The sequence below is a fragment of the Lepidochelys olivacea genome, assembly GCF_965140295.1.
Source record: "Lepidochelys olivacea isolate rLepOli2 genome assembly, chromosome: 1".
In the NCBI taxonomy this organism is placed as follows: domain Eukaryota; kingdom Metazoa; phylum Chordata; order Testudines; family Cheloniidae; genus Lepidochelys; species Lepidochelys olivacea.
Window position 1 is genome coordinate 177,923,879 of NC_140411.1, and position 288,358 is coordinate 178,212,236.

The window sequence follows — 288,358 nt, forward strand, 5'->3', positions numbered from 1 at the left end:
CCCGTTCTCCAGCAACCCACCTCGCGCCGGTGACCCGTCAGCTGGACGATGTTTTAAATGTAACGAGCTGGGGTATGTAAAGGCCAACTGCCCCAAGAACCCCAACAGATTACAGTTCATTGCACCGGAATCACACCAGAGGTCCACAGGCCCAGATACCTCCCAGATACCCTTGGAGCGGAGGGAAACTGTGAGTGTGGGTGGGAAGAAGGTCACCGCGTGGAGGGACACCGGAGCACAAGTGTCAGCTATCCATGCTTCCTTAGTGGACCCCAATTTAATCAACCCAGAGATCCAAGTGACGATTCAACCCTTCAAGTCCAACTCTTTCAATTTGCCTACAGCCAAGTTGCCTGTCCAGTACAAGGGCTGGTCAGGAATGTGGACTTTTGCAATCTATGATGATTATCCCATCCCCATGCTGTTGGGGGAAGACTTGGCCAATCACGTGAAGCAGGCCAAGAGGGTGGGAACGGTCACCCGCAGCCAGGCTAAACAAGCCGTGGGGCCTAGCTCTGTTCCGGAAACTTCTATCAGGGCCCGGTCAGAGGTGATGGACCCGGACCCCAGGCCAATGTCTGCAACAGCAGTAGTGGATCCAGTCCCAGAGACCCAGACGGAACCAGTCCCAGAACCGGAACCAGCCAAACAACCAACACCAGACCCCGTGCCAGCACTGAATCCAGTACTTGCAACCTCAACACCAGAGGGCCCCACCGAACCTGAACTGGCAGCAGCCGATAACCCTACACAAGAGACTCAGCCGGAGCCTGAATCCCAACATAGTGCACCAGCGGAGAGCGGTTCACAGTCAACAGAAACAGCTCCATCCCCTATATCGCTTCCAGAGGGACCAAGCCTATGTCCCCAATCCAATGAGGAACTGATGTCTCCAGCATCAAGGGAACAGTTCCAGACCGAACAGGAAGCAGATGAAAGCCTCCAGAGAGCGTGGACGGTGGCACGGAGCAACCCACCGCCTCTCAGCTCTTCTAATCGATCCAGGTTTGTTGTAGAAAGAGGACTTTTATACAAGGAAACTCTTTCTGGGGGACACCAGGAAGACTGGCATCCTCAGAGACAGTTGGTAGTTCCAACTAAATACCGGGCCAAGCTCTTGAGCTTAGCCCACGATCACCCTAGTGGCCATGCTGGGGTGAACAGGACCAAAGACCGTTTGGGGGGGTCATTCCACTGGGAGGGAATGGGCAAGGATGTTTCTACCTATGTCCAGTCTTGTGAGGTGTGCCAAAGAGTGGGAAAACCCCAAGACCATGTCAAAGCTCCTCTCCAGCCACTCCCCATCATTGAAGTTCCATTTCAGCGAGTAGCTGTGGATATTCTGGGTCCTTTTCCGAAAGAGACACCCAGAGGAAAGCAGTACATACTGACTTTCATGGATTTTGCCACCCGATGGCCGGAAGCAGTAGCTCTAAGCAACACCAGGGCTAAAAGTGTGTGCCAGGCACTAGCAGACATTTTTGCCAGGGTAGGTTGGCCCTCCGACATCCTCACAGATGCAGGGACTAATTTCCTGGCAGGAACTATGAAAAACCTTTGGGAAGCTCATGGGGTAAATCACTTGGTTGCCACTCCTTACCATCATCAAACAAATGGCATGGTGGAGAAGTTTAATGGAACTTTGGGGGCCATGATACATAAATTCGTAAATGAGCACTCCAATGATTGGGACCTAGTATTGCAGCAGTTGCTCTTTGCCTACAGAGCTGTACCACATCCCAGTTTAGGGTTTTCCCCATTTGAACTTGTATATGGCCGTGAGGTTAAGGGGCCATTGCAGTTGGTGAAGCAGCAATGGGAGGGATTTACACCTTCTCCAGGAACTAACATTCTGGACTTTGTAACCAACCTACAAAACACCCTCCGAACCTCTTTAGCCCTTGCTAGAGAAAACTTACAGGATGCTCAAAAAGAGCAAAAAGCCTGGTATGATAAACATGCCAGAGAGCGTTCCTTCAAAGTAGGAGACCAGGTCATGGTCTTAAAGGTGCTCCAGGCCCATAAAATGGAAGCATCGTGGGAAGGGCCATTCGTGGTCCAGGAGCGCCTGGGAGCTGTTAATTATCTCATAGCATTCCCCACCTCCAACCGAAAGCCTAAGGTGTATCATATTAATTCTCTAAAGCCCTTTTATTCCAGAGAATTAAAGGTTTGTCAGTTTACAGCCCAGGGAGGAGACGACGCTGAGTGGCCTGAAGGTGTCTATTACGAAGGGAAATGTGCTGGTGGTGTGGAAGAGGTGAACCTCTCCATGACCCTTGGGCGTATGCAGCGACAGCAGATCCAGGAGCTGTGCACTAGCTACGCGCCAACGTTCTCAGCCACCCCAGGACTGACTGAACGGGCATACCACTCCATTGACACAGGTAATGCTCACCCAATTAGGGTCCACCCTTACCGGGTGTCTCCTCAAGCTAAAACTGCTATAGAACGGGAGATCCAGGATATGTTACAGATGGGTGTAATCCGCCCCTCTGAAAGTGCATGGGCATCTCCAGTGGTTCTAGTTCCCAAACCAGATGGGGAAATACGTTTTTGCGTGGACTACCGTAAGCTAAATGCTGTAACTCGCCCAGACAACTATCCAATGCCACGCACAGATGAACTATTAGAGAAACTGGGACGGGCCCAGTTCATCTCTACCTTGGACTTAACCAAGGGGTACTGGCAGGTACCGCTAGATGAATCTGCCAAGGAAAGGTCAGCCTTCATCACACATCTCGGGCTGTATGAATTTAATGTACTCCCTTTCGGGCTGCGAAATGCACCCGCCACTTTCCAAAGACTTGTAGATGGTCTCCTAGCGGGATTAGGAGAATATGCAGTCGCCTACCTTGACGATGTGGCCATATTTTCGGATTCCTGGGCAGACCACCTGGAACATCTACAAAAAGTCCTTGAGCGCATAAGGGAGGCAGGACTAACTGTTAAGGCTAAGAAGTGTCAAATAGGCCTAAACAGAGTGACTTACCTTGGACACCAGGTGGGTCAAGGAACTATCAGCCCCCTACAGGCCAAAGTGGATGCTATCCAAAAGTGGCCTGTCCCAAAGTCAAAGAAACAGGTTCAATCCTTCTTAGGCTTGGCCGGTTATTACAGACGATTTGTACCGCACTACAGCCAAATCGCTGCCCCACTGACAGACCTAACCAAAAAGAAACAGCCAAATGCTGTTCAGTGGACCGGAAAGTGTCAGAAGGCCTTTAACAAGCTTAAAGCGACACTCATGTCTGACCCTGTACTAAGGGCCCCAGACTTTGACAAACCGTTCCTAGTAACCACAGATGCATCCGAGCGTGGTGTGGGAGCAGTTTTAATGCAGAAAGGACCTGATCAAGAATTCCACCCTGTAGTGTTTCTCAGCAAAAAACTGTCTGAGAGGGAAAGCAACTGGTCAGTCACTGAAAAAGAATGTTATGCCATTGTCTACGCTCTGAAAAAGCTACGCCCATATGTTTGGGGACGGCGTTTCCACCTGCAACCCGACCATGCTGCACTAAAGTGGCTTCACACCGTCAAAGAAACTAACAAAAAACTTCTTCGGTGGAGTTTAGCTCTCCAAGATTTTGATTTCGACATCCAACACATCTCAGGAGCTTCTAACAAAGTGGCTGATGCACTCTCCCGTGAAAGTTTCCCAGAATCAACTGGTTAAAATCGTCCTTGAGATGTGGAAAATATTGTTAGTCTTTATGTACTTGGTAGTATATTTAGAGATGCATGTGTCTTATTAACTCTGTTTTCCTAGAGCTCCAGGAAGAAATCCCAGCCAGTGTTTCACCCTAGCTGAGATTTGGGGGGCGTGTCATAAATATAAAGGGAAGGGTAAACCCCTTTGAAATCCCTTCTGGCCAGGGGAAAGCTTCTCTCACCTGTAAAGGGTTAAGAAGCTAAAGGTAACCTCGCTGGCACCTGACCAAAATGACCAATGAGGAGACAAGATACTTTCAAAAGCTGGGAGGAGGGAGAGAAACAAAGGGTCTGTGTCTGTCTGTAGTCGTCTTGGCCAGGGACAGAACAGGAATGGAGTCTTAGAACTTTTAGTAAGTAATCTAGCTAGGTATGCATTAGATTATGATTTCTTTAAATGGCTGAGAAAAGAATTGTGCTGAATAGAATAACTTTCTGTCTGTGTATCTTTTTTGTAACTTAAGGTTTTGCCTAGAGGGGTTCTCTATGTTTTTGAATCTAATTACCCTGTAAGGTATCTACCATCCTGATTTTACAGGGGGGATTTCTTTATTTCTATTTACTTCTATTTTTTATTAAAAGTCTTCTTGTAAAACACTGAATGCTTTTTCATTGTTCTCAGATCCAAGGGTTTGGGTCTGTGGTCACCTATGCAAATTGGTGAGGCTTTTTATCCAACATTTCCCAGGAAAGGGGGGGTGCAAGTGTTGGGAGGATTGTTCATTGTTCTTAAGATCCAAGGGTCTGGGTCTGTAGTCACCTAGGCAAATTGGTGAGGCTTTTTACCAAACCTTGTCCAGGAAGTGGGGTGCAAGGTTTTGGGAAGTATTTTGGGGGGAAGGACGCGTCCAAACAGCTCTTCCCCAGTAACCAGTATTAGTTTGGTGGTGGTAGCGGCCAGTCCAAGGATAACAGATGTAATATTTTGTACCTTGGGGAAGTTTTGACCTAAGCTGGTAAAGATAAGCTTAGGAGGTTTTTCATGCAGGTCCCCACATCTGTACCCTAGAGTTCAGAGTGGGGGAGGAACCGTGACACACACCCACATCTGACCACCAATGGGCTGTATCTTCCTCAGCCCCCAGAGTCACCTGAAAGAGAAGATGAGCTTTGAAGCTTGACCAAACAAATCTGGGCTCTGGCAGACGAAAAGGGGTGTGTGTGCGGCGGGGACTAGGAGGAGATAGAGATTGGCAATGAGAAAGATTTTCAACTGTTTCACCACTCCAGCTCCAAATACAACCCAGGTTGCTAACTGCAAGCCTTTACTTAACTGTATGGTGGCTTACATAGGAGGTCTTGCTTTTAGTGGAAATGGGGTTCCACACCGTAAAGATCACCATCGCAGTTGGCACTGATGGACAGTCCTGTTGGTAGTCTCAGTGGAGGCACCAAGGAGTGAATAAGTCTGTTAGCCCTGGAGGAGCCTTTCCAAAGAAAGGTTTCAGAGTAGCAGTTGTGTTAGTCTGTATTCGCAAAAAGAAAAGGAGTACTTGGGGCACCTTAGAGACTAACAAATTTATTTGAGCATAAGCTTTCGTGAGCTACAGCTCACTTCATCGGATGCACACTGAATGCAGCCGATGAAGCGAGCTGTAGCTCATGAAAGCTTATGCTCAAATAAATGTTAGTCTCTAAGGTGCCACAAGTACTCCTTTTCTTTTTCCAAAGAAAGGTGTTGCACATTGGCTGGGCACAGAGTGGTAGCTTACACTGCCTTTGTCCATGCTGTACACATCCTCTGAAATAAAACCAGGACATCAGTCTACAGTGCTCTCACTTAAAACAAGAGTTCTTTTTACATTTATTGTGTCTGTTAGAAATGCTTGGAGTGCAGAGGCTGCAAAAGACATTTTATTGCTTAAAATGTTTATGCATTATGATCCCAATCCTGCAACTGACACAGCCAGGGAGGCGTCTTGCACCAAAATGAAACCCCATTTATTTTATTTCAATGGGGTTGCATGCAGGCATAGGGATTCACCCATGCATAACTGGTTAAAGGACCTGGGCCTTTCTTTATCAGTGCGTTAGCACAGAGGCATAGAAGCTGGTATTAACATAATAGTTCATGACAACTCCTTTGAAGACACAAAACTAAGTCAAAAATCCAATTTAAAAACAAAACAGATCATCCAGATTTAGAGGACAGATAATTAAATTGATCCCGCTCTCAGACAAAGGGAGCTTCATTATTGCCCTTGATGGGATCAAGTCAATGTATTTCAGCCTGGCTCTGCAAACCATTTCACAAATAAGGAATCCAAATATGGATCTGCCGCAATACATTATGTATGTTTCATAGTAGGCACAACAATTTAAGAAAGATGTGGAGAAACTGGAGAGAGTCCAGAGGAGAGCAACAAAAATGATGAAAGGTTTAGAAATAAACTTGGCAAGTTTAGTTTTGAGGGGAAAAAAAAGACAGTTTGTTTACCCAGGATGGGGTGGGTCTCAGAGCCCAGGCTCCAGCCCCAGCCCAAACATCTACACTGCTTTTTTCAGTCCTGCAGCCTCAGCCACGTGACCCTGAGTCAGCCAACCCCAGGTTCTGAGACTTGGTGCTGTGGGTTTTTTATTGCAGTGCAGACATACCCTGAGGGAGGACATGATAGTGTCCTAAGGGCTGTTATAAAGAGATCAGTGATCAATTGTTCTCGTCTTACGTTAAGTGGACATGGAGTAACGGGCTTAATCTGCAGCAAGGGAAATTTAGGTTTGATATCAGGGAAACTTTCTAACTATAAGGATAGTTAACTACTGGAATAGGTTACCAAGGGAAGTCATATATTTCTCATCAGAGATTTTAAAGAATAAGGTTAGACAAACATTTGTCAGCGATGGTCTAGGTTTATGTGGTCCTGCCTCAGTGCGGGTGGGTGAGAAGTGGGAGAGAAAGTGTGGTCCCCTCCAGTTCTACATTTCTGTGACTATGAATTCTAGAAGACCTATTATTGTCTGTTGGGTAAATAAGTAGTCGTTTTCAAACGACAGACAAGCTCCTCAACTGATGTAAGCTGGGGTCGTGCCAATGAATACAACAGAATTATGACTGTTTACACCAGTTGAGAATCTGTTCCCAATATATTCAAATGAACATTTAATGTATAATTAAAAATGCTCTGGGTTTCTGCACAGAGGGGTCTATTTTCCCACAGAAACATGCAAATAAAAGCTCTGAACTTAACAGAGTTACTCTGTATGTGCACTCCTTGGGTTTGATTTAACCCTGGCACATTATTGCTTACTACAGCTAAAAGGCCAACTGGACTGTGGGGGGGGGGGTAGTGCAGACTGCTTGCAATTTACAAATTACATGGGTGTGAGCTGTAAGTAGCCAGTGGGGATCCAGAAATCAGCAGTTTGGCTAAAGACACTGGGGAAGTTGCAGATTCAGCAAAAGCAACAGTGTTTAGAATCCCTTAGGTTATTAGTTGTCAGCATATGCTGTCTCATCTCCAGTGAACTATGAGGAGAAGTTGGAAGAATATGGTAAGCTTCCGTAACACGGATCTGGGGAATGAAACCCCCCATCTAAATCCTACCTGCTAGAAAGAATTGTGTGAAAATCTCAGCTTTCATTTTAAAAAAAGTTTCTAGGCTTCCTGGTTGCTGAGAAATCCTGGAAAATATGAAGCAAGTGTATCAAAAAGGCTTAGAAACCAGAAGGCAAAGAATTCAACTTACATTCACAAAAATAAAATAACCCTGAAGATACTGGATGTTTGGGGATGGCAATGTTGTCATGAAATGTTTCATGCTCAAAACCGTCTGTCAAAGTACCTCTTGTGCCCAAATCCCTCATTTGTGTTAACTCTTGGGATTCAAACATTGGGTGTAATTCTAGCATGAAGCGACATACCGGCGCTAGCTCTGATCAAGCTAGCAAACTGAAAATCGGTGCATCACTATGGCAGTAGGCATGGCAGGAGGGGCTGGCTGCCTGAGATCACAGGTACATACACCAGGAGGCTAGTCCCTCCTGCCACCACAGCTACTAGATTCCTACAAATAGTTCAATGAGAGCTACCACAGGGGTCTCTCCTTGAGCTGAAATTTACCCCTTCCAGCTCTAGGATAGACAGACCCATTGTGTCACCTCAGGGCCTCTGCTGGAGCTTCTCTGGCATAGTAAATCCCATGCCTGAAAAACTGGGTTGAGTTAAAGTCTCCTCTTTATTAGTTCTTTTTCTCTTTTTAAATTTTTATTAAAACCCCCCCCGATCACCTAATTGTTATGGTAGGAAGCGGCACATCTAGGAGTACATTAAAATGTGAAGCACAAACCAGACCCCAGAAGGCTATAAACTGGGTTGCAAATTGTTCCAATCAAAGGGGAGATATCCCCTTCAAAATTTTAAAAAATAAGGGTAACTTGAGGCATTATATGAACCTAATCACCATTAAACCAAAGAAAAATTCAAACGTCATCTTTTAAAATGTCTTCGCTTAGTTTATTGCCCCTTTTAAAGCATTTCTGAAAAATAAGGTTTAATCACTTCTGTAGAAAAGAAAACTCAGATTCTATTGCTGTGGCACACTTACTGCTTAGAACTCAGGGTTAGGAGAGTCAGTATTAACCTTGAAATCCTGGGATTTTGTCAATATCTTTCACAAAGGTTATATACATCACAGGGGTTTTACACCCACTCTATTTCCTATGGCAACACTTTTGGGCTGGCTATTTATTTGTACATTTAGAACAACTTGTGCCATCGTTGGGGAAACACAATTACTGCACCCCCACTGCATGCTGTTCTTGAATCTAAGGCTCCCCTACAAAGCCTGATTGAATGAAGCTATGTGCAGGGCATCTCTGTCGTTACTTGAGGAGAGAGGCTGTAGAGCACCAGAGGAGCTGCCCCACTCCAGCAGCCTCTCCTCACTATTCCAGGAGATGTGAATGGTGGATGAGCAGACCCTCAGGGAGCTCTTCTTGGCCTTTTGCTATTCAATATCTATCAACGAGCTGGAAGAAAATAGAATATCATTGCTGATAAAGTTTACAGATGACAGAAGAATGGTAAATAGCAAGGACAGTTCTTCTGTACTGAGCAATCTAGATGGCTTGGTAAACTGGACTCATTTGAACAACATGCATTTTAAAACAGCCAAGCAGAAGGTCAATAAAGAAAAGTGCAAGTAGGTGACATTTACAAGATGGCATCTAGCCTGTTATTTTTAAAGATGATGGTGAATAACCAAACTAAATATGAGCTTCCAGTGTGATGCCATGGATAAGAGGGACAATGTGATCCTTCCATGTATAAGCAAGAGAAACTCAAGTAGGAAGGAGGAAGAGATATTGCATATGTGTACAGCACTAGTGAGACTATTACCAAAACACTGTGTCCAATTCTGGTGTCCACACTTCAAAAAGAATGGTGGAAATGCTGAAAGGGTTCAGAAAAGAGCCACAAGAATGATTTAAAGTCTGGAAAACCTCTACAGTATAAGAAACTTATGCTAAAAAGACTGAGCTTCTGGTGAAAGAAAAGATTAGAAAGTGACTTGATCACAGTCTACACCTGCACGGGGAGAAATTTTCTGATATCTGTGTTAGTTTGTTTCAATCTGGCAAAGCCTTAACAAGATCCTATGGTTCAAGACTGAAACCAGACAAATTGTGACTGGAAATAAGGCACAATTTTTTTAAGTGATGGTAATTGCACATTGGAACAACTTACTTAGGGATTATCCATCTCTTAAAGTCTTTAAACCAAGATGGGATGTCTTTCTCAAATATATTCTGTAACCCAACCTGAAATTATGAGCCTGATACAGAAATTACTGGGTGAAATTCTATGGCCTGTGTTTTGCATAAAATCAGATTAGATGGTCATAAAGGTCCTTTCAGCCTTAAGACCTTCTAATTATTTGCAAAGTAAAACTACACCCGCTCTATTACTCTTGAGACTTAAAACCTCATGGAAATGGAGCAGAATCTGGGCCTCACTGCTGCTACATTTTAAAATAATTCAATTGATTAAACATATACTAAAGTTGGTCACACTCCAAACCAGTCAGTCTCTGTGCAAAAGAATAAATGGACACAACTCAGATATCAAGAATTGTAACATTCAAAAACCAGTCGGAGAACACTTCAATCTCCCTGGACAATCAACAACAGACTTAAAAGTGGCAATTCTTCAACAAAAAAACCTTCAAAAATAGACTCCAACGAGAAACTGCAGAACTGGAATTAATTTGCAAAGTGGACACCATCAAATTAGGCCTGAATAAAGACTGGGAGTGGATGGGTCAATACAAAAGGTAATTTCCCCTCTACTAATACTCACTCTTTCTTATCAACTGTTGGAAATGGGCCACCTTGATTGCATTGGCCTCATTAGCACTACAAAAGTAATTTTCCCTCCCTTGGTATTCACCCCTTCTTGTCAACTGTTGAGAATAGGCCACTTCTACCTTAATTGAATTGACTCATTAGCACTGACCCCCCCCCCCCCACTTGGTAAGACAACTCCCATCTTTTCATTTGCTATAATATATATTCTGCTTACTGTATTTTTCACTCCATGTATCTGATGAAGTGGGTTCTAGCCCACAAAAGCTTATGCCCAAATCAATTTGTTAGTCTCTAAGGTGCCACAAGGACTCCTCGTTTTTTTTTAAAAATGATTTAAAGACATTCTTGTTGGTCTTGCATCTGGCCACTGGTGTCCTGCTAAATTACTTTACTTCTGAATGTTTGCCTAAGTAGGATGTAACCATTTTAAAGCTTGTTAAGCACGGATTAATTCGGATATGTAGTTATTTTTTTCACCCACCAAATCTGACATGGGAGTCTTTATATGTAATTATAGTGACACAGTTGACAGTGTAGCATACAAACAATTTCTTTTTAATCTCCCTGACAATGATCCTAAAGTTTTGCCTATTTAAACAGCATTTTGTTTTGTGCTAGCCTCATTTATCATAGAATCACAGAATATCAGGGTTGGAAGGGACCTCAGGAGGTCATCTAGTCCAACCCCCTGCTCAAAGCAGGACCAATCCCCAACTAAATCATCCCAGCGAGGGCTTTGTCAAGCCTGACTTTAAAAACCTAAAAGGAAGGAGACTCCACCACCTCCCTAGGCAACGCATTCCAGTGCTTCACCACCCTCCTAGTGAACAAGTTTGTCCCAACATCCAACCTAAACCTTCCCCACTGCAACTTGAGACCATTACTCCTTGTTCTGTCATCTGCTACCACTGAACAGCCTGGATCCATCCTCTTTGGAACCCCCTTTCCGGTAGTTGAAAGCAGCTATCAAATCTCCCCTCATTCTTCTCTTCTGCAGACTAAACAATCCCAGTTCCCTCAGCCTCACCTCATGTGTCATGTGCTCCAGCCCCCTAATAATTTTTGTTGCCCTCCGCTGGACTCTTTCCAATTTTTCCACATCCTTCTTGTAGTGTGGGGCCCAAAACTGGACACAGTACTCCAGATGAGGCCTCACCAATGTCGAATAGAGGGGAACGATCATGTCCCTCGATCTGCTGATATGCCTCTACTTATACATCCCAAAATGCCGTTAGGCTTCTTGGCAACACGGGCACACTGTTGACTCATATCCAGCTTCTCGTCCACTATAACCCCAAGGTCCTTTTCTGCAGAACTTCTGCCTAGCCATTTGGTCCCAAGTCTGTAGCAGTGCATGACATTCTTCTGTCCTAAGTGCAGGACTCTGCACTTGTCCTTGTTGAACCTCAGATTTCTTTTGGCTAAATTCTCGAATTTGTCTAGGTCCCTCTGTAGCCTATACCTACCCTCCAGCATATCTACCACTCCTCCCAGTTCAGAGTCATCTGCAAACTTGCTGAGGATGCAGTCCACACCATCCTCCAGATCATTAATGAAGATATTGATCAAAACCAGCCCCAGGACCGACCCTTGGGGCACTCCGCTCGATACTGGCTGCCAACTAGACATGGAGCCATTGATCACTACCCATTGAGCCTGACAATCTAGCCAGCTTTCTATCCACCTTATAGTCAATTCATCCAGCCCATACTTCTTTAACTTGCTTGCAAGAATACTGTGGGAGACCATATCAAAAGCTTTGCTAAAGTCAAGGAATAAGAACACATCCGCTGCTTTCCCCTCATCTACAGAGCCAGTTATCTCATCATAGAAGGCAATTAGGTTAGTCAGGCATGACTTGCCCATGATGAATCCATGCTGACTGTTCCTGATCACTTTCCTCTCCTCTAAGTGCTTCAGAATTGATTCCTTGAGGACCTACTCCATGATTTTTCCAGGGACTGAGGTAAGGCTGACTGGCTTGTAGTTCCCCGGATCCTCCTCCTTCCATCTGGTTGATTTCTAATGCATAAGAATTACAACGTTCAGGTCAAAGCATACCCTGTCCTTGGTCTTCCTGTTGCTTCTAATGTATTTGCAGAATGTTTTCTTGTTACCCTTTATGTTTTTAGCTAGTTTAATATTGTTTTGTGCCTTGGCCTTTTAAAATTTTGTCCCTACATACTTGTGTTATTTGTTTATATTCATCCTTTGTAATTTGACCTAAATCCATTTTTGGTAGGACTCTTTCTTGACTTTCATATAATTGAAGATCTCCTACTTAAGCCAGGGATGATCTCTTGCCATACTTCATATCTTTTCTACACAGTGGATAGTTTGCTCATGCCCTTAAAAGTGTCTCTCTGAAAAACTGTCAACTCTCTTGAACGGTTTTTCCCCTTAGACTTGCTTCCCATGGGATTTTACCTACCAACTCCCTGAGTTTGCTAACATCTACCTTCTTGAAATCCATTATCTTTATTGTGCTGTTTTCCCTCTAACCTTTCCATAGAATCATGAATTCTATCATGGCTTGATCACTTTCACCCAAGCTACCTTCTGTTTTCAAATAGCTTCATTTTACTGGTGAATGAAGTAATTCAATGTATGCTGCGATTCAGCAAGGTGTTTACCTTGAGTAGTGACACTGAAGCCAAAGGGACTACTCACATGCTTGACATTAGGCTTGGCTTTTAAGTACATTATTGAATCAGAGCCATAGCTCAAAGGCAGTGTTTCCCAAATTAAGCGGTGCAAAGGGCTCATACACACTTCTCAATTGTTCTCCAGGATCTCAGCTTTCTTTCTTCAGTGTTTTTTTAAATCTGTAGTTCTTATGACACTGAAGAATCATTCAGATCATGCTGTTGAGGTTAACTGATGCAGCATCATCTGTCAGACTGCAGCGAGTGAGAACTGCCCCATTCATCCCAGTGTCCCATTGAACCGCCCCATTCATCCCAGTGGGTTCTAACTCAGATGTCAACAATGACATGGTCCTCAAAGGAAACTTGCACACCACCTTCAAAAGGTGAGCCTGGGAAATTAAATTCACAACTCTGCTGAAACTAAAATCCATGGACTCAGACACAGGTTTTATGGCTCCTTACAACAATTTGCAAACACGACTCATGACATACTAACCCTTAATTACCCACTTCCTTTTAAGTGGTCTCCTATAACATGTGTGAACCCTTTATGCTTAAAAATCTGTCTCAACTTACATTTAGCTTAAACACTATCCTCCCCAGACCTGAAGAGCTCCAACATGCTCAAAAGCATGTACCTTTGACCAACAAAAGTTGGTCAAATAAAAGAGATTACTTCACCTACCTTGCCTCTCCCAGTGATGATACTACCACCGTTTCAGGGCTAGCCATACCCCTGAGCCCTCTGCAGTATTGAGCCTTGTGCCTTCACCTCTCCTGAGGTGGAATCCCACAATTCTTCCACTCTGGTAGCCCTGGGCCTGGACTACAGCAACCTGTGATCAACCGTGCTTACCTCAGCAGACCTGACTGGGTTCAGCACCTACAGTTGCTCCCTTTGGGATCTTCAGAGCAGTGGTCAATACAGTGACCAGCCAGCCTTCTTAAACCAAAGATTTATGTAATCTGAAACAGTGGGAACAAAGCATGGTATACGAGAAAAACGCTTTTCAAAACACTGTACACAGATCCATCTCACCTAGAGGCTTGGCATACCTTGGCAGCGACCTTCGAAAGGATTCCCTTTATCCTCTTCCCTAAACTGCTTCCTCCCCAGAAAGTGTCATTTATATCCAGCCAGGAGTCCTTTGTATCAGGACTCGTCTACACTTAGGCCTGGTCTAAACTCAGGGGGCGATAGATCTAAGTTACGTAACTTCAGCTAGGCGAATAGCGTAGCTGAAGTTGATGTACTCAGATCTACTTACTGCAGTGTGTTCACTGCGGTAAGTCGACTGCTGATGCTCCCCCATCGACTCCACCTGCGCCTCTCACTCTGGTGGAGTACCGAGTCGACGGGAGAGTGCTTGGCGGTCAATTTATCACATCTTCACTAGATGTGATAAAGTGACCCCTGCTGGATTGACTGCTCCGGAGGCAAGTGTAGACATGCCCGTAAAATGCTGCAGCTGCATTGCTGTAGGATTTCAGGGAGATACTACTTACGCGAACAGGGCTTCTCCCACTGGGGTCAGTACTCCACCTCCCCGAGAGGCCGTAGCTAGTGCTCTCTATACCGACGGTTAGACTGATTTAACTGCATCACTCAGGGTGTGGATTTTTCACACCCCTGAGCAGTGTAGTTATACCAACCTAATTTCCTGGTGACCAGGGCTCAGTTTCCCAGTCCTTTTGGCCTTGCCACTGAAAACCAGTCCAGTGAGTTCAGCAAGGTATTGGAGAAATAACTTCAAAGTGAATGGCTCTTGCATTGTCCCTTAGTACAATGTTGGTAGATGGATGACCATTTGAAACCACAGTATTCTTTCCTGCTTAAGTGCAATCAATCTCTTCCTTAACCTTAAGTATCCACACAGTCACACCCCTTACAAAATGAAACTTCGGGGAAACAATGCTGTAAGTGAGAAATTACTCACTGTTAATTCTGTTTGGTCAGTACTGATAAACTTAATTGCTCCCCTCCACCACCTCCCGTCAGTCAGTCAAAGCTAGTATATATTAAAGGCTAGCAAGCCATCCCTTTCCTTTCCAGATTAACTATTACTTGGCTGTGGAAGTCTATCAAATCAGAGAGAAAAAACAAACAAGTGACCGTTCCTAAGGGGAAGTGGGAAGGATGAAAGATAAGAGAACTCCAACAAACAGAATCAAGTTGTTGTGGTTGAAGAACAGGACTGGACTGTTGATAAGCATTCTGGATCATTTAAAGACAAAAGCACATAGATAAATTTATATTTAAATTATGTTGGGGAGAGAGAACCATGGGATGATTAGACTTTTTTAATGCTATATAGGGAAATCATGTATCTGATCAAACCCACAGTACTAGGAAACGGTGACTAGTTGAGTCCCCAAACCCCAGCTCTTGAAAACACTGTGTTACTTACTATTTAGGACACTATACATACATGCTTAAGTTTCTGCCATTTCATACCACCTCTGAATTTGGTCCACATGGCTGAAGGTAGTCTATGCTGATGCAACACATATACTAAAGAGCCAAAAGAGAAGAGAGCAGCAAGTAACACAATGATATAAGCGGGTGTAATTTACACCTTCCTCTGCATCCCAATGTGCATATTAAACCAACTTACACAGAGTTACTGATACATTAGGGAGTCTAACCTTTATGTCCCTTCTGAATTTGAACCAAAGGGGAGTTTTTTCTGCACAAGAAATAAAAGAACCATGCTCTTAGTTGGAACTGGAAGATAATATTTATGGTAATGTTTTATTTTACATAGAAAATTTTAAATCTTCTGGTGGATAAGGAAATCTGAGGTATTTCTTGCTCGGCTCCTCAAATTCCTTTGAGGAGCCAAGTGATTAAAAAAGGATAGCCTTAGAGTTTGATCATTTTGTATGGTGATCATAATTAGATTTTATAGTTAGATTAATTATATTTTTAGGAAGCCCCATATCTGACTTTAAGATACAGGTCTTGAATTCAACGAGCTTCCCTCCCAAAAGTTTAAGGTAGATTTTGCACAAAGTAGAACATATTCATTAAATTCATCCAGCAAAACCACAAAAATAAACTTTGAAAAAAGTGTTGTAACAGTTGAATTTCAAACTACACTAGGACTTTTTAAAAAAGTAGCATTTTTATGTGCATATTCTCATACTACGCTACAAACAAATGGAGAGAGTAAGACTATTTAGGCATAATACAAGCATCAGCAATTTTTTCATTTTCACAAGTAGCAGAACTGAAGAAGGAGATGACAGGTGATGTGCCCTAGAACAAAGCTGTTTACATTGTCAATGAAGCACTGCACTTAAAAAAGTGCATGAATACAAAGGTGATACAGTAGTGAGGTTTTGTATCTTCCTTACTGACATCTGATATGATTTCAAGATGAACATTTCTGCCAGGGGCATGGATTCATTCCAGATCCAACTTTTCCACTTCTTCAGATTCATTTTCTTCTTCTTCCAAGGCACTGGTACTAGCAGTGATACTGGCTGGTCCTGTGGCAACAGCATTGACTAATGATAGACAATGGCATTTTGCCGTTGATTTTAACGTAATGGTGGCAACATGATGGCTTAGACAGACAAAGATCAGTACCAGGAACAGTAAATTGACAAGCACTTCCTTTACTCAGATTTGGATAAAATCTACCGAGGCCTTAGTTTTATATGACAGCAAAAAATGGCTTGTATTTAATTATATCTACAGGTACTCTGGTAAAGAGCTTGGGTTCACTTCCTTTACCCTGTTCTATGCATGTGTAGTTATGAATTGAGAAGATTTGGTCACAGTCCAATGATTAATGTGGTGCAGTGAGAATGTCCCACTATTTCTATATGTATCATTCATGAAACTAGTATTACCCTGCAGAATGTTTTTACATATTTTAGGGTTCACCAAAAAAGTTTGTCTAAGTTCTATGCAGCCAAAGAACATGCAACTCCCCTCAGGTTTCTGCACTGTATGACTTTCGCAGTGCAGAAGTTCCATATTTTCCACACAATACCTATAATTGCTACAGTTTTAAATTCACATAAGGTATGAGAAAATGCTTTTGACTCTATGGATCTTCTGGATCAAGATTCCAAAATGCTTTATTAACAAGTATCCAAAACAGGATTTTTCTTCAACAACATAAACGAATTGTATTTCAAAACTTTTCCTAGTGAAATTGAAACACAGTTTTAGAGTAGCAGCCATGTTAGTCTGTATCCGCAAAAAGAAAAGGAGTACCTGTGGCACCTTAGAGACTAACAAATATATCTGGGCATAAGCTTTCGTGAGCTACAGCTCACTTCATCAGATGCACACATCCGATGAAGTGAGCTGTAGCTCACGAAAGCTCATGCTCAAATAAATTGGTTAGTCTCTAACGTGCCACAAGTACTCCTTTTCTTTCAGTATGGACTATGCTACACCCAAAGGCATAAGATATTTCAGTGAAGAGCTGAAAAACTGAGTTGGGAAACATTGTAGATAACTCACCAAAGAAAAGACACTTAGGTTTTACCTTTGCTTCTTTCTTATGTATAAAAGGATTTTGAAAGTCTCCTTTTCTCCCAAATACAGGGATTCCCCCTGCTTTTCATTTTTAAAAGATGGACTGTCTTGTCTTCTCTATTTTTGATGGAGGACTGGATAGGGAGATTCCTCAGCCCTCCACTGAAGCTGTGGATATTTGAAGATTTAGCAAAAAGAGCTTTTCTCCCATGTGGAGGAAAATGGGGAGAAAATTAGAACAGTTTGAATCTCATTCAGGCCTTGTTTATATATTATAAAGGAAGCTCAACATCTTGATAATGGATTATATTGTTAAATATAATCCCTGGTTCCCTTTTATCTATGTCACTCAAGATGTAAGTTTACCAGCTTTGCTTAAATCTGTCAAAAGCTCTAGGTTTAAACATAGTTACTGTAAGTAAGTAAATAAATATACAATTGAGTCACACCTTCAGATGGAACGTGCTATACAGATAGAGAACCATCATCCCACCCTTTGAAATCATATTTTCACCTGCTAAGTGCACATGCCTGTAGCTCTTCAACACTGTCCTTAATTGCTGTGTGAGACCATATGCAGCGTTTCAGACTTTTATATTTGTCCTTTCCTGGAACAAGAATTACTACTTGGCTTCCGGGCACTATTGTAGTGTTACTATTTTGCATATTTTTGAAAATAGTTAATATTATTTTTGATATATTTTTGAAGACCGCAGAGAAAAATCCTTTAACAGATTTTGAACCAATGTGCCAACATTTCACATACTTCAGTCTAATACAAAATAACAGGGCCATCCCAAAAAAGTAATAAATAAGTAGTCTGCAGGCTGTTGATGAGATTTAAGGATAGACTAAACCACTTATTTTTGTGAGGTCCAAAGTGAGACCCGTTATACTGCCAGATTGGCAATTTTTGAGCTTTATCCACTCTTCCCTCCCCTTTTCACTATTTTATTAGTCATAAAAGAAAAAGACAACATAGAACCAACAACAGTACTATTGGGTGTCGCTCCAATAAACACATACACACAAATATTTACATCTTTTACTGTTCTAGCACAAAATGTTCTCTATAAAGATGAGGAATCAAAATATTTTCAGGTAACAGGATTACCTAAGGATGCATTAACTCCTTTTCACAAAATAAATCGAGTTTCTTCATTAAAATCAGACAGTATTTCAGTTCTACAAAACAAACTCTACAAAGTTCTTCATTTACTTCTGAGAGAAAGTAAATTAGCGCAGATATAGTATTTCTGAAATCCTTTACTATAACAGTATGAGCAACCAACTTCACAGCAAGAGTTAGTGGAAAGTTACATTTCTGAGCTAGAGTAGTGTGCAGTTTACATAATTAAAACACAAACCTTATAAAACAAAAAATATGAGTATCTGTGATGGATTCTAGAGTCATACATATTTCACAATTACAAATCCTCCATTTAATTTACTCTACTCAATCAAGTCTTTCAAAAGAAATCTGAGCGCCTGCTGTATCTAATATAGCTTCTAGTCCTATGGAAAATAGTTTTTGTTTTTTTAAAAAAGGGTCTCCTATGAATAGAAGAAAGGTGCAATTAATTTTTGTTTCAGAAGCAAGCATCTAACTTCACTTTAAACCCAATGCGGCTTCAAAATAAATGTGTTCAGATGCAGTATTATACAGATCAGTAAGGAATATACAAAAAGTAAGGTGTGTAATAATACTGTGACAGATTTCCAATGTGCTGATATACAGTAATCAGTGACCATCTCTAAAGAAATTGGCTGTAAATCCTGAAGAACCATGCCTATGAACTTAATGACCCATCAACATATTGCATCCGTTTCTGGTCTAAAAAAATAGCTATATAATACACTAATATACAATGTATCTGCTTGCAAACACAGGAGTAGCCATAAATAAAACTTTATTCTTCCATTTCATTTACAAGCTATCAAGTACCATGTATTTACACAGCACTGGACAGTTAAAAGAGTTGCAGTCACAGAATGATCCAGACTGAATAGAAAGCCGTTGATAAAGTAAAGGATATTAAGATAAAAGCAAAGTAATACTGTAACAGACAGGTGGCAAACAAGCAGTTTTGTAATGTTGCATCAATTCTGGTTGAAACAAAAACCGAGCCCCATGCGATTCTCAGCTTTAACTGTTTGTAGTCTGGCTAATGTCTGTACAGCCATTTTGTCTTTTGCAATTATTAAAATAAAAAAAGTTAAAAACTATAGCAGCAACAAGCAAACCCTGTGACAGGTAGGCAAGGGTTAAGAACTAAAAAAGTTTATATAATGTGCTTATGAAGGTTTGCAGAGTTTATCTTCCATCGGCTGGAGTTCGACTGAGTGACAACATGATTCGGGCATATCGCTCACACAGTTCGTGTGTGGAGTAGGAAGGTAACTTTGGTGGATCATTGAAACCTTTAATCTCCGTAGAGCAATCTAGAAGTTTTGGCAGGAAGTCTGTCAGCTTTTCTTGCAAATTAGCTGCAAATATATATATATATGAAAAAAGTCAATATAAGAACTTACTGGCCATAGGAGCAATAAAGTGAAAAATTGCTCCATAGCACCAACTTCCTCTTTTAGTTAGTTTCACTTTGTTACAAACACCTTTCCTTAGTACTCTAGGCTTCAACTAGGAATAAGTAAATGAGTCATTCAGTATGACCGTGCTGAACACTAGACTAAAATATTCTCAAGATCATCAGGAATACACTGAAACAAAAAATAAATATGCAATGGTATGAATGTGAAACCTTTTCCACCTCTAAACAAACGTCATACAATACTTAGCTCTTTTAGGGCCCAACACAATAACACTTGTCACCTGTGGATTTCAAAGCATATTTCAAAGGAACAAAAGATTTTGATAAGATAAGACAGAACTTGAAGATAGACATAAGCTATATCTGACTTCAAGATCAGAGTCATTTTGTCGACAGCACTGTGTGTGTGGAGGAGCCTTTGAAGTTAAGAAATACATATAGGGTGACTAGATAGCAAGTGTGAAAAATGGGGACCGGGAGTGGGGGGTAATAGGTGCCTATATTAGACAAAGCTGCAAATATTGGGACTGTCACTATAAAAATCAGAACCTCTGGTCACCTTAAATACATACGACTTACGTTCCATTTCTTGTCCAAGATACGAACACCAGCGGTTTCTCATATCTTCCACAGCAGCAATATCCTTTTCTTCCGTTTCATCCACCAGCAGTAATGGCAAGCATGGGACAATGAGCTCATTCATAATGATCAGCCCATTATTTACTTCCTGATCATCTCCAGACTCAAAGAGTGCTGCAGCATGTTCATTTAGTTTCTTCATGCAACATCATAAAAAAGGAAAACTTGTAAGTACTTAGCATTTCATGTTTCACGAAGTATCAGCTTTTTAAAAAAAGATTTATTCCTCACACAAAAAAAAAACAATTTGAAAAGCAGCAGTGACCATATCACAAGTTTTAAGTCAGGGCAATCTTGCAAATTCTTCACTAAACAGGTCAGGTCTTAGGCTATTCTTCCCTCTAACAGACCCATGAACGGGGGCCTGATTACTCGTAATTGTTTTAGCCATCCCTGCCGAAGGCTAGATGCCCACTCCCTCTGTTGCTACTTCTTCCTGTGGCTGATTAAAATCAAGTTGGGGGCGGGGGCTGGAAGAGAGAGAAAAATCTATTTCTACTGCTGCCTTTTCTAGCATTAGTCTCCTGTCAACTTGTCGCACTGTGGCAATGTGGCCGTTTGCTGTCCAAAACTAGGGTGTACCACTATTCTTTGCCACACTATGTGTAGCAGTGGACAGGTTCATCATAATGCCCCATCAAAACAGGCAGCTACATACTCTGTAGGAACAACAGAAATTATAAGTTTTCCTTTTAATCCTCATATTCTACATTGCTTCCTTCTCCATTGTCGGCCCTGTTCTCACAAGGGGAGGGATGCCCTTAACTGGTTACATTAATATACAAAGGGTTTTTTAATTGCAACTTTGCATAACAATTACCTGAGGTTGTCTACTATTTCACACGTGCAACAACTACAAAATTAGGGTCATATTCCACTTACTAGCAAACATTCTCTTCTGTAATGGGATATCAGCTCTTCATCATGCCCTCTATACAGGCCTTTGGACAAGAGTTCTTTGTTATTCTGGTAAGCATAGATAAGGTAAAGCAAGGCTTCCATATAACTAAAACACACACAAAAAATATATATACACACATCAGATTTATAATGCCCTTGTACAGGTAGGTATCATTTGTTTCTGTATCTTTTCAAAGGACAATACAATAAAAAAAGCATTCAAACACTCACACTTGATATGGTTTCCCTTGGTATTGATTAGGACATTTTCTCCTCAATGCACATCAGTACAACTTTCTGTTGCAACCATAAGATGGATCCAAAGCTGAAATCAATGGGAGGTTTTCCATTGACTTCAGATGGCTATGAATTAGGCCTTATATACACAGGAAAACAGTTTTCTTCTACACATTCGTGACACATTTGGTCTGATTCTTCACTATCCTGCAATTTGTGTAGCCATTTAAACCTTTGCAAATTGGGTGTGGAATAGTGTGATTTCATTTTTCAAGTATGACCTTCTAAGAGAAAACTTATTTTCAGGTACATTAATTATAATGTCCCCAAATTACCACTTGTATTTAGACTGATGGAAATGTTCACAGATGTGTGACTGGCATGGTCTCCCCAAAAGCAAATATTTGTATCAGTAGTCTACTGGCAATTTTCACCTTAATCTAAAATAATGACAGAGATATGTACATTACTGTCAGGGGGATGAATACTAAAGAACCCGACAACAAAATTTGATGATAGACAAAACAGACCTCACTTCTTTGACACTGGTTGTCAAAAAGGATTAGCGAGTGTTTCATCTTTCACTTCTAGTGAATACATTAGGAAACTTTGGCATAGTCTGAGTTAGAGAAACAGAAAGAGAAAATGAAGGCATGTACCCTCTAAAGATGCCTCGAAATGAGTACTCATGTAAAGAAAAAAATAATTTTTGTACAAGTGAACAGCTTAAGGTGAAAGCCTCAATAAAAAAAGTTTCAGCGAAACAGAGCACCGAGGTGTATTTGCTGCAGCTATACTAGTGAGCATAGGAGGCTAGCTCTTCTTTGGACATTTTCTGTACTTTTAACATTACATACACATGAAAATCATACAGAACACATGCAAGGATATACCAGGGCCTTCACAGTGGAGCAACTTACAAATTTGGATGTTATAGCAAAAATTCTTGCTGTTAATCCCTAAATGCATGACCTTGCACTATTACATTCCATCCCATTTCTATTACTTCAGGTTACAAGGTCATCCAGACTTCCTTGTATGATAGTCCGGTCCTCCTCTGTATCAGCAATACCTCCAAGCTTTGTGTCATCTGCGAAGATAGTGGAGTTCCTCAGGGACTGGTCTTGGGACCAATCTTATTTAACATTTTTACTACTGACCTTGGCACAAAAAGTGGGAATGTGCTATTAAAACCTGTGGATATCGCAAAGTTGGGAAGTATTACCAATACAGAGGAGGACTGGAATATGATACAAGAATATCTGGATGACCTTGTAAACTGGAATAATAGAAATGGGATGACATTTAATAGTGCAAAGTGCAAGATCATGAATTTAGGAACCAACTACAAGACTTTTTGCTATAACTGGGGACTTATCAGTTGGAAGTGACAAAGGAGAAAGAGCTAGATATATTGGTTGATCACAGGATGACTAAACCACCAAGGTGATGCGGCCATGAAAGAGGTTAATGTAGTCCTAGGATGCATCAGGCGAGGTATTTCCAGTAGAGGCAGGGAAGTGCTAGTACTATTATACAAGGCACTGGTGAGAACTCATCCGAAATACTGTGTGCCGTTCTGGTCTCCCAAGTTTAAGAAGGATGAATTCAAACTGGAACAGGTGCAGAGAAGGGCTAGGAGGATGATCAGAGGAATGGAAAACCTACTTTATGAGAGAAGACACAAGGAGCTTAGCTTGTTTAGCCTAACCAAAAGAAGGCTGAGGGGAGATAGAACTGCTCTCTATAAACACATCAGAGGGATAAATACCAGGGAGGGAGGGGAGCTATTTAAGCTAAGTACCAATGTGGACACAAAAACAAATGGATATAAACTGGCTATCAATAAGTTTAGGATTGAAATTAGACAAAGACTTCTAACTATCAGAGAAGTGAAGTTCTGGAACAGCCTTCCAAGGGGAGCAGTGGGGGCAAAAAACCTAACTGGCTTTAAGACTGAGCTTGATAAGTTTACAAAGGGGATAGTATAATGAGATGGCCTATGACAGCATGAGGCCCATTGCTGACTGCCAGCTTCAAAAATCCGCAACATCTGGAGACAGGGCACTAGATGGGGAGGGTTCTGAGTTATTACAGAGAATTCTTCCCCAGGTATCTTCCTGGTGGGTCTTGCCCACATGCTCAGGGTCTAACTGATCACCATATTTGGGGTTAGGAATGAATTTTCCCCCAGGTCAGATTGGCAGAGACCTCGGGGGATTTTCTTCTTCCTCTGCTACATGAGACATAGACCACTTGCAGGTTTAAACTAGGTAAATGGTGGATTCTCTAGAACTTGAAGTCTTTAAATCATGATTTGAGGATTTCAGTAATTCAGCCAGAGGTTAGGGGTCGACTACAGAAGTGGGTGGGTGAGGTTCTGTGGCCTGCCATGTGCAGGAGGTGAGACTAGATGATCACGATGGTCCCCTCTGACTGTACAGTCTATTTGGAATGGCAGTTTATGGAATGGAAAATAAACTGAAAGAGAAAGATTATTTGCAATAAAAAGGAGTTGGCTGAGGGGGTTGTGTTTTTCACATTCACAAGAATGAGATGTGTCCCAGTACTGCAGTTTCAGAACATTAAGGAAAGCCATGGTGATTGTGGATGGCATCAATGCCCTCTTACAGCACTAAACACTGTGCCTGAAATTATATAGTGGTGGTACAGGCACTGTCCCCATCCATTCTCTCTCAAACTTCAGAGTTCAAGGACATATCCATGAAATTCAGAGGAGAAAGAGAGGCAAACAGAGAGCATACATACACAGAAGCAAGTGCTTCAAGGAATGACAATTCCTAGTTAGTATTCACTCCTCCTTTGGGATAGCCACAGGTGATCAACCAAGCAATACAAGCCGTATCAATCAATCAAGCCCAGGTGGAAGGAGGGCAGAGAAGTTCTTTATGAAGTGACTTATGTTACTCTTCCAAGCTAGACATCCATCTAAGACCATGGTATCCAGATAGTAATGCAAAATAAAAGTATTGAGAGAACACCATGCAACAGCTCAATGGATCTCAATGATGGGAACATTGTACAGGCAAGACATTTGCTGTGTTAGTCCTACCGAAACATGCTTTAAGATTCTCAGGGAGTGGGACTCTGGCTAAGACATAAAATGTCTCAACACACAGTTTTAATCCTGGCTCAACCAAGTTAAGCATGGATGGCTCTGTGGCCACCACCAGTCCATGCCTGGGCAATGTCCCCTCCTGACCTCAAGTCTGATCTTCAGGGCTCCATGTGCTGGGACTTTATCTCCAGGATGGGGTATCTGACCAAAAAGTTCTTGTGGTAGTAATCGCTGATGACTTCAAACCTCTCAAGGCCAGTTCTCAATAATACGTCCATGTTACTGATAAAAATCAAACTATCTTATGGCCAGTAGTTGCCACTAACACACATATGAAATGCCTGCTGCTGTCTTGTTTAAGCACCACCCATGTTTCAGATCCGTAAGAGGATCGGCAGTACAAAGGTCTGATAAATCTGTACTTTTGTATATACTTTCACCTTCTTTTGTCTCCAAACCCTACAGAGCTCTTTCATGGCTGAGGCTGCTAAACGGTCTATCCTGAGGATGTCTGGTTGGCTGCGCCCATCTGACGACAAATTATTGTCTAGAGAGCTGAAATCATCCACTACTTCCGGCAGCACAGATGTCTTGAATCACGACTTTTGCCCTGACACTGGATTTTTGATTTTGCCCAAGGGCAGCTGCCCTTTAGCAGAAGCAATCCTGTCTTTCACGTCATATGCAAGCTGTCTGAAGAGGATATCATCTGCATAATCCAGGTTGGTAAAAGAAGTTAAACTGACAATTATACTGTTATTTGTGGAGACTTGCTCAAAGAGCCAATCTATTGTCTGGCAGAATGGCGCTGGGGCCAAGACACATCCCTGCTTCACCTGGGATCTACTGTAAACTCTGTTAGACCTTGGGGTCCTCCATTGCACCTGTGTCCCTGAGTTATTACGTAGATCTTTAATTCACCTCAGGATGATATTGGGAACATCAGTGCCTTGTGGGCCTTCCGGAGGGCAACTCAATTAACAGAATTGAAGGCTGACTAAGTCTCCATATGCTGCTGTCAAAGGACGACTGAATTCTTGATGGATCTCAGATAAAAATGAAGAGCAAGTACAACGTCCATTGTAGATCATCCAGCAGTGATACCTGACTGCCCTGGGTGATGGCGTTTCACAACGTTAGCCTGGAGCTGGGTGAGTAGGACATGTATAAAAACTTTTCCGGTAACAGAAAGCAAGGTTATGGGCCTGTGTCTCCTAACTCACCACATAGGCATTACCCCTTACAAAGTGGGATGATGATCCCTTCCTTCTACTCTGCTGGTACCTTCCCTGTACAAATCTGGGGGGAAAAAAGTTGGTGTAATGCTACACTTATGGGCTGAATGGAGCAACTGAGAAGTTCGGGGTTATGACATCAGATCCAGCATCATGCCTGCTTTGCAATTTCTTTATGGCAGAGCAGACCTCATCCAAAGTAGGTACTCTACACAGATTTTGGGTTCAGTGACTGCATCTACTAGTACTGTGACCAGATCTGAGCTTTGAGTCACTTCAGGATGGTTAAGTGCATACTCAATATTCTTTTCATCTTTGCAGGACTTTCTTTGGGTTGAGCATGTTTTACCATCATCCTTATTTATCCACATAAACCCTGTGCAAAGTCCAGTTTTGGATCAATGTGATAGAATAACTCTGAATGCAGGTTGTAATTTGTTAGGCCTTATTCCCTCTTTCACTAAGTTCTCAAAATAAGCTTAAATGCTCAAGCCCCCTCTGTATAATAAAAGGGCGATGCCGGCAGGTGATTCTTAGTAAGAGATCCTTGACTTTGGAAATTGCTCTCCACTTTGGTCTTCAGAGGTTACATTTACTAACCTACCGGGCATTTTGGAAAGCCAGTTGCCCCTCACTTCCCCCCCCAAATTATTGAGGATAGTGGAGATGATTATATTTATGGGTGGTTCTTCTGTATTGTGTCATTTTAATTTATGCAACAAATTGTCAAATATATACAGCTGCCCATTCTAATATACTCAAAGCAATATTGGTCTTTTCTGAAAAAGAATGGTGTATTTGCAATACACTTACAAATTATATTTCTTTTACATTTATTATTTTTCCATACATTTGGTTTATCGTTTACATTGCTTTCCCCCCCTCAGAAACTGAGTATTTAATGTAACCAATTTAAAGTAACCCCGCAGTCTGAATTCTATAATGTCTCTTCTTACCTCTTTTTTTGAAAAAGTTCCAATCCTACCATGAGATACATGGTTGTTTCTCTGTAATTTCTATATTCTTGATGCCATCTCTGCACATAAGAAAGTGTATTAAGAATGTTCATTCATACAAAGGAGAGATACATTTTGCCCTCTTCACACAGCATTGCATACATATAATAAGGACTCATGAATGGTATGAGGGATAAATCAAAGAATTTGGAAAATATTTTTCACATAAAAAGAAAAAACATCTAACTGTTTAAATATTTGTCACACAAAGGGAAAAAGAAAATTTTAAAAGTTGGTAAAGTGACAAAACAAAAATTCCATAGGATTATGTTTATAGAATTCATTGCCATTTGAAAGGAACAAATACAGCAGTCTAAGGGAAATTCCTGGCAGCATTGTAAAATGTCCTTTTCATCTCCTGGGAGTAGGAAGGAGAGCGACCAAAATAGGATTATCTATGTTTTGGATTTCTGTCATGCTGAAGTATTTACATGAACATATATATATGGTCTGTATGGAGTATGCTGAAGTATTTACATGACCATATGACCAAGTATTTACATGACCATATATATATGGGCTGTATGGAGTATGCTGAAGTATTTACATGACCATATGACCAAGTATTTACATGACCATATATATATGGGCTGTATGGAGCAACTGAGACGTTTGGGATTATGTCATCAGATCCGTGTGTGTGTGCGCACGTGCGTGTAAGTAAAAATCAGGCTCTAATTTTAATCTATAAACAGGGGAAGCAAAACGTTACAATACTGCAAGCCAAAAGCAATGTGGTTTGTACTGGAGTTACTTTTCCAATATTCTATAGGCAAATGAATGTTTTACTTCAAATTTGAAGCATGTTTCTATTCCAGTCGGTTAGAATGGCAGCTCTTAATTGGCTGCAAGGGACAGAACTCCAACCCCAGCATGGCTCGCCAGATATCCATTTATGGTAAAATTCCCCCCAACACGAAGAGCCTGCATGAGGTTCCATGAAACATTTACTGTCTATATATGATAAATCCTAATTTGACCTTTGCAGATATAGATATCTCTCCTGCCCCAATTTAGCAGAAAAAGGTGTTTAACACATGTGAAAGGGGGAGAGGTGGCACCCAGGTGTGACACAGCCAAGATCTGTAGTGTACATCTATGTGAAGTTATGCAGGAGTGGGAAGGAACTTGAACCCAGAACAGAAAAAGAAGTGTGGCAAAGAACCTGCCACGCTGTGAATCCTCCAATCCTTCCCCTACTCTGGGGAGGGAAAGCACACAGAAAGGCCACCTAGCCTATTTCAGGCCTTTAGGCTGGTGAAGGGGCGCAGAGCATCTCTGTCTTCCATTGGTTAGGTGAGGGGGGAAAATTGCCTTCTGTTTGGCTCTATTGGCAAAAAGATGAGGTTTAAGTGAGGCATGGGGACCTGTGTGTGAAAAGAAGTGCATCTGAAGGATTTAGGCCCCAATTCATTTAAAGCACATGTATAACTTCAAACGTGATTAAATGCTTTGCTAAACAGACATCACTTGATATTTAGCTGGAATGTGACTAATTTCTCAGAAATGACTTGTAAAAGTTTCATTCTTGAGTAGTATTTGTCAGCATTTTAAAGTCAGAATGTATTGATCAAGTACTTCAAAATTCAAGGGTTTTGGGGGAGGAGGATGGCAAGAGATTAATCTGCAAGTAGTCTCGGTGTGAGACAGGATGTACATGAATCTGATTCTCGCCAATACATTGGGAATGACGGCATACCAGCTGGAGATAAACAGTAGCCAGGTCCTACTGACCTGATACCACCCATGCTATTTTACTAGATGCCGACTTCTTGTCGGAAAAGCCAATTAATTCACACTGAAACCACGGGGTGCTGTTAATGATATCAAGTCATTAGGGAGTTGGCCAAGACCAATAAACTGTCTTTTAATTATGGTCCTAGTCAAATTTGTCCTCCCCAAAAATAAAGGGTCTTTCAGCAGCTGATCTATACATCTTATGGCATGAACTTGGGAAATTTGGTTAACAAGATAAACTGTGCACTGTAAATAAACAAAAGATCTTTTCTGAATTTTAGTAGATAATTATTCTCTGTTACAATTTATTAGGAAAGAAAAAATACTGGCCTCATACTCCTCCATGTTTACTTCATCAGGCTTTATCATTTCAAGTTTGGCTTGAGCCACTTTCATTATGTTGCGGCACCTTAAAAACAAAGAAAGAAGAGTTGCAAAAAAATTAATTGGTGGTAACTGAAAACTCACAGACACATGCTAACACTGCAGAGTTATTAGCCTAAAATACTGCAAGTAAACATTATTAGAGCACTACAACTTTGACAAAAGTACAGACAGGAAGTGTGATTTCCTGTATACTTCTTGAGTTCCTTGCCATGTATTCACAGGCAGAGGGTACAGGACTTTCTCATAATTACTTTACAAATATGTAAATCAATCACTATATTTTAACTTTCTTCCTCTACCAAAATGCCCTATCAGTTTTTTAAAAAAGTTAAAAATCAGGTGACTTAAACCTCCCTGAACTTGTAACTATTTTTTTAAAACAATCTTAGAGCATTAGGATCTGAAGCTTCAAGTGCTGGTACTGTGAAGGATTCAGAGTGCAGTACTATATTCTTTCAGTTTGTGTTTTTAAATAGGTGAACAGTTGGTAATAGTTAGGGTGGAGCACAGAAAATTGCCACAGTGAATTAGACAAGCTGTCCATCTAGCCTGGTGTGCTGTTTTTTTGTTTTTACCGTGACCAGTACAAGTTGTTTCAGAGAAAGGAACAAGAATATGTAATGGTAAACTATGGAATATTACACCCATAGTGAACATCTCTTCCTAATCATCGATTGATTTATGCCATCAAACATAAGGATTTCTCTTTAATGTTACTCTATCTAATTTAACCGTGGATGTTCCCATTATCCACATAAATATTTAATTCTATCCTGAATGCTACTAAGTTCTTGGCTGCACTGATATATTGCAGCAAGTAGTTTCACAATTTAATTATGTATTTCTTAAAAGTAATATTTCATGTTGAAAATTGCAACATTGTGTAAAGGAAAACCATTCTGAAGTGGTGGCTAGGCAAATATATTGTTCATGATGGATACTTAATACCCATGTTATACATACAATACATAAAGCAGAGTTAAATATTGTATCCTCTGAATAAAAAATGTAATAGTATAAGATTAGCACATCTCATTTTCCCATTACCTTTCATCAAAGCTCAGATTGTGATCTCCAAACTGTTCCAGTAATGTTCTCTCAATTATTTTCTTTGGTGCCTCGTTTTGCATGAAATAGACAACTGCATGATGCAAACGGTAATCACATTCAGGTGGTGGATCATCCTGAGCCAATTTTAGTAGCCGTGCATACTCCAATTTAATTGCCTACATAATTTAACCAAAAATATCAGTTTTTTTTCTAGTTAGCCCTTGACAAGTGAATTATTTTTATTTCTGTGAAGTTAACATCCTCATATTGCTGGCCATGCTACAAGATGCTTAGTAATCCCCCAGCCCTGTCCTACTTAAACATATTCCCAAAGTACCCTTGTAATGGGAGTCATTTAACATTTAAAAACAAAACCGAGGTTGTTCCTCTCTCTCTGATCAGCTATCACTGGCATATGGGCAGAACTTCAACATCATTTTCTCACCTCCTCAGGGAAGATTTAGCTTTTTACTATCCAACCACTTCTCCCACCGTCCCATCTTTTTACCCAAGGTAAAGATACCTACTATATGTATCTACAGCCAGAAGCTGTACAGGACAATTGCAGCCATTTTAGCCCGTGAATTATTCTGAAAGCTTTTATGTTGAAAAATAGTTTTTGCCCACGGTTAAAATGCAAAATTTATTTTCAGAGAATGTTTAATGAACGTGTAAAGCTTTTTAAAAATATATTTAAGCGTGATGGAAATGGTTTACACTAAGAACCTAACTATCTGATTTCTACTGAAAACAAATACTTAAAACAAGTTTCTATCCTGCCTTATAAGGCCTTAACAGTATAAACATTTAGTATTTTACACTGTTTTTCCATTACGCTAGTGTCACAAGAAATACTTTTCCATCTTTGCAGGCACTATTTTTTTTTAACACAGAAATTCTAGTTTTCCTGAAAACTTCAATTGTGCTCATTAACTACTTAATTATGGACTCTGACCACTGTGTAGAACAAAAGACAAATCGCTGAGAGAAATGGTGACGGATCTTACTGTATTTCAAGATTTTTTTTCTAAAGGTACAAAAATGGTCAAGCACTATGGTAAACAAATGTCAACCTGAACTAGAGTGAATGTATACAATGCCTCTATGTAAGATAATGTATATTAACACTGTAACAAATCTGGAACACAACAGAAAAACAACAGGCAGTTTCAAAGCACTCAGTAATAAACATCCAGTTTCATACTCCAAATTCCTTTCTTCCCAGACTCTTGGCAAGGCTACTCATCTCTGCAAGACTTATCACCATTTCTTTCACATAATTAAAATCTCTTCTTCTATACAGGTTTCTACCAGTTTCCAAAACTTTAACTAACATTTAACAAACATAACAGTCTTTTTTCACAGAATAAACTGGATATTGCAGGTAGTTCCTCCTTCTACTTAGGAATTCAAGGGTTTCCTTCTTGTTCCTTCCAAGACACTCAATGTATAGGTGAAATGCTATACATTTAGAGGCATGTGAAGACCGGAGAAAGCCCTCATCTCGTTTTCAAGGGTGGGATTTTAACTAGCCTAGTGGAATGCAGAGGTGTATGTCTGTGTGTGTGTCTATGCGTTCAATTTTATTCTTTTCCTTGGACATACCAAAATACTATTGACAAGCTTTGCATGATCTGAACTGAAAGGATCGATTATCAGGTCTAATTAAGTCAAGGTAACTATACCAGCCAAAAAGCATCTCCAATAGGACTGTTTGCTGGTACAGTTATAGCGGAATAGTTACACCAGCCAACCCTTTCTAGCATGGACAAGGCCTGAGACAAAAGCACTTGATATATACCACTTTACAGACAGTCTACCAACAGAAGAAAAGAACTGTTTCCATATACATTTTTGACTTGACCTAGGACAGTAACAGGCATCTTATCTGAGTTCTAAGATTCTTATATGCTGAGGAAAATAATAGTTTTTTCTTTATACAATATACAGAAAACGGGATTACGGTACAACTAATATATCAGAGAAAGATTCTTTCAATTTCTCAAAGCAAGCTATATACAAAAATCCTGAAGAATATGATTTGCTAGATTCTGAAAACTAAGACAACTACCCTATAAAGACTTCAGGTTTCAGTTTAGAAAGAGTGACTCATTTCAAATATGTTTCAACAAGAATAGTAAAGCAAACATATCCGAAAGCAAACTAAAGAAAAAACAGAAAATTATCTTTGTAAGCACTATTATACGTAAAATACCATGCAAAACATAAAATGGCATATAATTTTATTAAGCACAGAGCAGCTAAGAGACTATGGAAAACCACGCTGAAGTAACGTGAAGTTGCACTTAATATTCTTCAAGTTAGGAAACTGAGTAAGCCACTTCACTATCAAATTGCGCATTTAAGCCAAAGTATTAACTGAAAATATCGTACGTATGGTTTTTATATACAAGTACACCATCGCCAACCCCAGAAAGGTAAGCAGAATAGAGCTGAGTGTGAAATGGTTCTCTCATCCCATGGGAATTTTTGAGATTTAAAATATTTTCCCCATATCAAATCAGGACAAAAAATAGTAATCTCTGAAGTTTGTGTGAACTGAACAAAATTTCAAATCAGATCAAACAAAATATTTTGTTTCCATTATGACCTTTTCCCATATATATTTCTTACTATGCATTAAATAGAACTTCAAAACTAAAAGTCATTTCAAACCAAAAAGTGGCACTTTTCATTTGAATTTTTCAAAAAACAGGAAATGCATTGCAATGACCTTTTCCCATAAAAAAGTTGTTTTGATGAATCCGCATTTTCCAATGAAAAATGTTTAATTGAAAAATTCCTGGCCAGCTCTATCAGGTAGGAAAAAGTAAACTCCCACCACACTTTCTAACCAAACTAACTCACTATATATGGTAAGAGTATAGAAGGCTGTATCTGTCTCACCAGAAATTATGCATATTTAAAACAAATGTTAACACACACACACTCCCCAAGGTAAAAAAACATTTCAAGTTCCATTTTTTTCCTTTTAAGGTACCATAAACACACATTCTCACTTGGGGGGGAAAAAAAAAGATTCTGCACTATTTCCTGGTGGCTCTTCCACTGGCACACTGATGATTCAAAATCTTATGCATTAGCAATTCAGAAAATTTACATATTAAGGAAAACTAACAACATCTGGGTATGGTTTTCTAAATGTAATGTTACTTTAGAAAGTTAAAGAATGGGCACCCCAAACAATATCTCCCCATAATAAATTACACTATACAAAAGGGATAATACTGACACTAACAAATAAACCAAACCAAACAATTCAGCTTGTTATTTTATGGAGGACAAGAGTCAGAATAACATTTCTCTGAAAAGCTTTGGTGAACACAGAGATGTTCCTGTGTGAAAATGCTGGAGTTCTCAGAGACATGCTAGTGGAAGTTTGCATTTAGGCTTGGTCTACACAAGGAATTTATGTCGGTATAACTATGTTGCTAAGGGGTGTGGATTATTCACCCCCCTAAGTGATGTAGTTCTAATGACCCAACCCCCAGTGTAGACAGTGCTATGTTGACAGGAAGGCTTTTCCCATCGACATAGGTAATGCCTATTGGGGAGGTGGAGTACCTATGCCAAGAGGAGAAGGTCTCCCATCGGTGTAGGTAATGTCTCCACTGAAACACTAGTGGCGCTGCTGCAGTGTTGTAAATGTAGACAAATGCCATCATTGTTCAAGTTCACACAACTAGCCTTAATATTATCTTTCTTAGAAAATGTCAGAAGCTGTGACTAGTGGTATCAGAAGGCTTTATTGTTAACACACACCCCAGTAAGATTTCTATATGCTTCTGTCAGGACAAAAAGTATTACTAACTGTGGACTGAAGGTAAGAAAAAGAAAACAGACAAATGCCAGAACAATCATAATATGCATTAATAGGAAAAAGTATTACAAAAATTAAAAAATAATCAGAGGAAAAGTAAAGATTGAAACATTAGTTGTACCTTAAAGAACCCTGCTTCTGGCCCACACCTGTCATAAACATTCCTGGCTTTACCTATAGCCATGATAATACCTTGCATGTTCGGGGTCAGCATGACCTGCCACAGGGGATTTAAGGTAAAAGTTTTGAATGATTAATATTTTAATGATTTAAGTCAATATACCTTTAGACTCATGCAACAAAGAACAACCTACTGCATGCATACAATGGAATGGCAAATGCTTCAGTGTTAGCGTTTACGTTCTGCAAAAGAATACCATTTTTCTTTACTTCTACCAAAGCAACAGCCATATATGATCTAACAGATGTTTACATTAGAATAAAGTAAGTACTAATAATTATTCCCAATGCACTGAAAGCAATTTAAGAATTACATGAGCAAAATGTCCAAGGAAAGAAGAGACTGTTCAACACTGTTATTCCACAAATACTGCAAAATGAATTAGTACTAACCTAAGAGAGCCTGTCTTACTAGCAAGTTTCTATTATTTCAAATAAAAAAATCCATTCACAATGTTTATGATGCTCAATACTACAAATTTTTATTTTTATCATTTTGCCTTTTTTCCAGATACTTCATAATTAAATAACTGCATTACTACATAAATTATATCTTAAAAATCAGGATCCCATTGTGCTAGGTGCTGTACAAACACACAAGATGACATGGTCCCTACCCTGAAGGGTTTACGATAATCTGAATTAAGAAGCAACAAATTTAAACCAACAGGAGGGAAGTGGGAAGGGAAGACAAAGGTAAAACCAGTAAGATTATGCAGTTACACAAGTTATTTATATACTCCGATTGACACTTTCAAGTTACTTGAAAGGTCTTTTTCCTGCTTATATACAAACAAATGAACAGCTCTGTTTCCAAATACCCCTCAGTCTAGGCATCATTGGCTGGCTAATTTCTGGCAGGCATCACAACAAAAGTGAGTCTTTATGGAGAGAGGGCAGAGAGCTTTGGGAATAGTTCAGGGAGGACATCCCATATGTAAGGACAGCATGTAAAAAAGCACAACTACATTTACGGAAGCAGCAAACAAATGGACACAAGATCAGCACCACTGAAAAGAAGGGGATGTGGGATGGCAGTGCTGTAAGACAAAGGCAGATAAGTAGGGAGGGGCCAAGTTGTGAATGTCTTTAAAGGTGAACATTAACAACAATTCCCTTGGAGCTAGTCAGGGTATCATAAGAACTTTCTTTAGAGCTGCATCATGTAGGACATAAGGTCACAGATATATAACTGCTGCATTCAGATCACAGTGGGTCTGACATCTCACAAATACAACAGTACCAATTTAAGTTTTGTTCTCCACCCCATTCTGCCAATTAAAGTTTCTCACAATTGAGGAGTAGAATATGACTTGACCTACTCACTGCTGCACAGAGAAGTAACCCACCAATACATGGCTCCATGAGTTACTCAGAACATAGGCCCAGGTGCCTTGAGTAAGCAGGCACCGTGCACCAGCTATGTCCCCTCTCTGAGCAAACAGACAGGAAGTAGTGGGGTATGGGGTGGACCCCTGGCTCTGCATTCCCACACATCTAGGCCAGCAAAAAACTACTATCCTTCTGGAGCAAAGGGAAAAGCAGGAAGGAAATGGTTTTGCAGAGGGGTAGCTCTGAGGTTCTATGCCTTTCTGGTCTACTCCTCCAGAGCTGAAGTTTAAGTTGCACCACAAGGAACAACTTAACCCTTAATTTGCTTTTCCATTAGTCATGTCATAGGAATGCAATTGTGAAATAAATGAGAATTTTTAAACATTTCTAATATTTCCCTTTTTCATTAAGCTTTTCTTCTTTAACCGTTACCATTGTAAGTTGGAGCCCTAGCATAAAAGGAAATACAATTGAAAAGTCAAGAGCCAGGAAACACAGTTGGCTGCTAATCTGTCCTTAACTCATGCCTCTGTGTCTAAATATTTCAGCTTGTATCTGTAGGACAATTTGCTCCTCTGAATCTAAAATGTCTAAGCTTGGCAGATAAGAGATGTAGTTTGAACCTTAACTTTATTCAAAAACAAGGAAATTCAGAATGCCATTTGTTATTACAATTTTTTTTAAAAACTGTAAGATAGTCGTTCATAAATATATTTCATAGACTACACTTAGCCTAAGATAATACTAAACTTCCAATAGCTCAAAGGTACAAATATATGTGCCTTCCTATAATCATTTCATACCACATAAAAAATGTGCCCAATTAGGGTAACTGCTGCTCTTTTCTGTAAATTTTTGTTGTGAATTTCAAGAGATCATTAACACAAATTGCTAAGCTTTCAGTTATGCAGATATCTGTTAAGCGCCACAATGTGCAAACATGCCAAAAAATTCTCACACCAGGCAGCAAAAGAAAATACTAGTGTAGCAACTGTGCACAAGACTGCAATCAAAGGTACCTCATCGTCATAACCCCCCTCCTCTGACTCAATCACAAAAGTCCCTACATCAGGAATCGCCACCTCTACAACACGCTGGTTAGGAGCTGGTTGAGCTGGGGTGTTATCAGAGCTCTGCAGGAGAAAATCATCATCAGTATGAAAAAGTCAGAAAAAAGAAGAGAAAAGAAAAAACAAAATGATAGACTGATAAGTAAAACAATCTGTGTTGCTGGGATTTGCTAGACTTTATGGTACTAGACCACCTGCATTCTCTCCCACTATTTGGATTTTTGAAAGAAATTCAAAGGTATGAAAAATCTTAAGTAGTGAATTTTACACTCAATGTTTCCACAAGTCTTGGCCTTCAATTTGTCTTAACACCTTTTTAGAAAAGTGATTTTTCTTTTTGCTGTAAAATTATGTGTCATTCTAATGCTTATACCTTCTCTGTTACTGTAGCACTAAAGTGATCTAATGTGTTCTTGTGACAAATTTTTTGAAACTAAGGGGCAGATCCTCAGCTGGTATAAACTGTCCTAGCACCACTGAAATCAAACTGTCATGGTTGGCTGCACTGACTTCAACAGAGCTATCACAGTTTATGCCATCTGACAATTTGCTTGGATTAGAGTCACGTGGAAATCATGTGCCACAGAAACAAAATCCTCTAACATCTATATTCTGCTGTAAGAACTAGAATAATAATAATTTATATTCTATTAGCACCCAGAAGTCCCAATAAGGAACAGGCCCCATTGTCCCAGACAGACACTGTATAAACACACAAGACGATGGAGTTCTGGTCCTGAAGAGCTTACCACTGGAAACTCAGGAACAGAAAAAAGGGCAGGGGACATAAGTAGAACAAGTAAATGATTGTGGTGGTGACTGGCACATGGCTTGTCACAAGTTTTGCTGGGTTTGGGTTTTCTTTTTTTAAGCTGGGGGAAGAGCTTGGGTGAGAAGGTTAATATGAGAAAGGGAGCAAAATAAAGGAATGGGAAGATGGCTGTGAAGAGAAGGGAAAATGAAGAAAGGAAAAGACGACAGTATGGGTCTGTCTGAACTGTACATGCTTATGTAACAGAAGATTACTGAAACCAGCTAATAAAAGTATGTTTGCACCAATTAAAACCTGTTTTTAGGACCTAGTTGTTTAGAAGACAGTGCACAGTGTTACTAAACAAGGTATTTATACTGAAAAGTTGCTTAATTTGTGGCAGAAAATTTCAGCTTGTGCAGTAACCGGAGTTCTTAGCGATGTGTGTCCCTACATGTGCGCCATTTCAGAGGCATGTGTATCCCTGCACCTTTAATCTGAGACTTTTGGTAGCAGGTCTTGTTTGGCTCATGCATGTACCCTATACATCCTTGTGCCCCACACTGAGGATATTCAGAGCTGAACAGACAAATCATCCTCAGTTTCTTTTCTGCTGCAAAGTCCTGCAGAAAAAAAACTCAGAAGGAGAAGAGGAGGGCAGGTAGTGGAGTACCCATAGGGGGACACATCTTGAAGAAGTTCAGTTACTGTACAAGGTGAGTAACCTCTCTCCCTTCGTAGTGTCCCTATGGGTGCTCCACTTCAGGTGACTCCCAAGCAGTATTCTGACAAGGAGGAGGGAGCTTTGTAACATAGTCTAATACTGAAGACAAAACTGCATTGACAACTATGCTATCTGATCTAGAGACATGAACCAAAGCACAGTGGTTGGAGAAAGTATGTACTGAAGTCCAGGTTGCAGCTCTGCACACTTCAGCAACTGGAACATTCTTCAGTAATGCCATGAAAGTAGGTTATAACCTTGTAGAATGAGCTAATGCTCTAGAATAAGGTTGATGTTGGCAAAGTCATAACATAAGATGACACACCCAGATCTTCATCTTGAAAATTTCTGGATAGAGATTGGTTTCAGAGTAGCAGCCGTGTTAGTCTGTATCCGATGAAGTGAGCTGTAGCTCACGAAAGCTTATGCTCAAATAAATTTGTTAGTCTCCAAGGTGCCACAAGTACTCCTTTTCTTTTTGCGAATAGAGATTGCAGATCTTTTGATTGGTCTGTAATTGAAACAAGCAGTCTGGGAGATGAATGGTCTGGTTAATAAGAACATTGGAAGATACCTTAGAGGAATATTTTGGATGTGGTCGGAACAAGACCTTTTCCTTGAAGAACACAGGAAATGGAGGAGGGTCTGTCATTAAAACCTCCAGTTCTCTGACCCTCCAGGCAGAAGTGAAGGCCATCAGAAAAAACAAAAACAAAAACAAAAAAAACTGTTTTCAGCTATAGGTGAAGCAATGAACACATGGCTAATGGCTCACAAGGGTAATTCATAAGGTAACTGTCAGTCAGGTTTAAGTCCCATACTGGAGTAAGTTCTCTAATTTGAGGGAAAAGATTAACCACATCTCTGAGAAATCTTGATATCGTGGGGTGAGCAAACACCGAAAAACCTTTGATGAGGGAACAAAAGGCTGTTACAGCTACTCAGTGAACCTTGATGAAGCTCATAGGAAGACCTGATCTTTTTAATTCCAAAAAGGTAGTCCAGGACAACGAAGCAAGAGAGCGGGCAGGAGAAATTGGTCAATGGGTCTGCCAGAGGTAGTATCTCCTTCATTTTTGAAGTTAAGCATGTCACATGGATTCCTTTCTACTGTTTAATAACACCTGTTGCACTTCTGTTGAACGGGTAGTCTTTAATCCAGAGAACCATTGAGGAGTCATGCCCGGAGCCAGAGAAATTCCAGACTGGGATGAAGTGTCTGACCAGTGCCCTGAGACAACAAACAAGAACTGATCAGAAGTCGCAGTGGTGGACGAGAAGCAAGTCTAATGACATAAGGACATCAAACTTTTCATGGTCAAGTCAGCACAAACGTGACAACTTTGTCTTGTTTGACTTTGAATTTTCAAGAGCAACGGTATTAGCCAATATGCATAAAAAGGAAGCCCTTCATCCATGAGATGAGGAAGGAATCTCCTAGTGATTGGGTTCAGGTCCCCCTTTTCAAACAAAACTTACTGCCCTTTGCATTGGCTGCAGTGCAATAAAGTCCACTTCTTGAAACCCCTATGTTAAATATATCTTGCTGAGGACTCCTGAATCCAACTCCCACTTGTAACTCTGAGAGAAGCATCTGCTGAGGTAGTCAGCCATGGTGTTCTTAATACCTGGAAGGGAAGATGATGAGATGACTATCTGGTTAACTATGCACCAATTCCAGAGTTTTATCACTTCAGCACGGAGTGAAGGGGAACATGTCCCGCCCTGACAACTGATGTAGAACATGCAGGTCGCATTGTACATTATGATCGTGACGGATCTGGCTCTGATCAGTGGAAGGAAGAGGGAGCATACCCTCCTGCCTGGTCTCAGTTCCAGAATGTTGATGTGCAGAAAACCCACTTGGGGAGACCACTTGCCCTGGATGATGTGTGATTTGAGATCAGCTCCCTATCCCTAGAGAGATGCATCTGAAGTGATAATGGTCAGAGGAGCTTGAAAAAAAGGAACTGCCATACAGATCTTGGAAAGATTCTTCCACATATTGAGCGAGTCTGGAACGCAATGAGAACAGAGACCTGTTTATCTAGACTGTGCTCGTTTGGTGTGTCAGTGGTCCTCAACCATCCCTGTAAACACTGGAGATGTCATCTGGCATGTTGGATTAATGAAGACACAAGCTGCCATATGACCCTACAGCTGAAGACAATTTCTTGTCAAGGTTGAGGACTTAGAGTCCTTCAGACAAGATTTTCAGGTTTGTGAACATGTTCATAGGTAAGTAAGCCTTGGCTATCGTGGCATCTAGAGAAAGTCCTATAAAATCTATCCCATTGAACTGTCAGCTAGGGATAATCTGTTTGACGCTGCTGTTTAGAAGTCTGAGATCTGTTATTGGTCTCCATCCTCTGTTCTTTTTGGGGACCCCTTCTCCCCTATGCTGGACTGGACCTCAGTCTATGACCCCTAAGCATAGAAGGGAGATGACATCCGCTCTCAGCAACTGATTGTGCGTTGGGTCCCTGAACAGAGAAGGGGAAGTGGGTGGGAGGGAGGTGTGGAGGTAAAATGGATGGAATAACTACCTGTTATGACTTCCAAAACCCATTTATCAGATGTTACTGTTGCCCATGCAGGATGGAATTGGGAAAGGCAGTATCCGAGTCAGGGGAGGACAGGACAGGACAGTGCAACAGCAAGTCTCTGTGGAGGGGGTGGTTCAGACTCCTGACCAAGCCATCAAAACTGGAGCTTAGCCACCGCAGATGGCTGGGATGAAGTAGCTCTGTCAGTAGTAGTTTTCTTTTTGGAATATCTTGGTCTCTTGGCCCAAGGTTAAGGTCGTCTACAGAAAGTAGAAAAGTAAACTCTGCAAGATCTTTGGGCCATCTAACACCTGCTAAATTTCCTTTCATTTATAGGTGTATAGATCCCAAGGGATCTAAGGACATGTCTACGCATGTAGTGAAGACATGATAAATCGACCTCAAGTGCTCTCCCGTCAACTCTGGTACTCCACCGGAGCGAGGAGCGTAGGCGGAGTTGACAGGGGAGCGTCAGCAGTCAAAGATGAAGACACTGAGATAAGTAGCTCTAAGTACGTCGACTTCAGCTACGCTATTTTCGTAGCTGAAGTTGAGTAACTTAGACTGACTTAGCTCGCCCCCCCAGTGTAGACCAGGCCTAAGAGTGGCCCTCGAATCCTTCAAAGTGTGAAGAGGCTGTCTGTAAAGCCTGAAAATAACTTATGACCCTCTACAGTAGGCTGTACCTCCCTGTGGAAGCTGCACAGCTGGAGCCCTGGTGCTTGTTGCATCACGGTGGAGATGGAACAGACTACACTATCGGCTGTATCCAAGGAAGTCTGTAAAGACTACTTTGCCAGATCTTAATTTACGATGGTCTTAAATTGTTCACTGTGGTCCTGTGGAAAATATTTAATAAAGATACTAAATTTGCTGTAATTCAGATAGTGATATTTTGACATGAATGCCTGATGATTTACTATCCTGAACTGTAGTGTTGCAAAGGAGTAGTTTTTGCGACTAAAAAGATCAAGATGCTTTTGGTCCTTGTTAAATGGGATAGCATTGGTTTTGTATTGCCTCCCACCCTCTAACTACATCCACAACCAAGAAATTTCGTGTCACATGTGAAAATAAAAATTCTGAATCCATGACCAGAACATATGGTATTTTTTGCTAGTATGTTTGCATGCAGGGGGTGCTGTGGCAGGAGTTTGCCGGACAGTCTTGGCTGGCTCTAGAAGAGCCTCATTAATTGGAAGTGCCACACATGTTGAAGTTGAGGAATGTAAAATATCCAGGGGTTTATAGTGGGAGTCCAAATCCCTTGTGAGGAAGTGCAGAAGAGCAGTTTGTTTCATCAGCTCCTAGAACTCTGGAAAGTCATCTGCCATGGAAAGTGTTGGAGGAATTATAGCCTCATCAAGAAATATTTGTGCAAGATGCTACATCCTTGTCAGCCCTTGCCTCCTGCCCCTCCAGCTGTAGGAAGGTGGGGATCATCTATCTTCCCTTCTCTCCAAGTGCGGAGGAGAGCAAACTCTCCTTGAATAAACGTGAAACACTTAAACAGAAAGCTGTGAATCAAATCAGATTCCTCTTCCACACATTCTAATGGAGATGATAATTGTTCTCCTTGGATAGTGTAAGTCAGAGAAGTAGAGTGTCACAATGAGAAATGACTAGAGAGTGACCCAGAAGACCTCAGTAATGAGAGATGCGTGGTACCAGTAAGCATTGGAGACTCTGGTTCATTGGAGATGAAGAGGTCTCGTGAGTATCTGAACTCCTCTGGTAATGGAGGAACTCTGGAGGTTGATATCAGCACCGAGGTAGATACCTGACTCGTCTGCATTGAGGAACGAGCACATCCAAGCATAGACTCAGATATAACAGTCCGGAGCACCGAATTAAATACTGAGGATACCAAAGAATCTGATGGCACTTGTCTGCTTGCATGGACATGACCACCAGAAACAGAGGTGGTCTTCAGTATTGAGTCCTTCTTGGCAGAGGGATGACTTTTAGAAGCAGTCTTAGACATCTTCATGATACCAGAAGCACTTGGAGCCTCAACAGCACTCTTCTTGGTGCCTGAGGTATCTGGTTACTGAGACATCTTTGAGAAAGATTTAATACGCCTGCTCCTTGTCAATACCATCAACTTAGATTGCAAAGCTTTCAGTCCTGCAGACATGGAGGCAGGTGCCTCAGCCCTGGATGCTTTCGGTAACTGGGACCTCAAGGTGGCCAAGGTAGCATAAGTCTTCTCCCTTGCCTGGTGATCCCGGCATACCTCAGAAAATACAAGTCCGAAATGACCCTGCAAGTTGGGAAAACACGAGCAAAAGGGAAAGACAGAAGCCCTAAAACAAACAGTGTACAACTATATACAACTATGACGTATATAACACTAAGGCAGGTAGTAGAAGCAGGCATGTGCAGCACTCCATCTTAGACTAAAGGTGGTCAAGTAGGAACTGAGGGCAGTTCTTCTGTGCAGCCCTATATAACTTTGGTACGGGACACGAGTATGTATAGAGAGCATAAAGGCCGAATGGGCACTGGAACCAAAAACCTCTGATCAATGGTGCAGGAGTGCCTGAAATGGAGCAGCTACAGAGACACTACTTGAAGAAAAACTTTCTGTTACCGACTTAACATGGAGACATCTAGGTTTCTCAAACATACAATAAAATTTCTGCCTCTCCTACAGTTAATTCCTCCCCTCAACCACAATCTTGTAACTCACTGGGACTGTTTATTCCATGTGACAGGCCTAAACTGATGTATTTTGTTCCCTGCAACCAAGCTAGTATGCATCTATCCTGGCGTACCTGGAGGGAAGCCAGCAGACCCCAAGGTAGAAGACAAGGGTAGGGAGGATATCGTTGAGGACTTTCACATCCTCATTTTGGGGTAACACAAATAGGTACAAGGCACAACATATAATTTTCCCAGTCTGTTTTGCTATGTTGGCATTGATTTTTCTGATTTAGGCTCTGTTAATCATGACAGATTATTTTCTCTGAGAACACAGGCGGCCAGTTAAACATTAAACTAGAAATACTGGTGACAGTATGTCTTGGTGTCAAGAGTTAGATTAGTTTCCCATTGATTTTAACCACAACTCAGCAGTGTCTCTGCTCTCTTGACATCACAATGGTTGAGAGACAGGAGAAACACACTTCTGCTTTGATTAAGCACCAATCCAGGATTCCATTTCCAAGTGTACTCGATCCACAGAAGTATCCTAATTCTTGATGTGAAATATGAGCATTTACTGGTATATATGCTTGCCTGTTAGTTCCTGGGACTAGGTGGGCTTGTTTAGCTCTGGACAATTAGGACTCAGGCCACAGTTTTGTTTTATTTATTTTTGTTGTTCATACACTGCTCCACGATGACTTAGCAAGCCAAACTGGGGAAATAAATAATAAACTGACACGTTACATTATTTTGATTTAAAAAAATAATTATTCTAATAAAGTTGCTTGTGCTTTCAAAATGTATTTCTATTTATGCAAACATATTTGATCAAATACTTATACCTACAGTTGGTCAAAGAATATTTGCTGAACGTACAATTCATTGAATTTTAGCTTCATAATTCGTGAAGCAGCCTTACTATTTGCACTTCTATTCAGTACTCAAAATTACTTGAAGACTATCTGAAGTGAAGTACTGGAAGTCTTTGGAGGATTCACATAAAAAGTAATTACCCAATATTCTGGCTGGCGTAACATGTGTATTCTAAGTTAAATATATACATGTGATGAATCATGAAGACCTGTTTCGAAGACATGTGAATTCAAATACTAACTCCTAGAATAGGATCCTAGCTCAAACAGAATTGAAGCAGGATATTCATGCCTCCCCTCAAGTATTCAACTACCTTTACATATATCCTCCATAAATACAATGCTTAACCTTAAAAGCTACATCAACTGATGAAACCTTTCAGGGATACTGACGACTCAAATTTTAAAAAAACCCTTAATATCTTTTAGTGTTCTGGGAGGAATACTACTTAATATACTCCCATAACAAGAAAATTATTAATTGTAGGTGGACACAGACGCGTGACCATTATTTAAGAAACAACATACTGTACTCCATAAAGAAGTATGATAACTACATACAATGTATGTATGTCACTAGTTTTACCCTATCATCAGCCTTAAGGTATACTCCATTTCTTCTGAATAGCGTATAAAGGTTAAGAAAAGGTTAATGCTCTCTTCGAGGGAATAATTTTCTCTTTTATCAGATATTATAATACCTGCCACTTGCAAGATAACAAAAGAAGGGGTATTAAAATCTTGAAAATATCCTCACCGTTTGCATGACAGTTTCAGGACTTCCATCTTCCTGTTCAGCTAATGCTTTAGTGATTGCTCGTACAGAATCTTCTTTCAAATGCTTTGAGAGATCAGTTCTTGATGGCTGCTCTAAATATTCTGGTTCTCCTGCTTGAACTTAGTGACAAAAAATGTAAGATAAGCAATTCCATTTCTTAACATAGCTAAGTCTATCCATATTATTTGGATTAACAAGTAAGTGCTAAAGAAATTTGCACAAAAATGCAAGTTATGACAAATAATTCACACAAATCTGCTTTAGATCCATGTTCAAAATTAGTCCCATCTTTTCTAGTTTAAGAAAACACTGGAAGAGCTTAGTGAACTGTTTTAGGATTAAAAAAAGTTTAAAATCATATTTAACATATTTGAATTGCCTGTAAGCCCTGCTCAAGCAGAACACAGTACCCATGTTGAGCCTCGGGCTGTGCATGAGTGTAAGGTTCTTCCTGAATCTCCTTGTGGGACTGTGGCCTAAAATAGCTAACAGTTTAAATCTAAAAGGTTTACATTGCAAAATAAACATACATTACAATCAATACATTTTACTTTTCAAACAACTAAGACAAAGCAAATTCCTTTCCATTTAAACATAGAATCTTCACTAAGGAAAATGAAACAGACTTGCTTATTGCTTTCAGTTAGTAAAACAAAAACAGGATAAACACCTGCTCGTAAATTTCAAGAGAAATTCATTAAATGTTTTGTATCACTAATACAGAGAACAAAAACTAGGTTGTTCCAAGTAACTGAAAAACAAGACATTTAGAAGATGAAATCACTCTTTGGAATAAAAAAAATGCAGTTTAACATTATCAGTACACCAATTTTCTGGATCCATTTGGCCAAACTATGATGTGTGTGTGTCTGTCACTACTAAATGAGCATACCATCTTTAATGATCCAAGAGTGACAAGAATGTATGAATGACAGTCTCCCGCTATCCAACCGCATCTAGTCATCTTAAGTATTACACTGTAGAACCATCAAAGCTAGAAATGGACATAGCCTATTAACCTTACCTAGTCTCTTTCTCTATGTCAGTGGGGGACCGTCTGAAAAAGTAGTTCACCAATTGTCTGTTCAGGTCAGGTAAGTCCCAAGCAGTGGAGTTTCCACCACTATTCTTTGGAGTCCACCACACCATCCCTAACATTCTCAGTATTTTCCTGGTAATCAGCCTAAGGTTTCCTATTTCTTAATTTAATTCCATTACTACAATAAATATCCCATATACCACACAATTGCTCCCTCTCCTTACGGATAACTTCTGCTCTTGCATTACTGTAAATCTAGAGTATCTGAGTACCAGGAAAATTTAGAGAAAGGAGCAAGGGAAACTACTCTGGAAATACCAATTTCTTAAAATAAAAGGCCAACAGAAGCAGCTAACTACTCCGCCCTTTTGAAAAATCAGGGCACATTTTCAATTTTGAAGAATGCCTTCAGCTGAGGTGGTACTGGAACTTCACAAGGGCAGAAAGTACTCAACATTGGTAAGACCATCCAGGAGGCTTTTTTTTTAAATATATATTTTTTTTATTTTAATGAGAAAAGAAAACCCCCAACAGAAACCAATGCCCATTTAAAAACCAAACAAACTTCAGATGTGGTTACTTTATAGAACTTCTGCTGAAAACAATTCAGATGTGAAGAAAAACAGTTCAGTATCTTCAAAGATAAGACAGTTTACAGCTGGCACTAGTGCATGCAAAGCTTTATTTTTGTGTCACCCCCCCCCGCAACATAAAAAATGTATGCAGACCAACCTGGAGCAGAGGAGGGTGCTGGCATCCTGGGTGTCTGAGATGCTAACAACTTTTCCTGTTGTACTTTCTGAGAAAGTTCTGCATCCCATTCTTCTAGTTCCTTTTCAAACCGCTTATTGTCTTCCTTGACATAGTCCTTTAAATCAGGAGGCAACGTATCCATTCCAAGCAGCATCTGACCCGTTTCCTTATTAAATTCTTCTGTAAAACCACATAGTTTATATGTTTCACAGAATAATGAAAGGCGACAGGGATACACGTGGATGAAAGGCATTCAGAATGAGCATTCTTGAAAGCACACAATATACCAGCGAAATTAGACAAGTTGTCCCACATTTATGCATGCTTCTCAGTTTATCATTTGTCATATGCAGGAAGCTTACTCACCTGGAGGTGGAGTTCATGAAGCATATTGCTTCTGCAATTTAAGTCTTGCACTTAGGCACCATAAGCTCATTACCACCTAGAAAGCCAAACCTCTGGGGCTGTGTGCAGCCTATGAATCAAAACGTTCACAGCAAAATTACGTAAGGGACCAATTGCTTTCCATTCCACTTGGTCTTAGTTAGACTTAGAACTTTTAGACTGGCAGAGCCACAAGTTGGGGCCAATGAAGACTGTGGCGAGAGGCCCCTTATGAATCTGGGGATCTAGAAATGTTGAGGCTAATCTTAGTTCTCATTTAAAAATAAGTGAAATTTCTAACTTTTTACCTTATGAAGATAGATTTATATTGCTTTACATTTTTAAGGCTTAGAAACTTGTCACTAAGTTGTAACCAAAAATCCAAGTTCTTCATGGTATTCTCATTCTACACAGTGAGGTTTTGAAGATCCATGTAACCTGTAACAAGTAGTCCTTTGATTTCTGGGACCAATTCGCTCATGTCTGGGTGTGGAGAGAACAGTGAAGGCCCCAAGTGCCATAGCACTATAGGCATAAGAAACTCTCCTGTCTGTCCTGTCAGATGAACAGCCAATCTCCACTGAACAGTCAGTCTACACCATCTGTGGCCACAAGAGGGGACAGCGGAGGAGAATATATATTTTCTTCTAAAACATTTTTGAACTACGATTTAAACTACAAACTAGTTATAAAAAATAGGATTGAGGAACACATGGTCCATCACCACAATGTATTCATAATATATACTTGTCTATCATGACCAGACAAGAACGGCGAGCAGTGGGACTGCTTTCTGTCATGTACCTTTGCAGTGAACATTTGTATTCCTGTGGAAGTATATGCATATACTCCCTAGTCATTGCTTTCTGGTTGGACATGATTTAATGCAACAAGGGATGTGTTCCCAAGAAGTGTTATCTGAAGAGAGAAATTTCAAACTACATAAGTTTTAGCCGGTCTAATTGGGACTGGCCAACTGGGGCCAGAAGAGATAATCAAAACTACAGATTAACTGGAAAATGCAATGCTGCAGTGCCATCTAACGGTTGTTTCTGGCCCTGGAGTCTTGGTTGTTCAGTAAATGCAGAGAGCCGGTTAAGGCAGGGTCAAATAAACAGGTTCCTGCTGTGTTCCTTTGTTTTGATTTTCACAAGGAAGAACTCAAAATGTAAGTTAGCTATGAAGTGCTCATTTTGATAATTTGCTACAAGTCTCAGGTTTTTTTTGTTTTTGTTTTTACACTCCATAAAAAAGTATATTAAGTGGCTGAAGGCAAGAAAAATATTCCTGAGAACATGTAAAAGTGACCTATTCTACAGCTTTTAACGTTTAACTTTTTTGGTTTTACTCTCTGGTGTTGTGATAAAGTATGCCCTTACCATGAGGTCTTCATTTGGTAAACATTTTATTTTGCTATTTTAATAATGTGGAAGCACTTCGTACTGTGACCTTATGATACTTACTACTCAAAAGATGGGCAGTATTTTTTGCCCTCTAGAAAACTATAAACATTGATACCTATGAGCAGAATTAAACATTTCACTTTCTACTCATTTCTTTAAACACTAAAGATTCCGACATCACTCCACATAGCAACCCCATCTTTAGGGCTATAACTTGGACAGCGCTTTATCTAAACACCTACAATATTCTTTAGCTGATCTACAATTAAGCAATGTTCACTTGTAAAATCGTATAAAAGCAGGATATCATTGTTGCATTTGTGCTGAACTCCACAGGAACATGGGGATTTTTGGGGGGGAGGTTGCTTAGTTTTCTTTGTATTCAACAAAAATGCATATGTAACATTTTAGTCAACAATAGGAATTAAAATAATCATATGACTATTACTTCACATGTAAATAAAGTATTATATACAAGTTATAATTATAGCAGAATTTAAAAGCTTGAAATTTAATTAGCCATAGTTCAGATATTCAATAAAGCAACAGAATCACTCAGGAAGTCAACACCTTGAGCACAACTTCCACATACTGTATTTCATGCTGAAAATATGCCCCAGACATTACCTTGTATCAAGAATTGTTCCTTATCATTGATATACATTAAACAGTATGCACTGGCATTCCTGTAACCACCAAAAGAGTCACGTTCCAACTCCTCCCAAGTTGACTTTGTCACAGAAATGTCATTATATTTCATCCATCTCCTCTGGTGGTGGTCATAAATGTATGCCCAGTAGTGTCCTGCGTTAGCTTGGCCTTCGTGAACGAGTACAGCATGTAACCGATAAGGAACCTAACAGAAAGAAAGCATAATTTAAATGTTGTTGCCATTACAGTAGGAGGAGGTTACTTACTATAACTGGAGATTCTTCAAGATGTGGGATCCCTATTTGGATTCCAGATGTGCGTGTGCATGCGTGCCAAGCACTGGTGCCAGAACTGTTCATAGTAGCGTCGGTTGTACATCACGCGTTGGCTGTGTGGTGCATCCAAGTCTTGTGTATTAATGCCAGTCCCACTTACCAGTAAGGGGATGGAGGGCAGGTACTGGAATCTAAATAGGGACCACACATCTAGAAGAACCTCCAGTTACAGTAAGTAACCACCTCCTCTGCAAGTGATGGCCTCTATATGGATTCCAGATGTGGGAGAGTAGCGAGCTGTGCTCGGAATACTGATCTGGACACTTGAAAAATCAGACAAAGTAACATGGGTTACAAGGAGACTACAGCTTTATTTTCCTAACTGACAATTTACCTGGGTCAAGCACCACTCAGATCGTCACTACAAACTTTTCAAAAGCAATCGACTAAAGACAATAGATGTCTTCCTCAGAGCATGTTCTTTTTCATTCTCCAGTGTACAGTACAGACACACAGACCGTTTAGATCAGCTCCATCCCAGAGTGACTACAACTCATCATGCAAACATCACGATTCTTCTACCACTGCCAAGTTCAAGTACCATGTCTGGAACTTCAAGCAATCAGCCACAAACTATGAATTCAACCTTCCTTTTCTCAAATCTGAAAGTAGCAAACTTCAAACTCTAGATTACATATTGTTAAAAAGCTTAACGGTAAAAAAAAACCCATCTAGCAGCTGAGTCACATGTTCCCCGGTTTAACCAAGTCTTTCCAAAGCATAAATACAAGCGTGCTGCAGCAGAGACAAATAATAAGTCAAACAATATACTGAGTTTAGGTTCTAATTGTCTGATCATGTTGACTGCATCACTAACAAACTACATAAATGAATGGTTTCCTCATATAATAACTGGTGCACTCAATGCACCAGTTATTGTCATCTGAGTAAATAATTAAGAGAACAGAGGTCATCTGCCCGTCAAAGATGGCCAATTTTAGTACTCAAATGGTTGACACAGAGAAGATACCCTATTTAATACATTAATAAGCCATTTGTTGATAGGCATCTAAGCGTCTTATAACAGAACAAAACAATAAAATTAGAAGAAAAAACAGCCAGGTAAAATATACAGTCAACCTATACTAAAACATCTGGCAAAATACATAAAATCACTTAAAGTTTTCACTGGATTCTACCATCTCCCAATTAACACAAAACAGTAAAGAAAAGAAAAAAGGAAAGTCATCATCTTGGCAGTCTGCACATCTGTTTTTATTTTCCCACCCCACCCTCCACATGCTTTCGCTTCCTGGATTCATCCCAACCCTGTGATCTTACTCTTCTGCTCCAGCCTTCGATGCACAGAACTGACTTCCTGTTATTGTATGCCAGGTGCTCACCCTCTCCCCCCTCATTTAGCGTCCAACTCTTCAAGCAATCCCTCCTCCCTTCTTATCATTCCTACATTCTGCATATCATTAACTATTATCTCATGTCTTTCCCTCCAGTGTGTCTGTCTTGCTTTACTTGGACTTGTTAACTCTTTGGGACAAGGAATGCATTATACCTAAGTTTGCAAAGGCCCATGTAAATTAACAGTAATATATTGGTGGTTTAATAAAATCAGTGATAATTCAGTCACTTCATTTCCATGTACATCATAAAGTTGAACACTTACATTTTAAAAGAGTACATCTTGAGAGTACCAAGAGACCTATAATAATTAGAAGCATACAAGAAAACAGCTGCATTCTTATTATGTTCAGTCAGTGAAGAAACTGCTAGATAGAGAGAAGCATGGCCAGGTGGAGGGTCCTCCCCTCATTTTGAGATAACAGAAGAGGGACTTCATATCTATGTCTAGGCCAGACCATGCCAACAAGTATACGTCCTTGCACTTTCCTCAGTGTCTAAGAGCATGAACTTTAGCTCCTAATCAATGAAAATATTGATACAAAGATTTGCTGCAGATGTGGAGACAAGTCTAAGTTTTTACCAGTCATCAACACACATTAACCTCTGTTCACAGTGATGCCTTATTGGACTACACAGTCTACCTTGCCTACAGTGGCTGTAAATAACCAAAAAACCTGTGAGTAAGGCCAAGAGGGGTTCTCCAAGAAATCTGCCTTGGTTTTCTAGATCAGTAGAATACAAGGATCAAATAAGTTAGCAATAAGACTCTAAACACATTAGGGACATAGGATGCTAGCTAGTGACCATCTTCTGGCAACACCTATGACAGAATTTGAAGACTTTTTGCAGTAGAGATGAGAAGTGTTACAAACTATAAGAGTAGAGAAGGAAGAATGATCCACTCTACCTTAAAAGACCTTTAAAAATGGTAAAGGTGTTTTTCTTTAAAAAAGTTCAAGGGAAAAAATATCAATTCCATAAAAATAGCATTAAATATTACTATTATCCTTAATACAAAAGAGATTTTTAGAAGGACTGAAGATGTTAATGAGTGGCTTTTTAATCTAAGGCAAGCAATATAAGAAAAACAAAATGAAGAGGAAGAGATCCCAATGCTATTCATACAGCAATCTTGAGTGCTAATAAGCCAGTCTGATATTAAAAATTTAAGCTATCTTTCAGGTTTATTACTATAAAGAACTAAAGCCTAGAGTGAAGATCTGTGTAGGAGAATGTCTGCTGGATTCTTGTTGCACACATCTTGAAAGCTATACTATTGCAGCAGTAGACTTCAAGTTTAATATTTGTGTTATCGTCATGATAAAAAAATAAGATCACTTATGACAATGATTAGGGATATTGGAATGTTCCCTGAAGTAATTACAGGGTTTTTACTTGCCCCTAATATTCCAGCCTACCATTCTCAAAACAGTAGACCTCAGAGTTATGAACAGCAGAGTTACGAACTGACCAGTCAACCACGCACCTCATTTGGAACTGGAAGTACACAGACAGCAGAAGAGACGAAAAAAACAAAAACAAAACAACCCCAACACAAATACAGTACACTACTGTGTTAAATGTAAACTACTAAAAAAAAATAAAGGGAAAGATTTGACAAGATTAAAAGAAGATTTGAGAAGGTAAGGAAACTTTCTGTGCTTGTTTCATTTAAATTAAGATGGTTAAAAGTAGCATTTTTCTTCTTCAGAGTAAAGTTTCAAAGCTGTATTAAATCATCGTTCAGTTGTAAACTTTTGAAAAAACAACCGTAATGTTTCTGTTCAGTTATGAACATTTCAGAGTTACAAATAACCTCCATTCCCAAAGTTCTACTGTATATCAGTTTCTTTGAGCTACGAGGCTATGCAAACTCCCTGAAACTGTAAGGCTGCTTCACAACTAGCCAGCAGGAAAAGTGGAAGAGGAGCAAAGGTTGCATCTGTCCCTGAGACAGGAACATTGCCCTCTGTAAAGCTCCTTAGTGCTGGCAACCCCAGCTGAAAGAATCTTGGCAGTCCTGTGAAATGAGTGTCCTGGGTGGGTAACATTGTTCAAATACAGCTGAGTTACCAAACTGGTTTGGTAGCATTTTTTAAAAGGAATATGGGTATGCAGATTAATTAGAAAGACTAATGGGGCTGGGGGGGGGGAGCCTCTGTACGCCTTTCTGATGACATTCCCCACCACAAGCATAGCACAGTACAACCCATTGGGACTGAGGTTTTAATTGAGTTTTAAATAAAATTGTGCTAATTGGGTTAACTTCAATCCCTCTTTATTGCTGCCAAACTAGCTGCCAGAACTGTTTAGTCTGATCAAGGAATGTTAATTGCAGCCTTCCATGAAGAGAGAGATGTATAGTGCTAACAACTGAATTCTGTACCAGTAGCTGTATCTCACAATAAACCATTATATCAAGAAGCGATTAATGGTACACAGCAACACACAAAGTATGTAATTAGCATTAAACTTTCATGTGGTAACTACCAATGTGTGTAACAAGAGAGGCATCCCCAGGAAGGGAAACTTTCAAAATTGTGTACCCACCCGCCTATCACCCTCTTGTTTCCTTCCTGCATCAAACTGAGCTAACAAAGCAGCATAAAAACACTGACGTAGTGGAAGAAATAATGAAGGAGAATGGAATGGAGTAATCCTGATAATTGAAAAAGCATGAATGACCGAGATTTTCAGATATGACTAGAGATTTTGGGTGCCCAATTGGAGAAATCTTCTCTCTACTATCCCATTCAACATATATATGTAGCCATTAAGTGAACTGGTAAGACGACAGACTCAAGTACCAGAAAATTCAGATACACAGCTCTACCTTTCCTGAATCCCACATTACCACACTATTAGCACCACAATAGTCCAGGCCTTGGACAAGATCAGCTAATGGGTGAACAACAGACAATTGAGGTCGAACCCAAGCAAGACAGAGATTATGGTGGTGGAAAGAGGAAAGCATTTTGAAGTTTGCATCCATGTTGCAGTCTCCTGTGGTTGAAGATGCGTACGCACATGCACACACGGTCAATTCAATTCAGATTCTAGTTTAAGAGATCCAGGAGCACTCTCACTGACAGTAAACTCTCATGTAGCAGTGTCTACAAGTAATGCTTTCTACTATCTCTGCCTGTCTAGAAAACTTAATCCCAATCTGGCGCCCAATGACCTGGCCTCAGTTATGCATCTCCTATCTGGACTACAGCAACGTAACCCATCTGAGCAATGAAGACATCACCCTTTACGAAACTGTCAAGCACAGAATATTGCAATATGTCTGCTCGGCAACATGACTACCATGAGCCCATGAAACCTCTCTTCCACTCTCTACACGGCCATCCCATAAAGAATATTATGCCAAAAGTCCAAGGTCTTAGTCCCTACCTTCAAGACACTCAATGGCCTGGGACAACGATATCTAAAAGATCACCTAAAGCGCCAGGATGAAGAGCATGACTGACAACTCCACTTAGACAAGGCAGCTTTCTACAGTAAAGATAAAGTTCACCTGTGCAGCAACTTTCTCAGGGGACAGTCCAACACTGAGGAATGAACTCCCATAGGAATAAAGGACCATTACAAACTTAGATTTCTAGTTTCACAAGGCATGTATTCATATAGTTTGAAGAAATGTCAATTAACTTTTGATAAATCCATTTATTTGGCTTTCCTGGTCAAGGTGGTAAGGCAAGAAAGGAATTTAAGCTATAAATGTCACAAGATCATTTTGCTAGGGCTTTATAGACCACTGCAGTTTCCCCATACGATTTTTAGCTTTAATGTAATGTTTCAGAAGTCTTGTTTTTTATATAGTCAGAGTATATATTACAACCTTCACTGGTTATCAAAACAGAAAACAAATACCACAGTTCCATCCTTCCAAGGAAATTGGTTTTATGGAATCCAGAAATCTCTCAAACCTCGAACTATAACCTAAAAAGGAATGATTGTAGCAACTGGAAACTCACTATTAATAATAAAAGATTATTATAAAAGTACCCTCACATAAGCAGTCTACAAAAGAAAAACAAAATGCCTTTATACTCCCATAGCCCAGACTCAAAAGTTGACAGCTGAATCAACTATAAAGATCAGCCTCCTCCTCACTGTGTCAGGACAGCTCCGAAGAACAGCAGTGTTGTGGGGCAACCCCTACTCCCAGAATATGATACTAAGCTGGTTGGGTATCTATCTGTGCAGCCTCCAGAACCTCAAGTTATCATTTTAAACCTTTGATGCACACACCGCTGCTTTAGATTAAGCAATGGGTATAGTGGCACATCAGGTACCAACAAATCAATGTGGCATCTTCATCTTCCTTGGATATGGAATTACATATTTTCAAGGAAATAAAATGACACCTGAGCCCCAATATATTGGCTGGGTCTTGACTATAAGAACCTTTTTACTCTTTTTCACCAAATTATCCTCCTTGCTCCAATGTAATGCTTGTTGGCTAATAAATTGTAGCCATCTAGAAGTGAATGACCAGGTAGGTGTTTCTTCATGTCACACAGAAGTCAACAAACCACAGTTTATTTGGAATTGCGTTTGGACATCTGAAGACCTTCTTAGAGAGCTTAGGTGCCTTTACTGCTAACTAACTTACAGTCCCAAAAAATTAATAGTTGCACTTAGCAGTGAGCCTTCAAATTACCAAATGTTACTGCTAGATGACCTGCAGCATGTATCCTCTTTGTTATATCGTAGACCTTAACAAATCCTGCCTGTGAGGAGGAACTTTAAGGGACACTATCTAGGTAGGTCTGCTGGAAAGTCTGAATATCAGCACTGAGCTGCCAATATTTATTACAAACACTGTACTAAAGCTTTAATGTACCTCTAGGAAAAATGTAAGTTGATTGAATAGCTCTTATTGGAAGGAACACAGTTGATTTGCTATGTTTTTCTAAAGTAAACAAACAGGGAAGACATCAATCAGCAATTCCACAAGTACCAGTGTGGAGGAGAAAGCAAAAATTACTTAAGTAGTACAGAGTAAGTGGTGTGTCCGTTCTAGGGTACCCTCTCAAAACTATACGGTATATTAGGAAAACTCACTTGAGGAACACATTTTTTAAATGTGTCTATCTCAGATACACATCCTTGAATTTCCCTAGGCTCTGTTAAGTTATTTATCTAGCACTTCCCTAACTCTAATTAGCTATTAGCTAATACCTAAGAAGATATTAAATTAATGATACATTCAGTATAATGCACTATAAGGAACTGGTTTTCTTCCCATGTCACATTCCACATACGGGCTGACTCACATTTTATGTCTATGATGGTTTGCTTTCTCCTATCAATAGGGCATCTTGCTAATATGAATGCCACTCCATATTTTTTAAAATTAGAAGAATGCTTAAATTAGGCCCCCCTGTTAATAGGGGGCCTTTTATTTTTTTCCTCCTCATATTTTTAGAAGCATTATACCAGCAAGCTGCCTCTGTCAAGCAGGTATTCTTCTACTCACCGCGGCTTCTTGAAAACAGAAGCTCTTGCACTATTGCCCTGCCCAAGCTCTCTTACGTGACTCCCTTTATACATAACAATGTTGTGACCGGAGGCCCAGAGGTCACTCAGTTAGGGTGAACTGCAAAGAATGGGGCAATCCCCAAAGCTGGTGGATATTCCAATATTTAGATTTACCAAGCCAGCCCAAATTAACTTCTATTATACCTCACTGGTTACTCAATAACACAGTTCCCTTAAAGCAGGGGTCGGCAACCTATGGCACGCATGCCAAAGACTGCACACAAACCGATTTTTAATGGCATGCTGCTGCCTGCCGGGTCCCAGCTGCGGGCCCCCGCTCAGCCCACTGCTGAACCCAGGCCGGGACCCTGGCAGGCAGCAGCATGCCATTAAAAATCCTGCCAGCCCCGGCCCGCTCTTCTCCGCCCCCCACCCCACCGCACATGTAGGGTGAAGAAGCTTGGTCCTGCTGGCTGCTGCAGGGCAGGCAAGGTCCCCCCTTTCCCCACCATGCTGGGTGCCTGCCCCTCCTCCTCTCTCCCCCTGCCGCTGATCAGCTGATGGCCCTTGCAAGGGAGGGGGAGAAGCGGAGCTGCAGCGCACTCGCTGCCCCGGGGAGGAGGCGGAGTCGGGGCCTTGGGGACGGGGTGGAATCAGGGCATATCCCCTCCAACCCCCTGCCATAAGCTGCTCTGGGCAGGGGGCTGGGAGCACCCCCACAACTCTAGCCCACACTCACACCCCCAGCCCTCTGCCCTGACCCCCTCCCAGCCCTCTGCCCTGACTCCTGCACCCCCTCACACACTCCCAGCCCTCTGCCCTGACCCCCTCCCAGCCCTCTGCCCTGACTCCTGCACCCCCTCACACACACCCAGCCCCCCATGCTGACTCCTGCACTCCCTCACACACACCCAGCCCCCCATGCCGACTCCTGCACTCCCTCACACACACCCAGCCCTCTACCTTGACTCCTGCACCCCCTCACACACACCCTCTGCCCTGACCCCTGTACCCCCCATACAGCCCCAACCCTCTGCCCTGATCCCTGCACCCCCCCCAACCCCAGCCTTGACTTCAGCACCCCCCATACCCAGACTCCAGCACCCCCCCTTCACATGCCCCCAGCGCTCTGCCCTGACTCCTGCACCGTCCTCACATACACACTCCCCCCCAGCCCTCTGCCCTGATCCCGGCACCCCTCACCCCCCCAGTCTCCTGCCCTGCTCCCTGAACCCCCCACAACCCCAGCCTTTACTCAAGCACCCCCCCACACCCCATTCCCTGACTCCTGCACCCCCCACACATACCCAGCCTCCCGCACCCCCCACATTCTCACCCCCACCCTGAGCACCAAACAGGAGCTCCTGCACCCCTCACACCAAATGGGAGCTGCCCAGGTAAGCACTCCACACCCAAACCTCCTGCCCCAACCCTGAGCCCCCTCCTTCATTCTAGCTCCTGGCCAGACCCTAAACCCCAACCCCAGCCTGCTCCTTCACCCCCAGCCCTGTGCTCAGCGCACTCCCACCCACAGCTCAGTGCAGAGAGAGAGAGAGGAAGAGAATGGGCTAGAACCAGGGAGAAGGTAGGTACCCACTCTACGTGGGTAGGGCCGGGATCCCAGACCAGCAGTGGGGTGAGCGGGGCTGGCAGCCGGGACCCTGGCTGGCAGGAGCCGGCGGACGGAACCCCAGACCGGCAGCAAGCTGAGTGGCAGCAGGCTGACATCAGGATGGGATTCGGGCTCCTATAGCTGCACTAGGGGATGGGGGGCTATAATAGCACTGGGAGGAGTGCAGTGAGACAGGGGTTCAAACTGAAACAAGGGAGGGGCACAAGCGCACGGGAGGGGGCATGGGTGCACAGAGCAAAGGGCCAGTCAGGGCAGAGGAACCACGGTGCAGGGCAGGGAGCAACCAGGCTGGGGGTAGGACAGGGAAACTAAGGGGCTAGCTTTAGCGGCTGGGGCGGGGCAAACAAACAAGCAAAACTGCAGAGGGAAAAGGCAAACAAACAAGCTGAGGGGCTGGGGCAAAGGGCTGTGAGGTGAGAGGGGGAGACAGCTGCGGGGGTGGGTAGGATGTCAGTCCAGGGTGGTGGGGTGGGGGGAGAGGCGGAGGCATGTGCGCCCACTTGTGCTTGCAAAAGAAAGTCTGTTTATGCTGGCTGCTGCTTCAGGCCCAAATGGTGGCAAAAGGGCACAGCAAGCCAGGTAAGCAGCTGAGTCCTAGAGGCAGGAGCTGAGGCAGATGGTAAGCGGCCAGTGGGGGTGGTGGAGGGGACAGCGATGGTGGTGAGGGCGGGGGGGAGACATAGATGGACAAGGGGGCAGGCTCCACGCCACACCCCCGCGTGATCCCACAAACACAGTCAAGACCCCCACCACAAGAGCAGAGTTTGAAAATTACTCAGTCCTTGAAGGCCCCCTCCACAGTGGTCTGCAGAGTCTCTGCGCACTCCCCCAGCAGCAGATGGTCCTCTTCTTCCTCCTCAAGGCTCCAGCAGTGAGTCTGGTGGCCAGGCAGGAAGGACCCCTCGCAGGTGGTGGTGGTGTCCACAGCAGCAGTAGCAACAGCTGGGGCCCCTCACTCCCCTCCTCTGGGGAGCGGGCCAGCAGGCCCCTCGCAAGGGCTGCAGCAGGAGCAGCAACAACTGGGAGCGGGGTGTGTGTGCGCGCGGTTCAGCAGCCTGGCAGCAGAGAAGTGGAGGGTTGTCTGGCCAGCTAGGGGAGTAGCTGGAGCAGCAGCAGTGAGAGCCCAAGGCCTAGCAGCAGCTGAAGAAGCAGCCTCCTGCCTCCCTCCAGGCCAGAGGGCTATAGGAGAGGAGTCAAGGGCCAATCTACTGGCCACTGGAGAAGCAGGTTGCTGTTCCCTGACTGACCAGAGCAGGGGCTGCATTAGAGCAATCAGGAACCTGCTAGAACCAATTAAGGCAAGCTACTTAAGACATTTGGAGCCAATTAAGAACATCCTAGAATGCATTATAGCAAGCAGACTAATCAGGACTGGTTTAAAAGGGACCTCCCATCAGTTAGTGGAGGGCATGCAAGGGGCAGGGACTGAGGAGGCATGCTGCTGGAGGACTGAGGAGTACAAACGTGATCAGGCTTCACGAGGAAGATCCTGTGGTGAGGATAAAGACGGTGCTAGGGAGAAGCCATGGGGAAATAGCCGAGGGAGTTGTAGCTGTCATGCAGCTGATACAGGAGACATTGTAGACAGCTGCTATCCACAGGGCCCTGGGCTGGAACCCGGTGCAGAGGGCAGGCCCGGCTTCCCCCCATCCTCCCAACTCCTGATTGGACACAGGAGGAGTTGACCTCATCTGTGAGCAACACCAGAAGGGAAGGTCTAATCTGGATCCGGACTGTCCCTGACCCACTAGGTGGGACAACAGAGACTGAGGAGATTGTTCTCCGTTTCCCCCATGCTGGCCAGGGATGAGGTTAGCTTAATGAACAGCAGGTTTGAGCCTCTAGCAGAGCAGCCAAACTGAGAGCTGCTGTGAACCTCTGAGGTGAGCAAATCTGCCAAAAAGCGCAGGACCCACCAAGGCAGAGGAGGAACTTTGTCACAATCCCTTCTGCACCTTGGTGGCTGCCCTCCACCAAACACCACAAGAGGGCTTCCATAAGACTAGCAGAAGGATGCTCATGAAGCACTCCCACATCACCTATAGGCCCTTCTCGTAAACTGGATCAAATAAATTTTCATCTCTTCCTTGTTGCGACAAAAGAAATGATGGACAGATAATTCTTCAGTTGTAGACCTCATCCCTCCTTTTCCTTTCCTAACTTTGGTACATTTACCTTGAATTTTGCCTGTAAGCTCTTTGGAACCTGGAAGCATCGTCTTATGTCTGTAATTTGCCATACCAACAAATAGGTACCAATGTTAATAGTTAAAAACCACACATAAAAAACCCAAAAAACACACACATGGAAAGAGGATTAATTGGATACAAGACTACTGAAGGAGCCACTACTATATATTATGATGACTTAATATTGCTGATCACAGTACAAAATATATCACTTAACAAGCTTTGTCCCCCAAGAAAATGGTTTAGCATGATAGTAAAAAGACTGACTGATGCTTAATCAGGATAGAATTAAAATAACTCTTGCTTAATATGGATTTATATAGGTAGTTCCAAATACCTGTAGTTAAGGGGTGTTTAATCAAGTGTTAAATAGAGGTGAAATTCTGAGTCATATTGTAGAACTTTCAAAGTAAAATGAATAAGAAATGAAGATGAAATATAAACATATAGGAAATAGGTTTCCTGTATTTTTATTCAAATATTTTTTCCTCTTTTTAAAATGGTCTCTTATCTTAATTGGAAGTACCTCACTCAACAGCCTAAATAGCTTCTATTATGCAATGCTAAAATTACAGTCAACACAGCTGCATAGAATCAGGTATTCTGGGTTTTGCCACACATTTGTATCACAACATTGGTTAAGTCACTTCATTTCTAACACCTGACTTCTCTGTAAAATAGGTATTACAGAATTATTCTTTGACTTAGTGGTGTGTATTTAGGGTCTACAAAACTCTCTGATCTTCTGATTAAGGACCTCAACACATTATACACTGCTTTTTTTTTTTTTAAAAAAAACTGACTTAAAGAAACATCTTTCATTAAAAAGATTAAAATGATCTATTTTTTCTTATGATCTCATGTGGACATTTTACTGACCTGGACCATTGATTTGTCAGAGTACATCAATTCAATTGTCCGATGTATTCTAGATATGCTTTCCTGCAAGTCTAAGGGAATAAGAAAAAAGTCAGATCCTTCTATGCCACCACTATGAGTTATCTATATGCTTCTACAATATGCTACATCTTCACTTTTTCCAAGGCTCAAATAAGGATAAATAGTTCTAATCTTATTTAAAAATTAATGTTAACCACTCACATGCCAGACACTGGTTTCTCAGAACTGAATACAAATGCCACAATCCCAGGGACAATGCAGCCTGCTCCTCATAAGATACCAGGTGCTCTCTATGGGCAAGAAAGTGGCTTTACTTTGTTCCTGCCCTTGTTTGAACAGTTAGTGCCCTTCCTTGTGCCCCACACCAAGGGAGCAATCCATGCACTCTCCCAAACAAAGGCCCTGCAACTGTAAGTAGCTTTTGCAAAGAAGCTCACTGCGCTCTCCCAAAAGAGTCCCAAGAGATGTCCCAGGTTGTGCACCCACAAAAGGCCCAGTCACAAGCTGGCATAACTCTTTAAACTGCCTGTCACACTGACAGCTACAGGACAATGATGGAAAAATCTACCAGTGCAAGTACCACTTCTCTTCCCCTCCCACCCCTCCATATCACACAGCACAGCAAAGCCTGCATAGGGTACAAGCCCAATTCCAATGTGAAAAGGCAAGGTTTGGGGCTAGACGTCAATGTTTTACCATCTGAGACAGACTGATATTTTTGTTAATAATAGATGTTTTTCCTTCATCTGTCTGTTGAAGACAAATGTAAATTCAGTAAGAATTAGGAAAAATGATTTAAGTCAAAACACACTTATTTTCTTCCTCCAGAAGCAAAACATTTTCAGTAACCCTTTTCAAAAGCAACTGTAGTCTCTACTTTCTCAGAGTACCTCTAGTGTCATTTTCTACTTCAGTCCTCCAACGATGTAAACAGCCCTCTAACACTGAAAGCTCTTCTTCCGTTATGTGTCTTGGTGCTGGATGCATTGGCAGGTCTGGAGGAATTCGGGACTGTGTGAATGGTTTGTGTATTACTGATCTTTGGACAGGTGATGTGCTTGGTATCTCTGAAGATGAAGGCCCCTGTTGTTCTGTTGTGCTGTATTTATTTAAAATATGAAACAAGAGACTTCAAACTTCCTATACACAAGCTATACAGAAATTGACTTCACAGACACTTGTAGCTGAAATATAAACCAACCAATCCCTAATCATTTTTGGTTTTTAATCTGAGCAATTTTAAACACTTTAAAGCTAACAGTTATCAAGTTAAAGCAATACAGTCCACAAATTAAGTACTGGTTTCCTTACACCTTGTCCACAGTAGACTTTTTCTTCGGATTTCCACCATTGCTAAACTGGTATTAATCCAACAGTGCGAGCAACAATGGGAGCTCTAGTGAGCACAAGCTCCTGTGACAAGGGTAAACATCTGCGTTAACACTGCTGCTATTTACTCCTAGGGGAATTCTGCACCACTGCGCACATGAAGAATCTATGTTCCCTGCAGATTCCTCCCCGCAAAGAATAATACATTCTGCTGGGGAGACGCTGCAATTACACCTTTCTCCCAGCAAGGGCTGCTGTGGTACCAGAAGAGAGGTCAGCCAGCTCAGGGCCTGAGCAGGCAGCTGCAGAGAGGGAGGGGGCAGAGGCTACTTTCCTCACAGCACCATGCCCATGGGGCCAGGCGAGGAGGCATAAGATATGGGAGGACGGAGAGAACAGGGCACACAGGGTTGCTGGGAGGTCACATAGACTGGGGACCAGAAGGGCTAGTGGTGGTGGGGGGGGGGAACGACACGGGACGACAGACTGGGGAAGGGGCACACGAGCTAGTGGGGTGATAGCATTGAGGCAGGGGCTGAATGGCAGTGGGGGGTGAGGGCCACATAGGTATAGGATGAGAGAGGGTGGCTGAATGGGACTGAAGGGACACATGGGGATGAGGTGTGGGGACGGGGCAGATGTGCCTGACTGAATGGGAGAAGCTAGGGGTCAGCCAGTGTCTGCCTGGGGGAAGCTCCCCTACTCCCAAACAATCCCTCCCATGCAAAAAACCCCCAAACTGTTCCATACTTCTCCCACCCATATCCAATAACCCTCCAAGCTCCTGCCCAGCCATTACTTCCCTCTCCCTCAGCTCCTCTGTTACCCCTGACTTCCCCAAGGCTTTGCATTGCTTTTGAGAGGGGTGGGAAATACGGTTCAGTATTGTAGTTTAAATGAATTATTACTCAGTTTTGGATTAATAAGCCTAGTAAGGAATCCATTTGTCAAAAAACATTTCCTGAATCTTTTTTGTTGTGTGTATTGTTACAGATATATGTGCTGACGGGTACTTTGAAATAAATTACCAAAATAATTGAAACTGGTGTGATTATATTGTGTTATTTTGAAAAGTAAGAGATGCAAAATAATGTAGAATTTTAAAATGTTGTGAACAGAATTTTGAATTTTTTGGCACAGAATTACACCAGGAGTAACTACTACTATGTCCTTTGGTAGCAATGGTGGGAAATTAAAAAACAACCAAGTTTATACACAGCCCCATAGACCACTTTTGCCCTTATGCCTCCCCATTTCGGCGTCGGCTAAAAAAATTTGTGCTTAGTTTCCAGATTTGTACATATGACAGAGCCCAAATTAGTTAACCTTCATAGCAAAACAGATCTATTTACTTGGGATAATGCCTCATGAGGTTATTTGAGATTGACTGGAGTATATTGTGATTTGGAGAACTCAGGGAATGCTTATAGTTGAAGGTATGCTAATCTGATTTGTGTTTTTAATGTTTCTAACATATGGGCCTAAAAGTCACAATACTCTCTTCTCACAAAATGATCTCAGTACACAGCACATTTTAAACAGCAAAGCACTTTCTGTAGTGTAATTCAGGCAAACAGTGTTCCCTTGCTGGAGTCTGTCACCTATTTTATTAATAGGAAGTTTCTATATTCATGATGATCAGAGCAGTACCAGCAAAGCACTTCAGCACTTTTTAAAAGAAAACTTTTGATCCATTTACTTCAGCAGGGATACTCGCAAGTTACGCAAGTCTTTAGTTGCTTTGCTGGATTGGGACCTACTATCCCAATGAATCGGTTAGTATGAAAGCACTGATTCATTGTCACAGTGCCATGTTCGATTCTCATCTGCAAATCTCTCAAATCTATTTACTTCAATGGGGTGGAAATAAGGGCAGAATTTGACCTCTGTCAGCATGGTATTCCGACACTTACCTAAACCAACATGATCAAACAGCAATTTTAAGTAATGAAGCATAAGAAGAGCAAATAGCATATGACTGAAATTTAGAAATGCAGATCATTGCTGGATTAAAGCAACACTTGGAGTCATTCAACACACGCATATGGATTCTGATAATATATTTTTCCAGTGATGTATAATTTATACACCTATAAAATCTTGTATTCATTTTAGAATTGCAACTGTCACTCAAACTATAATAATTCAGTTTTTAGGAAAGTTTAAGTTTTATAACTAGAATCAGACATTAACAGAACAGATGAGCTCATAGGGTCACATAATTCTATCACTAAGATAAATTTTTCTTAGAGATAATTCACAATACACAGCAATATGGCTTCTGGTTTTAGTTTAAAATTGACAAATCTTCACCAAAACAAAATTTGAGAATAGGTTTTTATAAATACATTACAAAAATACTATATATTGAGTATTTTTGTTATTACTGAAAAATATTCATGAGGAGGAGGAGCAAATCCTAGAACTTCCCATATTAGTTAGGAGCTCTGGCTTTTAAGAGGGCTCATTTTTACTATTATTGGACAAAAATATTAAAAAAAACAACTCCTCTCCCTCCTCCTAGTCATTCCTCATACTGGAGGCAAACTTCATTCCTTAAAAGTGATCCATAATTTGCCTAAAAAAAAAAACACCTAAAACCAGAAACGCTAAACAAAGAACACACACAAATGAGATCTCATTTTTACCTTGGTATCGTCTGTGTTGTTACAGTACCACTAGGGGGAGCACTAGCATCAATATCATCAATTGGAGAAGTGCAGACAGGTTTACTTGATGCAAACTCCAATGCATATTGTAGGACATCTACCAGGGGGAATCGTTTAGGACCAGAACCATAGCTTAAATATCTGTTAACCATAGAAATGTATAAATATCATGGCACTCATACAAAATGGAATTTTTGGCAGACTACAATTAAGTAAAATAAACCTGCCATAATAAATTCCATGCATTTAATTATTTTGCTTAAATAAACATTCCACAGAAGTTGCAAGTGGAATGGAACAAAGGTCTAAGAGGAACTTCGGAACACTTAATTATATATAAAAGACCATGAATTATTCTGATCTGTACAGCCTACAATTCAATGTCACTTGCACTTATGTTTGGAAAAATCATCTGTAGTACCGTTCTAATCTCTGCTGTAACACTGTGAGATACTCTTTAAGTCTCTTGATCTCATCCCGTTTAATTCTTGTAATTTCTCTGTTTTTGTGCATGTATCTGTGAAAACAAAATGGTAGACAAGGAATCACCCTTCTGCATTTCAGTAGTGACACTGAACTCTATTAACTGTCATGCACATTCACTAACAACTGAGTTTGATTCACTAAAATCATTTTTTGTCCACTTACGATGCATTAAAACACACATGTAAAAGAAGAGACTAATGATAAGGCCATGTCTACACCATAGGCCCTACAACAGCGTAGCTTCAGCATTGCAGCTACACTACTGCAGCACCGTAGCATAGGCACTTCCTACATCATCAGAAGGGTTTTTTTCCGTCAATGTAGTTAATTTACCTCTTTGAGCAAAGGTAGCTAGGTCAACAGAACAATTCTTCCATCAACCTACCCATGTGCTCACCGGAGGTCTAGTTGGATTAACCATAGCATTCAGGAGTATGTATTTTTCACAGCCTTCAGAACCTATATCCACCTAAATTAAACGTGGAACAGGCTTAAGACATTTACATTTGTTTGTCCACTATTAATCAGAAGAATATTTTTAATTAATTTCATTCTGACTTGAATTACTTATACAAAATACAAGCTTATGCTAATCTTTGGCATCATATTTGGCATTATAAAACTTTCAGAAAAGTCTGATTCCCAAGCTCTAAAATTCTGTCCACACAACAAATACAAATATATCGTAACTACTTCTCAACATGCTTTTTGATAGTTACTCATAGTGACTCATGAAAATGGTCTGTCCTCACAAACATGGTTGGTTTATACCACATCCTCATCAGCTAACAGTATTTCACCCTGCACTCTGTAAACTAGTACAGCACCCTTTTTTCGGCAGTGTGGACATAACCCTCAAGTGCTCCTAACTGGCTTAACAGTCTGTGCAGTAACGTATTCCATGTGCACATCTTAAACATTGGGGAAATAGTATTTGAAACACTATGGAATAACACTGTTCAGACTAATCATTTAAGTAACTAGTTATAAGCTGGGTCAAAAGCTGTAGCATGGAGTGTGTTTCAGTAATATAAATAGCAACATACCTACAATTTTTGTCAGTTGCATGAACCTACTAAAATGATTATTACAAACCATTAACAATTAAGCAATGCTCTTTACAATGTAACATTACAATGGAGTTAAATTGCAGCAAGGGAGGTTTAGGTTGGACATTAGGAAAAACTCCCTGTCAGGGTGGTTAAGCACTGGAATAAATTGCCTAGGGAGACTGTGGAATCTCCATCATTGGAGATTTTTAAGAGCAGGTTAGACAAACACCTGTCAGGAATGGTCTAGATCAGTGGTGGGCATCACGGTAATCCGCTGGCAGGCTGTGAGACAGTGTTTACATTGACTGTCCGCAGGCACGGCCGCCCGCAGCTCCCAGTGACCATGCTTCGCCATTCCCGGCCAATGGGAGCTGCGGGAAGTGGCGGCCAGCGGATCGTCAACACAGACTGCCTCGCGGCCCGCCAGCGCATTACCCTGACGGGCGGCAGGTTGCCCACTACTGGTCTAGATAATTAGTCCTGCACAAGTGCAGGGGACTGGACTAGATGACCTCTTGAGGTCCCTTCCAGTTCTATGATTACTATGACTTAACCCAGTGTAAGAAAAACTGGCAGTTTAACCAATTCTGTGTGATTTAATCTGTAAACACACTTTAAGATACTGATGACTACATTATACCGTACCTGTCCAGATATAAAATTGGAGGAAATTCTAATTTGTTGTGGATCTTCTCTGGCCTTCCCAAAGCCTGATTAAACTCAAATCTTGAGAGCTCAAAAGTTAAGACAGGAGGAAGTTCAGTGAACCAGTGCTGAAAAAACAAACAAAAGAAGCACACAGTAAATTCTTTTCAACCATACTGCAATTGTTTGGTCATACAGTTACAATAATGATTCCAACCCCGTGGGTAAAAAAAAAAAAAAAAAGATTTCGACAATGGATCAGTGTCAACTTTGTATGGTTCCCCCACCTTTCATCTTTAGTTTAAGTAAGACTGACTGTTTCTATTCAAACTTGAGATCATTAGAGCCCAATTGTTACCAACAGGATTACCTGGGTGGAACACACAAGGTAAACCAGAGTTCTCAGTATCTTTCACATCCCATCAGTTTAGTACAGAATTAAAACCTGCCATCACTTTGAGAGTAGATATGAATTGCCAGTGTTTGTAACCATATAAGTTTAGTGACCTTCCAGGCTCTTATGGCAGCCAAGTTTTGTTTCCTTACATCACCAATGGCAAATGGCAACCTGAGGTTTTTTTCTGAAGTGCTATGTCCTTTGTTAAAGCTATGACAAATTCAGCCGTCTGCAATATTTCCAACACCTTAAAGATTTGTTGGCTATTTTTAATATTTAATACCCTCCATGGGAACTAGGACTAATTTACTGTACATCTGCTGTCATCTTGGATTGGTAATTGTGCAGCAATATTCTTCTTTGCTGAGACTTGGATATTGTCTTTCTGGTTTTACCACTGTCAACAATTCTTTAGAATATGCTACATGGCTGTTTTTGCTTCTGCCTTCAGGTAGAAATTAAAATCCAATGTCTTAACTTTACAAGATGCAAAGACGGACAATCGAGAACATTCTTCTCTGTTTTCTACAATTTGTCAACATTCATATAGTCGGTTTCAAAAACCACTGAACCGTGGAATTTGTAACTAACAGATTATAATTAAACTGCTCCATTTCAACTGTGTGAGCATACCCGTGTGCACGTATACACAATCTTAAAGGTGTGGTGTCCGCTGTGTTCACCACACACAAAAAGCAGACTGACTTTCATAAAAAAATTGTGCTTCATATTGCACCGAGATACTTTAGCGATGTCTTTGTTTGTATGTTTGTCTGCTTCAGGAAAGGTGTTACCCTACAGCCTTATCATAAAAATGTTGAATTTATGCTGAAGTTGTATTTGTTTTATTTTTTTATTCTGGTCACCTGCACAAACAGAAAATGTCATCCGAAAAGAAAACAGCACGAATGTGGGATCTGTAGGCAAAGGTGAAACAAACAGCAGCTGATAGTAAAAGGAATAAGTGCAGAAGAGAAATTTTAAAACTTTTGACAGTATTAGCCAATTGGAAATTGTGACGGAGCAGGGAGTGTGGCGGATTGACCTGGGAATGTCGCAGGGGAGTTTTACTGGGACTGTCTGCATTGGGGATGGGATAGCAGGGGATGGCTTCATTGGAGGGACGATACCTGAGCATGTAACCTGAGCCAGGAGGGGGGTTTGGGTGAGGCAACACCTTTTGCTGGGAAGCTGGACAAAGGCTGAAGGAGGAGCCGGGGGAGGCTGGGTGAGACAGCTGGAGGGGGTTTTGAGTTGGGAGAGGACTGGGGAAATGGAGGGAACCCCAAGGCTGGGGTCTAAGCTCCCTGCCCCGCATAAGGACCTGAATGCGGGGTCCTGGTTGTACCAACAAGCTCTGTTTGGGACTGTGTTCCTATCATACATTAAACTTTCCGTTTTACTGGCTGGCTGAGAGTCATGGTGAATCGCAGGAAGAGTGGGGTGCAGGGCCCTGACTCCCCCACACTCTGACAGAAATGACAGCTACAAATTGGAGAATGCTTTTATTATGCTGTTATGCTTTGTAATTAAAAGCTAATGTATATTTTGACACCACTTTAAAGGAAATAATGTTTTGTTATTGTAACATATTTACACGAAAGGAAAGACTACATCTGAACTGAGGAGACAACACAATCCTTTTAGGAAGGATTTCACATTCTTGAGATAGGTGTGACATGATAGTGAAAATACATAAACTGAGAGAATGTGGCTTAACCATTATGGGGGATGCAAAAAAAGAATCATCTCATCCCCTTCTACTTTTGCCTGCATATTGAAAACATTTACATCCTAATTTATTCAAATAAAAAATAAATTTCTAAATAATCCAGCCCACCCCAAATAATGGAGTGTTGACTTGTCTTTTTTTTTTTTTTTTTTTTTTAAATCTTAGGTCAGAGTTAAGTTCTACTAACATATTGCAAACAGGCTAGTCCCAGACTAGATAGATATGCAGTCATTATGTAGTGTGTTAGACTCTTCTGAAGATGATAAATTGTCAGAAGAAAGAAAAAAATGTCAATACCTGGCAAAAACCACATTTTTATAATTGTACTACGAACAACATTGTACACGTGTGTCATCTGTACACTAAATTCAGACCAAAATTGTTACCTGAAAAATGTCAGCTCATTAGGTCATGCAGGAGCTTAAAATCTGCAGGAGCAAATAGCAAGGCACCCAAATCCATTGCCTAAATAGTCAAAAGGAACCCAGCACAGCTTAGCCTGTGCATGTTCTCTATGATACAGTGATTCAGTATGCAAATGAGGATTGAGTCAACTATGACAGGGAGGGGTTATGCAAATGAGCATTGTTACAGCCTGTGCTACTTCACCACTATAATTGTCTACTCTGGCAACTGTGTTCTAGCAAAAGCAGGGTAGCCCATGCGAAAAATGATGGTCATGTGACCCTCAATGCCATCTCAGAAAGATGAAGGTGGACCCATAAGTCTGCAGAGGGACATCTCCAGCCACACTGGAGACATGGTGTTCACTCAGGACTGCACGACATAGCAGATGCAGCAATTTTTTGCATCACCATATGCTTCTCCAGGGCCCGATGCTGAACTGACTCCTTCTATTTGATCTGTCGGGTGAGCAGTAGCCATTTGCACTCCTTACAAACACAGTGCATACCACGCAGGCTTGATTTAGGCTTGGCTTACACCACTACAGCAGCAGCCTGCGTGATCACCAGCACAGTGCTCTCTGGGGATCTGCACTCTTGGTTAATAATCTTGCCCTGGATTTACATCACCATAAAGAGGCACTATTAGCCCCTACAGGAACCAAACATTTAACTCACCTCCTGGCCAGACTTTCCAGAATTTTCTGAATGTAAAGATTCAATCTCCCCTTCAATCATGGCAGCTTCTAGGCACTCATGCAGATCTTTAAAGCCATTAACCTGGAGTGGGTACTGGCCAAACATTTCTGTGTTTTCAAATTTCTTACCTTGGCAGGAGAGAGGTATTAACAATGAAGGTTTTATGCATAAACATTTGTCATTTAAGCGTCTAGTCAGTCATGTGTTAGGATCAGAGAATCAAAAATGCAGAGCTGGAAGGGACCTTGAGAGGTCATTAAGTCCAGCCTCCTGTGCTGAGGAAGGACCAAGTAAACCTAGACCCTCCCTGACAGGTGTTTGCCTAACTTGTTAAAAACCTCCTATGATGAGGAGTCCACAACCTCCCTTGAAGGACTATAACAGAGCTTAACCAACCACCCTTACAGTTAGAAAATTTTTCCTAATACCTCACCTAAATCTCCCTTGCTGCAGGGTAAGCCCATTACTTTTTTTGTCTTACCCTTTAGTAAACATGGAGAACAACTGATCACAGACCTCTTTATTGCATCCTTTAACATATTTGAAAAATGGTATCAGGTGTTCCCTCAGTTCACTTTTCACAAGACTAAACAAGCCCAGCTTTTTAAATCTTTCCGCATAGGTCACATTTTCTAAACCTTTTATTATTTTTGTTGCTCCCCTCTGGACTCTCTCCAATTTGTCCACATTGTTCCTAAAGTGTGGCACCCAGAACCAGAGACTGCTGAGACCTTGCCAGCACTGAGAAGAGCAGCACAATTACCTCCTGCATCTTATATATGCTATTCCTATTAATATACCCGGAATGATATTAGTCTTTTCTACAGCTGCACCACATTGTTGACTCATATTCAATTTGTGATCTGCTATAACCCCCAGATACTTTTCAGCAGCACAAATGCCTAGTTATTCCCCAATTTGCAGCTGTGCATTTGATTTTTCTTTCCTAAGAGAAGTACTTTGCACTTGTCTTTATTGAATTTCATCTTGCTGACTGCAGACCAACTGTCTAATTTTTCAAGGTCATTTTGAATTCTACTCCTGCCCTCCAAAGTGTCTACAACCCCTCCCAGCTTGGTGTCATTTGCAAATAATGCATCCCTGTAGTCACACTGTACACACCATTGTGATAGTCTTTGTACAAAATATGCCTTGTAAAACATCATTTGAAAACTAATAGCTTAGCTTGCTGGTCAATAATATCGTGCTGAAACATGTGTAGCAACATTATATGTACAGTTATGAACATAAGCTGAAGTTATGACTGAAATGTGTTTACCAGACATTTCTGTGGACTGGATAAACCAGTTTCTTGAAGACAAAAGACATGCTGACACATCTAGCCAAGGGTCATCAAAGTTGATTGATAATAACTGGTCAAGTGGCAATTCTTTGGCAGCGAAGGGGGGCAGAAACAGATTGATTTTCATTTTAGCGAACACCATAGAACCTCCTTCACCATGAGACCCCAAGTCTCCATCCCCATAGCCTGAAGGAACTTTATCTAGAGGTAACCCTCATGAAAACGCATTTCAAAGGGTGACGGGACTATAAAAGTGAGAGGCAAAAATACCCTAAGTATTCTCTCTCTCTATCTCACTATTTCACATGAGAAGACAGAAAAAAACAGCCTTTGGATTTTGGGAGGAGTTCCAGCCTGTTGCTGGAAACATTTGGTCAGAATGTCACCTTGAACACTCTAGTTTGTTAAATTTGAGTTACTATAAAGTGTTTTATCTTTATTTCTCTTGTAACCATTTCTGACTTTAATGCCTTATACTTGTACCCACTTAAAATCTCTCTTTGTAGTTAAATAAACTTGTTTTATTCTTTAAAATCAAAGCTAATCCAGTTTTGTGTTTAAACTGAATTGTCTCCAACCAAAGTAGTAAACTGTTGTACAATGACCTCTTATAGGGGCAATGGACCTCTAATAACTGGAGACGGCTGGATAGCGGAGAACACATTTGGTAGGGGTAGGGGGGAGAGGTATCTGGAATTGGGAGTGTGTGGGGGGGGTCACCATGCAAATGGTAACCAAGGCTGGTGGAAGACAGTGTGTGACAAAAGTCACTGGCAGGCTGCAGCTATACACATTCTCAGAGTGTGACCTGCATGCTCTTTGGCTGTTTGTAAGGAGCCCAAGTTTGGGAGTAATAGCAGCAAAGCACTATGAGGCACCCAAGGTTGTAGGGCAGGTGGTGATAACCCCTCACTGTCTGTATTGCATCCTAGAATGTGATAGTGCAAATTTTATAAGCACTCTCCCCGCTCTATTACCTAAGTCATAAATGAAAATGCTGAACAGTATCAGACCCAGGACTGACCCCCTGCGGCACTCCACTAGATACAACCTCTCTGTTTGACAGCAAGCCATTGATAACTACTCTTTGAATATGGCCTTTCAACCAGTTGTGCACCCAACTTGTGTAATTTCATCTAAAACACGTTTCCCTAGTTTGCTTACGAGAATGTCATGCGAGACTGGGTCAAAAGCCTTACTAAAAATCAAGGTATCACATCTACTGCTTTCCTCCTATCCACTAGAGGCCAGTAACCCTGTCAGAGAAAGAAATTAGGTTGGTTTGGCATGATTTGCTCTTGACAAATACACGCTGGCTATTCCTTATAACCCTCTTATTCTCTTCGTGCTTAGAAATGGATTGTTTAATAATTTGTTCCAGTATCTTTCCAGGTATCGAAGTTGGGCTGACTGGTGCATAATTCATCAAGTCTTCTTTAAAAAGGGGAACAAAGATAGGTACTACATTTGCAAGTTCCAGATTATATACTGGTATTGAACAAATCAATCGGATGCATGAAAATAAGTTACTTTGGAGGAAAAATGATCTGGACAGAATATTAAAGTGAAAGACTATTTTGCTCCTCAACCACTAAAATCTACTACATATTTTAGTTCCTACATGTATGTTACTTTAACAACTAGTTTTACTTATTATTGATGTAGCACTCCCGATGTGCATAGCATTTACAGGTGAAATGTCAGAGCCCGAACCAGGAAACTAATTCAATAGTTCTTACTTACCTGTATAGTCCCAGAGCCAATGGGACTACTAATGGGATGAAGAACTATTGGTATAAATGTTCTGTAGAATTAGGCAATAAGAAGAGGACAAGCTAAGACTTCTGCCCTGAGAATGCTACAGCAATTTATACAAATCTGTAAAGACATCTTGCTATGGAGACAGGGAGAGTAATAATGGGTAACACCAAAAAGAAAGAAAAGAATTTTATTTTACATGTATTTATTTAGGCATACTTTATGTCAGTCATTACAAGAGTCATGATTTATGACCCATTGCTTTACTTTTGCTCCTTTGGTTTTGTAACCTTGCCATGTTCCGATGTAGAAAACATGAATGAGAGTGCGTGAGTGCAGATATGAGTTGGAATGTTAGCTCAAAGTAATGAGTTTGTAAGATAGATTTGAAAAAAGAATGAAGCAGGAGGGAGGATGTTCCAGGTAGACACACAACCGGGAAGTCTCTTTAAATTTGGTTGAAATGTTTTTCAGAGTGACTTCTGTAAAAGTGGAACATCATAATCTTCAAAGTATTAGAAATTTTAAACTGCTACATGTTCCATTGAGAGAACAGCTCACTTGCAAACACATGCAGGAACAGGATTTTCTGTAGCCTAGTAGGAAGTATTTGCCAGTTCTCAGGAGCGTTTACACTCAACTCTACCTAAATTGTGCTGCACCTGAACACACACACCCCCACACACCTTGACTGGAAATTATCTGAAGTCTTCCTAATATTAGTTTTAAAAAAACCCAAAACCAAAACCAAAACAAAAAACCCCACTATCCATGTCCTTGCTTTTTCTATGAAAAAACTGGTCACAGTTGTGGTCAAATTTTTCCCATGCATGTGCAGAACAAATTTTGTTATGTGCACCAATATGGAGGTGATGTGTGGTGGGGGTGGGGCCGAGGGGTTCGGAGTGTGGGAGGTAGCTTAGGGCTGGGGCAGAGGGTTGGGCTGTGGGCTCAGGGGTGGGATGTGGGGTTCATGGTGCAGGAGGGGGCTCAGGGCTGGAGCAGAGGGTTGGGATGCAGGGGGGTGAGGGCTCCAGCTGAAGATGTGGGCTCTGGGGTGGGAACAGGTATGAGGGGTTTGGAGTGCAGGCTGCCCTGAGGCCGAAGCAGGGAGAGAGGACTTCCCTCAGCCCTCTCTCCCCGCAGCAGCCTGGGGAGAGATGCCGCTCCCCGGCAGCTCCAAGGCTGGGGCAGAGGTGCCTCTCTCTGGCCGCAGCAGCTCCGGGGCCAGGGAAGAGAGTGTCTCTCCCCACCTCTGCCTGGTTGCGGCAGCTCCAGGGCTGAGGTGGAGGAGAGGCGCCTCCCCCCGCCACGGCAGATCTGGGCCTGGGGGAAAGGCGCCTCTCCCCACCACAGCTCTGAGTGCTTGCACAGCCCTTGATAGGCTGTTGCGGGGCCATGCAGCTGCGCGGCTTAAAGGGAACTTATGCTATGGTACATATTTTAAAGATGTATTCTGTGGAGTAAGGCATCATTTAGAAATTGCGTGCAATTATACAGTTCATTTGTTTAACTAGATGTATATTTAAAAAATTTTAACTGACATCTTTTCTAGTTCAACTACAATAAAATGCATACCTTCAAGCACACCCACTGCTAGAAATCGTCCATAAAACAACTCTACCATTGGGTTCTTTGGCTTCTCTCCATCCCTAAAAAAATGAAATATGCAACTGTAAGACCAAAACCAACAAAGCCACATAAACCAACAGTTACAAAATGTAAGAAGCATTTGCATTTATTATGTAAATCTATATAGTGGCATAATTCATTCTTAATTATTGTAAATGTCAAGTCTTGTACTTTCATCTGCTCATGGTAATCTAAGGATTTATATATTCACAATGGTGAAGTGTATTCACAAACTAAGTATATTTTATTCTGGGAAGTTCCATGCATATCCAAACTCAGAATTGAAGTCATTGTAAACTTGTAAACATACATAACCATGTACGAGTGAGTTCCCTCCACCCTCCTAAAAATTTAATTGTTCAAAAGAAAAAGAATGTACAGTGACACAGTGAATAGTTAGCTTTTGTGAGAAGAAATCGGAAGAAGTTTTGAAAGTATTTAAACTACTGTATTTAAAAACAAATTTTCTTTGAAGACAAAACCCAATTGATTGGCCATGATGCATTTTAGTTCCTTAATATTTTTCTATTTTCATACCAAGTTCCCTACGTTTCCTAAGATGAAAAAGATAAGATAGCAAAATAAATAAAACTTACTGAGAGTACCTAGAAAGAAACATATCTGCATTTAGAAAAATCAGCTTTTAACTGAAGTACAGTAAGATGTTATCTGTCCCAGCAACAAAATGAATATGTTTTCAGGAAGGGGGAAGGGATTAATACTAACCAGAAAACAAATATACCCTAAAGTTAAGGTCAGATCCAGCTGTCATTGAGTTCAACGGAAGTCTTACAATCAGGAATTGGACTGGGCCATTACAGTAGTTAAAACAAGAAAATTCTCATCGACATTCAGTGTCCACTAATTCTTTTTATCAGTCCTAAAAATTTACAATCAACAAAATAGCCAATTTGCATCTATGCCTGAAAGATAAAAAATGTCCAGTGCAAAAATGAACAATGCCTTTGAACATGATTAGATAAAAAGTGATAAAAATTCCTGAGCCATAACCACCTTACAACTTACACCACTGCTACCACTAGTAGAGCTGGACTACTTATATATTATAAGCCCTATTTCTTCCAGTGTAGACAGGACTCAAGTTATCTCCTTTTTTAAAATTTCATTTCCATAATATGGGTCATTGGTTGATGGAAAGGACAGAGGAGTCAGTTGTCTTTTAAAAAACAGCTTAAATGTTCTTTAGGATAGGAAATTAGATGAAGATTTATATGAATATACATTTTTGCATATCAAAAACCCCTTACCTCTCCTCTTCAGCTTTAATTTGGAAGGCATCTTCTAACCAATCTAATAGTTTATGCGTGAATTCACTCACATCTTGCTGTTAAGAAAATAAACAATGATTAATACATATTTATGTGTATTCTTTAACACTATTGAGTGCAGCACAGTGGCTTCCACACCGACAAGAACTCCAAAATCCAAGTGTTTCAAGGCCATGCTACAATGGTTTTCCAATCTTGGCTCTCAGAATGTGTTCCTCAACAGTCAGTACTATCCAGACATCCCTAATACTTAGGCAGATCTCAGAGATCTCATGCACCCCCCGTGCTCCAATACATCTCTAAGTCCTTTGGTATGTGACATGTGGCGATTGATGCTACCCACGTGGAACGCTGAACTCAGTGTACCGTAAGCAAATGATTTAGCCACCAAGTCCGTGTGGATAAAATGACAGATTTAAGTAGAAACAAACTACCTGGAAACAGTAAAATGTAATAGCTATGATTTAGAACAAAATGAAGTACCAAAACTCTCCAAATGAATCAATATCTAGCCCATTCCTCCCATCTGGGGATCCAAGATTAATAATTGAGATATGCTGTAGAGCCCTGCAGCGGGACCAGGATCCTACAGGTCCCGCAGGACCCACTGCCATAATAGCGGAAGCGGGTATTGTGGAATGGGACGGAAGTGGGATTAAAAATAGTCCAGTTCAGGGCTCTAATGCGCTCCCCATGAGTAAGGCTCTGCCAAAGACTACTAACTCCATTTAACTTCTGGATCTTACACATGAGGCTGGAACTCAAGAGCATGGTTCTGGTAAAAATCTTTGTAAAGTAATATATATCACTGCTTTGAAGTTGTTTTTTTTGTTTGAGTGTGGCAGGGGAGGGTTAATTTAAAAGCATGGATTATGTCAGGCACACTCTGCCACAAACTTCCTTCCATTTGGAAAATGGATTTAGACCTTGTGTCTGAAAGCAGCACTCCAATGAGATCATAGAACATTGCACGTGGACAACAATTAAGTGAATAAAGGAGAATTAGAAATCTTATGGTCACCAACTATGAACATAGTATATTTTGCTTTTTATTTAGGTTAAATATTTACTACTGTTCAGAGATCATAGGGAGATCCAATTTTAAATACAATTATAATAAATATTACCTGCTGAGAATCATTTGATTTGAATGCATCTTTAAGAATTTCAACTGCTCTAGATGGATCAACATATTTTCTCTTTGAACCAACGAGAAGTGCAAAGAGATACCTCAATTCACGCATGAAAGGCAAATTCCTATGTTCCTGTATTTAAAAAAGAATAAAAACAAACATTCAACAATTTTCCATGAAGTACTTTATCAATCTTGTAACTATAAAGATAGTGTGTAAACTGGGAGCATATTACACACGTACTAATATTCAGTCTGCTGCCATATTGGATGCAAACTTACTCATGCATTGCTCATGCTGTGCCACATGGCTTTTGTTTGACTCGTGCTGTTACGTGGAATGTGGATTCCCCCTCCACCCAAAAAAAGCACTCCAGCAAAAAATGCAGTCAAACTTGAGTAGTGAAATTTAGCTTCTAAGCCCTGGTCTACACTATGAATTTATGTCGGTAAGACTATGTCACTAGAGGTGCGGAAAATTCATACCCCTGAGTGACGCAGTTACGCTGACCAAACTCCTGGTATACACAGTGCTATTTCAACAGGAGGGCTACTCTTATGGACATAGCTACGGCCTCTCAAAGTTGGCGAAGCTCTCACATCAGCCTAGGTAGCGTCTTCACTAAGCGCTACAATGGTGCAGCTGTGCCACTGCAACACCATAGGTGTAGACAAGCCCTTAGAAACTAGACTTTAATGGCTATTTAGCCTTCAGACATCAGGCATAGCTGAACAGCGTAAGTGGTGGAAGCGTGGGGTTGTGTTTAATACTATAAATAGGCTTACAGAATTTGATTTTGATTTTTTTTTGTAACTGACAGATATCAATTTTATGTTGACGAATTTTTTTAACCAATTTACATTTTTTAACAGTTGCAGGAAATTATAGTATCATTATACAATTATTTAATGACAGTAGATGTTCAGATTTAATTGTTAAACCTTTATACACTTAAAACACAAACTGTCAACACTGTGTCAAAATATAGAAAATAAATATCCTTAAATCAACAAAGCATACCTATTTTTGCTATTCATTCGCTAGTCCATTTGTAACAAGCCTAATTCAAAAGTCTAACTTGCTGGATTTTTATTCTAATTAAAGTTTTCAAGCAGCATTTTTCTTGTTTTGCCCATCTGTAAATTTCTGTTATCACGGATGAAAATTTTTTTCATCAGTTTGTGTGTGTATGATAAAATCAATGTTTACTGACAATTACCAATAAAAATGTAATCCTTCCATGACTAACTATAAGGTTCAAGATGATATTCTCAATTTACAGTTAACACCAGGGAAAAAATTATACTATCTAATGATCTTTCAGCTCAATAGCATTTCATTTTATAAAGTGAACTTCTACATGAGATCAACTGTAATCCATGTTTGCTTGAATATTAACTATTCCTGTACTAACTACCATTTGCTAACTATACCATTTACTTTACACTGTGATTAAAAAGTATGTTGGCTAACTGAGGATGGGGTGTGATGATAATATAATTGCCTAGAAATATTTAGTGTGTAGGCACACTAAGGAGGGGGAGGAAGAGTGGGTCCAAGAAGAGACTAACAAGAGTAATGAGATTAAATCTAAGAAAAAGAACTTAAAATCTTCCAGCAGTGAGATTTATCAGTTTAAATGATCAGTCTGTAAAAGCCTCCCAAAGAAAGTAGCAGAAACCCCATCACTAGACATATTTAGAACTAAACTACAAAAACCCTAGGAAACAAAGCTGGAACAATCTTATATCAGTTCTACTCAGATTTTTTGTCCATCTGCTTCTGATGAACTCACTGTTTCAGCAAACTCCCTGGAATACGTGTGCTTTAGGTGGGCCATAAATTTGCAAAGATAGTGTGCATTATTACTGCTTCCCTTGATGGAATTAGGTGCAAGATCCCCTACATAATGACCTGCTCTATCTCCTCCAATCCTATTAAAAATACCTGTATGGTAATATGTAGTTCTCTTTCTAATTTCAGGAGAGAAACAAAAATAATAAGGGGAGCCTAGAAATATTTCTAGCCTGCAAAATCAAAATCTAGTGAATTGAAATGTAAAGGTTTAATTTAAGCCAGGTTACAGGTACTACTGTACAACACTAGCCACACCTCTCTGGCTTCTGAAAGGGTAGAAGATACTGCTCATGAATGATGCTCGTTAATTAGGAAGGACAAAGACTACTTATTCCAAATATAAATTAAATGTACCAACACCCTAACATGGTATAGATGTCAAGCCTGCTTGTCAAACTGGTATTGATCGCTCTGTAACAAACAACTGCAGTCTAAACAAACAAAGAACGGACTTGTTTAGGCAGTTCTGTGGAATGCTACCTGGTATGTTTAAGAGCAATGTGTATAAAAATTGTGTCTCACAAATTTTAAAGTAGGAATAATGATTATGAATATATTCTGCATGCATGTTAAATACCTTTCATATTCATATAGGCCTCCAAGTAGATTTACCTGCTCTTCCAACCTACTTCACAGAAAGTCAAAAAGAGCAATATTCATAGAACCTTCATTTAATTTAATACACACTTCTTTCCAATGTTAATAAAAATAATGTTTTTTAAACTTTTAAAACTGGCTTTTTAAATTTAAATCAGATTTTTATTTAGGTGTTCCTAGCAATTTAGTTTTCTTCCATTTTAGAGTCTTAAATTGTTCAGGTGGACAGAATTTCACACAGTGGTATTCTTCTACCAGGAAGTTTCAATTTTAATGTTCATCTTTTCATAGTTTGTATTTTAGACTAGACTGCATGTAGTATCTTCCAGGAAAGCATTGGGTAGGAGGAAGGTGGCGCGGTTTTAAAATTCTGACAACATTCTGAAGAGTTTTAGGCCTAACTGAAATGCTCATCTCATTCCTACTTCTGACTTGTTAGGGGTACTCATGCAGACAGCAGTCCTTTGTCATACAATCACAGAGACTCCAACTCTGCAGAGACTTAGACACATGTTTAACTTTAGCCAAAGGGAATAGCCCCACTGGCTTTAAGAGGAACTCTCAGTGTATAAGCCTGTGCAGAATGGGGGACAAACTGTAAACTCTGAGACAGAAACAATCTTTTCATAATGTTTATGAACACAGTGACCAGAATTTCTAGGCACTACCATGACACCAAAAATTAGCAATACCTGACCAATCACAGTCTAGAATCTTCTAGCAAATACTGTACAGTTCCTAACACTATAAATACAGGTCCACAACAAATTTTTGCATTATAACAAGGGAGAACAGTGAATGTCTATAAGACAACGCTCATTTAGCACAGTGTAAACTAAATTTTGAAGAGTTTGTGTCTACAACTGAAACAGAATTGTGTTTAGCAGAAAAACTATTCAGAAAGAATTTATAGAAAAATAATTTATACAGTTTTCTTTGTCTATAGCAATTTGTAAAATTCAAATACACCTCTACCCCAATATAACGCTGTTCTCAGGAGCCAAAAAATCTTACCGTGTTATAGATGAAACCGCGTTATATCGAATTTGCTTTGATCCACCAGAGCGCGCAGCCCCGCCCCCCCCCGGAGCGCTGCTTTACAGCGTTATATCCAAATTTGTGTTGTATCAAGTCGCGTTATATTGGGGTAGAGGTGTAATTTAACCTGCCAGTAGTTATGCTGAAATAAATTAGTTTTAAAAAAACAACTGTATTTATAATGTAGTGCATTATAAATTTGATTAAAATTGAACTACCACAAATTTTCAAGTTATGCTAAAGCTTTTACTATTTAAATTATTCCAGTATGCTTCTATCGATGTGCACTTGAAAATGACTATTTTATGTAAATGTGACCATCAATACCACTACCTTCTTTGTTTTAGTTTCAAATTCAAATATGTGGTCACAAAAATATGGATTTAACATTACTATGTCGTCTCCCTCATAATCCGTAATACTATGCCCTACTCTACAGGCCAAAATATGGTACCATGTGGTTACAGTAGCTTATGTTGTCTCCCAAAGTTACACCAGCAGCGAAAAGCTATAATGCATATCTCCTTGACTATGAGCAAGTGGCCTGGAGCCAACCCACTTAGTGTGGTTCTATCAGATTTGTTTGCTGAACTGAGTGATATCAGTTAAATACCGGGATGGGAACAGTGTTGAAGAAATAGTTCGTGGCTGCAGGAAATGGTACTGCCTATGGTGCAAAAAACTTTCCTTTATATAGTACAGCTCTTTCACCAGTGAGAAAAGTTGAAAACAAAGTTTAAGTAACTTATCCAAGCACACCCACCCACAGAGAAGTCAAAAGCAAAGCCAAAATTAAACTGAGGAGTTCCTGGCATCCAACCCCACTCTCAGTTCATCAGAGCATGAAGAGACATAAAACAAAGATTTTGAAACTTTGTAGTCAATAAGGCCTTGTCTGCACTAGGGGAAAAAATGGTGCATTCTTAACTCGTGCTAGCTAACACATGGTAGCTAACACAAGATACAATCCTAACGAAGATAAACAGTTCACCTCAATTGCTAGCCAATGTTAAACTATACCGTGCCTCATTTCACTAAGATTTTCTCTTGTCTCAGGCCATGTGTACTTACTAGCTTAGACTGGCACAGCTGTTCCGATACAGCTGTGCTGCTGTAAAAGTGCTCATGTAGCTGCGTTATGCTGATGGGAGAGAGCTCTCCCGTCGACATAATAAAACCAACTCAACGATCAGCGGAAGCTACGTCGACAGGAGAGTGTCTCCTGCTGACATAGCACTGTACACACAAGTGCTTATGCAGACAAAACTTATGTCACTCAGGAGTGTATTTTTTCACACCCTTGAATGACAAAAAGTTTGCTGACGTAAGTGCTAGTGTAGACATAGCTTAGGTTACCAGGTTAGCTAACATGACTTAAGAAAACACCTTTTTCCTAGTGAAGATGCATCCTAAAAGCAAGGGTCTTTGCTCTGATATCTGTCCAAGTGTTAACCAGTAATTTTCTTGAATTCTCCCTGCAGTTTCAATTGGATATGATCCCTTCGCATCAAATAATTGCATTGCTATGAGAACAAAAAGCATTTCAGCACAGAGGTGGCCACTTTCCAGTGGTAGATAAAGAGATGCATGTACATCAATTTACTTTATTCATTCCCCTCAGGGTGGAAGGTGGTCTATAAAACATAAGTTACCATTAAACATAGAAGGGCAATATAGACCCTTACCAAGGATTCTTGCTCTCACCAACCCAATCTGAATCTCCAGTATACCAGCTGCCAAGATGCCTACACTCAAGCCCATACGTTTGGCTGACATTGTGCTATTCCATGCATCATTAGTCTGACAAAGTCTGACATGGTCAGAGTGTCTACAAGATAGTATGTTTGGAAATGGAATCTGTATAATACTGCAAGTGCTAACCGCTGTGTAGGAGATTCTTCTCCAATTGCAACAATTGAAGCTCATTTACTTGATGCCACCTAATATATTTTAAGTGCTAGAAAAGCAAGACAAGGAACTCAAGAGTATGTGTAGTTGCCAGTAAGACAGGTAATGTAACTGATGTCGAGATGCTAGACAGAGATCAGTGGATAAATGTGCAAAGAAAAATATTTTAGGACAGTTATTTGGCTGTGGAAAGCTATGTTGCGATCAGACCTCTTTCAATTAATGGAATACATTGTCCCTTTACCCCACCTTAATAAGTTCCTACTACAGCCTACATGGTACCAGTTGCGCACCGTCTTGTGGTCTTACTCAAATGACTCAGAGATGCCGTGACTTACAGTTGACCAACCTCTGAAAATCAGGCCATGAACATCTCCAGGCTTTCCTTGCTCCTGTCTCACATCGCTGTAGAATCTGAGCATCCCAAGTACCTATGAATTTATGCTCTCAAACACACCCAGGAGCAAGGAAGTTATTATCCCTATTTTGTCACACTGTGGACTGAGTCACAGAAGATTAAGTAATTCACTCAAGGTCACACAGGAAGTCTGAGGCAAAGCTAGGAATTCAATCCTAAGTCCCATTCTAGAGCCACAGGCACAAAACCAGCCTGCCTCCCAAGTCTGTTGAGAGAGGATGAATCACTAAATAGTACAGTACTTAATTTCAAAAGGAGGATCTGTGGATAATTAAGATCTGTGAAAATCAGGCCCAATATTAAACAGTGAGTGTAGCCAGGTCTAGGCTACAAACTGTTGCTGGCATAGCCATATTAGTTAAGGGGTGTGATGAGACGCGATCTGTGATCTACACAGTTGTGTTGGCAAAAGCCCCTCGTGTAGATGCAGTTATACAGGCAAAACTGTGCTTTGGCCAGTCTAGCTTATTTTGCACGGGGTGGTAGAATTAACTTGCAACAACAAAAGTGAAATTTTGCTGCTATCAGCTGCATCCATACTGGAAATGTTTTGCTAGTATAGTATGCCTGTATAACTATGCTATTGAAGCCTTCCAAGCGTAGTAAATCCAGATCTCCTAACTCCCAGCCCTACATTCTACCATGAATTTACAATGCCTCCAATCTCCCCTTCCTACAAAAAGCACAAAGTAAATATATTTAGTGCCTTTGAAATTACTAACAACTAGCAGTCACACACAGTATGAAACTGAAATTACTACAGAAATGCCATGTTAGTCACTGGAAATATAGGTTTCTAATTTTACCTTTTGGTTTCGGGGCAAATCTTGAGCGCTTGCAGGTGGACTGTAGTTCAAAACTAGTCTTCGAAACTCCAGCAGGTTAAATAATGACTGAAATATTAAAAAAGAAATATTCAAATGCTTTTGCAGGGGAAAACAAAATCTTTCAAATGTGCCTTAGCAAAATAAATTCATTGTTAGATACATGCCATTCTGAAGTTCTTCTTACACACGTTATTTAGATTGAAAACTTCGCTTGCCATATTTACAGTAGAGAGAAAAATGTGTATTGACAAATGGCATAGTGTAAAAAAAGGTCATTTGTATATGATTTCTTTTATATATATTCTGGAGTCTTTAAAAATAAGAGTCATTTGTATGTGATTTCTAAGATTTATATAAATCTTAGAAATCACATACAAATGATTTATTTATATATATAAATTTTTTATTTTATTTATATAAAATATAATGAAAACTTAAGATGGCAGTAAAATAAAATTTCCTTTTTATAATTCATATTTAAGATGGCATTATTTTCAAAACAAGAAATGGAAAACTGAATTTCTAAAGAAACTCCTACTTTCTTTACCAAAGACACTACGCTTACAAACTAACAGAAATTATTCCATGAAGATAGGGGTTCAGTTCTTACAATATTTAACATAAATGTAAGATATTCATATGTCCCCCATCACCACAGTACCTGTACACCTCAATCTTTCATGTACGTATCCACACAACGCCCCTGTGAGGTAGGAAAGTATTAGTATCCACAATTTACAAATGGGGATTTCAGGCACAGAGTGACGGAAGATATGTCTACCTGCGAGGGTTGGAGGGGGGAGGAGGGGAAGAGACTGGCAGCACGTTTCAGAGTGGAAACATCTACACTGCTATTTTTAACCGCCCAGCATGAGCCCTACAAGCCCGAATCAGTTGACCCAAGCGCTAAGACTTTTTTCCCCCCTTCAGTGTACACATACTCTCAGTGGCTTGTCCAACATCACACACAAAAAAGTCTGTGGTGGAGCTGGGAATTTAATTGAGGTCTCCCAAATCCAGTGAGCTGCTATAACAGAGCTGAAGAGCTACAGCTCCCTACAGACCACCTAGGGCAAGATTCTGCTACTCTAACTCACAGTCCTATTCATTTCAATAGGACTGCTTGTGGAATAAGGTACTACTAACTGTAAGTACGAGTAGCAGAATCTGGACCCTGGTAAGTTAAAGTTGATCTGCAAGAAGGGGGCAATGGTGGGGAGTTCTTGTGCCCTTTGTTTCTTCATGATCTACAAAGAATCCCCTAAATGTTGGATTTTTCTGCTGGTGTTTTACTGAATTACTTTAGAAAGTCATATTGTCTACCCAACAAGCATCTGAGATCTTGCAACTGGTTCTACATGGCGTAGGCAACCTAAAACTGTATGGACCACTGAGAATTAGCAGGATTATATTACATCACAGAGCAAGGAAGTGAAACCTGATTGTGATGGCACTTTATTCTTATTCGGATAATTTAAAACTGAGGGGTATTTTTACCTTAAACAGTTGGGAGAAAAGATCATTTTGGTCAAGTTCCAACATCCTCTCTTCAATAAAGGGTTAAAAGAGCTATTTCTAAGATTAAAATCCTTTTTACACCCTTAAATCCTCCAACAGAGGACATTCCTAGCATTTCTAAGGTTAACAAACAATAAAAAGCTGTTCAGAATCTCTTTATACAAGAGCCAAAAAAGCAACCCATTTTTTCCCTGGCAGTCACCTTTAAGTATCTCCTTTTCTTCCCACTCAAACAAGGATGATTAAATCCATCAGGTATATTGTCTATACCCTTCAAAGCTAGGAAGTTGAAATATTAATTTATTCTTCTTTCTAGCAACTCAAGAGGAATGATGCAAAGCTACATTTCAGATGATGTAATCCATTTTGTTGATGGGCTTTTCATCAAATAAGTTACAACACTATTATATGTACAAAATAAATCAGTTGACAGATAACATTCAAAGACTGGCCTTTTCCCATGACTAATTCAAGTGCTATCATGCAGCCAAGCAGCTGAGCTGGCCAAATTCAAGTACGTAAGTACACTTCCTCCCCTCCCACCCCCCCCAGAGAAAGTTATACACAAGCAGATGTTTTGACATAAAACTGAACCCACCACTTCGCTGGGATTAACAAGCTTCTGGTAAACTAGTGGTTTTGAAGTATCAACTGAGTATTTGACACTTTACTAAGCTAAGCTTCTACTTCTACTCCTAGACGAATATAGAAACATCTGTGTAACAACTTATTTTATGCACTTTGTCCACTATGTTTTTTAGAACAGATTTATTCAGGGTTGTCAGAAATTTTTCATACGAAGTATTTAGGTATCCAAGTCCAAAACATGTTCACAGCTTATTTAACTGCAGCCCATACGTACTCAGGAAGAGTCATTTACTCACCTAGAGCAGTATTTTACTACTTGAATAGTCCTATGACAACCTGTTCAGAGTAAAATATTAATGCCATGTGAGGAAGGATGGTAGAAACTAGGCCTAAAAGCATTACGTACCAAAAGGCAAGTAACGGAGCTCCAAATGTTATGCCATATTGACTGTTGCCTTGAAAATTAGAACTAGTAAGGTAAGGAACATCTGTACTGCAGTTACTGAGCCAAATTCTCTGCTGGTGTAAACTGACTTGTACCAATTTATAGGAGTAAAGAATTTGGCCAAGTCTGCATGCAACTGTCCAGGAGAGTACTTCTGAGCCCAACCATTTTTCTCCAAAAGAAAAAAATACAAGTTTCCCATAAATCTAAATTTCCTCACAAATCTAAATATCAAGCCACCAAAACCCGGTAATTGAACATACCTATACCATTCAGTCTTACTTATATCCAAGACCATCAGCAACACACACTGCAAATTCTTATCTGTTTCGCATAAGCAATAAATATCCATATGAGATGAGATCATGCAATCAGGCCATAATAAAACATGGTTCGCTACAAGCTACAAATTGTAAGATATAATAAATATGGTCCTTTTAAAAAACAAACAAAACAAAAACAAACAACCCACAACTACATGAGCTCAAGTTGAACAACTGATCTCCTAAAATAGAGCAGAGAATCAATCAGCATCCAAATCTTACTATTAATGGAGGGTTTTCATTGATATCCCCAAAAAAAGAACAATCACTCAAGTTTGATTTGTACCATCCTGTTATGCTTTTGATTACATTTCTCATCTCTCTCGTGGGTCCTGACCACAAAGCAGGAAGGCGCTATTCCTCTTCCATAGGATCAGAGTTATTTAGTGAATATTTCTATTAGTGACAAGCCAAAATCATCCAAATATCCAATCAGAATATTCCCAAACTACTGAGATGTTGGGATTCAGACATGAAATTTGAGGACTTGTCTAAATCCCCAATTTCCCCCCTGGCTTCTTGAATCACGAGATTCCCTTGTGTTCTTCTTTTCGTGTATTTTCTTTGCACTATATTCATTTCAATATGGCATTCAGTACAGTGTGAAGAAAAACAACGACAATACAATTTCCTGGCAACCTGAAAATGCACAGGACGCAGAATGGGCAACCTCAGAATGGAAATGACTGCAGACAAAAGTCTTGCATTAGGCCAAGACGACATTTAGAAAAAAAAAATCACTAAAATTACCTCAGTTCTCTTTTCTGGAATGTCAAATCATTAAAAACAAAAACAAACAAAAATCACTTTTTTGTCCCTCATCCAACCAGACAGACAGCGTTTATAATCTTTAAAGTGTGACGTAAAAAGCAAGGTTTTATCATCCCCCCTCCCATTCATATGACAGATGTGTGAATTTCCCTTATAGGCCGGTTGCACATTCCCTAGCTGGTACAAACAGAGAGACCGTCCTGGAGACAAAACATAGCTGAGCTCTGGATTCTAGGGTGCACTTTCATGCTTTTCTGATCAGGAGCAACCTGTGCACCACCATCTCTTGCCAAGTGCTTAATGATGGCAGCATGAACACTAGCTAGCTCACACCACGGCCTCCTGGTGATGTGACGCAGCACAAACATGTCAGCTTGGTCACCCCCTAGGACACACCTATACTTATGCACTATTGTTTTCATGAAGGAAGGATGTCAAGAAGAGAGGTTCCAAAGGTCCTCTCCCACACCACTGGACACCAGCATAGGATACGATTCAGTTTTCTCCTGTGAAGTTACATTCTTATTTTATGACATGACAAGCAGGAACCAAGACGACTACTGTGAGGCCATAAATATAAATTACAACATTATGATTTCATTGTCCAGGTAGAACAAGTAGCATATATTTTCTATGCAGCAGAAAATCCCGGTTGGTTTAAGCAACCATTTTATTTCTTAAAGTTAGCAACAATGGAATTGGAAGTTATTTAATAAAGTAAAAAAAAACTATTGATATTTTAGTATACATTTCACCACCACTATCAAGCGCTTATGTAAAAAAAGTTACTATGAAGATGATTCACATAATTTATTGTAATAATTTTTCTTTTCCTATAATAGCTAATGATCCTCACACTAAACCCAGACAGTGCACAAGTGGAGTGCTTACTTAAACCTTTTCTTCTCTGCCACACATTTTTAATCACATAAATTAGGGTAGAGCCTTCTTTGTCACCATAAGTTTTGCATTCAAGTACTTGTCATGCAAACAACATGGAGAGAATTAACTGCGAAGTGTAGAACGGGGGAGGAATAACTCCCAAAAAGCTATTCAAGTGATTAAGAATGATGAAAAGGAATCTTTAAAATAAATTGACTCACTTCACCATGAATGATTTTTAAGAATATTTCAATAGAAGGCAGCTACATTCATTTCTAAATATAGCCCTAAACCCATAACAATGAAGTATTTGCTCTAAAAAGCTGAATCCTTGATGAGAAGGCATTAGTCCAGGGGGTGATATTTCACGTCTTATGAGTTTAATTTTTAGTGGGTAACTAAAAATAATCCTCCTTTTTTGGGAATTTAAATCAAACTAAATCAAATATTCTTACTATAGAGTTTGTGTTCTTTGCAAAGTATTGCAAAAAGTTTCTCAGTATACAGTAATGCTTAGCACAAAAACATTACAATGAATATTGAAAATCCCATTCATTCCAAAAGGACTTAACACTATTACATTTTTTAATATATTTGTGTATTTTATTTTCTGCAGTAAAATACAAAGTGCAGTATTCGAACTCGTTGGAAATTAGCAGATTTCCTATCACCTGAGAAATTACAGCAGAGCCACCAGAGAGCAATAAGCCTGCCAGAAAGGGTTTCTAGCTACTGGGAAAATAGGGCAGGACTTCTGGGTGGGTCAAGTGCTGACCTGTCCTGCCACAGGCACATCTCATCCCTGTTGCCTGCCAATATAGTCTCCCTCTACTCCTAGGAACCAGCAAGAAACAACAGAAAGCAACCAGTATTAGCAGTTACAGAGATGGGACTATTAGAATTCTAAAGAAGGGCAGGTAATCTAAGGCTCCCAGCTGATGGAAAATGGGAAGAAACGGAGAGGCATCATCCAGAACGTCACAAGGGAGCAAGATGAAACTTGCTTCAGTGATTCAAGAGAAATAGAAAAATCCTAAAAAAAACTTATTGTAAGACCCTATTTTGGATATGGACCACCTTTTTGTTGTATTTTTCTAGAGCAGGCAATATAATGGTGTCAAGGTTCCTCCCCCACTCTGAACTCTAGGGTACAGATGTGGGGACCTGCATGAAAAACCTCCTAAGCTTATCTTTACCAGCTTAGGTCAAAACTTCCCCCCAAGGTACAAAATATTACACCCGTTATCCTTGGACTGGCCGCTACCACCACCAAACTAATACTGGTTACTGGGGAAGAGCTGTTTGGACGCATCCTTCCCCCCAAAATACTTCCCAAAACCTTGCACCCCACTTCCTGGACAAGGTTTGGTAAAAAGCCTCACCAATTTGCCTAGGTGACTACAGACCCAGACCCTTGGATCTTAAGAACAATCCTCCCAACACTTGCACCCCCCCTTTCCTGGGAAATATTGGATAAAAAGCCTCACCAATTTGCATAGGTGACCACAGACCCAAACCCTTGGATCTGAGAACAATGAAAAAGCATTCAGTGTTTTACAAGAAGACTTTTAATAAAAAATAGAAGTAAATAGAAATAAAGAAATCCCCCCTGTAAAATCAGGATGGTAGATATCTTACAGGGTAATTAGATTCAAAAACATAGAGAACCCCTCTAGGCAAAACCTTAAGTTACAAAAAAGATACACAGACAGAAATAGTTATTCTATTCAGCACAATCCTTTTCTCAGCCATTTAAAGAAATCATAATCTAACACATACCTAGCTAGATTACTTACTAAAAGTTCTAAGACTCCATTCCTGTTCTGTCCCTGGCCAAGAAGACTACAGACAGACCCAGACCCTTTGTTTCTCTCCCTCCTCCCAGCTTTTGAAAGTATCTTGTCTCCTCATTGGTCATTTTGGTCAGGTGCCAGCAAGGTTACTTTTAGCTTCTTAACCCTTTACAGGTGAGAGGAGCTTTCCCCTGGCCAGGAGGGATTTCAAAGGGATTTACCCTTCCCTTTATATTTATGACAAATGGGGATTCTGATTTTATGAATGGTCTCTAGGTGTTAAAGGAATACACATAATGCCAACTGTACACAACACAGCCTTCAGTGTGTAACACTGAACATCTATATCCTCCATACTCTAAGGATTAATAAGTATCTACCTCAATATTGCATTAAATTATTGATGTGTAGAGACGAGTGAACACATTAAAGCAGCAAACAAGTATATAACTGAACCATGAACAGATTCTTCACTATTGTTTAGGTACCAGTTGCCATTATACGAGTAAACAACAAAAACCGAATAATTCTTTCTGGGTACGAGCAGAAAGATGCCTCTAGATGCAGGTTCATCAACAGGCTGTTTTATGCAATTTCAGACAGACGCTTTCTGAAAGGAACCTTTCAAATTCTGTCTGCAGATTGCCAGCAAGTTGCTTCAATGCCAAATGTATGACTACTATTTGAAAATATTTGTCTACCAACTCTTTTAGTTTCTTTCTTTAGGGGAAAAAAGAGAGAGATAAATCTAAGAAAAGACTGGTAAAATTTTATTTAACTTTCATTTCCCACATTGCAAGTTACATATAACTTAATAATTTATGTATTTTTAAAACTCAGTTAGGAAAGGGTAACTTAAGTGTCAAAGGAATCTCTCATACAGGTCATTTTCTCTCAAATTCAGAGGTTGAAGCGATTTTGAATACTGGTGCTTGACCAATCAGTGAGATGCTACAAAATAATAGCATAATTTGGTGAGAGGTTCTCTGTGTAGCACAAGTGCAAATATACCACCTATAAAACAATGGATACTGGCAACATTATAATGGTTACAGAAAACCAAACTGCTTACTAAAGTGATGAAAACAGAAAATAAATGAGACATCCATTGTTTCAATGATAAAGTCTAAGCAATTAAAATAGCCCTGGCAGATATGTGGAATGAAACTGTCAGCATTTCACAATATGCCCATTTCATTGCTGGAATCATTTAGAGAGAGAAAAAATACAAAATTAATTCAGATGTAGGCTGGGGGAAAATGTAGAAGAGTTTAACTTAGCTGAAACCCAAAATCACGGACGTTTTTCAAGTTGGGTTAATAAGACACCTTCACAAAGAGAGAGAGATACACCCATCGCGGATTTCTGCAAAGTTCTTCACTTAGATTACAGTACTTATTATACATTAACTAATATGCAATATATTCTACATATAGAAAGTGCTTTTACATATTTAATAAAAGTATTTCATCACTGTAACAGGCTTCCTCAGCTCATCCAGGGTACTTAATGTCTGTGTAGTTTTTACTGTTTAGATTTTAGTACCATAGAGCAGAGATCGTGTCAGAGATTGTGTTTTGTGCAGTATCAAATACACTCTTGAGTAGCATGCCTGATGACATCTTTAAAAATCAGATATTATTTCTACTCTAAGAGAATAAATTATTACAACTTGGTTAGAGCTTGATCGATGCTGGTTATTAATGAAGGTATTTTGCTTGAGACAACTTGGTACTGCTAATACTCCAGTAGATTAGTTTTGCCCCCTTTTAACTTTAATTCAATTTACCCAAATTTTTGACATCTTGAAAAAAATTTCAGCAAGCTTGGTTATACTTGAGTAAAAGATGCACACCATTAGGGTTAATATTATCATTACAAAAGAAGCTATTCTAATAGCAAGAAATAATATTGTACAGAAACCCTGTCCATAATGGAGTACACTCCTCCCAACAACTAAGGCAAAGAATTGTGTGTTTTTGTTCTGTGTTTTTAAACTATTTATCCACTTTAAACCTGACCCAAACCCACTGAAGTTAACGGAACAATTCCCGTGGACATCAATGGGGTTTGGATTAAGCTCTTTACTTGGCAAAATAAGGGTGAGAAAAGATTTCAACAAGAGGGCTTGAAAAGCATGCTATTTAAGAGTAGACAGAGCAACAGGAAGTTACTCTTGGCCTTGGTAAACTTGAATAGCTAAAGTAAGGGTTAACTAAGTTGCAGTAAAACAAATTAATTTACTAAACCCTCTGTTAAAAAGGTTTGTCAAACTGCCATGAGGTTGATTAGTCCAGGATTAGACATACCTTACAAGAAGCATCAAAGGAACAGATCATAAACAGTACTGAGATGCTATAAATTTCCTACTAAAAAAACTAGGTTAAAATTAAAATTTGGTTGCACAGTCCAACAGTTAAAGTTCAGAAATGCCAGATTTATGATCGTCTGGGCAATCATAATTCTGCCCCCTTGCACATCAATCCTGTGCATTGAATGAGGCAGAGGCCCTGAGGGAAAAAATGGTATAACTACATCATAATGCATATAGACATGGGGGACGAATTAAGGTTGCATAGACCAGTGCTTCTCAAGCTATCTGATGTGGGGGGACCGGCAATTTTTTTTTTCCAATGTGCACACAGACCGGCAGCTGATGGCTAGCAGACCGGCACCGGTCCGCGGACCACCACTTTCAGTAGCACTGGCATAGACAACAATATCTTAATTTTTGAGTGTTTGGCTTAGCGCAGTGTGAACATATTTTGATATTGCTATTTTTTAAAAATAATAATTTCTTAGGGTTCTTTCAAAGGAAAAAAGGTAAAAACAAATTCTAATATGTACTACTGTACTAACTACACAATCATGCATCATCAGGGATTGAATCCTGAAGTTCAGCAAGTAACACTTCTGCTGCTTGAAATATGCCAATGACAATAGCAGAAGGCTGTGCTACTGACACAACATGCTGGGGCATGGGGAAAAGCAGTGGCCCTCTCTCCCCAGACACTGGGAGAGCTCCTGAGCCAGGCACCATGTTGTTTTTCTATTGCCGGGGCGGGGGGGGAGGGGATGCTAAGGCCAACTGTCAGGTTTAGCTTCCCACTACAGCTCCTCTGGCAGCTCTCAAGTATTACCAGTGCAGTGCCTTCTACTGCTACTTTTTGAAGTGGCCCAGCTCTTTGGAATATTCATGTTCATAGATTTTGGCATGCAGCAGAAGTTCTCATGAGCCATGCAAACAAAAGGCAGCAAACAGTGATTTTTACTAACTTACTTCTCAGCTAAAACTGAACTGAATTTCAGGGGATCAGGAAAAGACACTTCCCTAGCCAGAGTTCTCCAGCAGAAATTTCAAAGATGAGTTGGAAATAATGGAGGTGTTAGAGCTTCTAAAAAAATAAATCACCAAAAGAATCTTTCACAGTGATAAGTGTTAGATGATCTAAATATACATGTTGCTAACTAGGTTTCTCTCTATTTGTCAATCAAGATAAAACCTGATTCTCTGAGTTCTCTATCATGTTGAGCCTAAATAGAGTCCATTCTTCGGTAACACCCTTTGATGCTAGAGCAGCAAAGCACTGTGAGGAACTCAGGGTTGCAGGGCAAATGTTGAGACACACCCTTACTGGTCTGGGTTGTACCCCAAACATCATGACAAACATGTTAGGTCTTCAAACTACCTGCTGTATAAAGTTCTAATTAATCTGAAAATATGTATTACGTATATGAGCTGGGAATGGTGGCTCTCTGCCAGATATGCCTACACTGACAGGGAGCACCATGGCAACAAGTTGCATAGGAAACCTGAGGAAGAGTGAACATGCTGCCTAGCAATTGGTAGCTTCTAGCAGCAAAGTTAAAGCACGGAGAATTGGATCAGGGCAGTTGGATTGTTTGATAGAAAAAAGAAAAATTAAAGCAGAAGGGAAATATGGTGAAATCCCAGGTCAGGGCAACTTCGCCTGCATTTCCCTTTAGTGGTTCAGCAAGGGTAACCACTCCAGGCTTCACGCTCTTCAGTAGTCACCTCTCTTGGGTGGAGTCATGAGTCTCTTGTCCCTCCTGACATGGGTATTTCCCCTGATTATATTGTGATAACCCCCCAGGAAGGACTGCCTAAACTGCACTTTGTTTTCTCTTCAGAGACTAACAACAATGTGATTGCCACAGTCATAAGTTACCAAACAGCTCCTTCTAAGCAAGCGCTTTTATTCTCAAGATAAAAGCATTACAGAGAAAACATTAAAAACAATAAAAGGACCTACACGCACCCTGACAGGCTTACCAGAGATCATCCCCAAACTTCAGCAATGGTTCTGGTTAATGATTGGTCCTTCAAACCCACACAGAGTTTTTAATTGTGGTCACCAGTTCATAACCACTTTTTCTCAGAACTAGCTCCTCCACAAGTTAGAGAGTCCCTCGTTTATCTAGTTTTGGCCTTTGAAGAGACCTTTAATAGGTAATCAGCCAGACAATGGTTTGTCTTGTAGCTTCAAAAGGATGACTCCAGAAATGAGTAACTTGCATTCCCCTCTTCCCAAATATTTCCTATTAAAACCACTCCACAAAAAATTACATCTTGTTTGGTTCAGTGTTTCAAAACAGGAGTCCTTTGAAGCACATAAAACTTCCCAGTGTTTACATGAGTGCTGTCTCCCCCATATAAGAAGTCACATACCATCCCATTATAATACATGAACCCATTCACATTCTTAATACAATGACCTCCTTAGATATTTTAACGTAGTTCAATACGATTTGTCCAGAAAATTGCAGGATATTGTCAGACCTATCACAGTGAAAAATACACAAACACCAATAAGTCTCTGAGCAATAAAGAAGCTACTGAGCATTCAAAGCATGAAAGATATAGGGGACACATGGAAAGTAGCTGAAAAGAAGCAAACAGAATTGGCAACAAAGTTTGAATCTTTTCTGCTTCTTTTGGAGGACACATTAAATAAGTACATGACAAACTGAACTAGAGAAAGAAAACAAAACCTAGCACAAAGAAGGGTCAAGAGTACCCATACCAAGGGAAAGGACAACTTAACAGAAAACCAGAGAGCACTGTTACAAGTGAGCATGATGAGCAAACAGGATTGTTGGCAAGAACTACTAACAGGACACTCCACGCTGACATATAATTAAAAGGCAGCAGCACCCTGACATCACTCACACATGTTCCAATATGGACACACAATTGTGCTATTAGACAAATGGTAGCACAGGCAGAATTAATGATTGTTTATGAGAAGAGTAAGGCTGGGTTAGTGGGATATCCCTCTCACATGATAAATCATAGAATATCAGGGTTGGAAGGGACCTCAGGAGGTCATCTAGTCCAACCCCTTGCTCAAAGCTGGACCAATCCCCAATTTTTGCCCCAGATCCCTAAATGGCCCCCTCAAGGATTGAACTCACAACCCTGGGTTGAGCAGGCCAATGCTCAAACCACTAAGCTATCCCTCCCCCCAAATAATGACTCAGATGACCAAAAATCTTTAGCATTGTAATTAAAAAAAAAAAAAAAAGTCTAGAGCATGTGACAAGACAGAGAAAAAAGCTAGGCAATATCTCCTGCTAAAGATGAAACAGTCACCTTAGGCATAAAGGAAGGAATAGCCCCCTCAAAAGAACACTATCACAGTGGAATGCTAGAAACTAGAAAGAGGTAAGAATAGTCAAAAACAAAGAATCTGCAAGTTAATAAGTCTTACGGCTACTATTTCATTTAAAAATAGTATTTTAAGGTCTGACTCCACAGGGACAAAGTTTAGGCAGTTAAAGTAGAATCTGGCTGAGAAACAAAACAGACAAGCTCCAAATGGAAATAATGGGTTTAACCAAGTGTCTGGTGATGTACGTTGTTGAAAGCATGGACAGCTTTGCTCAGAGACCATGCTAACTGACAGTTTTTTTCCAAACTTCTCCCTCACAGTCGTTACCTCAGCGTCACTGCACAACTACCCTTCTTCCCCTCTCTTCCCCTGTCGTGTCACCCTCTCCCCTCCTCTTCAAGTCCCCTCTCCCTTCCCTTTTCTTTCCATTTAGCTTTTCCCCATCTAATTAAACCCACCCCAAAACAAGAACATTGATGTAATTCAAAGAGGAGTGAGAAATATAATTTGAAACTGTCTCAGAATTTATTGTAAACCATAGTTTTGGCAAACCATGAAAACGGACTAAATTCCAACGCCCATATCCCAATATTCTCAAAGCTAGGGAAATGCCACAGAACTAAGTGTAAAAGAAATACACATTGTCTAATGTGCAGCTCATGTGGCACATGTGACATATGTGCATATACTATTTGTTGTGTAGGACCCTCTCTGATTCACTACAGAGACTGGATGGTGCTCACTGAGTGAGCAGCTGTTGAGTATGTTGTTTTGTGAACACTGAACAAGGTGCAGCCGTAGGCCTTATTTACTACACATTAGTCAACTGCTGCTCTGACACAATGATTAATGTAGGATTGTGTCTGTGTAATATTATGTAAATTAAATGCCTTAGAATCAACACATTGCACACACAGCAAGCTTATGGACCCGACAGTAGCAACCACTGATACTCTGTATCATTGTACCCTTAACCTCTCCATTGCCCCACTTTCCTTCTTAGTATTTATTAGGATCACTCTTTCTTAAAATTATGCCCTAATTCTGCAAACTATTAGGCACATGCTCTACTTAACATAGACGAATGACCCACTGAGCTCAGTGGGGCTACTCATGCGTAAGTGTTTGCAAGATCAGGGCTGTAGGTTGTAGACTGGGCCAGGGACCCAGTTTTTCTATATGTTTGTATAGCATCTAGGATAATGGGGCCCCAATCCTGACTGGCACCCCTCGGTTCTACCAGAATACAAATTTGATGGTTCAGTCACAGGGTTCCCCCTGGGACTGTCACCTGATGTGCTGAGATTACCTCTGAGCCCATTTTCTCTGCCAGCCTGGGACTTCAGAACCCTGCCTTGGTGAGCCAGACACACAGGCCTGCTGCAACACGGACCCAGACTCTGGACCCAAAAGCTGCAGGCTTTAAGTGAAAACAGCTCAGCAGGTTACTTGCCTTCAGCACCCAGATATCCAGCTCCCAATGAGATCCAAACCCCAAATAAATCTGTTTTACTCTGTATGAAGCTTATGCAGGGTAAAGTCATAAATTGTCCGCCCTCTATAACACTGATATAGAGATATGAACACACCCACAGGTATTAATCACTTACTCTGGGTTCATTAATAAATAAAAGGATTTTATTAAGTATAAAGTAGGATTTAAATGGTTTCAAGTAATAACAGACAGAACAAAGTCACCAAGCAAAATAAAGCAAAAACACCCAAGTCTAAGCCTAATACATTAAGAAACTGACTACAGGTAATATCTCACCCTCATATGTTCCATTAAGCTTCTTTCACAGACTAGACTTATTCCTAGTCTGGGCCCAATCCTTTCCCCAGTCCTTGTTAGTTCCAGCACAAATCTTAGGTGTTAACTAGGGGTTTTCTCATGACTGGCCTCCCTCTCTGTCCTGCTCCACCCCCTTTTATAGCTTTGACACAAGGCGGGAATCTTGTCTCTGGGTCCTCACCCCGCCTTCTAAATGGAAAAGTACTAGATTTAAGATGGATTTCATTATCAGGTGACATGGTCACATGTTCCTGAAAGACCTCATTCTTCATTAACCATCGGCTGGCCCACAGGTACACAGGAAGGCTTGCAGGTAAATAAACCATTTACAACCAATTGTCCTAGTCAATGGGAACCATCTAGATTATAAACCACCATTAATGGCCCACACTTTGCATAATTACAAAAGGAACTGTGACAGGGCAAGGCCATATGGCTATAGAAAAGTAGTGGGAGATAGATATATTAGCTCCAGGCGAAACAAATCCCTGGTACCAGGACAAGTTAAATGGCAGCTACTCCAGGTCAATTAAGACACCTGGGGCCAATTAAGAACTTTCAAGAAGGCAGGGAGAATGCTAGGTTGATTGGGACACCTGAAGCTAATCTGGCTGAAATTAGTTAAAAGCTTCCCAGTTGGTCAGGTGGGTGCTGACATCAGGAGTTGTGGGAGGAAGCTGTGCTGTTGGAGAGGCTGAGTAGTACACCCCATATCAGGCACAAGGAAGGAGACCCTGAGGTAAGGGTGAAGTGGAGCCTGAGGAAGTGGGGGCTGCTGTGGGGAAGTAGCCCAGGGAATTGTATGTGTCCTGTTTCTAAAAGGTCAGCTACCATAGCTGATACTATCAGGGTCCCTGGGCTGGAGCCCAGAGTAGAGGTTGGGCAGGCCCGGGCTCCCGCCTTTGCCCACTCCCTGATTAATCACTGAGACTGGGAGACAACAGAAACTGTGCAAGGGAGAAGAGCTTCTCCTTACCTCCCTTCCTGGCTTATGATGAAAATGGCTCAGTACACTGTGACCCTTGTCTCTAGAGAGAGAAGGGTTACATAGAGGGTCAGTGAGCCTCTGAGGCTATTGAAATCTGCCAAGAAACGTGGAACGCACGGAGACAAGGACAGAGCTTTGTCACAGAACTCAGACTTGTTCTTCATATTCTTCAGGTACAAGAATAATACATGCATACAAATAAGGTGAACACACTCAGTAGATTATAAGAAACAGTTTGCATAAAGCATATTTCAGTTACATCATTCACTTTCATAAAGCATATGGAGTGCAACATCACAACAAATAGCAGCCACCACCAAGTTATTATTTAGCATTTATATGATTAGCTTAGGATATTATCTCATTAACAGAATAAATCCGTACACTTACAATTATGAATGTTTTAAAAACATATTCTAAGCTCTCAAATTTCTGCACTTTTCCTACCAAGTTAATATTTCTAAACTTGTACAAAAGAATCCACATACATTTCTTAATACTTCTCATGTTAGTGATTCTCAAGTGTACTTGAGGAGGAAGAATTCCTGAGGGCTTGAACTATGTCTTGGCAAGTAAGTGAAGGGAAAACTCATTTTACAACCACTTTGTTTTAATATGGATTCATTGGTAGTCTTTAGAGATCTAAACATGTATTCTATTTTGATATGGGATCCTTAAATAGCTTTCTGAATGTATTTTAAAGCTATAGTACATTATTAAAAATTACTTAATTTGATTTTGTTTACAGAACTTTATTTAACTGAAGTTTGGTCTTTAAATAAAAATTGAGAAAACTCCACTTCCTTACTCACAGTTAAAAAATAAAAAAAAAGACATGCTTCAACACAATACATAATAAATGCCATTTCTAGAAATGTTTGCTTCTTGTAAAAAGGTTTTTTGCTGCCACTCTATAAATGGCTGCTCTAAGTAACTTCACTCCTCAAATGAAACTGGAACTAGTCAATCATATGTTCAAATCAAAATTGGCTGAGAAATTGACAAATAGAAGCCAAGCAATATTGCATAAGAGACTGTACATTGAAATGTTAAATGTATTTTTATAAGCTTCGCTATAGTGCGGAACAGAACAGAAAAATGCACCACTGGTTTTTGCATTTATTTTCAGTTTGTTTTGGACTATGTTGCATAGTATATTATTGTGACTCACGTAGGCAACACTAGATATTGCTGACCTCTAATCAAATGTATCAGGTTTCAAAATGATCCTAAAAAAAGGCCTGAAATATTTTTATAGTTGATGCAACCCAAGGAGTCTGTCTATCCTGTGGTTAAATAAATACCGAATTAGATAATGTCCAAAATTAACCTACACGTAGTATACTAGTATGGTTGTCTGAAACATAATTCTCTCTCTAGTTGACAGGCAAAACATAACCTACTTTTTCAAATCAGAAAGATTATGAAAACATACACGAGGAGAATAATTTTATTTTGATTACTTTTTTTAATTATGAACAGTAAATATACAATTTATCAAGGTGTAACATTGTAATTTTGAATGCTATAGAATTTCACACAATACAAGTAGTGACCATAAAAAACTGGCCAGTCCTTTTATAATCCCGCTAAAAGGTATAAAATAACACACTGAGTGAAGCTAACATGAGATCATAGATCTAGCATAAACTTCTAAACTCTCTAGTCACAGTTCAGTGTTTCCATTGGCTGATGGACCAAAACCTAAACTATACATAAAGGTTTCTTACAAATGTTTGACTTTTTGTATCAAATTAGAAAAAAACATTTAAAGAATGCTAAAGTCAATCTTCTTGAAAATCTGACAGGAATCTGTGAATGAGAGAATGGCAAAGCAACAAATTAAAGAACTACCAAGTCAAGTTTCTTTCACAATTTGAGTTTTGGGTTAAAACAACATTGTGTCAAGATAAATGTTTCCAAGAGTGGTGGGCTTTTTTTTTTTTTAAACCTACAGTATTGCTGTGATGATTTGGGGATTTTTCTTGTACTATTTATGAATTCTGGGTGATATTATGAAGTTTTATAAAATTTTTGCTATGAAAATTGTGCTCGCTGAATGCCCCCATATAAAGGTGGATGCTGCTATTGCCAGACTGAAGACAATAGGGAGTATTTAACCTTAATGACTGTACTCTGACCACAATTAGTTCTGCTAAGGAGAGTGCTAACATGGAAAACGAGTTGGACCAAGCTGGTCTGCATGCGGCCTGGAGCAGTGGAAGCTTATCAAGCAAAACTAATAAACTGGTGACTAATCAGGAAGTTATAAAAGATCTTACAGGAAGTTTGGGCAAGAGAGGGGAAGGACTTTAACTGAGCAAGATAAGAAAAGCTGAGCTGAGGAAGAAAGAATATAAGAATGGCCATACTGGGTCAGACCAAAGGTATCATTTAGTCCAGTATCTTGTCTTCCGACAGTGGCTAATGCCAGATGCCACAGAGGGAATTAACAGACCAGGTAATCATCAAGTGATCCATCCCCCTGTTGCGCATTCCCAGCTTCTGGCAAACAGAGGCTAGGGACACCATTCCTGCCCATCCTGGCCAATAACCATTGATGGACCTATCCTCCCCCACCATGAATTTATCTAGTTCTTTTTCGTACCCTGTATAGTCTTGATGGTCACAGCCCCCCCGCAAGTAATACACTGCAACAGAAGGACACTGGACAGCCCCAGACAACCCTGACACCTGCCAAAAGAATGCCTTGGAGGGGTGAGGAAACTAAGGCAGGAACGTGTGTATGTTAATTTTTGTTAGGTCTGTGCATTTCTCATAGGATCAAGTAAAGAGCAATAACATTAAAATTCTGGGCAAAGTGTCTCTGTTATATGCTACCTCACCACGTGGACCCTTGAAGAAGGAAACCAGAAGGCTCATACTATCAGGAGTTCTGGGATGGACCAGAACTTAAGCAATACTGCTTAAGCAATATTGCTGGTCCCTCACACTCACCCTGATTCAAGGGGCAAGGTAATTTGATTGCAAAGACTGTAGGATAGGTTGCTAGACAGCAGGTCTGCATCCAAAGAATATGCTTAGGGACCCCAAGACTAGGGCAATGCCTGGACTCTGTTCAGAATCCAGAAGCTTTAAACCAGGGTGCATAAAAATCAATTAATAAATTTAAAATTGGATTTTTTGATAGTTTTTTTTCTTCCAAAAAGCATTTATCTAAAGATAGTTTTAATTAAGATACATTATAGCTCAAAGATATCTCATCATGGAATAGAGATTATAAATTATAATTCTATAGTATGAGACAATATATTCATGTAATGTTTAAGAAAAGTTTCGTAAATGAGTTCCAATAGTTCATGGATTAGGGACCCAATTTTATGGGATTCCAGGGGCTTCTGTATAGATTATTTAGGTTAATCTTTCTAGCTCCCAGTAGAACTCAGTACTCAGTCTAGAACAGGGATCTCAAACTTGAACCACCATGAGGGACACATCACTGACACCTTTCCATATAAAAAGGTACAAAAGGACCCTCTGCCCCCACCCGCACTCCACCCCTTCCATGAGGCCCTGACCATGCCTCTCCTCTTCCCATCCCTTCCCTGCCCCCATTCCAACCCCCTTCCCCAAAGCCCCCCCCAACTCCGCCCCCTCCCTGCCCCTATTCCAACCCCTTCCCCAAATCCCTGCCCCTGTCCCACCTCTTCCCCTGAGCTTGCAGCTCCTTGCTCCTCCCCCCCGGAAAGCAGCTGTTTGGCGACGGAAAGCGCATGGATATAGGCAGAGGAGCGGGGATGTGGCGCGCTGGGGGGAGGGAAGCGTGGGGAAGGCAACTTGGCAGCCCGCAGGAAATAACTCCGCGGAGAAGGGGGGGGGGGACGTAGAAAGCTTGGCAGGCTGCAGGACATAACCCTGCGGGCTGCATATTTAAGACCCCTGGTCTGGAAGATACCATCAGAGATGCTAAATTTTGCAGTTCTCAAAGTGTGGATTTGTGTCTCCAGATATAATATGCTTGTTAACAGCAAAAATATTGTAAAGTAAATAAATAAGAGGTGAGAAATAACAGACCTCAACCCTATTGTCCCTCTGAAAATCTGTGTACACAGAGTCCGTCCCTTATCTCTCGCTAAAAGTGCAAAGTTTCAAAAAATTCAATGAATAGAAGATCGTTGGGGGTGGAATAGATCTGGACAAGGAGAATTCTGGAGATAAATCTGAGAAAGGAGGGACAGGCAGCAGAAACAAAAGTGAAACTGGTTGAGCAGCATATTTCTGAAATCTTGAGGTCTTTCTGAGTATAGCCTTCATCGATTTAAGATTTACTATACCATTTGCTCCCTAGAAGAAAAAAATCTACAATGGCAGCAGGCTGTAAAAGAGACCCAGTTCGGGAATATTTAAATGAAGAAGTTCCTCTACCTGTGGGTAAGACAGGCATACGTGCAAAGTGCAAACAGTGCAACAAAGAAATGCATGGCCTGGTTGCCCTAATGAAACATCATCATGAGAAGTGTTCCTTCTCAGAAGGAAGCTGCGTTGAAGATGATGAAAGGAATATGTCTGAACATGCAGGATCTTCAGGTTGGTAAACTATTTTTTATTTCATACTTCTTTAAGGACTGCCTGTCTTCCTTCTGGACTATTCTTGAATTCTCACGTTTGAGCAAAAAGTACAGTTGTTACTCTATGGTATTATCATTTTAGATGCAGTTATGATAAAAAATAAATAGTTGAAATAGGCAGATCATCTTTTTACAATTTCACCTTTAATGTAGTACTGAGTGTCAGTGAATGCAATGAGTAATACTAAATGAGCAGTATGGTAATAATAATTAAATAGCTGCATTGACTTATTTTGTTTAGGAGAATCCATCCTCAACCTACAGGATTCTGAAGACTATCCACCTTCAAGATCACCATAATTTTCTATAGTTTCAGAGCTATCTGCCTATGATAGTGTTTCAGTCACATCATATATGTCACAGTCACAGTATATCACCTGTAACAAAAGAAAAATCTTCATCATCCAGAAAGAACCATAGATAAGTTTGTGATAAGAATCAGCAGATTACAAAAAAAGACTTAACTGATGAAAAAAAATTGCCCCGTTTGTTTATGCAACAAATTCTCCTTTCCGTACGATTGAAAACCCACACTTCATTACCGTGGTTCAGTCATTAAGACCATGATACAGTCCACCCAACAGAGCAGATGTTGCAGGCAAATCACTGGATAAAGTGTATGAAAGAAATTGATCAGAAGGTCTACAGGGTGAAATTGTTAACCTGAGTCTTGATGGGTGGAGCAATGTCCACAATGACCCTGTTGTATATGCTTGTCTGACAACAGAAGAAGGGAAGGCCTTCCTTACAGAAACAACTGATACATCAGGAAATGCACACACAACAGAATACTTACAAGAAGTAGCAGTAAAAGCTATAACTAACTGTGAAAAAAAATTCAAATGTCTAGTACGCAGCTTGGTCACACACTATGCTGCAAATGTATCCAAGATGGGAAGAAATTACTTAGAAGGGAGTCCCAAGCTAATAACATATGGCTGCAGTGCTCATTTGATGCACCTCCTAGCCAAAGACTTTAGCCTTTATTTCTGGCACACTGATGTTGAAATTGAAACATACTTCTGTAACAACCACTTAGTAGCAGCTGTTCTGAAAAAAGCGGGAGGAACCAAGCTAACGCTCCCACAAGACCTGCGATGGAAGTCAGGAGTGGACTGTGTTGAGCACTATATCAAGAACTGACCTAATCTGATGACACTTTGTGAACAAAATGGTGAAAAAATAGATGGCACTGTCACAGCCAAAGTTCTTAACATTGGGTTTAAGAGAAATGTTGAACACATGCTGAGTACCCTGAAGCTTATTTCTGTAGCCTAGAACAGAATGCAGGGAAATAGACGTTTTATTGCTGATGCTGTTGAAATTTGGAAGGAACTAAGTGAGATCTTAAAAAGAGAAATGTGCAATGACAGTTAAATTACAAGCATTAAAAAAAAAGAATCGGAGAAGCACTATCTGCAGCTCATTTTCTTGCAAATATTCTCAATACTCAGTACCAGGGTCAAATCTTAACTGCTGAAGAAGAGGAGTTGGCTATGACATCCAGCAATCATCCCTCCATAATGCCAACTATAATAAACTTCAGAGCAAAGGGTTAACTGTTCAAGAAATATATGTTCGCTGATGTTTTAAAGAAAGTCACACCAGCGAACTGGTGGAAGCACTTAAGCACTTGGATTCAAAGACTGCTGAAGTGATAATCTCACTTTTAAATAGCAGTAGCTTCTTCTGCCGGTGTAAAAAGAATATTTTCTTCCTTTGGACTAATTCATTCCAAATTGAGAAATCGTTTGGGACCTGAAAAAGCAGGAAAGCTTGTTTTTCTTTTCCAGATTATGAACAGGAAAATGAAGGTAAGGATGACCGACTTCGCTGCAGAAGCTAATATTTTAAGTTTATCACGTTGACCTGGCTGACATAGTCTATTTAATTTGTTTTTTAAAAAAATATTTAATTTAACTATTTTAGTTAAAGAATTTTAACAAAAACAAACCTGATTTTAAAAAACTTGAATATTTAACTAAACTAAAAAATTCATATGCTTGTTTTGTTAAAATATATGTTTGCTGTTGAAGAAAAAAATCCAGAATATACAACGTTGTTTTTGTTAAATAAAACAATTTCAGTGTCTGTCTGGTGATATTCTTCTCCTAATACAGCATGGCAAGAAAATCCTCCAAATATTAATGATTAACCTGTTGAATTGGGGATAGTTCACATCCCAATGACTTTATAAATATCTGCTTCAATTACCCTTGGTCAATGAAATAACCAAACAATCACTCATTTTCTGATATAGCTGTAAAACTAATCTGAAAAGTTTTCAAAATAAATCACTTAAAAAATGTATAGTGTGTACCTTCTAAAAATGAAAGCTACATCTAGCTGAGAGTGGTGAATATGTATTAAGGTTATAACAACCAACAGGAATGCACTTTAAGTAGAAATCCATGATTAAATTGAGTTTTCCTGACTTTTGATTTGAATCAATTTGATTTAAATCAAATCTACCCTGCTTTAAATACTCAGGGATCAGCAGCAGGATTCCTCCAAAAACAATCTGGTGCATGACCAAGAGGGGCCACTGGACTGTATCTGTGAAAATTGGGTGTTAATAAAAATTTAGCTAGATACATAAAACTCAGGCCTTTCAACATTTTGCTATGGCATGAGACCCCTGGGAAGAACATGACTATAAACAAATTTGAAACTAACTGGTCCATTTTCACTATTAAAACTGAGAGAAGAACACACAAAGAACAAAACAGACAGACAATGAATAATAGAATAGTTTGGCAGAATCTTTTTTAATTTTTTTAGTTTTACAGACTGAGGTACTATCTGCAGCTCTGCTAATTTAAGTAATTTATTTAAAACACAATACTTTTTAGCCTGACGGCATCCGTATAATAGAAATTCATCAAAAACGGAGATAAATTGGTTAGTCTCTAAGGTGCCCCAAGTCCTCCTTCTCTTTCATTGAGCATAAGTTTCGTGAGCTACAGCTCACTTCATCGGATGTGTTCAGTGGAAAATACAGTGGGGAGATTTATATACACAGAGAACATGAAACAATGGGTGTTACCATACGCACTGTAATGAGAATGATCAGGTAAGGTGAGCTATTACCAGCAGGAGAACAGGGGGAAAAAACCTTTCGTAGTGATAATCAAGGTGGGCCATTTCCAGCAGTTGACAAGAATGTCTGAGGAACATGCAGAAATAGTTTTACTTTGTGTAATGACCCATCCACTCCCAGTCTTTATTCAAGCCTAAGTTAATTTGTGTAGGTAGGTAGGCAGGCACAGCGGTCACCACCCTATACTGGAAACCTACTGACCACTATGCCTACCTACATGCCTCCATGTAGCTTTCATCCAGACCACACCACACGATCCATTATCTACAGCCAAGCTCTATGATACAACCGCATTTGCTCCAACCCCTCAGACAGAGACAAACACCTACAAGATCTCTATCAAGCATTCTTACAACTTCCTCACCCACCTGCTAAAGGGAAGAAACAGATTGACAGAGCCAGAAGAGTACCCAGAAGTCACCTGCTACAGGACAGGCCCAACAAAGAAAATAACAGAACACCACTAGCCATCACCTTCAGCCCCCAACTAAAATCTCTCCAACGCATCATTAAGGATCTATAACCTATCCTGAAGGACATCACTCTCACAGATCTTGGGAGACAGGCCAGTCCTTGCTTACAGACAGTCCCCCAACCTGAAGCAAATACTCAGCAGCAATCACACACCACACAACAGAACCACTAACCCAGGAACCTAGCCTTGCAACAAAGCCCGTTGCCAACTGTGTCCACATATCTATTCAGGAGACACCATCATAGGGCCTAACCACATCAGCCACAATATCAGAGGCTCATTCACCTGCACATCTACCAATGTGATATATGCCATCATGTGCCAGCAATGCCCCTCTGCCATGTACATTGGTCAAACTGGACAGTCTCTATGTAAAAGAATAAATGGACACAAATCAGACGTCAAGAATTATAACATTCAAAAACCAGTCGGAGAACACTTCAATCTCTTTGGTCACTCCATCACAGACCTAAGAGTAGTAATTCTTCAACCAAAAAACTTCAAAAACAGACTCCAAGGAGAGACTGCTGAATTGGAATTAATTTGCAACTGGATACAATTAACTTAGGCTTGAATAAAGACTGGGAGTGGATGAGTCATTACACAAAGTAAAACTATTTCCCCATGTTTATTCCCCCCACCCCTACTGTTCCTCAGACATTCTTGTCAACTGCTGGAAATGGCCCACCTTGGTTATCACTACGAAAGGTTTTTTCCCCCTGTTCTCCTGCTGGTAATAGCTCACCTTACCTGATCACTTTCGTTACAGTGTGTATGGTAACACCAATTCTTTCATGTTCTCTGTGTATACAAATCTCCCCACTATATTTTCCACTGAATGCATCCGATGAAGTGAGCTGTAGCTTACGAAAGCTTATGCTCAAATTAATTGGTTAGTCTCTAAGGTGCCACAAGTCCTGCTTTTCTTTTTGCGGATACAGACCAACACGGCTGCTACTCTGAAACCTGAGATAAAGAGGAATATCCAAGTTGCAGTGGGAGAGGTCTAAGTTGGATATTCGGAAAAACTATTTCATTAGGAGTGTGGTGAAGCATTGGAATGGGTTACCTAGTGAGGTGGTGGAATCTCCATCCTTATAGGTTTTTAAGGCCCGCTTGACAAAGCCCTCGCTGGGATGATTTAGTTGAGGTTGGTCCTGATTTGAGTAGGGGGTTGGACTAGACCTCCTGAGGTCTCTTCCAACCCTAATCTTCTATGATTCTATGATCTAGTTTAATGTCTTAAGATGCAGGAGTGGTCTTACAACTTAAACATACAGTATGCAAAGTATAATTAAGAAACTTCTCTCTCCCAATTAGATCTCAGTTATTTTCACAATATTCAACAGCTAATAGATACATATTTTCAAGATATCCACAATCGTTTAAAGATGGACTGATTTTCCCTTTAGCCATTTAGTTAAAAAATTTCGAAGTCTTCATAAGCATTATGCATAAAGAATATCTGATATGAGTCTAACAACATTTCATTAGTTCAGAGACATGCTGCGGTATACTTATTCACTTTGAGTAGTACTTTACTTCTCAAATAGTTCTGAACTGAGCAGGACTGCTCGAGGAGTAAGGTATTACAGTGAGTATGGATGGCAAAATTTGGCCCTTCCTGTATAGATTCAAGATTATTTAGACTAGCAAAAGGTCTTTTAGGTCATGTAGTCCATCCTCTTGAATCACCACAGGATAGAACTGACAGATTTCTACAGAAATACAATTCACTCCTATTCTAATCTTGCCTTGATCATTTTCAGTGATGAGATTTTACTTCCCTTGAGAAATTATCTACAGTCTAATTTACTTCATATATTTAACCGATTTCTTAATAGCTTATTCTAAATGATTCCACTCAAAATTTAAACCTGGTATACCAATTCTGGCTACTGCAAACTGCTTTTACTGCTTTTTGGAGATAAAACCAAATGAGCAAAAATCTCAATTCCTGATCAAGGCACTTGAATTCTTTTCACCTTGTTGCAAAGTGAAAAACATTTTATATACATAATTATGCCAAACGAATAATTAAGTCTTCATACCAGCTGTACAAACAAACAGTTTACCCAGTACCACAGTATATGTATATTAGCTGGGCTAGCCAGACTAATTTAAGACAGAATGACTATGGCTACACTGGCCTTTTTTCCTCTCTTCCAAAGATCTTATCTCTGCCTCTTACCCCAACTTTGTGGCTACCCTACAAACAGTCCATTGTTGGGTGGTGGGATTGCAACATCCTAAATCAGTAGAACTACGACAAAGGTTAGTCAGCCACTCTCCTCCTCCCACCTCTAAGTCATTTGCACATAAAATTTTATTTAAAATATTTATTCCTTGATTTTCAAATACTTTGAGCACCAGAAGCTGCCAAAATAGTAAGTGTGAGCTACAGGCCCTCATTACCTTTGAAAAAAATCACGCCCTTCATCATTAACAAGTTTTGTGACTTACTTTGACACCTCACGTATCCAAATCAGATCAGTAATTCACTATACATACCGCACTAAAGCCAGTATGAACATTTATAGGCTTATGGTAAACAGAGAATGCTTAACTATATCTCATTCCTTACCTTTAAGAATAGAGAGGGAAAGTAAGTTTAGATACTGTCCATCATCGCCAGTTAGTTTTATACAAATTATATTACAACAGAAAGTACAGCTAATCAGCAAACGCACTTACCTGAATAACAGCACTAAACCAGCATGTGTTGCCAACATTCTTTAATCCAACTGGACAACTGTCTTGCCTTTTTCGATCATAGGGGTTTGGAGAATCACTCCATACTTCTGGATGTGTCCTTTTCAAACTTGCTTTATTTTCTGCTATACTGGCTTCTAGAACTCTTAGAAAGCAGAAAGAGAAATGAAAAAATTAAAAGTAAAACAACAACAGTAAGATAACGGTATAATATGTAGTCACACCTTCAAATATCCATACAGAAATAATAACTAACCATTTGGTAACTTGTCAGATTTATTCTTGACTCAAACACTTTTTTTAAATGTGCCACAATGCACCTTGGAAAATAAGATGGTATTTTATTTGCAGATGCAGTATTGTAGCTGATTTTCCACTATAAATGGCATTACATAGTTATGCTTATGAATGGAGTAAGCTTTCATGACTTAATTCCACTAAATAAAGGAAATTAATTTTAAAAAGTCAAAGACCAATCTTAAAACTGGGTCCTAATTGTTTAGGTGGACAACAACAAAGTGGGAAACAGAAGTAGTTTGAGAATCTGCCAGTAGTCATTTTTCATCCATACTTATCACTGTGCTTTATAAAGAATATCACCACCATTTTACTGATGAGAAACTGTAATGAAGGAAATTTACCTAGCTCACTCAAGATCATGCAGCATACCAATGACAAGCAGATAATGGAATCCATGTTTCTGGATCCTCATTTCCGCATCCTGTCAGTGGATTCATTGCCTTATGTAGCTCAAGTGTACCTTGTAGATTAGGAAAAACCCACTCCTCTACCCAGAAAATCTTAAACTGCTCCCATACAGAGTAGTTGGCAGATTCAAGACTTTACTACATTCCTTGTAAGAAACGTATTGTTCAGATGCAAGGAATTCATCACATATACAGAAGCACAACAAAAGCTGGAGCAAAAGTTCACTGAGTTCAAATCACTGAGATCTTGCTATATAGGGCACCGTAGGGCAGGCATTTTACCTTTTAATTTGGCTATTAACTAAAACAAATTACTTCCCATATTAGCAAAAAATCAGTATTGCCTCTTGAGAAAACCTGAAAGATAAAGGAACAATTTTTTTTTAAAATTTGCTTCCCCCATCACTGGCATTTCTTTGATAGAGTTAGGAGACAGCTACACTTTGGGAGAAGATCAGCTATTTGATGGTGGCATTAAAGAGGACTTCAAAGCAACTATCACATCAGTTTAAAACAATTTATTGAACAGCAAGTACAACCTAAACTCTGGTTTACAACTGATTTTGGTCAACAATTGTCAGAATGTGTAATACAGTTTGAGAGAGATCTGCTCAGCCCAACCAAGAAAAGGGCAGAGTACCCTACTGTGCATTTCCTAAGCAGCCTTTGCACACAGGGTTCATATAGAGCTCCAGCTGGACTGTAAGACTGGTCTGCCCAGGCAGAAAAGTGGAATTCTGACACCTGCCCAACTACAGGGATCCATTCCCTGGCACAGGTGAGTGAAACTGGCATCCCCTGATCTTTTAACCTACTTACAATAGTTCTGATACCATAGATTTAGCCAAAGACCAGTACCATTTATGTATTCAGTTCATTTTTAATGATTTTTCTTTTTAGAATTCTCTCTTCCTTTAATAGTAGAGGGTTCATCAATCTGATCACGTATAGGTCTTTCTTAGCTCAGTTTAGATAAAGCTTTATTACTAAAGCTGACTTTCACCAGCCTTGTGGCAATTTTTCCTAGTTAGAAATGAATCATCTGCTGGGAGAGGATTAGGCCTAACACTATCTGCCCTCAGATTACAGTGCTTTTATAGTCAATAACCCGAGACTCAAACATCAGCCTCAACAAATTCATGTCACAGTATGAAAGTTAGCTTTCTAATTCCTTAATCGGTTTTTGACAAGAAAATAGTTCTCAACAACCTTAATCAGAGTGTGCAAGAACCAGTTATGGCTCAGTAAAACAGCTATTCAACATAAATTACTTGATGGGATATACTGGACCCTCTCAGCCTCCCAACTGTCATCTTGAAATTGCTGCCAAAGGTTAAGCAAAGGAAGCTTGATACGAGGCCATTCTCATATACGTAATATGCTGTGGGACTTACGAGAAAGAATCTCTCTCACACATTGTCTTTGACATGTGGAAGTGATCTGTCAAGATAATTGGGAGGAGGATGTCTTACTTTTGGCTCTGGGTATCATCAACCCTCTTCAAAAACACAGCATATGGAACTGAAAAGGGCTCCCAAGAATGGTGCCAACAACCAAAAAAGTTATTATTTAACTGGAAGAGCAAGACCAAGACATGCATCAATCTCTTGGTGCATTTTTAGACATGACTCACCGTGTAGGAAAAAGGACCTTCTTAGTTTTAACAAGTAAATTTGGGTATAATCTTGCACTCTTTAGCCAACCAGAAGTCCCACTATCGTCAGTGGACATTCTGTCTGGGAAAGGGCCAAAATATTGGACCCTATTTGGAAATACTTTCTAGAGTTAAAGAGCTTGATATCTAGAATGACCCTATCCCTTTCTACCATTGCCATTAAATATGGCAGTTATTTACTTGCTCATATTATTACAATCCTAATTATTTTACTCATATTTACACTTTGTTTGAAACCATCAAGTTTTAAACGATATAGCAGATGAGGAAGTAAGTTATAGAAATTCTAGTAAGAACAGCTGCCTGTTTGATAACAGAACACATTAGTGGGCTGAGAAATCTTAAGGTCATTAATATTCAAAGAGCAGTATATTTGGATCATTTTAGTATCGGGACAGGTGACTATGAGTTCTGGATACTCTAGGCTTGCTTCTTCCTTAGAGGCAGCTATGGCCAAACAATTTGTGGATCACAATGGAGTTGCTATCATATGTCCTATAAAATCAAAACCTATATTGCAGGAATGTTTGAGAGAAAACAACTGGGTGAGCTTTGTCATGTTAATGCACTGGACTTAAATGCTTTATGGAGAGATTCAGCCAGGAAGAAAAAGACATTTCTACTTTAAAATAACAGAATCAATATTCTTCAATGGTAACAGTTTGTGTGCACGCATGGCCATCTGGGTTGCACATCTCTCAATAACCTCGAACTGACCAGTCCTAAAAAATATCAATTTAATGCCAAAAAAAAAAAAAACCCAAACAAAACTACTGTAATGTTTCATGAATATAGTGATCACAGAAATCAATAAATCCATAATGTTCCCATAGAAACCTTAACTCCACCCCTAGCAAACTCATTTGACATCTGTCATTTGTGCCTTTGAAAATCTTCCCCATAGTGAGGATACCAAATTAAAAGATACATACATATATCCTTCAATTATTAAAACTGATTTTTTTCCAGTTTTCTTTCTTGCCACTCCAGTTTTTATTTGACTTTTGTCTTTCCCTTAGCCTAATAAACAAAGGCAGACTACTGCTTTTGACCTTGTTTCCATTTTTTTTTTTTAATCAGTTTCACTTTCTGGTTTTCAGAACAGAGCAAAGCTGCCAACAAACAGCAAAGGAATGAATGCTAGTATCCAAGGAGAAAATAAACCTATTTGTGTTAGGCTTTCTATACATACAAAAAACAAAACCTAAAATCCTGTCATAAATTGACCATACTATTTCTGAAAAACCTTAAGTGTCAAAATTTCTGTATTTGACTTGTGATTCAAATTTAATGTTACATGAATACACACATCTATAATTAAAAGATAAGCATGTTGATAGTATAAACAAACACTATTTATTTTATTTTGGTAAGGCTGTATATGACTGACCAGAGAGATCCTATATGCTTCTTGTATGTGTGATACAAATAAAATGGCATATTGGTTTGTTAGTTTCTGCCACCAGAGAAAAATACTAAAACATTTGCAGTATTTACTTATAGATCAGAAGATTAAAAAGGCCACTTTTGGCAATCTTTGTAGTGTGGAAAAGGGACTATGGGTAAAAAGAAAAAGGTCTAAATCTAGAAGACCCTTCAAAAGCAAAAGAAAAGGTCCTGAATAGAGGCCAAAGCAAAGAACAAAAAAAGGAAGTCGTCCTGCAAGATGCACCTAACCTTCAGACACAATTATGAAAACAGTCTAACTAAAAGTTCACAAGAGTGAACTTCTCATATGAAATTAGAGAAAAACAGCTTTAGCGGTCTTCTCATAAATTACTATTTTAGTACAAATTATGACAGAATATACATAAACTGAAACCTGAAGAACAATATCACCAGCCACATTAAGTAACTACCAGGTGCAAATCTCGCTCTTGTCTCAGCCCCTCCTGTCTTCCTAAGGAATGTAAGACATTTTATACTAGTCTAATAATGAGAGGACTAGTCACTAAATAGTTCTTCCCACACAGCTGGAAGGCTCTCTTTAATGGGCATGTTTACTTTTGCAATTAACACAGCTTCTATTTTTCAAAGAAAAATATTGTAGGGAAAGGTGGGAAATTACACTTCAGAGAGGGCCTTTTCATTATATCCCTGACTTTGCTAAACACAATGTGCTAAGCAGAACAGTTGTTGTGGTGGATCTCCAAGCTCCAACTCATCTCAGACTTAGGGTAAACGGCCATTTTGAAGAATAAAGCAACAGCTAGAGCAGCTTAACTTTCTGTGGGAACCACAGGAATGCACAGCACACCCCCAAGTTGGGTGCACACTTAACGAGATTACCAAATAACTATTGCAAGTGGGCAGTATCTCACTTTCAAACACTCATAACTTGGGTCAAATCAAAGCTACTTTCCTCCAAAGAAAAGCCATGCACAGCTTTCAGTGAGAACTATATCCACAGCTAATTGCAACTTTCAAGACTCTGTCATTTCAGCTCTACTGCTGTTCACAAAAGAGGTCACAATTTATGTTCCCATTTAAAAAAATTTTGCTAAAAAGTTAAACCAAAAAAACCACACCACCAAACCTTCTCCCACCCTTCCACCTTTGGCAAAACCAGGTCTAGAAAATTTCAGTCCAAAACGTGAATGTTTTTCAAAATTCTGACCCTCTAAAACAGAAACAAGTCTTGTAACAAAAAACATGTTGCCACCTGTAATGTGGTAGCTCTTGTTTCTGCTAAAATTTAAGAACACTAACAAAATTATGCTTTTCTGTCACAGAAGTGAGAAAGTGTTATTGTAATAATGAACATTGCAAGCATACGAAGTAGTGCTTAGCTTCTTAACCATATTTTGCTTTTCAACTCTTTCCCAAATACACCATAGAAATGTCTTTCAGTTTTAGGTTTGATTTGAGAAAAAATTGATCAAAGGTCTCTCCTTCCAAACTGGTCCTAGGTATTTAAGCAAATGTGCAGCCATGAAATATACTATTAATTTCTACCCTAAAAATAGAGGGCTGGTTTTTCAACAGAAAGCGTACAGTGCAGTAAACCAACACTCCTGAAGCCAGACGTATCAGCAGTACAACAGATGAAAATTAACAAGTTCTTCTTTATTAGATAGAAGGGGGAAGAAAAAAAAAAAAATCAACACAGGCCAATCTCTGATTATTTTAAAATTTTATTTCTGCTTTATGTAAGTTGTTTGTTTACCTGCTAATGGCTTGCTCCTCATCTGTTATTCCAGTCTCCCTGAATGCCCTGTTTGATTCCTCCAAACTCAAGGCAATTGCCCTCTGAAGATCATCTTTATCATCTCCAGTGAGATCAATCACATCTGAAAAGCAAAACTATCTTTCTCAAAATTAAAAGTGAAACAGAATGAAAAATAAATCTTACTGTAGAGGACATAAAACCAGTGTGGACTGCTAAACCACGTTCAAATTCCTCCTCAAAATTCACTTCTTTTGGCTTGCTTTCCACCACTACTCTTAACGTCTTCACTACCTACTCCCTCTCCTACTTGATCATTAAAAGAAGGAAGAAAAAGAAAAACACAACACTTGCTCCTTTGTAACTAATACTCTACAAAGAGCATTTTTCCTTTTTCCAAAGTCTTCCTGTTTCCCAAGTGGTCTCCATCAAATTACCCATCAATGTAGGACTGGTTCTGCAAACCTATAGCTTCCTGCAAAGTCCCTTCTCTACTACTGCTTTTAAGGTCAGTGTTGTAACTGTCTTTATCAAGGCCAAGATACTGCTTTTTCCAAATTACATTTGATGAAAATAGATTTTCCTTAAAGGCTATCTTCAAAGAGAACAGTCACTACTATCGCATATGGAGCAATGTGTGCTGAATGTCCCCAAAACAGACAAAAGCCCAGTCCTGCAAATGCTTGTGTGTATATTGTACACACACACACACACACACACAATTAGATTAGTGATGTAGGTAAGGTAATTACATACATAGGCATTTGCAGGATTAAGACCTAAGCGAGGAGTCAGCACATTATTAGGCTAAATCTTCCCTTCCCTCCCTTTTTCCTCCCATTCTCCCTCTCACACATTTTTAGTTTGAAACTAAACATGTTGAATTTCCTTCAGTCTGATTAGTAGAAGCATCCACCACAACATTCAATTTCCAAAAACAAAGAAAAACGATCAGATATTGAAATACAAAATAAGAGTCCCAATTTTGGCAATCCATCCAGCCTCTTTTCTTTTACCAAATGAATAAAAATGTTAGGGGCCTATTTCTTACTTTCCCTACAACCGCAGACCCCACCAAAAAAAAAAAAAAAGTTATCGGCTGCCAGCAAACATAACTTATGTAAGCTTCCCAACCTACTGTATGTAGCAGTAGAAACTCCTCTTTACTCAGAAGAGAAAGTATATTCTCTGTAGCAGCCCCCCACTGCTCAATTATGCATTCCAGTCAAGCAGAGAAACTCTTCCCAGAGCAGTCAGGCTAATGGGAATGACGGCCAGCTGTGCAAGACTGCTAGAAGGACAGAGGACTGAAGGTATCAGACTTTCCATGGCTGAAAATCCCACTCTGCAAGGCCGCAGGAGGGGGGGCACAGGAAAGAAGGAAGGAACACATTATATTGTACAAAGATGACCCTTATATGTGTACCTCTGTGATGTCAAACCCAGAGTCATTACAGTGCCATTTTCACTTTCTTTCCTGTTCTTAAGGGCCAGAGCAAAGTCAAACAAAGCAGCTATGCCAGGGGTTACTCCAGCCTAAAAGCAATGTTAAAAGCAGATGGGAGGTGGGTGACAGAATGGAGAGCTACAAACTTGGGAGTTTTAGAGGAAAGGAGGTGAGGCAATTTGTTTACATGTCCCCTTTCACTGCCTAGCCTTCGTAACTCATTCCCAAGAGCTTCTCTTTTTAGCCTTCCCCTGTTAGATTGGCCTGCGGTGGAGTCAGTATCCATTATTTTCCCAGTCTTATATAGCTGTGGATACTTTCTGTTGAATCAAAATAATACACTGAGTGTGTGATGTTACAATCATTTCCATAGCTACACAACAATACCAAATAGAAGTGGCAGCTAAGGAAGGATTGTTGATATCAAAACGACAGTTCTTTTCTCATATCTTCAGAAATTAGACAGAGCACTGGCCCTTCTCCCACTGCATTCCTCCTCACCAGCTTCCACCAAGGTCTGTGTTATTTGGTTGAAATTCAGTTTAATTTAGATATTGAGCCCTTAGGGTCAGCAACCACGTCTTCTTACCTGTAAAGCAATATACTTAACTATAGCACTCTAGTAATAAACAAGAGCAAGAACAACAGCAAAGTAACTCATTTTACTTTAAGTATCTTTGTGATGCTTGGAAACGGTTCCTGAATTGATTTTTTTTTTTTTTAAGAACATTTAGAGTCTCAGGATTGTAAATCTCACTTTAGAGGTGGCCAAATACATTATGAAATGATACACTCAGCTGATAAGGAAGCAACACTTGACGTATTATGGATTTTAGTATTCTGTACATGCCAATTCAGACAAAAAACCTGGCAATTTACAAATATGGTACCACACCTGCAAACTGAGAGACTTGGCCATTCAGAGCTGGAGTAGGAACACTTCACTGATTGTAGATAAAAAAAAATACATTAATAAAAATTCCAAAGAAGAGGCCAGCAGTGAAGCAGTTGGGAGTGTTATCCAATGGGCAGCATATTGATTTAGAGCTCTGATTCACTTGTTATTCAAAAAAATTAAAAAAGTAACAATTTCAGTTTCTATCATCGCCAAAACCATTTAATGAAGTTACAGGTCTACAATTTATAAGTATCTGTCGTTCTGCATTTCCCACCCATTTGCTGGTAGTCACTTAGCAACCCTGCAATCTCACTGGAAGTTTCCTATATTTCCAGTTGCAGAGTGCTGGTATTGATCACAACTAATAAAGGATGGTGAAAGGTTAGTTTGGGGTATATTGGAGGAAAGCAGGTTCGAATAAATGGGCATCCCCATTAATTAGGTGAATGTAGGATTATGTTAGTCACTTCTTCGGAGAGGTGGAGGCTTCTGCAGCCATTCCTTTTTCATTGGGGTTGATAAGAAAATCTTTGAGTTATCTGCATCTTATACAAAAATTGAAAGAGTCAATATTTAAAGTGAAAAATATAAACTTGGAAATCTCATTTTCTTTGCGCACACACGAACAGCATCTAAGACAAAACACACAGTAGTTTTATCAGTGCAAACTACCCGCCATCGAGTCCAGACATAAGTTCCCATTGATAAAAAAAGCAAAGGCTGCCAAAATATTTCAAGGTCAAAGTCAATTGACACTTTGCCAGAATTGTATTTTTTTTCCTTTTTCTGGTTTATGGAAAGCATATTTTTAATATTTTAAATGTGTACTAACATGTACTATTAGCCTAAATGCTAAGAACGACATCACAAAAATTTACTGTTAATTGCATTACTGCTAATTGTACTAAGAACAGAAGTTGATCATATAGTATTAAAACAGAAAGGAGAATCCCCATCTACGCTTTGTTTCTAAAAATTTTGGTAGTGAAAAGTATTTTTAAAGATGACATGTAATTACACATCACCAGACAGCTTTACTTTATAGGGTGCCTGATCCCAAGCCCACTGATGTCAACAGAAATGCTCCAATTGGTTTCAAAAGGCTTTAGCTCAGGCGCTATATGATTTTCTTTTATAAATTGTACTCACATCTCATGTGTTCATATGCATTTCTCTCTAAACAAGCAGTTATTACCTATTACTTATCTCTCATCATATACACAGTCACTGTAACTAATTTGGGTCACTGGATATCTAAACGGGAACAGCAGAACCCATAGTTAAAAATTGATGTTACCTAAACTTCCTTTTCTAATGTACTTCGAGGACATCTGTTCTGATTGTTCTCTATATAATTATTCCTGATGCTCCAAGCATGCATGGTGTCCTCCCAAGAAAAATTCAAACAATCTTGTTTTTTTTAAAAAATTGGATTAATATTTTGTAGCTAGTTAATTCTTAAGTGGACTGAAGTCTTTTGGTGCAATACCTTGAAAATGAAAGGGCCCAAGGTAGCTAAATTTGAATTTTGTATAATCATTGGTTAAATTGGCTGATTGTTCCTTTGATCTATGACGTTCTGTCGATCTAGGAGTTTACAGAGTGCTGCAACACAGAACCAGTGGCTTGTGGTTATTGAATAGCGACTTCTACTGGAACATGATGAACCTACTCATTTTAAAAGCTGATCCTTTGACTGATTAAGTAGGAATTTAGATTTTGGAGCTAAAGTTTCTGAACTGAAATACCTACAGTGAGGGCTTGTGTCTGGATTAGGGTGACCAGACAGCAAGTGTGAAAAATCAGGACGGGGAGGGTTATAGGAGCCTACATAAGAAAAAGATCCCAAAATCGGGACATCTGGTCACCCTTGTCTGGATTACTATTGATTCATAGATTTTAAAGTAGAAGAGACCATTAGATCATCTGGTCTGACCCATATAACACAGGCCATATGTAGAATTTCACCCAGTTACTCCAGATTTGGCCCTACTAACTTGTGTTTGACTAAAGCATATCTTCCAGAATAGCATCCAGTCTTGATCTGAACATTTCAAGAGATTAAGAAACCAACACTTCCCTTGGCAGTTTGTTCCAATAGTTATTCACTCTCACTGTGAAAAATATGTTTTATTTCTGATTTCAATTTGTCTGGCTTTAAATTCCAGCCATTGGTTCTTGTTATACCTTTCTCTGCTAGATTAAAGAAACCATTAGGACACAGTGTTTTCTCCCCATGAAGGTATTTATACACCATAATCAAGTCACCTTTGGACCAACCCCTTACAAACGACCCTGTAAGAAGCACTGAATTTATTCTCAAACTTTGCAGCCAAATAGGATGCTGTTGTTTTGTCCCACAATAAAATCACCTCTTAAATTTTGTTAATAAGCAAAGCAGCTCCTCAGAGTTATGCCAATGGCATTGAAACATCAGTTTGAGTCAAAGACTCAAGAATGCTATATCTGCTGTTCAGAAAGATTAGTTTTGAATGGGGAGGAAGGGGACATGATCTTTAAAAGGTCTAGCTAGGTACACTAGTGACCTCTAGTCACAATTAGTGTACAAAGATGAACAGTGGAACTACTGTTGGAACTTGCTTTTGCTTTTGATATAGTTTTTAGTTTGGTTTTGTTTTTTAATCTAGGCACCAGTGTGTATCTGTGATGCCCAAGGTCCAGTGTTTGAAACCCTCCCATAATAAGTGAAAACATTTCACTTACGCTAATAACCACACCACTGGTCCATTTTTTTCCAACTCATATACTCAGTTTGCTTATTCAGGAAGTTCCCATCAGATTTAAAATAAACTATTCATACTCTAGTTTAACAAGTTTTGTGTTTTTGAGAGACAATTATTGCATTATTTGAGTTCTTAATGTCAAAGATTTTACCAGAGTGAAATCAATGGCGCTGAAAAGAAAAAGCAAATGGGAGGAACCTGGAAGAGTGAGCAGGCTATGAAAGGTTTCAGAGTAACAGCCGTGTTAGTCTGTATTCACAAAAAGAAATGGAGGACTTGTGGCATCTTAGAGACTAACCAATTTATTTGAGCATAAGCTTTCGTGAGCTACAGCCCACTTCATCGGATGCATACTGTGGAAAGTGTAGAAGATCTTTTTATACACACAAAGCATGAAAAAATACCTCCCCCCACCTCACTCTCCTGCTGGTAATAGCTTATCTAAAGTGATCACTCTCCTTATAATGTGTATGATAATCAAGTTGGGCCATTTCCAGCACAAATCCACCGTTTAACAAGAACGTTTGAGGGGGAGTGTAGGAAAAAACAAGGGGAAATAAGCTTGAATAGAGACTAGGAGTGGCTAAGTCATTATGCAAGGTAACCTAAGTTAATTGTATCCAATTTGCAAATGAATTCCAATTCAACAGTCTCTCGCTGGAGTCTGGTTTTGAAGTTTTTCTGTTGTAATATCGCAACTTTCATGTCTGTAATCACGTGACCAGAGAGATTGAGGTGTTCTCCGACTGGTTTATGAATGTTGTAATTCTTGACATCTGATTTGTGTCCATTTATTCTTTTACGTAGAGACTGTACAGTTTGACCAATGTACATGGCAGAGGGGCATTGCTGGCACATGATGGCATATATCACATTGATGGATGTGCAGGTGAACGAGCCTCTGATAGTGTGGCTGATGTTATCAGGCCCTGTGATGGTGTCCCCTGAATAGATATGTGGGCACAGTTGGCAACGGGCTTTGTTGCAAGGATAGGTTCATGGGTTAGTGGTTCTGTTGTGTGGTATGTGGTTGCTGGTGAGTATTTGCTTGAGGTTGGGGGGCTGTCTGTAGGCAAGGACTGGCCTGTCTCCCAAGATTTGTGAGAGTGTTGGGTCATCCTTCAGGATAGGTTGTAGATCCTCAATAATGCGTTGGAGGGGTTTTAGTTGGGGGCTGAAGGTGAAGGCTAGTGGCGTTATTTTCTTTGTTAGGCCTGTCCTGCAGTAGATGACTTCTGGGAACTCTTCTGGCTCTATCAATCTGTTTCTTCACTTCAGCAGGTGGGTATTGTAGTTGTAAGAATGCTTGATAGAGATCTTGTAGGTGTTTGTCTCTGTCTGAGGGGTTGGAGCAAATGCAGTTGTATCGCAGAGCTTGGCTGTAGACAATGGATCGTGTGGTGTGGTCAGGGTGAAAGCTGGAGGCATGTAGGTAGGTAGGAATAGCGGTCAGCAGGTTTCCGGTATAGGGTGGTGTTTCTGTGACCATTGTTTATTAGCACTGTAGTGTCCAGGAAGTGGATCTCTTGTGTGGACTGGACCAGGCTGAGGTTGATGGTGGGATGGAAATTGTTGAAGTCATGGTGGAATTCCTCAAGGGTTTCTTTTCCATAGGTCCAGATGATGAAGATGTCATCAATATAGCACAAGTAGAGTAGGGGCGTTAGAACAAAGCTTCCTCAGCTCTCGTCCCCTAAGTCAGCCATAAAAATGTTGGCACACTGTGGGGCCATGCGGGTACCCATAGCAGTGCCGCTGATTTGAAGGTATACATTGTCCCCAAATGTAAAACAGTTATGGGTAAGGACAAAGTCACAAAGTTCAGCCACCAGGTTAGCCGTGACATTATCGGGGATAGTGTTCTTGATGGCTTGTAGTCCATCTGTGTGTGGAATGTTGGTGTAGAGGGCTTCTACATCCATAGTGGCCAGGATGGTGTTATCACGAAGATCACCGATGGACTGAAGTTTCCTCAGGAAGTCAGTGGTGTCTCGAAGGTAGCTGGGAGTGCTGGTAGTGTAGGGCCTGAGGAGGGAGTCTACGTAGCCAGACAATCCTGCTGTCAGGGTGCCAATGCCTGAGATGATGGGGCGCCCAGGATTTCCAGGTTTATGGATCTTGGGTAGTAGACAGAATATCTACTGTGCGGATTTGATCTTGTGCTTTTTCAGGGAGTTTCTTGTGTGGGCTCGGGGGTGCAAGCTAGGGATGAGGGGCTGGGGGGTGCAGGAGGGTGCTCCGGGCTGGGGCCGAGGGGTTCAAGGGCAGGAGGGGAATCAGGGCTGGGGCAGGCGCATGGGAGGGCTCAGAGGTGCAGGCTCCGGGCCATGCTTACCTCAAGCGGCTCCCAGAAGCAGCAGCATGTCCCCCATCTGGCTCCTCCACAGAGGCACTGCCCCATCTGCAGGCACCGCCCCAGCAGCTCCCATTGGCCACAGTTCCCAGCCAATGGGAGCTGCAGGGTCAGTGCTTGGGCAGCATGCAGAGCCCCCTGGATGCCCCTATGCCTAGGAGCCAGAGCGGGGGACATGCGCTGCTTCCAGGAGCCGTGCAGACTGGGACAAGCCCCAACCCTACTCCCCGGCTAGAGCGCCAGAGCAGGGCAAGCCCCGGATCCTGCTCCCTGGCAAGAGCTCAAGGGCCGGATTAAAACATCTGGAGGACCAGATGCGGCCCCTGGGCCATAGTTTGACCACCACTATCCTAGACTCAACTTCATGGGATTTCTTTGTTCTTAAAGTGTTACCTTTTGAATGTCCCATCCAATCAATTCCACAGTTCCAGGGAATGTTGTGAGCACTAATGGGCAGTACCCTATTGATTTTGATGAAAATCAGAAAACCAGAAGTGGGAAATAGGTGAATGAGGAGCCTCTGGGATCCAGTTTGCAGACTCAGCACCTTCTAACAGCTTTACTATTGTCTACAGATCAAAGAACCAATTGATGGCAACCACAATCACCATCCAGCATAATGCCAATCCTCATCTCAGTCCATCCCATCATCCCAATATAGTTTAAATTTTGACATCCAGAATGACTCATCTTCCAAACAGAAAGAAAATAAGCAAGAATGGTGGAGGGATATGGGTAAATGGTGGTGAACACTGAGCCCAACACAGGGAGAGAATGAGAGCAATGGTATTGGGTGTGGCACACAGAGCCCATGGCATGTGCCAGAGGGAGGAATCAAGGGACATACAGCCCTTGGCATGACAACAAAGCAGTGGAGTTGCAGGGGGTCCCTGAAATAGAGAGGGAGAAGCGTTTGGCACACATGTAGTTTATGGGGAAAAAGAGGAATGCAAGGAGCCCCTAAGTGTGTGCAGGGAGCTCAGCCTATAGAAGCAACAAAGCCTGTGACCCTCTAGTTCAGGAGCGGGCAAACTTTTTGGCCTGAGGGTAAATCAGCAGTCTCTCCCGTTTTCCCTTCTAAGTTTTACTCTGGCTCTTAAACTAACAATATCAATCCCCTTCCAGCAGTGATCATCATAACATGCATCAGGTTTTGGAAATTGTATGGAGGGCCAGTTAGGGGAGGTTGTGCTTCCCCAAACAACCAGGTGTGGCCCAGCCCCGCCCCCATATCACATGCCCTCCCCCCCCCCCGCTTCTTGCCCCCTGACAGCTGCCCCGGGACAGCTGCCCCATCCAACCTGCCCAGTTCCCTGAGAGGCCCCCAGAACCCCTGCCCCCTCCCCCACCGCTCCCTGTCCCCTGACTGCCCCCCGCTGCCCCATCCAACCCCTCCTCTCATTCCTGACTGCCCCCCCGATCGCTGCCCCATCCACCTCCCCTCCCCCGCTCCCTTTCCCCTGACTGCCCCATCCAACCCCCCCTCCTTCCTGACTGCCCCCCCAGGACCCCTGCCCCCATTCAACCCCCGTTCCCCACCCTCTGACCGCCCAGACCCCTATGCACACCCCCGCCCCCTCCTCTGAACTCCCCTGCCCTCTGTCCAACCCCCCCGTTCCCTGCCCCCTTACTGCGCTACCTGGAGCGCCAGCGGCTGGAGCCGAGTCAGGCCAGGCTCTGCAGCTGCACTGCCCCAGCAGCTCGCAGCCCCGCCGCCCAGAGTATTGCGCCGGTGCACAGTGAGCTGAGGCTGCAGGAAAAGGGGAAGAGCAGGGGAGGGCCAGGGACTAGACTCCAGGGCCAGGAGCTCAGGGGCAAGGCAGGAGGGGCCCATGGGCCGTAGTTTGCCCACCTCTGCTCTAGTTAATATAGTTCCATAAATGTACAAGGGACTTTTACACGCATAAGATTGTCTCTGCCAGAGGAGCTTAAGAGTTACAGAGAAGAATAATTTCTATACATGAAATGTTTCAGACTAACAGCCGTGTTAGTCTGTATTCGCAAAAAGAAAAGGAGTGCTTGTGGCACCTTAGAGATTAACCAATTTATTTGAGCATGAGCTTTCGTGAGCTACAGCTCACTTCATCGGATGCATACCGTGGAAACTGCAGAAGACCATGAAATATTTCAGGACTTGAATTTGATACAATTTTAGTGGCATGGGGGGGGGTGAAATTTCTTTACTTTAGAACAGAGGGGCGTGTGGTTATTTCTGTCAGGCTTGGCTGAGGTCTGACCCAAAGACAATATTTTTCGAAAATGAATTTCTCCCCCTTTCACTGCTTCTTCCTTCTCTAGCCCTGGATTCTTTAAGTTTCTCAATTAAAAAGGAGAAAATAAATACTATGTTTAACAATGTAACAATCCTGACTAACATCCCCAGACAAAAATAAATTGAGGTGAGCTGTTTTAAATCATATTACTAAAAGGACTGAACTTCAGGTAGAAAGTGCTTCAAGTGCTCTATAATGGCACAGCTTTATTTAACACTTCTGTACTTCCCTAGGTTTGTGTGTTGTTATAGGCGCAGTGCTCCTTCTGCAAAAAACTGCCAGGTCTCTTTTGTAATGCCTGGGATCCACATGACAGCCAAAACCTCTAGATCAGAATTTTTGTACAGGTGTATTGCAACAACCCAACATTTAACAAGTTTTCATGCTATGGTTTCTATTTACATACACACAAACCGACAACTCCCACTTGCACATATAGGGGATCAAATCAACTGTATATGCAGCTGTTGGTGCTAGAAAACTGCATGCAGGTGTTGGGACATGCACAAGTGAAGGCTGTATTAAGACTTCTGTAATAATGTGGCTTTTGTGTTTAATACTGAATTAATTTCGGATAAGTAGTAAATTATCAAATTTATGAAATATAAAGCATTGTTGGAGGTAGGAGTGGAAACGTTCTTTATTTTCATTAACTAGTCATGGTTTTAAAATCTTAACAATCGAACATTCAATTAATAGCTTTTCCAATTGCCGACAAGCCAATAATTTGCTATAAACAGGGTCGGGACAGAAAACCTACTACTCTTGAGGAACTTCAGTTTCCTAACACTTCCTTCCGTGTTGGATAATGTACTTGGTGGCTCAAGCAGATATTTTATTCTTTACTAAGTAAGCATCTTTCAATAGCATAGATCCAGTTAAGCCAATAACCTCAAGAATAAGCCAACAATGCCTTTTTGCTTGGCATGCACTCAAAAGCCTCAACAAACGGATATTTTTTGTTCCCTGGTAAGGGACTGAGTTTCCGGTATTTATCTATTGACCTCTTATCCCCAGTCTGGATGGCTGAGAAACTATAGCACTCTGCATCTAGATGACTCATGACATCTTAAAATTTCAAATGAATGTCAATGATCAAGCAATAAGGCATGATGTGATGAGTTTATCTTGAGATAATTACACCTTGGTGGGGTATATAATGGGGTTCAACACATTTAAATAGCAAGACACTCATCAGTTTTACACAGTGTTGCAGATTTAAGTGGCATCAACATCCCTCTTCATGGAATGGAATGATAAAGGTTAAAGTAATCATGTTATTGTGTTTTCGTATTTTGTCTTAACCCACATTTGCTTCCATTCTCCTCTCAAATCAACCACTGTCCTATTCCCACCCCCACCATACTCTGATTGCAACAGACTGTCCTGGTGATTTGTTTTGAGCTTTTTCTATTTATAAAAAAACTGAACAAATTTAGTGGATGCGATAAAGGTACTTATCGGCAGAGAGTGGACTGAGCAGAGAATAATGTAGCTTACAAAGTTTCTCAAAGTTCTGCAAAGTCTCCTCTCTTCTGATATGCAAGAGTTCTGCTATCCCAGTCAGGGATTTCTCTTCATCAGAGACAGCCAAAGTAGGCTGAATTGTTTAGTGGTTTTCTCATGTACAGAAATAAACTAGGATGAGACTCCCAAATACATTCATTCTGTGACCTAAAGCTAGCCTGCAAGGAATTAAGGATTCTCTAGCTTTGATGCCAATGAACTTGAACAGTCATCAGCAGATAACATAAGGGACGTCAGTCTCCAAAATGTTAGTGTTTTTACTCCACAATGGTTCTTACTTCTAGATTATCTTTCAATTTTTCATCAGTTTCACAGCCATAAATATTTATTTTTTCTAATGATCAGTGCTGCAAATTAAACATGGATTTCAAACTCATAATGTGCTCTATTTCGTGCATTCTGTGGGCCATATTATACCCTCTGTTACACCCTATACAACCCTCTTGTCTCCAGTAAGGTTACATGGGGTATAAATGAGGGCAGAATGTGGCTCTGCAACTGGACTTCTTTCCATCAGTAGAGTAGTTAATGAAACATGAACAACAAACAACAACAGAAACCAACTCATTATCCCATATCGGTACTTGCTCTGGAATAACACAGTCATAAATATTGCAGTAGCAAATTCCTGTATCTCAGAAAAGTATGCAGATGTAATACTGGATCCATACAGGAAGCTGATATGTTAAGTATGCACCATTTTGGTACAGAAGCTTTTCTGACTTTACCCAGACCTAAATTACTTTAGTTACACAATATTTTGATATTTAATTTATTCTTAGGAAATTCTAATTTTCCACAGCATATCTGATAAATTGTATGAAGGGAGATCAGAAACAGAGAAGATTAAATACACTTTTCTGCACTGTACGGCTGAAAACCTAAACTAGCTCAGTTATTCCAAAACCTAAATAAGCTTTAAAATTATATAAATCTACTCTTCCAACTCCAAGTTGTTAGAGACAAAACTAGATTTTCTAATGGATAATGTCTGCTTAAAATAATATGAAACCCTAACCCTGAACAAAAATGTCTTTACTTATGTTACCACCGCTTCCTGAAATAAAAACTAAGAGCAAAAGCCCATGCTCTTCTAAAGCAGAATTCCATTGACTTCAATGAAGGCATGCAGATTTCCACCGCTTGGGGGGTCTGGTGCAAAGAATTTTAAAATTTCAATTTTAGGTTTGTGTTTAGAAGAGATTAGAAACACAAAAACAATATTAACAGAAAATTCAGAAGTTACTACAGAACTCAAATCTATTATACACCATTCAATATACTCTGTTTCTTCCACGTTATTTCTCTTATCTCTTTAGAGAATAATTTCTACTTTAGGTAGCAAATGCTGAAATATGTGAACATAAAGCATTTATAAGGGGGCAAGACGAGTGTCCTCTCCAGGACTGAAAATACACTGTACACTCTTAACGTAAGAAAAAGATCAACACAATTAGGGAATAATCAGAAAATAATGCCTCCCGTATGAAACAATCTTAACCATTTTTAATGGTTTATCTTTTTCAAGAGACAACTGCCAACTTCTTAACAAACTTGGGAGTTAATCCTGAGAGGCAGAAAGCATGCTTAACACCTGCTGTTATCAGTTACCTCATGGACACCACTGACTATCAATATAGGGTCCTTAAAATGCATATGTGGTAACTTCTATAACATTGTATTTATAGCTTTAATATTTATTTTTATTCAGGTTTGAAGTACTCCTGTGTTTGTGGACTTTTGCCTCTCTTTAAAGCTACTTACCCTTCTTGAACTGGCATGCCCCAACCAGGAACCCAACAATGGGAAAAAATATGTTGTAGGTCCAGTTCAATTTCTAACTAATAGCAAAAAGGAAAATGTTAAAAAAAATCAAGAGAAGTAACTGAAGAAAGTAAAATTTATGCTGAAACAAACAGGAGCAACTGAAAACCTAGGAAATGTGAAGTTAGGGAATTTACAAGCAGAACTGATGGTAAATCTTGTACAGTCAAGTTCTCAGTTTCTTTGCTTTTAAAATAGTTTATACAGAGAAAGAAATACCTACTTGTGTCTGCCTGGCTGCCCACACTGATGTATCTGTCATTGCCAGGAAGTGCTGTTTGATAGTAAGTTGCTTCCTCCTGCTGAGGAACCTTGGCATTCTTTGTCGTAAGGAAAGTCACCGCTAATTCCAAGTTCCCATTGCTGTCCTTTAAATGTCAACAGAAAAAGAGACTTTGTTTGTTTGTTTTTTTTTTTTTTTTTTTTAATTTAAACAGTAGGCCAGAATGAGTTTGTTATGATCAACTTCAACTGTCATACAACCAACTGCACTTCATTTTTTCCGCATGAAATTCTGGTTAGAAAGCCACAACCTAAAATCATTTTAACTCTTCAGACTTTTATTTTATATACTTGGCTAGTTTCTAATCAAATAATGTTGTGGGCATAATGTCTACTTCCAATTATAAATGACAGAGCAGTCAACAGGTTTCTTCAGTAATTACTCTTCATTACAGTTGTACCCATCAAAGAAGAAATTAGTTAAAAAGGCACTGTAAATTATAAATTTCAGATGGCATTCTCATCTAGTGTAATTTGGCTCATCTAGCTTCATTGACTTCAACAGAACTAAGCCAAGTTATGCTACCTGAGGATCTGGCCTTTTATTTTTAAGGCTACAGGTATTCTATTGTTGACCTTTCCTCTAGTCTAAATTTAACCAGGATTAACAGACATACACACACAGATGTTAAAAATGCAGCCCCTTCCCTTCTTCTTTCGATTTTTTCTTGGAGAAGGAAGGAAAAGGTTGTGTGTGTATTTTTGTATAATAAATTGAAAGGGAAGCTTGAGGGAAGGGGAATTTTGCTTCCTTGTATGGGAAAGAAGCGTGGCGGTTTCTACTCCTGCCGCACCCCCACCCCCCAAAAAATTCAGGTCTTGTTTGCTCTGCAAGAATTTATGACACCTGGAGAACTAGTGAAATGATGTTATCACAAGAGTCAAAAGAGAGCAAATGAGGACAAATTAAGACAGGAAGAGATCCTTATTCAATCTGCCGAAGGGTCTTGTCTACATTAGAAAAGTTGTATTGCTTTAACTAAACCAATGTATTTAACCCACCCTGAGGATGCAGTTATATTAGCATAGGGGTATCTTATACCAGTACAGCTGTTCCAGTATGGAAAGGGGAAGAAGATATATAAATTATAAGGGATATAACTGTTTTGACTCTACAGTGGGACGGTAGAGTCACTAATTACATCGCTTAAACAAAACAAAACAAAAAGCCACCACCTAGCAAATCCTTAGCCAACAGTCAGACTGTGCACAAACTGTGCAGATGAGGCCTGAGATGCTTTAGTTTTTGTTGACATCAGTGTCTTCAAATTCAGTGCCTAATTAACATTTTGGCTGAATAAATATTTTGTTAAAGATTCATTCCCTGAAAATCTGCCCAGACACTTCAGAGGTCCACCAACACATAACCAGGGAAGACCACACTTCATTCTCCTGATATTTCTAAGGTAAAAAACCACCATTGGGAAATAAATAAATATATATATTACACACACACACACACACACACACACACTACATATATATAATAATCCTCTCAGGATTTTTTTTTTTTTTTGGGTGCATCATAAAATAGCAGGGATGTTAACAGTGATCTGAGAGATGGCTAGAGAATATTTTCCTTCTTTTTAAACACACCCCACCCAACACATCAATTGATATTAATATCTAACCAGATATCAATTTTGTTCTTTCAAATTACACAAGAAGCCATTAATAGGTATTGTGTCATTTTTCCACTAAAAGGGAAATGCCATAGGAATGAATCAGGATGCTACCTTTACTGCTCTTTTTTGATTAGATGGATACGACATCCAAGCACTACCCCCTCTGCCTGACCACAAACCAAAAAAAAAAAAAGTTTCCAACTTATTTTTCACATAAGGAATTATTAGGTCTTGCCTCCTTACACTGAAGAATGTTGTTCAGATCTTTAGTAGAGCTAGACAGTGACATCACAGGAGGCTAACTTACAGCATGTGCACGTGCTGCTTCCCATTAGTTAGATATTCATTAAAAATCCACCATACCTTCAAGGCCTGTTGCAGTACTTGGATGTCATTGATACCAGTGATCTCCCTCAGCTGATTCAAAAATGTCTGTTGGTGCTGTAAAAAATAAATAAATGGTCAGAATAATGTCCACATAATGGCAAAATAATTGTGTTACTTTAATTTGGTCTAAAATAGTGTACCCTTGTAAATTACAGAAAGATATATATTGTGTACATATCTAGAAGGTAGGAGAGTTAGCATGAGGGATCATATATTTTAGTTTTCCCCATCATTTATGCACCTTAATACATCAGTAAAAAGTTGTCTAGGTATCTGTATTTCTTTTAGAGATACAAAAGAATATTTTTTATGCACAAAGACAGATTGCATATTCCTTTACGCATTTTCCTGCTCTCATGCTGTGCACTCCAGAAAGTCAGGGAGCATGTGTGAAATTTCAGATTGCATCCACTGGCTTCTGACACAAAACCACAACTCCCCTCGGTGGCCCTTCCCATACTGCTTTTAAGGGTGCTGAGGAGTAAGTAGGTTATGTAACAGAGGGAATGACTGGCTGGCTAGCTGCGAATGGTCTCAGCAATGAGCTTTGGAGACCCAATTATCTACTGTCTGTGTTCACTGTAAACCACCTCCATCCCAATCCTGCAACTGGATCCATGTGAGCAGACCTTTGCACCTGTATGGAGCCTCACGGGCTTCAAAGGGGCTCCATAAGGCTGCCATAGTCCTCCTGTATGGAGTCAATTACATGACTGGGGATTTAAAGTATGTAAGAAAAACAGTGTCTATTGAACATGCTCAGAAAGTAATTTTAATTAAATAATAACTTCTTTATTTCTTAACTAATTATTTCAGACATCACAAATGCGCTCATCCCTCAAGAATTTACTTTGCATATGCAACAAGTTTTAAATCTTAACCATTTGAATGGTCAGAGCTCAGAAATTCATCTCACTATTTGTCTCCTAGTGTGGAACTAATTTATTTTATTTTATTTTTGCACCAATGCACTGATAAACACAGCAGTACTGTGGAGTAAGACAAAGCATCCTAAATCAGCAGTGTCTCCCATTTTCCCTTCTAAGTTTTACTCTGGCTCTTAAACTAACAATATCAATCCCCTTCTAGCAGTGAACATCATAACATAAAGTGCACTGGACATTTGCATATCTGCCAATATAATCTGATAATCTAAAGAACTAATGAAAACAAGTAATAACTAAGTTAAAGAAAACATAGGTTAACCTTCCCTCAAGAATGGCTACACTCATGAAGTAACTTTTAAACACATGGTATTTTTAGTTTCAAGATAGCACAAATATGTACAATTTTAAAATGTGTTTTTCATAGCTTTCCAACAAAAAAACAAAACACCTGTTTTCTTTTTCTCCACTCATCCCAAAAAATTATACCTTAATTCTGACAGTGTGAAAAACAGGGATCATAATGGCTCTTAAAGTTTCATTGTGATGATTTAGTGAAACTTCAAGATTATAGGCCACTGCTCTAAACTAACGAATTACATTTCTGTTCTGGGAGATGGAAAAGGAAGGAAATATTTCCTGGCATTTGCAAGACGTTTTTTGTTCCTAATTTTGTTGACCACATCCTGAAATCAAAACGGTGATTATGTGTGTAAGAGAAGGTCTAGTAAAGTATAGGGTTTGAAAAAAATGCACTTGCTATAATGAAAATTAAATGCAGTCATTTTCAAAATGTAACAATACATGAACAGTGAGTGTCTTGCCAAGTAACTCCAAAATACTTCTCTGTAACAATAAATATTGGGGATACGGTTAAATATTCCTTTTTCAAGTTAACTTTCTAATAGAGTTTGTTTTTAAAATTTCACAAGATGTAAACACATAAAACCCATCCAAGTATTTCATTCATGCAGTACAAATCTGTACATGCAGTACTCACATTGATACAAGGGTGTACATATCATTATCTCATCTTTGTAAATAGCTGTATCCAGGAAATCAAAAACCGTTTGGATAGATAATTCTAAACTACTGAATACCCAAAGTAACACTACACTGAAAGGCACTATTTCATGTCCTAATAAGCGGAGATAGGCCAGTTGTTCAGTATAAGAACATAAGAATACCTATCCTGGGTCTGACCAGTGGTTCATCTAGCCCAGGATGCTGTCTTCTTACAGTGGCTGGTGCCAGATGCTTCAGATGGAATTGACAGAACACTGCAATTAAGTGATTCATCCCCTATTGTCCAGTCCAACTTTTGGCAGTCAGAGTCCTAGGGACACCCAGAACACAGGGTTGCATCCTTGACCATTTTGGATAATAGGCACTGACAGACCTATCTTCCATCAACTTGTCTAGTTCTTTTTTGAACCTGGTTATAATTTTGGACTTCACAACATTCCCTGGCAGAGTTCCACACCTCAGCTGCACCATGTGAAGAAGTACTTCTTTTTGTTTCTTTAAAACTTGCTGCCTGTTCATTTCATTTGGGTGACCCATGGTTTGTATGGTATGTGAAGGGGTAAATAAAAGCTTCCTTATTCATTTTCTCCACACCATTCAGGATTTGAGAGACCTCTAGCATATCCCCCTTAGTCATCTCTTTTCTAAGCTGTACAGTCCCAGTCTTTTTCATCTCTCTTCATATGGAGGTTGTTCCATACTCTTAAATCATTTTTATTGCCCTTCTCTGTACTTTTTCCAATTCTCATACATCTTGTTTTGAGACAGGACAACCAGAATTGTATAGTGATATTATGATTATGTTTTATTAGTTATCCCTTTCCTAATGATTCCAAACATTGTTCGCCCCCCCTTTTTTTTCCTTACACTGCTGATGCACATTGAGAACAATCCACGATGTCTCCAAAATCTGAGTGATAATAGCTAGTTTAGACCCCATCATTTTGCACAGATACTTGGGATTATGTTTTCCACTGTGCATTGCTTTGCATTTATCAGCATTGAAATTTCATCTGCCACTTTGTTGCCTAGTCACCCAGTTTTGTGAGATCCCTTTGTAACTCTTCACAGTCAGCTTTGGAATTAACTATCTTGAGTAGTTTTGTACTATCTGCAAACTTTGCCACCTCACTGTTAAGCTCTTTTTTTCAGATCATTTATGAATATGTTGAACTGCACTGGTCCCAGTACAGGTCTTTAGGGGCCCTGCTATTTATCTTGCTCCACTGTGATAACGGACCATTTATTCCTGCCCTGTGTTACTTATCTTTTAATCAGCTGCTGATTCACAAGAGGACCTTCTCTCTTATCCCATGAATGCTTATTCCGCTTAAGAGCCTTTGGTGAGGGACCTTGTCAAAGGCTTTCTGCAAGTTCAGGTACACTATATCCACTGAATCACCCTTGTTGACCCCCTCAAAGAATACTAAGATTGCTGAGGCACAATTTCCCTTTCTGAAAGCCATGTTTACATTTCCCCAGCAGTGTGTTCATTTAGGGGTCTGATAATTCTGTTCTTTACTACAGTTTAAAAAAATTGACTGGTACTGAAGTTAGGTTTACCAGCCTGTAATGGCCAGGACCACCTCTGAAGCCTTTTTTAAAAACCAGCTATCCTCTGGTCATCTAGTATGGATGCTGATTTAAGTGATGGGTTACATATCGCAGTTAGTAGTTCTGCGATTTCATATCTGAACTCCTTCAGAACTCTTGGGTGAATACCATCTGGTCCTGTGATTTAGTTATGTTTAATTTATGAAATCTGTTTCAGAGCCACCTCTACTGACACCTCAATCTGGAACAGTTCTTCAGATGTGTCACCTAAAAAAAATGGTTCAAGTGTGGGAATCTCCCTCACATTCTCTGCAATGAAGACCGATGCAAATAATGCATTTAGCTTCTCCACAATGGCCTTGTTTTCTTTGAGTGTTCCTTTACCACCTCAATCATTCAGTGGCCACACTAATTATTTGTCAAGCTTCCTGCTTCTGATGTACTTAAGTTTTTTTTGTTAGTTTGTGTCTTTTGCTAACTGCTCTTCAAATTCTATTTTGGTCTGCCTAATTCTATTTTTACACTGAAATTTCCAGAATTTATGTATTCCATACATTGAAAGTTTGTGTTACGATATCAAGCCGGGAGTGGCTGCAAGTGCTTTGGAGGATATGATTAAAATTCAAAATGATCTGAACAAACTGGGATGTATTAGCAGGAGTGTTGAAAGCAAGACACAAGTAGTAATTCTTCTGCTTTATTCCCTGTTGATTAAGCCTCAGCTGGAGTACTGCGTCCGGTTCTGGATTGTTCCTCTTTCCTGAAATGTGCAAAGTGGAGGAAGTCCAGAGAAGAGCAACAAAAATTATTAAAGATCTAGAAAATGTGACGTATGAGGAAAGATTAAACAAACCCATTTTTTTCAGTCTGGAAAAGAGAAGACAGAGGGGGACATGATAACAGTTTTCAAATACAGAAAATGTTGTTACAAGAAGGAGGGTGAAAAAATTCTCATTAACCTCTGAGGATAGGACAAGAAGCAATGGGCTTAAATTGCATCAAGGGAGGTTTAGGTTGGACATTAAGAAAAACTTCTTGGCAGGGTGGTTAAGCACTGGAATAAATTGCCTAGGGAGGTCGTGTAATCTCCATAATGGAGATTTATAAGAGCAGGTCCGATAAACACCTGTCAGGGATGGTCTAGATAGTAGCTAGTCCTGCCATGAGTGCAGGGGACTAAACTAGATGACCTCTCGAGGTCCCTTCCAGTCCTACAAGTCTATGGCAGCCCCATATATTTTGGGAATGTCAGGCAACATAAAAATAAAACAAAAAGAACATAACAGCTCATAGCTCATAGGGCTGGGCCCAACTCCCTGTTCTATATGTTGTGACTAGCATAAGGTGTGTCAGCACCACTCACTCAAATTTGGCTTGGCCACCTCTCTGTCATCAGGGAAGGGCTGTCAGGCTACACCGCAACAGCACTGCAAACTCCTGCACCAGCTCACAACGCCCAGAGCGGGGAGCTGGGGACAACCCCCCAAGGACAGGAGCCATTGCTGCAGGGTGAGAGTAGTGAGGACTCACACTGTAACCTCCCTGAAGGACTTCTCAATTTCCCAAGCAAGGGACAATATATAAGGAAGGATGGGGAGGGGAGGGATGCCTGGCATGAAGATAGGGGAAATAGTTAAGGGGGGGGAAGGGGTCCGAGGGAATATCGGGGGGTTAAAATGGGAGGGGGGAGCTGAAGGAAGCAATAGAGGCTGGGACCATTCAGGGTGTCCCATGTCACTAAGTTGGGATGGAGAGATGAGGCTTATTTGGGGTCTGCAGTATGGGCTAAATTTCAAGGAGGGAACTCTAAGGAGCTATCCAGGATATATTGGGACAGCTAACTGCGGTGGTGGTTGGTGAGTGTCTCAAGGCAGGTTTGCACCTGTGCAAATGCATTTATAGCAAGAGTTGTTCAAACACCTCATGGAAATTCACAGGTTTTGCCCTCAGAGATGTTGTGTTTTAAAATCCGAAGCCACCTGTCATAATTAAACATAGCAAAAAATTTAAGCATGAAAGGACATATGTTGCTGATAGCGACACGATATGCAGATTTTCCAACTGTCAGCTGCAATGGGAGTAAAAAGACAGGCTCGTTACAGACTGTTGATCTGTCAGTCACAGGAGAAAAAAACCTGTACAGTCACGGATATAAGCAAAAGAACATGCCAAGCTACAAATGGTGAAACACTGCAAAGTGCCAAGACAGCCAAAGAAAAAACTGCATTCGTAGAGGATGCAGTTCCAATGTGTGCCAGCAGCAACACCCACTACAGAAGCTTGACCATCCTTCAGTTCAAAAGTACTTGAATCACTACGCATCAGGTGAGTTAACTTTGCGGCTTTTTTCCCCTGAAACCATTTAACTAATTATTAAACTAATATGAAGACAACTGGAAATGTTGATGACTTTTAAGCATTTTCCAATATATTGTTTCAAACTAGTGTCCTTTTATCCTATTTTAGGAGCCAGTGACCTTCCAAGTTCTGACTGCTTCAGGCTTGAATATCTTCCACAAGCTGGACAGGCAACAAAGGATGAGGTGCCGTCATAGGCAAGCATCCGGCTGAGATTTGTGACGAAATGTCAGACAGTGCAGGAAGGTGTGTCTCTGTAGTTTTATTTTGGTGGTACAGAGACAGAAAACATTCACCAGGCTGCAGTCTTATTTCTTGAAACTGCCAATGCAGCCACATGTTCCCAGGCATTTATGGATATGTTGAACAGCTACAACATAGCATTCTGATGTGCTTGCCACTGAGTGACTCAGCAGTGTATATAATAAAGTGTTTCAGTGCTCTTGAAGTTTTGCATATGACATGTTGGGCACAGAAACTCCATTTAGTTGGAAATGGATTTGTCGATCAGTTAACTGACAAATTCACAGTGGCAAGATTTAAGACAGAGTTTTCATTCTCAAGACACTGAAGTCTGCCTTTCTGCAATTCCTAAAGGTAAACCACCCTGAGCTGTCTGCTTTCTTATATACCCAGCAAGCAATAACCAGGTGGAACTCCTGGTTCAGTTCTGTGCTTTGTTAGCTTTCTTTGATCTGAAGAAGCCAGCCCATTATGAAAGCCCTCCTAACGATCCTGGAAGATGTAAAGTTTCAGTGCAGCTTTGTGAAGGCACATTGTGCACAAATACCAGATTTCATTACACAATTAGATTAAATCAAAAAGGCTTGGGCACTCTTGCTCACAAAAGAGTACTGATGTTCATGTGAAGTGTTGTGCTATTAAGAATCGCTGTAGAGGCCTCAGATGAAAACAGTATTGCTGCCATGGAGCCAGACACAGAAGACTGAGCATCCGACAGGCAAAAGTGACTATTCAAAACTTACTTGATAAGATGGTCAAACAAATATCAGAAAATGCAGCAATTAAATTACTAGCTTCATTTAGCTTATTGTGTAATCCACTGGAGATAGCCACATGACCATCCTAAATACAAGTATCATCAAGGACTATTAAAAATGTGCCACTGCTAACAGATATCAAAAAGGTATGTGTGTTATTATGGTACCTGAAACTGAGCAAAAAGCGTATAAGATATACTTAAGAATCATTCTGATGTATCTAGATGCTACTGACATACTGTTTTGGGCTCATGTGCCAAAATGCCAGTTTATCCAGTATCATTATTTAGTGTCCCATGTACCCTACAGTTAGTGTAAACTGAGAACTCCACCCACCCAAGAATACACTGATTGTAAGCAACAGATCACAAATCACGAAAAAAGAAAATGCAGAATACTGTTCTGTGCTTGTTTTTAATTCCTAAAACCTTTCAGTACCCTGGAATAATGATTAATTATACTATGATAGTATAGCTAAACTAGGATTTATACACTGTTTTTATTTACCTACAGTCAACTGCGGTATTTATTACATTTACAGAGAAATAAAACATTTTAATGGATAAAACAAAAATTCCTGAAAAATAAAATGAAAATTTTAAAAAAAATAAAAAGAATTTCACAGGTCTCTATGTATTAAGATTAAGGGACACAATCAAATTTGTTTGAATTTTTTTCAAAACCTACTGTTGTCACAAGACCTATGATTAATTGAAATATTGGAGGGGAAATCCCTCCCCCCGCTTTTTTTTTTTCTGTGCCTTTGACAGCACCATGTATACAATGGATTTAGTTGTTTTCCCACCGAATAGTCAGTTTACCCTATTTGTGTGCCACTCACACAGCAGCAAAGGACAGAAAAAAACAAGAATAATTTGAAAATGTGATTATAAAACCACTCTAATTGGTGAGGGGTTTCCAGGACAGTTGTGATCTAACAACGTGTGGGATCAAAAACATGGGAAATGATTACAACATAAACCACTCCTCAACATCATTGTTACATTAAATTGGGGAAGTTTGCAAAGGACAGCTGGGGCAGCAGGACTGGGTCCTATAGTCACTGAGATTTTTGGATGGATATGATACTACTTGTTCTAGCTGCATTGCCTACTCTAAAGGCTTGGCTACACTTGCAAGTTACAGCCCACTGAAGGAGCCCCGGGTCGCACTAGCTCACTACCCATCCACACTGGCAAGGCATGTAGAGCGCTCTGACTCCACAGCTGGTCCGCTCCTGGTACTCCTCCTCAGTGAGTGGAATAATGTTTTGTGCGCCCCTGCTGGAGCACCGCAGCACCAGAGTGAATGCCCTGGTCTATTAATGCGCTCTGATCGGCCTCCAGAAGTGCCCCACAATGCCTGTTCTAGCCACTCTGGTCATCACTTTGAACTCTACTGCCCTGCCCTCAGGTGACCAACCATCAGACCCATCCTTTAAATTCTCTGGAAATGTTGAAAATCTCCTTCCTGTTTTCTGAGAGCACTCCATGCCTGGCTGAGCAAATCTTTCCAGGTGACCATGCCTCCATGCACCAGGCACTCCCCAGTATGGAGCAATGCCGAGGTGCTGGACCTCATCAGTGTTGCGGGGGAAGGAAGCTGTCCAGTCCCAGCTGTGCTCCAGCGGTAGGAATTACGATACTTTCAGGCAGAAATCAAGGGACTTGATGGAAAAGGGCCATGACCAGGATGCTCTGAAGTGAGGGTTAAAGTGAAGGAGCTGCAGAATGCCTACCGCAAAGCCTGCGAGGCGCACAGCCACTCCAGTGCTGCCCCTGCAACCTGCTCTTTCTACAAAGAGCTGGACACGATACTTGGGGCCGACCCCACCTCCACTCCAACAACCACTACCATGGACACTTCAGAGCCCAGTTCAACAAGGCAAGTAGAAGCAAGGGTGCTGAGGCAGAGGAAGGCACCCCGGAATCCCACGATGCATGCAGCCAGGAGCTGTTCTCAAGCCAGGAGGAAGGTAGCCAGACGCGGCGGCCGGTGCCTGGGGAAGGACAAACACCAGAGGAGGTTCCCAGTAAGCGGCTTTTATTTTGAGAAGGAAGTTATTCGGTACGGGCTCTTGGGGTGAGGAGGGTTAGGGCTGGGGCTGCATGCATGCCTAGATGTGAAACAGGGCGTTGATGTGCTCTCTCACATCGCGGTAATCGGCCTCTGTGATCTCTTCAAAGGTCTCATCCAGAACTTGGGCAGTGCGATTGCACAGGTTTCTCAGGAGAGACACTGTGTTCCTTGTCCCAGTAAGGCTAACTTGTCTGCACCACTGTGCCATGAGAGGCGGGGGACCATTGTTGTACACAGGCAAGGGTGGAAGCCGCACTGCGGTAGATGACCATCCCTAGATTCCCAGGTCACCCTCAGCAGCGAGATATCTTCCAGGACCAACTCCTGTGGAACATGTAGATACAGTGTTCAGTCTAGGGGCCCCCTGCCACTGTTGGCTCTCTCCAAAGCACAGAAACCCAGAGGAGACAGTACTGCTGTGAAACAGTCAGTCAGGCTTGACCCTGTGCTTACTCACCATTTTGGGGCTCCCGTGGGTTATTTGCGCTCACTTTGGGACAGGCAAATGATGCTATTGTGTAGACTGTGCTTGCCCTTAAGTACAGGGGAATCATTGCTCTGTCTGGTGTGAACAATGCTGCCTCTGTTAAGAAGGTTGCATCTGTAAAGGCAAAATGCAACAGAGATCTCAAAAAGAAAAGGAGAACGTGTGGCACCTTAGAGACTAACCAATTTATTTGAGCATGAGCTTTCGTGAGCTACAGCTCACTTCATCGGATACAGCCATCCGTGTTATCACTGGCCGAAAGACTTCAAAGAATCAGAAAGAGGCCACATAGAAGCAAGGAAGACATGTTGCATTAAGTAATGCAGCATTCAAGTAATGAAAATCAAAAAGTGCAGGAGTGGTGGGACAGTGAAAGGAGGATCCGCCAGCAGAATGAAAAGCACCGGCAGCAAAGCACGGATCAGCTGATAAGCATAATGGAGCACCAAGCAGACTCAATCCAGGTGCTCGTAGCCATGCAGGTGGAGCACTACCATGCCCGACCCCCCCGCAGCCCTTGTCCCAAAACTCTTTCCCTTGTGCCCCCATGTCACCTCCAACCCACCTTCCCCAACATTCGGGTTCTTACCACCACCAGCTGCCTCCAACACCTGTAGCTTCACCACTCAGCCCTGAAAACTTTGGCCCTTATCTACTGCACTCAACCCCCATCACCATGCAGTATAGCCATCCTGAAGCGCAGCACTCATTGCACAGCACTCCAGACAGGAAGGCCGAGTATGGTAACAGGACATACGCAAATCTGTGATTGTACCATTCCCCACCCCACTCCCTTGGCCCTTTCTCTTTCCCAAGCAGTTGGGTTTCTTTTCACTAAAAGAATTCTCTTTTCAATAAATGGATTTTTTGGTTTTGAAAACATTCTTTATTATTGCATAAAGTAAAAAAGATACCTTAGCCCAAGAAAGAAACAGGCACCGCAAGTCAGCACAGCAAACACAGATTCCTACTAACATTGGAACCACTGCACTTCACTCCGGTGCAGGGCACCAGACATTACTGGTGGCTTTCAGCCTCAAATTGCTCCCTCAAGGCATCCCTAATTCTTGCAGCCCCACACTGGGCCCCTTGAATAGCCCTGCTCTCTGGCTGTTCAAATTCAGCCTCCAGGTGTTGAACCTCTGTGGTACATGCCTGAGTGAATCATTCACCCTTCCCTTCATAAATGTTATGGTACAGCACACTGATATAATGGCGGGGATGCTGTCATCGTCAGGTCCAGCTTCCCACACAGAGAGTGCCAGCGGCCCTTTAAACGGCCAAAAGCACACTCCACAGTCATTCTGCACCGGCTCAGCAAGTTGTTGAACTTCTCCATGCTGCTGTCAGGGCTCCCTGTTTAAGGTTTCATGAGCCACGGCATTAAAGGGTAAGCGGGCTCTCCAAAGATCACAATGGCCATTTCGACTTCCCCTACAGTGATCTTCCAGTCTGGGAAAAAAGTCCCGGCTTACAGCTTCCTGAATAGGCCAGTGTTTGGAAAGATGTGTGTGTCATGCACCTTTCCGGGCCAGCCTGCATTAATGTCAATGAAATGCCCACGGTGATTCACAAGTGCCTGGAGAACCATAGAGAAATGCCCCCTCTGATTAATGTACTCGCAGGCTAGATGTGCTGGTGCCAGAATTGAAATATACGTCCCATCTATCGCCCCTCCGCAGTTAGGGAAACCAATTTGTGCAAAGCCATCCACAATGTCATGCACATTACCTGGAGTCACAGTTCTTCTGAGTAGGATGTGATTAATGGCCCTGCAAACTTGCATCAACACAATTCCAACGGTTGATTTCCTCACTCCAAACTGGTTAGCGACCAATCGGTAGCTGTCTGGAGTTGCCAGCTTCCAGATTGCAATAGCCACCTGCTTCTCCACCATCAGGGCAGTTCTCAATCTCGTGTCCGTGCGCCACAGGGTGCGGGCAAGCTCCACACACAGTCCCATGAAAGTGGCTTTTCTCATCTGAAAGTTCTGCAGCCACTGCTCGTTATCCCAGACTTGCATGACGATGTGATCCCACCACTCAGTGCTTGTTTCCTGTGTCCAAACGCAGCGTTCCACGGTGATGAGCATGTCCGTGAATGCCACAAGCAAACTCGTGTCATATGCTATTGCCTCGGGTAACACATCGTCAGAGCCCTCACTGTCACTTTGGATCATAAGGAACAACTCTACTGCCAAACATGATGTGCTGGCAAGACTCATCAGCAGTTTGGGCTCCATTCCCGCAGACCAAAAGGGAAGACAGAGCACGCAGTACAAAAAATGTTGAAAGATGGCGCCAAATGTGGACAGAAGCACAGGGATTGCTGGGATGCGAACCGATGCATCACAGGGCTTTGGGACAGGACCCAGAATGCCCGGCCCCCTCTGTCCCCTTCCCACACGCCACAGTGCCAGAATGGGAAGAGGTGCTCTGTGGGATAGCTGCCCATAATGCACCGCTCCCAATGTCGCTGCAAGTGTTGCAAATGTGGCCACGCCAGTGCACTTGGTCCTGTCAGTGTGGACAGACGGCAGCGCTTTCCCTATTGCGCTCTCCGAAGGCGGGTTTAACTCAAAGCACACTACATCTGCAAGTGTAGCCATGCCCTAAGTAAAAGGCTTTAAAAAAAAAAATGGATTCTTATAGCTCCTCTTAAATCCTTATTTATTCACCTAAATAAAAAAATACCTGATTGTTTTCAAAGTTACTGAATGCTCACAAATCCTGTGGAAAGCAATAGAAGCTAGAGGTGCTTAGCATTGTTTGTTTTGGGGTTGCCGGGGCGGGGGGTCACTTAGGTTCCTATATCTGGATTTAAGAACAGAAGTTTAGGTACTTAGGTTTAAATCTTTTGGCCTTCACTTATAATTAGGGCTCCATGTCTGTCACGGAGGTTGCGGAAGTCACAGATTCTGAAGCTTTCCTCGACCTCTGCAGAGGCCAGGGGGCTAACCCCAGGGCCGCCCAAGCAGCTGGCTCCAGGATCTGCTGGCCCCAGGCAGCTGGAGCCACTGGTCCCAGGCACCCCCCACAACCACACCCTCTTCCCCACCCCCAAAGATATAATCACAGGCCTGATTAATATAAGTCATGGATAAGTCACAGGCAGTGAAATTTTGTTTATTGCCCATGACCTGTCCATGACTTTTACTAAAAATACCCGTGACTAAATTGTAGCCTTACTTATAATGGACAATATAGCTAGAACCAGTAACATCCCACCTACTGATAAGATAACAAAATCCTTAACAATATCCTCTGTACCTATGACTAGGGCCCTACCAAATTCACTGACCATGAAATCAGCATCACGGACCGTGAAATCTGATCTCCCCGTGAAATGTAGCTATTGTCAGGGAGGGGCAGGGCTGGGAATGCTTCAGCTGAGGGGGTCCTACATGCACTGGGCTCCAGCTGCTAGCCCAGCCCAGGCTGAAGAGGGATGTGACTTCCTCTTCCCCTGCATAGGCGGCTCCCAGAGCCAGGTCAGACCCACCTCTGGGAACCTCCCATGGGTGCATGAAACTCTGCGGCCGCTGGTTGGGAGCCCATTTCCGAAGGCAGCACAGAAGCGAGGGAGCTGGTCAGCCCCCGAGCCGGGAAGGAGGCTTCTGGGAAAACAGGGACATGATAACCCCCCTCTCTATGACCCTGACTTCTACGCTACTATTGAAGGTGGAGCTGGCTTTACAGCTGGGCACCCAGCCAGCAGTCGCTGCTCTCCAGCTGCCCAGCTCTGAAGGCAGCACCCCTGCCAGCAGCACCACAAAAGTAAGGGTGGCAACACAATCCCCCTACAATAGTCTTACGACACCCACTCCACAACCCACTTTTGGGTCAGGATCCCCACGGTTACAATACCATGAAATTTCAGATATAAACTTCTGAAACCATGAAACTGACTATTTTTAAAATCCTATGACAGTGAATTTGGTAGGGTCCTACTTATTTACCTCCCCCTACTTTACATATATCCATGATGAATACACATTGCTAACTTTTAGAACAAAAGGGTTCTCATATAAATGGTGAGAATTTGGCAACTATTTGTACTTTAAATACATTGCATCTCAAAGTTCGTAGTGTTTTTACTATTTAACCACAAATTTACAGAGCACTTCCCGGGATGAGAAAAGTCTGTTACAGTGGCAGCTGAGCAGACAGAATGCTCATTCACCTTCAAGACTGACAGGGCTTGTCAGCCAGCCTCAAAACTGGACAAGACAATGGCATGGAGGGTGGTGAAGGGGGAAATTCTTGTCTCAAAATAATTTGGCATTATTATACTTTCTATGTCCTCATGTTCAATTCCATCTGGGGAGTTAGGGAGTAAACTGGGCAAAATCAAAACTTTAAAAATCACTTTACTATTTTTGACAAACAACTCAAAAAGGTTTTATAAAACACCACAACATATTCAGCAATTACATTAAACAGCCTTTTGTTTCATCCACTAGAATTTACTACAGGAAAGTCATCCCATTCACACTCAAATTGGGGGGGTGCAGGGGGGAGGGGAAAAAGTTTCACCTGAACTGCATGTATGGATTCACTTGTTATTTTTCCATGGTTGCTTTACTATAGATTTGCTCTCCCCTATGTAAAGTAGTAAAATCACCTGTGTTCATGTGCTTTTCACTCCAAATATTAAGCCTGTCTTCTCTTTCTCTATCATATCCAAATAACAGTTGCGCTCCTCCACCAAATATCTGAGATATTTTACTTTGGTAGTTTTGCTCCATTTCCTTTGATACAAATTAGAAATCTGAACACACACTTTAGCAAACAAAAGAAAAAAATCCAGCAAACTGCATGAGACAAGAAGATACAACCTTACCTACATCCATGCTCCCTTTGGTCTCAATGTAGCTTTCCATTCTAGTATTAATCCTTTATCACCATTAAAATGAGGAAAATGCATGTTCTCGAATTTCAGTGCTTTTGAGTCCTCCACCAACATATATAAAGTACAGTTACAAAAAACACACTAGAGAAACAATGGAAAAACAGATAAATCCTTCACGTGTGCTTTTGTTAATCAATTGAGATATGCTGCCCCAGCATTATTTTTCTCCATCAACCTCAGAAAACGAATTTCCAGATTGATTTGATTACTAACAGCTCCATCAGAATGCCTAGTTTGCACAACTCTTAACATTTTCAGTACAACTTATGAAATATATGCACTGAAGCTTTGTATGAAAGTTAAGTACTACCCCAACTGTGCCCTGCCATTTTTACTCATATTGATGTTTCCTTTGGGCATGTCTATACTAGCGTTTTTGGCCATGCAAACATCATTGCATAATTTAGTGCAGACACAAACACATGCAAATGCTACTACAAAAACTCATCAATGTTTGCGCCTGGTCACAGTTCACCAACAGAAAAAGATCGCACACAGTGTAGAGTAAGTCATGATCCAGAACCAACACTGGCAAGTGTTTGTATTAGGGCTGGTCTACACTGGGAACTTACATTGGCACAGCTATGTCTCCCAGAGATGTGAAAAATCCCACACCCCTGAATGATGTAGTTTAGTCGACCTAACCCCCGGTATAGACAGCACTAGGTCAATGAAAGGATTGCTAGTGCCTCACGAGGAGCTGGATTACCTCCACTGATGGGAGAACCCCGCCCACTGATGTAGGTAATGTCTACGCAGCAGCTGTGCTGCTGTAGCATTTCAAGTACAGACAAGCCCTTAGCATTCACACATTTCTGAGGAATATCTACACTAAAGTAACTGATTCAGTTAAGCTGAGTTACATAGTATAACTAAAAATGCTAGCACAGACTAGCTATGCATCTCCTCCTCCCACAAAGCAATCTGTGTGTCTTTCCTCCCTAATGCCTGCAAGACTACAAGACTCGTTCTAATCCTTCAAAACCCTGATCAAAATTCACTTTTTTTATTAGCCTTTCATGACAGACTTCCATCCTGGACACCGCCTTCATACAGATATATTAAATTGGAACCAATGGTAAGTATAGGCCTACTACATTTCTTATGCAAGCCTCACATCTGCCCATATTCACACCCTGTTCCACGTGTTTGCCACCCCATGCTGTGTTATGTCAAATTTAGATGGTCAATTATTCAGAGCTCGAGCCTGTAACTGTGTCTATTGGTAGAGCACCATGCGTACCTACAGTGCTGCATATACAACAACTGTTGAGTGTGACTACCTAGTTTAAAGTCACTGCTGTTAACTCAGAAGAAGTTTTCTATTTTTCTGGCTTAACGCCAACCTTTTCCTTTATAATTCTGTGTCCCCATATTCCACATCTTTGCCCTTTCCAGCCAGCCACGCCTCCACGTAAGGAAATGTCTAATTAACGTTATCTGGCTATACCATCCCACTGGCGGAGCCTGGACAAGCAAAGCAAGACAGGATCGGCACTACACTTAGTTGCACACAGCTGAGGAAGATACTATAATCCCAAACAGTGCTATAAACTCAGATAATTTAACCACTATCAGGTGCCAAAGCTCAACTGTAATTTACACCACCATATTTCATGACAAACCTCGTATGTATGCTTCCATTCTGAACTACTGAACTGGTTCAGAGGAAAAAATAAATTTTAGCCTCGCTTTTTTTTAGTAGTTGTATCTCCAAATATCCCAGCTCTATTCATAACACTTCCAATTTTAAAATTTTCATACTGCAAGTGCACACTGGTCATTTAAGACACTTCATGTGCCTTTGTTTCAAAGGCCCACAAAGAGTTATATTCCTGGTGATGAAGCAGACGGCCTCAAACATTAGTAATGAGAAGTAGGGCCTAACGTAGAATATAACATTCAGCACTTTTGGATTCAACATTTCATTCAAAGAAAAGTAAGTGTTCAAAACTCATGGAGGAGAATTTCTTCCCTCTCATGGGACAAATACTTGAGCATTTATCAGTGCTAGGGATATTTTTTTAAGTCATACAAAAAACAACAAAACAAACATGCTCAAGAATGGTATTTTATCTCAAATTCCTTCAAACAATACAGAAACCAAACCCTGCTTACTTGACTCACAAGTACAGCATTATTGACTTAAACAGGAAAAACTATCAGAATAAAGAATCCAGGACTTGGCCCCCTACATTTATTCTAAATTAGAATTTCTTTTACTCTAATAGGAATTGATTTTAAATGCAGCTGTTACTGGAACTGCCCCCAGCCAATTAGCTCATGAACTGGTCTCATCATGTGATGCTGTTGCTGTAATGAGAAAAGTACTGACTGATTAGAGGATTACATTCCTCTAATCTATAAAGGGGCTTTTAGTTTCTGCTATAAACAAATAATTAATCAAAGATATAGGGAAATTATGCAGAATGGACACACAAAAGACCCTCAGTTACCACAGAGAATGTCATCTCTGCAACGTTAATTATTTCTCCTGGGAACAGTTAAGATCAAGGCTACATCTCTGTACTTTCCAACAAAATAGTAAGCTTTTATTTACTGGTCAGGTTCCAAACCGGTAGCTTGCTTACATGACTAATAAATGAAACCTATCCACGAAGACACTATGCAAACCATGTTAATAAGCAATAGATATTTGGGCAGATCAAAATGCTTTGTTGCTGCCACGTGCTTTATCATCACTCGTGTTTTAAGGCTACTTCTTATATCAAAAATACAGTATGTATAATGGCAGGAAGCCAAGTTTATGGAAGGCAATTTTTTTTTACTCTAGGAAGGTACTGAAATGAGAGCCCTCACAACACAAGGCATCCACCCCCTGCTTTAAGAGAAACCCCTTATTTAATGCTGTGAAGCGTATCCAGTAAGGAGCTACTAAAGCAGCATCTGATCAAATGAAAATAAGTTTTTACCAAATAATAATGCCATAACTCTCCCAATATGCCTCAAACCTTCCCTGAAAGGATCACCTACGTGGCAAAAGGGGAGTTCAATCCTTGGTTTCTCTGCTAGGACTGCCAAAAAATGCCAATTACAGTTATGGTTTGTGCAAGGCAGACATTTATCCACTTGGAACTGGCCTGAGACCAAACTTATTTCAAATAGGCAGCAGGAAAGTCACTGGAACTACCAGTCCACAACAGCATGGGTTGTATTCAATTTGGAGACGGCGGGAAAAGGGTGTTAAAATCCATTATCAACGTTTGGAGTCAACCAGTCCTCCATAAGCTTTAAAAAGAATGGTTTTTAACATGTATTAAATAAAACAGCAGATGACTAAGAACAGCCATACTAGGTCAGACCAAATTGGGTCCATCTAGCCCAGTATCCCGTCTTCCGACGGTGGCCAATGCCAGGTGCTCCAGAGGGAGCGAACAGAGCAGGTAAGTGATGGGTGATCCATCCCGTCACCCATTCCCATCTTCTGGCAAACAGAGGCTAGGGACACCATCCCTGTCCATCCTGGATGATAGCCATTGATGGATCTATCCTCCATGAATTTATCTAGGTCTTTTTTGAACCCTGTTATAGTCTTGGCCTTAATACTGAATTAGTTTACTTTTCCATATTTTTGCTGACCACCACACAGAGTCACTTTCCCTTTGTGAAGAACTGACTGATTTTTTGTTTTTCTATTTCATAACTGTTTCTATATAGCATCCTAAATATTTTAGGCTTTGATTGCTTGGCATGACTTCTCATTTAGTGTCTTAAAACAAAGCAAAATGTAATTGGTTTTGTATGTTTTAATTCAAGTTACCAGTGCATTGAAGAGCTGTAAACAATGAGATTTTTAAAAAGGACTGAATTAGTGAGCTTTCCAACTACAAATGTCTATCTCAGAAATTACATAAAACATGATGCACAAAGCAAGTAGTTCTATGGGGGTCGGGGGGAGGAAATCAACTGTTACCTAAATATTGTAAGCCAAATCATTCTCTGTGAGGAAGACCTGTTTAGTGAACTTGCAGTGTTTTCTGTTCCCTGATGTGGACTTTCCTCTAAACCATCCTAGCAAGGGGCCTAGCAAGGGGCAGGGAGGGGATGTTTTGTACTCTCTGCCTCCCAAAACCCCACACAAGGGGACGGGAGTTTGAGCCCCTAAAACTGCATGATGGCCCAGGTTCTACACAGAGCTAGGCATACATGTCAGACTATCTAAGCCCCACTTTCATTATAAGATGGCTCTGTCACACTTCCATAACCTAGTAACTTAGGGTACATATACACTGTCAAAAAAAGCCACAGCAGCAAATCTCAGAACCCAGGTCTACAGACTCAGGCTTGCACCACAGCACTAGAACTACCAGGGTAGGCGTTCCCACATGGGCTCTAGAACCTGACAAGGAGGGTGGGTCTCCGAGTTCTAGCTCCAGCCTGAGAGTGAACATTTACACTGCTATTTTTTGCACCCTAGCGTAAGCCCAAGTGTGTAAACCAGTGGTTCTCAACCCACTGCCTAATTAGTACACAGCTGCCACACTGGTCTGGCAGGTGGCAGGGCTGACTGCTGGCCCACACTGAGCGCTCCGCTCCCAGCCCTGCGCCCCGGCGCTCCCAGCTGCCCAGCCCTGCGCTGTGGAGGGGTCTCTGGGTGGGGGGTGCTGGGCGTAGGGAACTATGGTGGGGGCTTTAAGGGGAAGGGGCACTGTAGTTTTCAACCTGTAGCCCACAATGATTAATAGGCTGAGAACCACTGCTGTAGACCCACACTCTGAGACTCGCTGCCATGTTTGGGGGTTGTTTTGCTTTTGTTTTTACACTGTAGACAAACCCTTAGAGCTAGCCTTCAACACCCCATGGGTGGGGAGGGAGAAAGGTTCTTACAGAGGAAAAGGGAAAAAACAGCACTCTTATGTGTGTAACCTAGAAGTTATTAGGAGATGAAGAATTGGGGGAGATGCTACACACAGCAGCCCTTCCCATAACCCCATGGTTTCAGATTCACAGAGGCATCATCATATTGTTCTCTCTTGGAGAATCTTCAGGAGTTTCTGGGGCAACAGAAGCACTTCTTTCTTTGAAGGATTTTCTGTTCTATTTTGCTCACATCTCCACAGTAGAGGCCATGAATCTAAAGTTTTTAGCAGATAAGGGACTGTATATACATAACACACATGAAGATTAAACTCAGCAATTTGATAGTTCTGTTACTTGTTAATATTTTTGAAAGTAACCCAAATTATTAGAAGTTATTTAATTCTTACAGGTCACTCTAGCTCTTGTTGAAATCAACTTCAGTGTCACCAATGACTTTCATGGCAGCAACATTGGGCCCAGTGTCAAGAAGATAATAATAAATACTGGTTCTACTCACACGATATCGTTTAATACACAAAATGTGTTGGTAAAGTAAAATGACTTACCTTCAGTCTCATTTGTTCTAAAATGAATTTCCGTTAGCATTCAACTGAATCAAGCGAAGCTTTGCTTCTGGGGAAGTGTCTCTGTCTTATTTGTGTTTTATATTCTTAGGTAACTTATGATTAACCATTAGCAAAAATATCTTTGTTCCATCAAGTACGGATATTCTTATGAAGTCCACAAGATTTTAGGTTGTTTTTTATTCAAAGGATGATACAGGTTTACAGAAACACTTTCTAAATTGAGCATTAAATCCAGGCATGTAAATAATCTATGCAAGAATCTAGCTGGAACACCAGTTGCCTCATTCTGCATTCCGATTGGCTGAATGGGTCTTTTTTTATGCTGTCACAGTCACACACCAACACAGCTAGAGTTTTATCACTCACACAGAGAAAATTTCCAACGTTGATTATACTTATTCAGTGATGGGCAAGTTTCAAGTGGGTAGGGTCAAAGACAGGTCATGTTATGGGGATGGGAGGCAGACAGAGGCACTTGGGGGGGGTAGTGAGAAACTAAAGGAGAAAAGGAGATATATTTTAAAATGCCCCTTCCCCTGAAGTTTCAAGCTACCTTTTCAGCAGCAGCTTCTTATCCTTCAAACCACTTTTAACCCATTTTCCAGTGTAAACGGGTTAGTTGATTTTGTTCCATTCCCCCCCACTTTATTTATTTATTTTTTAAAGAAAGCAAGCTGCAGGCTGTTAAGAAAATCTGTTTTTGCAAGGTCAGCTAGGTTTCTTGAGGAGTCCAGGAAACTGTACCAAGACAGAGAGAGAGTGTTTAAATAAGCATATTCAAAAAAAGCTGAGTAAAGATGTTTTAGCACCTTTTCCCTACTTCTGTTATTTTTCCATAAACCCTGCAATCTCTTTTAAGTAAGTGTAAAAATAATAGGCCTAACACCAATAAACCACTCCAGAGTGTGCATTAGTAGTGGTCCACTTTTCAGTGGCTGAAGACACAAGACTAAACACCACACTCAAGGGTATGCCCGAAGTGCCTCCTAATGTAAACACTAAAGTGGCTTATTGACATATTATTCAACAGCTTTTTAAATGCCAAGATCCCTTATGACATAAACACTATCAGTGTTACTGTCAACAATGAGAATCTTTAAAGACACCACTGTACTGACCTCACCTCAGCTTGCTGTACCAACCTTATGTTCCTCAGGCAAGTGAAGCTTTTCTGTGAGCATGCAGGAAAATGAAATATTCCAACTTAAACAATGTTTCACAAAAGAGAATACACTAAACTCAGATTTCTGCTACAGAAAAAATCCTACATACTGTGCAGCATAAATTAAGGTTTCTGCAGTTTTTTCTTTGTTACATACAGAGGATGTCTTTATAACGATGAGATCACATTTTTTCTCCCCTAGTACTAGTGACGCATTTACATAAATGTGATTTGTTGACTGTTTCACTTGAACTTCTCTGGTCCTTCTGTAAAAGCTTTAAAGGCGGCCTTTTTTTAGACAAAGTTAACCACTTTGTTTGTTTAATTAAAATGATTATTAATCCTACTGTATCCCAAGGGTGTTATTTTTAACCTTTCCAGGTGTTTTTAAAAAAGGTCTGTTAATAAGCAGGCACTGACTCAAGAGAACAATTTTATACGAGAAGGGAAGAACACAGTACACTAAGTTACTTAACAAGTTGGGTTGTGGGGGTTTTTCTTTGTTTGAAACCAGTTCTCATTTCTAGGATTTGGAAAAGAATCTACTGCCAAACACTAAGACATCACTGACACATGTAACATCTCTGCAGGAAGAGTACTGAAACATTACGGACTACCTGCAGGAGGCTTTGTCTGTGAAGGTCAATGAGTAGCTTTGATTTCATTAATTTATAATCTTAACATATGCAATGATATTAGAACATTATGGAGGCACAGGTAGTATGTCCATTATTAAGGATGCACCGAGATTTGCACCCAAGGCTAGAGTAAAAGCTCCTCATCTCACAGTTTTTTAAAAACTCTGTTGAGAAAATTGATAGAATGATGCCGAAAGGGCACTTTCTAGTTCATTTTATTAATGATTTTTTTTCCACTTGAATGATTGTAATCGAATCATACAGATAATTCTAACTTTCCATACAGATAATGCTCATCGAAACCTTGAGCATATACATTTGAAAATATTAGGTTGTCACTAAGCTAAACTTGTAAAAAAAAAATTGTTGTCTATGATTGTTATCATTATCAGGCCATGTCAATAGCTCAAGTCACTCTTCAGTCGCGCTGTGATATCTGAGATCGTAACTTGTTGTCATCCTTCCTCTCCAGTCAATTTGCATGCTGCAATTCTATTCACTGAGATGAACCAGTGGAGTGTGGAAAACTATGTGAGAAGAGTTCTCATTTCACAGGTTACTTGACATGTACACAAACAGAAGACAACTGTCCTCCCTCTCTCCCCTTCCCTCCCCAACAGCCTTCTTCCAACAAGGTCCCCATAGAGGCAAGAACAGAGATGCTACTGTACTTCAGCGATAGCTTTTTCATCGCTTTCACCTTCACAGGACATACGGCAATACAATCTTCAGCATTCTGCATGGAGAAGCCAATAGGTAGCAGAATCTTTCTATTTTACTACACAGGAAGATAATGAAGCAGACACAGCACTCCCTCCCACCTTCCACACATACTCCACCTACACTAAGAAGTAGTGACAGAATTATCACACTCCCAGAGGGTACAGGTTGTATCTTCCCTCATTGTAACACAACTTCTTTAATCCTAGAGAAAGGAAGGGAAAAATAATGTGGCTAAAGATGGATAAATCATGGAATCCGTAACTTCTAATAGCACCATTATGTATACAAATGATTCAAAGGAGGTGGTAGCCACCAGCAGCAGCACATCAGAGGAGCTGACCACGGACAACTGGACAGACTTCCCTGGGTTCAGAATTCCTGTAACACTACTGATATCCTAAACTTCTCAGAGAGTTTCCTCCTACCCTTAACTTTGGCTATCCACATGGAATCCTGCAGGCCTCTGGATCTCTGGCTTCCAGCCAACTTCACCAAGTTATTTGTTCTCTACTTCAGTGTCCCCATTCCTTGATTCCTGCTCCCACTCTCAGATTTTCCTCCTTGCAGGGTTTCTAAAGACCTCAGTAAAATATAACCTTGAGTCTACAGTTTCTGTTAATCTGCTAAGTCTGCAGACCCTGTGGCTCTCTGGAAAGCTAAAGGAATGCAAAGATGGAAAGAAGAGCAGGAATCAAAGTGCTGACCCTGAGAGAGCAGAAGGATAGTGAGAAGCCTACTTATGAAAATGCTGACCAGGAAGCCAGGGCCAGACAGAGCTCCTAAGCTCCACAAGAATGCCTAGTGGCTAAGTTCACCTGGTCCCACTACTGTGCAGAACGTTGCAGCCTCTATAAGGTGTCCTGTCCCATTCTTCAGTTACTCCCTGGGAAGGTTTGAAATATTGCTTACTTTAAAAAAAAAAAATCAAGTAAATTCCCCAACCAAAAATATTTGTTAAAAAGGTTGAGAAAACATATCAGTAACTTAATGATAAAAATCTTACATAAATCTTGTAAACAAGCAATGGAAAACTAGGAAACGCATAGTTAAAGCACTCAAAAATGAATAAACGCTTAGACAACCATACCCTTCTATAGCAATCAGTAACCACAAACACTAGAATGTTTTACCCTTCATTGCACAGGTTTTCCTGGGACTGAATTATAGACCAATCCTGCAAGTTGGTGCACTGTAGTCAATGGGAGTTAAGGACACTCTTTGGCTTGGGTCCTACAATAAAGAAAAATCTTTCAGGTTGAAAGGCCCCTTTAAAACTCCCCAATGGAAATTTGATTACTGAAGGTACCAGGACAGTCAAGGGAAGGAAATAAAAGGGTGAGGAGAATCCTTTAATTCTAGTATCTGACTTTTTTTTTTTTTTTAAGAAGAGAATAAAGAGATTTAAGATGCCAGAATCAAAGAACTTCTGCAAAGGGAGGCCACAGAAGTGAGGGAAAAGCTGTGGGGGAAGAAAACAGTGGAAAGAACGCAATACAGGCAAACAAAACATGCATGCGTAGGCAAAAAAGTGATATGGTCCTTCAAGAACAGATGAAGTAGCCTCAGAAGTTACAGAGAAGACAAACAAATGAGGAAACACTTTGGAGAAAGGAAAAGGAAACTGGAAAAAGGAGTGGGACTCTGCAGAGAAGGAAAGTGTGACACTAAATTTTGCAAATAATCCCAAAGCTAGTTAAAAACGTTTTTATACATTAAAAATAGTTAGAGACTATTTTCTCTTGAAGCAAACACTTATTTTTAATTTAATAATTCAAATTGTGGGCATTCTTACTGAGTAGGGTAAAAGAGCACAGACCTCAACTTAAAGGTTAGAATTAAGGTTACTGTGATGTGTTGAAACAGGACATATTCTCTCCTTAATATTTACACCTGGTGCTTCCCAGACTGCACATTTCATAAAGCACATCACTTAGAAGAAATGCATCAATGCCTCCATGAAGTCAGCAAGGGAGCAAAAAACCCTAATGCTAACTCCCAGATGGGTTGAGAGGGGCCAAAGAGGTAGGGTTACCATATGTCCATAGTTTCCTGGACATGTCCGGCTTTTTGGTTCTTAAAATCGCCATCTGGGAGGAGTCTTTAAGTATCTAAAAACATCTGGGATTTTGCCATTATTATTTTTTCCCAAAGAAGAGTTGATCATTCAAGAAAGAAAGTGAATGTTGATCAGTCGAGAGAGTGCCCACTTTTTCCCCCTAGCTCCCAGCACTTGCACCGTGAAACAGCTGTTTCGTGCGGCTGGGAGGGAGGGGGGAGAAAGGGGAACGCAGAGCGCTCAGAGGCCGAGGCGGGGATTTGGGAAAGGGGTCCAATGGGGTAGTGAGGGGGCAGAGTTGGGGCTCCGACTTTGGGAAAGGGGTTGGAAGCGGGACAGGGAAGGGGTGGAGTTGGGGCGGAGCCGGAGGGCGGCGCAAGCAAATACCACCCCTCTCCCGTGGAGTGTCCTCTTTTTTGAATGTTCAAATATGGTAACCCTACCAAAGAGTAGACTCAGGACCACCTTCTGTGGCTGAAAGGAGTAGGGAACTTCACAAGACACTCTCAGCTGAGGATAACAAAGAGATGTTATAGGCAACTGCACGTTTGAAATGTGTGTACTTCCCAAATTCTGAATACATGTACTAATCATCATTTACTGATTTAAAGAGATATTGTGCTGAACTTCCATGTAATTTTCAAATGAGCCAGAGCAATACAAAAATTTCTTCTTCAAATCTACTGTAGCAAAAAGCGCACTAATTTTAACATTCAACTTGGTAACTTTAAAGTAACACAGCTAAAAAAGGATATTGCTGAAATTTAAAGAAAAAAATTAAAACTTTTAGATAGAAAACAAGCATGGAAAGTTTTGTCCTAAAAGCTGAACTTTTCATGACTTCATATGAAGTCTGTGCAAAAAAGGATTATAACAGAAACAAAATTTAACTAGAGCATTTGCTATTCACCAAAGAATGTATACAAATTAGATTTTTCATAATAATTCAGACGGATACTTTACAGTCTCAGAGAGTGAACCAGAAAGACAAATTAATCCAGCTGGACTCCCTGTATTTCACAGCAGTACTTATTATACTATTCTCCAGCAACAAACTATAACTGACTATTGAATATGTATGAAGGATCCACAGAAACCTATGCATGGTATCACATCACAAGGATTAACTTGCATGAACTTGCACCAAATCTAGATGACTAAAGTCAGATTCACAGGTCCTCTGACTTCAATGGGCTTTGGATCAAGCCCTTAAAGCTGTGTGGTCTCTGAAGACCATCTGCCAAATAAATTATTCTCCTCTCAAACGTAAGAACCTAATATACTTCTTGAAAATGCACACAGGATTATTAGTTTGACACTTAAGAAAAAAAATCAGAAGCGTTCAAGTTCAGAAGAACATCTGAGGTATGTCAGTCTGTCTTGACTTGAAACCTGTCCTACTGAGACATTTGTACATTTAAATGAGTAAAATAAAGTGCTGTTTATTTTCTATCATATTAACAAAGAAACTCTTTTAAAAGACACATTTTATTTACCACAACTTCTCAGTTGCAGTTAATTTAGCAACCTAGAATAAAAGCAGCATTGTTTTGATCAAGGCATATGAAGTCAAAAGATTTGCATCAGAAAAAAAAAGCACACTAATATTTTTGTTGCTTTTAAGAAAAGCAGTTCAGACACAGAAGTTAAATGTCCGATGTGAATTTCCAATATTAATCTGATCACTCTGTTACTCCAATTCCAATGACTTTGTACTATAAACTACTAGGATTCCATATAGAATCTCTATCCTCACCCAGAATAGCTACCCTCACAAATGAGGTAAATAATTCAGTGTTGTAAACTCTCTCAATACTGGTATTTTTTCCTCAAAGCTTCAACTCTTGGATTCATGCGAGAACACCAGCTTTGTTTAAACAAAGTTTCAACACTCATCTTTTCAAAGTAAAGGCCAAATATGTGACCTCTAATGTTTCAATAACCAGAAGGCAAATAAAAATAAACCAATAAATTTTAAAACAACAATATCTGGGGGCTTAATTTGTGATTTTTGAACGCAGCAATACCCACAAAGAGCCGATCTGTAGTGCACAGGACAGAATTCACAATGCCTTGCACAGACATTTGTGAAATAATCAGTCTCCTAGTCACCACACCAGACCCCTATTTATCTTTTCAACAATCTTAATACCTTCCCCTATCACAGTCAGCTATAATTTTGCTATTGAGTTTAACAAGAGGAGAACTGGGGTCTTAGGAGATTTAACTTCAGGAATAGGACTTAATTGATTTGTTGCAAGCTTTGCTATACTAACAAGTTCTCCAAATTCTGGAAAATGAACAAGTGCCAGGATTAGGAATGCTCAAAGAATACAACAATTTAGCTGAGTTTTGCTTGGCCCTGGCACGGCACAGCTGCTTTGGAGACCCATTTATTTTTTAGCTAAAGAAGATATGATTTAAAGCAAGTTTTAGTAAAAAATGGTTCCAACTGCCCAATGTTAAAAATACATTCTTTTGAAACATAACAAGTTACCAACATATATACTGTCAGAAACTAAGAATTTGAACTAGCGTTAAGAAACATGGTATTTGCTCCTCAGAACATAAAACTCTTCATATGGGAATACTGAAAGTGTTCACAATTTCTAACCTACAAACCACCATGGGGAGGAGAGAGAGAGAAAGAACCAGGCCTTTACCCCCCTTTTTTTTTGGGGGGGGGGGGGGTAAGTGTACTCCAATTACTGATTACCATTCAGTAGCTAAAACATGCAGTTGTATTCTTTTTTCAACTTCACAGCTATAAATCACTTCGAGACCAGAGTCTTTTTTAAAAATGTCTGCAAAGGTAGTGATGAAGAAAGCTACACATTTCTTGAACAACCCGACATGATCACTTTCACTTCTACTATATGCAAAAATAAAAAAAAACATTGAAAGTTAATGCTGCTATTGTATCAGCCTTTCATGCTTAATCCTACCTCATCTTTTTTTACCTAGATCTTTGAAGGCTATAATACATATACAGTAATTGAATCAGATCAAAATCTGCCATATATATTATTCACATAAACCTCTGAGAGATGATGTATGGTAATCAGTTGTCACTCAATAAGCATTTTAACAAAATTTTCACTCAGAGTTCAATATTTCATTCCATTAAGATAGTGGTTGCTTTATTTTTAAGTACACCAAGTAGCACTTTAACAGGAATAGTCCTATTTTATAACAAATAATAAAGAAGAACGGTCTAGCCTGAACATTTCCAATTCACTTTGGAATTTATTACTATTACAGTAACTTTTCTGCACTGTACCATCTTCCTAATAACATGGCTATTATTCACATTGTGATGCTGGAATAATACCCTTTAACATAAAGTTAGAGATAGGTTCTACGGGATGCTGAGTGCCCTCAACTCACAGACCAAGGAACACAGGTCCTTCTTAACATGCCTGCTGGTGCAGTAGCTTAGTTTTGAAAAACTCCACTTTTTAAAAAACAAAAAATTTTAAGTTTCGTTTTCAAGAAAAGACATGGCTTGCTTTCATTTAAACCTTTCCCTGAACTGATATCCATACACTGCATAACTGTACTTATTAGTGCAGGAGAATAGAAAGTGAAACTAACTAGCGTAGCCCAATCCTGCAAACATTAACTTCTCACTATTGACTAGTAATAAAACTATGATAAGCAATTCCACCTACGTCAGAAGAACTCCTCACCATAGTAAATGTATGACCCTTAATAACTGAAGTACAAAAAGTAAACTACATAAACAAAAGTAGATTAGTTTCCATTTCTTCCATGGCAGACAAGAACAGAATATCTAATTTTTTTAAAAAGGCAGAAAGTTTAAAAAAAAAATTAACACCCCTGCGCTTTCAGGTTCATTATATATTACACAAAAGCTCAGTTGTCCTCTCTCCCCCCCCACCTTTGCAGATCACTTTTAAATGGTCCAATATATACAGATTGTTAGGAGCACTTAAAATAATGTGTTTTTGAAAATGTGTTTTAACCTTTTAATGCAAAGTTGTGATTCTTTTTTATAAACCTTGATAAATGTTATTTATTATAGCCATAAATATTTTTCTTTTTAAAAATGTAAATCAAGCCATTTTGGAATTATAAAAAGAACTAAAAACAAGTTTATTAGTTAAAGACACCTTGTACATTTGTATATTTTGAACTTGGACTTGATCCAAAAAGCAATTCAAGTAAGGTCTTTGAGGCAGGAACTGTCTGTTATGGGTTTGAACAATGCCTAGTACAATGGGGTCCTGCATCATGACTGTGGCTCATAGATGCTACCACAACACAAATAATACATCATGAAGTCACTGAGGGCATTGCCATTGAGTTCAATGAGGTTTAGAGTAGGTCCTTAAAACATGCATTTAATAGTAAAGTTATAATATGGTCCACCGACTTAATAAATATAAATCCCAATTTCACAAAGGTTTTTTGTCTGCCTTTTACAACATGACCATAAAATCCAGGAAATATTCGATAACTTATTAGGCTGGCGGGGGAGGGGGGGAGGCGGGAGAGAGGGAGGAGGAGAAGGGCAAAAGATGTTTTGTCTTGATCAGACTTTCATAAAATTGAGTTTTACCTGCTGTTGTAAATAATGAGCAGGGTCTGTGTTCAAACATAAGTGACACAAAATAAAGCTTTATACACAGATCACCAAGTATTTTAAAAATAGTCAACACCAACGCAATACACAGCATTCCCTCCAAACATGCTTTTATGACGAATTCACGACAAATATTTTTAATATCTGAAGCGGATGCCGGCACACAGCAAACTGGTCGCAATAGCAAGAGTTCAAGTTCATGTTCACAGTACCATTATTTCAGTGGTTGTCGGTCTTAAAACCATGAATTGTGGAAAAAGTTGTACAGCACTTCCTAAATATTTTTAGAGAGTAGACCACAACTTAGGAAAATGGTCCTTCAGATAATCTCCCCTCCCTTTCATGACTGCATGGACCATTTCTCTGCCCCACCCCCATAATATTCTCATGACAACTACAACATGGAAAAGTTCATGGAAAAGTAGTATTAGGGAGTAATATAACATTTCAGCTGTTATTCAATGCAATTTAGTAGCAGGAAACAGGAAGATCCAAAAATCACATGACCAGCCAACTTTCCGCAGGCCACCTGCAAACCACAAACCAAAAGTCTGAAAAGGGGCATTTAAGGGAAAGACATTTTAACCTATGGAAGATGCGAAAAGAAAAAAAGCAAGTTGTCTTTTTCCTAGGAGCATGCTATATATCATTTAAAAAGTCAGTGCTACATATCCTTAATACAGGATATTTCTCAAAGATGAGATGAACTGCCACCTCTAATTTTATTCTATTATGATCACAACTACACTGGCAAAATTCAGACAGTTCAGCAGCAATGATAAGAGGAACTGCAGCATAAATAAAACAAGTTGTTTATTTAAAAAAAAAAAAAAACACACACCTCACACAACCACTATCCAGTCCTTCTCTGATTGGCACACAAACCAGGATAACCACTGCAAATTGGTACCATGTGTTGGCTGTTCAGAGGCCAGTGTAAAATGAATTAGTGATCTAGAGCCATTTCTTATTAGACAGGAGGTCAGCTATAACTTACATTTCAGTGGAGTTAAGTGACACAGTTGTGAAGAGACATATGATGTGTGTACACTATTGCTTCTCATTTTCTATCATTGGAAAACTGTGCATCTGAGTTTTGGTGGTGTACACAATGTCTAAGGGACTGGAGGCTCTCCACAGCAAGAGTGACAGATTACAACTGCGTTCCTTTGGAAAGACAACTTGAAGACACATCTACGAAACTGAGCGGCCAACTGTGTGGAATCAAACAATAAGAATTCTTTACCTTCTCAACAAGAAGCCTGACCAAAATCAACATTTTACTGGAAGGAGAAGAGGATAAGAGTCAGATAGGAGCCAAAAGTTAACAAATATTGGGAATACCTCTGGACAAAAATCAAAAAGCTACCAGCCTATTTATGTTTATTAAAATACTTATATATAAACATGGACATTATAGATGACCCCATAAATACTGAACAATGTTACAGATTCCCAAGTTGGACACAGCAACAAGACTGATAATATGATCCTGGTTATTCTTTGATTCAAGAGATAGAGAGCAAAACGTGAACAAGACAAAAGTCAAGATGCCCAATAAAAGAAATAAAGATCCAATTTTAAACAGACCCAGATTTTCTAAGTAAGGAAAACAATATTAGGCCTTGTCTATACTAGAAAGGATTTGCCAGTATAGCTTTACCAGCAAAATCTCTGAGTGTAGACAAAACTTATACGAGCAAAATTTCTTTTGCCAGTGTAACTATGTCTACACTAGTGCTTCTGCCAACATAGCTATGTCGGTAAGGGGTAAGATTTTTTTTTCACATTCCTAAATGACATAATTATGCCAGCAAAACTTTTAAGTGCAGATCAGGCTCCTAGCCCGAGTGAACCAAGCTTTCAAGTTAACTATACAGTATTGTACCAAAATAAACCCGTATTTTAAAGTATTACAAGAGCTGCTAAATACTTCCTCAGTAACAGAAAGAGATCCTGATTAATTAGTTACTGAAAACCACAGTTATGATGAGTAAGGGTATTCTGCTGACTCAAAGTCATCTCTTGGAAAGCTAATAATACATTTGTACCTTATATGTAGTTTCTCTGCACTAACAGAGGACAGTCATGAGAGACTTTCAGTCCTTGCCTACAAACAAAAAAGCACTCTCCACTCCTCTCCCCCAATAAAACAAACTCCCACCATGTTTAGCTCCAGTTCAGCTAAACCAGTAGGAATTTTTGTAAATTTTCCCAGTTTAGATAAGGTATTAGTCCATTTTAATATTTTACATAATTTGCTAGTATATTTTCTGTAACATATTATTTGGCTTATTATTTGTCTAAATCTATCAGCATGTAAACTCTTGATTGTATCCATTAAGATTTGGAGCTGTCACTTGGAAGACAAAATTTGCAACCTGAACTAAAGGTTGTTTTTTCACATACATTTCAGAGAAAACAAGTCATAGAAAATGTAGCATAAGGGAGATTTTTAATGTTACATATAGCTGATAAATACTGCTAGATATTAAAACTAAAATAATTTTAAATTAATATGCTTTTGCATCAGTTTTTTGGCTTGAAAAATTAATGAACTCTGAATCCTCTTTGAACTGCAAAGGTTTATTAGTTTACTCAGATGATACAATGCAAACAGTATTACTGTATGCTCTTTGGAGCGGTGCAAATAATAAACTACCAGCAGCAGCAAGATTTTAGTATTAGAGTTCTTGCTAATTCAACTCTCTCCCCCCCCCCCCCCCCCCAAAAAAAGTTGGGTCACTAGTTGAAATGTAATCACAACCAGCCACTTCCAAAGGGGAAAAGAGAAAGGAATCCTCAGCTACAGACCATTGCCCACTGGTCTATCTGACAGCCCCGGCTAGGTCTACACTAGAAACGCTAAAGCGACACAGCTGTAGTGCTTCAGCACATACACTTACTGCACAAACAGAAGGGGTTCTTCAACCTGTGTAGTAAATCCACCTCTCTGAGATGTGGTAGGTACTTTCAATAGAATTCCTCTGTCAACCAAGCGATGACTACACTGGGACTTCGACTGACTTTACTACACCTCTCAGAGGTGTGAATTTTTCACAACTCCTAGCCAGGTAGCTAGGCTGACTTAATTTTCTAGCACAGACCGGCTCCATGATTGTTTTGATTATCTGTCAAACATAATCGACAGAACGAAAAGTAAGCATCCAGACCTACTAGATATTACGTGTCTATAACCAAGCTCCAATACAATAATTAAGGGCTATTAATAATAAAATAATAGCATTATTATAAGGGCTATTAATAATAAAATAATAGCATTTTAAGTTAACTGACTGGTCACGAAAGGTGTCATACTTGCAGTAGTAGAAAACGAAGTTCTCCACTAGTTACAAAACACAGGCTCTGGCAGCAAGACTTTGCAACAGGAGCTTGTTAGCACACTTGAATTTAAATGGGTATTGAACACTTCAGGAATGAGAAGATAAATTTAGTCCATGTCCATTCAGCCTTTCCCCTCCCTGCTGAAACTGCCAACAAAAGTGCAAATTATTGCTAATTGTGACAGCAATCTTTAGAAGTGGGCACCTCTCTTGAAGGGCTTATCTAAATTAGAAAGTAGTACTACTTTAACGATGCAAATACAGAAAAAGCAGCACAACCCCACAGTAAGGACAGTTATACTGGTGTAGTTTTTCCCACATGGGAAGGTGAGAATAACTATACCAGTACATACTTTTATACTTGTATAGCCACATCCATACCAGAGTTTTACTGGTACGACAATTTTGGTTAAATATACCAGCCCCGCCCCCCGACAAAGTTACACTGCTAAGAGAAAGTGTAGACATAGCTTTACTTAACCTTAAGTAAGGCTATGTCTACACTAGCATTTTTGTCGGTAAAACTTTTGCCGGTCAGGGGTGTGAAAAAAACCCACCCCCACACCAACGTAAATTTTACAGACAGAAGCGCCAGTGTGGACAGTGCTATATTGGCAGGAGATGCTCTCCTGCCAATATAGCTACTGCCACTCGCTGGGCATGGTTTTATTATGCCAATGGGAGAGGTCTCTCCTGTCACTACACCAGGGACCCTGCAGTGGTACAGCTGTGCTGCTGTAAGGTCTGTAGTGGAGACAGTCACCAACTCATTTCATGTTAGCCAATGAACAGCAACAGACCATACCAATTTTCAGCAGAAAGGTTCCACATCACCACCAGCTGCTTAAATCCAACTGGAAAAATGAAATTGATCAAGTCACTAAATATAAAATCTTCAATTTTAATAAGACCTCCAAATATATTTTACTATCACTTTATTACTCCATTGTTTATTTAAACAATATTTAAAGCTCCATATTTAAAGCTCAGAATAGCTTCCGCTTTAAATATCTACTGATATCAGTATTTGTATTTTACATTTAAGTAACACCTTGTATCCTGTATTTTATATGTACAGCATAGCACCTTTCTCCTCTGAGAATTACCAGGCACATTATAAAATATTGGTATTATCCTACAATCCTTAGTCATGTGAATATTTTTTTCTTAGATAAGTATCCCATGAGGTCAACAGGACTACTTATGAGGGAGTTTGAAGACTGTACCCGGCATACCTGTACCACGACTGAAATACAGCTACCTTTGAAGTGAATGGAAGCAACGTGACCTTGCACTCCAGAGCACACTGCACAATGAAGGCGGGAGGTGATTTTACTAGAGGCTCAGCACAAGCTACTATTCTTTTACATGTGCACCACAGGCTATTTAGGAACTCCACTCATCACATCTGAGCACATCCTGAGGGAAGCTGCACATTCTAACTACATCTACATAAAGGAATTCAAAAGTTATAATTGTGACAGTCCACTTCTCCTCAGGCATGAGGAATGACACCTTGGTTACTATAAAAGCATGCTCCAACTAGACGGATCCACTCACTGAAAGGTACTGGTTTCACATCCTTACATAATTAGACAAACAGTTTTTGTTCATAACTTTCATGTTCAAGCAACATACAAAAGGAAAACACTCCAGAACTATGAAGGCCTGGGGAGATCTGCTCTAAAGATCTTCTCAGGGAAGGACTGGAGGGAAGAGAGGGAAACGCTGATTGATTTGGGGGGGAATAGAGGAGATGGTGTGTAGGGGAGGGCACGGCGAAAAGGGTTGGGGAGGAGGGAGGGGCGAGTTGTTTACAATGGGCGCTGGGTGAATGGCTACACCCCACATATGTCCTGGTGAGAGAGAAAAATTCATGGGGCGGGGCAGGTAGGACCTAATGGAGAAGAGACATCATGCGATATTATACAGCGCTCACAGCAGCCACGGCCCCCACCCCCAAAGGGCCCCCAGCCCAGCAAGCACCCAACCCCAGTCCCAGCCCAGCTCGCACCCCCACCACTCCGACCCAGCCCAGCCCGCCGCCGCCCAGCTGGCTCCCTGCTAAGGTCACAGCGCGAAGCGCCCGGGAGAAACCCCCGCCCCGCCCCGCGTTCCGGCTCCAAAGCCGGGCCCTCGCGTAGCCCAGCGGCCGCAGCAGGGCTTCCCCCGGCGGCGCGGGCTGGGCCGGTCCCCGCGGAGGGCCGCGGGCGGGCGGGCTGCACGGTCGGTACCTTCTGGGCTTTGCTCTGCTGCAGCACGTTCTGCTCCACGGTCATGGCCCCGGCCCGGCGCCGCTGGCCGCGTCCCCCCGGCCCAGAGCAGAGCAGCAGCAGCAGGAGGCGGCGGCGCGGGCAGCGGAGGGGCAGGTGCCGGGCCCAGAGTCGGCGGGGAGCCCGACTCGGCGCGACGCGGACGTGCCGCCCTGGGACGGAAAGAAGCGGGTCGGCTCAGGCCCGGCCCCTGCCCGCCACCCAGCCCGGCCCGGGCCCTGGAATGTGCCGCCAGCTCCGCCCCCGGCTCGCAGCCCGCCTCGCCCAGCCCCGCAGCCAACCACCGCCTGCTCGGCTCCCGCCCCCGCCCCGCTGCCCTGCCCCGCCCCGCCCTCCGCCTCCCCCCGCTGCCGCCCTCCTCCCCCCACGCTCCTCCCTCTCCCCCGCCAGTCACCAGCGGCCCTGTCTTCCCTCCGCCCCACGCCTCCTCTGCCTCCCGCTCCTCACGAGTACTACGGCTCTCCCTCTGCCTACCCCCTACCTCGTGCTCCTGCCCTCCCTGCCCAGCTGCCTCTTTCCAACAGCAGCAACTTCCTCACCGAGGGGACAGGGCTGCTGGCCTCCCTTCCCACTCTGATCCCTCCTTCTCTTGCTGCCACCTAATCGCCCGTGATAATATGTCTTATTGTATTGTCATAGTGCCTGGGATCCGCACTTGTGGATCAGGACCACATTGTCCTAGACACTGTACAAGCATAATATAGTGTCCACCCTCCCCAGGCTAATACCTCTCCTCCTCCCTCTCTAATCACTAGTGCGCTTACATTCTGCCTTCTCCCTGAGCCCTGGCAGCAATACAGGGGTCTGTCTCCCCCTCACTCGTGTTACACCTTCTTGCCCCTTCCCTTCCAATTCCTCCTCTTACTTACTCAGCCCAAGAAGAGCAGCAGGACTTCAGCTCTCTCCCCTCACTACCCCGTCACCAGTGTCAGTGTCCTCCTCTTCCAGGGCAGCAGTTGAGCTTTTACCTAGTCATTAGTGTTACTACCCATCCTCTCCAGCTGCTGCTGCAGAAGAGGAGGAATTCCTACCCAGTCATTCCTGTAACCTTCCTTCCCCTCTTCCACTAGCACTACTGGCCTCCCTTTTACTCTTCAGCAGCAACAGATTAGCTTCAACCAACTTCCTAGTCATAGGCCTAGTTTACACTACACAGTTAGGTCCACAGATTATGTTGACCTAATTATATCAATGTACACACTATAGCCCTGTGCTGCCCATGTAAGTGAGGCAGTGTCTATGTATACATTGTGTTAACTTACATTAGATGTTGGCTATCTTGTCAATTTCAGGGCTCCAGCATGGAGATGTGAAATTGACAAGAAAAGGGGGCAGCTAGAGCTTCTGACAGGAGGCACTCTGCTCCCAGCTCAGGGAGTCCAGAAGCCAGGCAGCTCCTGGGTGGGAGCTGCACAGAGCTGTGAGCCCTGACCCACACTGCCCCTCTTCAGTTAGTGGAAGCGCTCCTGGTGGGGACGTTCACGGCCAACAGAAGAAGAGCGGTGTAGACCTGCTCTTCCTGTCCTTCCTGTCCCCTATGATTCCTCCTCCTATCTAGCAGTAATAGAAGCTCATCTCTCCCCGCCATATCCAGGTATTTATGTTATTTCATTCCTCCATTCTCTCCCCTCTCCTCCCTCATGGCATGAATTTGGTCAGGTCATACTTGGCAACTTCTTAAGAGGTCATCTTGTTCTCCAGAATCTCTACTTTCATTAGAAAAAAAGGCTTCCCATGTGTGGATGCAGACAAAATCGTAAAAAAACATGAAACAAATGTAGTCAACTTAGTATCTGCCTGCATCTGCAGAAAGCCTGAAACAAGAGCTGAGAGATGTGAAGCACCCCATTTTTCTCTTTGCATTGTTAAATCATCATCCTGCGGCTCTTGAGTTAAATCTCAACACTGTTAACAATTTCACTGCTAAAAAAACATAAGAAAGGAGAGGGAGGATCACAGATCTGAAACATGTACCGTGACTGTCTTTTCATTTTGGTGTCACAATTGGAGGGATACCACTGTTGGAGCCAAGAAACCAGTGGGAGAGAACAGAGTTCTTAGCAAGAGTCAGTGTCTATCTGCAGAGTGCAGTGGAGCATCCAAGCACTACCTTGCCAATGTGCCTTCCCAAACCTGGAGAGCAGTTGGGACAGAGTCTGCACTGACAGGGGATGTAGGACCAGGTATGCTCTAGTGGCAGCTGCTCCTGCTTCTTCCATACTCTCTCTGCAGGCTCAAGCAGACAGCACTGCATTAGTCATATTTGGGTCAAGTTTTCCTCACAATTATAAGGGCTAGAAACAATTTGTTTAAAATGAAAGCTGAGATTCTCACCTCATCATATGATACTGGGTTCTGTGGCCCAAGACACATGCTTATTTGTGTCTATGGTGTATCTGAAACCTATCAAGAGAGAGTCAGGTCCCGCTGAGCCCATTTGATCATATCATATATGCTGTGAGCAGTGCCTCATTTTGGCATCTCAAACAATAATGCAATTGAGGGTAAATGCAAGTGAGCTGAGTTTACCCACTTCTCATTTAGGAAATATGGAGTTTATGTTAGTTTACCCACATGTTTTTTTAAACCACTATGCCACTGATCTCAAGTGAGCAGAGTTTGCAGAAGAAGCACAAGGATTGCCAACCACAAGAATTGAAAAATTGTCAGGTCCCCAAAATCATGAGATTTTTAAAAAATGAATTAGAGTTTCTTTTTATTTGTCTTCTGATTGTTCAGCCTTTAGGGTTCACAATTTCAAGTGTTCTCTGCAACCGGAAGAACTAGAAACTTACGTAGTTAAAAATAAAAGGAGTACTTGTGGCACCTTAGAGACTAACCATTTAGTCTCTAAGGTGCCACAAGTACTCCTTTTCTTTTTGTGAATACAGACTAACACGGCTGTTACTCTGAAACCTGTTGTTAAAAATAAAAGTTGAGTTGCTGATATAAAAACATGACTCCAAAAGCTGAGGCTTTAAGAAAAACATCAAATAATGTGAAACTCATGATAAATTCACAAGAGAAGGCAGCACTAATATCACTAGATTTTTTCCCCGAATTCAATCCTTGTTACACCCTCACAGGCTCACCTCCCACCCTACACAGTCATTCAAATTACTATCCCCCTCTTCCTCTTCAGCTTTTACCCCAACCCCACACCCACATTCATACTTCTAAAACCTTATGTGAGGATATATGTATGGCTTATTTAAATATATATCCTGAAGCTGGACAAAAGAGAGCTGGGGAAAGTTCTAGGCAAAAGCTTGGCTGTGAAGAGGAGGAAGAGTAGTTTTAGGGAAAATACAATTTTCCGTAATCTAACAAAGTTCTTAAATCAGTGTTGGAAGAAAGTGATTCTTTTTGTGATTCTCTACCATTGTCACAAGGCTTTGGGTTTTCATTTAGACTGTAAACTCATTGGGGTAGGGATAATTTTACTGTATATCTGTTCCATGGCCAGCACCATAAAAATTCACATAGCAGTAGCAGCGACAAAGCAAGCTTCCCCCACCTCACAGAGCCAGCGTAGGCCCAGTTATTTTCCTTAGCATCTGATTATTTCAGTCTAATATTTTTGCTTGTTTATTTTCTTTCCTTATTTTATTTTAGCTTTTGTGGGGGTGGTTTTGCAATTTCTTAACATTTGGTCTTCTAAGATTTGCTGATCTGAGATATTAGTCGCAGTTTAAAATGTTTTGCCCATCATTGCAGGTGGCCTAGGCAATTTATGTATTTTTAAAATAGTATTTAACAAAGCATTTACCGTAGAATAGGCAGCAAGTATTATGCAAGCCAAATAATGAGATTTGACAGTGATCCAAAGGTGCCTATTTAGGGTTAAGAGCTGTGATTCAGATTTCATGCTCAATCAAGGATTGGCTCCACATGAGCAGTGGTAGTTTGTTTCTTTATAAAAAAAAATCTGTTGTATTGTTGTGCCCAAAAGACAAGACCAAGCTCTTTGTCCTTCAGTTCAGTACATAATTTCCCCATAAATCCACGTGCTTAAGTATATTGGGCTGTCATTTATTATTTTTAATATATTTTAACAGCTTTCTTCTCAACCACACTTGTGTATTGTGTTGGTGTATGGTGTTATGAACATAATTTTCAATCATGTATATGTACAATGTAAACATTTTTTAAAAATTAAAATGATAATTTAATAGTTTTCAAACATCTAAATGTATGAGTCTGTCATCTCACCCTGCCCTAGGGCCCCTGCTCCCGTACATTGTGTAATCTGTCTACCAAGCTGCCTCAACCACCTGATATGCAGTTGCCCCACCCAAACAGCACAATACCCCTCTACTCACAAACACACATGGGAGTACAGCTGCCCCTCTGCAAATCACATACCAAAAAGTTTTCCTCATGCACCATCAAAGCAGGAATGGGCCCCCAAAGAAAACGTTTTACATAAACTTCAATTTGTGCCCCATTTTAATGCATGAGTAGGATAACCTAAACTCACATTTTGTAAAATAATTAAAAAATTAGAAATCATTTCTATACAGAGTGGTCATGATAGTTTTTTATATACACCTGACTAAAACACTTCTGAATTTATAATTTAAATGCTGACAGTCTGCATCATAGCAATGCAAATTATGATTCCGTAATACATATGGCACCGCTGAAAAACAGATGGAACTGAATTTTGTGTGCCATTTACAACAAATGTTCTATATTGAGTACATTTAATGCGAGGTTGGAATTTACACTTAATCACAGAACAAAAGGAATTACATCCAATAATCTTTTACTGAGAATTTTCTTTATAATACTGCTTCTTAAGCAGGACTCCCTAACAAAAACAGAACCAGTGTATGAACTCCCCCTGCTAGTCTGCATTGATCATTTAGCTTGCACAATCCCAGTGTTGTGACTTGTAGCTGACCTTATTGATATTAGTGCACAGAAAGAGAAGTAAATAAAGATCATTGTTTCTGATTCACAGGAAACAAATAGGACTGCAGCAGCAGCATTACATTTGCTTACTGGTCTGAGCAGCCACAAACATATTTCTCCAAATGCTTACATTGCCTGCCTACATAGGAGATCAACTGAAAGTCAATGGGAGTTAGACATCTAACTGTCATTTGTACTGTTGAAAAGTTCCACATCACTGGCATTGTTAAGCATTTAAAATCCTAAACAATACAGTCCATAGCTATCTAGCACATCTCTGCCTGGAGCCTCATCCGCATGGTTACCTCAGACATCTCAAAAACACAAACACCTTAGCATAGGTTTCCTTATATACAATGGCCATCTCCAACAAAAACTTCTTGAGCTAAACAATCACTTCAATGCTCCCTGAAATTTCCAACAAGATTGTTTCAACCCATAGCCTAGTTTAGCTGTTTCTTGATTAAGGTGGTCTAATGGTTAAAGCAAGGGAAGGCAAGTCACAGCTTTCAGGGTCTCTGTTTCTGAGTTTTTAATTCATTGTATGACCTTGAGCAATCAATTCTTTAACTAAATAATCAAAACGTAGGATAACAAGAACAATCCATGCAATTGAGATGATCTAGCCTATGTAAATGACTGCATCCCACTTTATCATATAAATCCACCAATTCATTGTAGCAATGCCTGATTTTCAGAGGAGCTGAGCACACATATCTCCAGTTGACTTCAATGAAAGTTGCAGGTGTTCAGTAATTCTGCAAATCTGGACTGCAGTCGTCTAAGTTTACACAGCCTTATGTTTTGTTTGCTTTCATAGAAATGTAGGCTGAAATGTAGGGGGCCTCAGGAGGTCATTGAATCCACCCCACACATGCACTGAGGCAGGATTAAATATACCTAGACTATCCCTGACAGATGACTAACCTGTTCTTAAGTGACAGGGACTCCACAAGATCCTCTGGTAACCTGTTCCAGTGTCTATAGTTAGAAAGTTTTTCCTAATTTCTAACATAAATCTTCCTTGAAGCAAACTAAGCTGATTACTTCTTGTCCCACTCTCAGTGGACACGGAGAGAAATTGATCACCAGCCTCTTTATAACAACTTTTTACAGATAAAGTGTGGTGCCCCAAACTTGACCACACTTTCACATTGGTGAGATATTTTCATTGAGCTATCCACATTGACATCCATGCCTTTTTCTGAATGGTTACAGTTCTTTTATTGCTCAGCAAAGTGTCTGAGCCATTCATAATTGTCCTTCCAATGTGCATTACCTGGCATTTGCCAACAGTAGAGCTGGTTGCAAAATTTCCGACTGAATGTCTTTCCATCAGAAAATTCCAGTTCATGAAAAGCAAAACTTGTTAAGGAAATGTGTTGCGTTTTACAACATTTCATTTTGGGTGGGGCAGGGGTGGGGGAGGCTGGGAATGGAAAAGGATTTTGATGAAGTTGAAATACTTTGTTTTGACATTTTTAGAATGGAATGTTTCAAAACAACTTTTGTATCTGAAATTTTATTTCATAAAATATGTTAAAAATGTTAAAATATCAAAATCAAATCAAAACAAAATGTGTTGATTGACTGAAAATGAATTTTTTGGCCAGAATTTTGTTTTGTGGGAAATGTTCAGTTTTTGCTCTGTTTTGTAACCAAGAACTTTTCAAAAATCATAAAATTTTCTGTGACATGGAAAATGCAGTTCCTGCCCAGCTCTAGTCAACAGTGAATTTCATTTGGCACTCATCTTCCCAGTCTTCTCTGGATTTCTGTTGAATCAAATAGAACAACCTACAGTATCCCCTAACCAAGTCTCTGTCATACATGCAGGATCAGGGCCTCTTCCTTAATTAAATTATGAACGGCAACTGCTTCATTAGCCAATAACTTTACATTTGACAGCATGAATGGATAAATAGGGTCACTATCCACCAACATCTCATAATCCTGAGATAAGATTCCGAATAAGACCAGTAGGACTAGTTTTAAATGCCACTATTATTTGTATTACCATAATGCCTAGGAGCCCTGGTCATGGACCAAGATCCCACTGTGCTAGGCATTGTGCAAACAGCCATGTTTTCTGCTTGTGACACGTCCTTAATTTCTACTTGCCTAGTCTCCCACAGTCCACCATGACAAGGATTGAGGAACTAAGTCCTTGCTCCCATATAACGTCATTATTAACATGTTTCATTGTATTCAGTTCATAATAACATTGCAAGGCAGAGTTACCAGCCTGTCTCAAGTGTCTCTACAGAAGAAAGGTTGTGTTAAATTTTGTCTTTTTTATTTTAGCTGTTGTATGTTGCAGAATTTGATAAGTGTTATTCTCCAAGAGAAAAAAAGTTAAAATCTTAAAACCCCAGGAAAAAAGGTAAAAGTCAAATAAACCCACTGTGTCTGATTTAGCGTAACATCCAATTAGTGAGCACCCAAGCTGGAGCTAGCGATTGGTGCAGATTGCACCACATGCAACGGGCATATGCATTTCAATTTTCCTGATAAACTATCCTCAACCCTCCCACAGCCAGGCGTGGAAACACCTGTCATTTTCCTATACAAGCTGTAGAGTCGTGCTTATGGTTTTCTACTGAGCTTACAATTTAAAAAAAAAATGATAAGACGACTTGAACATATTAATGTATGTATAGGTTCGGGCCCATAATATAATTTATCCTTGGCATGCATATTGAAAAGTATTCTAACATAAAATCTTTGTTTCCGGAATAACAAAAAATGTTTCTACCATTTTTCAGCTCACGATCTGAGATATCTCCACAGCATTAATTGACAGATGCAACAAGACCTTTGTGAGTCAGTAGGTATCTGAGGAAAAGAAAACCCTTTCATTTCCATTTTTCTGTTATGATTTTAACTGATAAGGCTTCCTCACTCAGACTTTGCAGCAAAAATATGAATTACTTACAGATCACTTTCATATCTCTGATTTGACATCTCTTATCTAAGTAGTTTGTGCCCATCTCCTGCTTTGGGTGAACAAATCTGCATTTTAGTTTAAAATGGAATAAAAGAGGAAAATATAAAATGACTGAAATTGGGTTGGTCAACTTACTCAAAGAAAAAACAATTGAATGTTCTACTGTAAAAGCCACATATTGCTCTTGATCCATACAGAGAACTCCTGTTGACAGTCATGTTATTGATGTGAATGGGCGTTCTGTGCATTGACGTAGGTCAGTATCTGACTGAATGTACAGCTGCATTCTCCATGAACACACCACAGACGGTATTTGACCGTAAGTGTACAGCGGGAGTCACAAGATCTATTACCTAAATTGTAATGACATTTCCATCCACAATGGAATTGAATACTCCAAATGAAAACAGTTTAATATGCAAGACACTTAAAGCTGATCTTGTTGACAAACTTTACAATGACTCTTCCTCAACAAGTAAGATATATAAAAAGAAAGCCACCTAACAGTAATCTCAGATTACTGCACTACTACAGTATCAGATGTAGTGGAAGCAAGGCATTTAAATGTTAAAACATGAACAGCTGAGGTGAAATATAAGACAAAGTATGACACATTAAATAAACTGGAGCCCAATGAGATGAGATCAAAGTGTGATGTTAGTCATATTGCTTGACAAATAATCTTCAGTGGCATTTGATACTCAGTAGGGACCTTTCATTGATGATCTTTGGGAGCTTTAGTACTCTGTTTGGAAGAACATTTTACAGGAAACCTTCAAAGGTTTTATTTATCCAATGGGCACTATTACACATTTGATTGTTTCCAGGGAAAGCCATTCTAGAGACAAACTTTGGTGGTACCAAATTCACCGTTTAATTTAAAAGTCAACACTTATGAAGAGATGCCACAGATTGTTACAGTATCTGAGTTACAGTAGATAGGGCACTACTATGACACCATAATTGTGAAGCTCACTATGCAGTGAAGCTGTTGGTGGGGGCAAGGATTCATTGACTTAAAATGGGATCAGGACTGAACTGGCAGAACTAAGCAAAAATTTCAAGGGGGCTGGGTTCATTGGTTTGTGAGGTATTAGTCTTGTGGGATTCACTCTTCACTGGCAACTGGATCTAGTTTCATCAACTACCATGTAATTCTCATTAAGTCAGGTACAACTAATGTGACCCTGCCTCTTAGAACAAGTTCAATATACCACACAGCTCAAACACTATTCCAAGGAGTCAGTGAGACAGCCAGGCAGAAAATACACAGTGAAAATACCAAGGGCAAGTCAATAAGGGAGAAGTTTGTTGGGGAAAAGTACAAAGGTGGGAGACCACAAAACTTCACAAAACAAACAATTCATCAATTAGTTTTCCAAATAAACACTAAGACAGAGGAGCAAGCAACTTACAAATTACAAGCCTGTCATTTTTACAGATCCTTGAGGCCCCTTAAGGTGTGTTTAGTAGTCTGGCTTGAAAATGAACACACAGCTCTCAATTCTGAGTGCTTTACTTTTCTTGTTAGCCAGACACTGGCAGATAGGGTGGCTGACAGGTATTTTCAGTAGACGATGAACTGACTTGCATATTAATGGTAAACTTATAGCTTCTCTTTAACACATCTTACTTGGGGATCCTCCATCCTCAAGCATATGGGTAAAAGGAACTCAAGAGTAGATTTTTGTGCTGGGTGGCTTGGTGCCATAGTAGAAGAGAAAGAAGAAAAACTGTCATAGTTCCAGGGAGTGTATAGATGGATCAGAGGTCTGGGTTCAAGTTCCCTTGGTTTGAAAGGTGTCTCCAGCCATTCCTGCTATGCCAATCTCTGGAACTTTACTGGAGGGATTGAGTGGAGGTCCAGTTTTGGATCTGGAGTATGTACCAGAGTCTCCTGAGTTGGAGTCTTTGTTGCATAAGCCACAGAAGTCATCTTCAGTGCAGCCTGGGATTGGTTTGAAGGATTGCCTAGACAACTTTTTTTGGGGAAAAAAGCTTCAACTTCCTGGGGTTCATGTTCTCCCTCTGACTCCACTAAGAATATCTTCTTTAAGTCCCTCAGGGTATCTCTACACTGGAGCTGGGAACAAGCCTCCCAGCCCAGGTGCTAAAAATAAAAGTGTAGTCATTGCAGTTTAGGCAGCAGTTCAGGCTCTCAAGTCCACCTGATTCCCTGAGTTTGAGCTTGGGACGGGTAGCTAGCCTAAGGCCTTGTCTACACTACGAAATTAGGTCGAATTTATAGAAGTCGATTTTGTAGAAAGCATTTTTACACAGTCAATTGTGTGTGAACCCACACAAATGCTCTAAGTGCATTTAGTCAGCGGAGTGCGTCCACAGTACCGAGGCAACCGTCGACTTCCGGAGCGTTGCACTGTGGGTAGCTATCCCACAGTTCCTACAGTCTCTGCCGCCCATTTGAATTCTGGATAGAAATCCCAGTGCCTGATGGGGCTACAACATTGTTGCGGGTGGTTCTGGGTACAAATCGTCAGACCCCCCCTTCCCTCCCTCCCTCCTTCCCTCTGTGAAAGCAATGGCAGACAATCATTTTGCGCCTTTTTTCTTGAGTTACCTGTGCAGACGCCATACCACGGCAAGCATGGAGCCCGCTCAGCTCACTGTCACCGTATGTCTCCTGGGTGCTGGCAGATGTGGTACTGCATTGCTACACAGCAGCAGTTTATTGCCTTTTGGCAGCAGACAGTGCAGTATGACTGGTAGACGTCGTCGACGTAGTCCAGAGCGCTCTTTTAACCGACCTCGATGAGGTCGGGGTGCCTGGGCAAACATGGGAGTGACTCAGCCAGGTCATTTCCCTTTTAAGTTTCGTCTCATGGCGATTCAGTCCTACCGGCAGTGCACTGTCTTTTAATCTGCAGCCAGCAGAAGATGATGGCCAGCAGTCATACTGCACCGCCTTCTGCCAAGCATCCAGCAGATGACGACGGCTAGCTGTCGTACTGCACAATCTGCTGCCAGAAAGATGTATAAAGATAGATGAAGTGGATCAAAACAAGAAATAGACCAGATTTTTTTTGTATTCATTTTCTCCTCCCTCCCTCCGTGAAATCAATGGCCTGCTAAACCCAGTTTTGAGTTCTATCCTTGAGGGGGCCATTCTGTTTCTCACAAAGCCACCCTCTTTGTTGATTTTAATTCCCTGTAAGCCAACCCTGTAAGCCATGTTGTCAGTCACCCCTCCCTCTGCCAGAGCAAAGGCAAACAATCGTTTTGCGTCCTTTTCCCTGGATTGCCTGAGCAGGAGCAAATGCCATAGCACAGCAAGCATGGAGCCCGTTCAGCTCACCACAGCAGTTATGACCATTGTAAACACCTCGCGCATTATCGTGCAGTGTATACACAACCAGCACCTGAGAAACCAGGCAAGGAGGCGATGGCAGCGCGTTGACGAGGACATGAACACACTTTTCTCTAAAACCGCGTTCCCCTGCAATTTGGAGATCATGGTGTTAATGGGGCAGGCTCATGCTGTGGAACACCAATTCTGGGCATGGGAAACAAGCACAGAGTGGTGGGACCACAGAGTGTTGCTGGTCTGGGATGATTCCCAGTAGCTCCTAAACTTTCGCATGTGTAAGGGCACTTTCATGGAACTTTGTGACTTGCTTTGCCCTGCCCTGAAGTGGAAGAATACCAAGATGAGAGCAGCCCTCAGAGTTCACAAGCGAGTGGCAATAGCCCTTTGGAAGCTTGCAACACCAGACAGCTACCGGTCAGTTGGCAATCAATCTGGAGTGGGAAAATCTACTGTGGGGGTTGCTGTGATGCAAGTAGCCAACACAATCATTGAGCTGCTGCAATCAAAGGTAGTGATTCTGGAAAATGTGCAGGTCATACTACATGACTTTGCTGCAATGGGATTCCCTAACTGTGGTGGGGCTATAGACAGAACGCATATCCCTATCTTGGGACCAGACCACCAGGGCAGCCAGTACATAAACCGCAAGGGGTACTTTTCAATGGTGCTGCAAGCACTGGTGGATCACAAGGGACGTTTCACTGATATCAACGTGGGATGGCTGGGAAAGGTTCATGATGCTCGTGTCTTCAGGAACTCTGGTCTGTTTAAACAGCTGCAGGAAGGGATTTACTTCCCAGACCAGAAAATAACTGTTGGGGATGTTGAAATGCCTATAGTTATGCTTGGGGACCCAGCCTACCCCTTAATGCCCTGGCTCATGAAGCCATACACAGGCACCCTGGACAGTAGTTAGGAGCTGTTCAACTATAGGCTCAGCAAGTGCAGAATGGTGGTAGAGTGTACATTTGGACGTTTAAAGGGTCGCTGGTGCAGTTTACTGACTTGGTCAAACCTCAGCGAAACCAATATTTCCATTGTTATTGCTGCTTGTTGTGTGCTCCACAATCTCTGTGAGAGTAAGGGGGAGACGTTTTTTGGTGGGGTGGGAGGTTGATGCAAATCGCCTGGCCGCTGAATACGCACAGCCAGACACCAGGGCAATTAGAAGAGCACAGCAGGAAACGGTGCACATTAGAGAAGCTTTGAAAACCAGTTTCATGAATGGCCAGGGTACCGTGTGACACTTCTGTTTGTTTCTCCTTGATGAAAACCCACCCCCTTGGTTGACTCTAATTTCCTGTAAGCCACCCGCTCTCCCACCTTCGATCACAGCTTGCTTGTAAAGGAAATAAAGTTACTATCATTTAAAAAATATGTATTCTTTATTAATTGATTATAAAAATAGGGAGATAACTCACAAGGTAACCCGGGTGGGGTGTGGGAGGAGGGTACGAGGGAAGGAAAAGGCCACTTTAAAACTTGTTGAATGCCAGCCTTCTGTTGCTTGGGCTGTCCACTGGGGTGGAGTGGTTGGGTGCCTGGAGCCTCCCCCACCGCGTTCTTGGGCGTCTGGGTGAGGAGGCTATGGAACTTGGGGAGGACGGAGGGAGGTTAATCAGGGGCTGCAGCATCAGTCTGTGATCCTGCTGCCGTTCATGAACCTCCACCAGACGCCGGAGCATGTTCGTTTGATCCTGCAGTAGCCCCAGCGTTTCCTCATGCCTCCTCTGATCTTCCTTCCGCCACCTCTCCTCACGTTCATCAGCCACCATCCTGTACTCTGCTATTGTGTCCCTCCACACCGCTCTGTCAGTGCTGGACAGACTGTATGAGCTCAGAGAACATTTCATCGTGCGTGCGTTTTTTTCACCACCTTATCTGAGTTAGCCTTTGGGATGGAGGAGGGAGGCTTGAAACATTTGCAGCTGCTAGAGGAAAAAAAGGGAGTGAAATATTTAAAAAGATACATTTTACAGAACAATGGCTATACTCTTTCACGGTGAACAACACTATTCACATTACGTAGCACATGTGATTTTGGTACAAGGTCGCATTTTGCATCTTATATTGAGTGCCTGCGGCTTTGGTGTTAGAGATCACACACGCAGGGCTGGGCAACAGAATTCAGCTTGCAGGTGGCCATGGTAAGCCATAGTCTTTTGGCTTCTGCAACCTTCATAACAGCAGCCCCCTCCTTTCCCATACCAAGCAAAGCCCGTTGAGTTGGCCATTTAGTGCTGCAGTTTTCCTGTTAACGTGCAGTAGCAAAAACCAAACTAACCCCCTCACCCCATCCAATTCTCTGGGATGATTACTTTACCCCTCACCCCACTGAGTGGCTGGTATCAGGAAAGATCCCCGCTAGCCAAACGCGAACAGCTCAGCACCAATGCTCCCTCCCCCCCCCACCACGTGGATAACTGCGGGGAGGATTTCTTTTCAGCCACAGGCAAACAGCCCAGTAGGAACGGGCACCTCTGAATGTCCCCTTAATCAAATTCCCCTATTTCAACTAGGTTACCATGAATGATATCACTCTCCTGAGGATAACGCAGAGAGATAAAGAACGGATGTTGCTTGAATGCCAGCAAACACCGGGACCATACGCTGCCAGGCTTTGTCATGCAATATCAGATTATTTGCAACTAGCATGGCGTGGTAAAGTGTCCTACCATGGAGGACGGAATAAGGCTACTCTCCCCAGAAACCTTCTGCAAAGGCTTTTAGAGTACCTCCAGGAGACCTTCATGGAGATGTCCCTGAAGGATTTCCACTCCATCCCCAGACATGTTAACAGTAGCTGTACTGGCCACGAATGCATCCCAAGTCCTCAGGGCTACTTAATCATTAAAAAACGCTTGCTTTTATAACATGTATTATAAAAGTGAAAAGGTACACTCACCAGAGGTCCCTTCTCTGGCTTCGTTGGGTTGGGAGGGTATTTCAGACAGGGTGATAAAAAGATCCTGGCTGTCAGGGAGAACGGTGTGCTGTGTGCTCTCCCCAAGCTCATCCTCCTCCTCCTCATATTCCCCATCTGCAAAATCCTCAGCCATGATGGAGAGTACCCCATCATCAGAGTCCATGGACAGGGGTGGGGTAGTGGTGGCGGCCCCCCCTAGAATTGCATGCAGCTCAGCGTAGAAGCGGCATGTCTGGGGCTCTGTCCCAGAGCGTCAGTTTGATTCTTTGGTTTTCTGGTAAGCTTAAGTTTCATACGGCACTGTGTTGCGTCCCTGATGTAGCCTCTGTCCCTCATGGCCTCTGAGATTTTTTGAAATGTTTTGGCATTTCGTCTTTTGGAACGTAGTTCTGATAGAACGGATTCCTCTCCCCATACAGTGATCAGATCCAGTACCTCCCGTTCGGTCCATGATGGAGCTCTTTTTTGATTCTGGGACTGCATGTTCACCTGTGCTGATGAGCTCGCCTGGCCAAACAGGAAATGAGATTCAAAAGTTCCCAGGGCTTTTCCTGTACACCTGGCCAGTGCATCCGAGTTCAGAGTGCTGTCCAGAGCGATCACAATGGTGCACTGTGGGATAGCTCCCGGGGGCCAATACCTTCGAATTGCATCCACACTAACCTTAATTTGAAGTGGTGATGTTGATTTCAGCACTAATCCCCTCGTTCGGGACGAGTACAGAAATCAGTTTTAAGAGCCCTTTATATCGAAAAAATGGCTTTGTTGTGTGGACGCGTGCAGGGTTAATTCGGATTTAACGCTGCTAAATCCAACATAAACTCGTAGTGTAGACCAGGCCTAAGTCTTCACCAGAGCCACAACATCCACACTTCTGTTTTTGGTGAGCTAGCTTGACATGAGTTAGCATGAATCTGTGTACTGAGTAACTATAAGAGGCCACCTGAAAAGCCTGCTCTGTTAGCTCATTCTTGTGCCTCTCCCAAAAGAACTAGAGTGCAATCACTGTTTTCTATGGTTACTTTCAGTTACAGATCCTGCTCCCCTCTCTTTCTCACCCCTCTACCCTCCAAACCAGTATCCACGATGATGACATATCTGAATCACATGGATAGAGCAAGTGGGTGACATCACCTAATCTACTGCTACTGTTCAGAGGATGGCAACAGCTTCTGCTTCTGATGATACCAAGTCTGCATTAGTGTCATCATGGTCCATCTAGGAATTTTTTGCAAGCACTGAAACTGTAGGAAGCAGAATAGAAATGTAGATGATTTGGAGGAAATATGTACAAATTGGAATCACTAATACTAAACTTCATAACTAATGCTCTGAGCTGAAAATGAGGCATTAGCATACAATTATACAAATACTCCACCAACCAAAAGCAGCTTGCATAATATCTGACCTTGCTAACCTTGGATTTCATACTTTCCCACGAGGAAGGCTGCAGCAAATCAGTGACTATTGCAATTAATGGAGTATATAGCAGCTACAGTTATGTTTGGTTTCAGAGTAGCAGCCATGTTAGTCTGTATTCGCAAAAAGAAAAGGAGTACTTGTGGCACCTTAGAGACTACCATCCGATGAAGTGAGCTGTAGCTTATGCTCAAATAAATTTGTTAGTCTCTAAGGTGCCACAAGTACTCCTTTTCTTTTTACAGTTATGTCTGGTTTTTTAATCTTACATTTTACCTTTTAATGTTTAGATGTATAAGAGCAAGAATATAGTTGTTAGTGGATACAAATAAAAATTATTTATTTAATATATTCAAAGTTGACTGACTGGTGAATTAATTCAATTCTGTTGTTATTCTAATGGGTAGATGGAAAGGTATTTGAATTGTTTAGTTTATTAAAAAGTTACTGAAAATTGCTATTTTCCTTTTAACCTTTATATGTATGCATACATTCTATTGTAGTTGGATTGTGTAGCTGTTTGAATAAAATGTATTTTACATAATTACATACAGTTTTGCAAAACAACATTTCTGCAGTGTTTAGTGGCTCTGAGTAAAGGTACAATATGTTGTACTCTACTCTGACAAGGAGAACATTTGTAATAGTCCTCTGCTCTAGCTGTTTTTAACTGGAGTTGAATTAGAGGAAGACTGTTTGATTTCTACACATACCTGATTTCTCCGCTTCAATGCTTTGGAGACCCAGAGTGAAGCAGTGGAGTAACTGCTTCATAAAGGTTGTGATCTTAAAAAAAAAAAGTATGTGTAACATTGTACATGCGTGGTGACATTTTTAAATAACTTCTGGTTGTCTTCAGTACCATATATGATAAATAGTTTTAGTTGATTCCTTACCTCTAACCTCTGTTTGACTCTGTCCCAAGACTGTAAGCATTTTGGGTCAAGTACTGCTTTTACATTTTCTTGTATATACATATAATATACAATTTAAAATTAGCCTATATATAATACACATAACCCTTCAGCCTGTCAGAGTTGGCAGCAACAAGGGCCGGGTTCAGTATCTAGGAGTTCCATTCCAATAACACAATGCAAAACCGGCTTGAACCCCCACCCAGTGACCTGGGACAATTATATACCACCCCCGCTGGGCGCCTCCAAGAGGCAATACTTCCCCTCTCGCAAGCACATAGTCTGAGTGTAACAAAAAGCCTTTTAATAACAGAGAGAAACCATGTGGCATTATGTTGGGGAAACACCACAAACAGGATTCATAACACAACCCATGAGCAAAAACCCACCCCAAGCAAATTGGGGCATGTCCTTTCCCTTTGGTTCTTGAGTCCAGCAACCCAAAATCACCCAAAGTCCCAAAAGTCCAATGACCCAAAAGTCTCTGTCCCTGGTCAGGGCAGCCCCAGAGTTCAAAAGTTTATCTGCAGAGTTTTACCTCCCAACCTGGGTGGAGATGGGGGGGGGGGTTAAGGGGCACCTTACGTGGTCCAAAGCTGATGGCCCCACCTCTCCACGGGGCTCCGCTCTGCCAGCCGCCCCATGGGCTGCTCTAGGCATCCAACAAACTGCTCTGCTCCACCAGCCGCTCCGCTCGCCGTCCCGCAAATTGTTCCACCATATATCTTCAGGCTCCCCCACTACTTAACACAACACTCAGTGATTTCAGCTCTTAGTAACTTTAGCCCTTTTGTGATTTCAGCTTGTAGTAGGGGAGCCTCAGTGCTGGTGCACCATTAGCCCAAAGGGAATTCAGCTCAGCAGCCTGTAACTAGACTCCTAATGGAATCAAAATTAGCTCTGATATTCCACAGTGGAGAGAGGAGGACGTGCAATTAGCATGTAAGGTCCTCACCAGGGGGCCTATGCCACCAAGTATCAATACCCATTCCCAGCCTCTCTCAATTCACAGAGTTTTGGAACCCATGTCCCTTGCCTAGCGAGTGCTACTTAGTTGATGGCGAGCCCCTCCATTATAACAAAAGGCCAAGTACAGTTCCACTGTCCTTGATTCCCATAATCAGGGTAATAACAATTTATTTTTCCTGCCCCAATAACAGAGACACTGGGGATCCCACAGCAGCCAAAGTGACCATTTGGGCAGCTATGGCCTCATACTAGGCAGGGTGGGTGTGCCTATATGCAAATGAGATCGGCCCCTGAAGTTCTTTTCCACAACTTGCCACACCTCACCACCAGATGTCAGGGTGGAGCTCATCCTGACTCTGCTTACATATATATATATAATATATATATATAGGGTTAAGAATTACCTAACCTAAATTACAGGTTTCAGAGTAGCAGCCGTGTTAGTCTGTATTCACAAAAAGAAAAGGAGGACTTGTGGCACCTTAGAGACTAACCAATTTATTTGAGCATAAGCTTTCATGAGCAACAGCTCACTTCATTGGATGCATACAGTGGAAAATACAGTGGGGAGATTTATATACATAGAGAACATGAAACAATGGGTGTTACCATACACACTGTAACCAGAGTGATCACTTAAGGTGAGCTATTACCAGCAGGAGAACAGGGGTGGGGGAGGGCGGAGAGCCGGGGTGGGGGAATCTTTTGTAGTGATAATCAAGGTGGGCCATTTCCAGCAGTTGACAAGAATGTCTGAGGAACAATGGGGGGTGTGGGGGGATAAACATGGGGAAATAGTTTTACTTTGTGTAATGACCGATCCACTCCCAGTCTCTATTCAAGCCTAAATTAATTGTATCCAGTTTGCAAACTAATTCCAATTCAGAAACCTACTGACTGCTATTCCTACCTACATGCCTCCAGCTTTCATCCAGACCACACCACATGATCCATTGTCTACAGCCAAGCTCTATGATACAACCACATTTGCTCCAACCCCTCAGACAGAGACAAACACCTACATGATCTCTATCAAGCATTCTTACAACTACAGTACCCACCTGCTGAAGTGATGAAACAGGTTGACAGAGCCAGAAGAGTACCCAGAAGTCACCTACTACAGGACAGGCCCAACAAAGAAAATAACAGAATGCCACTAGCCATCACCTTCAGCCCCCAACTAAAACCTCTCCAACGCATCATCAAGGATCTACAAGGATCTATCCTGAAGGATGACCCATCACTCTCACAGATCTTGGGAGACAGGCCAGTCCTTGCATACTCACCAGCAACCACACACCACACAACAGAACTACTAACCCAGGAACCTATCCTTGCAACAAAGCCCGTTGCCAACTGTGTCCACATATCTATTCAGGGAACACCATCATAGGGGCTAATCATGTCAGCCACACCATCAGAGGCTCGTTCACCTGCACATCTACCAATGTGATATATGCCATTATGTGCCAGCAATGCCCCTCTGCCATGTACATTGGTCAAACTGTACAGTCTCTACGTAAAAGAATAAATGGACACAAATCAGATGTCAAGAAGATGGGCAAGTCGTATATAGTAGCTGTAAAAGGGGCGAAGTCTGTCAAAAGAGCCATATTAAGAAATGGGTTGATCATTTAAATAGACGACTGAGAGAGAGAAAGGGACTATTAGAGTTAATTTGGTTTCTTAATTGTAAACTTGTATGTATATGAACCCTAGAGAGTGGCTACATTAGTTTGAATGGTCAAGTTATGATATACTGCCTTTTTTCTAATATTGATGTTTTGATAGATATCACAGGCTAAGTTTGACCATTTTATACGTTGTACTACTTCATTGCTTACAATTAGTCTGCACATGGGGGAAGGTAGGTGGAATCTGAACACACATGACTGAGCTGGTCTGTCATTATCCTGGCTTTTCAAAAAAAGTTAAATATAGATTACACACACACACAGGGCAAGATTCTCTGCTACACCCACACATACACACACAAAAATAAATAAATAAAAATAAGCCAAATGAATAACCAGTTTGGGAAAGGGGAAGCATTTCAGACATAGCTTGAAGGGGAATTCTGCACCAGTGTAAACCTGCCCTTATGGTAACAAACAGTTTTTTGATAGATACACATTCTCATACCAGAGAGAAATCCACCCCTTCACTATTTGCCAATTAAAATTGAGGGGCCACATTTCCCATGTAAGCGACAGAGAAATATCTGGGCAGGTGTGGGTTTGGAAAAATACCTGGTTTCCTCAGAACCAGATCAAAGCCAAGAAATAAAGAAAGAAATTTAGCTAATAAATGGTGGTTGCACTCCTACAGCAGTATCGTGCTTTGTGCAACTACGCTGCGTAATTTCATGTGCTAATCTTCACCGCATATTAAAAAAAGAGCTTTAATATCAGTTTTAGATAGACTGGAGGATCCAGAGCCCTATCTTCAGGCACATAGGGATCCCATCCATAAACCTTCACCTCTATAAGACCACTCCTAATAACTGGGGGCACCCCTTACACAAATTTCCAAAAGTTTCTCCTACTGTGTCACCATTTCAGCTCCCAGTCTTAGTCAGCCTAACACAAAGTCAATGGCTTTGCCACTATCTCCCCACAACACATACCCTGCCTCCCAGCACTGCTTCAGAAATATGACCCAGTTCAAAATATGAAGGTCAACTCAGACCCATAGGCTTTGTGTATCTATAGTCGGTGATCAAACAGCAGGCTCCACCTTGCTTAGTTGGTAGTCTTCTGCTTTACAGAACTGTGATACATAAGAGAAAGGGGTGTGGCTGGAGCATGCCCAGAATGGAAGGGTTGTTTGTATTGGGTAATGTGATAGCACCATGGCCTGCAACTCTCTTCCAGAGGAAAGCATTTTCAACAAGAAAAAGGTTGATCCATTTTCTTCAAGAGCATCTGTGCATTTCCACTTGCTGGGATGGTGTCTGTTGGTAATGAGTTCATTGAACCCTCTTCAAACCCTTGTCCATTTTGAGGAGTCCATGTGCATCTCCTTGATGAGTCTAATATTTCAAGCCTGAGGTTGGAGATGGGAGTGAACCTGCCCAACCACTGCAGAAAGGACCCTCTGCTGTGTCCCTGAAGAAGCAACAGTTCTGACTGGGGCCTCGGATAGAAATGGATGGCAGTCCACACAGTCTCAGTTTTACAAAACAACCATTTATTTGTTTCTGAGGCCTCAGCTCCTCTTTCTGCACTTCCTGATAGAATCATAGAAATGTAGGACTGGAAGGGACCTTTATAGGTCCTGTAGTCCAGTCCCCAGCTCTGAGGCAGGATGTCTCTCTTTCACGCTAAATGGTTCCAAAGCCATCTCATGCAGGAGAATTTTTAGTTTTCTTTTGTTTTCTGTAATCAGTATTAGGTAATACTTTTCAACTGCTAAAGAGCATTTGAAATGGTGACAGTACCGTCTGTTGAATGCTGCTTCACATTAGCAACATCATTCTGGGCCTCAAGATGCAACACCTTTGCACTAATTAATCAGAGTAATACAGATGTGGAAAATCATTTAAAAGAAACAAGGGCAAGTCTTCATAGTTCAGTTCTTTGACTTCAGTAGCCAAAGCTGAGTACCGGAATGAATCAATACTATTAACATGGGAGAAAGCATTATTAAATGCCACTATGGTATGCAAAAAAGTTTTATATCCAAAAGAATGATCAGTTTACCAAAATTGTGTTAAAAAGCAACATTTTAAATGTTCTTCTTAATGCTTTGTAACTAGCTGAAAAATATAAAAAAGAGTTTGTGTGGTCTTATTGATGTATTTTTCTATCTTTAAAAATATTTCTGAAAGGCTCATGTTCTACTGAGAAAGCAACATTTGCAGCAAAAGTTTCAAGTGATGCAGCGTATGGAAAGTGGTCCAAGGTCGATTTCATTGCTTCCAATTTCTGAATTGTCTATTTAGGACATTAAAAGCAAAATTCTTCAAGAATTAAAGAAACCAAAATGGCAGGTCTTGGGAAAAATAGAAATTGTTAAAGCAAATGAACCTTTTATGAACCTAGAGTCAGCAGTGCTTTTGCTGTGTTGGTATGAGTTACAAACCAGAATAAGATTTAGAGCTGGTTGGACAAATTTCAGCAAAACATTTTTTCATCAGAATTTGCCAATTTGTCAAAATTGGAACTTTCTGCAGGACTGTGTCAATTCTGAGAAAGTTCCACTGGAAACTGTAATGATCTTAGGGTTTGTGATGGGGTTTCCAGAGTACAACCTGGCCTGTGGTACTGCTTAGCCCTCTGTCCCCAGCCAGGGCTATCCCTCTTGCTCTGTGAAGCTGTTTCCAATCCACAAACAGGTGCTGCACTTACACAGACATCCACAGACAGGGGGACACCCAACTGAGTTACATGAGTGCTTTCACCAGCCATTCATGAACCAACAATAGAGAGGCTCCAGCCAATTCCTCTCAGCTCCCCCGCCTGGCACCCCAGAACTGTACTGTCTTGCACTGGTCAGAAGCCTGACTAGTGTAAGTTCATTACCCAGTCTGCTCCTCCCTCAATGTGGAGAGGACACACACTAGCCTTTGTAAACTGAGTTAAGATTTCCTAAGTACTTCAGTCAAAATACACTGTTATAGGTAAAATATAAAACAGATTTATTAATTACAGAAAGATAGATTTTTAAGTGATTATAAGTAGCAAGTGAAGAGATCAAAGTTGGTTACCTAAGAAATAAAGGTAAATTCACAGGCTTTGTTCTACAAACTAAGCTGGATTTGAATCAAGCAGTGTCTCATCCTGACAGATGGTACAAATGGGTTACAGTTCCTTCATACACAGCCTGGGACTCTTTTCCACCCTGGGACCACCCACCCCAGTTCAAAGTCCTTGTCCTCCAGATGTGTTTCCAGGTGTTGAGTTGTGGGGGAAGTGAAGCCAAATCATGATGTCACTTCCCCACTTTTATAGTTTCTACTAGCTTGCTGGAAAAATCTTTTGCTATGACATGGATCAAGCAGCCTCCATTTTGTATAAAGAAAAGGAGTACTTGTGGCACCTTAGAGACTAACCAATTTATTTGAGCATGAGCTTTCGTGAGCTCAAATAAATTGGTTAGTCTCTAAGGTGCCACAAGTACTCCTTTTCTTTTTGCGAATACGGACTAACACGGCTGTTACTCTGAAACCTGTCCATTTTGTATGTGCTCTCTCTGAGAAGTCTCCATTGTATACAGTTCCTAGAATAGTGGATTCTTTCCTTGATGGGTGTTGGTGAGCCATTAATGCTGTTTGGCTACTCCATTGTTGTACTTGAAAGACTGGTTGTGGATATTCCAATCTCACAACGTATTTCAGTAACACACACATAGCATTTTGGATCCCCAGCATTTTGCAAAATGATTATTTTCCATATTTATGACAGTATCCCGAAAGGCAAAACACTGTTTTGGGCCATGCTGCAATCCACACCTTCCACATAACGCTCTGAACCCAGCCCCCTACTCTCCACATTGATTTTCAGAGCAGGTGGTTCCACTTTTTGATTTGACCTTTTGGGCTATATTCTTTTGAATTTAGTACATGAATAACCCCTTCTGGTGAATTCAGCTCTTTGGCTTGTGCTTTCACAGTTTCTGCTGATCTTCATACCTGGAGAGCTTTTTCTAAAGTTAAATCTCCTTCACGGAGCATTTTCTCTCTTAACACATTGTCTTTAATGCCACAAATGATTCTGTCTCCAGCCAGAAACTCTGTCAACTCACCAAAGTCACAGGTTTTACAGAGTCTCCTTAACTATGTGACATATTGCTCTACAGTGTCATCAGATTTTTGCATGTATGTAAAAAATGTGTCTCTCAAAGTCTCCTTTATTTTGGCATTCAATATTCCTCAACTGTAATCAGTATTTTACTTAACTTCATGCTTTTACCTTCTTCAAACTTAAAGTTGTTATAAATATCCAATGCTTCCTCCTCAAAAACATGCAGGAAGACTGATGATTTACTCTTTATCATTTTTCTCCTCTGCCCCTATGGCTGCTAAATCCAATTCAAATCTCTGTCTGAATGTTTTCCAGTTCTCTGCAACATTGCTAGACAATTGCAGACTGGATGGAAGTTGTAACACAACCATTTTTGGCTTTCTTCCCTTCTTCAGCTAGTTAGGCTATTATTGTGCTCATAAAATGCATACGAAAGTCTTTGTTCTTCTCTATTTTGCTGCTTCATGTGCTCCCCTTTCCTCTGCTTTATGTTTCAAATCCAGGAGTTAAACTCAAAATTACGGCAGTCTCTTTCCAACTTGTGACTTCTGACACTATGTAATAATTTTGAGGTTCTTTAAACAAAAAATCAGTGAATGAGACAAGAATAAAACTTTATTAAAAAAACTAGAGTGTGTCTGTGGCAAACCAGTGTACACAGCTACACGGTGTTCTCCATCCCCTGCTTCCAATCATGTCTCAAAATTCCTATATTCATAATACTGTCCCTTATGAGGAAGCCTCCCTCAATTATAATCTTTCACAAACATTTCTACCGAAACCAGGCAGGTTTCTGGTGGAACCCCTCTTGGATTCTTGCCAGGTTTCTTGCGTACCTTCTCAACAGCTTTGTTATGAGCTGAGTGGAACCGCGCGCGTGTGTGTGAGTGTGTGTGAGAGAGAGAGAGTTAAAACCTCATTGAGAGTGATAGGTGTGACCAAGCACTTCAATTAATATAAATGTTAAAAATAAGGTAAATTAACCACAAACCCTGTCACGGTTCCTCCCCCACTCTGAACTCTAGGGTACAGATGTGGGGACCTGCATGAAAAACCTCCTAAGCTTATCTTTACCAGCTTAGGTCAAAACTTCCCCAAGGTACAAAATATTACATCCGTTATCCTTGGACTGGCCGCTACCACCACCAAACTAATACTGGTTACTGGGGAAGAGCTGTTTGGACGCGTCCTTCCCCCCAAAATACTTCCCAAAACCTTGCACCCCACTTCCTGGACAAGGTTTGGTGAAAAGCCTCACCAATTTGCCTAGGTGACTACAGACCCAGACCCTTGGATCTTAAGAACAATGAACAATCCTCCCAACACTTGCACCCCCCCTTTCCTGGGAAATGTTGGATAAAAAGCCTCACCAATTTGCATAGGTGACCACAAACCCAAACCCTTGGATCTGAGAACAATGAAAAAGCATTCAGTGTTTTACAAGAAGACTTTTAATAAAAAATAGAAGTAAATAGAAATAAAGAAATCCCCCCTGTAAAATCAGGATGGTAGATATCTTACAGGGTAATTAGATTCAAAAACATAGAGAACCCCTCTAGGCAAAACCTTAAGTTACAAAAAAGATACACAGACAGAAATAGTTATTCTATTCAGCACAATTCTTTTCTCAGCCATTTAAAGAAATCATAATCTAACACACACCTAGCTAGATTACTTACTAAAAGTTCTAAGACTCCATTCCTGTTCTGTCCCTGGCCAAGACGACTACAGACAGACACAGACCCTTTGTTTCTCTCCCTCCTCCCAGCTTTTGAAAGTATCTTGTCTCCTCATTTGTCATTTTGGTCAGGTGCCAGCGAGGTTACCTTTAGCTTCTTAACCCTTTACAGGTGAGAGGAGCTTTCCCCTGGCCAGAAGGGATTTCAAAGGGGTTTACCCTTCCCTTTATATTTATGACAAACCCCCACTCAGACAAAAAAGCAAGTGAAGCCTCCCAGGAGTTTTGAATTGTATGGGAAGAGGGTTTTTCACTAAGTTTTGTTTTGGGTGAGGGTGAGTGTGTGTTTGGTGGAAGAGGGGAACAGAACAGAGAACCTGAGAGAGGGGAGAGACAGAAACAATGCACAGCTTGAAGGACTCCAAGCAGAAGTCTGTAAGCACGGTGTGACCTGGAAGAAGCTAAAGAGAGAATGTTTGGTCTGGTGCTTGCTAAAGAGTCTTGGGGATGCAAGCCAAGAAACTACTCCTTTTGTCTTTGTTTCTTTCTGTTTTTGCAGAAGTAAGACTTTGTACATTCCTTGTAAATAAACAAGATTGCATCATAGAAAACACCAGATTCCATCATCATCATATTCTGCTCCCAACTGCAAACTTGGATTAGTCGCTTAGATAAAAAAGGAGCCACAGCTCTCTTGGTGTTCTGATAGGAAGCCAGGATCCTCAAAGTCCTGGATCCCAGGCTTATGTATCCCCAGCAGCACTGGTCCCAAGGTTTCCAGGCTCCCAAGCTTCTTGGCAGCTGGGCTTCTGGGGTCCCTGGTACTGGTGCAGTCCACTGGTGGACTACCCCAGAGCCAGGGCTCCCAGAAGCACTGGGTAGAGAATGCTAATTTTGGTTCATGAGAGTATTCAAAACTAGATTTTGAAATCTCTAAATCCTCCATGAAATGGAATTACTGTTCTCCGCCCAGCACTTGTGAGAACACACCAAACACCACTACTCTCTCTAAGCCCTACTTGTGAAAGTGAATCCCACTGACTCTAATGTTAATCCACTCAACAGAACAGCTTGTAAAATCAGGGCCTCAACTCCCACAGTACCAAGTTCATTGCCAACAATAGGATGAGACACAAAGGGTATATCTGCCCTTGAATTTAATTATGTTTTATCATACATTCTTTAACAGAAATGTAAAATCCAGTGCAGACACTCCACAAATATTTGTTCCAGAACACAAACGTTCTTTGGCTGACACATTTAACTCTATGAAACTTCACTGTGGGCTTCAGCCTAGTACTAAACATAACACACAACTAGTGTTTGCAATTGCATTCATTAAAATGTGTTAAACACGACTAAACATTCAACTGTTGACCTATCTTAAAGTAGCAGCATTCAGGAGTTCACAGAAAAGTAGTTTATATCACAGCCAGCCTGGAGAAAATTGATGTATGGGAGCTATAAACCTGTAATCATTAGTTTAGCAGTTATTTTATCATATGAAACAGTAATTAAAAAGGACAGAGAATCTAGAAAAGCAAAGGAATGGATTTCTTTTCCTTAAGCCATGATTTAAGGCAGCATACAGTTTTAAGATAACTGCACCAGTCCTCAAAAATTTCAGATCACCTGTAATTAAAATACTGCATTCAATTATGTCATGATAATTTTCACTTCTTACCTCTTAATCAATAGATGTTGTAGTATGAATCCTGTTTTTGTAGTCAAAAGGAGACCAGATGATTTCTCTCTTTCTAAATGAATGAGCACAAAAACATTCCATAATTATAGGATGCAACTAAAAGAACTCCACCGTGTGTGTTGTGTGTGTGACATTTTGAGAATACACATTGTCATAAATATAAAGGGAAGGGTAAACCCCTTTGAAATCCCTCCTGGCCAGGGGAAAGCTCCTCTCACCTGTAAAGGGTTAAGAAGCTAAAGGTAACCTCGCTGGCACCTGACCAAAATGACCAATGAGGAGACAAGATACTTTCAAAAGCTGGGAGGAGGGAGAGGAACAAAGGGTCTGTCTGTGTGCTGCTCTTTGCCAGGGACAGACCAGGAATGGAGTCTTAGAACTTTTAGTAAGTAATCTAGCTAGGTATGTGTTAGATTATGATTTCTTTAAATGGCTGAGAAAAGCATTGTGCTGAATAGAATAACTATTTCTGTCTGTGTATCTTTTTTGTAACTTAAGCTTTTGCCTAGAGGGGTTCTCTATGTTTTTGAATCTAATTACCCTGTAAGATATCTACCATCCTGATTTTACAGGGGGGATTTCTTTATTTCTATTTACTTCTATTTTTTATTAAAAGTCTTCTTGTAAAAAACTGACTGCTTTTTCATTGTTCTTAGATCCAAGGGTTTGGGTCTGTGGTCACCTATGCAAATTGGTGAGGCTTTTTATCCAACATTTCCCAGGAAAGGGGGGGTGCAAGTGTTGGGAGGATTGTTCATTGTTCTTAAGATCCAAGGGTCTGTAGTCACCTAGGCAAATTGGTGAGGCTTTTTACCAAACCTTGTCCAGGAAGTGGGGTGCAAGGTTTTGGGAAGTATTTTGGGGGGAAGGACGTGTCCAAACAGCTCTTCCCCAGTAACCAGTATTAGTTTGGTGGTGGTAGCGGCCATTCCAAGGATAACGGGGGTAATATTTTGTACCTTGGGGAAGTTTTGACCTAAGCTGGTAAAGATAAGCTTAGGAGGTTTTTCATGCAGGTCCCCACATCTGTACCCTAGAGTTCAGAGTGGGGGAGGAACCGTGACATGGTGGCACAGTGGTGGGATTAACCTGAAATCATTTTGAGATCCAGTTGAGATTTTTTGAACTAGAAATACAGATTTTAAAAAGGAATTTTTAGGAAGTCCAGAAGGCAGCTTTGAAACTGAAAGCAGCTTGGTTTCTCTCTGCTTTGTGGCCAAGCAGAGACAAAAGGGGATTATCTTGTGAATTGCAGGTTTTCTTTGCCTGGAGGCAGGGTACTTAACTCCTGCAGGGAAATTCACAGTCTTCCAACCCAGAGGTTTTTTTTTTTTTCTTTTCTTCCTAAAAGTAAATAGGGGGTGTGTGCTCTACCCATTTGCCTGGAGACAAAAGTGGCAGGGTTTTTTTTTAGGATTTTGATTTTTTTTTTTGTTTTACAAGGAGCACAGGTTTGAAAAGAAATTTTTTTCTTCTTTGGGCTGGGTAAGCAGGTTTCCAAGTAGTTGGAGGTTTTTTGCTTTAATTTGGGCCCAGAGAAGAGACAAGGGAATTGTCTTTTTCTGTAGGCTGACAATCACTATCAGAGAATAGGTATTCTATTCCAGCACAGCAAAATTTTACAGCCAAGTTTTGTTTGTTTATTTCTAAACCTCGGGTGTAAAGTTAGTTAAAAACAGAGAGGTTAGAATGGCCAAATCCTCAGCTCGACTACAGCTGGAATTAGCCAAATTTCAGGCTGAGGAAAAACAAAGGGAACATGAAAGACAGATAGAACTCATGCAGCTGAAGAAGGAACAAGAAAGGGAGGCAGAACAACACCAAGAGGCTGCCCACAAGAGGGAAATGGAGGCAAGGAAGCATGTGGAGGAGGAGAGGGAAAAAGAGAGGAAGCATGTGGAGGAGGAGAAGGAAAAAGAGAGGAAGCATGTGGAGGAGATGGAGAGGATAAAGGCCCAGCAGAATATACCAACAAACCCTAGCAATCCTTCTCCAGGTACCACTTCCCATCCCAGAAAGTTCCCCACCTACAAGGCAGGTGATGATACTGAGGCCTTCTTAGAAAACTTCGAAAGGGCCTGCCTTGGGTACAACATCTCTACTGACCAATACATGGTAGAGCTGAGGCCGCAGCTCAGTGGACCCTTAGCTGAGGTGGCAGCTGAAATGCCTAAAGAACACATGAACAAGTATGAACTGTTTAAATCCAAGGCGAGAGTCAGAATGGGGATAACACCCGAGCAGTCTCGTCGGAGGTTCAGAGCCCTAAGGTGGAAACCAGACATGTCATTTACCCGACATGCCTACCACATTGTAAAACATTGGGATGCCTGGATATCAGGAGCAAGTGTTGAATCTCCAGTAAATTTGCCCTTCCTAATGCAAATGGAACAATTCTTAGAGGGTGTTCCTGAGGAAATAGAAAGATACATCCTAGATGGGAAACCCAAAACTGTAATTGAGGCAGGAGAGATTGGAGCCAGATGGGTGGAGGTGGCAGAGAAGAAGAAAACTGGTCGCAGTTGGAGCGGAGACCAGAAGGGACCACCCCAGACCACACCCTATTACCGGGGGCCGCCCAAAGCCCCACCTACCTCCCAAAGAACCCTCCAGACCCCTTATCGTCCCACCACCCCGTTCTCCAGCAACCCTCCTCGCCCCAGTGACCCGTCAGCTGGACGATGTTTTAAGTGTAACGAGCTGGGGCATGTAAAGGCCAACTGCCCCAAGAACCCCAACAGATTACAGTTCATTGCACCGGAATCACACCAGAGGTCCACAGGCCCAGATACCTCCCAGATACCCTTGGAGCGGAGGGAAACTGTGAGTGTGGGTGGGAAGAAGGTCACCGCGTGGAGGGACACCGGAGCACAAGTGTCAGCTATCCATGCTTCCTTAGTGGACCCCAATTTAATCAACCCAGAGATCCAAGTGACGATTCAACCCTTCAAGTCCAACTCTTTCAATTTGCCTACAGCCAAGTTGCCTGTCCAGTACAAGGGCTGGTCAGGAATGTGGACTTTTGCAGTCTATGATGATTATCCCATCCCCATGCTGTTGGGGGAAGACTTGGCCAATCATGTGAAGCAGGCCAAGAGGGTGGGAATGGTCACCCGCAACCAGGCTAAACAAGCCGTGAGGCCTAGCTCTGTTCCGGAAACTTCTATCAGGACCCAGTCAGAGGTGATGGACCTGGACCCCAGGCCAATGTCTGCAACAGCAGTAGTGGATCCAGTCCCAGAGACCCAGACGGAACCAGTCCCAGAACCGGAACCAGCCGAACAACCAACACCAGACCCCGTGTCAGCACTGAATCCAGTACTTGCAACCTCAACACCAGAGGGCCCCACCGAACCTGAACTGGCAGCAGCCGATAACCCTACACAAGAGGCTCAGCCGGAGCCTGAATCCCAACATAGTACACCAGCGGAGAGCGGTTCACAGTCAACAGAAACAGCTCCATCCCCTATATCGCTTCCAGAGGGACCAAGCCTAGGTCCACAATCCCATGAGGAACTGATGTCTCCAGCATCAAGGGAACAGTTCCAGACCGAACAGGAAGCAGATGAAAGCCTCCAGAGAGCTTGGACGGCGGCACGGAGCAACCCACCGCCTCTCAGCTCTTCTAATCGATCCAGGTTTGTTGTAGAAAGAGGACTTTTATACAAGGAAACTCTTTCTGGGGGACACCAGGAAGACTGGCATCCTCAGAGACAGTTGGTAGTTCCAACTAAATACCGGGCCAAGCTCTTGAGCTTAGCCCATGATCACCCTAGTGGCCATGCTGGGGTGAACAGGACCAAAGACCGTTTGGGGGGGTCATTCCACTGGGAGGGAATGGGCAAGGATGTTTCTACCTATGTCCAGTCTTGTGAGGTGTGCCAAAGAGTGGGAAAACCCCAAGACCAGGTCAAAGCTCCTCTCCAGCCACTCCCCATCATTGAAGTTCCATTTCAGCGAGTAGCTGTGGATATTCTGGGTCCTTTTCCGAAAAAGACACCCAGAGGAAAGCAGTACATACTGACTTTCATGGATTTTGCCACCCGATGGCCGGAAGCAGTAGCTCTAAGCAACACCAGGGCTAAAAGTGTGTGCCAGGCACTAGCAGACATTTTTGCCAGGGTAGGTTGGCCCTCCGACATCCTCACAGATGCAGGGACTAATTTCCTGGCAGGAACTATGAAAAACCTTTGGGAAGCTCATGGGGTAAATCACTTGGTTGCCACTCCTTACCATCATCAAACAAATGGCATGGTGGAGAAGTTTAATGGAACTTTGGGGGCCATGATACGTAAATTCGTAAATGAGCACTCCAATGATTGGGACCTAGTATTGCAGCAGTTGCTCTTTGCCTACAGAGCTGTACCACATCCCAGTTTAGGGTTTTCCCCATTTGAACTTGTATATGGCCGTGAGGTTAAGGGGCCATTGCAGTTGGTGAAGCAGCAATGGGAGGGATTTACACCTTCTCCAGGAACTAACATTCTGGACTTTGTAACCAACCTACAAAACACCCTCCGAACCTCTTTAGCCCTTGCTAGAGAAAACTTACAGGATGCTCAAAAAGAGCAAAAAGCCTGGTATGATAAACATGCCAGAGAGCGTTCCTTCAAAGTAGGAGACCAGGTCATGGTCTTAAAGGCACTCCAGGCCCATAAAATGGAAGCATCGTGGGAAGGGCCATTCGTGGTCCAGGAGCGCCTGGGAGCTGTTAATTATCTCATAGCATTCCCCACCTCCAACCGAAAGCCTAAGGTGTATCATATTAATTCTCTAAAGCCCTTTTATTCCAGAGAATTAAAGGTTTGTCAGTTTACAGCCCAGGGAGGAGACGACGCTGAGTGGCCTGAAGGTGTCTACTACGAAGGGAAATGTGCTGGTGGTGTGGAAGAGGTGAACCTCTCCATGACCCTTGGGCGTATGCAGCGACAGCAGATCCAGGAGCTGTGCACTAGCTACGCGCCAACGTTCTCAGCCACCCCAGGACTGACTGAACGGGCATACCACTCCATTGACACAGGTAATGCTCACCCAATTAGGGTCCAACCTTACCGGGTGTCTCCTCAAGCTAAAACTGCTATAGAACGGGAGATCCAGGATATGTTACAGATGGGTGTAATCCGCCCCTCTGAAAGTGCATGGGCATCTCCAGTGGTTCTAGTTCCCAAACCAGATGGGGAAATACGTTTTTGCGTGGACTACCGGAAGCTAAATGCTGTAACTCGCCCAGACAACTATCCCATGCCATGCACAGATGAACTATTAGAGAAACTGGGAAGGGCCCAGTTCATCTCTACCTTGGACTTAACCAAGGGGTACTGGCAGGTACCGCTAGATGAATCTGCCAAGGAAAGGTCAGCCTTCATCACACATCTCGGGCTGTATGAATTTAATGTACTCCCTTTCGGGCTGCGAAATGCACCCGCCACTTTCCAAAGACTTGTAGATGGTCTCCTAGCGGGATTAGGAGAATATGCAGTCGCCTACCTTGACGACGTGGCCATATTTTCGGATTCCTGGGCAGACCACCTGGAACATCTACAAAAAGTCCTTGAGTGCATAAGGGAGGCAGGACTAACTGTTAAGGCTAAGAAGTGTCAAATAGGCCTAAACAGAGTGACTTACCTTGGACACCAGGTGGGTCAAGGAACTATCAGCCCCCTACAGGCCAAAGTGGATGCTATCCAAAAGTGGCCTGTCCCAAAGTCAAAGAAACAGGTTCAAACCTTCTTAGGCTTGGCTGGTTATTACAGACGATTTGTACCGCACTACAGCCAAATCGCTGCCCCACTGACAGACCTAACCAAAAAGAAACAGCCAAATGCTGTTCAGTGGACCGGAAAGTGTCAGAAGGCCTTTAACAAGCTTAAAGCGACACTCATGTCTGACCCTGTACTAAGGGCCCCAGACTTTGACAAACCGTTCCTAGTAACCACAGATGCGTCCGAGCGTGGTGTGGGAGCAGTTTTAATGCAGAAAGGACCTGATCAAGAATTCCACCCTGTAGTGTTTCTCAGCAAAAAACTGTCTGAGAGGGAAAGCAACTGGTCAGTCACTGAAAAAGAATGTTATGCCATTGTCTACGCTCTGGAAAAGCTACGCCCATATGTTTGGGGACGGCGTTTCCACCTGCAAACCGACCATGCTGCACTGAAGTGGCTTCACACCGTCAAGGAAACTAACAAAAAACTTCTTCGGTGGAGTTTAGCTCTCCAAGATTTTGATTTCGACATCCAACACATCTCAGGAGCTTCTAACAAAGTGGCTGATGCACTCTCCCGTGAAAGTTTCCCAGAATCAACTGGTTAAAATCGTCCTTGAGATGTGGAAAATATTGTTAGTCTTTATGTACTTGGTAGTATATTTAGAGATGCATGTGTCTTATTAACTCTGTTTTTCCTAGAGCTCCAGGAAGAAATCCCAGCCAGTGTTTCACCCTAGCTGAGATTTGGGGGGCGTGTCATAAATATAAAGGGAAGGGTAAACCCCTTTGAAATCCCTCCTGGCCAGGGGAAAGCTCCTCTCACCTGTAAAGGGTTAAGAAGCTAAAGGTAACCTCGCTGGCACCTGACCAAAATGACCAATGAGGAGACAAGATACTTTCAAAAGCTGGGAGGAGGGAGAGGAACAAAGGGTCTGTCTGTGTGCTACTCTTTGCCAGGGACAGACCAGGAATGGAGTCTTAGAACTTTTAGTAAGTAATCTAGCTAGGTATGTGTTAGATTATGATTTCTTTAAATGGCTGAGAAAAGCATTGTGCTGAATAGAATAACTATTTCTGTCTGTGTATCTTTTTTGTAACTTAAGCTTTTGCCTAGAGGGGTTCTCTATGTTTTTGAATCTAATTACCCTGTAAGATATCTACCATCCTGATTTTACAGGGGGGATTTCTTTATTTCTATTTACTTCTATTTTTTATTAAAAGTCTTCTTGTAAAAAACTGACTGCTTTTTCATTGTTCTTAGATCCAAGGGTTTGGGTCTGTGGTCACCTATGCAAATTGGTGAGGCTTTTTATCCAACATTTCCCAGGAAAGGGGGGGTGCAAGTGTTGGGAGGATTGTTCATTGTTCTTAAGATCCAAGGGTCTGGGTCTGTAGTCACCTAGGCAAATTGGTGAGGCTTTTTACCAAACCTTGTCCAGGAAGTGGGGTGCAAGGTTTTGGGAAGTATTTTGGGGGGACAGACGTGTCCAAACAGCTCTTCCCCAGTAACCAGTAATTGTTTGGTGGTGGTAGCGGCCATTCCAAGGATAACGGGTGTAATATTTTGTACCTTGGGGAAGTTTTGACCTAAGCTGGTAAAGATAAGCTTAGGAGGTTTTTCATGCAGGTCCCCACATCTGTACCCTAGAGTTCAGAGTGGGGGAGGAACCTTGACACACATCTATACAATTTTTAAGTTTTTCAATTTCTAGATGGCTTTCTAGTGTCAGAGATTAGGTTGTGGATAGTCATTCCTATTGGCTAGAGTGGGAGTTGGTAGCTAGAAATAAGAGCTCAGGGTCAGAGTCAGAGGCCAGATGCCAGAGGCAAAATCAGAAGTCAGGAATCTAAGCTGAGGGTCAGAGCTGGATTATCAGGAGTGGAGTGATGTAGGGCGAGGGCTGGGTCCAAGACCTGAACTATCACAGCCATGTGCAAAAGGTCTGAGAAGCCACAAACTATTGGTGGTTCAGGTTTAAGAGCTGGTCTTCTGACTCTTCCCACTAGTCAGGTGATGTAGCCAGTCCAGCAGTGTAAACCAGCTGCATTTATTATGTTGCCCAGAGACTGGGTTTGGTGCAAGCCATGGTTCCTGATACTTGATTATGAAAATCTGGTATAGGAGTATAGAAAGGAATCGTGTGGATATGGATTTGCTTTCAGTGAAATACCTAGCTCTTATATAGTTTTTACATCACTAGATCTCAAGGTCAGGGGGAAAATGTCCTAATTAAACTTATTTAAAATGTTAAAATGGAACATGGTTATGGCCATCCAACATCTTGACAGATGTAAGGAAACACGACAAAAATCAGTCAGTCAATGGTGCTTGGTGCTACATGTCCACTCGCCAGATAGAAGTTGGAGCATACTCTGCTTCCTGGCTTACCTGCGGACCTCAGCTTGGGCTCTCCATGATGACTGAACCAGCCTTGCCCTGGCTTCTCCAGACTGAGTGGTTGTGAGCAGGGTTCTCCCAGCTGTCAGTAGGAATGCTGAATTTCTTTAGACCTTGCTTGATCTTGTCACTGTATTGGAGCTTTGGACTTCCTCTGGGTTCGCGTGCAGTTCTTGAGTTGGCCATAGAGCACAGACTTTGTCAGACGATCTGGAGGCATAAGTTCCATGTGTCCCAGCCAGCAAAATCTGCGAGCATCCAGCGTAGTTTGTATAGACTGTAAGCCAGTTCTCTCAAGGATATTGTTAGTCATCCGTTGGTCCCAAGTGACTCCAAGGATTTTTCTGAGACAGCGAAGGTGGAAGCTGTTCAATCTCTGCTCCTGTTGGGAGTACATGACCCAGCTTTCACAGCCATAAAGGAGGGTACTGAGGACACAAGCCTGATAAATGGACACCTTTGTGTTCAGCATTAGCAACAGCTTGTTGTTCCAGACACATGAGGTAAGTTTGCCAAAGGTGACAGAGGCTTTGCCAATTCTCACATCAAGTTCTCTATCAAGGCTAAGTGAGCTGGTTAGAGTTGAGCCAATATAGCAGAAGTGATCCACATTGTCCAGAGCTTCATTATTGATGTAGAAGATTTTAGGTGGAAAGTTGGTGCCCTGTGACATGACAACTGTTTTCTTGATACTGATTATCATGCCAAACTTGATAATGCATCAGGGAACTTATTCATCATGATCAGCAATTCATCGGGTGAGTTAGAGACAAATGCATCTGCAAAGAGTTGATCCCAAATAGTGAGTTGGGTGGCATGCCTTTGGCTCTGAAATCATCTGATGCTGAACAAGCTACCATCTATCCTCGATTCAATTAGTAGTCCAAATCGATCACTTCAAAAAGCATACTGAAGAAGAACAGAGAAGAAGATGCCAAAGCACTAAGATACAGTCTTGCTTCATGCTAGAATCAATGCTAAACTCAGATAATGTTTCATTTTCATACTGGATATGATATGAAGGAGTTCCTTAAATAGGGAAAGCACTTTTTGTGGACAACCAATTTTTGACGGAATCTTGTATATGCCATTCCTATTAACCTTGGGAGGAGTCTAGGCTGAGCTGGTTTGCTCCCCTCTCCTATAGTTCCCAGTGCCGATGGGCCACAGTTGGCACAGCAGGATCACCAAGTCAATTTCTGATGCAACTCTGAATACCTCTATTAATTTGACTATTGGTAAGCTCCAAGATCCCTCTAGAAGCCCTAGTTGACTTGGGGCCTCAGGTAACTTTATGGACTTAAATTTGCTAAGACCCATGTGGTTCCCACCATATGCAAGCACTTTCTAGATCTGTTTGAGACTATTGATGGTTCTCTTCTCTCCTCAGGACCTGTAACCCACCAGACCTTGCCAATAATGGTTATCACCCTCCATGGGCACCAGGAGACCCTCTGATTTAGATTAATTCAGGCCCCTCATGCTCCTGTCATTCTAAATATTCCCTGACTTGTCACCCATTATCCCCACATTCACTGGCGGAAGGGGACCCTACTCTTTAACTCCTGGTGTTACCATCTACCTTGCCTCCCAGGATCTGAGAAACAAGGGTACCAAGTCCCACTACCCAGGTGTAGTGAAGCAGATTGGCCATCCACAGACCCAGAGGGGGAGGGGCCCCTCACTGAACCCTGGTGGGTGGACCCACGCCATGCTCAACCCTCCCGCCAGAAGTCAGTGGGAAGGACAGGAAGTATAAAAGGCGGTCTGGAGAACTCAGTTGAGGCCCAGCTTTCGGAGGAGCCAAATGCTTCCTGCAAGCTCCCAAGCCGGGAGGCTGCGACAGACCCTGAGGAAGCTGAGACTGACCACCAGGGCCATTTACAAACCCGAACATGGAGGAGCTGCAAGCCCTGACAGAGGCCCTCTTCCCCAACAACCAGGACGACCCTCTATAGAGCCAGGTATGCCGCAAGTGGGAGTTGGGAAGCGGCCCAGGGGTCGCCGACCCCTGTCTGGCTGCAATGCTGCCAGCGAGTGAGCCAGTGTGTTGTGGTCAGGATTTCTGCTGACTTAGTGGTAGACCGCTCTGCACTGCTAGGCCCCTGGGCCGGGACACAATGGAGTCGGTGGGCCTGCGTCCCCCCTGCCACCCCAATCTATGGGTGACAGTCACCCCCTCTCTTAGGCAAGAAACCTGCACTTGTCGGCCCTCTGCTAGAGCTAGGAGGCGTGACTGTTCTGTGGCTCAGCCTGAGTCCTCAGACTCTTTGCTGTCCTGCCCTGACCCAGGGCCTGGGCTCTGTAACTGTGTTTGTTGTTCGGCCCTGATCACAGACCAACACTCACGTTTCCCATCACCCTGCTGATTCCCCAAGCCAGGCAACTTCCCAGAGAAGTAGTATGCAGGAGGGGCCATTCCCCCAAATGGACTACACTTGGTGGAGAATGTGAGCATCGGCCTGACCCTTGCAGTAAGGGGCGCCGCTGCAGCAGCCTGCCGTCGGGAACCCGAAAAGAAAAAAAAAAAAAGAGGATAAACTGAGTTTGAGAAGCTCATTAAATATCTGGCTGAGAGCCAGCAGCAGCAGCAATAGCAACTGGTGCAGCATCTGGGGGCCCAGCAGCAGCAGTTATTCCGGGAGCGGGCGGCCCAGCACAGAGAGCAACAGCAACAGTGCGTCAAGCAACTCGCAACTCTGCTGCCTCAACCTAGTCCGGCCCTGGCTGGGACTGCAGGGAATTTCCCTGCTCCCTCAGTGCCCATAGACTCTCCAAGATGGGACCTGAGGACAACCCAGAGGCATTCTTTATCACCACTGAGTGGGTTGCAGTAGTGCTGGGGTGGTCCCAAGAGCAGTGGGCCACTTTTCTGGCCACCTACTTGACTGGGACGGCGCAGACTGCCTATCGGGAGCTTCCTCTGGATGAGACATGAGACTACGGGTGGGTGAAGTCAGCCATCTTAGATGTCCTCGACCTCATGCCAGAGACCTTCCGTTGGCAGTTCCAAATGATGACCTACCCATTGGGTGCTTGGCCCTGCATCATATCCCAGGCAATTAAAGACCTCTGCTGGTGATGGCTTCTTCCAGAGCAACGCTTGGCGAGTGAATTTGCTAAACAGGTTGCCCTAGAGCAGTTCATCCAGGTGCTCCCACTCCACAGTAGGGGTCGGGTACACCACCACTGCCCAACAACCTTGAGTGCGGTGGTCACCTTGATGGAAGGCTTCCTGGCCACAGAGATCCTTATCGGTCCAGGAACCTGGACCATGGGCCCCACACCGACCCAGACCCAAGTCCAAACACCAACCAGGGGTCCGCAACCCTGATGGCCAAGCCCGGGACATCCCTCGGCAATCCAGAACTAGGTTTCATGGACACCCCGAGCTCCCTGGCAAGGCAGACTGGGACTCTCACTGAAGCCCTCCCCCAGAGACGCCACCTCGGCCAGGACATCCAGAAGTGGGACCTTGTTTCTCCTGCGGCCATTTTGGGCATTTACAATGGGAATGTCCTGAGATGGACTGCAGTTTTCTCCAGGTCTGTACAGGAGAGTCCCATGACTGCAAGCAGTCCACCCCGATGCTGACAATGCCCATAGAAGTGGGGCCAAGACGAGTCGTGGCCCTCCTAGACTCGGGATGTGGGCAGACTCTCATCCAGCAGAGGGTCATCTCCAACCCTAGAGTGACAGAGCGGGAGATCAGACTCCAGTATATCCATGGGGATGTAAGAGCATACCCCCGTGTCAGGGTACTCCTGACAATAAATGGTGTGATGGAGGAAATGACAATGGTGTTGGCCCACACTCTTGCCTATACTGTCATCCTTGGCCGAGACTGGCTGGGCTTTAGTGACTTGCTGAGGGAGGCCAGTCTCAGGGTACCTCCTCCTACCCAGGTGGCCCTAGAGGGAGACCCCGCTGGACACGGGGACACTGAGGCTGAAGAATCATAGAATCAAAGAATATCAGGGTTGGAAGGGACCTCAGGAGGTCATCTAGTCCAACCCCCTGCTCAAAAGCAGGACCCATACCCAATTAAATCATCCCAGCCAGGGCTTTGTCAAACCTGACCTTAAAAACTTCTAAGGAAGGAGATTCCACCACCTCCCTAGGCAACGCATTCCAGTGTTTCACCACCCTCCTAGTGAAAAAGTTTTTCCTAATATCCAACCTAAACCTCCCCCACTGCAACTTGAGACCATTACTCCTCGTTCTGTCCTCTTCCACCACTGAGAATAGTCTAGAACCATCCTCTCTGGAACTACCTCTCAGGTAGTTGAAAGCAGCTATCAAATCCCCCCTCATTCTTCTCTTCTGCAGACTAAACAATCCCAGCTCCCTCAGCCTCTCCTCATAACTCATGTGTTCCAGACCCCTAATCATTTTTGTTGCCCTTCGCTGGACTCTCTCCAATTTATCCACATCCTTCTTGTAGTGTGGGGCCCAAAACTGGACACAGTACTCCAGATGAGGCCTCACCAATGTCGAATAGAGGGGGACGATCACGTCCCTCGATCTGCTCGCTATGCCCCTACTTATACATCCCAAAATGCCATTGACCTTCTTGGCAACAAGGGCACACTGCTGGCTCATATCCAGCTTCTCGTCCACTGTCACCCCTAGGTCCTTTTCCGCAGAACTGCTGCCTAGCCATTCGGTCCCTAGTCTGTGCATTGGGTTCTTCCGTCCTAAGTGCAGGACCCTGCACTTATCCTTTTTGAACCTCATCAGATTTCTTTTGGCCCAATCCTCCAATTTGTCTAGGTCCCTCGGTATCCTATCCCTGCCCTCCAGCGTATCCACCACTCCTCCCAGTTTAGTATCATCCGCAAATTTGCTGAGAGTGCAATCCACACCATCCTCCAGATCATTTATGAAGATATTGAACAAAACCGGCCCCAGGACCGACCCTTGAGGCACTCCACTTGACACCGGCTTCCAACTAGACATGGAGCCATTGATCACTACCCGTTGAGCCCGACAATCTAGCCAACTTTCTACCCACCTTATAGTGCATTCATCCAGCCCATACTTCCTTAACTTGCTGACAAGAATACTGTGGGAGACCGTGTCAAAAGCTTTGCTAAAGTCAAGATACAATACATCCACTGCTTTCCCTTCATCCACAGAACCAGTAATCTCATCATAGAAGGCGATTGGATTAGTCAGGCATGACCTTCCCTTGGTGAATCCATGCTGACTGTTCCTGATCACTTTCCTCTCATGTAAGTGCTTCAGGATTGATTCTTTGAGGACCTGCTCCATGATTTTTCCGGGGACTGAAGTGAGGCTTACTGGCCTGTAGTTCCCAGGATCATCCTCCTTCCCTTTTTTAAAGATTGGCACTACATTAGCCTTTTTCCAGTCATCCGGGACTTCCCCGTTCGCCATGAGTTTTCAAAGATAATGGCCAATGGCTCTGCAATCACAGCCGCCAGTTTCTTTAGCACTCTCGGATGCAACTCATCCGGCCCCATGGACTTGTGCACGTCCAGTTTTTCTAAATAGTCCCTAACCACCTCTTTCTCCACAGAGGGCTGGCCATCTATTCCCCATGTTGTGATGCCCAGCACAGCAGTCTGGGAGCTGACCTTGTTCGTGAAGACAGAGGCAAAAAAAGCATTGAGTACATTAGCTTTTTCCACATCCTCCGTCACTAGGTTGCCTCCCTCATTCATTAAGGGGCCCACACTTTCCTTGGCTTTCTTCTTGTTGCCAACATACCTGAAGAAATCCTTCTTGTTACTCTTAACATCTCTTGCTAGCTGCAGCTCCAGGTGCGATTTGGCGCTCCTGATTTCATTCCTACATGCCCGAGCAATATTTTTATACTCTTCCCTGGTCATATGTCCAACCTTCCACTTCTTGTAAGCTTCTTTTTTATGCTTAAGATCTGCTAGGATTTCACCGTTAAGCCAAGCTGGTCGCCTGCCATACTTACTATTCTTTCGACACATCGGGATGGTTTGTCCCTGTAACCTCAACAGGGATTCCTTGAAATACAGCCAGCTCTCCTGGACTCCTTTCCCCTTCATGTTAGTCCCCCAGAGGATCCTACCCATCCGTTCCCTGAGGGAGTCGAAGTCTGCTTTCCTGAAGTGCAGGGTCCGTATCCTGCTGCTTACCTTTCTTCCCTGTGTCAGGATCCTGAACTCAACCAACTCATGGTCACTGCCTCCCAGATTCCCATCCACTTTTGCTTCCCCTACTAATTCTTCCCAGTTTGTGAGCAGCAGGTCAAGAAAAGCTCTCCCCCTAGTTGGCTCCTCTAGCGCTTGCACCAGGAATTGTCCCCTACGCTTTCCAAAAACTTCCTGGATTGTCTATGCACCGCTGTATTGCTCTCCCAGCAGATATCAGGAAAATTAAAGTCATCCATGAGAACCAGGGCGTGTGATCTAGTAGCTTCTGCGAATTGCCGGAAGAAAGCCTCATCTACCTCATCCCCCTGGTCCGGTGGTCTATAGCAGACTCCCACCACTACATCACTCTTTGAAGGGGGATTCCTTCAAAATGAGGAGGGGAGGCAAGAAGAAGAAGACCCCAAGTCCGGGATCCCAACTCTGCCTCCAGATCTCCCGGGGGAAGGCCCCTCAACAACCCCGCATCCGACTTCCCTCAAGACCCGCGGGATGACCCTACACATGGTCATGCCTATGATCAGGTGGCCCGCCTTAGCAGGGCCATGACCGACTCCCAAAGAGCAGTGCAATGGCCCTGATTCAAACTTGTAGCAGATGTCTTCTACTGGGTGGAATGAGACCCACAAACCCAGGAGGTTCGGACCCAGCTGGTCGTTTCCCGGTGTCATTGGAAAGGTGTTTTGAAGCTTACTCATGACATCCCCGTGGCCAGCCATTTGGGGCAAGAAAAGACCCTGGCCTGAGTCCTATCTCACTTCTACTGGCCAGGAGTCCATCAGGAGGTAAGAGACTATTGCCGCACATGCCCCGAATGCTAGTTGGCTGCTGGCCCAGGGGTGCCAAAAGCACCCTTGGTCCCTGTGCCCATGGTAGGTGTTCCCTTTGAGCAAGTCGCCATGGACCTGGTGGGACCCGTCCCAGAAAGCAAGACTGGATTCTGTCATATCCTTGTCCTAATGGACTATGCCACCTGCTTCCCCCACACCTATTCCACTGCAAAACACCAGTGCCCTCACCATTGCAGCAGAACTGATGAAGGTCTTTGCCTGCGTGGGGCTTCCCCAGGAACTCTTCACCAATCAAGGACTAATTTCACTTCCTGGCTGCTCTGTCAGGTGTGTGCCGTGTTGGGTATTAGGAAGCTGCAGACATCAGTGTAAACATCGTCGAGCGCTTTAACAGGACTTTGAAGGGTATGTTGAGGAAGTTCCCTCCACAAGAATTGCAGCAGTGGGACCAGTTGCTCCCGCCGTTGCTGCTAGCCATCCATGAAGTACCCCAGTTGTCCACTAAGTTCTCCCCCTTTGAACTCCTGTACAGCCGACAACCCTGCAGGGTACTGGATCTGATGAGAGAGGCCTGGGAGTGCACCTCTTCTGCTTCACAGGGGCTTCTCCAATAAGTGCTGCAATTGCTGGACTAACTGGCTCTGGCAGGGGCCCTCATGCAGGAGAATCTCCAGGTGGCGCAAGGGACCCAGGAATGGTGCTATAACGAAGGAGCCTGAGACTGAACCTTTAAGCCCGGCAACCAAGTACTCTTCCTCCTCCCCTCTGAGGAGTCAAAACTGCTTCCCCGATGGCAGGGCCCTTATGACGTGGTCCAGTGGGTGGGGCTGGTCACATACGAAATCTACAAACTAGACAGAAGAAGCAAAAAGCAGATTTATTACGTGAACCTTCTGAAGCCTTGGCGTGCATGGGATGGACTGCTAGTTACCCCTCGCCCACCCGACCCAGCCTTAGGTTCCCAAGTCCCAGATATGGCTAAGACTGAGGCGCCTCAACTGAGGGACACCCTCTCCTTGAAACAACAGAAACAGGCTCGGTGCCTGTTGGATACCTTTAATGCAACTTTTACCACCCTTCCAGGCCAAACTAGCGTCGTCCACCACACCATTCAGATGAATCCCGGGGAGGTGGTTCGAGAGACCATTCACCTGCTCCTGTGACAGACACGAGAAATTGTTGAAAAGGAAGTCCAAGCGATGATAGAGCTGGGAGTTGTGGAACAGTCGCAGATGAAGTGGCGCAGTCCCATCATGTTGGTTCTGAAGCCCGATGGGACCCTCCGATTCTGTATAGATTTCTGAAGGGTGAACACAGTATCAAAGTTCGATGCATACCCGTGGCCACTGGGAGCTGTGGGGGGCCATGCCTGCAGGCGGTCAACGTAAACAAAATGTCTCACAGCCCACCAGCGGATTACCCTGATGGGCCATGTGCTGAAAGCTGTCAACCCCTGACATATCAGAAAGTTGGGAAACGTTAAGCTATTTCAGACAAAGATCTGGTTAAGGGTAAACCCAGTACACTTTTTTTTTTCTTTTTTTTTTTAAATGAGACATTTCCAAGATGATAGTAAAAAGGGAGATAAGAGATGAAACTTGAAATTTGTTTCTGGATTCTGCAAGTATGGTGTTAAAATGAAATAATACTAATTTTGCTTAAAATAAGTTTTCATCTAAAGAAACATGCCCATATTTGAAAACATTCATAAGCAATGTTTTTAGAATTTTTTTACACCAGCGTCTCCATTGATTTCTGCTTTGGGAACTTACATTTTTAATCTCAAAGGATGGATAACAGATATTCTCTTTATAACAAATGGCTATAACTGAAAGGTTTAGCTTACTCTTTAGATCAGTGAGAAGGTAAATAATTTATGGCCAAGACCTTTGAAAATATTTTGTTAATTTTTTTCAACAATTTTTCCTACAGCCATGCAGTGTATCAAGTAGAACCAAAATGGACGACACTATTTTCACTCCCAGTCATCTTCTTTAACCACAAGGCCATTCTTCCTCCCCTTGAGACTATAGAGATGAAAATTCACGTGTACAAGATTTTGAAATCATTCCTCTATTTGAGCAAGGCCTAGATATGCACCATAATATTGCACTGCAAGAATAGTCCTATCTTAGAGTGTCTTTTATCCCAAGATTGGGCTATATGCTACCCTCCAATACATAGTAATCATTTACGTTATATACACACATATATATTTTAATGTCAGTCCTTAAGGAGCTTGAACCAAGCCTTCTTTTATGTTTGTACAGCCCTCACACATTATGAGGACTACAGGAAATTATTTATAATTAAATGTTGCCAATTCATGTAATTTTAGCATGAGTCTAATGGAATTTGATGTTTTTTCTTAAAGCCGCAGCTCCTGGAGTCCTGTGACTACATGAGAATCTAGGTTTCGATTTAAAAAACAAATAGTAAATTTCTAGCCCTCACGGTTGCCAGACATAAAGCTTAAATATGTGATCCAAATACACTGTGGTTGCCCCCAACCCCCCAAAACATTACACACAGAAGAATACAAAATGCATTTTTTTAAAATCAGTCATTATTTTGGGGGCCTGATTCAAGATTTTTGAACACCCAGGATTGGAAATACAGTAATATGCCCTGAAAGTGTCTCAAATCCAAATTAAAGACAGAACAGCAATCTTTTTACTCATCATCCCATCACATGGCAGTAGCCCTTTTCTGTGATATGTGCTCTGTGGCTCAGAAGGAGGAAGACAACAGAGCTAAAGGAGGGGAAGATGCTGGGGAGCAGGATCCCCTCAAGCCTGGATGTAGGTTTGATCAAAAATCTACCCACAAGTTACTGCTGGTTGAACAGACAAGTCCACTTGAGAATAGAGATTCATTTCAGCCTCCAGCTGCAACAACATGGCCGCACAACTAGGATGAAGTCATGCTGTCATGGGAGCTGTGTGAAGGTACTGGGCCTCTTCATGGATGTTACTGCTCTCTGCAGGTGTAACTAAATCCTGGGAGATCCTGCATTTAGTGGGGAGATGAACTCAAGCTGCAGCCTGCCAATGGAAGGCTTAGGAGAAAATGCCTATATCTGAGCTCAAGGCACTTCCTAGTTCTGTGCGGCTATTTCTTCATAGTGGAACATGTGATCCCCTGCTGGTGCTGGAAATTAGACATCTGTGTTGTTGTGTAGGGTTTTTTGTGTGGGTTTCTTTTTTTTCTTGCATATGTTGGTACACCTGTTGTCACCTTTGCAACCTCTGCAAATGGTCCATTTCCACAACACATTAGAAAACATGATCTTCTACAGACAAGGCAAACAACTTTTACATTTGAGCCACAGCACAGATACTGGTTTAGAAGTTAGATATTACAGTCTTTTGCATGGAATGGGAACCCTACAAAATTATTCTCCAAGGAAAACAATAGATGCATATGCCATATAGAATAGGAACATGCCTATCAAATTCTTTTATATGTTTTAAAAAACACATTGCCAAAAACCAGTGAAGACTAAATAGGAAGAACACTATCGGACTATGATGGCCTTCCAAAATAGATGCCCTATCTAGTAATGCTCCTTTGCTGCAAGACCTGGCAGTGTGTTGCTCTGCCTCAGTTTCCCCTTTCTCACGCTCTTGAACAGAAACGTCACAAACTCCTCATTTCAATAACACTCTTTCCTGGGCTCATTTATTAAGACAAATATAAGTCTTTCAATTCCAAAAATAAAGTCTTTGGAGTCCAAATCTGACAACGTCCAGTGGAGTAGGAATCTTAATCAGAGGATCTTCTGCCACTACTAAGGTTCCTCTTCCATGCTGACATTCAACAATAGTCCCACCATGTGCTTACTAAACACAAGAAAACAAATTCTGCCCATTTACTGGGCATTGCTTCTGCATTCTCTTTGTCGCTACTCCTGAAGCTCTGCTGAAATCTTCTCTGCTCTTTTGGCTGACCACTGCCTCCCAAATCTCTCTTCTTGGAGGCTCCTTTTCTCCAGCAGGTTACCGTGGCCTCCCAGAAGACTCCGGCAGCCTCTCCCAGCGAACTGCCTGCTGATCCTGCTTCCCCAGCCTTAATGACATGTCTGGATCTTCATAGGGAACACCTATCCCCTCCTCAGATGCATCTGATTATTCAACATGGTTGGCTGGCCCCAGGACCTTAAAGAGGCACACCACCCTATTCCTACAGGGACCAGTGAAGATTTTTGAATTGGCTTCAAGACATCAAATATTGTCAAGGATTGTACATGTAAAGACATAGAGAAGAGAACATGGTTTGAAAAGTAGAATGTCTTTACAATAATTCTTCACAATAATGTCTTTACAATAATTCCCCCCACCCCCAAAAAAGGAGAATTTGAAATTCCTCTAGCGCATGATACATTAAATATGGCAATGATGTTATATTACGCATTAGTAGAGGAGCAGCACATTATATTATCTCTAACTATGTTGTGGCTATTTTTGTAAAATAAATATATGTAGTTACTGGTCAAGTATGATAAATAAGTTAATTATAATTAAGGCAGACAAACCTGTCTATTTTCACCTTGCTGAAATTGAATGTTAAATTAATTTTGTTCATACAATTTCATAATCATGAACAGATGTCCCAGCCCACTCCATATGCAAAATACTTGTAGACCTTTAAACGCAAGTGACTAAACTTCTGAAAATAGATAATATTCAGATAAAGAATGAAGTTTTATCAGATATGCAATCACCTCTTCAACAATCACCAGAAAGCTAAATGACAATCTGAATAGATAAAATTATGGTATATTAAATATTTGTCAATATTTTGTTTAACTGAAGCTATCACTTTCCCCCCTGGCCACAAAGATTTTCAGTGAGCCAATCAGTGCTGCCATGAACCACGATAACTTCAGCAACAGATGGCACAACAGACAAAAATCGGAACTTTTATCACACTAACATTTGTCTCTGGTGACATTTTATAAGCATAAGGGATCTGAACTGCTACAAGTTACAATTTAGTAACTCTATGTAGTGATATTTGAAGAATGAATATTACTTTATCGTAATGTGAAGGGTCATCTGACTTTACTGAAAAGTCTTACTTTTCTGGGTTTAAAACAGAATATTTAGTTTTAAATTATCCTCAACTCACCCTCTCATGCCTAAATATTGCATTGCACATGGCAGAGCATGAAATTCATCCACTGTTTCAGAGATAGCTTCAATACTAAGGCACAAAAGGAACTCCCAGATCCAGGCTCTCCTTTTTTGGGTGGCCCTGTGAAGGTATGTTACACTAAGTGGTTGCTTTCAGAATGTAACCCATCTTCACAGTGAAAAGGCCTACAAATGTACTCTTCATTTTAAAATTAAAACTGTGATTAGCTCAGATATTACTAGGTACATGAAAAGGATTGTTCATCCACAGCTTCTATTAAAGTCCATGGAAATTGAATCGCAGCACTCCTGAAAATCTGGCTACTTAAGGCCCAAATTGTGATGTCAGACGCAATTCACACTGAAGTCACTGGTAGTTGCCCAGAGCATCATAGAGAAGAATTTGTTCCAAAATTTACAGTATTAAAATAAAATGAGATTAAGAAGGAGAAACAGTAAGAGCAGAGGCATTTTGATTACTCAGAATATGGGGAAATGCTCATGAATCAAGCACACGCACAGAAGTCTTTAGTGTCTAACTAAATATCCCAGGTTCACTGACACACAGCCCTGGTCTACACTAGGACTTTAGGTCGAATTTAGCAGCGTTAAATCGATGTAAACCTGCACCCATCCACACGATGAAGCCCTTTACTTCGACTTAAAGGGCTCTTAAAATCGACTTCCGTACTCCACCCCTGACAAGTGGATTAGCGCTTAAATCAGCCTTGCCGGGTTGAATTTGAGGTACTGTGGACACAATTCGACGGTATTGGCCTCCGGGAGCTATTCCAGAGTGCTCCATTCTGACCGCTCTGGACAGCACTCTCAACTCAGATGCACTGGCCAGGTAGACAGGAAAAAAACTGCGAACTTTTGAATCTCATTTCCTGTTTGGGCAGCATGGCAAGCTGCAGGTGACCATGCAGAGCTCATCAGCAGAGGTGACCATGATGGAGTCCCAGAATTGCAAAAGAGCTCCAGCATGGACTGAACGGGAGGTACGGGATCTGATCGCTGTATGGGGAGAGGAATCCGTGCTATCAGAACTCCGTTCCAGTTTTCGAAATGCCAAAACCTTTGTCAAAATCTCCCAGGGCATGAAGGACAGAGGCCATAACAGGGACCTGAAGCAGTGCCACGTGAAACTTAAGGAGCTGAGGCAAGCCTACCAGAAAACCAGAGGGGCGAATGGCCGCTCCGGGTGAGAGCCCCAAACATGCTGCTTCTATGATGAGCTGCATGCCATTTTAGGGGGTTCAGCCACCACTACCCCAGCCGTGTTATTTGACTCCTTCAATGGAGATGGAGGCAACATGGAAGCAGGTTTTGGGGACGAAGAAGATGATGATGATGATGACCTGTACCTGGAGCCAGTACCCCCCGAACCCACCCAAGGCTGCCTCCTGGACCCGGCAGGTGGAGAAGGGACCTCCGGTGAGTGTACCTTTTAAAATACTATACATGGTTTAAAAGCAAGCATGTGAAAGGATTAATTTGCCCTGGCATTCGCAGCTCTCCTGGATGTACTCCCAAAGCCTTTGCAAAAGGTTTCTGGGGAGGGCAGCCTTATTGCGTCCTTCATGGTAGGACACTTTACCACTCCAGGCCAGTAACACGTACTCGGGAATCATTGTACAACAAAGCATTGCAGTGTATGTTTGCTGGCGTTCAAACAACATCCGTTCTTTATCTCTCTGTGTTATCCTCAGGAGAGTGAGATATCATTCATGGTCTCCTGGTTGAAATAGAGTGCTTTTCTTCAGGGGACACTCAGAGGAGCCCATTCCTGCTGGGCTGTTTGCCTGTGGCTAAACAGAAATGTTCCCCGCTGTTAGCCACGGGGAGGGGGGAGGGTTGACGGGGTAGCCACACGGTGGGGGGAGGCAAAATGTGACCTTGTAACGAAAGCACATGTGCTATGTATGTAATGTTAACAGCAAGGTTTACCCTGAAAGACTGTAGCCACTGTTTTATAAAATGTGTCTTTTTAAATACCGCTGTCCCTTTTTTTTTCTCCACCAGCTGCATGTGTTTCAATGATCAAAGGATCTTCTCCTTCCCAGAGGCTAGTGAAGATTAGAAAGAAAAAAAAAACGCACTCGTGATGAATCATAGAATCATAGAATATCAGGGTTGGAAGGGAACTCAGAAGGTCATCTAGTCCAACCCCCTGCTTGAAGCAGGACCTATTCCCAGTTAAATCATCCCAGCCAGGGCTTTGTCAAACCTGACCTTAAAAACCTTTAAGGAAGGAGATTCTACCACCTCCCTAGGTAACGCATTCCAGTGTTTCACCACCCTCTTAGTGAAAAAGTTTTTCCTAATATCCAATCTAAACCTCCCCCACTGCAACTTGAGACCATTACTCCTCGTTCTGTCATCTGCTACCATTGAGAACAGTCTAGAGCCATCCTCTTTGGAACCCCCTTTCAGGTAGTTGAAAGCAGCTATCAAATCCCCCCTCATTCTTCTCTTCTGCAGGCTAAACAATCCCAGCTCCCTCAGCCTCTCCTCATAAGTCATGTGTTCCAGTCCCCTAATCATTTTTGTTGCCCTTCGCTGGACTCTCTCCAATTTATCCACATCCTTCTTGTAGTGTGGGGCCCAAAACTGGACACAGTATTCCAGATGAGGCCTCACCAATGTCGAATAGAGGGGGATGAACACGTCCCTCGATCTGCTCGCTATGCCCCTACTTATACATCCCAAAATGCCATTGGCCTTCTTGGCAACAAGGGCACACTGCTGACTCATATCCAGCTTCTCGTCCACTGTCACCCCTAGGTCCTTTTCCGCAGAACTGCTGCCTAGCCATTCGGTCCCTAGTCTGTAGCGGTGCATTGGATTCTTCCATCCTAAGTGCAGGACCCTGCACTTATCCTTATTGAACTTCATCAGATTTCTTTTGGCCCAATCCTCCAATTTGTCTAGGTCCTTCTGTATCCTATCCCTCCCCTCCAGCATATCTACCACTCCTCCCAGTTTAGTATCATCCGCAAATTTGCTGAGAGTGCAATCCACACCATCCTCCAGATCATTTATGAAGATATTGAACAAAACCGGCCCCAGGACCGACCCTTGGGGCACTCCACTTGATACCGGCTGCCAACTAGACATGGACATGAAATGTTCCTGAGCTCATGCAGTCCTCCCACACTGACAGAGCACAGACGAATGCGTGGAGGCAAATAATGTCAGAGTGCAGGAAAGCACAAAATGACCGGGAGGAGAGGTGGTGGGCTGAAGAGAGTAAGTGATGGGCTGAAGACAGGGCTGAAGCTCAAATGTGGCGGCAGCGTGATGAGAGGAGGCAGGATTCAATTCTGAGGCTGCTGCAGGACCAAACCACTATGCTCCAGTGTATGGTTGAGCTGCAGCAAAGGCAGCTGGAGCACAGATTGCCACTACAGCCCCTGTGTAACCAACCGCCCTCCTCCCCAAGTTCCATAGCCTCCACACCCAGACGCCCAAGAACGCGGTGGGGGGGCCACCGGCCAACCAGCCACTCTGCCACAGAGGATTGCCCAAAAAAAAAGAAGGCTGGCATTCAATAAATTTTAAAGTTGTAAACTTTTAAAGTGCTGTGTGGCATTTTCCTTCCCTCCTCCACCACCCCTCCTCGGCTACCTTGGTAGTTGTCCCCCTATTTGTGTGATGAATGAATAAAGAATGCATGAATGTGAAGCAGCAATGACTTTATTGCCTCTGCAAGCAATGATTAAAGGGAGGAGGGGTGGGTGGTTAGCTTGCAGGGAAGTAGAGTGAACCAAGGGGCGGGGGGTTTCATCAAGGAGAAACAAAGAGAACTTTCACACCATAGCATGGCCAGTCATGAAACTGGTTTTCAAAGCTTCTCTGATGCATACTGCGCCCTCCTGTGCTCTTCTAACCACCCTGGCATCCGGCTGCGCATAACCAGCAGCCAGACGATTTGCCTCAACCTCCCACCCCGCCATAAACATCTCCCCCTTACTTTCACAGATATTGTGGAGCACACAACAAGCAGTAATAACAGTGGAATATTGGTTTCGCTGAGGTCTAAGCGAGTCAGTAAACTGCTCCAGCGTGCCTTTAAACGTCCAAATGCACATTCTACCACCATTCTGCACTTGCTCAGCCTGTAGTTGAACAGCTCCTGACTACTGTCCAGGCTGCCTGTGTACGGCTTCATGAGCCATGGCGTTAAGAGGTAGGCTGGGTCCCCAAGGATACATATAGGCATTTCAATGTCCCCAACAGTTATTTTCTGGTCTGGGAATAAAGTCCCTTCCTGCAGCTTTTGAAACAGACCAGAGTTCCTGAAGATGTGAGTGTCATGTACCTTTCCCGGCCATCCCACGTTGATGTTGGTGAAACGTCCCTTGTGATCCACCAGAGCTTGCAGCATTATTGAAAAGTACCCCTTGCGGTTTATGTATTCGCCGGCTTGGTGCTCTTGTGCCAAGATAGGGATATGGGTTCCGTCTATGGCCCCACCACAGTTAGGGAATCCCATTGCAGCAAAGCCATCCACTATGACCTGCACATTTCCAAGGGTCACTACCCTTGATATCACCAGATATTTGATTGCGTGGGCTACTTGCATCACAGCAGCCCCAACAGTAGATTTGCCCACTCCAAATTGATTCCCAACTGACTGGTAGCTATCTGGCGTTGCAAGCTTCCACAGGGCTATCGCCACTCTCTTTTCAACTGTGAGGGCTGCTCTCATCTTGGTATTCATGCACTTCAGGGCAGGGGAAAGCAAGTCACAAAGTTCCATGAAAGTGCCCTTACGCATGCGAAAGTTTCGCCGCCACTGGGAATCGTCCCAGACCTGCAACACTATGCGGTCCCACCAGTCTGTGCTTGTTTCCCGAGCCCAGAATCGGCGTTCCACAGCATGAACCTGCCCCATTAGCACCTTGATGCATGCATTGGCAGGGCCCATGCTTTGAGAGAAATCTGTGTCCATGTCCTGATCACTCAGGTGACCGCGCTGACGTCGGCTCCTCGCCCAGTATCGCTCTGCCAGGTTCTGATGCTGCATATACTGCTGGATAATACGTGTGGTGTTTAATGTGCTCCTAATTGCCAAAGTGAGCTGAGCGGCCTCCATGCTTGCCTTGGTATGGCGTCCGCACAGAAAAAAGGCGCAGAACGATTGTCTGCCGTTGCTCTGATGGAGGGAGGGGCGACTGACGACATGGCTTACAGGGTTGGCTTCACGGAGCTAAAATCAACAAAGGGGGTCGCTTTACATCAAGGAGTATTTCAGGCAGGACTTCACGGAGGGTTCCAATAAGAAATGGTGCACCTAAGTTATTGTTCTTATTGGAGCAATTAGATTAGTCTGGCCTCTGATTGATACATAGTTAGATTTACCTCGCTGCACCTTCTCTGTGAGTGACTGCAGTGTGACCTAGAGGAATGAGTCCCCTAGACGGCGGGGGGGGGGGGGGAGGGAGGAAGGGAAGCAAATGAGTACAAAACAAATCTGGTCTATTTCTTGTTTTGATCCACTCCATCTATCTTTTACATCTTTGGCTGGCAGCAGACGGTGCAGAAGGACTGCATGCCATCCACATCTCATGGCTGCCCAGCAGAAGATGATGCAATAGGACTGCTAGCAATCCGTATCGCCTGCCTGCTCACCATAAGACAGATCAATAGGACTGACTGCAGGACTAAAGAGAATGACCTGGTCAAGTCACTCCAAATTTAGTCCCTGCGCCCATGTCTGCCCAGGCGCTCCTGGCCGACATGGCCAGGAGCACCTCGGACATCACGATGATGGCTAACAGTCGTACTGTACCGTCTGCTGCCACAAGGCAAGGGGTTGATGCTGCTGTGTAGCAATGCAGTACCATGTCTGCCAGCACCCAGGAGACATAGGGTGACGGTTACCTGAGCGGGCTCCATGCTTGCCGTGGTATGGCGTCTGCACAGGTAACTCAGGAAAAAAGGCGCGAAACGATTGTCTGCCCTTGCTTTCACGGAGGGAGGGAGGGAACGGGGCCCTGACGATATGTACCCAGAACCACCCGTGACAATGTTTTAGCCCCATCAGAGTGCTCCATTGTGACTTCTCTGGACAGCTCTCTCAACTCAGATGCACGATTGTTTGCTGTTGCTCCGACGCAGGGAGAGGTGACTGAGGACACGGCTTATAGGGTTGGTTTCAGGGAGCTAAAATCAACAGAGGGGGTGGTTTTACATCAAGGAGTATTTCAGACAGGACTTCACGGAGGGTTCCAATAAGAAATGGTGCACCTAAGTTATTGTTCTTATTGGAAAAAGGAGGTTAGTCTGGCCTCTGATTGATACATGGCTAGATTTACCTCGCTGCACCTTCTCTGTGAGTGACTGCAGTGTGACCAAGAGGGATGAGTCCCCTAGACAGGGGAGGGGGGGAAGCAAATGAGTACAAAACAAATCTGGTCTATTTCTTGTTTTGATCCACTCCATCTATGTTTTACATCTTTGGCTGGCAGGAGACGGTGCAGAAGGACTTCATGCCATCCACATCTCATGGCTGCTCGGCAGAAGATGGTGCAATACGACTGCTAGCCATCCTCATCTCTTGCCTGCCCAGCAGAAGATGGTACAGTACAACTGCTAGCAATCCATATCGTCTGCCTGCTCACCTTAAGATGGTTCAATAGGACTGACTGTAGGACTAAAGAGAATGACCTGGTTAAGTCACTCCAGATTTAGTCAACAAATTTAGTCCCAGCGCCCATGCCTGCCCAGGCGCTCCTGGCCGACGTGGCCAGGAGCACCTCGGACATGACGATGATGGCTACCAGTCGTATTGCACCGTCTGCTGCCACAAGGCAATGGGTTGCTGCTACCTGAGCGGGCTCCATGCTTGCCGTGGTATGGCATCTGCACAGGTAACTCAGGAAAAAAGGCGCGAAACAATTGTCTGCCCTTGCTTTCACCGAGGGTGGGAGGGAACAGGGGCCTGACGATATGTACCCAGAACCACCCGCGACAATGTTTTAGCCCCATCAGGCATTGGGATCTCAATCCAGAATTCCAATGGGCAGCAGAGACTGCGGGAACTGTGGGATAGCTACCCACAGTGCAACACTCCGGAAGTCGATGCTTGCCTCGGTACTGTGGAAGCACTCCGCCGAGTTAATGCACTTAATGCTCTTAGAGCATTTTCTGTGGGGACACACACACTCGAATATATAAAACCGATTTCTAAAAAAACGACTTCTATAAATTCGACCTAATTCCGTAGTGTAGACAGTCTTGCCAGTTCCAGGGCTCTTCCAGAAAGGCAGCAGCAGCATGCTTTCTAGCTTCCACTATAAGTTGCTTGTAGTCAAATTACTTATCCCTTGCTGAGTCAAATGATATGCCTCCCCACCATTCTAAATTTAAACCCTTGACGCTGGATAATTAGGCCATGGGTTCATGCATTTTTTTGTGATCTGGGACAAGAGAGAATTCCACAATTACTACACCTTGACCAGTGTTAAATTTAGGAAACATTCAATATGTAGGAATTACAACATATCTGAATATGGTGTGACTAATCACTTACTAATATTACTGCAGTACACAGTGTGTGTTTACAGGGTGTAAGTAACAGGCATTTGTATGTATCTCATACTCTGCCTGAAAACTGATTGCTAAGCTTGGGCAGGACGCAGCAGTTGGCTTGAGGTTAGCCTTACTACATGAAAAAGATTTTCAAGATGAAGAGCACTATATTAGCGTTCATTTTTACTACTACCTATTGGGTTTCTTTGTTCCAGTTTTGCTCTGTTCATTGACCCTCTCTCTTGTCTGTGACCTCAGACTCCACTGGATTCACACCCTACAGACTGCTGCAATGATAGTTGTATACAATATGCCTTGTGAGGTATCTTTTGAAAAGTAACATCACACTGGTCAGTAATACCATTGTGAAATATGTATGATGATGCTGTATGCAGAATTATGAATACACACTGATATTATGCTTTAAAGTCTGTGACTAAAAGATGTTTAAACCAAGTTTGCCAGGGGGAGTTGATAAACAGGTTTTCTCCCCACAAAGGAAAGAGGCCAACACCTCAAACCAGGTTTGGCGAAATGTAATGGGCTACTATTAATTGATATTGAAGGATGCAGGAAAAGAACATTTACATCATAAAATTGCAACAGGAAACATCAGATTTGAACATCACCATAGGGCACAAATTAATCTTTATGGAGTTAGCCCCACTGATGGAGATAGGAGACTGAAACTCAGGGGACCAATTTGACCCTTGAAACAAAGGCAGACTGTGAGATGTAAGGACACAGAAAGATTTTGGATGATTCTTTACCTGAGGAGACAAGGAAAAACAGGGCCTTGGACTGTGGAGATTCTGGCTAAGAGTTAGCCAGGTATTGCTGGCAAAGGAAGATTAATGAAGAAACTATCTTGAACAAAGACTGTAGCTTGATAAGTTAGGCCTTAGTCATTAGAAAGCATATTTTTATTTTTGTTTGTAACCATTGCTATCTTTATTCCTTCTGTTTGCTATCCCTTAACCTATACCCTTTTGTTAATTAACATGTTTTATTTCCACTATAAACCAACTCAGTGGTGTGGTTGAAGGAAACAGTCTGTTTACCCCAGCTAAGTTAATAAGCTGTAATGCATTGACTCTTTAAAAGAGCAGTGAACTTAATATCAGCTGTGAACGTTCAGTGATGGGCCCGTGCGTTGCTGAAATACATCTCTGAGTTGCTCAGGGGCTGGAGTTCACTCATTGTTACCTCTCAAGCAAGGTTAGGGCTGGGAGAGCCTTGAGGAGTTTGCTAGTGAGGAAGACAGACTGATGTGGCAGGGAGCTGACACAGTTTAATCTCCAGCAAAGCTCACACTTGTTGAGGCAGAGAGGTAAAACTGTGGATCACAGATCTGGGTATCCTCAGCAGACTGTTACATTGGCATGAATTACACATTAATTCCTCTGCGCTGATCTCTCTCTTCATCTTACCAGGTTTTGAGGAGTAAATAAATCCATTTAGTCATATTTCTTGCTTCATATCTTCACCATGAAACTGAGGAAGAATTTTGAAATACCTTATTTTGGTTCACAGAATGAAAAGACAAACTAGTTACAAAATGGAAACATTAAAATTTTTTCCAAATATTGTGACTAGTTCCCTTTCTGTTTGTGTCTTGTTTGCAACAGCATGTCCTTGCCTTTCAAAGGTTACAATATTAACATAATCTTAACAATCAAAGGGACTCTTAACACTGCCAACAATTTTTTATTAAGATGCAAAGTCAAATCATCTCAGATCTCCTTGCAAACCCTCAAAGAACATTATTAATTAGGCTCCATCTGACAAGATTTCCCCCATAAGAGGGTAACTTATTTTAATTGTATCTTCTGAATCTACATTTGCAGTCAGCAGTAAGAAGCATCAACTGTAGATAAGTCATTAAATACATATCAAAATCACATGCTAACTCTTAATTAGTGCCCAAAATTAGCATGTGCTCTTTAAAAATAGCTAATATGAATACATTGAAGTAATTACTATTAGTATTTCATAAACTAATTATTACACCTGGATTTTATTAGGCATTAACAAATCACTTAGCTAATGCAAAATAAATGGGAGAATGTTCTCTTGGCTCATCCAAGCTTTCCTTCTAACCCCTTTCTTGTCATCCTTATCCCACTCTCCTCTTCATGCTTTCTTCCAAACCAGCCTCCCTTTTCCTGGAAGTGTGTCGCTCTTCTCCTACATCATATAACTACCTTTACCTCTTAATCCATTCTGCCTTAAAATGCACTTCCACAAACCATATTATCACCGATGGACACTGCAAGATTGCACCCACCACCATCTTGTGCAAGTCACCGCAGGCATAATTAATCTTTCAAGTGTTTTGTCCCTGTCTCAGATACTTTAATAAAATCCTTGAGACAAGGACTGTGTCTTGCTTTTGAGTTTTTAAAGTACTCAGCATTCTGCTAGTGCTTAATAAATAGTTCATGAATAATCAGATCTGGCCATGTCACTCATGATAGAATGCCTGTTAAATAGGGCTGCATGATCATCACTATCTAGCTGCACAGAACTTTCTTCTCTAAATCACTCAGGCTTGCAGCATTTGAACTAAAGAAGAATTTCCTTCAACTATAGCAGTACTAGGCCCTGTGCCATACACTTGAGCAGTTCTGGCATTACTGAAGCACTCAGATACCATAGTCGCAAGCAGAGGCAGATTAAGGTTTTGTGGGGCCTTGAGACAGAGCAAGTTTGTGTGTGTGTGTGTGAGAGAGACTCTCCCCACCCCTTCCGCCTGTGGTCCCACCCCCATTCTACCCCTTCTGCCTACGGTCCTGCCACGGCCCCACACAGTTCTGCCCCTTCTCCCCGTGGCCCCACCCCTGTTCCATCCATGGTCCCACACCATTCCCCCCCCCCCCCCGCAACCCATTTGCTCCTTTCTTCCCCCCTCCACTGCAGCCCCAAGACCGTAGAAGCTCTGTCCCTCTGCCCCACAGCAGGAAGCCAGAGCTCCTCCAGTCCCGTGGCCACAGCCAGTGTCCAGGCGCTAGGGCTTCCCCCACTCAGCGCTTCTGCTGGGGCACAGGGTTGGAGTGTGGGGGCTTCTTTTGCTGGAGAGTGGGGTCAGGACATGGCGGCTTCCCCCGCCCCACCGGCACTTCTGCCAGGGCTCTGGGCTTCTGCCAGCCCGCATCAGAGGTCTGCTGGGAGCAGGGTACCCATTTTTCCAGGGTCCCCCAATTGGCCGGGGCCCTTGAGCACAGGCCCCATCGGCCCATTGGCTAATCCGCCAGTGGTCACAAGTATATTAGAAGAACCTAAACAGAATGAAATAGAAACAACGATCTGCCCACTCATATTAGCCAGAACATAGTCCTGCAAGGCGACAGAACACATGATAGGTCCAATTCAGCAAAACACTTATGGCCGTGCTTAACTTTACATATGTGAGTAATTGACTTCAGTGTGACTACTCGTGTGCTTAATTTTAAGCATGTGCTTAAATGTTTTGCTGAATTGGGTCTAATCTAGCTAAATAGTCTTTCTGCTAAACCCAATGAATATGAAGGGTTTACAGAGTCCGAATCTTTTTTTTAAGTTTATATCTCTCAGAGGCAGCACTCTGTCATTGCTATAGTGTCTTAAATAATGGCAGTCATAGAGTACTGCCTCATGGAGTACCATTCGCTGATGTGTCTCCTTTTTTGAGCTCAATAATACCAATTACACGTCAGTAACTGTAATGGGGTGGCTGCCCCACTCCAATAAGCAGGGGTTAAAAGCAGCCAAGCTAGGCTGATTGGGGAAGCAGCCACAGCGGTGGCCAGCTCAGTGGTGTGCACTAGAGTGCTGGCCATTCCCCTAGCTGAATCCTTCTACACAGCTGATTTCAGCCTGTGTCTGCAGCTGGGTACGACCTAGCCTGGGTGTGTGCTGGAAAGGGGCTTGAGAGCCTGGCATAGCAACCCAGTGCAAGGGAAACCCAGGCTGGTAGGACCGGTGGGCTCAGTGGGACCCCAGCACAACTGGTGGCACCCTGAAAGGGGGGGGGGGGTTCAATCTGTCAGTGTTACACCTGAGATTATTTTGTCCCTTTAGTTTTATTTTTCTTTACTGTGCTACCTCTGACTGTGCAGCTACCTGATGATGCTTTCACCTGCCATCTCCATTCAATGTAAAGAGCATGCAGGTATTAATCTTTCTATTGAATAAATGCTGATCATGACAGAGACAGCAATTTCCCACAATCTGTGGAGGAGATTTTACGATATGAACTTTATGTATCATTGTGGGCTAGGGATTGTATGTAATCCCATAGGGGAGGGTGATCACAGCTCCTCCAGGAATTAAGAACAGTGGGGTGTGATTAGACAAATTCACTCAGGTTAAACACCTCCAGAGAGGTACCCCTACCTGGAGAAGTTCACATATACACTAGTTCAAACTGGATTTTCCAGGAACCAGCAGATAAAGAAAGGATTTTTGGATACAAATTCTGAGTTTAAACTCAGACTCAAGACCTTCTTTGTGACCCAGCAAACAGACAGGGCATTCTGTCCAAGGGTGTACCCAATCCTCCCATGGAAAGGTTGGAAGGACTTTGTCCTAATAAGGCCCCTTGCGACTGATGGGTGACCTCTGGTAAGCTTTTATCATGCACATAGGAACTTGTATTGTTTTTAATGGGTTTTCTCTGTAATGCTTTCACCTTAAGAATGAATGTCCTTGCTTATACAGAGCTATGTGGTAACTTATAATTGCTGGCAATTACAGCTGTTCATAGCTTTTGCAGAGAAAGCAAAGTACGGATGCTGGCCTGTCTAGGCAGTCTAGCTTGCTGTGGATATCATGGTGTAGGTGAGAAACTGAACACCCTCAGCAATGAGAGAGATGCAGGTCTATACTCAAGAGAGGTGACAGCTGAGGAACTGGGAGCCTAGAGGGTCCACAGCGGGGGAATACAGGTAGAGTTGTCCTGAAGTATGACACTGCTAAAGGAGGAAAAAAATTAAAAACAGGGAGGTGGTAGGAGAAAAATTGTTTTGTTTATGCCCGCTATCTCTATTTTCAACTTTTTCCTCAAGTTAAAAAAAAAAATAAGTAGCCCCTCCCACCCAATTCCCCCTTTTTTGGAAACAAAAGCAACATTTCAATTTCAAATGAAATGAACATTTTAATTTGACTTTGAATGGTTCTGGCAAAATATCTTTAATGAAAGTGTTTTGTTCAAAATTTTGTGTAGAAATAAAACAGAATTTTTTGACCTGCTCGAATAATTAACTGTCAAAAATATTTCATTTCTAAGCAAATAGTGCCACCAGGTGTCAGTAATGTCAATTTATCAAATTCTTCTAATCTATGAAAATTTTCATTTTTTTTTCTTATTACTCACTCTGAGTATTGGTATAGAAAACTGAAGTTTTTCTTCTCTTCACATACCATCTAAGGCTAATGTGTTCATGACATCCAGAGTATGAGTAATAAGTTTAAGCATGTGTACTTAAGCATGTAAGTACACATGCTTGTCTCTTTAGAATCTCTTATTTGTCTCTTTAGCATCCTCTCTGGTTAGTTTAATGTCCTCCTGCTTGCTCCAGCTTGTCTCCAATGCAGAAGATTAGCTCCCCTATCTTTGAGGTGCAGTCAGCTCAGTTCACTGGAAAGTGGCCCAATATTACACAAAACCTAAACCTTCAAGCTTCATACCTGTTGCATAACCAGCTGTTCATCTCCAGTATTTTCAGCCTTCTGCCTCTTCTCAGTGGGACTGGAAAGATCTCTGAGAAGATTACTTGGACTTTCCTCTTCTTCAAGTCCCTACTGAAACTCCTGAAGTCTTCAGTAATTTGTGTAGTTTCACATAATGCCATATGGCTGCTTTCAAAATTTTCCTTCTAAGTGTTCTTAGCATACATTCAAAGCATACAGGTATAATACATTATTTTTCCCATAGGTAGTATACTTTGGAAATACAACTGGTTCATAAAAATGTGTAGAATAAGCACAAAAAACTAATGTTGACTATGCTGGCAGTTAATAACTACTCAGTCCATCATGACTGGCATTGCGCTTTTTAGCTGCCCTAGCAGGAAAGCCAAAGGTAGGATATACATAGAGACTGAGCAATACTCTCTAGAAGGTGTCTTTCCAAAACAGGGTTGAAGCAAAATGATCAGCAGAGTATGGATAAACGAGCAAAGCCATCAGCCATTGATTTTAGTCAATTCTGGGGACAAAGACTTCAGTTTCCAGTGCTGTCACTCTGGCAAAGGAACTGGGGGAAAAAGCCATTTGAAAAGTTAAAAAGAATGTGATTGCTATTTTTCATGAGGTGTGCACAGAATATGATTTTTGTATACTAACCTAGCATTCTTTTATTGCTATTTCTATATTTTATATACAATATCATCTCTGAAGAATGAATGAAACTCATGATTCATGTAGCTACAATAATTAACAAGTTTTACTATACTATAGCTTTAATACAAATTCTTTCTGATCACTTAAAGAGCATCCTGAAATTTTAAAATTTAAAATTTTAATTTTAAAATTTAAATTTAAAAATTTTAAAATTTAAACATACAAACTATCATCCTTCCTTTACTGAGCTGTGTGGCACTTGACCTACTTTTTCCTAACTGCCATATAACTATTTAAAGACACATAAATTTAGTAAAATACCACTCTTTATTACGTCTCTTTTCTAGTCTGCAACTGGATATGAAGTTCTGTTCTGGTGCATTTTGCACTGAGTGATAGTTGCATGTTGAGGAAGACAATAACCTATGTCTCAGCAGTGCCATCTGCTGTGGACTCATAAAAGACTTTCCATATATTCCAAGTGAATTATGCTGCAATAACACTAACTTGGTTTCTTTCTCTTGGCCAATTTTTCAAAAATGAGTGCTTAAAGTTAGGTTTCTAAGTCCATATTCAGGCACTTACATTTTCACAACTTGTTCATGCAGCAGCTCCCATTGATTCCAGTAGGAGTCAAACTTGGCTTCCAAACTACGATGCTTGGCTGTACTCTTTGACTATTCTGTTATTCTTTCAGAATCAGAACTGGCAAATGATTATCTTTGCCCAGCTATATTGAAGTCAAAGTAGTAGTTTGCTTTTTTACCAGCTACTCTTTTCCAAACCTTTGAGCTGCATCAAGCCTAAACCCACCAGAGACAGGGAGATCAAATCAACCTTCCTTTTAATCTGGTGACAGAAATTTAACAAGAGGTACTATGTATCACTGCACATGATAAAATACAGAGGGGAAAAAATGCCAAAGAATTCAAGTACTGCATTGCTTACAAACAGCAAATATTTAGATCAAGTACTGTTTAAGAAGAACCAAAAGCACAGACAAAAGGAGAAGGAAAAATAATAACGAAATATCTATATTGGGATTCATTAAATCTTCAGGGGCTGAAACTGGATTTTTTTTTCAGATGAACTATTCTATGCTATTTCATGTTTCCCTTCCCTTAAGGTTTTTGACTGGGAATGTACTGTTAAAAGCAGCAACAATTTCAATTATTTATGAACTCTGCAGAAAAATATAGATCAATTAAGATGTGGAAGACAGGCAGCAGGATGATGAGGTTGGAGCTCAAATTATTAGGTATGGGAGTGGTTCTTCAGATTTTTCCTGGGAGGTATGTAATTCTAAAAGGAGGGTTTTTCTTAGGAGATCTAAGCAGACCAATAGGTAAATCAGTATCTTTAAAGGACTTGCAAATGAATAGCTGGTGTTCAAATAACTTAAAATTCTCACTTAGTAGCAATTGTATTCAGCCTTTGAAGGGAGTGAGGGCCCACTAATAGCACAGTTTAAGTTTATTTCTATTTAAACTGCCTCTTAAAACAAAAATAGTAAAGATCCACCAAATTTATTTTGAACACCTGTTTGAGGATCAGATCCCCAACAGGGTATAAATCAGTGTATTTTCATTCTATTTTCTCTCTTTTTTATGAGTACTCTGTCACCATGGGACAGCACCCATACTATGGAGTAACAGCTGAATGCTGGGGGGGGGGGGTTGCTGTCATGACCTGCATTCACATTTGTGCTCTACTCATGTAGGGTGAGTTTGGGAGCACATCCCATGGTTCATAGTGAGTCACTGTACTGCGCCCTTCTATTAGTGCTTTTGTGGTGTATTGTAGAAGAACTTGTTTGTCCCTTCTGGGGATCCTGTGTGGAAATGACAACTCATTAAAGTGAACAAGTTTTGGTTTGGCATGCTCCAAATTTCTGTCTATGGCCCTTGTTCTAATCAGCAGGAAGGTATACATCCAACTCAGAGGAATGACCTGTACCCAATGTAGGTACTAGTGCAAATCTCATTTTGTTGAGGAAGAAGAAGCAGGGCAAGAGATATAGTGGTGGGCATTTCAGCAGCAGGTTGTCACCATGAGTTAGTGGTGGCATGCTTTCTTAAAGACAGTGTACAAGATGTGTACAGAGCTGGAGACATGGAGATAGCTGATGAATCCCCATATACTGACCTGCAGTTATGGACCAGACCCACAAGTATTGAGTAGTGGGACTACATGGTCATGCAGACTTAGGATGACCATCAGTGGGCTCCAAACTTCCATGACCAAGGCCACATCCTTGGAGCTGTATGAGGAATTCACTCTGCCCCTTCAGTGCCAGGACATGCAGGTGAAGGTGGCCTCCTCTTTCCCCAACTCACAACCCTCTGGTTCTATATGCTTCAAGCAGTCTGCCTGACCCACAAGTCCATCCCATATGACATTGTTGCTTGTGCTAGGAGTACTGCTAATGATGTGAACTATCTCATCATAGAATGGGTCCATCCTCAAGGAATTACCAGAACAGAGCTACATCCTTGGCCTTGCAGTAAAGAATCTTAATCCCTTTGTTTTTCTCCTGATACTGGAGTCCCATTTGTTGGATTCTTTGCTCAACCAGCTTATTTGAAATATCATGCAGATTGGCATTTTGGTTTTTACTGCCAAAATATGGGCCTTGATAGCCTTGCACCAGAGATTTATACATATATTCCTGTCAGTCTCTGGCTAGCTGGCAGTATGCAGAGATGTTAAATTCTTGGTCTCCAATCTCAAATAATAGAGCTCTGCACCAAAAACAGACACCAGCAGTTTCTTGTACTGGAAGTCATATGAGAAAGTAAGGAAGCAGCAAGCCTATATGCAGTGATAGGTGACTTCCAGTCCCAAGGCAAGAGAGATGGCAAGAAGAGATGACAAGGCAGAGGAACCCAGGGGAATTGTGGGAAGGCACTGGAGAACTATCTGCCCTCAATTGTTATGTCCTGGCACTAACCACCATCAATACTACAAAGAGGTCATACACGGGCTGACAAGATGAACTCACCTGAGCCATGCAGTATACTCCCGGTCAGGCCAGCTGGTTTGTGTTGCTAACGTCACTTTACACCAGTGAGAGGTTTGGGCGGGAGAGGGGGTTGAGTAAATGGGAACACAAACTATATGTCATGTTAACTTGCTGGTGAAAACAAGACCTCAGAAGAGAGACGGAGTGCATGAAGATCACAGTAAAAAGTTTCTGTGGAAGAAACAGTGGCTCCACAGCAGGATCCCTTGGAGTCCATCTATGGATAATAATACCTAAATCCTTTAATGTGTCTTTCATTAGTAGGTCTCAAAGCACTTTACAAAAGGAGGTCAGGATCATTACCTGATTTAAAGATGGGGAAACTGAGGCACATGACCTGCTCATGGTCACCTAGCAGGCCAATGGCAGAGCTAGGACTAGAACCCAGGTCTCCTAACTTCCAAGCCATTGTTCTATCCACTAGACCACTCTGTTTTCCTTAAACAGGCAGCAAAGAAGTGTGGTCTGGTGGAAAATGCACTAGGGTGGGTATCAGGCGATCCTGAGTTGTAATCCTGTCTCTACCACTGACTTACTGTGTGGGTCTGAGCAACTCACTTCACCCTTTCTGTCTCTGTAAAATTAAGTAATAATGTTACTTACCCATGACATCTCTAGGAAAGTAGATGAAGGTTAATTTTTTACTATCTGTACTGAGCATTTAAAAGATAGAGCTCTGCCTACTTTGGGGGGGAAGAGGGAGTGGTCAGACTGTATTGATTCTGGAATGGAAGTAGAGCAATTGAGGGGGCTTTATGCTATTGAAGGATCAGTGAAGGTGGTAGATTATAATAAAGAATCTGGCCAATAAAGCACTATAAATCGTTTAGTAATATTATTATATGCACCATCAGACAGGGACTCATAGGGCCAATAAGGGAAGGGTTGAGGTATAGTGGTTCTCTTCCCACCCTATTCATCTACCACCAACACACCAACATCAGAAGGATTGTGAACCTTAAACTGTGGATCAAGTCAGCATTAATCTTATGCCTGTTACCTCCAGCCATTGGGGGTTTACTGAATGGAAAGGTGACAACACAAGAAACTGGCTCCTGACATGGCTGCACTGCTCTGAAAGAATTGTATGGCCAAGGAAGTTGTGAAGAAGCCAGGCTACAAACAGCAATCTAGAGACAGATGCAGGTATAGGAGACCTAACAATCCACTAGTTCCATAGAGTAGGTTGTGTATGTGTAACCCACTGGTCAGTGTGTGTTACGTGTCCTCTGGCCCTCATCCACAGAGGTTCAGAGTCTGTTACAACTGTCAGCTAGGAAGGCTGGCTCTTTTATACAAGCTTCTAATTCTGGAGGTCGCCACTTCAGTCCCTAGTGTCAGCAAAGATAGTGGCTGCCACATTAAGTGGTGCTGACAAGGTAGATGTATATGACAACCAACATTTTGGCTGAGCCCAGGGATTCAACACAGGTCCTCCAGAATAAAAAACTTGAGTCTCTACAGCTTGAACTTAAGAGCTGACTTAACTCAAGTACGCTGTGGATCAGGCACAGAGAGGCTGCATAACACACACTGACCCAGTGCGTTATGTATTCAAACCCATTCCACAAGGGAATTAAACACGTTAAAAACTGAGAAACACTGGCCAAGGTTTTCAAAAATGTTCGCCTAAAGTTAGATAAGAGGTATGATATTTTCACGTGCACTGAGCACTTAGCAGTTCCTTCAGAAGAGCTACTCAGTGCTGACTACTTTTGGAAAGCAGGTCACTTATTTAGGTGCCTAAATATGGACTAGGGGTCCTTAATTTAGGCTTCCATTTTTAAAAACAATATTGGCCATTAACTACATGTTTATCGTAAGTCACAAATTTATGCAGATATCAAAATAGCTATTTCACAAATGAGCTGAAGCATCAAAGCAAAAGCTTTCACTTACATTAGCTGGCTTCCATCACATGTGCACAGTTGACCCATTTCTTTCCAAGTATCTCTAAATGATTGTTTTAATTTTTCACATTTTTTTCCTGAGTCAGCTGTCATATCTATGAAGGGATGACATACAACTGAGAAGAAAGCCACACTCAAGTTATGGACAACCACATGTGGCTTAGAAGATCTCACAGTTTCAAGCTAATTCATTCACATATCATACAAGTGTGTGGTAAGAAAAAGTTCACCATGTGAACTTGTGAGATTTTAAAAAAAAATATTTCAGCTGTTTTTTTAGAATGTTTCAGTAATTTTAAGAATTTAAGAACTGCGTTATCAGGACAGACCAATGGTCAATCCATTCTACTGTTTTTGGCAGTACCAGTGACCAGTACCAAATGCTTTAGCAGAAGGTGTACAAAACTCAAAATGAGCCTAGCAGTACCACAAGCAGATCATCTCTGGAGCCAGTTGTCCCCATGCATCAGAATAAAACCTAAAGAATCAGCTGAGTTGTAGTCATTAGTGGTTCAAAGATTCGCACATTCACTGCAGGGGGGAGGGATGACTATTTTACTTTTGAAGGCAAATATGACCATCTATTTAGGCTCCTATATTAGTGCCCATCTCTGTGATATCTCACTCTTTTTCCTTGTCTTTTATCAAGAAAGAGGTTTAAGCTGCTTTTCTGGTTATTTTTTTAAAACTTTATTCCGCCCCCTCACTCCCCCCAACTTACAAGGGTTCAAGTTCAGATTCACAAATTGGCTCAACTTAAAGTCAATGAGATCCACACTCACACGTTCAAGAGAGCCAGTCCCAGTGAATATTTTACTCAAATACTCATTCTGACCCAGTACAAAATGCACAATGCGACGCTGTTATGAGCTGGGTTGAACCTTGAATGAGTTAAGTTAAAAACTTGTTAAAACTGATGTATAAATATGTCCTTCACTTAAGACAGTTGTCAGACAGTTAAGGGGCCACACCTAAAACAAGGCCTAGTAGAGTCTGCCCAGAAATTAGTACCATGTGGCTGGGGAGTTCCACTGAATATTCTTCTGACTGCGTGCGTGTGCCCATGTGCAAGTAAAAGATAAGCTGGGGTTCAGACACAAAACCAGAGATGGAGAGGCAAGGAAACCAAGCAGCAGCCTGTGAGCTCAGTGTAGCCCCCTGGAAAAAGCTAGAGTTGTTTCGATCTGGTGCTAGCTAGAGGATTGGGGGCTGTAAGCTAAGGCCTTGTCTACACTACAGGTTATGTCGGTAGAACTTATGTCACTCAAAGGTGTGAAGAAGACACCCCATGAGCAATATAAATTACACCGACAGTGTAACCACCGACCGTGGACAGTGCTATGTTGGTGGGAGAGCTTCTCCCACTGACATAGCTACTGCCTCTCATGGAGGTGGTTTTATCATGCCGACGGGAGAGCTCTTTCCCATCAGCATGGAGTGTAGTCACCAGACATGCAACGGGGGCCAACTGTAGCACTTCTAGTGTAGACTAGCTCCAAGAAACTATTCTTTTGTTTTGCATTCAGAGAAGGAGGACCTTGCATATTCCTTGTAAATTAACAGGATTGAATCAAAGAAAATACCAGATTCCATCATCAACTTTTACCCTGGCTGGAACATCCCCAGAGGGCCCTGAACTTTGACTAGATGCATGGGTTGAAAAGGGGCAACAATGCAAATGGATTAGAAACAGTCTCAAAGGGAGTTTTAGCTGACCCAATAGATTTGAGTGATATTGATTTTTATCAAAATCATGTGCATAAAGATTCAATCTCATTTCTCAGTGTTTATTGCCAAAGATTAAGTCTACAACATGTGCAAAGCACACAACATTATGCAGCCCAATGGTTGTATTGTCTGAGGCCAAAACTCCAGCTAAGGTAAATAAAATACCTCTCCTCTATTTTCTCCCTTAGCTTGTTCAGACTACATGCAGCATGTGACCTATGGAGACTCCCTATGCACAGTGCAGCACCCCATTGAATGCTGCAGCCCTGACCACTATGATTCTGTCTGCATCAGTGGATACCCATACAGAATTAATAGCTTGACAACTGGTAACTGCCTCCATCATTTCCCCACGTGCCAAAAGCCCCGGCAGCTAGATTCTCCAGCTTTTTCCCTGACAAGGTATACAATGCAGCTAGGCACTGTCAGCACAAACATCTGTGGCATATCAAATATTGAAAAGGTGAAGACAGCAATAATACATTGAATTCAATATCAAAATCAACACCTGGGCCACCGGCTGATTGTACTAATTTTTGATATTTGTTTTTAAAATGTAAATGCTTCAGAATTTCAGTTTAGCTTGCCATGAAGTATAGAGAATAGTGTACACACTGAGGTATTTAATGGAAATGACAAGTTTTTAAGGATGTCCAGCATACATATTCATGTATGTATTTAACCAATGGGTCTATCATGCATACTGAAACTTCTCAGGCTCAGCTATTACCCACATTCTCAGATGGGTATTTTATTCAAATTAAGAACTTTGAACCTAAGTCCCTAAGTAGAATTTAATTTGATCAAGGATCATTCATGAAGACTATAGATACTGTATTTAACATGCTCTCTCAAAATGCAATCTGATGCATTTCTGCCATGATGCTGATGGATAATTGATGAATATTTTGGATTTACTTTCCATTTTGCAGCCAAAACTCTTCAAGCAGTGTAGAAAAATAATCTAAAAATTGATATGTCAGTCAAATGTTTAGATTAATAAATAGAACCATATGCATGAAAGGTCTAAACGAGGTTTTCAGCAAGGTGATATTTTATTACCAGAAATAAGCTCTGCTCTGAAATCCTTTTAATATGACAAATGAACTTCTCTTTTACAGCAAAGACACTAAATCATTCTGTGTTACCTTAATCCTTCTATGAACAGCTGTGCTCTTGCAAAGGTTTCTTCTGTGCCCAGCAGCAGGAGCCCTCAGCTAGCTGAAAAGGGAAGAGATAATTTATACAAAAGTACTGAGCCACCTTTGAATGGAGTAAAAATGTCCCTATATAAAGAGTGAGGGAGCATCATCTGAAATCATTTGTTATCTAAACCCTTCACTTCCCATAGTTTTTATCTGATAACCTTCAGGCCCCAAGACATTTTGCAACAACACTTTTCAAGTACTGATTCATTAACTATGCATTTCTTTTGGTTCTTTTAAGACAAAGCATTTATATTTTGCCTAACGCATAGGAACATCAAACTTTCTGTATCTCACTATCCCTCATGTAACTTATAACCTAACCTGAACACCCAGACAGAAATGAAAACAGAAAAGTGTTTCTTTCCTCCCCTGCCCCCAAACATGTGAACTTCATTAGAGCTATGTGAAATATATGTGATTTCTTGTTTTGTGCAATTTTTCATGGCCAAATGATGCACAGTTTCACCAATTAGATGAAAATATTTTCAAAGTGAAATTTTTTTCCATTTGATACAAACAAAAAGGCTTTTCATTTGCACCATTTTTCATATTTTCTGCATCTTCCATGCACTCTGATTATTTCCCCTGATAAAAGCTGCTTCTTGTTTAGGGTAAAATAAAGAAAAAAAATCACAAAATGTTAATCAGTGACACCCCCCCCCACACACACCCCCCCCCACATTTTAGGTGGGTGGTGGGCACTGAAAGCAGATAATCTGCCCGCTTCACTTTATACATGAAATGTGCTATCATTTTACACATTTCACCCCCGTGGAATGTTATTTATTAACTGTATTGAAATAGCATATAGGACATTCAGGCATAGATCAGGACTCCATTGTGCTAGCTGGCACTGTACAAACAAAACAAAAATGTCTGCTCTAAAGAGCTTACAGTCTAGGTCCAAGACAAGTGAAACAGATCAATACATTACAGACAGGCTGACAGGGGAGCACAAAGAACAATGAGATAATATTGGTCAATGTGGCAGGCAATAGACTTGTGCTTAGAGCCAAATATATACTCCTAATCTTTGAAGACCCTCATTTTCCCTGTTCTTAAAAGCTAGAAGACTTTTTTCTACCCATGATCTGCATGGATCCTCTCAGGAGGTGTTACAAGTCAAAAGCATCAGATCTGCCACAGGAGAACCTTCCATACTTTGCTCAGTGCTACCAAAAATAGATGGGTAAAATCTGACACTGCTTCAGAACCTTAAGTTATTGGAGAAGGATCCCCAGTTAATAAATCTTCCCAGCACAAAGAACAGAGACATACATTCACATCATTTAATATTTTGTGCACTTACTCTGAGCAAGTGACTTACAAGAAAAAATTAAAATGAACTAAATACACATAGCTGGCCAAAAGTGACTTATGTGGCTATATAATTGCAATTTACAACTATCAAGGAGAGGAATTGTCTAAGAGGGAAACTGAGCAAAAAAGAGACATACTAAGGAATTCAGTGTTACAAATAAATTAACCTTTGTTACTGCCTCTTTTATGGAAATGCTAGGATGTAAAACACTCCATGGTATTAAGAGTTACATTAGATGATGTGAAGCTGAATATACTTTGAGTAATTTTCCTAAGCTTTTGGGGGTCCATACAGTTAAAAATCAGATTTCATGTCCTGATACCAAAACAGGTTGAAGCCTGAAAGTCAGCAGAAGAAGAAGAAGAAGAAAAAAAAAAGAGTCTTGAGAAAAGTATGTGCACACGAAACATTTTGATAACCCTCACATAGATTAATTCATGCTTTTAGAAAGGAATTGGGCGGTTTCTTGGTTGAGAAGAACAGAGCCAAAATGAACAGTTTGCCAAGGATATCTTTCTTGTTTCAAACTCTTCCTGTAATCATCTCAGATAAAACCATAGCAGGAATACAGAGGGTGTTAGACTGTATACAGAATAAGACCAAGAGTGAGTGCAGATACTTTGTACAGATCCATTCACGGTTCTAAATATTCCACAGTACTATCAAGCTAGTCAGCTAGAAGCAGTGATGTTCTAACCCAAACAAACAAGAATAAGAAAATTGTGGCAGTGTAAACATCGCTCCGCTACCATGGATTTAAAAAAAAAAAAAATCACATCTGCCAGAAATTCACACACATCCTTTACTGAAGGCTACTCTATATGGGTGTGAAATAGAGCTAGAATAAAATAATTTCTTTTCCCTCACCAATGACACCCATTGTAAACAATCCAAGTCTTAACCCAAAACACGAATCTGAGAACTTCAAAGATCGGGAGAGCCATGGAATACAAATGGTTGGCCAGCTATTCAGCAAATAAACTATTCTAGCATAGGCTATGTCTACACTAGCACTTTTGTCAGTATAACTTATGTTGCCAGGGTGCACCCCTCTGAGTGACATAAGTTATGCCAACGTAAGTGCTGGTGTGGACAGTGCTATGTCAGCGGGAGGTGCTCCCCTGCTGACATAGCTACTGCCACGTGTTGGGGTTGGTTTAATTGTGCCAACAGGAGAGTTGTCTCCCATCAGCATAGTGCGGTACACAGGAGATCTTACTGCAGTGCAGCTGCATCTGTGCTACTGTAAAGTCTCTAGTGTAGACAGAGCCTTATTTAGAGATCAAAATTATCTTCAGCTGACCCATTCTCCCCTGGTAACAGCATTTTCAAGTTAGGCGTTATGTTTCACAACCTTCTAGAAAATCTGTTTTAGAGAAAGCTAACTTTAATAGAAGCAATGGCATCTGGTCAATTAGGAAACAAAAAGTAACTAATTAATGTCAATATTTGCAGACAACTTTCCTCACAAAAGTTGTCCTTTTCCCAGCATGTCGTATATGGACCTGGACAAACAAATTACTACAGAGTAGTGGGGTTTGATCCAGAAGAGAGAACCAGCAATCTGACTTCATAGTACTGTCGAGGGGTCAGTGCGGGTCCAAGAAGAGTCTGTTTACATCATCATCAGCATCACCTAGCAGTAAGAGTCCAAAAAGTAGCCACTTACTTCAGCAGCTGTATTGCCCCAGTGGGCAAGAGTATATGGGCTCGCCCCTCATGGCTGCAGCGTTGCCTAACACCGAGAGACTCGGGGGGTGGGGGGGGAGGGCACCTCTCCTAGTGGCTGGGTTTCCCAGTGGTGAGAGTCTCAGGGGGCTGCCTCCCTTGCCAGCAGTATCACCTAGTGGCAAGAGTCTATGGGGTCACCTCTTCTGCTGCAGAGAGGTTAGGGGAACCTGGGACCACCCTATTACACCAGATTCCAACCCAGGGCCCTTTGAAACCAGTTACCCTGTTACAGGGCTCAGGTATCCATGTTCCTCCAGCACATCCCCTGGATTGCTTCTTGCCCTTTGTTCCAGCTCTAGTATCTCCTTGGCTGGTACTGGCTCATCATCCGCTTTAGTTCTCATGATCAGCTGGTTTCCCATGGCATAGTCAGGGTGCTTGGTCTTGGCAGTCTGGAGTCCCAGTGGCTTCTAAGCAGGAGCCTGCAGTATACAACCACTCTCCTCCTCAGCCAGCCCAGACTGAACTGAGCTGCTTCCTTTTATATGCTCCGTCCTATGGGAGCATGCCCAGCAGAGGTGTGGGGGTGTGGCCTCTTGGACCCAAAGCATTGCCAGTGGGGAGTTGGTACACCCCATCACAAGCACAATAAAACAAAATTTCTTTAAAGTACAGTTTCAAAGGTACCTCACACCAGACAGATATAGATTGAATGGGGAAAAATTTTGGAGAAATTGTGAAGAAAGAGGAGATTCATGCATATATGGTGGACATGTCCAGCCATAAAAGGGTACTGGAATGCAATTCATAATCCATTTTACAAATTATTGACTATTTATTACCACATGATCCTTGGGTAGTCCTCCTGGCGCTTTCTAGTGGAAATGGCCATGCAAAGGGAAATGAAGAATTAATCTCCCATCTGCTAGTTGCTGCTAGGTGACTGGTAGCCTTCCACTGAAAAAAGAAAATCAGTCCTACTGTAAAGGAATGGTTCAAAAATATGGGAGTGGTTGTGTGACACTGTGTACCTCAAAGTAGCACCCTGGAATCCCCATATTTACCACTCTCATATAAGTATGATATGTTTTATACAAAGTATACCTTATGAGATATCATTTTAAAAGTCTTGATTTGCTGAACATTAATATCCTGTTGGATTGTACGTGCTGTCATTGTACGGGAAGTTATGAAGTATTGTCCTATGGGTTACTGAAATATGTTGTGAGGTTGAGAATTCTCACTGCCAGCCTTTCAGTTGCAGCAAAGGAGGGCCCAGCATCACCAGTCATACTTCCACAGCATCACCAGATTATCATTATCCCTCACCATGGGAAAACCCTTTCTAAGAAAGAATCTGAAAGAAATCAGAAGCCAGCTTTGCACTCTCAGGACATCTGTATCCTCCATTCATAATGCTGCCTGTGACAAAGTCAGGATCACAGCTTGCTTCCTCCTCTCCAATATGCTGGCGTGTTGTACCATGGTCCCAGAACCCCAGACACAGGCTATGCTTTGCACTGTAATCTACTTTAGGATCCTTTCAATGGTCGACTGCTCAGCGAAGCTCTGGAAAAAACTCCAAAGTCTATTACAAACTCAGCAAAATTATTCTTTGAGCACTTCGAGAAGCTTGAGAAACAATTTATGGAATAATTTTATTCAATAAATTTCTTATCTTTTCCTACCTACTTATATATTTGAGGTAATTATACGTTCCACCTTTACCAAAGTATCTGAACCCTTCATAATCTTAAATGTATTTATCTTCACAACATCCCTATGCAGTGGCTGGGTCTAAAGAATTCTGAGGTCCTGTGAACTATGGAAACTGCCCCCATCCACACACCTAGATTCAAATTTGTCCTACTGCCCTCCCCCCCACATCATGATGGAGGGGCAGCCAGGCCAAACTTGAGCGATGTCACAACCCAGTGTGCCAGGTTGCCATTCCACCCACCAAAATCTGGTAGTTGGGGCCTCCACTCAGATAGGGGTCCTGTGCAAGTACACCCAGGGTGCATTGGTTAATCCGGGACTATCTCTGTGAGGTAGGGAAATGCTATTATTGCCATTTTATAGACTGAGAACTGAGGCACACAGATTAAAGTAACACTTTCAAAATATGTAGATTCCAGAGAGATAAACAAAGGAGCTGGTTGGGAATTTTTCAACTAAACATTTTTACATCGAAAAATTACAATTAATTGAAATGGAAACTTTTCACAGAAAAGCATCTTTTCAACGAAAATTTCATTGGGGAGATTTCACAGGTCTAGTTTGAAATCAGTATCCTAATTTGGAGAAGGAACTTGAACCTGGGTCTCCAGCATAACAGGTGAACAGCCCAACAACTGGGCTTTTAGCTATTCCGGGGTGGATGGAGGTGTCTGTCTGTCAGTCTCTCTCTCTCTTTCACTCTCATTTTTCATTAAAATTTTGAATGAGAAATGAAAACAAATGTTGCAACCTCAACATTGTTCACAAAATGTAATTACTGTCGTCCAGCAAGCCCTAATAAAAAGGAAGACATCGCTTTTCATGCCAGGTACTGTGCTTCTAGCTCCTATCATCTGTCCCCATCTTCCTTAGCAGACAACTGCAATCTGAAATGGGGCTGGAGAAAGAGAAAAACAAATTGAAATAGCAAAAAGGAGCCAAGTTCATTCATACATGAAAAACTGGAAATATTCTGAGAAGTCAAGAGCAAAAAGCTGAGACATCCCCAGGGCTGCTTAAAAGTACTTGACTGATGTTTGTGTGCAGCTAATAAGGTAACCAAACAAAAGTGATCACATCACATCCTGTTATATAAATGCCCTTTTGAAGTACACTGTGTTCCTTCAAGTTGTGTCACATCATGAGCTGGTCAGATGCTTCGTTCTAACTAACATTCAATGTTAATTTAATTTTTTTTTACTGGTGAATTATTTGTGAAATGATCCTCATTTTTGTGACTGTATTTGTTATTTGTAACTAATTGATGGTTAGTTTTGAATTAACCATTTCGGAAGCTGTTTCATTTGGCCATTGATGTTGTTTGGTTGGTCACAAAAGCCACATTATATTACTTCTCCTCCCTGATTATGTAGCAATTTTCTTTTCAACAGGAGAATAAGGATTTCCAAAAGGTCACTCCTAAATACATTCTTCTCCAGAAAATAGAGGTATGTATAAGAAAAACAGAAATCTCCCACACCTTTGGAAGAACAAAATCTGTTCACACAAATGTTGGAGACTTATACTTAACAATGGGTATGAATATGGATAAGCCGAGCAATGGTTTACGGTTTGAATGCATGTTTCTGAATCCTGATTTGCAACATTCAAACAGCTAGAGTCAAATGTTCTCAAGTCTCATACCCTATGAGTAAAACTTGTAGTTCACCGCTAGAGGACCCCCTCCTCTTTTAAATGAGAAAAAACCAACTCACCGAGAAACAAAATTGTATTCCTTTGCACATAAAAATGTGTGAATGTGGCCAGTGTTTAGAGACTTGTGGGCAGTCGCAAATGTTCAGAGCTTGGTTTAAGATAAAAAGAGATTTTTGAAGCAGTTTCTGGTTCAATTAACTAACCCGTGTAATTAAATATTTTAATGTACTGAAAAAAAAAGATATGTCACTCTCTAAGACATATATTATGTTTTATAGGATTGAATTGGACATAAAAGTACTACACACCAAGAGAAGAATTTCAGCTTATTACTGCTGCAACCTCAGAAAATGCTCACCTCCTCTTCCCACAAAAAGTCAGACATTACCCTCCCACATAACTGAAACACCTTGACATCTTAGGACCAAATTCTGATCTCATTTATATCTCAACCTCAATAGGTTTGTGGAGGTGTAACAAAGCACTGAATTTAAGCCTGTACTATATAGGTAGGATCGGAGTGGGAGGAAAGGGGGGTTTCTATGCAGGCCATTGAAGCTGTCATGCAAAAACAAAACAAAACAAAAGGAGGTGCAGGAGGAAAGAAATTGTAGGCCCTGTACCTAAAGAGTGATCCATAAGGGCAGACTCATATGCCTGTGTAGAGTGCCATTAAGCTCAGTGCTTCATAGGGTATGATGTCTACCCACATGGAAGCAATTGCAGGATTGTGACCTAATAGAATTAAATTTACCAGTAAGAAATGTGTGAGGTAAAACTTGGCCCCAAAATAAAAAAACATTGAACATTTTAGTGAGGTGCTATTTCTTTCTCTCTCTCTCTCAAAGACTATTTGCCTGAAGGATGTGATCACTGCGGTAATATGTTATGGGTCCACTGTCAATAAAAGTTACCTCTTAGGGCATGATAAATAACAGAAGTTAGATACTGAACTCAGTAGGGAGTTTGGCCAGAAGAGGGACTGTACTATCTGGCCCTTCTTTGAGACAGTCTCTACCATACTTATTCAAAAGATCACGAAATGTCTAATTTTCATATGTTAGGGATAAGAGCCTTTTAGACCAAAGAACTGAGTTGAGAAAGCAAGTCTAGTATTTGATATTTTCCTAGGATTAACAGATTTACCACCACACAAACCCATTTGTGAATGGGATAGAGATAATTAGTAAAACAAATGATATTACAGTCTCTCTAATGTCTGTTATTCAAATAGTCTCAAAGTGAGCTTCAAAAAATATTTTGCCTGTTGTTTCTCTTGTATTCATAACAGTGGGCGGTGCAGCAAACACTACATTTCCACTTTATATCTTTTAGGAACATCAGTTTATATAAGTGCCCTTTAAAGAGGTTTATCCCTTTATTAGTCTAATATTTAAAATATTTAACCTCAAGCATAATATTTTGGCTCTAAAATTTTGCATGTGCTTGTTACATACACTTGTAAAAAGAAGTCGGTTCATGCAGTCACAATTTCACCTGATAGCCCCACAGTTAATAAAGAGATTATAAATTACCATTCAGAGCCTATTACACTATTCAAATATCTTACCATTCTTCTTTATGCTTCTACAATCAGCAGATTTTCAATTAAAAAAAACAAACGATCTTAGACCTAGTAAGTGTTGGTCACTTAGATACTGAATTACTGGTTTGATTTAAACATACAATAGATGCAACTCCTTAGTGATGTATTCTCATTTGAATAGCCCACTGCATACAAAAAAAAAAATGCTTACGTGGATGAACATTCCATGTAAATCATCTTTCTTCTGAAGTGTAAGAGGGAGGACACTGCACTAGAACAATAGGACCCGATCATAACTCCCTTTAAGCAGTGGCATTGGAACAATCTGTAGAGTGAGGGTGCTGAAAGCCATTGAATCACACTGTAAACCCTGTATAAGATGGAAACCACTTCAAGCCAGGGGGTGCTGCCGCACCCACAGCACCTCTAGTTCAAGAACTCCTGCCTCTGAGTGCAAAGAACAGAACTACAGGTAAGAATACACAGTTCTACTCTCTACCTCCTATTGAGACAGTATACTGTTGGGCCATTTATTTTTAACGTTATCAGTTTTCTGTAATGACATATATCAAAGGGCGTAGACGATAACTAGGACCACAACCCTGTAATGATCTTGGGATTCATTAAATAACAAACCAGTGAATAAGAAAGAAATAAAACTTTAATAAAACAAATTGGAAAGCATCTCTGGTGAACTGCTGTACACAGCCATGTGGTGTTTCCCAATCCCTGCCTTCAAGGTACATCTCCAAATTCATATGTTCATAATACTGTCCCTTTTGAGGGAGCATCTCTAAATTATCTTCTACAAACATATCTCTACAGAGTCAACTACTGGCTTAAAAGATGCAGAAAGACAGAAGGGACGCTGGAGTTGTTTACTCACAAGATTTGAGCTCAGTGAGAAAAATATCACCATGGTGATAGCTGCCTGTTGTGTCCTGCATTGTGCCTGTGAGGCCAAGGGGAATAGTTGCTGGTGGAGTGGAGAGGTTGTTTGCTGAGTTTGACCAGCCAGACACAGGGACTACTAGAAGAGCTCAGTGTGGAGCTATGTGTCAGGTGGAGGCCTTGTAAACAGCATTTTAACAGTGAGCCACAGTAATGAAGTGTGGTCTACTGTGCTTTAGCTGTCCCTGCACTTTGGGGGCTGGTTAGGAATTGTGTGGTGCTTGCTGTATATTTATGGATTATTACACTGTGTTTGTCACTGATCCTGAGTTCCGCCGTCCTGTATGATAAAAAGTTGTGAGTGCTTTGTGTAGCAGGAGACAGTCTGTAGCATATGTTGTGAAGTAATAAAGATGACTTAATTTCCCCAAAATAGAATTTTATTGTGTTCCAAAACCAGTGCAAAACAAAACAAAAACAAAAAAAACAATGTGCAAACAAATACAATGAAAACTTCTGAAATAAATTAACGGAACAGAACTTTACAAGGCAAAAGAACATTCCTGTCCATTTCAGATCATTTTGGCTACTCATACGTCAATCATAGCTCTCCTACATCAGTGTATGTGAAGCTAGGTTTGTCCTTACCGTTCCCCGTCTTGGAGTGGTAGAGGTAGGGTTGTGCCTTTTTTGCCACCTGGAATGTTGTGAGGTGGGGTAGGGTGCTAAAATGGAGTTCTCCATTGACTGCAAAGTGAGGTGAGCCTGTGCTTGTTGAACCTGTAGCTCCACAAGAGCCTACAGCATTTGTGTTTGTGACGGAGAAACCCCATTATGTTCTGGTGCGTGCCCCTTTCCTCTTCCTGAGGGGACTCCTAGACCTTTCTCCTGTCCACTCTTTCCTTCTCCATACTATCTTCAGTATTCACCCTCCAGGTCCTCTGTTCATGGTCTGTTGCAGCACTGGCTTGCAGTATCTCACTGAACATCTCTTCTGAATCCTTCTTCCTTCTCCTCCTCATCGGGGTCAGCCCGTGTGTGAGGAGGGGCACCTCTCAAGGCCCCAGAGGCAGCAACTACAGATAAAACACACATATGTACCATTGTATTTATAGGTTTCAGAGTAACAGCCTTGTTAGTCTGTATTTGCAAAAAGAAAAGGAGTACTTGTGGCACCTTAGAGACTAACCAATTTATCTGAGCATAAGCTTTCGTGAGCTACAGCTCACTTCATCGGATGCATACTGTGGAAAGTACAGAAGACGTTTTTATACACACAAACCATGAAAAAATGGGTGATTATCACTACAAAAGGTTTTCTCTCCCCGCACCTCACTCTCCTGCTGGTAATAGCTTATCTAAAGTGACCACTCTCCTTACAATGTGTATGATAATCAAGGTGGGCCATTTCCAGCACAAATCCAGGGTTTAACAAGAACGTCTGGGGGGAAAAAACAAGGGGAAATAGGTTACCTTGCATAATGACTTAGCCACTCCCAGTCTCTATTCAAGCCTAAGTTAATTGTATCCAATTTGCAAATGAATTCCAATTCAGCAGTCTCTTGCTGGAGTTTGGATTTGAAGTTTTTCTGTTGTAATATCGCAACTTTCATGTCTATAATTGCGTGACCAGAGAGATTGAAGTGTTCTCTGACTGGTTTTTGAATGTTATAATTCTTGACATCTGATTTGTGTCCATTTATTCTTTTACGTAGAGACTGTCCAGTTTGACCAATGTACATGGCAGAGGGGCATTGCTGGCACATGATGGCATATATCACATTGGTAGATGTGCAGGTGAACGAGCCTCTGATAGTGTGGGAGGCTCGTTCACCTGCACATCTACCAATGTGATATATGCCATCATGTGCCAGCAATGCCCCTGTGCAATCTTTTTGTAGATGTCCATGTTTCTATGACTGCTCTGTAGCTGTGCTTGCTCAGTCTCGTCACCCCACAAGACCAGGAGATCCAATACCTCCTGTCTACTTCAGACAGAAGTGTGTAACTGGTGTGGTTGGTTGGGCAATTCCACACGACAAGGAAGAGCTGCTAGGTGTGCTCACCAAGCTGGGCAATCAGGAAAAGGCATTTCAAAAATGTGCAGGTTTTTTAAAAGTGTGTGTGTAGCTTCAGATGTCTCTGACCCCTAAGCAGTGGAGTTCATAATTCTTGAGCAGAGCAGTCAGTGTCAGGCACTGTGGGACAGCTGCTGGAGGACTGTTAGGGTCAATATAGGTCATGCACAGTCTACACTCACAATGCTTTGACCTCATTGTCGACCATGGCTCAATGCCGTTCGCAGAGGTGGTGTTACTGTGTCACCATAACAGAGCGCTTACATTGGCCAGAGACAAATTTGAGCTTAGATACGTGCACAACTGGTTGACAAAGTGATTTATGTCAACCTTCTTTCTATTGTAGACCAGGCCTTAGTTACAAACCTCTGAGGGGGTACTAATATATTAGAGTTTTCCACTTCTATTGTAAACTGTCAGTGTGAATCTGGTCCAGGTTCACAGTGACAGAACTGTGTTATCTGATGGCTGTTCAGTGGTCCATGTGAAATGAATTCACTGGGCTCAGTTCAGAGCTGACCACTGTCCACATTACAGAAACTGCCACACAAACTATCACCCTTCTAGAGAATAGCCAAGGAGTGAATGCCATCCACGCTGTACCTGTTCTCAGAGCAAATGCCCCAGGGATGATGATTTGGAGCCATTCATGAGGATTAAAAAAAAAATAAAAAAAATCCAGGTGCAGTTTTTCTTTTAAGAAAAAAAAATCTATCCCATCCCTGTAGAGTTAAAGAATTTAGGAAAAATGATCAAACTTATTCTAGGCCTGTTTACATATTTACACTTATATGATCAGTACATTTCAAAGGGAATGTCTAGACTGCAAAGTATGATGAGATTGTACTATGTATCCAGGTCCCCACTGGGCTTACAGTGGGGTGGCTAGCCCAAGCTGAAGTCAGTGCTGTCTTCACTGCTATTGCTACCTGCCCAAACTAGATTAAAGTGAGGTATGCCTGTCAGTGCTACAGTTACACCTTAATTTGTGGTGTAGATGAGCCATGCAATATACACTCTCACTCAAACAGAAGTTATGGGCTTGATGCAGAAGTTACCCTGTGTTATGCCGGCCGTAAGAATAAATGATCATAATGATCCCTTCTGGCTTTTTAAATATATGAATCTATGAGCAGTCTATGGAAATCAAACTGTCTTCACCATCAGACAACATATCTCTCTGTTTTGCCCTTGCAGCAGCAAATTCATTTGACTTCGTGTTGTAAAATGTACAGAGGTTAATGTGATACATCGAAAGAGGACGTGCAATATCCATGTTTCTTCAAGGAAGCATTTTGAATCACACATGTGGCATCATGTTCTAGTTTGTATTTCATCTCATGTTATTCCAACATTTAACCCCCCTAATGGGTCCTGATTCAGCAAAGCACTTAACCACATAAATAATCCCATTGTTAGTTAAAGCAAAGAAGTTAAGTGTCATGCTGATTCTAGGCTATAAACAGGCGTATAAAAGAAAATGCAATGCTATGGCCTAAGCCTCTGCCCCCATTAAAGTCAATAGAAGTTTTGCCCTTGACTTTGATGGGAGTAGGATCCAGTCCTTGATGTCACACAGCACAGTTCTCCAACTTTAGCACCACTTGGTTCAATGGACACTGGAATCAATTAGCTGTCAGCTCCCCACATATACAATAGATTGGAGAAGTATAGTAAAATTGCCTAAGCTCTCCATTTGCTCTGATTGTGATGCTGCTGACAATGGAGCAGTCTCCGAAGGTAACTGTCAGATTAATTTTGTTTTGGTGTTGTGTCTGATAATCAGTTTTATCAAATGAGAAAAATCCATATAAAAAGCCACGGCATTGTCATTTGTATAGAGGATGGTGTTGCAAATACAAAGATAGAGCAGGAATTGGTTATCAAAAGGAAGCATACTATTAGGTCTGAATATCTTGCTTTCAAAATTGTTCAAATAATTGCCAGTCTTATTCATCTGAATCTGAAATTGGCTAGATGACAGAGTTCTTTTGACTGATACAATTTATCAAAAAGCCGGCTTCTTTGCAAATAGCAAAATTCAGTATTTGTGAACTGCCAGTTTTCTATTAAAAAAGAAAATGATTAAAGAGTTTCAGAATGTACCCTGCCAATCCACAACATAGGGCAAGCAGTACGAGACAAAAGATCCTCAAATACTTTTACCCTCACCGTCACCTGTGACCACAGTTCAACTATTCGTACACTTTCTCTTCAAAGCTAATGAGTGGTCACCATAATGAGTTAAATTCAGTCTCCATAATTTGGCATGTCAGACTTTCACCCATCTCCACACCCCAGTCTATGTGCTCCTTTCTTTTCACACTAGCTACCCATAGATGGTTTGCTACAAATAGATATGGAAATTGTCTCTGGAATGTCTCACCAGGTACCTCATTGTTCTAATAAAAATTGTATTGATTCAACTTCAAAACAGCAGTAACGATGCACATGCTGGGCTTGATCCTCTGTCTCCCCCGCCTTCTGGAGTCAGTGGCAAAGCTCCCATTGAAGTCAATGGCACAGAATCCAGTCCATTATCTCTTCAACCCTGGCACTGTGTCTTACGCCAAGTTTTGGAAAGGAATAAGAGAGTGAGAAGTTCGGATTCCAATAGGACAGCTCCTGTGAGGAAGAGTTTTCAGGATCCAGCCTGTGCTACTTTTTCCTCCTTTCTAACAAGCTGCCATATAATACCCTATATAACATACTTTTTAAAGAAGGTCTTTAAAGCCTATTTTTGTCCTTCTCCCTTGTTATCGCCTCATTGTTTTAACACTTATAATGATAAAAGTGGTAATGAGTAATGATATCTATTCATGGAATGTGTGAAAGTGGGTCTGAAACTACAGCATTTTGCATCAGGAAAATGTGTCTGAAGCAAGGTCAGCTGCATTGAGTACTTCAGTTCATCCCTTATTAAAACACAAGCTGAATTTCTTATACATCTGTGTATAATGCCCTCTCGCTTTCTCTCAAGCAGGCAGTTTTTAGATGGTGCTGGATAGTCAAATTAAGGAAATTTTCAGACTCTTATTGTTTCCCATTAAAATGCTAATTCTGCTTGTGTTTCCTATTGTTCAATTCTAACACAGAGTATCCATTCTCTGAGAGCTAGTCTATACTTAAAGCGCTACAGCGGCACAGCTGTGTTGCTGTAACATTTTAGTGTAGATACTACCTACGATGATGGGAGGGATTCTTTTGTCAGCATAGGTAATCCACCTCCCCAAGAGGCAGTAGCTAGGTCGATGAAGAATTCTTCCACTGACCTAGTGCTGTCTACATGGGGAATACGATCAGCTTAACTGCATCAGTCAGGGGTATGGATTTTCACATCCCTGCCCTATGTGGTTAAACTGACCTCATTTTCTGGTGCAGACCAGGCCTGAAAATGAACTTGCTTTGTGTGTCTCTCCATTCTACTGTTAACAATGGGACAGAACAAGTAATATGACCTAGCGTAGCACAGCAGAGTCTTTAAGGAGGTGTAGAAATGAGGTTGCATGGATTGTATCCACTGTGCTTTTTGATGCTCAGTGGAATATGTCCTCTCCTTGGAAAGATAGCATTAAATTTTTTGTTTGTGTATTCATATTACAGATATTAATTTTTGGGAGGGGACGGGGAGAAAAAAGTCAATATGGGACTAGTGAGAATGAGGAGTAAAATATACTAGATTATGGCTCAGGGCTTCTGCGTCTTTGTTTCTCCAAGTCTCCCTACCAGTTTTTGGACCTTCTCTCTATTTTAAGAGCAGGGGAGATAGAGCTGTCTAGCGGGTAGCAGGCTAGACTGGGAGCCAGGGGATCTGAGTTCTATTCTTTATGGCGGGTCTTACACTTAAAAGCTTCAGTGTGCACCGTGCAAAGAGAAAAGTGTCTGCCCCAGGAGAGTTTATAATCTAAAAGTCATTAAATAGTCTGTAGGACCAGGAGAAAGTCCACTTACATAATTTTTTCTGTACTGCTTTTTACCTGTAGACCTCACAAAAGACATGGAGGATGAAATGTAGATTTGAACTTTGTAAGCTCTTGGTAATATCTGAATTGTTATTTAAATGTGATTTTTGTGTGCGTGTGGTTTACAATTTTTTTTTAATGTAAGTGTATTTATCATGGCAACAAATACAGTGGGCCTGGAAACCTTATCCCTTATAAAAAGTTGTTTTCACAAAGAATGTGGATTTGACTTCTCTGCTTCCCTTGTATAACTATACAAAATAATTCCTTGGGTCACTGATGCATGGTCACTTGTTCTTAGTCTGTGTCTCTTTCAGCTGGAATGATAGATGTGTCAATGCTTTGACTATCTTTTCCCAGTGCTTCCTTTTTTCATTTTTCACTCAATGTCCTCCAGGATTAATAGCTGACAAGGTATCATACTGCAAAGGGGAACCCACAGTGCCGCTCCGGAGTCAGCCCCTTGGCCCCTCTCCTCCGTGAATCAGGGACACTTCAGTCTGGTGCAACACCCATGTTCTTTATTTGTGATCAGTTTCCTAACACCAGTTTCCAACTACATATTGGTTTTTGCTTCTGCTTGGCCTACCACAGGCCTGGTCAGCAACAGACTCGGAGGCTCCGGCTCCGGCTCCCTCGGAGCCTGACCTCCCACTCCTAGTCTCCACCCCCATTTCTCTCACTTCCTTCAAGCCTTATAGCTCCTGCTAATGAGGCTGGCAGGTGTGGTCAGTTAGCAGACAAACATAGGGCAGTTCACCTAGCCCCTATCCATTTTTCCTGATCGGGGCTTGAGCGGCAGGAGCTGATTAAGGGCTTCTCCAGCAGCACCCTGCCACATATACCCGTTAGCTTGTCTACTGTCACTGTCTCTATCTTCTTTGAGAGTTGGTCACTCGGACATTGCCCTTTTCCTCCAAGACCAGATGAACATAACTTCAATACAGGTTCGAAACACCCATAGAAATTGAGCCTAGCGAATCCAAAAACTTCATTTACCGTCTCATAGATTTGCACCTCTCGTGTACAGACAAAGACCCATGCTACCTTAAAGGTCAAAGGAGGTGATACGTGAATGAAAAATAACAAACATTCTGAAAAATTGAAACCTAAATCTGTAATTGTCAAATTGTCTTTTGCAGAGATTAACTGTTCCAACTTGATTCTGAATCTTTTAATGGTGGAGGGTGACCTTACATTGCCTGTTAAATTATACCAGTATTTATTTTGCATCAGTGTGCGACTTTTGGATTGTCGTTAAACACTTGACAGTTCCTCATGCTGCTTGCACTTGCTGAGGTAACTATTACATTTTTTGATCTATAACAAAACTAGTAGCACTCGTGAGAAATTTAGGTATTTCTGCGTGCAATCCATCTAAAGTTGTTACTGCAAATGGTAGTTGTAAAAACCTTTTATAACTGTCTTTGGGCATGTCATTCCTGCCCAAAGACAGTAATAAAAGGAGAGGTGTGGAGATTTAGAGCTTGATTGTAAGCACAGCCTTGAGCAAGACTTGGTGCATGAACTGCCCCAACCCAAGAGTAGCTCTGGGAAGAATTGTGACTCACTGCTAAAAAAAGTGCGTTTTTTACCATGTGGTAATTAATATGCATGAGTCAGCCCAAGGTAAAAAACACAGCAAGGACCAGACATTTCAGTTTTACTGTAAACTCAACTCACTGAGATCAGTCTTTAGAGGGGTATAAAGCTGTGGATAAGCCCTGAGGGAATGTCTACACTGCAGTTAAAAACCCACACCTGACCCCTGTCAGCTGACTCAGGCTTGCAGGGCTAAGGCTACGGGGCTGTTTAATTGCAGTGTAGACATTCGGGCTTGAGCTGTCCCGGGCTCTACGATCCTGCAAGGCGGAGGGTCTCAGAACTCAGGCTGAAGCTCAAGCCTGAACATCTACACCACAATTAAACAGCCCCTTAGCCCAAGCCCCACGAGCCTAGGTCAGCAGGCATGGGCCAGCCACGGATGTCTAATTGCAGTGTAGACATTCCCTAACCGAACACCCAGTGCCAAGCCCCAAGACCTGAGTAGCCTGTCCAGAGGTGTAAGAGCATTCTTACTCCATGGCATGGGGATTGTAGAAGATTATAGTTTAGAGATGTTCCTTCATAAGGGACAGTATTATGAACATAGGAATTTGGAGATGTGTCCTGGAAGCGTGGGTTGTGAACAACGCATGGCTTTGTGCAGCAGTTCACCAGAGACACACTTCAGTTTGTTTTATTAAAGTTTTATTCCTTTCTCATTCACTGGTTTCTTATTTAATGAAGCCCAAGACTGTTACAGAATCTTTCCTTAATGTTGTTGAGGTGTCCGGTGTATAGCTTCTTGAGCCAGGGGAGTAAGGTTTAGGTTGCATCCCCCAGGATCACTGTTGGCATTTCACCATCACCAATGGTAATCCATCAGTCAGGAAAGAATGGCCCTGCTTGTAGCTTTCTGAACAGTCCTGTGTTCTTAAAGATGCATGCAGCATGCACATTCCCTGGATAGCCAACACTGATATAGGTGATGCATCTCAGGTGATCTATCAGCACTTGCATAAGCATAGAAAAGAGTCCCTTTCTGTTGATGTACTCTGTGACAAGATGGACTGGTGCCAAAACAGGGATCTGCGTGCCCTCTATTACCCCACTACAGTTCAGGAACCCCACTGCGGCAAATCCATCCACTACGTCCTGTACATTGCCGAGAGTCACAGTCCTGCGTTGCAGGATGCTATTAATGGCCCTGCACACTTGCATGACAATGGCCCCCACTGAGGGATTTTCCAGTTCCAAAATGATTTCCCACGGACCGGCTGCAATCTGAAGCTATAAGCCTCTAGATGGCAATTGCCACTCACTTCTCAGCTGTCAGAGCAACTCTCATGCTGACATCCTTGCACTGAAGGGCTGGGGTGAGCTCAGCACACAGATCCAGGAATATGGCTGCTGCTCATTGGCCCAAACCTGCATGACGATGCAATCCCACTAAGTGCTCATTTCTCAGGCCCAGAATCAGCACTTCACCATCTGCAGCTACTCCTTGGATACCACCACCAACCTTGAATTGATTTTTCCTTATGTCCAACAGCAAACTGTCCTCCACAAAATCATCATGTCTCCATTGCTGCATTTCTTCCTGTAGCTCTGCAAATACTGGGGGATCAGTGGGCCTGTGTTTGCAATGCTCATGACAATAGTGCAGAGCTAGGTGGGCTCCATGCTTCTGTCAGTGATGGTGGACAGCGAAAAATGCCACCTCATTTGTGGGATTCTAAAGTGAGGCACAAAAATGATAGGATATGGTACAATTATGGGATGAAGAAAGTTGCATGATGGGAGTTGCATGATGCCCATGCTCCCAGTCACTCCTGCCTGACTTATTTCTGCCCACTATGCTTTATCAAAATTTCCTAAAAGAAAGTGCACCAGATGTTGGTAAGCTGCACACTGGGGTACCTACCCATGGTGCACCACGCTGTGCATCAACACAAGCACTCCTGGTGAGTAAATACACCACTGACCCACAAAGCCAAGTATACATGTGCACGCACAATGCATTAACTGGGGTAGTGATACACCAACATAACTTATGTCAACCAAACTTTGTGTGGTAGACATGGCCTAATATTTTCTAGCAACTCCTTTTTTCCTTATAAATCAAACAGAATTTTTATTTCAGATATTTTGTTCAAATAAAATTATAGTAATAAAGATGTAACTTATGCTACATTTTACTCTGATTGTCTTATAACAATGACAAGGAAGACGATACCTGCCCCAAAGAGCCTACAATCTAAATAGACAAGAAGAACAAAGGGTGGAAGGTAAACAGGCGCACAGAGAGGGGAAGGGACTTGTCCAAGTTAACACAACAGGTCAGTGGCAGAGCCAGGAACATAATCGGAGTCTTGTGATAACCAGTCCAGTCATCTATCCACTAGCTCACACTATACTCTGTAAAGGTTATTAATCGAATTGAGCCCTGGCATGAGATCCTCCTCATGATTTGAGCTGGTTAGAAATTTTCTGGTTAGAAATTTTCTGGTAGAATAAAATTTCCTGGTTCTCTGCCAGGTCGCTGGGAAGCCCAGGTCTCTTGGATCTGGGTGGGGCAGCCAGACCATGCCAGGGGTTCCAAACTCCCAGCTGTGGAGCTGGAAGCTTGGAAGCCCTGGGAACTCTGACTTTAGCTGGGACATGGCTCCAGCTCCAAAGCAAGGATTCCAGAAAACCAGGGGAGGGAGGTGTCTCAGGGTTTCTGTGCTCCTGGATATGGAACTGGGAGCCTGGAACCCCTGAGAACCGTGACAATGTCAATTCCAGTCAGCAGCTGATGGCCCCAGAAGTGCATTTTGTTTTAGAAATACCATGCATCAGTGTTTCTGAAACAATTCCCTCTTTCCCCACAGGATTTCTGGTTCCTTAGAAATTTCAAAACAATTGGTTTTCGTCTGAATTGGAGTGAAACCAAATTGTTAAATCTCTCATAAACCTGCGTTTCAGCCAGCTCTACTCAGGATACATCAGCAAACAAGATATTATGACACAAAATAATTCCACTGCAGAATACATGGCATGATACCGATCTTGCAATATATTATATGATACGATAACTCAAGTCACTACTCTTTTCTACTTTCCTTATGTTTCCTGTAAATCCATCTTTAGTTTTCCAAATGTTAATCTATCGAACTGCAGTGTACAAAATAAATGGGCTCTTTTAAAAATAGCCTACTAATATAATGAATTAAAATGACAGTAAATGGGGAAAACATCTTACAGTTGTGCCAGAAATCAGTTCAATATGCTGGCTTAGTATTTTTTAAAATGAAATTGGATTTGATAAAGTTTAATGCGGTTTTTGCACTGAACGCTATGTTTGATAAATATTTACATGTTCTGCACTTTATAGATTATATGTTGTCAGACTCTGAATGATTTCACTGTATGCAGGTAAAAAGGCAATTATAACTGTACAGTGATGTGAGATAAACCGGAAAAAGTTAAGTACCTTATACAGCCATATTTGTTAAAATATTTTACATTTGTTCACTGCTTTATATTGTGCTCATGAAAAGCAACTAAAGCAACAAAAAGAAACAAGCCCCAGGATGTGAGGCAGAGAACAAATGCCACAGAAAATGGCCACCATATAGCAGTGACATCAATCTATAATGGCACTGTCTCACTACATCCATCAATAGAGCTCCCTATACACATCACTATTCCTCGGTTATCTGTCAGCAGAACAACTTTATAAGCAAAAAGCCAAATGTCATCAAATGCTGACACTTACAAACTTGAGGCTCGTTCCTGCAAACCCTGACAAGGATTAGTCATGTGAGTAAGGGCTACAGCATCAAGCTCTTGAATACATGTGTGTTGCCTTTTATGCTTAGTTTGGTTACATTGGCACCAGCATCCTTCAAAATACATATTTCATTTGTTCTCAGCTGTCAATCCCAAGTGCTTAGCGCCCTGCATGGATACAAATTTTTTATTGCCATCCCAACCACAAACATGGTCGACAGATATAAAGCAGATATCCACAGATTTGCAGGACTCTACAGATGTGGATACTGTATTTAAGCTCCAATCCTACAAAGCATTCTGTGTGGTGAGTTAGATCCTGCAAAGGGATCTGCATGGGTAGGCCATTGCACCTCCCATTGAAATCAGTGGGATCTTCGCAAGTTCAGGGGTCTGTCCAGGTGAATCTATTTACCAAATCTAGCCCATAGATTGTGAGCTCTGTTTTGGGGAGATATGAAAGAGCCCACACCTTGGAGTCTTGGATATTTATATGCAATTTTGATTATTCAGATTCTGTGAATATTACATGTTAATGTGTATGAATTTGCATATGTTATGTAAAGCATTTAATTAGTGATAGCTGCACTCAGCCCATCCCACAAGGAAAGGCTATACAAATCTGCTGAAGAAATCAATGTATTTATTTAGTTAGTTAGTTGTATTCATCTACATTATAACCAACATTGCTGGGGAATTTTCAAAAGAGCCTATATCACTTAGGAGCACAAGTCCCACTGAAAGTCAAAGGCCTTGCCTTTAACTAAGAATAAAGGTGTGTCATGGAAAAATCACCATGCGTTGTGTTTGGTTCAGAACAAGCCTGAAGCCAGCTTTATATTCAAGCATGTGCATACAGGGAGAGTCCGCCGGAGCTGCTCTGGTGTAAACGGAAATACAGGAGCTTATATTGCTGAAAACCACAATTTGCCAAACCCACTTCCTTCAACAGCGTTTTCCTTATTTGGCATACAGTGCAAGCTTCAACAGTAGCTTTGCCTTATTTGGAGTTTAGCAAAAACAAGCTTTTCCTGTTATCAACAGGTGTTTTTCTTTGCGGTTAATGGTTTTTCTAACTTCTAGCAGTTATGGTTACATTTCTTAAGCTGTGCTGTTTGCAATTTGCCCCTCAATGGAATTTTTTGCATTCTTTTCTTATGCTTCATATACACAGTTAGCTTGACCAAAGTTTTAGGCCTAGAAGTTTAGGCCTACTAGATTTTCCCTCACAGGTGTGTTCTTAACTTGTATTTGCAAACTAGTATTAACATGAGGTAAAATACGAACGAAGAAAAGGCAGCTGGTAATTAACACAAATTAGCAGATTGACAGTTAAAAATAGCCCCCCTCATAGTCTTTATCTCAACCTGCTAACACCTTTTAAAACTGCCGTGTCTTCAGTAGGGGTTTATCTTGTGTTAGTTAGCATGTGTTAGCTAATAAGTTAAGACCACACCTTCTTTCCTGGAGAAGGTGAACCCAAAGCAATGTGTGCTCCTAAGTAAGTTGGGCACTTTTGAAAAGCCCATGCTGTTACCTATCATGCACCTGATGTAAATTTGAAATGTGTTGAATTTGGGGGGTAAAGAGGATGCAATTTTAGTCAATCTGATTATGTACTGCCCAGTAGGACTGCTGCCCTGAGGAAACCAGAACAAAGTATAGGAAGTGATATAAAAATCCACACTTCGGGTCAGAGGCAAGGAAAGTGAGAAAGACCTGACACACTGATGTAGTAAAGTGAGGATTATGGACATTATGACTTCTTGACACCAATATTTATTGTGGCATGGGGAATATTTATAAAAAAGTTATTCTGCACTCTGCTCTGGTATGAAAATATTGCTCTTGATTTTGGCGGTTATTTGCTAAATATCACAAAGCAATTGCTCGTCCAAAACAATAACAAGAACCACCATTTTTGGAGACCGCTTTTGTTACTGAAATCTCTATTAAACCAAGAAAATAGGAAGCCACCTGCAAAATGTATGAAAACATTTGAGTTACTGGTGCTTCCTTTATGAAAAATTCACCAATATTTCAACTGATTATCATAATTGTGACAATATTTTAGCAGTACCTTTAAAACACTTCATTTATTTTCAGACATTTTTCTTGTCCTTATTTTTTGTAACAAAAAAGGTTGAAGGAAGAGGACAGCATCAGCACTGACAAGTGGCAACAGAAAGGAAGAGGAATGGTGGTTCACAAATTTATTTTAATGCATCCTGTAACCTCATGATTGATATAGGAAAAAACAGATTGTGGAAAAAGCGTGAAACAATTGGATTTTCTAGTTAAATCCAGAATTGTCAATGTGCAATAAAACACCTTTGTGAAAGCAAGAATCTCTCTAATTCTCATCATTCCACCCTCCCCTCCAGCACAAAAAAAATGCATAAAAGCCACAAAACTGATTACCATCAGCAGAGTTTTCTTTTTAATGTATTAGACCTTTAATCTTTTCTTAAGTGATAGCCATTAAAATTATTAAACTACTTCCCCTCCTCCTGCCAATGTGTATTTTTGAATGAATTGACTCAGGTATTTAAAATATATTACTGCATCATTTCCACAGATGCCCCATCTGTCTTTTAGAGTAAACCTTGCATTGTTTAGTTTAATGAAGTCCTCCCAGCACCTTCTGCAAAGCCTGTAGCTCCATGTTAGCTGCAGCAACTGCTGCTATTCTCTGTTGTTAATGGTATCCTAGGGATTCCTAATTCACAAGGATTCCTCCTGATAGGGTTGGAAACTCAAAATAGAAAGAAGTCTCATCATTTGCTGGGAGAGGATCTCTGGTCTCAGAGATTCTGATTTCACTTTCCACTTCCCTTTCAAGCCCATGAATTGAGCAAGTATTGGCTTAAAGAATGTCCTGACCCATTTATAACAATGTACACACTTCTAAAAGGATGACAGCACTGCAAGCTCAAGAGCTAGCAGTGGCAGGCCAGAGAGGTTCTTTCATATAGGGAACAACTAAAACGATTGGCCCAGATGTTCAGAAGCCACTGGTGATTTGGGGTGCCAAGTCCGAGACATCTTAAGGGGCTGTGGTCCGTTTTTCAGAAATTGATGAGCATCCACTCTTTGAATATCAGGCCTTTCAAGGCACCTCATGCTGGGCACACAAAATGTAACTAGTCATTTTATTATTTTATTATTGTTTGCTACAATTTAAATGTTAACACCTAGAACCCAAGAAGTTTGGGACCCCATTGTGCTAGATGTTGCACAAATAGTATGCGACAGTCCCTGTCTCACTTTTAAACTTAGGGCTTGTCTATATGGGAAATTACTGCACAGTAAGCAAGGGTATGATTCTACATCCCACCAGCTTGCTGCACAGTAACATCCTATGTGAACAAGCCCTTAGTGTAAATGCAATGCCTATAAACAGTATGAATTAATAGTGCTGGTTTAAAACACGTATAATGGAGAAAGACTTGGCTAAATTCTTCTACCAAATACAACCTCACTGACTTTTGATCCATGCTGTCTACTGTCCTTTGAGAAGAGTAACATTTAGGCACTGTGGGAAAAGCAGATGATATTGTGCATTTCTGCACGTTATGATCCAGTCCTACAAACACTTAAGCACATGAGTAACTTGACACATGGGAGTAGTCCCACTGGACAGAATTCAATTCATGCTTAAGTGTTTGCAAGATTAAGGGCTTTGAAGCACTCAGTTTGTTCCACAAGCAAAATTTAGCAGCTCACACTTCATTTGTTACAGTCAATTTATCTTCAATAAAAAATTAGCATCTTAAAACAAAAGAAGAAAATTACTGACATGAGCAATAAGAGAAGGTGCTAGATATATAAATAAGGAAACATTGCAGAGTCAAGGTAGCATAAATTATGAGTTACAGTAAGCATAGATAATATCAAAAGTTACATCAATGATATATTTTTAACGAGTCCACCCACTTGGCCCATTTTCCCTCATAGTTCATTTATCAGCTGTAGGCAATAAGACATTCCATTTATCTTAATTATTTCATTCTTTTCAACCACATTCCTATAGTGGTTTTTGGTTTTGCAACTATAGACATGAAATACATTTACTGACTGCAATCTTGTCTGCTATCAAGAAGGTAAGTACTATATTTGGTTTATGAAATAGCCTCTCTTCTGGACACGTGAATTCAGTTGTTATCTTCAGTCACAAATGAAAATAAGTTTGGCTGGATCAGCTTAGTCCTTGGTAAATAGCTCTCTTTGTAACAAAACAATCAAAACTTTGGCACAAATTGGCAGCATAATTAGTTGTCACTGGCTATTTGGAAGAGATGTAGGTGTGGGATGTTCAGGTCATGATTAGGATGCATAGCTATCGTTTTGTGTGGAACCTTGCATACAAGGTGAGAAATCCTTCTCTCAGTTACATCAAAGTATCTACAATGAATCCACCTAAGAATATTGCTCAATATTCTACTGAACACCCAGTTTTAGACCTTGCCAAAACAGACTGAGATTAACAGGTTAACAGATTGAAAGTTATCTAAATTGTGGCAAATGTATTAATAGAGTCACAGATTTTAAGGCCAGAAGAGATCATCTAGTCTGACCTAGATATATATATTACTCAGAAACTCCCCCCCACCACCCCCAGCATATTAAAAGACAATTAAGGCTGCAAAGGCAAGTATTCAAAAGTTAGGAAATGTCACAATAAAGGTTGTCTGTATACCCTTAATTCAGCCCTTTGTGTGTATATATTATGATACAGTACTTATTTACATGACCACATACTATTGTTGCCGTAGAACTCTTGCTTCATTCAGTGAACTTGATCTGAAAATGAATCAGGGTTGGGTAGTAAAAGAACCTTGTCTATAGAACTGCTGAGTCTCAAAGAAAACGTTGCCAGAATTTTTTAGTTTGGGCAAGATAATATATTTTTCCCTGGCTTTGTTCTTGGAAAAGTTTGAATGGTTTTGGCTGAAGATTTCCAAACTAATTCAGCCTGAGGCAGACAGACAACATGGAAAATTTCAGCCCAAATGGTTAAAATGTAGCAATGTTAAAAGCAACTGAAAACAGGGTTTTATAATAGAAAGTGTTAACAGGCAGTGCTACCTGTCCCACTTTATATATAAATAAAATAAAGTGGGACTCGAAGCACTTCCTATTAAGGTTGCCCAACACTTTCCATGTGTTAATGATATTGTACTAAGGACAAAAAATAAATCTAGTAGGGACTAGGTTGAGCTCATCTTAATTTTTGTTTGTGCCCTGAGCTCACATTTGAAGTCAGATCTCCAGAAGTGCAGGCTAGTATATTAACCAAATACACCATCTACCCTTATAGTAACAATATAGCACCTTTCATCTGAACATCTTAAAGTACTCTGCAAACATTACTTTAGCCTCACAATAGCCCCAGGAAGAATGCAAGTGTCTCATTTTCCAAACGGGGAAACTGAGGTGCAGTGGGGTTAAATGTGTCGCCTCACCTCCACAGAGGAGTTCTATGGCACATATGAGAATAGATCTCAGCTCTCCTCTCTCTTAATCCAGTGCCTTAGCCACAAGACCACCTTTCCGCAGAAAGATTCATGTTAGAACTGACTGCAAGAAATTTAACTAGGTGAGGGCAAGCTAAGTAAAGTTTTAATAAACATATAACATCAGCTGCTCCAGAACTATCTTTTGCCACTAGTATTATATACAAGTGACTTTTTTCCCCAGAAAAAAAGACTTGAGCTAAATAATACTATGCATTTTGCTGGAAAGGAGGTGGAAAGAAGAGTCAGGAAATCCTATAAACCATATGGGTGGGGAAGATCAGAGGAAGACCTCTTAACTCCATGGAGCCTAAGGATCCATGAAAAAAGCTGACTTCCCTGACATTTCCATCCAACTTACTCTCAATTCTATGCCTTGGACATCTGTCTGCAAATAATTCCCAACATCATATTTGCATTTGTCAAGGTTCCTCCCCCACTCTGAACTCTAGGGTACAGATGTGGGGACCTGCATGAAAAAACCTCCTAAGCTTATCTTTACCAGCTTAGGTCAAAACTTCCCCAAGGTACAAAATATTACCCCCGTTATCCTTGGAATGGCCGCTACCACCACCAAACAATTACTGGTTACTGGGGAAGAGCTGTTTGGACGCGTCCTTCCCCCCAAAATACTTCCCAAAACCTTGCACCCCACTTCCTGGACAAGGTTTGGTAAAAAGCCTCACCAATTTGCCTAGGTGACTACAGACCCAGACCCTTGGATCTTAAGAACAATGAACAATCCTCCCAACACTTGCACTCCCCCTTTCCTGGGAAATGTTGGATAAAAAGCCTCACCAATTTGCATAGGTGACCACAAACCCAAACCCTTGGATCTGAGAACAATGAAAAAGCATTCAGTGTTTTACAAGAAGACTTTTAATAAAAAATAGAAGTAAATAGAAATAAAGAAATCCCCCCTGTAAAATCAGGATGGTATATATATCTTACAGGGTAATTAGATTCAAAAACATAGAGAACCCCTCTAGGCAAAACCTTAAGTTACAAAAAAGATACACAGACAGAAATAGTTATTCTATTCAGCACAATTCTTTTCTCAGCCATTTAAAGAAATCATAATCTAACACATACCTAGCTAGATTACTTACTAAAAGTTCTAAGACTCCATTCCTGTTCTGTCCCCGGCCAAGACGACTACAGACAGACATACAAACCCTTTGTTTCTCTCCCTCCTCCCAGCTTTTGAAAGTATCTTGTCTCCTCATTGGTCATTTTGGTCAGGTGCCAGCGAGGTTACCTTTAGCTTCTTAACCCTTTACAGGTGAGAGGAGCTTTCCCCTGGCCAGGAGGGATTTCAAAGGGGTTTACCCTTCCCTTTATATTTATGACACGCCCCCCAAATCTCAGCTAGGGTGAAACACTGGCTGGGATTTCTTCCTGGAGCTCTAGGAAAACAGAGTTAATAAGACACATGCATCTCTAAATATACTACCAAGTACATAAAGACTAACAATATTTTCCACATCTCAAGGACGATTTTAACCAGTTGATTCTGGGAAACTTTCACGGGAGAGTGCATCAGCCACTTTGTTAGAAGCTCCTGAGATGTGTTGGATGTCGAAATCAAAATCTTGGAGAGCTAAACTCCACCGAAGAAGTTTTCTGTTAGTTTCTTTGACGGTGTGAAGCCACTTTAGTGCAGCATGGTCGGTTTGCAGGTGGAAACGCCGTCCCCAAACATATGGGCGTAGCTTTTCCAGAGCGTAGACAATGGCATAACATTCTTTTTCAGTGACTGACCAGTTGCTTTCCCTCTCAGACAGTTTTTTGCTGAGAAACACTACAGGGTGGAATTCTTGATCAGGTCCTTTCTGCATTAAAACTGCTCCCACACCACGCTCGGATGCATCTGTGGTTACTAGGAACGGTTTGTCAAAGTCTGGGGCCCTTAGTACAGGGTCAGACATGAGTGTCGCTTTAAGCTTGTTAAAGGCCTTCTGACACTTTCCGGTCCACTGAACAGCATTTGGCTGTTTCTTTTTGGTTAGGTCTGTCAGTGGGGCAGCGATTTGGCTGTAGTGCGGTACAAATCGTCTGTAATAACCGGCCAAGCCTAAGAAGGATTGAACCTGTTTCTTTGACTTTGGGACAGGCCACTTTTGGATAGCATCCACTTTGGCCTGTAGGGGGCTGATAGTTCCTTGACCCACCTGGTGTCCAAGGTAAGTCACTCTGTTTAGGCCTATTTGACACTTCTTAGCCTTAACAGTTAGTCCTGCCTTCCTTATGCGCTCAAGGACTTTTTGTAGATGTTCCAGGTGGTCTGCCCAGGAATCCGAAAATATGGCCACATCGTCAAGGTAGGCGACTGCATATTCTCCTAATCCCGCTAGGAGACCATCTACAAGTCTTTGGAAAGTGGCGGGTGCATTTCGCAGCCCGAAAGGGAGTACATTAAATTCATACAGCCCGAGATGTGTGATGAAGGCTGACCTTTCCTTGGCAGATTCATCTAGCGGTACCTGCCAGTACCCCTTGGTTAAGTCCAAGGTAGAGATGAACTGGGCCCTTCCCAGTTTCTCTAATAGTTCATCTGTGCGTGGCATGGGATAGTTGTCTGGGCGAGTTACAGCATTTAGCTTCCGGTAGTCCACGCAAAAACGTATTTCCCCATCTGGTTTGGGAACTAGAACCACTGGAGATGCCCATGCACTTTCAGAGGGGCGGATTACACCCATCTGTAACATATCCTGGATCTCCCGTTCTATAGCAGTTTTAGCTTGAGGAGACACCCGGTAAGGTTGGACCCTAATTGGGTGAGCATTACCTGTGTCAATGGAGTGGTATGCCCGTTCAGTCAGTCCTGGGGTGGCTGAGAACGTTGGCGCGTAGCTAGTGCACAGCTCCTGGATCTGCTGTCGCTGCATACGCCCAAGGGTCATGGAGAGGTTCACCTCTTCCACACCACCAGCACATTTCCCTTCGTAGTAGACACCTTCAGGCCACTCAGCGTCGTCTCCTCCCTGGGCTGTAAACTGACAAACCTTTAATTCTCTGGAATAAAAGGGCTTTAGAGAATTAATATGATACACCTTAGGCTTTCGGTTGGAGGTGGGGAATGCTATGAGATAATTAACAGCTCCCAGGCACTCCTGGACCACGAATGGCCCTTCCCACGATGCTTCCATTTTATGGGCCTGGAGCGCCTTTAAGACCATGACCTGGTCTCCTACTTTGAAGGAACGCTCTCTGGCATGTTTATCATACCAGGCTTTTTGCTCTTTTTGAGCATCCTGTAAGTTTTCTCTAGCAAGGGCTAAAGAGGTTCGGAGGGTGTTTTGTAGGTTGGTTACAAAGTCCAGAATGTTAGTTCCTGGAGAAGGTGTAAATCCCTCCCATTGCTGCTTCACCAACTGCAATGGCCCCTTAACCTCACGGCCATATACAAGTTCAAATGGGGAAAACCCTAAACTGGGATGTGGTACAGCTCTGTAGGCAAAGAGCAACTGCTGCAATACTAGGTCCCAATCATTGGAGTGCTCATTTACGAATTTACGTATCATGGCCCCCAAAGTTCCATTAAACTTCTCCACCATGCCATTTGTTTGATGATGGTAAGGAGTGGCAACCAAGTGATTTACCCCATGAGCTTCCCAAAGGTTTTTCATAGTTCCTGCCAGGAAATTAGTCCCTGCATCTGTGAGGATGTCGGAGGGCCAACCTACCCTGGCAAAAATGTCTGCTAGTGCCTGGCACACACTTTTAGCCCTGGTGTTGCTTAGAGCTACTGCTTCCGGCCATCGGGTGGCAAAATCCATGAAAGTCAGCATGTACTGCTTTCCTCTGGGTGTCTTTTTCGGAAAAGGACCCAGAATATCCACAGCTACTCGCTGAAATGGAACTTCAATGATGGGGAGTGGCTGAAGAGGAGCTTTGACCTGGTCTTGGGGTTTTCCCACTCTTTGGCACACCTCACAAGACTGGACATAGGTAGAAACATCCTTGCCCATTCCCTCCCAGTGGAATGACCCCCCCAAACGGTCTTTGGTCCTGTTCACCCCAGCATGGCCACTAGGGTGATCATGGGCTAAGCTCAAGAGCTTGGCCCGGTATTTAGTTGGAACTACCAACTGTCTCTGAGGATGCCAGTCTTCCTGGTGTCCCCCAGAAAGAGTTTCCTTGTATAAAAGTCCTCTTTCTACAACAAACCTGGATCGATTAGAAGAGCTGAGAGGCGGTGGGTTGCTCCGTGCCGCCGTCCAAGCTCTCTGGAGGCTTTCATCTGCTTCCTGTTCGGTCTGGAACTGTTCCCTTGATGCTGGAGACATCAGTTCCTCATGGGATTGTGGACCTAGGCTTGGTCCCTCTGGAAGCGATATAGGGGATGGAGCTGTTTCTGTTGACTGTGAACCGCTCTCCGCTGGTGTACTATGTTGGGATTCAGGCTCCGGCTGAGCCTCTTGTGTAGGGTTATCGGCTGCTGCCAGTTCAGGTTCGGTGGGGCCCTCTGGTGTTGAGGTTGCAAGTACTGGATTCAGTGCTGACACGGGGTCTGGTGTTGGTTGTTCGGCTGGTTCCGGTTCTGGGACTGGTTCCGTCTGGGTCTCTGGGACTGGATCCACTACTGCTGTTGCAGACATTGGCCTGGGGTCCAGGTCCATCACCTCTGACTGGGTCCTGATAGAAGTTTCCGGAACAGAGCTAGGCCTCACGGCTTGTTTAGCCTGGTTGCGGGTGACCATTCCCACCCTCTTGGCCTGCTTCACATGATTGGCCAAGTCTTCCCCCAACAGCATGGGGATGGGATAATCATCATAGACTGCAAAAGTCCACATTCCTGACCAGCCCTTGTACTGGACAGGCAACTTGGCTGTAGGCAAATTGAAAGAGTTGGACTTGAAGGGTTGAATCGTCACTTGGATCTCTGGGTTGATTAAATTGGGGTCCACTAAGGAAGCATGGATAGCTGACACTTGTGCTCCGGTGTCCCTCCACGCGGTGACCTTCTTCCCACCCACACTCACAGTTTCCCTCCGCTCCAAGGGTATCTGGGAGGTATCTGGGCCTGTGGACCTCTGGTGTGATTCCGGTGCAATGAACTGTAATCTGTTGGGGTTCTTGGGGCAGTTGGCCTTTACATGCCCCAGCTCGTTACACTTAAAACATCGTCCAGCTGACGGGTCACTGGGGCGAGGAGGGTTGCTGGAGAACGGGGTGGTGGGACGATAAGGGGTCTGGAGGGTTCTTTGGGAGGTAGGTGGGGCTTTGGGCGGCCCCCGGTAATAGGGTGTGGTCTGGGGTGGTCCCTTCTGGTCTCCGCTCCAACTGCGACCAGTTTTCTTCTTCTCTGCCACCTCCACCCATCTGGCTCCAATCTCTCCTGCCTCAATTACAGTTTTGGGTTTCCCATCTAGGATGTATCTTTCTATTTCCTCAGGAACACCCTCTAAGAATTGTTCCATTTGCATTAGGAAGGGCAAATTTACTGGAGATTCAACACTTGCTCCTGATATCCAGGCATCCCAATGTTTTACAATGTGGTAGGCATGTTGGGTAAATGACATGTCTGGTTTCCACCTTAGGGCTCTGAACCTCCGACGAGACTGCTCGGGTGTTATCCCCATTCTGACTCTCGCCTTGGATTTAAACAGTTCATACTTGTTCATGTGTTCTTTAGGCATTTCAGCTGCCACCTCAGCTAAGGGTCCACTGAGCTGCGGCCTCAGCTCTACCATGTATTGGTCAGTAGAGATGTTGTACCCAAGGCAGGCCCTTTCGAAGTTTTCTAAGAAGGCCTCAGTATCATCACCTGCCTTGTAGGTGGGGAACTTTCTGGGATGGGAAGTGGTACCTGGAGAAGGATTGCTAGGGTTTGTTGGTATATTCTGCGGGGCCTTTATCCTCTCCATCTCCTCCACATGCTTCCTCTCTTTTTCCCTCTCCTCCTCCACATGCTTCCTTGCCTCCATTTCCCTCTTGTGGGCAGCCTCTTGGTGTTGTTCTGCCTCCCTTTCTTGTTCCTTCTTCAGCTGCATGAGTTCTATCTGTCTTTCATGTTCCCTTTGTTTTTCCTCAGCCTGAAATTTGGCTAATTCCAGCTGTAGTCGAGCTGAGGATTTGGCCATTCTAACCTCTCTGTTTTTAACTAACTTTACACCCGAGGTTTAGAAATAAACAAACAAAACTTGGCTGTAAAATTTTGCTGTGCTGGAATAGAATACCTATTCTCTGATAGTGATTGTCAGCCTACAGAAAAAGACAATTCCCTTGTCTCTGCTCTGGGCCCAAATTAAAGCAAAAACCCTCCAACTACTTGGAAACCTGCTTACCCAGCCCAAAGAAGAAAAAAATTTCTTTTCAAACCTGTGCTCCTTGTAAAACAAAAAAAAAAATCAAAATCCTAAAAAAAACCCTGCCACTTTTGTCTCCAGGCAAATGGGTAGAGCACACACCCCCTATTTACTTTTAGGAAGAAAAGAAAAAAAAAAAAACCTCTGGGTTGGAAGACTGTGAATTTCCCTGCAGGAGTTAAGTACCCTGCCTCCAGGCAAAGAAAACCTGCAATTCACAAGATAATCCCCTTTTGTCTCTGCTTGGCCACAAAGCAGAGAGAAACCAAGCTGCTTTCAGTTTCAAAGCTGCCTTCTGGACTTCCTAAAAATTCCTTTTTAAAATCTGTATTTCTAGTTCAAAAAATCTCAACTGGATCTCAAAATGATTTCAGGTTAATCCCACCACTGTGCCACCATGTCAAGGTTCCTCCCCCACTCTGAACTCTAGGGTACAGATGTGGGGACCTGCATGAAAAAACCTCCTAAGCTTATCTTTACCAGCTTAGGTCAAAACTTCCCCAAGGTACAAAATATTACCCCCGTTATCCTTGGAATGGCCGCTACCACCACCAAACTAATACTGGTTACTGGGGAAGAGCTGTTTGGACGCGTCCTTCCCCCCAAAATACTTCCCAAAACCTTGCACCCCACTTCCTGGACAAGGTTTGGTAAAAAGCCTCACCAATTTGCCTAGGTGACTACAGACCCAGACCCTTGGATCTTAAGAACAATGAACAATCCTCCCAACACTTGCACTCCCCCTTTCCTGGGAAATGTTGGATAAAAAGCCTCACCAATTTGCATAGGTGACCACAAACCCAAACCCTTGGATCTGAGAACAATGAAAAAGCATTCAGTGTTTTACAAGAAGACTTTTAATAAAAAATAGAAGTAAATAGAAATAAAGAAATCCCCCCTGTAAAATCAGGATGGTATATATATCTTACAGGGTAATTAGATTCAAAAACATAGAGAACCCCTCTAGGCAAAACCTTAAGTTACAAAAAAGATACACAGACAGAAATAGTTATTCTATTCAGCACAATTCTTTTCTCAGCCATTTAAAGAAATCATAATCTAACACATACCTAGCTAGATTACTTACTAAAAGTTCTAAGACTCCATTCCTGTTCTGTCCCCGGCCAAGACGACTACAGACAGACACACAAACCCTTTGTTTCTCTCCCTCCTCCCAGCTTTTGAAAGTATCTTGTCTCCTCATTGGTCATTTTGGTCAGGTGCCAGCGAGGTTACCTTTAGCTTCTTAACCCTTTACAGGTGAGAGGAGCTTTCCCCTGGCCAGGAGGGATTTCAAAGGGGTTTACCCTTCCCTTTATATTTATGACAGCATTATAACCCCTTCCCTCTCCTCAGAGCAGGAGACATCACGGAGTACAAATTAAAGGATTCTTTTAGTAGTGTGCATTTTCACTGGTCCTTTAGATGGTATTTAAACTGTTGCCAGGATTCATGCCACAAGTGACTCCTTTCCTGCTCATCTCAGTACATACACAGACCTGTATATCCCCACTCCAGCCCACAGAGCCCAAATTGCAAAATGTTAGTACAAAGGAGCTTTCCTGAAACGGGGAATTAGGGGCAGGTCACAAACCTGCACTCATTCTTCTTATGTAGCCACTGGGACATTACCTTTCCTTTTGACTCCTTTCCCCCCACCCCGCTTTATCACACAGCATAAGGGAATAATCAAGGTCTCTTAATAAAGTATCTAGCAGATTAACTGATGTATGTTGCTAGAAACAGAGCCTGATTCATCACTGCATTGATTCCTCTTATGCCAGTCTAAGGCCTGGTCTACACTACAGGGCTGGGTCGATGAAAGCTGCCTTGTGTCGACCTAACTGTGGAAGTGTCTTCACTTACATTTGGCTCCTGCTGCTGTAAGTGCCTCTCGATGCCGATTTATTAACACCACCTCCCTGAGTGGTGTAGAGGCAAAGTTGATGTAATTTGGTCGATGGGGTGTCAGTGTAAACACTGCATTGCTTACATCAACTGTTACAGGCTGCCGGGAGCCATCCCACAATGCCCCACACTGACACTACAATCAGTACAAGTGTTCCTGGTTAGGACATGCACCACCAACACAAGGAACAAAGTACGCACACACACACAAGTGATTAATAACTGCGGTGGCTGCATGCCAACATAAGATAGGTCAACAGAATTATGTAATGTAGACATGGCCTAATACTACTGAAATCAAATGGGATAAAGTTGGAGTGGGGCTGTGGTGAATCAGCCCAGGGAGTACAAAGTGCTAATACGGACAGAGTTGGTGTTATTTTTGCAGACCTCATGAGTCAAATGTAGGTTTCTCACTGCAGGACACTTGGAAGTACAAATGAAATACAGCTCTTTGGACAACATGACAATGGTGCTGACAAATAATACAGTAGTCTAGTATTGTGTAAATTTGTTAGTGTTTTTTTTTTCAGACCTGTGTGCTAGTAGCTTACTGCTTACCAACTTCCTTTATTCCGCAAGCATAATGACAAATGCTTTTGTGTGTGTGTGTATTCTGCAGACTATGACTACATGTTAACCCCACTAGTATGGTTTTAACTTTTGCCTTTAAACCTGGTGCAATGTTAGGACACTTAAAGCAGAACAAAATGAAGGGAAACATGACATAAAAAAAGTGTTTAAACAACTGGAATAATATTTGCTCTGTGATGTGGTTTAAAGGTTTCCACATATTCAAGTTTGGGTATATGTACAGCCCAAAGCAACTTGCAAACAGTTGCTGGGAAGGAAGATAAAAATGAACTTTTAAGAGATATTATTTATGAAGTCCTCTTTACCAAGCCTGCAAATGCAGTCATTTCAGATACATAGCTGATATGGAATGCAGCTATTGTTTGGGAAAAAAAACAAAAACACACACCCCACACTTGTATATCAGTTGATGAAATATAGTATAATGATTATCTAATAGGTATAATAAAATAACCTCAAATGATTAAATCTGCTATGTTCTAATTTATGTTAGTACTTTACTTACAAGGAAACCTTTATTAATAAACACTTGGTAGAAGAATAGATGTCTTAAATATGTATAATTTTAGTCATTTTACATATACTGCAACAGAGATCAGGTTTTGGCATAATATAATTTGCAGTTCCAGCCTGAGTGAAGTACTTTGAGAAAATTAGAGGTCATAAATTACTAATTAAATAAAACTTACAACTGCCAAATTATGATTGTTTCCAGAAATGAGATTACTATAGCAAAAAGGAAATACTGTGGCTTCCTAGGATTGCAAGATTCTGGGCCAATAAACAGAAAGATTTTCAGAGATGTGTCCAACACTGATCTAAGGTAAGCCCTAATTTTACCATTTAAGGGTTGCATATATTTACTGAAAGATAAACGTGAATTCACCTGTAATTGTGTAGAGAAACCATTATATCCCATGGCTAAGTAAGCTCCAAGTGCAGCCCAGGAAATTGACTAAAAGTTGCCTACAGTTCTCTTATTGTCACATACTATTTATCTCCTTTGACTTTTACTTTGCCACTATAATCAGCTCAGAGACGGTGTGGGTGTGGGAGGTATGCAGTGTTGTTGTAGCTGTGTCAGTTCCAGGATATTAGAGAAACAAGGTGGGTGAGGGAATATCTTTTATTGGACCAACTTCTTCTGTTGGTGAGAGACAAGCTTTTGAGCTACACAGAGCTCTTCTTCAGGTTTGGGAAAGGTACTCAGAGTGTTCGCATTTATCCTAAGGGACCATTCAAGGTGAAGTGGCCCGATAACACCCCTGCAGTCATCATAGGACAAAAGCGGGTGGCACTAGTGGGTTACAGATTATAGTAATAAACCAGAAATCCAGCGTCTGTGGGTGAACACTTTTCACAAAGCAATCACTCTACGTCTGATCTATCAGTCCTCAAAGGAAAGCTGACAACACTTCCAAGACAAGCCTGGGAGCTTAAACTCATAACTTTGCTAAACACTAAAAACCGTGGTCATATGTCTACAGGGGTGTTAATGGGCAACTTCACCTTGAGGGGTCCCTCAGAATATGTTAAACTATCTGTTCGACCTTGTATTTAGCTGTAACACTCAGTACATTTCCCAAACCTGAGGAAGAGCTCTGTGTAGCCTGAAAGCTTGTCTCTCTCACCAGCAGAAGTTGGTCCAATAAAAGATATTATCTAACCCATCTTGTCCCTGAGTCTGGAATGGTAAACCAAAATATAGAAACTTTTAAATCTCATTAGGGTCTGTAATGTTAACTGTTCTATAGCTCTGAATATTAGATTTTCCCATTTCCAAAAGATGAATATAAAAATACAGGATGGATCTGAATGGCCCTCTCTCGTCATAAGCAGGCAAGTAAAAAGAAAAAGACAGTGAGATGAACAAGAAAAATGCAATGACAATTTTTTGTAGTATCCTTCACATACAGTACTACAAAACCCCTGTATGGAGACAGCTAGAGTCAGCGTCCTGTACCTTGGGGAGTCATTTATACCAGTGCAAAGGGACTGTGAAACACTGCCCTTCTGATTGCTAAGCATTCTGCACCCTCTTTACACTGGTGCAAATGACTCCAAAGATGCAAGACAACAATGACTTTGGCCCAGTGATCTACTTAAGATCTGTAGTGACTCAGAGGTTTTGCGGGGGAGGGGCAGGATTCCACAGAGATGACGTGGAACAAGCGAGAGAATGACTGCCAATTTGGGAGAGTCATAGGGGAGAGAGCAGGCCAAAAACACAGGCGTGAGGTGGAAAATAGGTCATTGTTAGAATGGAGAAAGTCAATGGAGTCTGTAAAAGCAGGAAAGCTATCTTGGGTGGTATTCAGAAAAAACATAGTTAAGCTAGTGACTGTGACCTAGGACATGAGACAGGTGATCCTAAAGTTGAGAGAGGGAGGATTTTGGGAGACCATTAAAAAGAAGAGCATACTAGTTAAGAAGAGAAGCATTGTCAACCCCTCCCTTTTTGGGATAGAGAATGTGATAGGGCTGTCAATTGTCTAATTGCACAAACCCAAACCCCCTTTCCCTGCCCTTGCCCTGCCCCTTCTCTGAGGCCCCACCCCCACTCACTCCATCCCCCTCCCGCCATCACTCACTCTCCCCCACCCTCACTCACTTTTACCGGGCTAGGGCATGGGGTTAGGGTATGGTAGGGGATGCGGACTCTGGACTGGGTCCGAGGGGCTCGGAGTGTGGGAGGGGGCTCCTGGCTGAGCCTGGCGCAAGGTGTTGGGGTGTGGGAGGGGTGCAGGCTGAGGGCTCTGGGAGGGAGTTTGGGTGGGGGAGGGGGCTCAGGGCTGGGGCAGGGAGTTGGGGTGCAGGGGGGCTCAGGGCTAGAACAGGGGGTTGGGGTGGTGGCTCCAGCTGGACAGCGTGTACCTTGGGCAGTTCCCAGGAAGCGGCCAGCATGTTCGGCTCCTAGGTTTAAGGGTGGCCAGGCAGCTCTGCGTGCTGCCTCTGCCTGCAGGCACTGGAGCTGCAGAGTCAGCACTTGGGGCAGGGGCAGCATGCAGAGACCCCCTGGCCTCCCCTGTGCCTAGGAGCTAGAGGGACTTGCTGGCCACTTCTGGGAGTCGTGTGGAGCCAGGGCAGCTAGGGAGCCTGCCTTAGCCCTGCTGCACTGCCTACTGGACTGTTAGGGGCCTAGATCTCCTGGATTGGTTTCAGTAGCCACTGGGAGATCAATGCCCATTCTAGGAGACTCATGGCCAATCCAGGAGGGTTGGCAACCCTATGAGGATTTGGCCACTTACTCTACCACATTCACCTCTTAGTTCATCTTTGAATAGGGTATTATTTAGCATTCAGTAATGCCCCTAAAAACCTCTTTCCCTCTCTCTGTAACCCACAAAGCAGTAGGTAACAGAATTGTTGGAGTGGGGGGAGAGAGAGAGAAACTTACACAGACTGTACTGAATAGAAAGGTGGCAATGCAAGATGCTTCCCCCATTATATAGCCAACCTGATGGCTTACTGCAAAAGATTCACACAGATAGAATGACCATGAACCAATAGGGGTTGTGATAGGGAGGAGCTACACCAAATGATATGTCTTACAAGAACCACGTACCTTACAGACTAAAAGGCTCTGCAAGTTAATGCTGGTTCAAGCAGCACTAATGCAAGCCCTCTGAACCCCTTCTGCAGGGTCACAGAATGCTAGTTAGCTGGCAAGTTGATGGCAACATGGCTAATGGCCTAGCCATACAGTTTAGGCCAAGCTGAAAGCCGTACAGATGGAGAATTTGATACATCTGGTCATGATCTGGTGTGTTAGGGCACTGATGTGTGTATTCTTGGCCCTTTTCTTTTAAAGGAGGGGAATATTGAGGCCTAAGTGATGGATTGGTGAAAAATTCTGTATGAACAAAAATATTTGTCTAGCTTCTTGCATATTACTACAAACCACAGAATTTACCTAGTAGAAATAATTTGCATTTGCTATCACCAACATAAATGCATTGTTTGGGATTTTTCTGAAGCTTTCTACAGTCTGTAATTGTGGATTGTATTTTATGGGATTTTCAATAGACTTTTGATGCACCCATAGGGGCACAGAGTATGCAAAAAACAACTTTTAAAAACCAGCAGCCAGTGTCTTAAACCCCTAAACTGAATTATGAAATTAAGCACATTTCTGAAGTTATTTTTGGTAAAAAATTTAAACCAAAATGTCTGGTGTTTCTTTGGCAAATCTTTATATCACACATGCTGAATACAGAAGAAATATTATGAAGGCAGTTAACCCATAAGGTGGGTACCTTCCTTTCAGGTATCTTGAGAAATTTTGTATGTTTGTAATATTTATTTTGGGTAAATACAGTACATTACAGAGTTACAGCTTGTTGTACAAGTCATCCTGGAGACACCCATTGCCTCATTCTTTCCTCCAGACCTTTACTTCTCTAGATCAATAGGAAGGAGAGGTATTTTTCAGGATTTATACGTTAAAATAGTTGTTTATAAGAACTTAGATTTAGGAAACAGCATTTTCTGCAAAACAGCCATTCTCATTAGAATAATTATGAGCCTTGTATCTTTCATTCCTGCAGGTTTAATATTTTATTATTTTTTCATATATAAACGTAAGCTGGAAGAATATCTTGTGCTCTGCATTAGTGTGACTTATTGCTAATTAACCCATTTGTGCAACCACTGAGGAAGGGATAAAGGAGATTTGTCTTTCCAAACTTTTAACTGTCTTGAAAACACCTCTCAATACAGATGCAAAATTAATGCACTCTCTTCTGCTCACTGCCCCTGGCCCTCAAGATGCACTGGGTTTTTTTTAATATGGTTGCTACACTGAATTCACATGAGAACATGACATGGCTATTCAGATCCATACCAATTATCCAGCAGAAAAAAAAAGCTGCTCATATATAGCATCTCTCAGTCCCCCAAAAGTGGATTTGTCACATCTGTGCCCTGTTAGGCCATGCACTCTTGGTCTGGAATGGCTTTAATATTTTGGGGCGGGGCAGCAAGGTTAGTTGTAGGAGACTTCAAAGTGTGGTACAATACCTTGTGCCATCACACAATGTTTATGGCTTCACATCACGACATTGCTTCATGGTGATGCTGCTGGCTTTTTTCCTATTGGCACAAAAATCAGTACAAGGTGATCTTGCATTGCAATGCAATGGCCCATTCTCCTATAGAAAATAAATGTAGGAATGCAGATAAACGAAATACAATTTAATGAGCTCAAAGTTGCATTTGTTTCCTCTGTATTTTTCCTTATCTTTAGTCCCTTCTTTTTCTCTACCTCCCCACTTTCATATCTCCATTCCCTCTTCTTTCCTTCTGATACAGTTTTACCACCATGTCATTTCTAATTTGTATACTATTTTCTGCTCTTTCCTTCCTAGATCTCCCCATCTTCACTCCACTTTACCTCTTGCTCAGTCATTTCCCCCTCTATTTTCTCCCCATCTATTCTCTCACTTTTCTATAGTGCTCACATTGACAATACCTGAATGCCATGCAAGACTAATGAAATTATACTCATAAATAACACCCCTGAAGTAGGGAAGTGCTATTATTCTCATTTTACAAATTTTACTTTCTTTCCTTTGCCCCATACTCTAGCTCTGTTACTTAAAGGCTCTTTCCTTTGCCATGCAAGTCCAGTTTTCTTCACAGGATTTTCCTCCACACTGGTCTCCTGGCAAGTCAAGAAGGGATGAGGTTGATATTCAAGGCCCTGACCTTTTGCTGTCAGGGGAGCTGTCTGTGCATGGCTCCTTGGGCAAGCTGCCTGTGGTGGTTCCTCCACTGAGCTGCTTTGCTCCTGCTCTCTGCTCATTAGAGTCTGTAATGGCAGCTCAGGGGAGGATCAAGTTGGCTCAGTGATGTTAGCAACCAGTGGGTTAGTGGGACGACGCTTGCTGTGGCTCTCACACAATCAATAGCTTCACAGGTAGCTGCAGCAGCAAACGGGTCAGGAATCCTCAAACAATCATTGAGGGGTGGGTCCCATGGATCTGCAGGCCTCAAAGGCTGCTCCTCGCTACATGTTTATTTAACATTTTGAGTGGGCTCCTAGTGATTTAATATTCTTTAAACTGCATGTGAAGAGATACTAAAGAACCTTTGCCATCTACTATTATTCTCAGTTCTCATTTGGAAATACTGATTTCCAAGCATTTCCCTACCATTAGATATCTGCCTTTCAGATGATCTTTCCCCATATGTACAGTAGCCCATACTCTGGTTCAATTTAAATATTTACTCCCCAAGTCCCTGGTCTTGCAAAAAATCAAAGTCAAGCCCTGTGCCTACACAGTGCTCCAACTGAAGTTAACTGATCAAGGATCCAACCATGTGGTTATTAGAGCAAATCCAATCCCCTATCCTCAATAGCTCTCTTAAATCCATTAAAGGATTGTGCTATTTACTTCTTGTACCAGCTTGTTAACAAAGAGTGCATCTACACTGCAGCTGGAAGCACACTTCGCAGCTTTGGTGAGCAGAACTAATGTGTGTCTGTGTGATGGGGTGTGCAAACCGCATGCTGGGTAACAAAGGGTTAAGGAACTGCTCTGGGCCCATCTAGGCCTGCCCTGCCACACCTGTAGGAAATGCTCCAGCTAGAAGAGGAGTTAAAAGGCAGGGAAGCAGCTGATTTAGGGGAAGAGAGCAGATCTGCTACTTGCAGCTCTGGCAGAGAGAGGGGAGGGAAAGGCAGAATCTCTCCCTAAAACAACTGCCCAAAGGTCCCTCCTGGAGGTTAGGGAGGACCTGCCACAGAGGCTGTGGGAGAGAGAGAAGCATTCCCTTCTCCCCCTCATATGAGCTCTGGACTTTCATAACCCCCTTTATTTTTTGCTTGGACTACCCCAATAGGGGAAAGCACTTGGACTGAGCTGGCCCAAGAAGGTGGGCCATAGCATGGGAAGAGACAGTTACTGACTGTCACAAGTCAGGTATACCCTGTGAGGGGGACTGTCCTTGGATTCAGGGCAGTATGGCCTAATGACTAAATAAGGCCACCCTCCTCTGAGCAAGGTGGCATGGCCTAGTAGCCAGAGCCAATAGGGTAACTCTCCTATGCAGGGCAGTGTGGCCTAGCAGCCAGTCAGTAGGACTGCCCTTTGGGGCAGGGTGGTATGGCCCTAGGGGATGAAGTCAATAGGGCTGCCCTTCTGAGTGGGGCAGTATAGCCTAGTGGCCAGGCAGGGGGTGGGCCACTACCCAGAGAGGGTTGGTGGCCAGGGTAAGGGGTCCCAGACAAGGGCACCATCAGCAGCAAGTGTATCTGCCACTGGGTCAGCAGGGATCTGTCCAAAACACACTGACTGTTCCAGTTCTATGATGTCTAGCTCCCTTGGGCTACTTCCTACCCTGTCTTCGTGTGCTGTAGTCCACAGGTACTCTGGGGTAGTTGGCTAGTGAAGTTCCCCATGACTCCTTCCCCTCATGGGCTTCCACAGGCAGCTGGGTATTGGCCTGGGTTTCAGCACACCCTGGCCTATTTTGTGTGGTGCTCCAGCAGTTCCCAGGAAGGCATCTGCAGCACATGTCCTCTCTCTTCAACACTCAGGGCAGACTGAACTGGGAAGCTCCCTTTTATACTATGGTTCGAGCTGGTGCATGCCCAGCAGGTGTGAGGGGGCAGGGCTTCCTCATCCCACAATATGGGGTTAACCCCTTCCTGTCCAGTGCAAGGTAGGTATACCCTATCACACCGCCAAAGAGAGGAAGAGAGCTACTATGCTGCACGCCATCACCAGCAAGTGCCTTGTGGTGAATGGGAACCCTTCACACTGCCTTAACCTGTATGTTGACTTTTGGACAATTGCAGGGGGCGCGAATAGGGAGAGGCCCAGGTAGGGCAGTCTTAAGCAGCCTCAGCTGTCAGATCACTGATAGCCATCAAAGGGCCCTGGGTCAGAACCTGGTGGAGTGGGAGTGCCCTGGCTCCCCTACCAACAATCTCCTGTAGGCACATGCGCCAACTTCCCTTGGTGCTGGTGGGTGCTCACGCCCCCCCCCTGACTCCACCCCCTCCCTGCCCCTATTGGACCCCTCCCCAAATCCCTGCCCCGGCCCCGCCTCTTCCCCGAGCCCGCGTTCCTCCTCCTCCCCTCTCCCTCGTGGCGCAAGTGCTGGGAGGGAGCGGGGAGAAGCAGAACACAGTGGCACACTCAGGGGAGGAGGTGGAGCGGAGGCAAGCTGGGGTGGGGGGGCTGGGTGGGGAGCTGCCAGTGGGAGCAGAGCACCCATCAATTTTTCCCCGTGGGTGCTCCAGCTCTGGAGTTGGAGCCTATGCCTGTAGGTCATGGGTCTAAGCCTTGACTATGAGGTGACAGTACCCTACCAATCAGCCCCCAAGAGAAGACCATCATAGTCTGTCTAAGCTAGAGTGCTAATAGTGTTGCAAGGAGTGGCATAGGCAGTGTCTTGGACTCGCCGTCTGAGTACTAACTTGCCCTGGGTACATACTCTGGTGACTAGCTTGAGCAGCCACCCATGCTATCCCTTGCTACACTGGTATTTTTAGTACACTAGCCCAAGCAGAGCTAGCACATCTTTCTACTTGAGTTGGGAATCTTGCTCCCAGCGGCAGTGTAGACGTACCCAAAGAGGCCAGGTTCATCTGTGTGAATGAATGTGACATCTCCTTCACACAATGGGTTTCTAATTATTGTTACCTACCCTTTGTTTGCATTCTCTCAGTCAGCTTTTGTGCCACATGACTAAACTCTCAGCCAAGCCAATGTATATTAATTTGTTAAAATTTCATAGGCATTGTAGGAAACACACTTTTTGATGTCCAGATTTATTATGTCTGAATCCCTTCTGTCCACTGGTTCTGTAATTTTGGTCACAAAAAAAAAACGTGGTTGAGTTTGACTGATAGCTTTGTTTTGTACTGTCTCAGGGCCTGGTGAAAACTCAAGTATGGATTATAGAACACTAAGGACTTTCCCAACTGGAACAAAATGCCAGCTTCGCTCCATGCCCCTGTCTGTCATCTCTCATAATGAAACAACTCTTCTTTCCCTCAGGTCGACCAAAAATCTTATCAGCATTTTTGATTTCTACTTATCATTTAATCCTAATTTGATCCAGGTGGTGGCAATATTTATTTTCTATATCTGAAATATAGCCACACTCAAACTACTCCCTATCAGATATTAATGCCCTCATGCACTAAAATATCTCTACTGTCTGGAAATAAATTAATTCTTTATACTTTGATATTTCTTAATATTCTGCAATGCACACCCTAGTTCTGATTCTTAATTATGTTACAGCCTTTTCACACCACTCTGGTGTCATAAAACAGTCCTACAGTAGGTAGAGATAGACCCCTGAGAATAACTCCTGCACAAAAAGCCTCCTTGGTGGTGTAGAACTGGCACAAGGGATCTACTCCCAGGTCTGGCTGCAAAGAGCCAAACAACACGTGTGGCAGGGGTTTGCTGCACTGTGACTGTTCTTTGCTTCCTAGTGCCTATAGGGGGCCATGAAAGTCAGAGACCTGAGATGGCTCCAATTTACCCCAGGAGCTGGGCAGGCCCCAGTGTCGTCCTAGAATAAAGGGAGTGCAAAGGGGGCTTAAATCCTTCACTCTGAGAAACAGGCACGTGCTGCTCTATAGTCACAAGTTGGCAGCAGCGACACCTGCACAATTTTTCAAAGACGTATTGCGTGACCTTTCATGACCCTAGAAAATGTCACCACAAAGCCATCCTGGTTTTTGAAAATATATCTTCACTCCTGCATTTACTTCTCACATTGGCTTGCTGTGCATACTACTTCTAAACTATCTACATAGGACATCCTTTTTAAACCAGTATGAGTTCATAGTCCATCGAATCGTGGAAGTCAACGAATGGCTACGCAGGTGGTGTCGGAGAGAAGGCTTTGGATTCTTTGACCGTGGGATGGCCTTCCGTGAAGGAGGAGTGTTGGGCAGAGACGGGCTCCACCTTACGAAGAGAGGGAAGAGCATCTTTGCGAGCAGGCTGGCTAACCTAGTGAGGAGGGCTTTAAACTAGGTTCACCGGGGGAAGGAGACCAAAGCCCTGAGGTAAGTGGGAAAGCGGGATACCGGGAGGAAGCACAGGCAGGAATGTCTGTGAGGGGAGGGCTCCTGCCTCATACTGAGAATGAGGGGCGATCAGCAGGTTATCTCAAGTGCTTATATACAAATGCACAAAGCCTTGGAAACAAGCAGGGAGAACTGGAGGTCCTGATGATGTCAAGGAATTATGATGTGATTGGAATAACAGAGACTTGGTGGGATAACTCACATGTCTGGAGTACTGTCATGGATGGTTATAAACTGTTCAGGAAGGACAGGCAGGGCAGAAAAGGTGGGGGAGTAGCACTGTATGTAAGGGAGCAGTATGACTGCTCAGAGCTCCGGTACAAAACTGCAGAAAAACCTGAGTGTCTCTGGATTAAGTTTAGAAGTGTGAGCAACAAGAGTGATGTAGTGGTGGGAGTCTGCTATAGACCACCGGACCAGGGGGATGAGGTGGATGAGGCTTTCTTCCGGCAGCTCTCAGAAGCTACTAGATCGCACGCCCTGGTTCTCATGGGTGACTTTAATTTTCCTGATATCTGCTGGGAGAGCAATACAGCGGTGCATAGACAATCCAGGAAGTTTTTGGAAAGCGTAGGGGACAATTTCCTGGTGCAAGCGCTAGAGGAGCCAACTAGGGGGAGAGCTTTTCTTGACCTGCTGCTCACAAACTGGGAAGAATTAGTAGGGGAAGCAAAAGTGGATGGGAATCTGGGAGGCAGTGACCATGAGTTGGTTGAGTTCAGGATCCTGACACAGGGAAGAAAGGTAAGCAGCAGGATACGGACCCTGCACTTCAGGAAAGCAGACTTCGACTCCCTCAGGGAACGGATGGGTAGGATCCCCTGGGGGACTAACATGAAGGGGAAAGGAGTCCAGGAGAGCTGGCTGTATTTCAAGGAATCCCTGTTGAGGTTACAGGGACAAACCATCCCAATGTGTCGAAAGAATAGTAAATATGGCAGGCGACCAGCTTGGCTTAACGGTGAAATCCTAGCGGATCTTAAACATAAAAAAGAAGCTTACAAGAAGTGGAAGGTTGGACATATGACCAGGGAAGAGTATAAAAATATTGCTCGGGCATGTAGGAATGAAATCAGGAGGGCCAAATCACACTTGGAGCTGTAGCTAGCGAGAGATGTCAAGAGTAACAAGAAGGGTTTCTTCAGGTATGTTGGCAACAAGAAGAAAGCCAAGGAAAGTGTGGGCCTCTTAATGAATGAGGGAGGCAACCTAGTGGCAGAGGATGTGGAAAAAGCTAATGTACTCAATGCTTTTTTTGCCTCTGTCTTCACGAACAAGGTCAGCTCCCAGACTGCTGAGCTTGGCATCACAACATGGGGAATAGATGGCCAGCCCTCTGTGGAGAAAGAGGTGGTTAGGCACTATTTAGAAAAGCTGGACGTGCACAAGTCCCTGGGGCCGGACGAGTTGCATCCGAGAGTGCTAAAGGAATTGGCGGCTGTGATTGCAGAGCCATTGGCCATTATCTCTGAAAACTCGAGGCGAACGGGGGAAGTCCCGGATGACTGGAAAAAGGCTAATGTAGTGCCAATCTTTAAAAAAGGGAAGAAGGAGGATCCTGGGAACTACAGACCAGTCAGCCTCACCTCAGTCCCTGGAAAAATCATGGAGCAGGTCCTCAAGGAATCAATTCTGAAGCACTTAGAGGAGAGGAAAGTGATCAGGAATAGTCAGCATGGATTCACCAAGGGCAAGTCATGCCTGATTAATCTAATTGCCTTCTATGACGAGATAACTGGCTCTGTGGATGAGGGGAAAGCAGTGGATGTGTTGCTCATTGACTTTAGCAAAGCTTTTGACATGGTCTCCCACAGTATTCTTGTCAGCAAGTTAAAGAAGTATGGGCTGGATGAATGCACTATAAGGTGGGTAGAAAGTTGGCTAGACTGTCGGGCTCAACGGGTAGTGATCAATGGCTCCATGTCTAGTTGGCAGCCAGTGTCAAGTGGAGTGCCCCAGGGGTCGGTCCTGGGGCCGGTTTTGTTCAATATCTTCATATATGATCTGGAGGATGGTGTGGATCGCACTCTCAGCAAATTTGCAGATGATACTAAACTGGGAGGAGTGGTAGATATGCTGGAGGGCAGGGATAGGATACAGAGGGACCTAGACAAATTGGAGGATTGGGCCAAAAGAAATCTGATGAGGTTCAATAAGGATAAGTGCAGGGTCCTGCACTTAGAACGGAAGAACCCAATGCACAGCTACAGACTAGGGACCGAATGGCTAGGCAGCAGTTCTGCGGAAAAGGACCTGGGGTGACAGTGGACGAGAAGCTGGATATGAGTCAGCAGTGTGCCCTTGTTGTCAAGAAGGCCAGTGGAATTTTGGGATGTATAAGTAGGGGCATAGCGAGCAGATCGAGGGACGTGATCGTCCCCCTCTATTCGACATTGGTGAAGCCTCATCTGGAGTACTGTGTCCAGTTTTGGGCCCCACACTACAAGAAGGATGTGGATAAATTGGAGAGAGTCCAGCGAAGGGCAACAAAAATGATTAGGGGTCTGGAACACATGACTTATGAGGAGAGGCTGAGGGAACTGGGATTGTTTAGTCTGCAGAAGAGAAGAATGAGGGGGGATTTGATAGCTTCTTTCAACTACCTGAGAGGTGGTTGCAGAGAGGATGGTTCTAGACTATTCTCAGTGGTAGAAGGGGACAGGACAAGGAGTAATGGTCTCAAGTTGCAGTGGGGGAGGTTTAGGTTGGATATTAGGAAAAACTTTTTCACTAGGAGGGTGGTGAAACACTGGAATGCGTTACCTAGGGAGATGGTAGAATCTCCTTCCTTAGAAGTTTTTAAGGTCTGGCTTGACAAAGCCCTGGCTGAGATGATTTAATTGGGGATTGGTCCTGCTTTGAGCAGGGGGTTGGACTAGATGACATCCTGAGGTCCCTTCCAACCCTGATATTCTATGATTCTATGATTCTAAGAGAGTTTTAAAAGTAAATGGAAGGCTATTACACAAAGGCTAAGGTGCCACAAGTACTCCTTTTCTTTCAGCTGTGAAGCTGAAGCTCCTCGGGGATTTTCTCAGGGTCTTCAGTTATTTTTTATTCAGCATCTTGATCCATTTCCTTGGAAGCACTTTTGCCATGCCTATAAAATCCCTGATATCTGTCAAGTATTTAGCCAACAAGTCTGTCTTAAGAGACCATCACCCTAACAAAAATGTATGAGCATAACAAATGTAGATCACAGCAATTTGTTTTGGCTAATACGGCAAATTCCTCTTTGTACTTATTTGGGTTCTTCACTGACTGTGAGTAATGCTGTCATGGATCTAAACATCAGGCTGATAAGTGTACACAAAATCTTTTAAAACAAAATAATGATACATAGTGCATCATTGAAATGCAGCCAACTGTAATCAAATGGGCAGAGAACATCATTAAGAGTAAGAGGTATATTTCGGCCAGTGACGGCGGGGAAAAACTTCTATTTTTACTAAAAGTGACACGACATCTAAAATCCAGAGAGAATGGGCGCAGGATGTCACTTTTAAAAAGGTTTTGCCTGAAAAATATGTGCACACCATCCACACAGAACTCAATTTACCTAACTTGGAAGGAGGAGACAGCTTTGCAGGGATTTGAACCTGTGGGTCCATGGCACCTAAGTATTTTAAAGCTGATGCTTACAGTGCTATTCTATCCCCGAGCAAAGTAGTTAATATTACAGACAAAAACCTGCACTAAAAGAATTTTATTTAGGTTGCAAAAGCAAACACTCAAAACATAGGAAGTGATAGATTTATGGTTGCCCGAGCAACTTTCATTCTGCTCCCATTTGTATTCATCCCGTGCACTAAAGAAAATAGGGGTCCTCTGGGAAAAAAAGAAGTATGTGACCATGCAATTCAAGACTGCATCATAATTCAGACACACAAAGGGGATTCATTAAGGTTGTACATGAAACCTTAATTTTGGCTTTTCCTCACTTTTGAATGCTTGACTTTACAACAAGAAAAGGAGGACTTGTAGCACCTTAGAGACTAACAAATGTATTTGAGCATAAGCTTTCGTGAGCTACAGCTCACTTCATCGGATGCATTCAGTGGAAAATACAGTGGGGAGATTTTATATACACAGAGAACATGAAACAATGGGTGTTACCATACACACTATCACGAGAGTGATCAGGTAAGGTGAGCTATTACCAGCAGGAGAGAAAAAAAACCTTTTGTAGTGGTAATCAAGGTGGGCCATTTCCAGCAGTAATGAACAACGGCACAAATGTAGAAGTCTGGGCTGTATACTAAAATTACGTTATACAACTGTAATACTATCAACTTTAACTATGTAAGCATACAGAATATCTGGTCAATGAACAGCATAGCAAGGGTCATGTCTTGAAACTAAGCAGGATTGCAGAAGCAAGATTCTGGGGTTTCGGTTTGGTTTTTTTGCCCAAGTCTTACTGGGAGAAAGGGACTGCAGTTTTGGTGGTGGTTGTGCTTTTCGTATTGTGGAGTTATCTGGGGAGTCAGGATCTATTGATTAAGAACTGAGCTTTGATCACTGGGAAGATCAATCACATTTTAATATTGAGATATTTTATGTAAATTTTTCATTTTAACTGTCTAAGATTACAAATTCCCTTTTTTCATTTTTAAGTGCTGGTGCCGTTTGACACCGTTTGGTCACTAGTGCCCTCTCTTGTTCGTTATACTACCATTCTTCTCTGCAGGGCCTTCAGAATTTGATGATTTTTCATCTCACTCTGGTTTTCATGTGACGATTCATATTGTACTCAAGTCCTGTATTGAGATGGTCAGGAGACATAAATACGCTAGAAAAACTTGGTGAGCTAAAGGTCCTTTCCTAAGTAATTTGTATTCTGTTTCCAGATAGGTGTAATAACATCAACTCAAAGTGATAAGGATACTGCTAAATTTGCTTTAATTAATGTCAGCTCTCTCAGTAATAAATCACTATTAATTCTCAAGTTAGTTTTTGAAAATGGCCTAGATTTTTTGGCTGTAACTAAGATTTGGCTGGAAGTTCTCCCACTTCTGGAGGTCTGTCTGTCTTATTACTCCTTCTTTTCTGTTCTTTGCTTTTCAAGGTGAGCTTCCATCTGGCTTGAAGATACTTATAATTACTCTTATTCTTTTAACAAGGGACCTAACTAAATTTTATGTCTATATCTTAGAAGAAAGCCTTGTTTTAATTTTTAAAGGTAGATGAGAGGTTGGAAGCCCTTGTAGTGTAACTTTTTGAATTTCTTTACACCTCACATTTCATTGCACTGGGCAATTAATTCTAATTGTTTATGGTCATCCTGTGATATTATCACATTGTTCCAACTCAGCAATGAGACCTATGTTTATTAAAAAAAGACTAGATTCTGATGCCTTTACACATCTCATATAATACCTTACTCCTTGATAATCCCATTGATTTCAATGGGACTACCTGCCTGTTAATGTAGTACTTAAGATAAATAAAGGATTCAGAATCAGGCCCTCACAGCACATGTCTTTGTGAGGGCTGTTGAATCTAAAGTTTAGTTAATATTTAGCAGGCCTTTCCTTAATTTCATTTGGAAGTTTGCACTGGTTTGTCCAGTGCTCTTTTATACGTATTGATAAGTTCAGTTTACGCACTGGGGGTTCATTGGTTAGAATGGCTCCTGTGCAATTCCTTCAAGGTTTCAGTTTTGATTTCTATTTATACACTTCCACTATGTAACATTATTCAGTCTCCTGGTTTGCAATGTCATTTGTATGCAGACAAAACTTGGATATCCTCTCAGTCCCTGCAGATCCGACAAAGTTTGATGTTTTGTATAATTGCCTCTGTGATATTCAATCATGGATAGCTTCAAATTTTGTTAAACTTAACACAGACAAAAAACTGAGTTGCTATTGATTAGTTCACTGATGCAGAGGTCTCAGGTGTCATCTATGGCAGTTTCCATTTGTAGTAGTTCTTTTTATCCCTCAGATAATGCTTGTGACCTTGGGGTCATTGTGGATTCTGTGTTTCTTTTGAAGTCCCCATCAATCATGCAATTAAAATGTCTTACTACTGTCTTTGGAATCTAGCCAGACTGAGATCTATGCTGTTCGTAGCCCACTTGCTAAAACTTTATTCCATATTTTGTGTCAGACAAGACTACTGCAATTCTTTGTATGCCAGTCCTCCTGTTATCACCCTCCACTATTTGCATTTGGGACACAATCTTGCTATTTAGGAGTCTAAGTAGTACACATAGCACACTACTCCTTCATTGGTTCCCATTCAAAGCAGTGGGCTGGTTTTAAGATGTTTGTAGTCTCACTTTGTGTAGCTTGGCTTCCACTTATCTGTGAGGTCTTTTGGTTCTTTATTTAACAGGATGCTTCCTTTCGTCGCGGCTGCTAGAACTCTACCATGAGTCCAATGGATTTGTATCTTCATCATGTCCTATCCCTGAATTCTGAATTTACTTTTGTTAAAGTTCTAGAATGCCAGGTTTTGTCATTTTACATGATTAAACTTCATGTATTAGTAATTGCCAGCAGCACCAGTTAAAGTTGCAGAATAATGTCCATTAAACCCCTTCTTTCACACACACACAAAGGACTTTCTAAAACATTTGTCTTTGGAGCGAAAATTATGCTTATTTCTGCCTAAAGATTTTTTTTTTCAGTTTGAGCAAAATCTACTTAAACAGACAATCCTTTTCTAACATGGCTATGTTTCTAGGTTCAGTGTCACAGGCCACATTCTGCCCTCAGTTATGTCCACAGACTTCAGTGGGATTTCACAGCAGTAGCTGAAGCCTTGTCTACGCAGGAAAATTGTACTGGTTAAAACTTATGGTGTGATTTTTAGAAAGATTTAGTTAAACCAATGCAAACCCCTGTTTAAACCCTCTTATTTCACATTAAGAATATCTTAATTTGGTTTAGTTTAAGCCACTTCCTAATCAATTTAAGCTAAATTGAAACAAGCCTGGTTTTAACAGAAATGAGTGTCCATACAGCCTGGTTTAAACACCAGTTTAACTAAGTCATTTTTAAAATCACACCATATGTTTAAACCAGTGCAACCTTCCCTCTGATCTGTATCTGGTACTCTTATTACCTAATGTGAGATTCATTTGGAATGAAATATTTCCTCTCTACACTTCACAGCCAGAGCTAATGCACCAAAAGCACACCTGTTATAAATGACTGTTCGCTAGAATCATGTACCAGTGAGAAACTGAGGCAACACTGCTGATATCAGCCTCTAAAATGTTGCCACCTAAAACATCATAGCATCTTTCTAGTGAAAGGTGGAGGGCAATACGGGCCTTCAAATGCTTTATAAAATGTGCAGACATTAGCTTGTCAAGGTGATGTACTATTGCTTCCTTAGCTCCCTCACCTCTTGGAGCAGTACTCCAACCTCCACTTACACAAGATTGCGGGTCAGCAGGATTATGCTCAATGTGGCCTTGTCATCCTTTGCTACCCAGATACAACAAAAATACCAGTGTGTAGAATCTGTGCTCTGGCAGACTTCTGCTAATAAACCTAAGCTGTCCATTGGTATTGTAGCGATTGTTCTTACAGCCGCCCTCTCTATATGGCAACTTGGAGAAGGCCATGGGCTTCTTCCCAGGTTGCTGAATGTGTGAGTTTCACTGACACGCACTACTTATTATAGCAAAGACCCATAGTCACAGAATTAAAGCACAGTATTCTATTTTCCTAGGCTGATATTCCTCTGCATGCTCACACATGCGTATCTATATACATACATGCACGCATACACACAGTATATAAATCAGATGGATGGGATAAGCTTCATATTTTATTTATTGCTAGACCATTAAAATACTGCACAATATGTACTGTGTATAGTGCTAGTCTAATGGTGTTTTAGAGCAATTTGTTCCTTGCTGAAACATGAACTTTCATCTATGACAAAGAGATACTGGAACTTCTTCAAAGTTGGATGATCTTCCTGAATCATTACAAAATTGTCTGGCAGTAACCACAAGTGTTAATTGCTGCAAAGAAAAGATAACTTAGCCTAGCTTCTAATTAGGGAAAGCAAACTGGCCCAAGAAAGAATTGGCCTGAAGCTTTGCCTATTCCCCTAAACTGAACCCATTCCATTTGGATAAATCTCCCCTGACTCAAGTATCTTAATTCCACTCCCTGCTATTACTACTTCCAGCTCCAAGATCGGATTCTGTCTCTGCCTCTTCTTCCTACTACCTCTCTACCCTCTTTTTAATATCTGACCTACTTTTACCTCATCCTGATCCAAGCCCCCCAGCTCCCCACCCTTCCATTGCTACTCCCCAAACACAACACAGTCTGAACCCTCCCTCCTTTCCATTCCCATGGGATTCAATCTCTGACCACTGGCAACCCATCCATGCCCGTTTTCAGGTTCACAGTGCACAATGGGATCCAATCTCTGTTAGCTAAACTTCACTTTTGAAGATCAGACAACAATTAGCAGATCTTGCAGTTTTCTGCTAAGCCATGTGCTGCTACTTAATTCACACTTCCCAATGTTCTTGGGCTCAGTTAAAGGGGAAACCTAGGGTCTATATTATGCCTTTGACCGCTAGAGCATATGAGGGGAGTAAGCTCTGCTCTCTCCCTCGGGCATTACTCTGTCATTCACTTTTGGTTACAACACGGGAGGAAACACTGAAAAGCTGGGAAAGTTGACTGATGCAGCAACCTGAGACCATTCAGGCAGGTTTCCATACCTGTAGTCAGAGCTTAAAGTGGTCTGAAAAAGATGCTAGGATCTGTCAATGTGGGTGCAGCACCTTTGGTAAAAGAGTGATTAAAGTGCATCCCTCAGAGACCTGGTTCCAATTTTATTTATTTTTTTTACTAGGTCTGCAACTCCTTGCAACCTCCTCCCTCTACTTTAAGCAATGTCAGCAGGACACCTCACATTTTCTGCAAGTAAGTGATTTGGGGATCTAACAGTGCTTCTGGGAATTTGAAGGGAGGAGGAAATTGGCACATGCTGGGTTTTTATGGGCAGGCTGCCTAGAAGTTTCTGGAGGAGTGCAGTTTTGTCTCAAAGAGTCAGAGGTTCATTTAAGGTTTCCCAAAGCAACCAAACCTTTTGAGTTCACCCATTCATATAGCCAATGCATTTTATTCTGCCACATATTATTTGCTACCACGTCAAAATACTGCTCCAACATACCATGCTAAAAATATGAGTAAATTCAGCAGAGATTTGCTTAGTCAGTCTCTCCCGTTAGCTTGACACAAATAGGTAGCAGAAGTTACCTAGAAAACAGAGGAAGTTGCAGACTCCCTTTACTCCCAAGCACAATCCAATGAGCAGGTTAAAAGATAAAAAATAAATAAATGGGATATAGCTTGCAGCAATATTTGTTCTGCATTATGATGCACTGCTTTTTGGCAGCAGTGAAGGTGCACAGAGAATTACTTTATCTCAAATACAGACATGAGTAATAGATGGCAGAATGTACCAACACCTATACAAGCAGATTTTTGGGACATGCCAAAAATATAGTGGCCCACTGCATTTATTAATGCCACAGAATCTGAGGAAACTGGCTTCAAACACTAGAGAATTCCATGCCTTCCTGATATTAATACTGCCATGTACTGGCTAAATGCACCACTGCCTTCTACCAGGTGAAATCAGACATGCGCAGCAGCTTGTCAAAGCAGTCTGGGCTCTTACAGTTAATGGAGATTCTCCTTTAGTTCAAAGGGCAGCAGTTCATGCTTTTTGAAACAGGAGAATCTGAATTCTACACCCACTGCCAAGTATTAAAGTGCCCAGGGTTTGCAGTATAGTGAACCATAAAGCTCTAGTTATCCATACATCTATAACAATAGATTTTTAAATAGAGATCACAATCTATTGTGTAATTTAAAAAATATACTTTGATTCTAAGGTGTTGGTTGGGGTTACCAGGTGTCCAGTTTTTGACCGGAAGGCCTGAAAAGGGATGCTGGTGGCTCCAGTCAGCACTGCTGACCGGGCCATTAAAATTCAGGTTGGCACGGGGCTGTCAGGCTCCCTGCCAGGCTCCGTGCAGCTCCTGGAAGCAGCGACATGTCCCTCTGACTCCTACACGTGGAGCAGACACAGGAGCTTCGCACGTTGACCCCGCTCCCAGTGCCAGCTCCGCAGCTCCCATTGGCCGGGAACCAGAGCCAGTGGAAGTTGTGGGGATGGCGCCTGCAGAGCGCAGAGCCCTCTGGCCCTTCCACCTAGGAGCTGGAGGGGGGACATGCCATTGCTTCCCAGGAGCTGCCTGAGGTAAGCACTGCCTGGAGCCTGCACCTCAAATGCCCTCCTG

The 288,358-nt window shown here is 41.8% G+C and overlaps 1 protein-coding gene across 4 annotated transcripts; it reads right to left on the minus strand.

The window, feature by feature from the left end:
• Positions 1 to 18,193: 18,193 nt before the first annotated feature.
• USP25 (ubiquitin specific peptidase 25) lies at positions 18,194 to 165,288 on the minus strand. Of its 4 annotated transcripts, XM_084619796.1 has the most exons (26): positions 165,031 to 165,288; positions 130,536 to 130,613; positions 128,489 to 128,633; positions 115,200 to 115,323; positions 109,634 to 109,796; positions 84,022 to 84,108; positions 77,392 to 77,529; positions 76,244 to 76,320; positions 74,922 to 74,995; positions 70,262 to 70,410; positions 67,051 to 67,178; positions 65,289 to 65,384; positions 64,847 to 65,008; positions 61,760 to 61,968; positions 60,849 to 60,919; positions 48,940 to 49,168; positions 46,505 to 46,705; positions 44,713 to 44,852; positions 36,363 to 36,476; positions 33,953 to 34,048; positions 29,988 to 30,166; positions 28,884 to 28,962; positions 26,757 to 26,836; positions 21,232 to 21,355; positions 20,290 to 20,485; positions 18,194 to 19,648 (listed from the first exon to the last, which is right to left on the minus strand). In XM_084619796.1, exons 1-26 carry the CDS (start codon positions 165,073 to 165,075, stop codon positions 19,476 to 19,478), a joined length of 3,357 nt encoding a protein of 1,118 aa, XP_084475922.1. In that variant the 5' UTR covers positions 165,076 to 165,288; the 3' UTR covers positions 18,194 to 19,475. The 4 variants fall into 4 exon arrangements, with proteins under 4 accessions (XP_084475922.1, XP_084475923.1, XP_084475925.1 ...); XM_084619797.1 differs by lacking the exon at positions 36,363 to 36,476 and having other exon boundaries at positions 18,195 to 19,648; XM_084619798.1 differs by lacking the exons at positions 33,953 to 34,048; positions 36,363 to 36,476 and having other exon boundaries at positions 18,196 to 19,648.
• Between the last annotated feature and the right edge of the window lie 123,070 nt (positions 165,289 to 288,358).

Excerpts from the sequence above, each read along its gene's own strand:
- USP25 (XM_084619796.1), bottom strand. The coding sequence starts at position 165,075 with ATGACCGTGGAGCAGAACGTGCTGCAGCAGAGCAAAGCCCAGAAG. Across the intron at positions 130,614-165,030 it reads AGCAGAGCAAAGCCCAGAAG|CACCAACAGACATTTTTGAA; the intron begins GTACCGACCGTG and ends TATTTTTTACAG. Across the intron at positions 44,853-46,504 it reads AGCACCCTCCTCTGCTCCAG|TTCAAGCAGGAGAACCAGAA; the intron begins GTTGGTCTGCAT and ends TTTGTCACTAAG.